Source organism: Rhipicephalus microplus, chromosome 2 (assembly GCF_043290135.1).
Source record: "Rhipicephalus microplus isolate Deutch F79 chromosome 2, USDA_Rmic, whole genome shotgun sequence".
In the NCBI taxonomy this organism is placed as follows: domain Eukaryota; kingdom Metazoa; phylum Arthropoda; class Arachnida; order Ixodida; family Ixodidae; genus Rhipicephalus; species Rhipicephalus microplus.
This window is the reverse complement of record NC_134701.1, coordinates 211972981-212207965: the sequence shown is the minus strand read 5'-3', so window position 1 is coordinate 212207965 and position 234985 is coordinate 211972981. Positions and strand designations below refer to the sequence as shown.

The window sequence follows — 234985 nt, the reverse complement described above, 5'->3', positions numbered from 1 at the left end:
CGGACCCGAGTGCCCTGAAGCACCACACTGTCATCTGGTTCCCCGCCCATCTCGGCCAGGTGCCGGGTGCCCTATCCAACCCCGACGAGATCGCCCATGATGCAGCGCGAGCACTTACCGACCGCGCTGCCACAGGGCAACCTCATCTTGCTGGGTTGGATACCAATCGGGATGCACCAATCACGTACAATGAAATTACAAAGCACTTTTACCAGGAACGCCGCTTTTTTCCACCCCCACATTTGAAACTTAACCGACCGCAGGCATTAACCCTACGCCTATTACAGACACACACGTACCCAAACCTTGCCACGCTTCACGTTTATTATCCCGATGCATACCCCAGCGACACATGCCCATCATGCCGACACACAGCGACACTCGCACACATGCTCCGGGAGTGTAGAACAACTCCTCCCGACTCTACCTCAAGCAAGTGGGAGAGGTCCCTCAGGATCTCACTTCTCGCCAACCAGCAATGGGCCGTCCAGCAGGCCCACGAAGCGGCCGCCAGGTACTCCCTGTTGGTCCTTACGTGGGAGACGCCCGCTACGTGCTAAGCGCGTCCTGCAGGACTGAAATAACGTTTTTTTCATTCCATTCCATTGACCACAAGCATAGGCGGCAAGAACATTGAAGCGCACTCAGAATTCCGGAAAAAATTAACGGTTACATTCTTTTTTAGGGAGATTGCACTGACACTCATTCCCAATGTGGTGCGCAGCCGTGCGCCGGGCCGGGAGGCATTTTCGGGGGATTTCCACGCAGCTACACTGTAACGCAGCAGAAGAGCATATGCTTGCCACTATATATATGATTGATTTGCCTATGTGATGAGTGTTGTCTGGTGTTTCTTGGCCTTCGGTGTGCTTCCGAGTCGCATTTGCAAAACTTCTGCGACGAAAGTTTCCTCTACTACTGCGTTGATAGATATGTGGGGTTTAACGTCTCAAAACCACCAATGGTTATGAGAGACGCCGTAGCGGAGGGTTCCGAAAATTTCGACCACCTGAGGTTCTTTAACGTGAACCCAAATCTGAGCACACGGGCCTACATCTCTCTACTAGTGCGTGCAGTATGAATTTGTATAAGTGAACGTGCAGCAGCACGTTGTTGCTGGTCGAGTTACATCAAATCAACGATGATCAACAGCACGGTTTACAGTTGATACAATCGCACAAACAGCAAGCTCAACAAAATGTTGGACGGGTAGGATTATAGAAAGTCAACCTAAGAGAGTGTGCTAAAACAACGGAGCTGTCGTCACGGCGCTGAGCACTGTGGCTGAGCAGAATTCGTCGCCAAGACCTGGACGAATCGACGTCGAATAACCAAGTTTGCGGGGCACACAACTCCGAACCGAAGACACGTGCATTGCGCGAACACTTCTATCAGCCACGGCAGCAGCGGCTTTCCCAAGCTTGATTGCCTGTGAGTGGCGGACCTGTACAGCGACCGTATGATAAATCAGTGTTCAGCTTTTTTTACAGCTCAAGTGCGAAAAAAAGGTAGACAACAGACCAAGGGGACAACCAGGACAAGCGCTAATTTGAAATTTTATTGCAAAGCACCAAGGATATATACCTATCGCATGACATCACTGCAATCATATATCAATGAATGCACAAAAATGAATACAAAATAAAGCTAAGCAGCAGGGAATTTCACATAGAAAAACCACGTGCCGGTGAATTCAAGTAATCTTCTCAATGATGAGCCTAGTACGTCGCTAGAGTGAGTAGCCAACACAGTTGTTTTATCAGATACCGGCATGCATATGCATCCTGCGCGATGAGTCGCCTGGAAACTATCGGAGCACTTTTTTTTTTTTTTACTTTCCAGTTGTGGTCCGCGGTAGTGGCCTAGTGGATAAAGTACCCGGCTGCTGACCGGCAGGTCGCAGTATCGATACCCGGCTGCATTTTCGATGGAAGCGAAAATGCTGTGAACCCGTGTGCTCGGATTTTTTTTTTTTTCCACGTTAACCCTCTACCACAAAACACCTACCAGTTTTCTCTACTGCCGGATGTCACGAATTCACGACATACTGGAAAACTTCGAGCAAGTAAGTCGCGAAATCGTGCCACCTTTAATGCCGGCTGTCAAGTACTCACGGGGCATGTAGCTTTCAGCATGAAAAATCTAGCGCTGTCTCGGCTAAGCTATTTTAAGCTAGAACCAAATGTTTCGTATAGCTGATGGCAGAAAGCGCGAAACACGTGCAACACCTCTCACTTCGTTTTTTTAAAGACGATAGTCTTTCTTGGGGACCTTAGACGAAAAAAAACTTTGGTCTGTCTGTCTGTACGTTTGTCTGTCCGCCCAAACGATACCTCAAATGGCACCGAACGGCTGACCCCATTCGCAGCGCCCACCAATATTGCTCAAGCTTCAGCAATCATACTGGTGCGATTATCAATTAAAAAACAATTATTGCGCGTATCTGAGGCACCATAACAACACGTCGATGCTTTGTATGTTTGCCTTTATACTAGAGAAGGCACGCGCAAGTAATTCTAAGGACCGTCGTTTATCACGTTGCGCTGGCAGTGCAACGCGATGCTCTAAAAGGTGTTTCCAACGCTTTGCTAAGACGACACGGTGGTGACGCCTGCCAGTTGCTTTGCGTTCTACGCCTTATCACCTCCGAGACAGGCGCGCATCTTTCTCCGTGGGCCGCACACCTTTCTTTGTTTTCGAAGATAACTACCAGATGGCACTCGTGTCTAAAGTGCTGAGATGCGCTCGTTCACCTCCGCTGCACGCTCGATGCACTCTAACGCCGCGCCTCCAGAGAAACGTTCACCGATTTTTTTGCGCAGAACATCAAATAAACGTTTCGTACACTCTCTCCAGACGCAAGACTTTCGTCTTTCGATGACATTTGCAGCGTAACATGCAGATTCAAGGCCTTTTTTTTTCTCGCCTTCGTGACGTAAGTTTTATATTCAATAATTTTGCTTATTTGGTGTGTACGCGCTCAAAAGATGGCACACAACATGTTACGTGTTGCTGAAGGACATTTTTGTTTTTTTGCAAGGTCCTCGCTTCTGTGGCATGTGGAGAATTGGCGACATACACAAAAGTACGCATTAAAGTTATATTTTAGTTCATTAAACTGCGGAATCATTTAAAGGTTGCTATTTAAAGCTGGAAAATGAAAGCAAATTTTTGTTTAGCTCGGCAGTTTCACAATTCAGCCACTAAAGGGTTTAAAAACGCCCCGCCGCGGTGGTCTAGTGGCTAAGGTACTCGGCTGCTGACCCGCAGGGCGCGGGTTCGAATCCCGGCTGCGGCGGCTGCATTTCCGATGGAGGCGGAAGTGTTGTAGGCCCGTGTGCTCAGATTTGGGTGCACGTTAAAGAACCCCAGGTGGTCTAAATTTCCGGAGCCCTCCACTACGGCGTCTCTCATAATCATATAGTGGTTTTGGGACGTTAAACCCCACATATCAATCAATCAAGGGTTAAAAAACCAACCATCCACTCTCACAATCATATATATATATATATATATATATATATATATATATATATATATATATATATATATATATATATATATATATATATATATATATATATATGGCTTTGGGACGTTAGACCCCACATATCAATCAATCAATTACTTTCCGGTTGTGTTCAAGTAATCGCACAAGGAGGCATCTGCCTGTCTGTGCGACGTAACTGAGACCGCAGGTCGAAGGTACGCCTTATACTCCTTGCACATTGAACAAATTCGTTTCGGTGCTTAATTTTTCTCGCTTCAGCTGTAAACACACACACACACCTTTCTTAGGCTTTTTAAATGCGAAGCATTTCTTAGCGAACTTCGGCGACTTTGAGCGTATCTATCTATCTATCTATCTATCTATCTATCTATCTATCTATCTATCTATCTATCTATCTATCTATCTAGCCGCCTACGACTTTTAGCTCTCCTGGCTGTTCCGATAATGGTATCTATACCGAACTCGGTATGACATAACATGGCTGTATGAAGAACACATTTAGTTCTAACACATCTAGTTGTAACATGAAAATCATATCATGACATGTAAGTCATTAATGTCATGATTTATATTTCATGATCCTGTAGCTCTTGCAGTGGTTTCGTTCACATGACATGTTGCAAAACTGGTATGGTATGGCATGATTGCATGGCGAACACAAGCGACAGACCCTAACATGAAAATCATGACATGCGTGTCATGTAACATGACTACATGCCAAGCTCATGATCCGCTGGCGGCCGTTTCATTAGCTTCACAAGTACCATACTCAGTATTACGCGACACGAACGGACGACATAGGCAAATGACACATCCAAACATGATAATCACGACATGTGTGTCATGTAACAACATGACTGCATGCCACACTGATGATACACTCGTGGCCGTTTCGCCCGATTTACATATGCCAAATTTGGTATCACGTGACGCCAATGAATGACGAAGGTGTGTGACTGGTGCAAACATCATATACATGAGGTGCGTGTCATGAGAGAGCATGACTACATGCCACAGTCAAGGCGCCATTACATTTCGACGTGACGCGGTGCGCGTGCTCGCCGGTGTTCATTTCGACGCGTCACGCCAGCGTTGCGACGCCAGGCGCCGGTCCTTCTATATACTCGCAGGTGCGCGCCGCACTGCGTTGGTTTGACGCATGCGCATTTCAGCGCGTCTGGCGTCCCTCCGTCACGAAAAGAGAGAGACTCAGTGTTATCTCGGTAACTTGAAGCACAGCATCTACGCAGATGACATTACCATCTGGTGCACAGGTGAAAGCGAGGGGCAGATTGAGAGCGCTCTGCAAGAGGCGATTGACACCGTAGAAGACTACCTTCGCCCTTCCGGGCTCAAGTGCTCCTCGAGTAAGTCAGAACTTTTGCTTTATCGGACTGCACACCGGGGACCGAAGCCCAGGGGATGGAAGCCGTTAAACCGGATAGACATCCATCTCCGTACAGATCAAGGGGATGCCATCCAGAGGGTCGACTCCATCAAAGCCCTGGGAATGCTGATAGAGTCTACCGGCGCCAACAGCAAATCTATAGCCAAGTTAACTCGGAAAACAGGCAGTGCGGTGCACCTCATACGCAGAGTGGCCAACAAAAGAAATTGAATCAAGGAAGACAACCTCATCAGGTTGATGCATGCGTTTGTTCTAAGCCACTTCACGTACGAGGCAGCAATGCACAACTGGTCAAGAGCAGAGTCCGAGACACTGAATGTGCTCCTCAGGAAAGTTATCAAGAAGGTCCTGGGCCTACCCATACGTACCAGCACCGAGCGTCTCCTTGAGCTTGGCATACACAACACGCTCGAAGAAATAGCAGAAGCCCAAGAGAGAGCACAGTTTGCAAGGTTATCTACTACAAGGTCGGGGAGAATGATCCTGCAGGAGCTGGGCCAACACCCAATAGCAATCAGACGCAATTACAATGATATCCCTGACAACATCAGGGAGTCTATCACGGTATCTCCTATACCGAGAAACATGCATCCAGAACACAACGTCGGAAGAAGAGTAGCGAGGGCCAGGTCTATACTTCGTCAAGTCTCAAACGAGGAACGAGGGGTCGTATTTGTTGACGCGGCTTCCTACGCCAATGGGAAAGCGTTTGTGGCAGTGGTAGTCGATGGGGCTGGCCATGTCGTCAACTCAGCGGCGGTCAGGACGAAAGACCCAATCATTGCGGAACAAGTGGCCATCGCCTTAGCACTCAAGATGGATAACATTGAAGTCGTCTACAGTGATTCCATGGCAGCACTACGGGCGTTCGCTAAGGGGACGGTCTGTGAACAAACGCTGAAAATACTGCAAGGCAAGAACATAACACATCATCTTCTGAGTTGGTTCCCAGCTCACCTTGGACAAATCAACGATTCCCCTCCCAATCTCAACGAAGCAGCACACGAGGCGGCGCGAGAACTCTCCAACCGCGCCTCCCCAGGGATGCGTTCTACCGGTGAAGGGGATAACCGGGAAATTCTTACAACATATAACGAGCTCACTAAACATTTCTACCTGTCTAGAAGGATTTTCCCTCCACCTCACAAAAATCTAACCCTGCCCCAAGCACTTACATTAAGGCTTTTGCAAACGCGGATGTACCCTACTTTGAAAATGTTACACATCATGTACCCTGACCTATACCCAAGTAATCTTTGTCCACATTGTGGGGAAATAGCTTCATTAGAACACATGCTCTGGCAGTGCACCAAATTCGCTCGTTTATCGCACATCACCTCTGCCAGATGGGAGGCGGCAATCCGCAGCTCGTCCTTGGCAGATCAGCTCTGGGCTGTCCACCAAGCCCGCGAGGCGGCTGAGGAGCTTGGCATCTCAGTCCCCACGTGGGAGCTGCCCGCAACACAGTGATCTGTGTTTTGGAGGACCAAATAAAAGTTTATCCAATCCAATATCTCGGTAACGCATCGGCGCGAAATGCAGCATGTCGAATTTCGCGCCGGTTGCCGTCGGGCCGCGCCGAAGGACGCTGGTCGCGCCTGGCGCCAGACTATTGAGTGCTCGCGTTTTTTTAACGTAGCGGCGGTATGCCAGCGTGCGCGCGCGTCAACGCTACATTGGAGTATATTGGGCCCTTCATGATGCGCTCGCGGTCGTTTCGCTAGCTCCATTTATGCCAAATTCGGTGTTACGTGACGTCAATGGATGACGAAATGTACGACTGGTGCAAACATAATAATCCTGACACGCGTGTCATGTAACAACATGACAACATACCACGCTTATAGAGTGCTCGCGGCCGTTTCGATAGCTCCACATATTCTAAATTTGGCATTACGTGACGTGAATAGATGACAAAGGTAAATGACACATCCAAACACGATAATTATGACACGGAAGTACGGCATAATGTACCTCCACCTCGTAACGCTGTGCTCATTTTGAAGTAACATATCAACATTTCTCATTCGTGCTTCGCATATCATCGATTCCCACTGTACGTGGGATCTGCCATTTTTTTTCATGCGATTAGGTACTGCGAGCGCGACCTCAGACGCGAAGGAGACGAGGCACACATCGGTAACTTGGGTATTTATCTAGTGAACAGCAGCAGGAAAGTGCAATAGGCTGGGCGCCACATCAGCGATTGATTACTTGTCCTATTGTAAACTTTACGGATAGCTAGCGAAAACCGTAAAATCACTGGCATACGCTACATAACGTAGTACAGCCTACCTTTGCCGCGACCACGACGAAGAGCTTCACACGAGGTTGCTTCACGAAACCACTGCTGGCGTACCTGTGAACCGGAGAGCTGATGATAACAGCACGGACCGTGTACACTAGGATAAGAACTGACATCTTTCGTGAAGTAGTCGTTGGATAGCGCCAATGGGTCTCGCCACTTTAGTGATGTACCCATCGGGCACGCGGTCAGACAGCGACTTTACGTAGTCACCGAGCAGCACCTTTCACAGCCGTAGCTGGTGGAATATCGGCAGAGAGAAAGGATATGTTGTGTTCTTTACGTTATCAACACACAGCACCAACGTACTGCTGCCCGGTCATACACAAAGGCAGAAGAAACTTGCCACGCTGCACCCAGCATGGGACGCCCCGCCGCGGTGGTCTAGTGGCTAAGGTACTCGGCTGCTGACCCGCAGCGCGCGGGTTCGAATCCCGGCTGCGGCGGCTGCATTTCCGATGGAGGCGGAAATGTTGTAGGCCCGTGTGCTCAGATTTGGGTGCACGTTAAAGAACTCCAGGTGGTCTAAATTTCCGGAGCCCTCCACTACGGCGTCTCTCATAATCATATAGTGGTTTTGGGACGTTAAACCCCACATATCAATCAATCCCAGCATGGGTCGTCTGCTGCGTGAAAACCTCAAAAATGGCGCCGGCATGACGCAGCGCTGCGCCACACTGCGGCTGAGTTTTAGTGCACACCAACACAGCCTCCTAGATTTCTCTAGGAGGCTATGACACCACACACTCGCTGCTGCAATTCACCAGTATAATAAAGTTTTATACTATAAGTTAAACTTCATGACCGTCAAAACCAACGTCAATCTTTATAGGTTTTTTTTTTTAGTGAGCCTCCGAGATTAATATTTTTGACTTTATCTCGGAGGCCAACGTCGTTCCATAAAATCACGCTATAAACGCGAGCATAGTTTAGTTTCTGGGAGGCGTAATAGCAAATTACTCCAGGTACTCCATATTCCACTTCATTAGGTTACTGAATCGTTTTCTCTAGTGCACCAAAACAAACATGGTCGCGCCTTTTGACGTTTCGCGCAGAAGCGTGTAGCTTTCGTTTCTTTGGAGGCGCAAGCCGGCGTTTTCTTGACTTGACTGACCGCAAGCACGCAACCTGAACGCTTCTGTTGTCAGTGGCCTGTTCGTGCTGCTCACGGTCCAATATGCCGTTTAAAAAGAAAGTGTAAGTGCACTTTTTTGTTTTAGCCTCCCTTCAAGCACTGCCCAGAGCTTCCGATGGACTTCGGTCTCGTTTTTCATTTTTTTTTTCTTTTAGAGAAAACCTGTCCGGCGTGCGCTGTCAGAAGTGCCTGGAGCTGGGCCACTGGACGTATCAGTGCACCGGGAAGCGCAAATACGTGCACAGAGATTCGAGGACTACACTTCTCAAGAATAACGTGAAGAAGCAACTACTAGCGAGCACCATGCAACTGTACGTACTCCGCGTTGGTTTCGCCTAGCTGGATTGAATTCGCAGCATAGCAAGACAAATAATAAGAGTGACGCATGGCGTATAGTCTCGATTGTGATCAACACGATCCGTACTGAACCTCTGGACCATGTCTGACGGTTTTCCGTGCCTCTGGCGCTAATGAGTCAATCGTGACCGAGAAATTCGATCGCGATCTAACGTTCACTTAAGCCCATGTGTACTTACGCGGTGAAACAACGCAGCACAAGCAGGCGGTGACTTCGTGTCATACAAATACTGCACGTTACCAACGAATGTTTTAAAAATTTTTAATAAATAAAAATAAAACAACGTTCATTTCTAAAGATATATAAATAAAGAGAGACTAAAGGGAATCGTAATGCTTATCGTGGCGGCCTTTGTGCCCCATGATTAGCGGAGACCGGGGACCTCAACCCAAACTATCGCTTAAATGTGGAACACTTTCTGATATTTCATGATTGCGCAGCAGTTGCCTTATCTCGTATGCATATTTCTTGGTTACGTTGAATTGAGTTTCTTAGCTGGGGTGCACAGCTAACTAAGGGTCAACACACAAAAGGTTCATCATGCTCCATAGTGCGCTGGTTCAGTGAAATGAAAATTTTTAATTGTTTGCAGGCCTGTTTATCATAGTAAAAAATAGCTTTGGCGCATTGCACTGTGTTCACATGTTAAAGCGCTACTCAGGTGACTGTGCTTCCAAGTCCACCAGTGCATGTATAATTCAATTTTCTATTTAGTGTCCTTTCTCGTTTCCAACAATTTAAAGCAGAAAGCTGGGCTAATTGGAAAGTAGACTTGTCATTCATTTTCAGTGCCTAAAAAAATAAAAATGAGAGAAGAGAAAAGGCACAGGACAAATAAAAAAAAAATAAGTTGAAGACCAACATTCTACCCGGTCTGTGCTGGAAATGCACAAGAAGTAGTCTGCAAGGATGTATTATGTCGGGTGAAGCCGCAGCTTTTACCAGGGCATTGAATAAATTAGTTTATCGGCAAGTGGGAAACTGCAATCAATGTTGCATATAGATGCCAGTAAGATTTGCAGAAAATGCTACAGCTGATATACTCAAAAACAGGGCCAATATCCTAGCACTGCTTTGTGTGATGATTATGTGCGGTCTTTGAACACATCTACCTCTTAGCTACCCGACACAGTGGTCTAGTGGCTAAGGTGCTTGGCTGCTGACCCGCAGGTCGCAGGATTGAATCCCGGCTGCCGCGGCTGCATTTCCATTGGAGGCGGAAATGTTGTAGGCACGTGTCCTTATATTTAACTGCGCATGAAAGAACATCAGGTGGTTGAAATTTCCGGAGCCCCTCAATATGGCATCTCTCATAATCATATGGAGGTTTTGGGACGCTTAACTCCAATAATTATAACCCATCTCGTAGCTCTCTTTTTTCTGCTTTTTCGTTCTATTGCTAATGATCTTAAGAACATGTAAAACAATAGACAATAGTTCGTATGTGTGAAGAGTGGAATTTTGGAGCCCAGTTGAATAAGGAAGTAAATGAATAGTGACTGTTGAATATCTCTTGAACATAAAAACTTTGTATAGTCGGCTAGACCTGGAAACTCTTTGCATTTGGTGCAAATACGTCACATGTGACAAAGCAGTATGACATCAGGTTGGTGACCACATTCAAGTTAATGATAAAGAAGTTCGATGTAGCATGATATGAATCTCGTGTGGAGTGCAGTGCTCATTGAGTTGATGGTTACAGAACTGCACGTCATTTTAAGAAAGCACAATCACGCTGGAATTTGTGAATCTGTATATTGCTTTGACTTAATTGAGACAGTGAAATGCTAAGCTGCATAAAGGCAAGACATGCTTACTCAGCAGCTGGCAAGTGTTTTGTGTTAGTGACCTATTTCATGCATTTATTCAAGAACCGAGTTGTCTGTGCAACAATGACAGTACGCCACAATGACTTGAGTTTTCATTTGAATCTTCAGTTTCTCCATGTAGACTGGAGTAACTTTTCCCACATGTACTTTGACCTGCCTCTTTCCACACCAATAATTTCATTTTTTTTTCAGTTGAGGTACATTTGGAAATTATCGGTTAGTTCGTGCCAAGAGAAGTAAGACACGACACTCAGATTGATTGGTGTTAAAATGACAAAATGCATGGCAAAGGTGGTGTCACAATGGCCAGTGCTATACCCGCATGTGTGTGAAAGGGTCATGCTTGTTTTTTTCCAGTGCCTCCCATCGGTATATTTGCAAAATACTTTCACATACTTTTTTATATGCTTCATACCACAGTTGGCATTTTCCCACTTTCACATAATTCACATTCAAACTTTCAGCTAATTCAAACAAATTTGAAAATTTTCGTTTGTCAGCAATATTTTCAATGTATTTCAAATCTGCTCAATTCAAATTGCTTCATTGCATCAATTTGGTTAATTAACTCTTTGCTGGAATAACATCTGCTGCCTTTTCCACTTGGTGATGATAAAATGTGCAATGTCACTAACGGCCAGAAATAAAGCCATTTGCCTGCCTGCATATGTCAGAGCAGCCAAACTGCAGCATCAACAATGGTGTGTTGATTTAGCATGAAAGAAACAAAAAAGGGACGGCCTGGACTTGGTCTATCTTGTGCGTAACACCTAAATCACTTATGCCTCAGTGCACTGGTGTCTTAGCTTAGGGCTGCAAGCCTTCACGAGACAGCGCATTTGGTTCCTCAATTACGCATGCATGCACACGCCATATAACGAATACTAGTACGGTTGCCAACATCCAAAAACTTTACTGGCAGTCCTTTAGTAATGTCCATGATGTTACTATGGCACTGAGAAGCACTAAATGAAACCACGTGCTAGCTTGCTTTTGTGGCAGTGCCTTCCCCTTTGCACATTATAAAGCTACCAAAATCAGTGGTTCCCTGATTGGAAACTATTTATATATAAATATTTCTTTGGAACTCACAATTATATATTGTCCCAAGTCCTATATGACAGCCGATAATTGAAACAAAATCCTGTGAACCCACCGAGTACAAACTATCGAGCTTACTGAAGGCTGGCTAGCAAGTATCTTTATGCGAGTATTTCATTACAACACACATTTGTATGTTACCTGCGATTCATATTTATCAAACTGATAATTCGAACAAAATCAAGTCATATTCACGAGAAATTATCTATCAGACAAGATTCATAGTCCTGTAGAGCATAAAATGTTGAGCCCTCTGAAGTATCTATTTAATGTGCTTAAAGTTACATATGTGCTTTGAACTGGCCCACTTTCATTGCAGCAAGAAACCTGTACAGCCCGCCCGACGAAGTTCCGAGAAATCCTCCAGTGCATCAGATGGGGAGTCTCACAGTGGAAATGAGTCAGATTCCAGCAGTACTTCATCGAGCAGTGGCAGTTCATCAAGCAGCAGCAGCTCATCAGGCAGTGACAGCTCATCGAGCAGTAGCAGTAGCAGCAGCAGCAGTAGCAACAGCAGCAGTAGTAGTAGTAGTAGTACGTCCTCCTCATCTAGCTCTACCTCCAAAAAACCATTACCAAAGCGAAGTAAAAACAAGTGACAAGCACCCACGTGAAACTTCTTAGCATCTCGTTTATTTCCAACTGAAGCCCAGCAATATGAAGAAAGCCAGGCCTGCATAGAAAGTGTTGCACAGTCACTGGGAAAGCTATAAGAGCGACATTTATAGAGCCTCTTGTAAACCCTCTTGAGGTTACTAATACAAGCGAGCTTGCAAAGTACCCACTACACCATAAATCCTAAGTTTTGTGAAGTTGGGAACCACCCATCACACCATTTATGAAGTACCCGCTACAACTTTGCAAGGTGCTATGTGTTTTTTTTTGATGCAGTGGTTGATGATGATAAATAACTACTGCTGAGACCTTTGTAATGGGCGGGGCATTCAACGACCAACTCGTTTTGTAATTTGTGTTTGTGATGCCTGGTTATTTCATGCTTCTACTACACTATTTTGCATATGCTAATGTGGTTTGTTCCTGACATAAGGCCTTTATCGGCTCTAGCTAAGGAGTTATGAGCATTAGCGTGGCTCATTGCTAAAATGCTGGTCTGCCATGAAGAAGGCTCAGGTTCAAACCCCATTCCATCCTGGATACTTTACAGCAAAAGCTGTTATGAGGTAGATTCTGGTGCCGTAGTTGTCCGCCACTATTGCCGGTGTCCGTAACCACTATTGCGTGCAGTAAGGACAAAACATCAAGTCAAAACCCTTAAGCTTCTCCTTTAAAAGTTGAACGCAATAGCGATATCCTGTCCTTGGTTCACACTTCAACCACTTAGTGCATACTTTATATTGTATGACATTACTCAATAAGTTTAAATTGTGCATTACCACAATGTAATCAATAAATTTGAAATTAGCTTGTGGCAGTGATCATTTCGCATATGGCTGCATTCTGTGTAATGGGTACCATGGTTTAAAGGGACACTAAAGTCAAATAGCAATTTATGTCAAAGTGAAATATCAATACACGACGTCCAAAATGGCAACATTATCAACAGCACTGCCCTATCTACCGAGGTATTTTTCTCACACGACGGCCCCACGAGTGAGTTGGTTTTTAAATGATCCCGATGACGTCAGTGCAACCGACTACAATTAATCACTAGTAATCAAACGAGCTGCAATATAAAAAAGAACCTTCTGTGCATCAAGGGATGTAATGAAACGCTCCTTGTTCTTTTCTCTTTGGTTTATAGAATAAAGACCAACCGGATGTTGCTATGAGGAATGGCACAAGTGGTTCAAAAGTTCTATTTTCACCTGGTTAAACTAAAGCTCCTTGATCTTGGGAAAGTGACGACACTCTCCTCTACGCGCGCGTTTCCTCCTCGATTCTCCTCGCCCACTTGTACGCGCGGCGCCATTTTTCGCCGACGACGCTCCCACGGGGGCGCCGCAGAATTCAATGGAGGTGGTTTTTTTGCGGAAGCTTGCGCGCTATAGTAGTAGAATGTACTAGTTACAGTAGTGCAGAATTTTTGTTTTAAATGGTGATACTAAAATCAGGAACACTGAGGCAACCGTTTATTAAAGGATTAGCTTCTTCCAAAAGTCGTATAAGTGTGGCATGCTACTTAAAAAGTTTTTAAGGGGCGTTCCACAATGCGGATGTTTTTCTGCCGGATGATAACATGCTGTACGTTTGCATCTGATGTAGTTCCGCTTGTGATATGTCCGTCTGTGTTCGGATTTTTGTGTGTGTGTGTGTGTGTGCTTGTGCGCCAGTATAAGACACAGGTACTTCCAGCGTCACATATTCCAATGACTTCGTGGATGTTGGATCGTTTAGCCATGTGTTCACCTTCTCCGCGTGAAAGTAGCCTTGCGCGGTAGTCTCCGAGCTGAAGGAAGGCCTTTGAGCAATGTCAATACGATTAAGGGTCGCGAACCGTGTCTGATCTGCCACAATAACAGAAACATAAGGAAGTTATTATTAGGAACTGTGTTTTCACGTTTTTGTCAAAGAAACTAGCGATCAGGTTACTTGTGAGAGGATAAAATCTGCACCAGGAATGTCATAATTTGCGCGTCGATAGCGACCAAAAAATCCTATTCGAACTGACTGATCCCGGTCACAGGTACCCATGTGACACTAGTGCAAAAGATAATATAGTTTTTTTTACTGGGTAATGGAAGACATGACCAGGCGTGACCAAAACGATTGCGGCCACGGTCTCGTAGAAAATGACTCACTCCCTATCACCGTGCTATGGCTTTTTTTTTTTTTCGTTGTGCCTGTGTATTTCTTTATTTCTTTCGATGGACGGCATCTCTTTCATGGTTTTTGTGTGTTGATTCCACCCTTCAAAAAGCAAATACCCTTATAGAAACGAGCGCCAATTTGTGTCATCTTTATTCATTCGTTCATTTGTTTTCTCCGACAAGCGTTCTCGTAAACGAATCCTAAAAGTCACAAAAAGCGCGATCGAGAAGCTGTATCGTCACATCGTTCGCAGTGAAAGCAGACTACAGCGGCGCATTTTCGACGATTGCCAAGGCGCGTGCGAGGTGAAGAACTATGAGCTGAATATTTGTATTTATTCTGTTTATTTATTTAGACATACTGCAGACCAGCATTTTGGTCCAGGCAGTATAGGGCCTGAGAAACATCAAGTCATTCGTAACAGTGCAAAAAAAAAAAAAGATCTATTCATACGCTAACAGAGGTCACATGTCTGTGAAATAGCAACGAGATTCATAACACATTTGAAAACTCTAATCACCAAGCAGATAACTTGCTAGCAACATAGCAAAATTTTCAGCCGAAAAAATCTAATTCATCAACTCTTCTGGGAAAATAACTGTATTTGTAAGCATTCGTTTGTGCAAATATGGGTGCCAAGGATCGATCATGTTTACGGCACGTATTCCTAGCAGTGGCTCCTGGCAGTAAAAACGTTAAACGATTCAACTTTCTTCTTGTTTCTAACAAAGGAATTCAGCATATTGATGACAACTGTACTTTGAAGCAACGCACGAATGACTGAGAAAAAAGTCGCAGCATATCCACGTGGCGAATGATGACGAGCGGGGCGAAGCGTGCGGATGGGCGGATGCACAGACGGACGGACGGGGGGGCATGGACGGGCGGATGGATGCACACACGGACGCACAGAAACATGGACGGACTGACGGACGCTTCGTCCCACTCATCATCATTCACTCAGTAGATATGATGTGATACCATTTTTATTGACATCCAATGCAATGCAACTGGCTACTACGACGACACAGGACATACGACCTACGGCGTAAGTAGCTTCGCCCCTAAAAAACACGTTATGTTGATGAGCAAGCTGAAACAATATTTGAAATGCAGCATTCGGTGATGCTTTAATACGAGCAATAAGAAAGGTGCCTTACCTCGCAAAGTACACTGTTCTTCGTCTGAACAAAGTTTTTCGGCCGTTGTTGTGCAGCCACTGCTGCTTGTGCAAGCCATCGCGTTTACCTTGTGACATCATAAAAACCTGCGTAACCGTTTTCACTGTGGTTGTTGCAGTCATGGGCGCAACAGCACGGCTTAGCGCCCGCACAAAGCACAGAAAGCAAAGCGCGCGCTACGTTAGTTATGCCAAGCGTCGGCGAAAAATGGCGCGCGCGAAAGAGAAAAACACAAGCAAAACGCAAGATCCACGCGTCTCCGAGGGCAACCGCAAAGGAGATCAATCATTGTGCCGAAAAAGTATTGGAGACCTGGAGGACGCGAAGGGGTGCGAGGAGGGAGCGAGGAAGCCGAGCGCGCGGCGGCGAGTACACTGGATGGCGGTACTTTCCAAAGATCAAGGTACACCATAATGAAGGAGCTTTAGATTATTCTAGACAGGTCATGCCACCTAGCGGGGCCAACTCGAACTAAGCACGCCTGCCATCTCGGAAGCCATGGCACAAAATTGTCCAATGGCCGTTGTTGCTGCTATGGCTCTAGCCATTTTCGCTCCGCTGCTACTGCCCGGCTTTACTAGCAGCCATCAGAGTCCTTCAATGCTTTGAAGGAAGGACTCTGCAGCCATGCAGTAAAGCCGGGCAAGGAAAATTGAAGGACTCTGCAGCCATGCAGTAAAGCCGGGCAAGGCAACAGGACGTGAAAGTGTCCACTTAAGGGCGGGTAATTTGAAGTGTGCTACCACGATGTAGACCATGATAATGTGATTTCATTTCAAAATAAGCACTTTCTTGGCACAAAAGTAGAACCACGATGTTTCTGGACCGCTATTTCAGCAATCAACATCAACTTAACATTTGCCTTTAGTGTCCCTTTAAACCACGAGCGATTATGTGCGTTAAATGTTTTCCAACTTGCTCTGCACCTCCTCTGTTGTCTTGAAGGAATACGCGCAGTAACGCGTGTGCCTTTCGTAATGGGTTGTTGGCTTCAAACCACGAAGTCATTATGGTCTGATGCTCGGTGGCAACGTACGCTTGTACCACGCAATATTACAGCTTGTATTTTGAAGCGTGTAAACAGGATACATGTGTTAGTGCAGCGTTAAAGTTACTTTCACAGCATTTCCAAACAGAAGTAGTTTTTGAACTGCGGTTCCAAGCAGAGGCTTGGCTGTGTGGTAGAACACCCGCTTGCCACGCATCAACCCAAGTTGAAACCTCCCTCGAACCCAAATGGATAGATGGATGTGAAACTTTATTTAAAATAAAGTCCCAATTGGCAAGACTCAACGCGCATTGGTCGCTACCACGGTGGTCGCTACTATGTTGGGACAGTCAAGCCAAGCCCGACCGCCTCGGACCAACACCACCTAGAGTATTCACAAGGCCCGTTCATACCCCTCTCTCCAGACGGCATACGTCACGCTAGTTGTCTGATGTTATGACCGGCACAGCAAGGAGGTGGCTTGCAAGGGACGCTCATCGGCGTAACGGTCAAACGCTGTCCGCGTCATGCAGGAACGCGGGAGGCGTCTGTGTGCGCCGCAGGAAATGCACATCAGCGTCGCTGGGACACAAAGTCGGCGTCTAGCGCGTGCACGGACGGCTATAAAAGGAGCGTGTCGGGAGTGCGCTGTGCTCTCTCTCTGGACTTCGCTGGCCCGCTCGTCTCGAGTGCGCTCTGGGCCCTTGTGATGGAAAGGCGCGTCTGTACGCTCTCGTCGCAATGTACTTCTCTTGCAAATATGTAAATTAAACGCATCTTCTACTTGTTCGTGAGACGCGTCGCAAGAGTCGTCCTTCGCCGGATCCTGGGTGGCAGCCTCAACCCCTCCCCGGACATATCGCCGACTGTCCAGTGGCCGAGGACGCGTCGCTCAGGTGGTGGTGTTGGTCACCCCGCGCACTTTTTTACCCCGAACGGCGGACAAGCCACGACAGGTTTGCCTTTCATCGCTACCTGCTTCGCTGGTTAGACTGCGCACTGCTCTGAGTCTTCGTCCGTTCCCACGTGTCCTATTTTATTGGTGTTGTATCTGTGAGTATGTGATTACACATCGATCAGTGTGACATGGGACGTTGTTGTGTTCCCGGGTGCCGCGGCAATTATGACAGTGGTCCCAAAGTGCGTGTTTTCGCATTCCCCAAGGATGAAGCTCGGAAGAAGTCTTGTTAAAAGCCATTCCGCGAAAGGATTTCACACCAAGCATACACTCCAAGGTGAGAAACTGCTGAAGTTTGTTGTCTTACCGGCTCTGTCGCATTACTGGCGTTCTGGCTCTGTTACTGTTGAACGGAGCGAGTATCGTGAGTGGTGATGGTAGCTTTGTCGCGCTTCAGGTAGGGCAGTGCGGTAAAATAGAACAGAAATACTCAGGCTCGTGTCAAAGTTCCCATTAGCCCGTTTCGTATGAAAGGAATGAAGTCACTGTTATGCTTGGCGCAGGTCTGTGAACTCCACTTCCTCGAGGCTGACTTCATCACAAAGCTGTCACATTTCGACGCAGCGTCGGGACGGACATTGACAGTCGACAGCGAGAGGGTGCGCCTAGTGTCAGATGCTATACCATCGGTGTTTCCGAACTGTCCGTCCTACCCGAGCACGAATCGCAATCGTCGAGAATCTCCTGTCTCGAAACGATCTCGAATGGAAGACGAGGCCTTGAGCAAAGCGATTAAGGACTCTATATGCGCAAAAAAAAAAAAAAAAAGCGAAGAGGAGAGAAATGCTGTGTCCTCTTTCGAACACTTAAGAGGCAAGCTTTCTGCTGTATGCAGTAATGATTTCTGGACCATCAAGGCCAACGATCTTTGTGTGATGTTGCTCCGCATCGAAGATAATCCTTCACCGCACGTGAGGTTTTCCGTCACTGTGCTTGCTGATCTCTCACTTGCAGTCTCAGCAGGTATGATCAAGCTGGTTTCATTACCTTGCGGAGGCGCAGTTCCAGACGCAGTGCGCGACATCCGGACGTTGTCCTCACTGCTCAAGCAGCTGGAAAACCACATGACTGAGACGCCTGAAGTTGCAAGTCCGTCAAAAACAGCGTCAGTGTTGCAGCATATCGGCTCCTTATTGAATTAACTGTCCCAAGACAGTGACACGACCGAAGAACACAGTGCTTTGTTTCGTTTGCTAAATGAGGAAATAGCTCTCGCACTCGCTGCCTCCATTCGTCGCTACAGTGCTGAAACATTAGTGTTTTCTAGCATCCTGCACTCCATATCTCCGCACGCCTATAACTTTGCCAGATCAGCGTCGACGTTGACTTTACCCCATCCTTCAACCCTGCGCCGCGTTTGTTCCATGTATGGAGGCGATCCACTAAAGGAGCAAAACGAAGCGAACTTCCTCTCCTACATTCGAGAAAGAGTGAAGTGCATGCAGCCGCACGAAAAGACGGTGACGCTAATGATTGATGAAATTCATATCAAGCCATACTTCGATTATAAAGGGGGCAGCATAGTTGAACCTGCAGCCAATTCTCAAGAGGCAGCCACAACCGCTCATGTTTTCATGCTTCAGTCGCTCTTGTCATCAAACAAAGATGTGCTTCACATTCTTCCTGTTGCTAAAATGACCGCCAAAATTCTACACGAGTTCTGCAAGAAAGTAATTTTAAAAGTGGAATCTATGGGCCTCAGGGTCATTGCTGTAATTACCGACAACAATTCCCTCAACCGGAAAACGATGTCGTTTTTCTCAGAGAAACAGGAAGTAAGCATTGTATATTTTCATCCAGCCGACAACAATCGGCCTCTGTTTTATGTCGTAGACCCTGTGCACATACTGAAATGCATCAGGAACAACTGGATGAATAAAAAAAAACGAAGGAATATGCTTTTACTTTCCTGAAGTGAGCCTGTCAGGAATATTGCCCGACGGGCCACCCAGAATGAAAGCAGCATCATTTGAAGCCGTACGGCAGCTGTATGCACTGGAGCAGACATCGCTTCTCAAGCTTGGCTACAAGCTAAATTCCAAGGCAATCAATCCAACACCTATGGAGAGACAAAATGTAAAGTTGGTGTTAAATGCCATTAATCCGTTTGTATCAAATGCACTTGAGACGCGTGGCGAAGCCCTTGAAACCACATGTGCCAGTTCAACAGCTCTCTTCATAAACATCATATCGACGTGGTGGAAAATCGTCAACGTGAAGACCCCTTCGAAAGGTCGCCGACTGAACGACACCCTTCAAAATCCAGTGAATTCTACGGTGGATCAACAGCTGGTTTTCCTTAGTGGCATGGTAGACTGGCTGGATGCTTGGAGCAGCGTCAACATGAGCCATGGCTGCTTGACAAGGGAAACACATTCTGCGTTGAGACTCGCTTGCTACTCCCTTGTTGAGCTGTCACGGTACTGTTTAGAAGAACTGAAGTTCAAGTATGTCTTGCTGGGAAAATTTCAAACTGACACTCTTGAAGATCGCTTTGGTCGCTACCGTCAGCTTGCTGGTGCCCAATATCATGCTCACGTGAGGCAGCTTCTGGAGTCTGAAAAGAAAATTCGTCTGCAAAAGCTGCTGATGCTTCCGCAGCCAGACATCAGCAGCGAAAGTGACACAGAAGTATCGCAACATAACTTCTCTGTTCACATCTCAAATGATGAAATTTCCAACCCAAAGCATGACATGGAGGTCGTTGCTTATATCGCTGGATATTGTGCTCATTCAGCTCTGAAGAAGCTGTCATGCGCATTTTGCAGCAGCGTGCTTGTCCTGGAGAGCAGGAACATAGATGTGAAAAATAACACAACGATTGACAACTTGTCAAGAGGAAGCTTAAAGTTTCCGCAGCCATGTACTGTGCACATGGTGCTGGTGACAACGCTTGTTGTCGAAAAGCTCACCAAGGGAGAAAATGCAAAGGCGTTCCTAGCGTCGAACAACCAACGTGGCATTGTAAGCTCCATTACCACATCACTGCTAGGAGATGTTGAGCTAGAGGCTTGTGAAAATGGCCATACCTCTGAGACTATCATGCGGCATGTAGTGCGTGTTGCAACAAATGTCGCTCTGAACAACTTTTGTAGACTTCGAAATGACACCATCCAAAGCACCGCACAAAAAAAGGCAGCTGACAGAAAAATCAAAACCTTGAACAAGAAATGAGGTAGGATGGTTTTAGCCTTTCGTTCTAATAAAACCACTTCTACAAATGCATTTCTGATTATTACAGTTTGATCACTAAAGTGTAAAGGCAGGCGTAAACAAATGCAAACCGCGCAGGAACAAAAAAAAAAAAAAGGAAAGAAACACCGGCTTTCAATAAGTGCCCACAGCAGATATAACGAGAACGAGTGGCGACGACGGCCGGGGTGCAGGTGGGCAACTAGCGTGACGTCACGCTCTCCCTGGAGGGGCCTTGTCAATAGTCTAGGTGGTGTTGCTCGGACATCGTGGACCCTCTGGACAGCCCACAGTCGATCCCCCATGTCGGGATTCTTGATAGGGGATAGCCACTTATCTTCTCTGGATAGGTTCGTGCCCCATAACGAGGGGAGACGCCAGAGCATGTGGTCTAGGCTAGCGAATTCATTACAGTGCCTGAAAGAGCTGTACGGATAAATGTCGGGATCCCGGAGTTTTTAATCATTTTATTCGTATATCGATTTTTCAGTTGCCCACAAGATGATTTTTGGCTCATGACAGCACTAATGCAGAAGCCGGAATTTCTGCGAACAAGCTCTTAGCTTTAACGCGACAGCATTAAACTATGTAAAAAAATACCAGGTACAAGATGGAACTCATAACTAGGGCCCTCTGCTTGATGGCCCAGTACTCTACCACTAAGCTATGCTGGTGCTTAAAACTCCATTGCGAACTGACCTATGCAGACTTCACGTAGGGTAAAGAACTGCGTTAGCATGGGTAATAAAGTATTAGAACCGTAATGTTCCTACCAGGCATCACAAAATGTGAATAGCAAAATGAGTGGGTCATTGAATGCTTTAAACCATTACAAAAGGCTCAAGTGTTATATTTATTCATCAGTCACATCATCAACAAACTGCAAAAAATGCCAGGCATGTGCGGAAGACACAGCATAGTCACAGCGAAAGCTAGAAGAGCGGCCTTACAGAGCCTTTTTTGAAACACTCATTGGGTAACTACTGCAAGCATATTTGCTTGATACCCACTAGGGCAGTAATAATAAACCTTTGGGTAGTAGGCCAGCATTCGCTATGTTATTTTTCGTCATTCTTCTGAGAAGCCTCATCATCATCATCAGCCTGACTACGTCCACTGCAGGACAAAGGCCTCTCCCATGTTCCGCCAGTTAACCCAGGCCTGTGCTTGCTGCTGCCAAATTATACCCGCAAACTTCTTAATCTTATCTGCCCAATCAAACCTTCTGTCTCCCCCTAACCCGCTTCCCTTCTCTGGGAATCCAGTTTGTTACTCTTAATGACCAGCGGTTATCCTGTCTACGCGCTACATGCCCGGCCCATGTGCATTTCTTCTTCTTTATTTCAACTATGATATCCTTAACCCCCGTTTGTTCCCTAATCCACCCTGCTCTCTTCTTGTCTCTTAAGGTTATACCTACCATTTTTCTTTCCATTGCTCGCTGCGTCGTCCTCAATTTAAGCTGAACCCTCTTTGTAAGTCTCCAGGTTTCTGCTCCGTAGCTAAGTACCGGCAAGATACAGCTGTTATATACCTTCCTCTTGAGGGATAGTGGCAACCTACCTGTCATAATTTGAGAGTGCTTGCCGAATGTGCTCCACCCCATTCTTATTCTTCTAGTTACCTCAATCTCGTGGTTTGGCTCCGCGGTTATTACCTGCCCTAAGTAGACATAGTCTTTTACAACTTCAAGTGCACTATTACCTATCTCGAAGCGCTGTTCCTTTCCAAGGTTGTTGTACATTACTTTCGTTTTCTGCGGATTAATTTTAAGACCCACCTTTCTGCTCTCCCTGTGTAACTCCATAATCATGAGTTGCAATTCGTCCCCTGAGTTACTCAGCAATGCAATGTCATCGGCGAAGCGCAGGTTACTAAGGTATTCTCCATTGACTCTTATCCCTAACTGTTCTCATTCTAGGCTTCTGAAAACCTCCTGGGAGCACGCGGTAAATAGCATTGGGGAGATTGTGTCCCCCTGCCTTACACCCTTCTTGATTGGTATTCTGTTGCTTTCTTTATGAAGCACTATGGTAGCAGTTGATCACCTGTAGATTTCTTCCAGAATGTTTATATATACTTCATCGACGCTCTGATTCCACAGTGTCTGCATGACGGCCGATATTTCCACTGAATCAAACGCCTTCTTGTAATCTATGAAGGCTATGTATAGTGGTTGGTTATATTCTGAGCATTTCTCAATTACCTGATTGATAGTATGAATGTGGTCGATTGTTGAGTAGCCTATTCGAAATCCTGCTTGTTCCTTTGGTTGAGAAGCGTGGTATCCACTAAACACTTGCAAGGAATTTTGTGGGTAAGCGCCACAGTTATTAGGTGAACAAGAACAAATTTTTGTAATGGGTTAGAGCATTGGACAGCCCACTCGTTACGCTATCCGCATTGTGCGATGACTGGTTGCTCTTTCACTGTTTTAAAACACTTTATCAGTCGTAAGTCGATTGCCTTCCCAAAATCAAGCCTGCCTAAGGCAAATTTGCCAGCAAGTCACAAGCGCCTGCATAGCTCAGTGGGAGAATACCGAGCTGGCACTCAGCAGACCCGGGTTCGAGCCCCACTGCGTCTTTGGTGGTAGGTTCTTTCTCTAACTTCGTGCGACATGGTTACGGACATCAGCGGCGGCAGACAACTGCGCGTGATCCGAGCTGTGATCTCATAACAGCTTTCACTGTAAAATGCCCAATGTGTGTATAGAGAGTCATTTTCTCAAACAGTGATGAACAATGGCATAGTAGACGCTTGCCCAGTACACAAAAATTATTTATGGCATAGCGGTACATGCTAGTGTACTCATAGTAGTTGCCCCAAGAATTTAGAAAGGCCTCTCTTCCAGCTTGCACTGTGGCTGTGCTAGAGTTCTGTGCAAACCTGGCATTTTTTTTCTTATTCTTGCCCAGTACACAAAAATTATTTATGGCATAGTGGTACATGCTAGTGTGCTCATAGTAGTTGCCCCAAGAATTTAGAAAGGCCTCTCTTCAAGCTTGCACTGTGGCTGTGCTAGAGTTCTGTGCAAACCTGGCATTTACTTTATTTCGGACAACTATCGCATCAGAAAATTGCCCTTGTGATCCCATAGCAGCATTCACTACAGGAAACCAACTCACGTCCGATAGGCAGGTCGTCACATTGCCATGATATAGCACGTTCTGTTGATGGCTTTTTGGAGTCTCTAGTGACCCGTTTATCATGGTCTATCAGCGGCAGACATCTTATGAAACAGCAGTAGTAGTACCCGCAGCAGCAGTACATCCTCATATAGCTTTAACAAAAAGCCCTTACCAAAGCTAAGTATTGATTAATATGTAGGGTTTAACGTCCCGAAACCACCCATATGATTATGAGGGATGCCGTAGTGGAAGGCTCCAGAAATTTCGACCACCTGGGGTTCTTTAACGTGCACCCAAATGTGAGCACACGGGCCTACAACATTTCCGCCTCCATCGGAATTGCAGCCATCACAGCCGGGATTCAATCCCACGACCTGCGGGTCAGAAGCCAAGTACTTTAGCCACTAGACCACCACGGCGGGACTACCAAAGCAAAGTAAAAATCCTACTGCGGGACTACCAAAGCAAAGTAAAAATCAACGGTGAAACTTCTTAGCGTCTTTATTTCCAACTGAAGCCCAGCAAGACTAAATAACTCTTCTGCTAGGCAGTGTGCCCTCATGTTTATGTACAATGCTCTGAAGTGATGGTCACAAAGTTGCCACAATACGGCGTGCGTGTTGTGCTGGTGGCCTTCTGGTGTCAAAATGATGTTTGCTCTCAATCCATGATGTGGTCTAGTGGCTTGTTTTCTTCATAATTGGCCCACATCTTGAGGAAAAGGTTCTCCAGGTTTGATGTGTAGGTGCGCACATTGAATAATGGACTCTCCATTCGGGCAGCCCACACCTTGGCTCGAATGGCTTTGAGGCTGCAAATGAAACGATTGTCCCCTGTAGATGCAGACATATATGCTCTCTTCCGTGCCATTTGGGCAATTATGCCAAACGTAGTTGAACCCCTTCTCTCCAACCTCCCATTTTAATTCATTAAGAGATTTAGTAAGACCAAGTGCATGTTGTTCAGAGGCTAGTTGAGAATCCATATAAATGTAAATGTTCATTTCCCAATACCCAGCGTGCCCTGGCAATACTGTGGTTCAATCGATGTATAGAAACAAGCCAGCCTCTGCTGACAACATATAGCAACAGTCGCAACACAGTTATCAGGTAGTAAAAGACTCACAGTGGCCACACTATGCCCCTGTGCGGTACAGACGATACAGAAAGACCAACTGTGCATAATCACCAAATGACCTCACCATTATAGCAGTGATGATAAGAGACAGGCTAACGTAGAGCAGCAATGCTACTTCACACTGTTTTGCACACCAGCTTTGACACCACCTTATGGAGACCTTTACTGGCTGAAAAGAACTTGAAAATGTTTTTATTTAGCCTCTCATCACAAACGATCTATCTCAACACAAGCATCACATTTAGCCTCTCATCGCACCTCCCCCAAGGGAATCGTGAGGACATTTTTTGGGCTGAGAGAAGGCACCGTTGCTGTCAGACATTAACCTTCACCCACTTCTGCCATCGCCTTGTGAGCTGCCCAGCCAGCGAACGGTCGAGAGTGAGGCGCGAGCGGACAGGAGAGTGGGGCGCAAGGAGCTGCAAAGCACTGCACCTACCTTTTCCTACACTCTTGCACCACATTCTTCAGTTGCCATGGGTGAGGATAAGCAAAGCACTGCACCTACCCTTTCCTACACTCTTGCACCGCATGCTTCGGTTGCCATGGGTGAAGATAAGCACACATGCACGCAACTGTTGTTATGGGAGTGAGAGCGGAAAGATAACACCTGCCGGCGCACGGACAACGCTGAATGCCTGAATAGCCCGACTAAGAATTCGCATTTAAAACTTACTAGTCTCGATCGGTTCCTAGTCGTACTGCGATGTCCTGGTACTCTCGACGAGAGCGTGCCACCAGCTCAGGCACTCCCAGGCAGTGGAGCTGAGAGGCAGCCACGCGTGACGCCAAGGTCTCCCCCGGCCAAGTGACAACAGGTGTGCCAGCCCAGAGTACATCCATTCCCGTCGTGTGGCCGTTGCAGAGCGGCGTGTCGAGGCACACATCTGCCAGTTGGCCTCGACGCACATGCTCCTCCTTGGCAGCCACGTTGGAGAAAATGATGCGGCCTGGCTGCGTGAGCCCCTCGGCCTGTGCCCAGGCCTGCACGTTCGCCTCGCCCACAGCGGGAAAACGCAGCAGCCAGAGGACGCTGTTTGGCACGCGCTGCAAGATATTCACCCACATGCGCAGCGTGGCTGGGTCCAACTTGTACAGCTGGTTAAAGTTGCAGTACACAACGGCATCTTCGGGCAGGCCATACTGCTGACGGCACGTGACCAGGATGGCTCGCGGAGCCTCCTCTCCGGTAGCCGCCCGTGTGTTCACTTGGGTACTGGCCAGGCCGTTGTGTACCAGCACACCATTCACCTGCAAAATTCACCACCATGAGCACATTAACACCGTTATTATATTTAATACAACTTTGAGCTCACCCAGACATTTGCCTGCTGCCTAATCATGTTGTGCATGGGCAACATTGTTTCTTCTCATGGCTAAATTTTCATTCTTTTGAACCAGCGGCCCACACGCGATTACCAGAACAAGAAGTTTGAAGACCTTTCTCTGAAAAAACATTTGTTTGAGAGTTTAAGAGATTCTCAACACTTTGCAGCACCACAGCACAAAATCTAGCTTTGTTTAGTACTGCTGCAAGGTCCATGATGTGTTTGCTGATGCAAGTTCAATAGAGATACACTGGGCATCAACAGCAATATAGATTTAGTACATCTAAATAATATTGTGAAAATAATTGCAGGGCCATAAAAAGTCATTAAGCACTACTTCAAGGACATGGGCTCAGCCTTACAATACAGAAACATCGTGGATCTGGAGGAACAAGGCAAATGATACTCGCCTGAGCCTGCACTTGGCCGGAACTGATCATAGCTTGGACTGTAGTTGGGAGTTCAATGACGGTCTTGACCACTTCCACGCGTTCTCCTTGCTCAGCGGCGGCAACTTCACGTATCTTTTTGACCTCTGTCTTGTCGATAATTGGGGACAAATCTGTAGCATTCACGATGGACACATTGTCTGGCACCTCGCCATTGCCCTTGAGCCGAGACTCGCGAGATTCAATGATGGCACGCTCCATAAGATGGGGAAACATGTTGCGGTGGTCGCCAACGAAAAAGGTGTGTGGCATGTAGGCCAGCTTCTCAGAATACTGACTAGTAAGGTGTGGCGGTGATGTGATGCGATCAGTGACCAGGTAGTCCATGAAGGGAGCTCCACTGGTGCCAGGGTAGCCAAGCCACATGGCCTGCACTGGAGCCGGACGGAGTGCAAAGATCTCGTTGCGTGCGCCCTTGGTGTAGCCGTTCATGTTGACCAGGATGTGAATACCGTCGGCATGTATGCGGTCGGCCGCCTTTCCATTGCAAGGTATCTGTGACAAGTCGATAAAGTGCTCAGCCTCAGTGGCTATCTTGGAGCGAAAGCTGGTGCCATCATCTGGGCTCAGAGCATAGCAGAAGACCTCCACACGAGTCTTGTCATGGAAGCCCGGCACACTCTGCATGAGGTGGGACGTGGGGTGGTTGCCAAAGTCCGAACTGACGTAGCCAATGCGCAGCCTTCCCTGCCGCTGCCGAGGGTGCTGGTACGGAGCCCTGTGCAGCACCTGGATCTTCTCGAGGCACAGGTTGGCATGGCGAGCGGCAATGGCCTTACGGAAATCGTGCGACAGTGGATACAGCATGGAGTGGTGTGGGTGCACGGAGGGAAGACGGTTTTTCTCGAGCTGCTCGGCAACAATGGCAACCAGCTTCTTCATGCGGCCCTCATAATCGGTCCAGTCACACACGATCTGCAGGCAGTGAGCCAAATTACAATAGGCATCTGGGAACTCTGGCTTCAACTTCAGTGCAGTACGGTAGGAGGAGATTGCCTCTGGGATGTTGCCCGAATCTTTGTGAATGGATGCCAGATTGGAGTGAGCATCGGCAAAGGCCGGGTTGATCTGGATGGCACGGGAATAGCATTGAAGAGCGCCCTGAACATCACCCATTTCCTTGAGGGTGTTGCCCATGTTTGAGTAAGCGTCGGCAAATGTCGGAGAGATGCGGATAGCCTCGCGGTAATGCAGCAGAGCCTCCGCCAGCTTTCCTTGTTGCTGCAACACACTTGCCAGGTTAGAATGGGCCGCCGCAAACTCTGGGAATACCTGCATGCAAGCGTTACAGCACTTTCACTAATGTCGACAAAAAGAACACCTATGCTAGCATATACAAAGCTGTCGTTGCGAGCCTCACCTCCAGTGCCTTGAGGTAAAGGCGAGTGGCTTCCTCCACGAAACCTTGTTCCCTCTTAATGTTTGCAAGGTTGTTGAGTGAGTCCGCATGAGTAGGGCACAGACGAAGTGCCGTCTGGTAGCATTCTTCTGCCTCTGTCACCTGGCTCTTTTCCTTAAGTGCGTTGGCAAGATTGCAATAAGCATCAGGGAAATTTGGCTGAAGGTCGATGGCACGCCTGAGTGAACACAATATTGCGAATTTAGGACAGCAGCACTCAACTAGAGTCAAAATGTAAAACAGAAAGCACACATGCACTGAATGACGTGACCAACGACTGAGCTCTCAAAACTATGTTGACAAGCAACTCTTGTGTGAAGAATCGCCTTGTCTGTGTGAAGAATAGTCTTGTAAGGCTGAACTTGCCCCTGGCAAACATAGTACTCCTTTTGCTCGGGTAAAGATGCTAGCAAAAAATGAGTACATGTACACTTCATAACATTACTTCTGATTAATCAATTTCTAGTGTTTCATATTAACATGCAGGTCATAGCACTGCAGAAGGCTTCAATAAATGTATTTGAAACACGCTCCAACAGTACACATTTATGTGTGCATTCTGTCCCCTTGAGAATGCAGCCACAGCCCCCAATAACAGCACTTTAAAGGAGCACTCATTTTACTCATGCTAAGATTTTTGCATAAACGAGTAGCTATCGACCCCCTAGTAGCGATTATGACCTATAATGCAACTGAGGAACAAATAACACTTTTATTGGTTTATATAGCTTGTACCTAGCCCCAACTCAAAACGACCGGCAATCCTGCCGTGTTTAGGGCTGGGAGCGCTACCTAGCAGTCACTTCCAGATCGCACCACAGCTTACAACTTCACAGAAAAGAGTGATGCAGGCTCAGCTGCTCAAAAACAGTTTGTCTGCTAGGTCCACACATTCAGTCTTACCTTGTTATTTGCATTGACGTCGTCACCATACGAAGTGTCGACTAGGGTTAAATACGACAGTCTGTAGCATGGAATAGGCGTGATTCGCAACATCGCAAATCATTTTTGCTTCGATCGACTCTTTCCAAAACAACGATTGCAAAATGGACGCTTTTCCAAGCAGCAACGAGGAGGTGCCCGAGGATGCACGCTTTGGCCGTGCTCGCTTGTGTGTCTCAATTAGCTATATTGGTGTGCTTTGTTTGGCATGCACAGCACTCAGCAAAGGGGTCAATGAACTATTGGTATAAGGAATGCGCATTAGCGGAGAAATACAGTAGACTCCTTTTAAACGAAACCTGAAGGGATCAGAAAAATGTGCTTCATTTAAGATTAGTTCGGTTTACAGAGAGATAAACAGGGGTACAATACCCGAGTAGGAAAGCAAACATATTAATGGCAGTTGTTCCATTTAAGCAGCAATTTCATTCAAAAGAGTTTCGTTTAAAGGGAGTCTACTGTAGAATAACGCTCCTTGCTTGCCAGGTTCTTCCTTGCGCCTCCAAATGGCTCCACCTATTGGGCCTCTCACGCACTCTCACGGCTGCGGCAGCTGTAACCTGGTATTACACGAACGCAAAAGAGTTCACAACGAACTAAAATTCACTAGTAACGATACCTGAGTGTTACTTGTTAGTGTTGATATCTGTCTATACACTACTCCTTTAATAGCTTGTGGTCGTGTTGACGTGTAACATGCGTGTCATGCAAAGACATCTTCATTGCGCTTTTTCAGCCTTTCAAACCATATGACTGCCACTCACAATGGTTCCCTGACACGCTGACTAACAAGCACACACTGAATCATGCTGTTTTCTTTCACTGATCTTTTTTGGGCGGTTTGGATCTCGGTAATTTCACAAATTCGAAGCGGTGCGATCGAAGATCAGACATGGTGAGTGTGTTTCCAGACTTTGGCACTGACCGGCGCCATGTAAGAACACTCTGATTATACACATCACTACTATTAGCGCATTGTCACTCGGGATGGTATCTGTGAAAAGTATCAAAACGAACACGTAGCACTGGTGTTGATGTCGCAGGGGCACTCCAATTTCTATTATGCTCTCATTTGCTGTTTGCCGTTGAAATAAATCGACTTCCATGCGACAAACACGATTCAAATTTTGCCACAAGGACCTATGCATGCCGAGCAATTGAATGAAGGGCACATCTCGATTCTGAAATTTTATGTCGGTGCTCCATTAAACTTTCATTTCATGCGATATATTTGTGATAGCAAGGTAATTTTAAGAACACTACATACCAAAGCCATAGCCTCAAGGGCTGTTTGCATGCCTGACATTCACAAAGTGCTTTGTCCACTGTCATTACATGGGCTACTGTAAGAAACCTTGGTTGATGCTACATTAGAATCTCGATGATACGATTACGGTTGATGCGAATTTCGCGATGATGCAAATTTTAAGGTTGTTTTGGATGAACTACATCATATAAAATACACCGTGATTCGGTGTTATACGAATGGTTTCCCCAGCCACCGCGGCTGTTACGAATGTTTGACCGCTGCATGCCAGTGGCGTAACGCGGCAAAAACACGCCACGAGGCCGACGCGAAAAAATCGGTCCGAGACTAATTTTCCCACCACACGATGGCATAGTATCGCCTTTTTGCTTCCAGCTTTGGCTTCACCGACTGCTCTATCTCTCCAACCACGTGATGTCAACAACCAGCCGCAAATCAACATAGCGGCAAAGGCATCTGCGGTGGGTCGCGTCAGTGCTATCGCGATCTACCTACGCGGCGCGTCAAAGCTCACGGCCTTGACGAGGACGCGGTCGTCGAGAGCGGCCGAAAACGCCACCACCGCTGTGTCTGCTCATGTCATTTTGGGTGGCGTGTCTTCCGAAATAATGTTAGTAAAGGTGTAAATTGCTTCTTTTCAGTGCCTTGTATGCATAATTATAACTCGGTACGAACTCCAGTGATCAGGAACCGGGCAAAATGGAATGAATTCTCAAGCGGCGATGGCAGCGGCAGGGGTGGCATGTATAAGGTGGGGGTGGCATGTATACGAAGCGCAGAACAAATGTGGAAACGCTTTCGGCGGGCGCTGACGTGGTTTTCTGGCTGCCCTGGCATTTTCGCGTGAATTCTCCAATGCGAATTTTTCAAGACACATTTTTTTTTTTGTGTCGACTTCCCAGCGCAGTTTTCCGGCTGTCCTCGTGGGGAAGCGAGTGAATTTCCAATGAGTTCGGCCGCTTTCGCTCGCTCTGATGTCAACTGTGAGTGCGCTGCGCCAGCAGCATGAGTGAGGAAACCGCGGTACTTAATTAAGAGACGGTGAAGTTCAAAAGAACATCACAGACTTTTTTTTTCAGCAAGGTGTGGTTGCCAATGAAGTTCTTGTTCATTATTTTTATCAGCTTTAAGGGTAGATGAAAGTCGAAAAATTGCGTTTTTAGTGAAATTTCTCATATTTCTGGTTTTTACTGAATTGTAATCCTCAACCCTTCTTCTATCATCTGTGAAACTTTCAAAATGAAAATCGCACAGGAAAATGCAGAATAATGTGTATAAGATGTCGCGGTGGCTCTAAATTTCGCGAATTTCCGCTAATATTGGCCACCTTTGAATGCTTGCTGCACCCCGTTGCATCGCCGCCCGGCATAGCGACCAGTTGGGAAAGTTGCATTCGGCCTTTTCCGCCAGCTTCGTACGTGAGCAAGAAAATATCATAAACAAAGCATTTTTACCACGGGGTTTGAGCAGTTTGAAACGCGCGGCACTGTAAGCCGCATTGCCATTGGCTACCAAGTCAAGCGTTTTTATGATGGTGTTTGAGCAGTTTGAAACGCACGGCACTGTCAGCCGCATTGCCATTGGCTACCAAGTCAGTGTCGGCGGTACGATGACAGCCATCGGCATTTGATTCTTCTGCTTATTTGCGAGTCTACGCTTATCAGTTAGTATACTTAGAATTGTCAGAACTCTACGAATTTTTGCACATAGCATGATGAAGACCCGTACAATGCAAGTATCCATTTTTATTTCCAATGCTGCTTAGTTATGTTTTTTCAAAATATTACATAACATTGAAAGCCCTTGGCAATTAGAGCCATAGTAGATTTTTCTATTTTATTATTGTATTTTACTTTTTTACACATGAAACTTGTAGTTTTCTGCACTCTACAGTTCCAAAGGATCACAGTGAGCTATATCTGTATGCTTTGTCTCAAAGCTTTATAGGTCAGAATCATCGCATAACAATGGCCATAATTTTGCAGTATGTGGTCTGCAGAAATAAAACGAAACAAGCTACATGAAAATAAATGACATATTTGAAAAGAGGAGAAAAACTCTTTTAGCATGGCAATTTGTGTTCAATTCAGACTCTTATTAAAGAAAATAATTTTTCGAGTCGCATCTCCCCTTAAGTTGTTTTGGTTCATACGAATTCTGGCTGATACGAATATTTTAGGTGCTGCCTTCAAATTCGTATCATGGAAAATCTACTGTACTAGCATTCAGGCTTACGACGTTTCCCAATGTTGTTACATGCAGCAGTTATGGCTTCAGGCTTCGTGAAGTTGTGCGAAGCAAAAAATAGAAGTGATGCAGCTGAATGCACGGCAACACAACACGCGACGTACCTGTACGTGTCCACAGCCAGATCGATGAGCCCTTGTTCATAGTAAACGCAAGCCAGGTTTCCATGCACCACTGCATTATTTGGGCTCAGGTTCAGTGCCCGCAGGTAAGCTGCCACAGCTCGATCGAAAATGCGGGCTTCCTTCAGCACATTGCCCAAGTTGATGTAGGCATCAAGGAAATTCGGGTCCAAGGCCACTGCCTGATTCAACAGACGAAAGGCTCGTCATCAGGATGTTCCAAATTACAGAGCAACATTTCGCTGCTTGGAGAAATGCTCCTCATATTATAGTGCACACCTAATGTGCCTTCACGATGGTGCGAACTTATGCCAGCAAAGGTTGCTTCAAGGAATAGCGTTAACTCTAAAATGTGGCTTCACAGTAGCACGATACAGCTCTGTAAAGGTAGTTTCACAACGTAACCCTGCACGACAGTGAAGCCACAGGAAGCAAAATTGATCTATTCTTTATTTATTTTCGCAATAATATTGCCAGTATAAGTTTAAATACTCCCACCACTAACATTCAGAGCGTGCTTCAAAGGTACTTAAACAGCGCCCATGCGACGGGATAAGGCTGCACGTTTAGTTAAGAAGTGCATGCAAACAAAGTAAACAAATCCTACAAATCAAGTCCGAATGAGCTCACACACAAATGGTGCTTACAGAAAACCGGCCGCTAATTGGGCAATGCCAGCACCAACTATTTTGTTAACTAAAATACTACTTGAATTTTTCACAAGGCAACCAACACTCACCTTTTCAAAATGATGAATGGCCAGCCATATCTCCCCTTGGGCATTGAAAACGCAACCTAGATTGCTCCAGGCCACGGCAAACGTTGGACAAGTCTCGATGGCCTTTAGGTAGCAGGCCTGTCGTAATACCCACAGCCCAAACACAATGTTAACAGAGAAGCACAGGAAAAAGCACTCGGTTGTATTGGGCGCCACATGTGCTGCTTTGCTAATGCAGCAGCGCGCTCGCGCCAGGAAGAAAGGTTGGGAGAAGGAGCTGGGAGGGGACGCGCACGCTCGCTGCCGCTGGGCACGCATGGGGCGAGGGAGCATTGTTATGCTGCAATTGCCGCTGCAGTGTGCGCGCAGGGAAGAAGGGCGAGGCCAGCAGAGCAGGCACCTTGCTTCCAGTGCAACGACAACATGGGGCAGCGAAGCAAGGTGCCCCACGAAGGGCTCGGCCATCTTTGAAGGGGACGACATAGAGGCCAAAGAAAGGGGGGCAAACCCGGCGTCAGGGCAGACTGACCGGGCACGCTGCCGGATTACCACTGCAGGGATGCTCAGGAGAGAGGGCTGGCGCTGCAGTCTTGTCAATCCGCCCACGGTTCTACAGTGTCCGCTTGGCCGCTCGCAGAGCTACCAACGCTACACCCCAAACGTGTCGCTTAGAAAGAAAAGAGAAAAAAGTTCATATTAGTAGAGCTCCCACTGAGGAGTGGGGGCGTAGGAGAGGGACACGGGTGCACAAGGCACCCGCTGCCGCCCGCTAACGGTCGGCCCTCGCCCAGCGCTTGGCTGGTGGGACACATGCCCTGGGTTGAGCCGGGCCCCTCACCTCGTCCACTAGCCAAGCAGGAAGAACGGCTCACTAGGTGAATTATCAGCTTCTCACACACAAAGAAATTGCCCTGACAACTCTGGATGCGAAACGACAGGCTAGCTGACCCACCTGCAAAAAAAGAACAACAGTGCAAATGAAAACGTGGGCAAAACAAAAGGAGGCGTGCAGGAGGGCGCTGTGTGCGTCCTCAACTCGTCTCTTCCTCTTCCACCTTTGTTTTCCTTTGCACCACTTGTTCTTTCAAAAAAAGCCCTGGCCCCTCACTTCTGACAGGTGGGTAGCTGTGCTAGCTGTGACCTAACATGACCTACCTAAGCTCACATTGGTGCTCACCACGTGCAATCACTTCACTCTTTTGCAAAAAAGCTTTAACAACAAGAAAGGCCAGGAAAAGCACTTTTGCAGATAAGTGTGAAAAGCAGAGAGAAAGATGATTAGTCTAGCAGATTGCACATGCTGGGTGCCCTTCCCTTGCAGGAGGAACACACACAAAACGCCAAAAGTAAAACTCCCTCTCCAGCTACTCTGCCGCAAGCGCGTCACGCTGCCATGCTTCGTCGCACGTTGCCACAGCTGCCACTGCTCAGCCAGTTGCTGCCTAATGCAGCAAAAGGGCGATCCGATACAGCAAGGCAGCGGTTCCTGAAAAAGGTACGCAAGGCGCCGTCGTCGGGTGCTCCGATGACAGGTACGCGCGCTGCTGCCGCCGCCGCCGCTGCAGTGCGCCGCGCTGCCGCCACTGTTGCTGCTGCCGAGGCACCCCCTAGGGCCCCGGTGGCGCAAAGCCCATTATGGCTGCACCTCCACACTTTGCCAGGCAATGGTCGGATGGGTGAACTAAAGACCATTAAGTCTACAAAAGCCTTCCAAACCAATTGCGGGCCTGGCAAAGCGTGGTAGCTCCTTTCTTCGAACTGCCATGGTCTCCGCAATAGGCTACATTCGGCCGCTGGCGAAGGCACCGAAGAAAGGACTAGACCAAGTGATTCTTAAACGGTAACCAAGAGGTGAAACGAGAAATAAACGCTGCGCCGCAGGGAGAGGGAGCCTTACTTCTCTGTGGCAAGTCTGCAGCAGTCCTCCTGCAGAGGAAGCCATCCACACTATCCTGTTAGCAAGCTGATGCGAGTCTAACTAGAATAAGCTACGAAGCTGGACAACACAGGCAGACAACCAAGCATGGTCGACTTACCTTGGCTTCATCTAGTCTACCTAAAGCTTTCAGCAAGTTCCCCAGATCACTACGAACGCAGTACAAATCCTGAAACAGCAAGGCAGAAAGAAGGGGCATGCTTGGTCAGAAACTGTCCCTGAGGTTTTCCTTCCTTGAAAAGTAAGCAACGCAACTCACTGGGTTATACTGAAGCGCAGACACATAAGCTTGCACAGCCTGCTCCATGTCACCAGCAGCGACCAGAGCTGCGGCCAGGTTGATGTAACCATCAATGAAGTCAGGTTTCAGACGCACAGCATGTCTGTAGTTTTCCAATGCATCGGACAGCTGGCCTCGCTCCTTGTAAACGTTGCCCAAGTTCGAATAGGCTTCGGCAAGCAAAGGGTTCTGCTTAATAGCCAGTGTTGAGAAGTTGGCCGACCTGCACATTTTTGACAGCCGCATTCAGAGATGTCCTCACCCAGAAAGTCTCATGCATTCCTTTGCGCCATATCCGATATGCTCGATGTCTAGTTCAAACGTGGCTACACCTTCGTTCACGAGTGGCCACGTCAAACAACCGGGCCTTATGCTAAATACACCAGGCTGTCACATAATGCTAAATTTACACAAACCATGGAGTGTGCAAAAGTGGCAGTTGGGGGGAGTCGGCTATGCACTGTCCAAAGGCTCTGTCAAACACAGGGGAAGATGTCACGAGGCACGAAAGCATCATTTGCCGTTAATTCATTAAAAAAAAGAATGTGTGCCAATATATAAGACAGTGTTATAAGTGGACATTGAGTACATGCTAACTTCCAAATAATTCTTTAGAGCGAGAAGACATGGCAACAATATTGTCACCATGGCTTCGATGGCTACCCAAGCATATTTAGTCCATTACTGAACATGCAATATGGTGTGCTAAGGCAGCCTTTCAAGTAAATGGAAAGCTGTCACATAGCACGACATCTTTGAAGCTTGGGCAGCACCCAGAGGTGCAACAGTTTGCTGTTAAAACAAAGCAGCTGACTTACTTGTCCAGTCGGCGACACTGGAAGTGTATGGAACTTAGAAGCAAGAGCACGCCAGTGTTTGAGGGATCTTGCCGCCAGAGTTGCATGCAGTGGCGCTCGGCGTTCTCGTAGTCGCCTGCCTGGTATTCCCGGTGAGCCAGCTCGGCCAGGCCTATAATGCAGTGTGCACAGAAATTTCTAACTTCTACTTCAATATGGCAGCTGAGGTGCACTGTGCCAGAATGGGCCGTGCATGATAGTGCAACAAAGAAATGCATACAAGAAGGATGGGGATTAAATGAGCGCGCATCTGTGAATATGAATTTATTGCCTTAAAGAGGCTCTGAAACACTTTTTCAAGTAACCATGGAATGAATTCAATAAAAGAGCTTATTGCCTCACGAATCTAATGCTGCAAAACATTTTAAGAATCCGTCCAGTAGAAACGGAGTTCTCTCTTCTCTCGCTCGACGAAAGTGCTGGAAGCTAAGCAGGGAGAATGGCATGGGCAAAGAAAATACGTCATGCGCGCGCCTCGTGACCTTGAACACTTTTTTTTTTCCTTTGAATAAGCGCTTTTTAACTGTGATCGCACGCACATGGACAAGTTGCGGAAATTCCTCACCGTTCAGATCAGTCGCTGGCTGATAGAAGACCTTCTACGAGCAATTTTCGAGCTTTCTCCACCATTTGTCGAGAGAAGAGAGAGAAATTTTTGCGTGCTGCGCCATACATAATGTTCATGTGATGTCACTTCCGCCGTTGTTGCACTCTCCCGCCATGCCTGGGTACCTCCCTGGGTACTCACGGCATTTCGCGTGCTGCAGCGTGGTTTGTTGGGGGCTCGTCATCTATTGCTGTGTACGATGTTGAAAAGGAAGTATTGCGGTTTTTTGTTGTCGCACCTTAATGAGCTCATCGGATCAGGAAGGCCTCGTTTGTTCACTCGATACAAGACCAGAAAATCAAGATGTGCGACACGTATACCAGCCACCGCGTACACCGACTGCCCGCCACGACCTACGAGGGCCAATTATCTCGCTTTCACTACAAACACCACAAATCGCGTGGCCCAAGAACAAGTGAAAGCTCAAAGTCTCTCGAGCCGCAGCTCCCATTGAAAACGAGTCGTGCAGAGCTAGGCATGTTTACAAGAGATTTAATATTAATATTAATATATTGCTGCGGCCTACGCAACCAAAGTAGCAGCGTCCCCCCGTCTCCGTCCCACCAAGTGTTTTAAACAGTGATGTTGAGCCTATTTGATTGAAATTTGTGGAAACAGCCGAGGAAATATTATGCAAGGCAGATAGAGACTTCGTGTGGTGCGTGCCGCGGTAATGCCGGTCATCTCTCTTTTTTTTTTTTTTTTGCGCATGGTTTGACACCTTTTTCACCTTGTAATGGAAACCATGTTAGGGAATAAATTGACCAACTTTTCAAAATCTTGACCCTCCAACTCGAACCGATTGGCAATAGTTCAAAGTGAACTAATATTGTTTCGCATCCATTTTCACAGTGTGTTTCAATGCAATACCTGAATTTCCGCGATCACCATCACATCATTTTAATCGCCTCCCTGACACGCTGATTGTGCAAGTAGTGGTCTCTGACAAGTTTGTATGTACAGTATCTTGGTAAGCTATTTCTGTTTGCAGGTAAGTGCTTGGCTATAGCACTTATCCGGAATGAAGTGACACATGAAGACACAAATACCACCGAGTTTCTTCAAGTATTTTTTTTTTGTTAATCCGCGCCAGCCAAACACGCCGGTACTTTTCGGAAAATCGCATTGCGCGTTCTCAATTTCGGGTAATAACTTTCGGCAAAGAAACACCCTGAAACTCTGCTCCCTCTTCGGGGACTACGAAATCAACTTGCCTCACTAGCAGCCCTCAAACTTGCATCGTGAGGCAAAACTAAATAGGCGCAAGCACGAGGAGACAACACGACAGCAGTAGGCGACGGAGTCGGTAGCTACTCGGGCATGTCGGCGGCACATTTCGGAAGTGACGAAGGGGCGCTGCGTGACGCACGTGCACACTGTGTATAATATTTGGCTCGCGTGTTCTTGGGAGCCACTACTACCAGTCAGTAGCATTTTCTGACCGTGCTCAAAAAGTATTGCAGGGCCTTTTTATGATTACCAAAACATAATTAGGCAGACATAATGTGCCTGTTGGCTGGTTAACTCAATAGGCTGAATATTTCAAAACAACACCAAAGGCACAATATACTACTGAGGCAAAACTAAATGGGCACAAGCACGAGGAGACAACACGACAGCAGTAGGCGACAGAGTCGGTCGGTACTCGGGCATGGCGGCACATTTCGGAAGTGACGAAGGGGCGCTGCGTGACGCACATGCACACTATGTATAACCCCTTCAGGCGCAACGTCCACATTTGTGGACGCCAAGTTCACACCTAGGTGTTTCGAAAATAGGTCTTGAATCTCGCGCGCAAACAATGCTCCCGCAACCTCTGCATCTTGCTGCAAAGACGCGTGGCGCCATCTCTTGCACCTGGTTCAAAATAACATCATAAACAAAAGTCAAAATGGACGCCTCCACTTTCTATGGCGGGACGCGTAAGTGGCTCTGATGTTTTTATCGTTTACTTCGTACCTTTTTAGCTGACGTGAAATTTTGCATTTGTCAGTAATAACTAAGATATCCCGCATGCCTTTTAACAATATTTTGGCAATATGAAATCATTTGTATTGACAGAAAGGTTCAGCTAAATTTCGCGTCCACGAACGTGGACACTGCGCTTCAGTGCCTCCTTTGTTGAAAGGCTGCTATTTCTCTGTGTTTCACTTCCGGCAGCATCAAATGATGTTTACGTTAATAATTTTTGTCACCAGGAGTTCAAGATCATGCATCGAGACGACAAAAAGTCGACGGTGAAACAGCATAAGACGTCCTTAAAAAATAGCCAATGGAGATGTTTCCGATGGAGACATTTCGGACGACGAAAAGGAGGAAGAGAATGGAGAGAACACAAAATTACGTTCTGTTTGAAAAACCATTAGCCTTTTAGTTAAGATCCTGCCGCCCGGTTCGTGGCCGATCCCCCTTTGTGGGTGTGCGCCAGACTATCAAGGATCATCATCATCATCAGCTGAGCGTCAACAAGCCCCAGAAAAAGCGTGGCCGACCAAGCTGTGAGAACCCCCAGGTGATGAAAAGGAAGGCACCCAATGCGTCACCCCTGCCAGTGAGCACTCTTCGCTATGACGGCATCAAGCACTGGCCACAGCAAATGAACATACCCAACGAACAACGCTGCAGGAGGGATGAATGCTCATCCAAGAGCCGCAACCGCTGCAGGAAGTGTGACATTTTTCTTTGCCTGACATCGCAGAATGACTGCTTCTACCTCTTTCACACTAAATAGACTCTTTCTGGTAACTTCTCCCAACATTACTTTGAAAGAAGTTATTTTTAATTTAAATGGAAAGCGTGTTTTCTTCTTTGTCGCCTTTCACTAATATTACTGCTTTGAGGCGCAATGTCCACAAATGTGGACGCTGAGCAAAAATTGAACCAATAAACATATTTTGCATTTGTTTTGAGTTTCTTACTTTAAAAGGCTTAAATAATGAAATTATGAACAAAAAAAAATTTTCACGTTGCCAGATTTAATTCGCGCCTGAAGGGGATATTATTTGGCTCGCGTGTTTTTGGGAGCCACTACTACCAGTCAGTAGCATTTTCTGACCGTGCTCAAAAAGTGTTGCAGGGCCTTTTATGATTACCAAAACAATTAGGCAGACATAATGTGCCTGTTGGCTGGTTAACTCAATAGGCTGAATATTTCAAAGCAACACCAAATGCACAATATACTACTACCATTGGGAGCTGTACGTTTATTCTAGTTGCACTGAGGTTTTTTTTATCACTTCACATAACACGTACTATTTCAAAATGTCAACACACACTTCGCATGCCCAGTGCCCATGCATCTAGTTTTTCAGACACAGATAGCGCCACTACATAACAGGGAACATGGCACTGTCATTGTGTGGCATAACCTCCTAGATTTCCCTTGCCTGCCGGATTATCGGCGGTCTTTTGGGAGGCGGCCGTCATCGGAACTATGGAGGTGGCGCCACTTAAGTAGGGGTGTCTCCAAATAAGTTTTTACGTTTTTGGAGCTTATATGCAACAAAATAACATGAAAGGTCTGAAAAAAGCGTAAACGTAATTATAATTGACCCTACGTAAGTGCCGCCGTTATAGATGACAGGCATTTTGCACTCATTCAGCAGGCGACCCCTTTAATACAAGGCATAGCCTCTGAAATTATCAAACGCCAAAATTGCCGATCTCAAAGGCCAAGTACAAAGACCCTTACGCTACGCACGTAGCGCCGCCACAAATGACGGGCGTTTCGCGCTCATCCGGCAGGCAAGGGAAATCTAGGAGGCTATGGCAGTGGCAGTCATCAAACTACGCCTAGCAGTAGAAAGGCTACTATATCATTCTAGAAGCTCCAAGAGATGATAGTTTATCCCCCCCCCCCCCTTCAGTTTTAAGGTTTCTAACCTTCATTTAACGAAAACAGAGAATAAAAGCTTAATATAATACGTCAAAACTTGTTGAGGTTGCCAGATAATAATAATAATAATAATAATAATAATAATAATGGAGCAAAAACTTGAATCTTAAGCGATATTTCAGATTGCACGGCGTTGTTTTTTTAAGCCGCAGTGAAATGCACCAAGCTTTTTTTTTTTTTGACGCACAAGAGTGTTTTATATCATCAAGAGGTTATCAAAATGGGGCAATGAATGACGAGGTTAGAATTAATAAAAAAAAATGAACACATCTTGCAAGCACGCAGGAGGCGCACGAGAGGCGACGTGGCGCACAATGGGTCATTAGAAGAAAAAAAAAAAGCAAAGCGAGCACTGGCTGGCAGGACAAGTCCCTAAGTAAACCAGCGCCCGTAAAACGCATTACGGACCACTTTTCCGAAGTTTCGAGTGTTCAACCATGGCGATGCGAACGCCAGCTGTTATACCGGGAAGGGCGACGCACATGTGGAAAACGATGGGAACAAAAACAGCTGCAAGCTTACTCTGGAATGCCGCAGCCGTGGTCGCCATCTCACCGGCCCCGGTCACCTCGTGCCACTTCAGCCCTATCAGAAGAAGCAGCACGCGAAGAAACCGCAGCCAGGTTATTTGGTGCGACGCCAACAAAAAGCAAGGCCTCACAATGCAACGTCACAAAAGAAGAGAGGAAAGAAGAAAAAAAAAGAAAAACACGGCTCTTCCTTACCCTATCTCAACGGAGGCCATAAAACTAGCAACTCGGCGATTAAAGGGCGACCGCGAATAAACACAAGCGCCAAGAACCGCGCATCGGATCGGACGTTAAGGGTGATCGCTGATCGCAACTGAACGAAACTACCCCCACCCTTCAATGGCTGATCCTTAGTTTCCAGGAATCGGAGAGCGACCGCCATTAATCGGTCGCGTCAGCGCACACGTTCGAGCGCTAAGCGACGGACAAACACGATCGGCTACCTTTAGGTCGGCACCACGGAGGCAGCCACGATCGCTGTGCTGGCGTTCTCCAAAGAAGACCGCGGCGGCCCTGCAGGCCCACAGGTAGTAAGCCTAATGCCAGCTCGAAGGCAGGCAGCGCTCGTGCTAGATCGCACACGGCGGCGATTCGGTGCGCGAGCTCGCGTGCTAGGCCCCAGCTAGGCGCGAGTCGATGACCAGTGTCGCAGCAGCTGATCGGCGTAAAAGCAAAACCAACAACACTTACCGATCGGTGGTGTGAACAGCTTATAAAAGAAGATCTTCGGTGCGGACGACAGTCGGCGAACAGGCGTCTAATCGGCCCCGTCGGCTCTGTGTCAGGCCTAAGTAACAACACATATATTAAAATGGAACAAGAAAACGAGAAAAATTGGCTCACCGCTGCTAGTGACGTCAGCGGTGTTGACGGAAGAAAGAATGGAAAAGCACGGCGATGCGGACAACATGATGGGCCAATTTCGATGAATAAGCGAGATGCAGTCAAGCATTGTAATATCTGTAAACGCAATTTCACGGTTTTTTGGTTTGTACTTCATAGCGAACTTTTCTTCAGATGAAAGAAATCGTGCTGTTTTATTACAAATCTCAAAGGCTACAATAACGACAAATTCAGTTGTTTAAAATTACTACTCTCGAAGGCATTATTAACTTGAACAAGTTTATATTGTTAATCAAACGTCATGTTTTGGTAATACTTTTAGAGCAAAATAAATGCAAAAAACAAATAATTGTAGAGTTTTTTGGCATGTCGTATTAATTTGTTTATAAAGAATCAGAGTAAACTTTGCGGCCGATTAAGGCCACACCAGCCAAGCCAGCCGGCTCCCGCGTTGTGCTGTTCGCTCAGCCGGTTCATGGTCTTCGCTGGCTGCTTTATCCTGTCATTACATCGCTTCTGATTCAACCCCGGTGCAGTTGTATTAAAGTAGTCAGAATATTTCGGGGACCCAGAGGTATCTGTCCGGCGACACCACCTTATTGCTGTTTACCTTCTATTATAAAGGGTGAACGATAGTCGCTCACGTGCCTTCACGAGTTCGGTACAAACGTTTATGCGCTTGTTCTTTACAGCATAGAATTCGTGGATTGCCGCATTCGTAGACAAGGGCGATGGCTTGCGGTGATGTGAAGCAGCTGGTGGACCAGCTTCTTTCTACGTCCATCACAGATTCAAAAGAGGTTAGCTTTAAAGACAAAGCCCTAAAGTTGGACACCGAAAAGGATGGTAAGGACATGCTTTTACACTGCTTGTGAACATCGGTTAGCACTCTCCTTTCGCTGAAAGATTTTGCTGTTACTGTGAGCGCGGTTGTTGCTTTCATCGTCTCTGCTTGACAGCGACCGGACTTGCTTACAGATGATGAACGTTAAATAACGACGACTAGTTCAAGCAGCGATTTAGAAGGTTCCTCTATAGATTCGTGGTGTGAGAACATTTGTACACCGTGTCTTTTTCTCTTTGCTTTTTTTTTTTAGCGAGCGTTGTTGTGGAAGCAATAACACGCTGCCCCAAGTTGGAAATGCTTTGTCTGGAGGGCAACACGTTGGGTGTTGATGCCGCAAAGGCAATCGGCAAAGCGTTGGAATCCTGTCCAAACCTGAAGGTACTGTATTTCCAAGGCGTAGCCCAAGTTGAGTTTGTTTGATTTTCACTGCTGGAGCATACCTATCGTGGTAGATTAGCCCAAGAGTCGTGTGATTGGAAAGATGCATGCTTCTGTCGCAGTTACTTTTGTTTTCTCTACAACAGACGCTGTTTCATTTGCGTATGTCCAAGGCCCACGGGTTGAAAATGCGATATAAATTTAGAAATACGTGATGCATGTAGTTTCGTTTCCACCATCTCCAGTTCGTGTCACGCCGATGGGATTTTAACACTGAACATTTTGCTTAGCGGTCACATTAGCTGAGATATGATGTGGCTGATGTATTTGTGAGTTGCCAGTCATTATACTAAAATACACAATAAAAGTTTGTGTTGCGCTTCCATGAACGTCGCCTGAGCATTGTGCCCCACCCATTTCATGTGCCGATTGTGGCTACTTATTTACCATAGTTACATTGTGCTTACATTTCCGTCTTCCTCCATCTTACAGAGAGCTTTATGGAAAGACCTATTTACGGGCCGTCTCCGGACTGAAATACCAGATGCTGTTGTAAGTGAGTTGATGCTATCCTTTATTTTGCCAGTTTCCGCTGTAATTTATTGGATATTTAGTGTTAGAAGTATTAGAGGCTCCATCACGCCATGAAGCATCGGGAATCTGAGCGCAAGTTGTCATATCATGACAGAAAGCTCTTTAATGTTTCAAAAAAAAAATCTAGCAAAACCACTCTAAACCACAATAATATGCATGTACAGTGGTCATGGCATGCAAAAGCTTTGTGTGTAGTAATCACAAAGAGCATAGGTATATGATCTAACCCAATTATATTAAGTCGAATTATCCTTTATATCGATCTGTTTCTTAATACGACTGTATTGTACATCTATGTGTAGGAAAATTTGCACCTACATTGAATAAAAATAGTTGGAGCACTGCATATCTCAAACATCGGGCAGGGCAAAATGTCCCATGAACTTTCCTGAATTCATTTGGGGGAGCGTGTCGTGTGATTAGGAGGACGCCGCACAGAGCAATTACAAACTATCGCTTGCCATCACATGCTTTTCTCACGATTCCTTGTTCTGTGGGGCTACCATTTGATTCTCGGCTCCCTTTGTTAACAGTGTTGTAAAATCGTCAGCATCAGGGCCAAGGCAGGGCTAGAGGCTTGTGGTACTCTATGAACACTCACAGCTCTGCCTGAAGGTCTTGAGTCGCTGTGTACATTAGTATCATGTTTTATCGCCTACAGCACGTGCCAGAATATAATCCATATCCCCAACTACAAAGTGAAAAAACAAATAAAAGAAAATCCTCTTGATGGTTGTAAGCTTCCTTCCTTGCACTATCGCCAAGCAGTGCTGTGAAGCCAGTTTGAGCACCGAAAATGCTGTGTGTTATTTAAAACCTTCAAGTTTAATTTTTACAACATATTAAACGAATTCCTGTTTTGTAGTGAAGTTGATATGTGCGGGTTTAACTGTATATATATGTGTGCGTCCATGTATTTTTTCATGGCAGGCACCAGTGATTTTGTCGCCCACCTATCTGAATACATGCCTGCCACCATCTGCTTTTCGAACTTCAAATGTAGTTAGGAACAACTTTTTGTTGGCCTCGAGCACAGCCTAATAATTCTTCAGACTCGGTAGGGACTGTGAAATCAGCTGAAATAGAACTAGTGCGTGCTTTTCTGATAATAAGAGAGAGCGAAGCTGGTTAATTAGTATGTATTCATTCTAAGGGATAGAGCATGCAAACATGGACACATGAAGGAAGTGAGGCGTTTGTGTTGTCCCGACTTCCTTCTTTTGTCCGTGCTTGCATGCCTTGTTTTTTAGAATGAATAAATGCTTTTTTGCTTCCCATCCGCCTCGCTGGTATGTTGATTATGACACTCTGCTGTTGAACCGAAGCTCGCGAGCTCAACCATGTTCGTGGCAGTTGCATTTCGCTGTGTGTGTGTGTGGTGCAATATCTGTGCACATTGCTGAACACTAAAAGGTTGAAGTTTCTAGCACCCTTCGTTACGTAAAACCCCGGATATAATTTTTTATTCTTCACTTCCACTTGGTGGGAATAAAAGCGATAGCAAAACTCACCAACTTGTAGGCAAAGTGCAAGACAATTGGCTTCAGCTGAGGCAGCACAAACATCAGGTTTTATGTAGACTGCATAAAAGATTGATAAATTATGTTTTAACCATTAGTATAACAAGGATGTTTTACCAATGGAACACGGTGGCCACTTCTGTGCATAAAAGTGTCCATGGACAGAAGGCTTTTTTTTTTTTGTATGCTTTTGTACCTGGTACATCAGAGTTATGTGAAACCAACATTGCAAAAGCAAGAAACAAAATGTTGAGTATGCTTGCACTTTATCATTGCTCTCTTAGCACTAGTCTCGTGCATTATTATAAACACAGACATCTGCCTTCTCTGATTTCAGAGGTTTCTGAGCTCCGGTATGCTACTAGCAAAGGCAAAATTGACGGAACTTGACCTGAGTGACAATGCGTTTGGACCGATCGGTGCTGGGGCACTGTTGCCTCTCCTAAGCTCACCGGTCTGCTTCCATCTTGAGGTACGTTTCATCAATCCTTTGGGAGTTCCTACCATACACGTACGGTGCAAGTTTTCTGTCGTGCAAGTTCTTTGTCGTAGGGGTACGTTTTTAACCCTCTGTTTGAAATTTTGCGCTGTAGTGACAATTTAGTCTCACTGGGAAGGGCTGCCACCTCCTAGGACTTACAACAAGCATTTAGAATGTCAGTGCACTATCTTCTTGCAGAGATAAATTGAACTGATTTCTAGCTTTAGCGTGTCGTATGGTCTACGGCAATGCCGATGGTCTACGCCATTTCGTGGTTTTGGTTTCACCGCGTGGCCGCAGCTAAGATGCATGAAACATAATTTTAATAATGTTATCGACACTCTCTTGCACGAGTGGCAAAAGTTTATTCTCGCGTTTATTAACCCTGCTCTTACCTTGTTTATCGTCAATGCTCGCAAGATAGTCTCGCTTTCCTTGATTAGTACAGAGTTTACTCTGCCCACTGCAGTTGCATGCAGAAATGGGGCTGCGTGGGCCAACACAACTCTTCTGAACAAGAGAACAGACACTCGTTTTGTGTGTGCAGGCTGCAAAAAGGTACCATGCATAGACCCATATTCACAGGATCACCACGCTCTGGAATACTATTGAACATTTTCCTGTTATGTGTGATGCTGACACCAAAATAATGTTCCTGTCATTTCCTTACAATGTTGATATTGCACCAACTTAGCATGTTTTGTACTTGCCCATCTGGCAAAATTTTTTCACGAAATATCTCATTCAAGTAGAGTTAACACAGCCCTGTTTCAAGAAAATCAATCCAGTGCAGCATGCCCCAAGTTTCGACTGACATTTTTATTTCAAGTTTATTGTGGAACGTAAGATTGGAGTCGGACATTGCATTGTGATAAACTACAGCTTCAGATCTGTTGGAGCCTGTAACTTTCGCAGTGGCTTAGTCACTTCACCTTCCCAAAGTTGTTGCACCCTTTTGTGACTTCTTTCAGTTTGACAACAATTCTAACCTCACTTGCTTTTTCGTTCTTGGAAACTCTGCCCTAGATGCTTTCCTATCAGGAATGTCACCCTGATATGTATGTCCTTTTGATATTGTACGCCAAGCTGATACAGTACGTCAGGCTGATCACTTGCACATTGTTAGTAGCCTTAGAGCACCCGGCATTAGAATGAAGCACCAGACATGCAGCGTTAGGGAAAGGCATATGCAGTAGGTGTGGATCATTGTTGCCAATGCCTCCTAAAAAAGACTATGCCTGCGACGTGAGCTGCAAAAACGCTCCCCTACCTTTTCATTTTTCCTCCTGTTTGAAGTATGCACTAGGAACAGGATATCGTTATCAAATATCGCTATCGCACTCCTAAAGGGGAAGCTTAAGCATCCCCTTATTTTTTCAAGGCTTCGGCATCAAAAGCTTGTCATGAGTGAATGAACAAAAAGGGGGTTGTGATTAGTAGGCTGGGCATTTTCGTTAGCAGGTACACAATATGGAAAAGTTGAAACATAGAGTACTTCATTGTATTGTTGCTACTACCGCAGCTACTTTTCAAAACTTTTCTTAGGAATGTACTTGTCCTAGAAGTTGTAAAGTCACTCCTTTATCGCGAAGGCAAAGCAATGAATGCGATAGTGACAAATGGAAATGTCACGCAAAGAATTGCAAGTAAATCAAAACGTGCCCGGCGTTTCTCACGCCAAATGATGCATGCAACCCACTCATAGCTACAGAGAAACACGAATACGTGTTTCAGTAGTTACTTTGCTGTGTCTGAAAAGAGTGCCCTTTTTGCAAATGGAGACTGTGCAACGAGTCCAGTCATGTTTGTGCACCAAGTAACTACAACAAAATTGTTCCGGTAAAAGCCCAAGGCGTATGTTTTCCCCATCGTGAGATAAGCGCGCGCACGCTTGAGCGTTTATCCCCCCCACTCCGTGAGGCAAAGTACGGGTGGGAGATAAACACATAAGCGCGCTCATTGCATCATCTCGCTGGTTAATGGTGAAAGCACGATATTCCCCCTGAGATTGGTATTGCCAGCAGTAAGCGGTAGATATAAATAGCTTGCCATTTAAAACGTTGAAAAAGGTGCTCCTTCGTGGCTCAGTGGCTAAGGCCACGCACTCACAAGCAAGAGGTCCGGCGTTGGATTCCGCGCTTTGAAGTTTTTTTTTATTCTGGATTGTTTTTCTTGCGTTTTCATATATATAAATGCGTATACATATACAATGAATGACAGCAGTTCGCAATGTCGACGCTGGCAGCAGAATCTAGCCGAGAGTGCCCATATAAACATTATTAGAATAAAAAAAACTGCAAAGAGAACAGCAGCAGTCTCACTTAAAAGTTGTTTGTAAAGAGGTGTGTCCATATGTATCTGATGTGCATATCTAATTGGATCGTACTGCTTTTTCAATTATTACACAGTTGCTGTTCTGTGGAACATTTCGTGCAGGTTCTGCGGTTGAACAACAATGGACTTGGTACAGGGGGTGCCGAGTTTTTGGCGAAGGCCCTGACAAAATGTATTGAGGACAGCACGAAGGCCGGCAAGCCTCTTGCTCTGCGGACCTTAGTTTGTGGCCGTAACAGGTTGGAGAATCCTGGAGCAATCGCCATGGGTGCCGTTTTCGGGGTTCGTATCATATTCATTATTGGTTTCCGAGCCATTTCTCCTTGCAGCATGGCAGTGTGTACTACAATTTGGCAATGTAAGTTGCGACATAGTCAGTTGAGGAATATTGTGAGGTTTTGTTGAATTAGTGGGAATAGGTCTTTTAGAACGGTATTTATCTTTTTATTTATTTATTTACCCCTCACGGCCAAAGGCATTACAGAGGGGGGTGGGAAAAAATTGCATACATATATACACCAGTAAAACGAACACAGTGATTAATAATAACAGTAAAGTAAAACGGGTTTATAAATTTAAATAACATTGGTTAGTGCTTCTTGAGTACGTTTATTGTCGGTGATTGATGTGATTCGAGATGAAAGTTGGTTCCACTCGACCGTGGTGCGTGGTGAAAATTATTGGCAGAATGTTTTCGTTTTTGAAAATGGAGCACCGACTTTATGGCAATGATCTATGCGGTGGGACATATACTGTGGGGGAAGAAGGAGTGCGCCGTGAAGAGTTGGGTGATAATATATATTATGGAACAAGTTCAGGCGAGCAATTTTTTGACGTGTGCTTACAGATGGAAGAGAAAGAATGGCTTTCATGGCTGATGTGCTATAGCAATGCGATTGTAGTTAGACAGAATGAAACAAGCAGAGTTATTCTGAACGAGTTCTAGGGCAGTGGTTAATTTTGTTGGCATTGGTTCCCACGCAGAGGCAGCGTATTCTAACTTTGGTCGAATTAAGGTTTTGTGAAGTATTAGTTTAACAGAAGAGGGAACAGCGGAAAAGTTGCGGCATAGATAGCCTAGCATGTGGTTAGCATTATCGATGATGTGCACTGTGTGGACATTTCAATTCAGATTAGATGAGACGTGGTCACCTAAGTATTCATATGAAGAGACAGGTTCGAATGGAACACCATTAAGAAAATAAGAGGGAGCAGGAATGTTTGGGTTCTGGGTGACCCGCATAATTTTGCATTTTTTCACATTAAGTTTCATTCGCCATTAATTGCACCAGCTAGATATAGCAGATAGATCAGATTGGAGAGCGTTAGTGTCATTAGTGGTTTTAAATTTGTGAAAAATCACAGTCATCAGCGGAGAAAGATATGCGAGGAAACATCAGCATTAATGTAGATTAAAATAACAGAGGTCCAAAAACGGAGCCCTGTGGCACACTGGAATTTACATTAGTAAAGGGTGAATTATGGCTGTTAGCACTAACAAATTGTAAGCGATCGAGAAGAAAACACCTAATACATCCGAAAAGGTTAGGATCGAGGTTAAGAAAGCTGAGTTTGTAAAGTAGCAGTTGGTAACAAAGCTTGTCAAATGTTTTAGAAAAGTCCAAGAATATGCAGTCCGCGCATGTTGATTCGTCAAGAATTTGGTGCAGTTTATGAGTGAATGAGAGAAGGCGAGTTTCGCATGAGTATGTCTTGCGAAACTCATGTTGTGCAAGCGTGAAAAATTGGCTACCTTTCAAATTACTAATTCATCGTTTAAATATTTCCTGCTCAAGTAATTTACAACATGTACTGGTTAGTGAAATGGGTCTGTAATGAAGAGCTGAATGTTGCCAGATTTATGAAGCGGAATTACCTTCCCATTGTTCCAATCAGTTGGTAGGCTAGATGTGTCAAGAGATTGCTGAAAGATCTTTGTTAGTATGATGGAGCTTTAGGCAAAAGTACTCTTCAAAAATATGTTTAATTTGCATAAAGCTTTCTACAGGTTATTTTGCTCTGACAGCATAATTAGTGTGAAACACGCCTCTTGGATGAAGCCATGGGCTTCATAAAATATTGTTTGTCTCACAGACACAATCTTCTGTGTTTCTTGCATGTTGTACTACATCCAGCAATATTATCATTGTGATAGAGTAAAATATGTATACTACAGATTTAACTGCTTTTATTCATTGCTCATGCTAAGAACTATCATCAGTGTTTGCTACAAACACCACAAAGTTGCATCATTTCGTTTTACCTTGTTTGTATGGTTTTTCATTTCTAATAGTTAAAATAATGCACACGGTTTTTGTCATTGAGAATGATAACATAATTGCCCATTCTGTTTGACTTGGTTTCAGAAATTGCACACATTGGAAGAGGTGGCCTTATTTCAGAATGGCATCTACCACGAAGGGATTGCCGCCTTGGCCAAGGGTTTAATGTCAAACAAAAACCTTCGCATACTAGACCTCAACGATAACACGTTCACAATGAAAGGGGCCCGGCATATGGCACAGGTATTACAAGCATGTTGTACCTGTCACTGTTCCAAGCTCTGAGCTTTCAGTGGGACTAAATGGCAAATGCTGCCTGTGATTTACACAATAGAATACTGCGTTGCAATGCATATAAACTAGGTTTGTGCGAATAGTGAATTTCAGAGTCGAAGCGAATTCGAAGTGAATAGGGATTTTGGTCGAATAATTTCTAATCGAATTCGAATAGTATGTATGACATATAAAAAAAAGGGAACATTTACCATAACCTAACTAACCTGCACGATATTTCTTTTGAATTGAAATAGGGGCTCTATGCAAATGCCTTTTTTTTTTTTTCGTTGAAAGGAAGTTGAAACAACCTCGATTAGTAGTTTCGGTAGGATCCGAGTGATAACCTGTAAGATACATAACGTTTTAAAATTTATTATATTTAAATCATATAAACCATCATTACAAGCTTAATAAAATGGATTGATTTGAGGGTAACATGTTCCTTTAAAGGGGCCCTGCAACACCTTTTCAAGTATCCATGGAGCAGTAAACATGCTTGTCGCCTCACAAATTTACCGCCGCAAAGTTTCTAGAATCGGTCCAGTACGAGCAGAGTTCCAAAAATTTGTCGCATGCTGCAATTGCATTCTCCATTCTCGACCCGTCAAAAGATCTGGAAGCTAAGTAAGGAAGGATGGCACGAGAATAGAAAAAAACGTCATGAGTGACTAGCGACCTTCAGCATCTTTTCTCTCTCTTTTTTCTTCGAATATGAGGCCTTTCAGTGCGATCGTGCACGTACTTGTGGACAAGCGGCGGCCTCACGCGGCGGTCCGATAACGACGAGCGCGCCATGCTCAAATCAGCCAGTGACTGTGACCAGAGCCGTATTTTCTTTCTTGGCTGTGACAAGTGATTTTTGAGCTTGTAGTGTCATTTGCTGAGGGAAGCAATTTTTAGCTTTGAAAATTTATTGTGAATTTCAGGCCGCGTGCTGCACAACAATACTTGCCTCGCGTGTTATCGGCAGCCTCTACAGTAAAAGCTCGTTAATTCGATTTCCACGGGAACGCTGAGCAATTTCGAATTAAACAAAATTCGAAATAATGAAAGTGAGCAAAAATGGGTGGATTTCGGGGGTGGAGGCACGAAAAATATTTATTGGCCAAAAAAGTCGGTGATGACCATCTGCTTCTATTCTCTGAATGCCACAGCAGCGGCTCCATGTTCCAGCGCGCGGACGCGGCGCAGGGAATCCTCTTCACCCTCTTCAAAGCTGAAGAGGAGACACGCCAAATTAAGTGCCTCCATCACCGCAGAAGCTGACGGGCGCACAGGCGCTTCGTCATTTTCGTCTTCCTCACCTTCTGGCTCTTCAGCATCAGGCTGCACACCGGCTACTTGTGCGATAATGTCCTCATCAGTCAGGGCACCACATACCGATGCACCGGTGTCTACTTCAACATAATCGGCAAAACGTACGCCCCGAAGAGTGTCGCGCGATGCCGCTGGCATGAGCTCCTCAGCCCCATCCACGTCGACGTCACAACTATGCTGCGCACTTCCAGCTGCAAATCCACTGTGGCGGAAACAGTTTGCGATTGTGGTCGCGGTCACTTGTTCCCATGCGCGCACCAACATGTGCCTGGCAGTGAGCAGCGTAATGCCGAAGTCCTTCCTGTCGCCTGCGCACAAAATCATTCGTGAACGAACAACGTGCTCGAGGAACAAAGTGACGCTGCCGGGAGCGGCCTAGGACTGCTAGGACTACGTAGGTGTTCTGTGGTGGTGGTGGTAGTGGTTAGAATGAAGAGGGAAAAGGCACCTAATTTCTCGGTCCGTTTGATTCACCTGCACCGGTCGGAACCGGTTCATGGCTGTGCACGCGAAGTTCAGCGGTGCAGGCACAGCACGACACCCGAAACAAATGACGATGTGCCGACAAGGTGTTGGCCTTATTTCTTTTCGGTTAATTTACACCATTCAGCAAACACTGACCTATGGCGAAACGCACATGCGGACAGTTTATGAGGCGCAAACATCTTGGCAAAACTTACCGCATTTGTAGAGGCGGGTACGGCGCCTAAGCCACCTACGTCTAAGTGCTGCGTCGTCTGCTCAGCTGCACGTGCGCCTGCACCAAGCCGGCACCGTCAGCGAAGGAGGTGCAGGAAAATCGTGAACCGGTGCTGCACCTCTTCTGCACCTTTCGAAACGAATGGCAGGGTTCAGCGGTCGTCAATGCTGCACCGCTGAAACGAATGGTAAGGTGCAGCACCTCGTGAAGTGGTTCACTTGGTGCAGGCGAATCGAACGGACCTTCTGTCTGCCTTCAGGCGACACGGCGCAGTGCCTTATAGGGGTGAGGGGAAGGAGGGATAAAAAGAATAGAAGGAAAATAGACGGAGAAGTAGAAAGGCAAGCGACGGAAAAAAGAGGGAGATAGGAAAGTCGGTGTTCTGTGGGACTACTCCGCCGACTCCTCAGCGTCCCGTGGGTCCCGCGTACAAGTGGCGCCAGGCGCTGAGATAGCGGGAGGGCTACGAAAAAAAAAAATTGCTCCCTGAATTTTGGAGGCCATACTTTGCTCGCCCTTTGCTCGGTGGCCACTTGAAGCTTGAAAAAACTGGTTGTGCCACCTATCGTTCCACCGTAAAAGATTCCACTAGTGTTTGACGATGATGACGCTCGGCGGCGTGCACTTCGAATTATCCGTAGAGGCAGCAATTTCTGATCGAATTAACGAATCGTTTTACACATGGTCTCCTATGCACTGCGGACCGGACTGCGGCGACCATTTTGAATTATCCAAAATTTTGAATTAATGAGGTGTGAATTAACGAGCTTTCACTGTACTAACAATCGGCAGCGTTTTCTGACCATGCTCAGCAAAGTTGCAGGGCCCCTTTAAATCTGAAGGAGGGCTTCGTGGCAAAGCAAATTTCTCCTGAGTAGGTGCTTTCACGGCTTTCCATTACGACATTGCAGTGAAACCACTTTACAGGCGGACTATTGTACATTTATTTGTTTATTGCGAATACTTCGAAAATATTCGATAATTGAAAATCAAAGCGAATTCGAATACTCACCTATTCGTTCGAATATTCGAAGCATTCGAATATTCGCACAGGCCTAATAGAAACCAATGGCACAAGGTTTGGCCAACCTGTGGAATGACTGCAAATACTGGAATTTGGGTTGTGGATTTGGTCTGAAAAACTGCATGAATAATTCACACGTTTTTTTTTTTTTCCTCTTTGAGAAGGAAGCTGCATTTTGAGACCAACAGCATCAAAATACCTTGAGAAAGCTTATTTTTGGATTCTATCATGATGGGTACATAACCTCATCAGTTTTCATGCATTCTAGATTACTTTCTTGGCCATAAAAGTTCCTTATATTATACCAGCAATCAATGATGTTTCTGTTTTTTTTTTAATCTATTTTCTCATTGTTTTTTTTTTATCTCAATTTATTTTGTTGTAAACCTACTATACTCGGGGATGCTTTTTTTCAGTTTCGGCACACTAAATTTTAATGATTTTTATCTTGCTGAAATGCTGCATATTTAGTGACTGTAATAGGATACCAATTGTTACTTAGGGGTGACATGAATTTTTCAAAAACGTGGAATAAGTAAGGAGCCTTTTCTCAATCATTCAAAAGAGATTGTTGAACCTTGAAGAATTTCGTTCCAGGAAAGCTGTAACCATTAAAATACTCTTGTTGTGCTCTTCGATAACTGTAAAATCTAATGACATTTAATTCAGTAAGACCTGAGCATCCAGTTTAATAAAAAGGATCAAATGATGCTTTCATTAACAGCTCATTTTTTTTAATTGATGGTATAGTATTCACAAAAACTAAGCTCATAAAGTCAGCACATGAGAAGTGTGCAGTTAGTAAATATTTCATCATAGCTTAAATTATATTACATTTTGTGTATGAAGATTGCTTTCCCCTGCTTTTTAAATATTGAATGAAAAATATAGGTACATGTGAAGTGTTTTGCCTTTGATACAGTGTTTAGAAGAAAAAAACAGAAAATAAACCATATTGTACGAAAATCACGTCATTGAATGCAAGTCTTGAAAAGTGTGAAGTAGTTGTATTCAGCCACGAACTCTTGCCCCGCCATGGTGGTTTAGTGGTTAAGGTACTCGGCTGCTGACCCGAAGGTCGCGAGATCGAATCCCGACTGCTACAGCTGCATTTCTGATGGAGGCGGAAATGTTGTAGGCCTGTGTGCTCAGAATTGGGTGCACGTTAAAGAACACCAGGTGGTCGAAATTTCCGGAGCCCTCCACTACGGCGTCTCTCATAATCATATAGTGGTTTTGGGACGTTAAACCCCACATATCAATTATTCGGCTACAAACTCATTTGGAAAGCTTATACATAGTACAATGTCTTGTGCAGAGCAGTGCCGCTTGACACTATGCAACTGCAGCGAAGACATTTTTGTTGTTTATCACTTTGAGTTAATGTTTTTGCTAAAAAAAAAACGAGGGGTAATTTTCTCACTTCACCTGGCGTTTGTGTAATTTGAGTTGTGCAACTGCAGAACCTTTTCAGCTTTACGCGCACAACATGGTGTTTGTGGGTTGTTGAAACCTAATTTGCGCTAATACACTGGTACATTAAGCTGTGAGTTCCAGAAATACCAGTAAAAACTGATTTCAGTTGTTGTATTATCCCATTTTAGGTGAAGATGCTATCGCATTAACCTTATTAGAACACTTTGGAACTCTGAGCAATTGGCTCCGGTAAGAGAAAAAAAGACAGCCTCATGTAGATTTGTGTTGATGAGATTTTATCACACTAAATGTTCAGTAGACTCACGATAATTCTAACTCTGATAGTTCATACTTTTGGTTAATTCAAACAAAATTCTATTTTTGGTTGGCCATCTAGTCTTTCAGTGTCAAAATCCATCATTTGGTTTTTTTGCTTTATCATACCCGAAAATATCTGCTGCTTCCTACGGCTATTTAAAAATTTGCATGCTTTATATAATAATAAGCCTAAAAATGAAAAATAAGCACCTTAGGCCTTTACAGAAAAAGGCTTCGCTAGTAAACAAATGCTTGAAACGAAGCACACTCATGGTAAACCGTGATGCTTCTCAACTGGTATAGAGCTTTGTGCTCAAGGCACATATAGGAAAGAAGCAGTTGGCAGTTGGCGATTTCTTTGAAAGGTCTGATCAGCAGTAAATGGCCGATAAACTTGTGGACTTTACACCTCTGCTTTCTATTCATTGCGTGCAAACTTGTGGACTTTACACCTCTGCTTTCTATTCATTGCGTGCAGTTAGTTTTTAAAATCGCTTAAAAAATGCTTAAATCTGATAAAATCAATGGCTAATCATAATGTGTGATGTCACTTCACCCACAATCGGAAATATATCTGAAAGCTTCTGATAATTCAAACAAAATTCAGAAGTCCCTTCGAGTTTGAATTAACGAGGGCCGACTTACATGCTATGTGTGTTGACAAAGGCACACAGAAAGGCTGAGCAGCAATGACCAGGCCATACAAGAGTATGGTACTTTGTAAACGACACCAGTGTAACACCAGTGAACACATAGTTGAATCTTGTACACTCAAACCTCGTTCTGACAAACCTAAATCTGCCGCAAAAATACTTCGTCATATCTGAAAATTCGTCATAACCTTATATTCGTAACACTGTATGTACTTATGACAGAACTATTTTTCACTTACTTTGTTATAACCGATAATTCGTTACATCAGGGTTCATTATATCGAGGTTTGAGCGAAGTACGCATTAAGTGTGGTTGAATCATTCACCGTATACAGTTCTTGCCTAGACATTGCCTTGACTCGTGTTATGATTAACAGACCTTTGTTTTGATGGAGGATGTGTCTAGGGTTGATGCAAGGGCTGCTTTTGCAGCTTTGTGACAAATGCTCACCCTGTCTTACTTTTCAGGCACTGCGTCACCTTGAGAACCTTGAAAATATCAACTTCGGTGACTGCTTGTTGAAAACGGCTGGGGCTAAGGAAATCGCTAATTCCTTGAAAGATGGTCATAACGCGCTGAAGGCAAGTGTGTTCTTCTCAATTGCTTCATTTCATGATTAACCCACCATGTCAGAAAAAGAACATCAACTAAGACAACTAGCTCCTCTCAAAACACAATAATCAAAACATCAGTGTAGTCTTTTGAAAAGGTGTTCATGGACCAATGTGTACCAGCATTTCGTGGCTTGGAGGTGTTTTGTCAACACCATTGAGTGAAATGAGCAGCTTGTACTAGTACATCAGATTTTTTTTTTCACTTAGTTTGGCTGAGGAAATTCTTTTGTGTTTGGGAAAGCTGGTGAAGAGATCATAAAGTGGCCTTTTTTTTTTGTGTCTCTTGTGACTGAACTGACTCCCAACCTCTTAGTATAGACTATATATAGAGTTAAAGTAAACCTGCAGTTCGGAGAATCTGATCATTTGGGTATGCTTTCTTGTCCAGTCAGTCCTCTTTATTCGTTACTGGCATCATATTCTTGTTCATTCAGTGTTATTTGGTCGTTAACCGGTTCATACGAAAAATCCTTGGAGTGTGCGAAGCACAAAAAGCACTGTAAATCTGGTTCACAAAGAAGCGAGACTGCTGTTCGCAAACGACAGAAACAATCACCATCCACAATCTTACCACAATTGCATTTCAGATGAAAAAGACTTTGGCATCTCGGGCAAACTTGTTTAGTTTTCAATCTTACTCGGTGCTCGCGAAATGACTGGACATTACCTGTGATCACATCAATAGCGACTGTGATCAAAGCTGCCACAAGCAATAGTTAGTTTTTGCCATGTGCCTTCAGAACTGCATAATCACACTCGTGATTGTGCATTAGCAAGCTAGGCTTATTGAAACCCATTGCACACCACAGAAACAAAAGAGGTGTGCTATAAAATTGCACTAAAACAAGGCAACCTGAATTGCAATGCTTCCATTTATAAGGGCTGTGTTTCGTTTTGAGTCGTTGGCAATGCCAGGTTCAGTGCTGAGTGAGACTTGTTACTGGCGCCTCCTTTATCACAAAACTCTCTCATGCCCCAATTTTATAAGGTTGGTAATGGTGCAACTGGTAACTGCAAACAGCTCCAAAAAAATATTGGTCAGCTGCTTAAAAACTTGTTGCAACACTCTTACAGAAAAAAAATGCGTCTGCAGTAAGTACACTCTGTGGTGTTGGCTGCTTTGGTTCTTCAGAAGTCCAGAAAAGCATCCTTCGAGCGCAAGGCCGTGGAGATACACCTCAATGGTGTCCCCAAACAAGCAGCAGCACTTTCTTTTATTGCCAATCAGGATCGTTTGCAAAAAACTACTAGCCTTGTCAGCAGTGTCTGTTTCCTAAACCATCACTTGCAAAATAACTAGTAACTCGTGCTTACTTCTACCAGTCAGTGCTACTTGTTTATTACTTGACTCACGGTAATAAGAAAAAGTCAGTTTTGCCATAAGAGTGAAGCAAGGAGTGCAATAGCAGCAAATTGTAATGTTATACGAAGTGAAGCTGGCAGCTAACACTTATGGATATGGTCTCACGCAACTCCACAAGACGGTGGTGTAAAAAAGTGTGGCCACTCCGGGCACACTTCTCGCACCACCTCTTCGTGTTGAGAGTGCAGCAAGTAGAAGGGTAAACGAGACGCTGGCAACAAGTGTGCTCACAAAAAAATCAAAAGTCAAAACGTCGCAGTTGCTGCTAGAGGAATCCCGCATTGGACGACCGGTCTGGCAGGTGTGGGGGATTTTATCACATGCGCTCTCCTAGCGATGTAGATTGGCCGCTAGAATGTATGATGCTCTGGGGTATCTTGTCAGCTTGAGCTTTTTGCGCGACGTGATGCCGACGGCAATGGTGACGGCGAAAACCCATCGAGACTGTCCATATATGATTTCTCTCGCAGCAGAACACATAATTGAGTGCTGACACACAGTACATGTGCAACAGGAAACGAAAGTACACTTCCTAGTGCCTGATCTGCCAGGGTTCCCGCATGCCCTCTCTCTCCGCCACTGCGAAGGCAAGAAGAGCAGTTATGATGCGCACTATCCATGTGTTTCTGTGGCTGCTGTCCATCACATGGCGCATGATTTTAAAAATTCACAAAAGACACAAGTCATGTCTGTGACTATTAAAATCAGCACAAGTTTCAATTCACTATTAATTTTTGACAGAGTGTGGCACGCACACAAAGAAACACTGATGCAACACAGGTACTGACAATTTATTGCCTGGTGATGGTTACCTGCCTCAATATATTGAACCTTGTTTTTAAGACCAAATAGTGGATCATTGTGCTTTGTATAATAATGAGGTCTGAATAAATGGTGTTCCATGTACATGAAGTAAGAAAATACTGATATTATGACGACTTGGTTGTAACGAGGTTTATTGGCCGTGAACTCGGGAACGAACAAGCACAACGGACCCGAAGATGAAGCGCACGTTCAAAAGAAGATGATGATAATCAGCCAGAACATATGATGATGATTGACTGCTGTTCAGATGAGGATGAAGCGCATAGAATAGATGCCTACACTGATCCCCCCCCGGAAGCGGCCAGCCTGGCCGCTGCGGGCGGGTAGTCAAGGTGACGAGGAACGTCGTGTGAAAAGCTTCATGCGGGAAACGTGTACAATTTCGGTGCTGCGGTAACGGCGGTCAGTTGGCACGACAAGAGGCGTCACACGATAGTTGACAGGTGAAGTCTGCTCTAAAACAACATATGGGCCGATGAATCGAGGCTGGAACTTGTCGCAGAGACCAGGTGTGCGAATTGGTGTCAATAGCAGCACCTCGTCACCCGGTAGGAATGATACCACACGATTAGAGGTGTCGTAGACGGCCTTCCTTGCTTGTTGCGTAGCTTCCGTGTTCATAAGAGCGCGCTGGCGGCACTGGGCAAGGCGAGAAATATATTCTTCGCAAGAAGATGGTGATGGAGGGCCGTTGCTGGTGAAGAAGGAAACATCAATAAAGAAAGTAGGTGAACGTTCGTAAACGAGATAAAACGGTGAGTAGCCGGTTGTGCGCTGAACAGCGGTGTTGTAGGCGAAAGTGAGGAACGGTATAAGTTTATCCCAGTTTCTGTTATCCGGTTGAATGTATACGGCGATCATGTCGGCAAGGGTTCGATGAAATCTCTCGGTCAGACCGTTTGTTTGAGGATGGTAGCTAGACGCCATCTTGTGTGTAGTACCAGAAACGCGAAGAACTTCACCTAAAAGCTGTGATAAGAACACCTTTCCACAGTCACTTCGAAGTACACGAGGAGCACCATGACGTAGTATTACGGCCTGAAGGACGAAGTCGGCAACTTTCGATGCTGAACCAGTAGCTACTGAAGTTGTCTCGGCGTAGCGTGTCATATGGTCTACGGCGGTGACTATCCATCTATTTCCAGCACCAGTAACAGGAAGGGGCCCATAAAGATCGACACCGACGACCTCGAAAGGTGTTGTAGGGCACGTCATTGGCTGTAACTGAGCAGCCGGGGGAGATGTCGGAAGTTTACGAAGTTGGCTTGGAGAGCAAAAACTCACGTACTTTGCTACGCTGGTAGAAATCCCAGGCCAATAAAAGCGGCTTCTAATGCGGTCGTAGGTTTTGTGAAAGCCGAGGTGGCCAGCAGTCAAATCGTCATAAAAGGCGTTAAGTACATGATGTTAAAGAGCGCGTGGCAGAACAGGTACTTAGCGTTGGCCGTCAGGATGATATATGTGATGATACAGCACACCGTCCTGAAACTTGAAGTGCTCGAGTTGTCGACGAAGGCATGCATTGGGTGGACGCGTAGCTCCTGAGAGTTGGTCTATAATGCGCCGACAATGCGGGTCAGCCTGCTGGCAAGAACTGAAGGGTTGTTCATCGTCGATTGGCGGTTGGTACAGCGAGGCGAGCAAGGCAACAGAAGTGGGAGTCACATCCGCCCTGGTGTCGTTGAAGGTGGCAGCTGGAGTGTCGAACGAAGCCTTAGGTAGTGGGCAACGAGAAAGAGCGTCGGCGTCTTGATGTTTTTTGCCCGATTTATAAATAATCTCAAACTGATACTCCTGTAGGCGTAAAATCCAACGACCCAGGCGTCCGAACAAGTTCTTCATTGTAGAAAGCCAGCATAAGGCGTGGTGGTCCGTTACGATGGTGAATTGACGGCCGTACAGATAAGGACGGAACTTTTGTATGGACCGAACCACAGCGAGGCACTCCTGCTCAGTGATGGTATAGTTCTTTTCGGTAGAAGTAAGCATTCGGCTAGCATATGCGATGACTCTTTCCCGTCCAGAGTTATCTCGTTGGAGAAGAACAGCACCTATACCGCAACCGCTGGCGTCTGTATGCAGGAGTGTTGGGGCGGTGTCATCAAAATGGCAGAGTACAGGCTCTGACGTCAAAGCTTCCTTCAATAGGTCAAACGCCGACTGACATTCCTTGGACCACACAAAGGGTGCATTAGAAGCAAGTAGTTTGTGAAGTGGCGCAGCTATTGAAGCGAAATTTCGTATGAAGCGGCGAAAATAGGATGTGAGGCCAAGAAAACTTCGCAAATCCTTAAGTCTTGTGAGGCGTGGAAATCGAAGGACGGCAGTGATCTTGTCAAGGTCAGGGCGAATACCGTCCTTGCTGACGACATGACCGAGAACGTTGATGGATTTGGTGGCGAAACGGCATTTCTTAGTGTTGAGCTGCAGACCTGCACCGGCAAGGCATGTTAGGACGTCATCCAAGCGCCTCAGGTGCTGAGAAAATGTTGATGAAAAGATGATAATGTCATCAAGGTAGCAGAGACACGTCTTCCATTTGAGACTACGCAGTACGGTGTCGATCATGCGTTCAAACGTCGCGGGCGCATTGCAGAGCCCGAAAGGCATCACGTTAAATTCGTATAGGCCATCGGGGGTTGCAAATGCCGTTTTTTCTTTGTTGTCATCGTGCATGGGAATTTGCCAATATCCCGAACGCAAATTAAGGCTTGAAAAGTATTCGGCGCCTTGCAGTGAATCAAGGGCGTCGTCGATGCGTGGCATGGGGTATACGTCCTTGCGTGGCATGTTGTTAAGTGCCCGGTAATCAACGCAAAAACGCACGGAGCCATCTTTTTTTCGTACCAAAACAACAGGGGATGACCAAGGGCTAGTTGATGGACGAATTATTTCTCGTTGGAGCATGTCAGCGATGTTTTCTTCGATGATTTTTCGCTGAGCGAGAGACACGCGGTACGGGCAGCGATGTACAATAGATGTTCCCTCCGTCTGAATGCGATGCGCTGCAGTGGTAGTTCGGCCCAACGTTGAGGAGCAGATGTCAAAAGAATCGGCGTGTTTCGTTAATAACGCAAGCAACCGCTGCGCCTGCATAGCTGTTAAGTCATCACTGATAAGGGCTGTGAAGGGAGAGGATGATCCAGGCTTACTCATAGAACGGTCGTCGGTAGAGGCAGGTTTAAGTGGCGTGACGCTGACAGGCTCAGCATCCACAACACAGGCTACTGCAGTGCCCTCTGGCAGGAGAACTTTCTCTGGTGTTTCATTCGTAGCAATGACGAGCGCGGAGCCATGGTGAAAGCGTACTACACCTGATGCAAGGGCTACGCCTTTAGCGACGACAGTCGACGAAGGGGACACCAAGACGTCACCGTGGTCGATGTCCTTAGAGGTCAGGGTCACAATTCGTTCTTGATGTGGCGGTAGTTCGAGATCTTCGCGAGCGAACAGGCGTAGTGGCTTGTAGACGCCTTCGTCGAACATGGAGTCCGTATTAGTTAGGTGCAGAATCCGTTCACCACAACATATAGCGGCTGAAGAAGAAGATAGGAAGTCCCACCCTAGAATTAGCTGGTGAGAGCACCGGGTAAGCACAGTGAACTCGATGTAATGCAAAATGTCATCAATAAACACACGAACAGTACAAAGAGCAAAAGGGCGGATAGTGTTCCCCTGGGCTTCGACTAGATTGGGTCCATTATAAGGTGTCATTACTTTTTTCAGGCGTTTGCACAAATCATACCTAATCACAGAAACTGTAGCACCGGTGTCCACCAAAGCGTCCACGAGAACTCTTCCACCGTAACAGACACCATGTTGAACGGGCGTGCTGGAGGAATATGAGTCCTACTGTTACGTGCAGTTTCTCCTCCGAAAACTGCATCATTTAGTTTTCCGACCGGTTGTCAGTCGTAAACGAGGCTGGCCGAAGAGGAGAGGAGGAGCGACGGAAGGGCGAAGGTGATCGGCGTCGGCTTCAACGGTAAGTGTTCCGCGTCTCAGTCGACGCGTGCGGAGATGGAGACCGCTGCTGTCCAGATGAATAACGCCGAGCAAAAGAATCCCCACTGGAAAAGTCCCGTTCGCGCATGTCGTACCTGCGACGCTCGTCCTGCTGGCGCTTGCGGCAGAAGCGCGATATATGGCCCCGATATCCACAGTAAAAGCATGTTGGGCGAGACGGGCGCCAAGGCGGATAGTAGAGGGCGTTTGGCGCACCGGGAGATAGCGCACTCAAGTGGACAGGCGCAGGGTCGGGTGGCATTGGCCGGAAGTGGACCGGTGGTGCAGCAGCAACCGGCGTGAATGATGGAAGCGGCGAAGTAGAGTTTACGTTGCGAGGAGGCGCGTCCGCAACTTGCGCGTACGTTGGAGAGCTAGACGGAGGTGGCTGTACATAGGCTGGACCGGTGGATGATGTTAGTTCCTCCCTTACGATGTCACGCAGGGCCATGCTTGAAGGCTGTGTGACAGATGGAGAAGGTGGTGAGATGCCCATTGATTGAAGTTCTTCGCGTATGATCTCCCGTATCATGTCATGCAGGTCCCGGTCTGCTGTACGGTGTTCACTATTGCCCGACTGAAGGCGAACAGAATCAGGTTCGTCGAGACGCTGACACGTAGAGACGACGTCAGCGACAGTAGAAGGATTCTGGGCAACAATGGCATTTTAGGCAATACTTCCGATGCCCTTCAGGATGTGGCGCAGTTGTCCGACTCGGACATCGAAGAATTGACGCGCCGGCAAAGCGCAAGGACATCCTCGATGTAAGATGTGTATGACTCGCCGGAATGTTGTTGGCGAGTATCTAGGGCCCTCCTCGCTAGAGAGGTTCGAACGGCTGACGTGCCGAATACCTGGCGAAGCTGCTGCTTAAAAGCAGGCCAGTCGGTGAGGTCGATCTCATGGTTCAAGAACCATGTCTTGGCAACGCCCGTAAGATAAAGCGATACTCGGCGGAGCTTGTTAGAGTTGTCCCAGTGATTAGTTGAGCTTACTCGCTCGTAGTTATCGAGCCAGTCCTCCACATCTTTGCCGCGGAGACCAGCGAAGATCGGAGAGTCACGCTGGTGGTTTACGATGTAAAGAGGAGGGGCTTGCGGCGCAGATACGGGAGCAGAAAGGGCATCCACCCACTCACTCTGAGACATGTTGGCGGACTGAGGGTCCAAGCGGCAGCCTGAACGGAGCTCCAGCGAGTAGGCGTTGTAAGGAGAGGTACTGGGATCGTCACTCCACCTCCACCACGTATGACGACTCAGTTGTAACGAGGTTTATTGGCCGTGAACTCAGGAACGAACAAGCGCAACGGACCCGAAGATGAAGCGCACTTTCAAAAGAAGATGATGATTGTCAGCCAGAACATATGATGATGATTGACTGCTGTTCAGAAGAGGATGAAGCGCATAATAGATGCCTACAATATAACCTTTCCATACACTGTTTATTACCCAGCTGCTCTCGTATCCATGCAAGTTATATGCGTTTACTCATTTCAAATGACCATGGTTTTTGTTTTTTCATTATATAGAGAACTTTGTTATAGTAATGAAGTTTGTTATACATATCAATGCCTAATTATATTAGATTTACTTATTTTTCTTTATTTACATACTATCTTTTGCAGTGAAGCTGTAATAACGTTGTGAATACCTGCTAAGTCTTCCGGATAACAACCGTTTCTTGCGTTCGTACGGTTGACTGGAAAATCTTGAGGAAATTGAAATTTTTGTGCGTGATCTGGCCGCATGGCCGAAAATCTGATCTAGGTTTTTTGCGAAACTATCAGACTATCGCATTATACTTTGAACGAATTAGGGGGCATTGATGTAAATGTACAGAAGAATATCGGTTTAACGAATTTGCAAAATTTCTCAGCAGAGTTTTACTGTGTCTATTGGGCCAAATGTTCAGATGTTCTGAACAATTTCGTGCGGCGCACTAGGTTAAAAGCTTCTGAAAGATGCGCCCGTCCCACGAAACCACGGTTTGTCTTAAGGGGGGACATGGTTCTTAGGGCTCTCTAATTTATTTTTGAACCAAGTGTGACAGAAGTTGGCATGCGCACTTAGTTTGTTCTCCGGATTCTAAAAATGTAGTTATTTTTTCTGTAGATTCATTAGTTAATTAAATAATCAAAATAATAATTTCTATTGTTCTTACCATAATAGAAAAATAAGCACCTGTCAAAAATTTATAAATAACATAGGGATTGACACTAGAAAGCATAAGACATGCAACAGAAGAAGCACTTTTTTGAGTGGGTCATTATTTCTTACTTTACAGTACACTAAACTTCACAGCCCTGAATGTGGCCATTGTGTGGTCACACAAAAGACTAGTTTGAAAAACTTGCATCAAGAGAAATCAAAATCTGCTTCCTATGTTGTGTGCTCCAAATATATATCTTCATGCTGCAAAATAAAATATTATGCTATCTGTGATAGTTTCAGATATATTGCAGTAATTTTCATGCAGGGTGTACAAAATTGCCATTTTGAGAAAATGAAGAAAACAAACAATTCTAACATTTTTAACTGTAAAAATGTATGCACTTATAATTACATAGCCATTGACATATAAATGAATGCTAGAAAGCCTAAGGAGTGCAATGCTGCAAGCTGATCGAAAATTGAACGAGTACTTCTCGAATTACAGCACAGTAAAGTTAACTGCATGTAACGAAATACAGAAATTTTTATATTAAAATAAAAAAAAAATGAAGCAGCCCATTAAAAATAGGCTCCCAGCATTGTTTTTTGTGCACATTTAGCTACATTGTGCAAAAACAATTACAGCTCTAGCTGTCCTAGGTCCACTTTACCGAACAAGCAAAAGAAAGTGGTCGAAATCTGTGCTTCGAGAATAATGCTGTCAAAACTTAATTTCGCCGTTCTGAGGGGAAAATATCATGGCACACATACTTTTAGTCAGTTAATATGCACCGGGAATGTAATAGGACGGATTGTTTGTACGAGCGTTTCGTTTCTTCTAGTCCTGTAGCAAGTTGTCGCCGTGTGCTCGCCTGCCGCGAGGCCGCATATCAGTTCGCTGACTGTACTGACGGCGATGTGCGACAAATGTGCGTGCGTCATCCACGATCCGTCGAATAACGCGGCGATGTTTTCCTGCTTGTTCAGAATAAGTTTTCTGTAAGTGTTGTGAACCAAAGTTGCTCCCTCGCTCATCAATGTCGAGGCTACACGAGTGCCGAGGTGTTAGTTTCCTTTTCACGTAAGACTGCCGCATTTTCGAGCGGAGATCGCGAGAACGTTGCGAACACGTCGTGAAAAGCAGTCTACCTGTTGCCAGTAGCCTCCATTGCGAGGGCCGCGAGCATGTTCACTGCGAACAGATTGACTTTCTGTTGTTGGTCGACGCGCGGCGTACTCCACTGTGACGACCCGTCTCGCAGTTCAAGGTCCTTTCGTCAGGCGGGGGGAACCACAACATCGGCGGGTTTAGGGATACGACTGCACTTCCGTTCCGTCACTACAAAGATTGATATCTCTGGTAGCTTCACTTCTGCTTTTTACTTGCCGTCCTATAACTGATGAGGCTGCAAAACACAGCCATTCTCAGTAACGTTGTCGGCAATCAACGGGCTCGTACGTGAGTTAGGCCTACACCGGTGAGACTCGGCGACTGCCGTTGATCACGTTCAGTTCGTTATGCTCGTTGTCCTGAGCCATAGCGGGGATCTTTCTGAAGTTCACAGCGAACGAATCACTGCCAAACCCGCTTCACTAATTACTGTAGCACGGACTTTCTTTACTGCCGCAAGCAGTGAGTAGCACAATGGCAAAATGGCGCATGTCCATGCGCGTCATGATGGTGAAGCAGACGCCGAAAGCGCCCCTTGGCAAATCAGATGCTTAAATTTGGTCACGTGCCCCAAGCAGCCAATTGAATCGCGCGCTAGTGCTTCTCCATGACGCGTTTTTGCTAAAAAACCAATCAGCAAGGTGAGCCAGCGATGGCGGGAAATTGATGATGAAGAACGACCCTTCCAAACAAGACCAAGATGAACACGATAGCTCGTGTGTAACGGCAACAGTTCGGCGCGGAAAAAGCGCAATTTTAGCATCAATTTGCGCTCACATTCATCTCACAGGGATATTATAAATTGATTTTGCGCCAGAAATAATGACGCAAGAAGCTAGAAAATTCTCAGATGAGTGCAAAAATAGGCGTAGATTTCGAAAATGCCAGCTTCAAAAAGTCAATTTTTTGCGATTTTTGGCCTTCTAAGACCCTAGTCCCTCCTTAACTTGATCATGTACAGTGATGATTAAACTGACGAAACACAGAAAGGGTACATGTGATCAACACTCACCCAGTCAAAGTGACGCTTATTCCTGCAAACGCTGCCTAGAAAACTGGATAGATGCTATAATAATAAATAGCAACAAGCACTTTAGCTTTGAAGTGCATGCGGAATAAAAATGGTACTACTGTTTGCCGCAACCGCCACAAACGAAACGGCGGTCGATGCGGCACGATCATCGATAGCAGCTTCGAGCTCCGAAAGTACACAGCTAACGCAGCATTACATTGAAAACGATAAAGGCCTAAACAGAGGCACGAGGCGTTTCAGTGTTCATGTCACTCTTCGCTTATGACTACGGCGGAGTGGACTTCAGCACTTACTTCTCAGTTGTCCTCAATTGAAGCTTTGACGCGCATTTCCGTGGCAGCCAGCCGCCAGTTTCACCGTACCTTATCGTTCCGTTCGCTCGTGCCCCAGGGAAGTGTACGAGAGTTCTTTTCACGGAAGGAAATGTTTTATGCATATAGTTGAATGAACTTTTCTTTAATTTTATAGAGTGTCGGGCGATAAGAATTTTTTTGTACCTGCTTGGGATACGCACTTGTAACTGAGATTTTATAGTTGGGAGACCGCAACACCAATGTTTACGTCTTCATGGCTGTTCGAGAGCCCTCACCCTTTTTCTGAGATGCTTTTTTTTTTAAGACAAACTAAAAAACGAAAGTAATGTACAACAACCTCGGAAAGGAGCAGCGCTTCGAGATTGGTAATAGTGCCCTTGAAGTTGTAAAAGACTATGTCTACTTAGGGCAGGTAATAACCGCAGAGCCGAACCACGATATTGAAGTAACTAGAAGAATAAGAATGGCGTAGAGCACATTCGGCAAGCACTCTCAAATTATGACAGGTAGATTGCCACCATCCCTCAAGAGGAAGGTATATAACAGCTGTATCTTGCCGGTACTTAGCTACGGAGCAGAAACCTGGAGACTTACAAAGAGGGTTCAGCTTAAATTGAGGACGACGCAGCGAGCAATGGAAAGAAAAATGGTAGGTGTAACCTCAAGAGACAAGAAGAGAGCAGAGTGGATTAGGGGACAAATGGGGGTTAAGGATAACATAGTTGAAATAAACAAGAGAAAATGGACATGGGCCGGGCATGTAGCGTGTAGACAGGATAACCGCTGGTCATTAAGGGTAATTAACTGGATTCCCAGAGAAGGCAAGCGGGTTAGGGGGAGACAGAAGGTTAGGTGGGCAGATGAGATTAAGAAGTTTGCGGGTATAAATTGGCAGCAGCAAGCACAGGACCGAGTTGACTGGCAAGACATGGGAGAGGCCTTTGTCCTGCAGTGGACGTAGTCAGGCTGATGATGATGATGATGAAAAAGGATACTCTCCCCTCCACCCACCCCCTCACCTTTTTGCAGAAGTCTCAGAGTTCAGAATTCTTGAACTTGGCTAGTATGATTGTGGAATTTCTTCCTCTGAGTGTGTTTAAAAGGCGCAAGTATGAAGCAAATTTTCACTTGGCACACATTCCAGCTATATAAACAGACTCAAACCTCAATATAACAAAGTCGCATCTTACCCGAAATTAAGTTCATATGTCCAAAAATGTATTATGAATGTAATTTTTAATACTGTATTTATAGCAAGATTATTCTTCATTTACTTCGTTGTAACCGATGTTTTGTTATATCTGTGTTCATTATATCAATGTTAAGAGTCTATAGTGCCGTGATTATGTTTAATACAATACAGTTACTTATGCTTGACAGTTATGCTCCTATTTGGCCTTTTCCCACCTCTACTACAGTCGAATACTTTAATGCGTTATTTTGTTGCTAGCACTGCATTTATTTTTGGGGGAAAGTGAGTTGTTTTAAGTGACAACCTAATTTTTCAGAACGTGAATCTGGGCAACAATGAAATCACACTTGATGGAGGCCTTGCAATTGTGGAGGCCCTCAAGGGGAAGCCAGATTTGGAAACGCTTGAACTTGATGGTGCGTAACTAGAGTCCACAGTCCTTGTGTGCAAAAGTTTCTTTGTTAGCACTTAGTTTCTGGTCATGGCAATATTCAATTAATTACTGGCAATTTGAATGTCCCCATATACTGTTTTCTATACATAGGGCTTACTTTTTTTTCAGGCAAATGTTTTATAAAAATTCTACGACAGTCGGGCTCCTGTCGTTTCCGCCATAAACTTTATGTTTAGGTGGAAATACTTTCCCCCAGCTGAAACTACATTGATATGACTAATCGCAAAAACCAGCTATAAATCCAGTTCTCTTGTTTTCATTCCTCAGGTAATAAGTTCGGCCCTGAAGGAGTGAACACGCTGGAGGCCGTTATGGAGGCAGTGGGCAAGATCGAAGCGCTGTGTGCCTTCAGGTGACTCTCCGTTGCCCAGATCAATACCTTATTACCATTTCATTTTTTTATTGCTTACTTCCTAATGAAATGTATCACACTGTTCCAATTTGCCATCTTCTTGAGGTATGTAGGCACGGTGAATTGGCAGGAAGGCATGCTGTGGACCAAGTTGCTACATTTTGTAAATTAAACAATAAACAGCTTAAACTATGCCAAGAACCATCGAAATGCAACAAGGCAGTTTTTATTGAGCACGTTTACAGCCTATCTTTTCTTTTCAAGAAAATATTAATCTGAATTACTAAAAACACGAGCATTATCTGGTAAAATGAAAAAAGCTAGTCAAGACAAATTGCTATGCTAATACCCGCTTATTTGTCTGCTACATTAACAGTGATGACGAAGGTGTCGACGATGAAGAGGAGGAGGACGACGAAGAAGAAGGCCGCGAAGAAGAGGGTGACAGCCCTGTAAAAGGCAGATTTGAGAAGGAGTACATCGAGGCTGGCTGCAGTGCCGAGGTAATCACAAAGCACAGGCAGTTTTCTAGATAACTGGCAGTCACGCAGGCTGGTACTGTTTTTGAAATGAAGCCTGTCAATCAAAGTGAGCCCCTGTCCAGATTCAAACAATGTGAGGCTTGGCAAGGGTTCAGTGAACTGTAAAAGAGACAGTGTAGTTTACGTGGACCTTTCCCAACATCTTGATTGGCTAAATGCGGTATTGTGTTTTGTAAAACTCTGTGTGTTTAATTCATCTGTGAAACTGCTTGACAAATTAGCTATATGTTTGTGGAACTAGTTTAATGGCTGTAACTTGGTCTGGCAAATGATCGTGATTGAAAGATCATTTGCGACTAACATTTCTGTTCAATGCCGTAAGAAATGAAACCATGTTGCACAGGTTGGTTGTAATGTTATGATGGTGTACTCGCATGTAGATGCATATGTACTTTCTAGGAGAGAATGTTTTTGTTGCAAAAGTTTTCATTGAAACAAGCTGTTGCAAGGGCTTCTCTTTATTTTTTTTATAAGAATTGTTGCTCTTCATTTTCTGGTATTTAGCAGTTTCCCAGCATCGTCTTTTCACTTTTATTCTTCCCTCTTTATTTTATATATGAATTGTCGCACTTCCATTGTTTGGTACATAGCAGAGCTTCCCAGCCTTATGGTGTACATGCTGGGAAGGGGCAGTGTGTCGTCGGGCGCCGAAAGCATGGCTCCTTTTGCGACGACAGCCTGTGCTGCTGGAGCACACCGTACTACTGTGCCACCATCTATCGGCGCACTCTAAAGTAATATATTGTCACGATGAGTCACAAGTACTGGGGGATTTATTGAACAACCGGGTAGCTAGCGCTAGGACGATGCGTCAGTCGTGGCTGGCTCTCGAGCAGAGAAGAAAGCACGCGATCTTCTTTTTCCTCCAGATTGAGAGCCGCTCTTGCTGTCGACCCACTACGTGCTAGTGGCATTATCCCCCCTTCCGAAAAGAAAAAAAAAACAAGTCCCAAAAAGAGGAAAGAAAAGAACATAGAATCACCGCGATGCTACTACATAGGCATGTGAGAAAAAAAATGGGAAATTCGGATAAAGTGAAAGTAAAAATTGAAGAGCGTGCCAATATAAGAAACCTCAATGAACGAGAAAGCAAGTTCACACAAATAAACAAAAAACACAAAGAATGCTGTACGGTAAAGGAAAAGTTACGAGCAACGCGCAATAAATGGTTTCATGCGCAACACATGAACGACGTCCGGCCTCAGCCGTGTCCTGCTCCGTGCATGGGGTGTTGAGTCCGGAACCATTTCGTAGTTCACGTCACTGACGCGGCGTAACACTTTATATGGGCCAAAGTACCGGCTCAGCAACTTTTCACTAAGGCCACGGAGGCGGACGGGCGTCCACACCCAAACTTGTTCTCCGGGGCTGTAAAACACTTCTCTGTGGCGGGTATTATAGCGTCGTGCGTCTGCCTGCTGTTGCTGGCCGATGTGCAGTCGCGCGAGCTGCCGGGCTTCCTCAGCATGCTCTGCGAATTCTTCGGCGTCAGTTGCCAACTCGTCTTCGTCTTGACACGATAGCATAGAGTCTAGCATGGTCTGCACTTCGCGGCCGTAGAGAAGCCGAAATGGCGTGAATCGCGTGGTCTCTTGCATGGCGGTATTATACGCGAAGGTCACGTAAGGTAAGATCCGGTCCCATGTTTTGTGCTGTACGTCGATGTACATTGAGATTATGTCTGCGAGGGTCTTATTCAGTCGCTCGGTAAGTCCGTTGGTTTGCGGGTGGTACGCAGTTGTTTTTCGGTGTCTGGTGTTGCTCAGTTTGAAAACTTCGTCCGTAAGCTGCGCCGTGAATGCCGTCCCTCTGTCCGTTATTACTCTGGAAGGAGCACCGTGTCGTAACACGATGTGGCGCATGAAAAATTGTGCTACCTCAGAAGCCGTGGCTCGTGGGATTGCCTGGGTTTCAGCGTAGCGTGTCAAATAGTCGGTCACGACGATCACCCATTTGTTGCCCGCAGACAGGGGAAATGGCCCGAGAATGTCCATGCCGACTTGGTCGAATGGCGTGCAAGGTGCTTCAATGGGCTGAAGCAAACCAGCTGGCTTAACAGATGGTTGCTTTCGGCGCTGACATTTCCGACAGCTCTTGACGTACTTCTTGACGCTTGCCGAAAGTCCTGGCCAATAGTACCTCTCACTCACTCTGGCAAGTGTCCGTGAGTAGCCCAGATGACCGGATGTGGGTTCGTCATGGCAAGAGAAGAGGACGTCGTCTCGCATGTCTCGAGGAACCACCAGGAGGTAGGCACGGTTGTTCGAACGAGCGTTCTTCTTGTACAGCACACCATCTCGAAGGCAGAACGACGGCAACGAGCGGAATAAATGACGTGGTATGATTATGTCCTGGCCCTCTAAATGATCGATGATCGGACGAATCTCTGCGTCATCCCGCTGCCGTTTACTCAAGTCTGATGAGCTAATGGCGCCCAGGAAGCCTTCGTCTTTCTCTGCTTCCTGACTGACGACATGAAGGGGTGCGTGTGACAGTGTGTCAGCGTCTTCATGCTTACGACCGGACTTATGGACGATGGTGACGTCAAATTCCTGCAGCCGCAAGCTCCACCGTGCTAGCCGTCCTGAAGGGTCGCGCAGGCTTGCCAACCAGCAGAGGGCGTGGTGGTTTGTCACTATCTTGAAGGGACGACCATAAAGGTACGGGCGGAACTTGGTGATTGCCCACACGACTGCGAGGCACTCTTTCTCCGTAGTGGAATAATTCGCCTCGGCACGGGATAGAGAGCGGCTGGCGTAGGCTATCACTCTTTCGACGTCCTCTTGGCGTTGAACGAGCACTGCACCGAGCCCAATGTTACTAGCGTCGGTATGGACCTCCGTGTCAGCATCATCGTCGAAATGAGCGAGAACGGGTGCTGATTGCATGCGCTGTCGCAGCTCATCAAAAGCTGCTTGTTGCTCGTTTTCGCAGACAAACGGCGTGTCGTCCCTTGTGAGACGAGTCAGAGGTCCTGCTATCTGTGAAAAGCCATGAATGAATCGGCGATAGTGGGCGCACAAACAAAGAAAGCGCCAGACGGCTTTCTTATCGACAGGAGCTGGTAATTCGGCAACAGCGGCAAGCTTGTCCGGATCGTGACGGATTCCTTCGGCGCTAACTACATGTCCAAGAAATTTTAGTTCTTTATAGCCGAAGTGGCACTTCTGTGGCTTTAGTGTGAGGTCCGCCGATCGGATAGCCTCCAGTACGCTGCGCAGGCGCTGAAGGTGCTGCTCGAACGTGGCAGAGAAGACCACCACATCATCAAGGTAGACAAGACAAGTCTGCCACTTCAGCCCTGTGAGGACAGTGTCCATCATTCGCTGGAAAGTTGCCGGCGCTGAACACAAGCCAAAAGGGAGCACTCGAAATTGGTATAGGCCGTCTGGAGTCACGAAGGCTGTCTTTTCGCGGTCTCGCTGATCTACTTCGATTTGCCAGTACCCGCTTTTGAGATCGAGAGAAGTGAAATAATGGGCACGACGAAGTCTATCTAGCGAATCGTCGATACGCGGTAGCGGGTACACATCCTTTTTGGTCACGTTGTTAAGCTTTCGATAATCGACGCAGAAGCGTAGCGACCCGTCCTTCTTTTTGACAAGCACGACTGGACATGACCACAGGCTGTTGGATGTTTCGATAACGCCATCGTCAAGCATCTCGCGAACTTGCGTACATATCGCTTCACGTTCTTTAGCCGACACGCGGTAGGGGTGCTGGTGTATTGGGCATGCGTCCTCGTACGTGATGATCCTGTGTTGAGTGATGGACGTCTGGCGGATCTTTGAGCAACTTGCGAAGCAAGACCTGTACTCGAACAAGAGCGCTCGCAGCGCAGTCTGGTTATCGATGGACAGATCAGGATTGATGTCAATGTTGCTCATTGATGTGTCTGCGTTATCCACTATTTCTGACGTGAGACAGTTGGTTACGTTTGCTACTTCGTGGGCAAACGCTATCGAAGTGCCACGGAAAAGGTGTCGATGCTTGTTGCTAAAGTTGGTAACGAGCAATTCAGATCGGCCGTCACGAACGTGTATTACACTTCTCGCTACACATATGCCTTGCTGCAGGAGGTGTTCTAAATTTGTCTCGGCCACCACATCACCATCGCACAAACCACAGCATGTTACGTCGACTAAAACACTGGCTCGGGGAGGAAGCGTCACGCTCTGTTCAGAAATACGGAGTACGTCGACACGCATTCCGTCATCCTGCACGTTGATTGCTCGCTGGGCTGAGAACGTGACGCGGCGCTCTTGCAGATCAATGATAGCTCCATTTTCCTGTAGAAAATCAACTCCCAGAATGACGTCACGGGAGCATTCACGTAGAACAAGGCAGCTTGCTACGAATGTGTACCCTTGAATCTGTACTCTAGTTGTGCAGGCGCCCAGTGGAGTAACGACATGGCCACCAGCTGTCCGAATCTGCGAGTTATGCCACGGCGTGATTACTTTCTTCAGCTGCGTTGTCAGTTTCCCGCTCAGTATGGAATAGTCTGCACCGGTGTCCACTAACGCATTAACTACACAACCATCAATTGTTACTGCTATGTCGAGTGAAAGCCGGCTATCCTTTGCAGCAGCAGGTGATGTCGGACCAGTTTCTGTACGGTTCTGCGTCAATAGGAGGTCTTCAGCGCTTCGACGTTCAGCGTCCCCGCCCCCAGAGGTCGCTTCGGCTAGTTTTCCCGGCGGGGGCTGGGAGATCGTGCGGTAGAATACCGCTGGGGCGTTGATGAATATCGCCTCGGTGATGGCGAGCGCGACTGGCGCCCGGCAGACGGTGGTGCATGCTGCTGGGAGAGGTAGTTTTGAATGTCGCGTGGTCTCTGACCGTAACGGGGTGGCGGCGAGTACGCAGAGAAGCCGCGAAGCCCAAGACGGCGATAAGGGCACTGGCGGTACAAGTGATCAGCTTCTCCACAGTGAAAGCATAGAGGCCGATGATCGGGTGTGCGCCAGACATCAGACTTCCGAGGAGACGAGTGGCGATCGTCGATGTACTGGACCGGTTGCACCGAACGATGGGCGACAGAAGCACCACGGACAAAGGGCAGGGGTGGTGGCGTGTACGCGCCTTCGCAGTATGGTATGTGCTGCGCTGACTCGAGTGAAACTGCAGGGACAGGATGAACGAACAATGGCGGAGATGCAGCGTCGCCACGTCGTCAGCTGCTCCTCTCGATTTTGATACCACGTGCGAGCCCCGTCTTCGAGATAGAAGTAGACACGACCCAGTTTCGCCGTGTCGTCCCACTGATTCAAGTTGGCTACGCGCTCGAAGTCCGCCAACCAGTCCTCAACGTCTTCGCGCTCCGTACCATGGAACGTCGTCGATGCCCGTGGGCTTTCCAAGGTATAGCGGTTCGACGACGTGCTTCCCGTGCCGGTTGGCAAGGTTTGTACCGAAGTGCTGGTCATGTTTGTTGACGTGGTGGGAGCAGTATCGTTGACTTCCGGAGGCAATCCCCTGATTCGGCGGCTGGTTCGATGCAAGGAAGTATTGACTGGCACTGGACTCGTATTACGGCTTCCTGGGGGGGTCTGCAGCATCCGTGAGACTACCCAGCACCTCCACCAGTTTGTCACGATGAGTCACAAGTACTGGGGGATTTATTGAACGACCGGGTAGCTAGCTCTAGGACGATGCGTCAGTCGTGGCTGCCTCTCGAGCAGAGAAGAAAGCACGCGATCTTCTTTTTCCTCCAGATTGAGAGCCGCTCTTGCTGTCGACCCACTACGTGCTGGTGGCAATATGAGAAGCTGAGATACAAAGCCTCGGAGATTAGTTGCTCTAGTGGCCACGCTGGTCGTGTGTGTGTAAAGGAAACTCGTCGATTGCAGTCGTCTGTTTCTCACAGGGCCTGTCCACATGCTACCCACCCAGCCGCAACGCACATGCCGGGGCACCTGTTGCACCCTAGTGGAGTATGAAAGAGCGTTGCCGATTCGCTCATTTGTTCCCCGCTTGGGTGCGGCAGGTGTCCCGCCACGAGCGTTGCGGCTGGGCGAGTAGCATGATAGCGCCTTAACGCATTAGCGAATTTTAATGTGTGCATAGAAAACTCCGTATTTGTGGAATCCTGATGCATAGTAGTTTTTTTCAGACCAACAGGAATCCAGGGGTTTATTCACATAAGATAAACCCTTCACCTCGAGTACTTTGTGGATAATATATAGTTACGTTCTTAGACTTTGACGTCCCCTTGATGAGTAAAATGTTTGAAGAAAAGATCAGTATTTGTCATTAGGCATTATTATTACCTTTTTTAATATTGCGACTGTTTGCTCTCCTGGCTCATGCAAGTAAGTGGTGGTCGTGGAACTAACCCGATGATAACGTTATCCTTCAGGACCTCTTTGTTTGTTTCGTCGCATGACTTTAAGTTAGTGTGATAACTGGGCAGGAGGACATGTGGGTCAAATGAATAGCGATGTGCTTTTTCATGCTTCTTGAAAGCAAAACAGTAAACAAGCAGACGATCTGGGTCCCTGTTCTGCGACAGGAATTGTGCGAGCTCAGATCATGCAGAAGCAGCATTATTTATCTCATTAATGCAGCTATACGTGTTGGATATCTTTTAATCTTACAGATACTTTTAATTTGAATTGTGTGATGGGACTATTTTACTCAAAAACTGTGAAGAAAAGTTTGCAGTGAAAATTTAAATTACGCCTGCCAGGCACAGTGACGGTGGCGCCGCACTGGTGGCATCATCGCAAAGGTGACCACCTTTCTCCCATTGGTTTGCTGTGAAGACAGCAAGCTGCCCCATTCCAGTTCATTGTACCAACACAGTCTTTTCTTTTTTATTCTACTTCTAGTTTAATTGTTACACTTTCATTGTCTGGTACCTAGCAGCGTTTCCTAGTGTCGTCTTTTTACTTTTATTTTTACGGCCCAGGCTTTCAAGAACAAGTACACATGTACGAAAGCTGCTGATGTGGGAGATGGAAAAAGATCAGATAATCTTTTGTCTTGCCATACACATAAATTGCAGGAAGATCTTGTTCCAATTACGATTGCACAGATCTGGCTTTGCATGGAACCATCGCAACTTTATCTAGTGTAGCAGTTGCTTCGAACTCTGTCGCAGTTCATATTTCACTGGAGTGAAAAATCGTTCATCTTTACTTGCATTGTAGAAGTGTAGGAAACAGTGGAAAGTGTCGATGTCATGTGCATCAAATATACGCACCGTGCATGTATACACATACACAGTCACTAATGCTGTCGATGTGCACAGCAGAGTTTCATTAAAGAGTACCTGAAAGAATGATAAAAATGTGTTCTATTGAATAAGAGTAAGAGTGATGACTGACAGGTAAGCAGAAGTGCAAAATTCAGCTATGAAACCATTAATATAAGAAGCAGTTTTATTCACTGAGTCCACTGTACAAAATGGATAAATATACTTTCTCTACCTTACCTTGATACAGGCCAGAAAGTGGTGAGTGCTTGTAATGAGCCGAAGCCATCTTAAAGCTTCGACGACATTAAACAGGCCCAAAATCTGTCACTCTCTTGCAGGAGTTCCTGTTGTCCCCGACAGCAGCCAAGCTGGCGCAGCTTGGCAGTCATCGTGCACAGAATTTGCTTCGAGAGGTTGAATCGACTGCAAGTGGCACTGACCTTATTCGTAGCTATGTAACAGCCTTCATGAAAGTAAGTAGTGACTCTGCCTTTAGCTGTAATTAATCGTTGTTGCTAAGTGTCGGGGATGCAAGTGCTAAAATGCTGTGTGGCATTTCGTACAGGTGGCGTCGGTGCTGGGCAGTGGTGAAGAAGGTGACTCGGGAAAACGCTTTGCCGTGGACTGTGCAGACTCGCTGCTCTCTGCTGCCTTCGGTCTTGCCAAAAAGGAGAACCAATTACCGGGGCTTACTAACGAAATCGTAGTAAACCTGGGTCTGATTAAGGTGAATGATCATTATCTTGGCTAAATTGTAGTTGAGGCAGATGTATTCGCTGACTGCTTCAGCTGTACTGGTCTGTCTTTTAAAAGTTAACAGCATACCCCACTCACAGTGAGGGCGACTCCACTTGTGCTGCAAAAGGCCTTTGGCCATTTCATGAAATTCAGACTGGTCAACTAGTGATGTTGACTTAAAAACAAGAACTATTTTTTTTTGTATTCGTAAATCAATTTTTCATAATACCAAAATTTTCACTCTTGCCTAAAAAACACACTAAGTAAGTGAGAAAACAAACAAAAAAAAGGGTGGGTGGCAACACCGCCTTAATGATCCCACACCGAACGCTGCGGCGTCACAGATTTTCACGGCATCTAGTGGGGCCTGTATAGTTCCTAATTGGTAGGTATATAGTACATTGCCTTCCCAGGGAGCCAGGGACTTCACATACCATGTTTCAAGAAACTTAATTGAGCTGCTGTGGTCAAAGTACGATTGAAACAGCTTAAAATATGTCATGTCACTCGCATGCGGAAATTTCTGCTCGAAATTTGGAAATGACAGTTTTAACTCAATTTTATCTTAAAATATTGAGTGCGATATTAAAGACAATTATTCAGAGTATAATTTTCCGGTCTAAACTGACTCACTGTTTCAGTTTTGTGTCTCTTTAATGTCAGTGCAATGACTCCCTTTAACGGTAGGCATGGGAAGGCGTGAAGGCAATATCGCAGACACCAATGAGTATGGCAGTCCGATTTAACGCTGACAACTCCATCATGACCCTTTAAGCATCGTCATCTGTATGCTCGATATCGCTTAGAACATGGTGATAGTGTAAATGTACTGCACATAGTCGAGGGGCCACTGATGTAATGCATTTCTTTAAATGTATTTCAATAGCTCGAATTCGTTTTAACGAAGTTATATCCAGTGTGAAAGTGGCTTTCATATATCCAGAGGTATCCCACTTGCCAAACATTTTTCTATAGTAGCATGTATGTGCACTTTGTTCTGTATGCTAGATACTTCATGTCGATTATAGAGTATATTTTTTGCTGACATGTTTATGGGAAAGCAAAACTGCGAATTAAAGCTTGGCTAGTTGTCTACATACAAATGGTCACTCCTATTTCAGCCAGCGATCTTATATCTTTTGTCGCAGGCTGAGAAGGACCATAAGGTGAGCTGGCCGGCATCGACAACAGAAGGTGCCATGGTCCTACTCGCTGAGCTGGTGCCAAAAGAATACTTTGCCAGCACTGCGCGGGAGGCCCTCCAAGCATTCTTGTCAAAGTGCGTTAGTTTCGTTTCTGTTAGGATAACATTACCGTAGAGGGCAGACCAATTTTGCTGACTAGTGTTTCTTGACATTGATATCCGCTTTTTTTTTTTTTTTTTTCTAAGCTATGAAAGGCAACTGTACACCTGAAGTTGAAACGTTGCAGTCTGCTGAAAAGTGCTTGACCCCTTAGTCTAAGTTGCCCCCAAAAGTCCGGGTAGTCGACTTTTCTGCCCATAGTTTCTGGAGCCACCGTCTGTGCAAAATCTGGAGCCACCGTCTGTGCAAATTTCTTAAGTGGCACTTTTGCGGCAATGGGAATTACGGTATAGGTCTGTCAGGCTTATGTTGAGCGAGGCTTCAGCAAAAAAAGGAGATATAAAGCGAATGAAGCTTCTCTAAAACAAAAGCTTTTATAAGCGAATCTCGTTCTCGTGTGTAATATTCTACAATAAAAGTCCACTCACCTTTGCGGCATAACCAAGCTGCAAAAAAAAAAAAAAAAAGAAACAGGCGACAAACAGTGGCATAGTGAACGCTGGCCTTGTAATTTGACTTCCAAGTTTAATGGCTGCCTAGTACTTTATTACGCTTTGCAAAATTGCTGTACATCGATCCAGATGTTTTTGAAGTTAAACAAAACACGTTTCTGTGCAATAATAAAAAAATAGCTTTCTTAGTGCTCATTTAGTACAAAATCAACCATTTTGACGCAAGTAACGCATTGAAGCTAGGCGCATATTTGAGGTGTCTGGGCTCGACGTGATCGATGCACACCAGGGTCAAGTTCAAAACTCCCATTTCCCAGCATTCCCGTGTGTAGAAACAGCTCGCTGCGCCACTTTTCCCTCTTTTAGAGTGCAAGAAACTATGCTTCTGCCAACTTGATGCTCACACCATGTGCTGATAGTATGTTTGTTGCATAAAGCCTCCTACTAACACTTCTGCGAATCAGGCCAACTCCTGCCAAACAGCGCATGTGTTCCTGCCGTCTGATGTGCAAAGTGCAACTTCTTGTCATTGCTTTTTGGTTTCGAACGAAGCGGCATCATGGGCTACTGCTGTGTTGAAAAAAAATGAGCTGCCATTAAAAATTTGAGATGCAGTGTTGCCAATGCCTAACAGGCGTGATTGGTCAATTAAAGGAACAATGGTGCTACTTGGTCATGCTGAAGTACTTTCATGTACTGTATATTGCAGATAAGTTGACCTCCCAACTTGCACCCCTTCTGGCCAAAAAAAGAAAAGTTGACTTTGAACACAGCTTCAGTCACAGTGCATGTGAAGATCTTGGTCCTTCATTTTCCCGATTCCCTCACGAATTTTTCCCACGCATCGAACTTCCACCCAGCTTCAACGTTGCTTTCTGGCTCTGTGTAGAGCATTTCTTGCCGCTTGATAGCAGCGAGGTACTTTTGCCAGTGTAGCAGTAGCATGTTGGCATCCGTTGGGCAGCTTTGCAAATTGCACACACCACTGTTTGCGAGCGAAGAGGTTAAATGCAGAAATGGCGAATGGGCATGAGCGCAAAAGACGTGAAGATGCTTGTGGGTGCATGTGACTGGTCATGTGGTTTAGTTCCCACAAAGTGTTGCTAGCTTTTTCGTGGAACGCCCATGGTGCTCTGCAGAATTGCCATCAAGCGCTGTTAGGGCACACTGGCCCCGCCATGGTAGTCTAGTGGCTAAGGTACTCTGACCCGCAGGTCGTGGGATCGAATCCCGGCTGCGGCGGCTGCATTTTCGATGGAGGCGAAAACGTTGTAGGCCTGCATGCTCTGATTTGGGTGCGCGTTAAAGAACACAAGGTGGTCGAAATTTCCGGAGTTCTCCACTACAGTGTCTCTCATAATCATATGGTGGTTTTGGGACGTTAAACTCCACATATCAATCAATGTTGGGGCACGCTGTCCACTAAAGCGAGAAACGCATGTCATGTCTTTCGCGAACGACAAACGTTATGTTTCTTGCAAGTGAGAGATGCATGTACAGTTTTTCGTGACAGATAAACGCATGTTGCATCGTTAGCAAGCGATAAACGCATGTCGCAATTCTTCGCAAGCCAAATGCGCTGTCACACCTATATGCGGTGAGTGCTGTTGTCGATCTTGCCCAACAAGTGCGCCAATGCGGTGGTGCTATCATTGAAACCATAATGTCGTCAGCGGCACGTCATGAAAAAGTGCTGCATGTCTGACACGTTGCTGACACCTTCACCTCTAGCCACCATAGCTATACTGTAGCTTCACGATCGTTGCGGCAGGTCACAAAAATGTCCGGCTCTGGAAGTGGCGTGAGTGCGTTGGGAGATGGCAGTTCCCGCAACTCCGTTGTCTGTGTGGCTGAGGTTATCGATGCGTCAAATAGCAGTGATTCTTAGGACGGCTACTACTCGTCGGACCCCTCTGAAAAGTCTGCTTTACAATTCTGCGAGTAGGTTGACTCCGACTACAAGTCGACCCCCAACTTTGGAAGGCCATTTTATGAGAAAAAAAAAAAAAAACTTTACTTATAATCGGGAATATGCAGTACTTTAAGTAGTACGGTATTTCCTTCAGTACCTCATGATCAGTTTTTAAGAACTACTATCTATGTCCTGACACACGATGGTTAAAAATACTTTGTATCCTGCCTCAGCACAATTGTCAGATAGCGCTGGTATTGGTAGATTTTTGCAAGTTCAATCTAAACAATAAGCCAATACAGTCGAATCTCGTTAATTCAAACACGCTTAATTTGAACTCACGGTGAGGTCCCGTCAAAGCTATGTGTATTCCAATGGGCAAAAACGCCCGGTAATTCGAACGCACAAGCACTTGCAACGATTTAATTTGAACATACCGCGCCCCAAAAGTGCTCTCAGCACCCTGTCCAATCCCGCGGCAGTACCTGCAACACCTCAACGCTGCGTGCGAAGGAAATGAAAAGGAAAGAAAAGGCTGCGGTGGAATGTTTGCTTTCTCTCAAATGCCGATCTGCGATGCGCCTGTGTCAGCTTCTCTCTCCCTCTTTCCGTCCCGGCCACATAAAGACCCTTCTTCCAACAACGTGCGCAAATAGAGAGGGGGAAAAAAAAAAAGCTGTTGCTGGGTGGTTGAAGGAAAGGAAAAAGGCACTATCTTCTGCAGTTCTTGCCCTTTGCGGGAGCACGGTTCTGCGCCTTGAGGGGTGGGGTGTCTCTCACCCACCGATGCCAGGCTTCCCCCTTTCCCGTCCCTGCCACGTAACCCTTCTCCTTTCAACGACACTCGCAAAGGGGCAAAAAGAAAAGCTGGCATGGAGTCTTGGTGTTCTCTCATATGCCGATCTGCTTCTCTCCGCGTGGAGACGCTCCTCCTTTCTTGTCGTGCTGGCCATGCTGCGGCTGCGTAACGGAGAGGCTCCGCTGCGCTACGCAGTGGTCGTTGTCGTCTTTAGTAAGTGTCAGCGCTGGACATTTCCGCGCGCAACTTCTCTTGCCAGGAGAATGCTGAAGCCGAAGTAGAAATGCTTTGCAAGCTGCGCCCGAAATTGATTGACTCTCTGCAAGGCAAACGTGTGCAGACGCGCATCACCGATTACTTCAATTAATAACAGATGTGCTGTGATTTGTGAATGAATGTAAGTCTTCGGAAACTTCCCCCTCGACTGTTAGCTCAATGCACATGCGCCACTGCATGGAGAGCCCTCCATTTATTTAGCTTTCAATAATTCGAACTTCTTTGAATTTGAACAAATTTTTGGGCCCCTTCGAGTTCGAATTATCGAGGTTCGACTGTACCTATACCTCTCACCAACTACATAGTTTGATGGGGATAATGAAACTGATCCAAGGATTAGAAAATAACACTTCTCGTTGATGGCAGACAAAAATGTTAAAGGTTCTCTTTGGCTATGAGCTTTTATTGCATGTATAAAGCAGCTGCCATTTTTGGGCTGTATCTACTACATACAAAATATATGTTGAGTAATTAAAAACACTGCATAACAACTGTGTGCTCTTCTACAGGCCTGTGCAGCCAAACAGCTGCTTAGGAGGGTCTGCAGCCAAGACACGGCACCGGTTGATGCAGGTCTTGTACCAGCCATGACAAAGAACACTCGGTGCCACGGGAGACGTCTCACCATTGATCACCTCCATCATCAGACCCTGCTCAGCTTCACTCCCGCTGCAAAAAGCACATTGCGGATGATGGCCCATTTACGATATACAGATAGTGACATTGCGCATGTTTTCATTTTTATTCTCAGTGCATCTGCATTTTATATACGAGTAAATAGACACCTCTTAAGTAGAGCTGTACAAATAGCGAAATTGTGAGTGTGAATTGAATAGAATATTTTTTGAATATTTCTAGAATATCTTTTGAATACTTTGAAGCAAAATTGCAAAAAACAAATTCCCAAGCATACTCTTATGAGATAGCAAGATGAAGGTGTTTCATTTTGTTAGGTTGAAGAAGTGCTGACAGGGTGGTGTTATTAAGCAAAAGCCGAATTGTATTTTGTACATATGGTGCAGTCAAGGTGTTGCCGACAACACTTTATTTGTGAAAGGCAAAGATGATATTTTTTTTTGCAGCCTTTCTCTTTCAACTTCTGTGGAAGCCCAACTGATGTGGTGTACAAGGATGTCCTCCCTTCGATTTCGGGGTTCCAAATCTTCTTCGTAGACATCAATATATCAGATCATCTGATATATTGATCTTTGGCATCTGTTTTTTTTTAACTAGCCTGCCCAATTTCCTGTTCGAAACAGCATAATTGAGCCTTGCCCCAGCCAAATCTTTCATGTTAGAAGCAGCGTTTTTTTTAGTCAATACATTTGTAATCTTAGCAGAGCCTGAAAAGCAGCTTTACCGCAACGAGAGTGTGATGAGGTGAAGCATATTGAAAATCTGAGGGGCCACTTACAAACACTATTTGAAATTTTGAACATTCATACACCCGTACTCTTAAGGTTCCCCCATTGCAACATGATTAAATGTGAAGGCAACAGAATCAGTGAAGCGCCCGTACTTTTTACTTTGTGTTTAAAAGAGTGTTCTTGTCTCTTACCCTCATCATTGCTGTAGCAGTCCGTGCAGTGAAGCTTTGTGTTGCGAACACGTACGTCTGTCCCACACAGGCCATTGCCCAGCGGTGCTTGGCATACACAGCATCGAAAGCAGGCAAGATGGTACAGCAGCTGAAGGCTCTCTATAACCATGGCGGCACCGTGACCTGCAAATCAACCAAAAAATCCAAAGTCGGCTAAAAACTTCATGAGGAAATCGGCATTAGCTGCCTCTCCTTTTATTTGCTTTGATCTATGCTATCACTAAAGCTTTTCTAGGAGTTCTTGCAGTAAAACACTCTTCAGGCAGTGCTTTGAAACTCCCAGTGTATGAACAAAATTCCCCGTAAAAACAGAACCGTAGATGAGCTTTTATGAGGAAACTTTAGCTCAAAATTTCTCTATATTTTGACGCAGAAATACAGACGGATCTCGATAACTCGAATTCGAAAGGTCCCAAAAATTTGTTCGAATTAAAAGAAAGTCCGAATTAATGAAAGCTAAGTAAACGGAGGGCTCCCTATGCAGTGGCGCATGTGCATTGAGCTAACACACGAGAGGGTAGTTTCAGAAAAGTTGCATTTATTCACAAATCACAGGGCATTTGTCATTAATTGAAGTAATCGGTTATGCGCATCTGCACACGTTTGCCTTGCAACGAGTAATTCTGCCCGCAGCTTCCAAAGTAAGTCTACTTTAGCTTCGGCATCCTCCTGGCAAGAGAAGCTGCGTGCCGCAATGTCCAGCGCCGACACTCTCTATAGACAATTGCAACGACTGCATGTCCGCTACTACCCTCTGTGCCAAAGCCGCAGCGTGGCCAGCACGTGACGAGAAAGGAGCGCCTCCACGCAGAGAGAAGCAGATTGGCGTTTTTTTTTTTCTTTTGCTCTTGTCGCACGCGTCGTTGAAAGAAGTAGAGTTACGTAGCAGGGGTGGGAAAGGGAGAAGCGTGGCACCGGCGCGCGAAACAGACGATAGTTATAGCACGAGAACAAAACGATGACACAGAGACAAGAAAGACACGGGAGACACGAGCGCTAGTGTCTTTCATCTTAGTCTCATGTCTTAGCGCTCGTGTATTTCGTCTCCTTCTTGTCTTTGTGTCGTCGTTTTGTTCTCGCGCTATAACTATCATCATGCTATACCAACTAGCCTAAGCTGCCACACTTCTAAGTTACGTTACACAAAGCCACACTCCGCGACAGCTTTTTTTTTTTTTTCTCCTCTGTCAAAAAGGGTCATTACGTGGCTGGGGCGGAAAAGGGTTAAGCGTGGCACTGGCGTGTGGCAGATCAGCATTTGAGAGAGTGCAAACATTCCACCGCAGCCTTTTCTTTCCTTTGCGCGCAGCGATGAGGTGTCGGAGGTACTGCCGCGGGATTTGGGGGGGGGGGGGGGGGGGTGAGAGCATTTTCAGAGCGCGGTATGTTCGAATTAATTGTCGCAAGTGCTTGTGCATTTAAATTACCGGGCGTTTTCGCCCATTGGAATACACATAGCTTTGACGGGAGCTCATTGTGAGTTCAAATTGACAGGAAGTTCAAATTAAGTGTGTTCGAATTAATGAGATTCGACTGTATCATATTCTTAGTAACAGCGTTCTTTATACTTTTTATGGTCATAAAATGCCAGCTCGGTTTCATGTGGAGCCAGAGTCGCAGCTGAGCTTGAGAGGCCATGCGAACACTGCTTTCGCTGTGGTTGTGTGTGGGACAGCCTCAGTGTTACAGCTTTCCAAACTTCCGCAACTCTCGCCTTACTTTCAGGTCATGCCGCACAACATGCACAAATGAGTGCCTGAGTACATCATAAGTGTTGAAATAAGCTTCTGATTGAAAGGTAGCCATCAGAAATGTCCAGCTCGCAGTGGTTTCAGCATAAATAACAAAATTTTGGATTTAAAGTGCCACAGTAATCATTTGTTATAAGGTATGGCAAACTGTGAGACGAGTTTTCTTTTTACATGCGGAGCATTTATTAGTCGCACGATGTCGCGCATTGTGCGTCGGCGGCGATGTCCACGCCCTCACTGTGCATGCTCGCGCCTCGCATATCCTGCTGCATGCTTGCATCTCGTGCCAATTGTTTGCTCCCCCTCCACGCTCTCTCACCTCGCAAGGCTGACGCGGGCAGATCTTCTTGTAAACACCGACTGCTCGTGCTGCACAACCGTTCACTGGCCTACCCGTATATGTAGGTATTGGATTGCACATCAGCGTCCCACCACTGGTTGAAGGCAACGCTTCTCCCTCATTCAATAAATGAGAATAAGAAAGATGAAATAACAATTAGGCATTCCTATACGATACTCAATTATGCAAGATTCACGCGATACCCCCGCCACTCAGCGACGCATTTACTCGAGTTCCTCTCGTGGGAAATTGCAGGCATCATTTTCTTTTTCTTTTCTTTTTTCCTTTTTGTTAGCTAAGGTCTTTAACCAGGCTTGTGTGGATATTCCAGCGCTTCGAATATTTGAATGAAATACAGCAGTAGTTGAATTCACTTTTATTAGAATTTAAGTTACTGGAAATTTGGAAGTATTCTAAATGAACGAATCGATGTATATTAGTGTGCATGTAACCCCCTGTAAAGTTGGTTTCACTGCAGTAAGCGGGTGCCACACAATGATCACATCTTTTCAGAGAAAATTCACACTTCAGCTGTCTTAAAATTAATTATTTAGGAGCTCATGTGAAGAGCTAGAAATATTTCTATTCATTTCAAATATCATCGAGCCAATCACCTTAGGAGCACTATTTCAGTTGACGATGTAAAAATAATGGCATAATGTTGTTGAGCATTCTGGAAAGGCTCATTCAGTAATCATTTTTGTAGCAAATAAATGGAATAATGGTTGAATAAAATTTCACTTCATGAAATAACATTCTAAATTTACCTATGTGGTTATCAGCAGACATGGTAAGCAAATGCTGTGACGCACTATGCTAGAGACTCGCAGTCCCAACTGCATTTCCCTAAGATGACTTGAGCGATAAAGAAAGGTTCTTTTTCTTCACAACCGACTATACTGCTGGGGCTAACAATGCCATCTAGTTAGTCTCATAAAGCCAACCTCCTCCGGCACTCATCTATATTGCAACTACACCATATAAGAAACTTCGTTTTCCTTTTGCAGCGATGTCTTACGTGGCTAGGGCGCTCAGTCTATACTCCAAAATCCCCCTACAGTGTCCTCCAGGAAGCAGTGCATAAAGAAAAAAAACTTGCAGGGTACCTTATGCATATGCTAAGACGACTCGAAGGCGAGAGCCATTTTAATTTTGTTGCGATAGCAGTTACATAACTAATCACAGGCGTGTAAAAAATGTGCACACAGGACAAGGGAAGAGATAAAGGGGAATGCTTCAGCGCTCCCCTTTGTCTCTTCCCTTGTCCTGTGTCTCGCATTTTTTACGCACTATGTGATTAGTTATCTATTACCAACACGTCATACTCTTGTAGCAATTAAATAGAAATCCTCGACTGGTCTTTGCTGTCACCAGGGGCATAGGCAGAAATTTATTATTATTCTTAAAGGGGTTTACCTTGATCTGAAGGTACACCCGGGCAGGCAAATGGTCATTTTGCGCCATATATGCCATAAAAAGATTGGAGGGGAAGGGGGTCATCTTCCTGATGTCTCCCACTCTCCTGGCTACGCTACTGGCTGCGGTCATGTTTTCTGTAATGTCCCAATCGATAACATTCCTCCAATCATGTGTTTTACACGCGGGTAAAAGTGCGCAAGCGGAGGCGACGAATGTGGCTAAAGCAGAGATAAAAAGAACAGACTTGTCTCTTTTCCACAAAGGGTGGACATGATAGCATCAACCTGCGTACCAGGCTTGCCATCGATTGTTACTCAAGCAGAGGGTAACGCGCCGCCCGTCTTCAAGGAGCAGGAAGGAACTAGAAACTTACAAACATTGACTTCAAAGGTGTGATCGCTGCCGCGCCTGCCATTTCGGCAGGTGTTAAAGGTAGGAGGGTATACGGCTGGTATATCCTTTTACCTTGTACTCTCAACGCGAACCGACTGTGAAAAGAGGTTCGCTTTTTAGAGCGGCAATATAAGGGTATGAACTGAGCCTTGACCACAAGGCAGCCACACCATCGCCGCACTATTTTGGAGGCCCATTAATACGCGCCGTTCGTGCTGTACAGAATCGCACTTATCTAGAGCAGTGGAGTGTGTGCTTGTCGACACTTGTTGGCCGTGGCTATCTCTTGTTAGCTACAAGCTTCCATTGATGCTAACATTATAGCACAAGGGCCTAACATGCACTAAGACCATGTTTAGTATAATTACGGTGTCTCAGACACCGTAATAATGCTAAAGACGCTCCAAAATCCAACTCTGGTGAAATTTGGTGCAATTTTCATTGATATCATCAGGATGGCACAGTAAATCTGATTTGGCGCGTTGACGCAGGAGTGGAATCACTTCATGTGAAAAAAGCCAACGTCTTGGCATGTTTCGCTCTGCCTGATATTCTACATATTGGATGTTCTGTTCTAGCCTTTTTTGTTTGATGTGGCCTTAAAGGGGCCCTGCAATCCTTTTTGGGCATGGTCAGAAAACTCTGCCGATCAGTAGTAGAGGCTCCCGAGAACAGGCGAGCCAAATATTATAGCACAGCATATGGCCTGCACTGTAATTTACGTTAAATTGCCAAAGTCAGCTAAAAAATTGCTTTCTCCTCTCTCGTTAAGTGACGGAAGAATCTCAAAAATCACTTGTAGAAGGCCATCTATCGGCCATTGGCTGATTTGAACATGGTGTGTTCAGTCGTTACAAGGATCGCTGTGGGACGCCGCGACTTGTCCACGCATGCAAGCGCGATCGAAGAAAAAAAGAAGAGCTGTGTTCAAGGTCAGGAGGCGCGCATGATGTTTTTTTTGTTTTGTTTTTTTGCCCAAGCTATCCCCTTTTGCTTAGCTTCCAGTGCCTTTGTCGGGACGAGAGAAAAGAGAATGCTATTGCAGCGTGTGACAACTCTTTGTAACTTCGCTCCAACTAGACGAATTCTTAAGATATTTGCGCTGTTGAATTCGTGAGGCAATAAGCTCTTTTAGTGAATCCACTTTCTGGTTACTTGAAAAAGTGTTTTCAGGGCCCCTTTAAATTTTACTCTGCACTAATTTTAAAGGGTAGTGGTATTTGAAACAGTTCGGTGTAAAGGATAATTCAAAATATAGTTGGGCTTTACTTATAATGCGAGGCGAGGGACCAATGGACCCAAGTCCATAGCAGCTACAGACAGCAGGGCGAGTATAGTCCTTACAATCCGACTGCGGAACAAATCTATGTTCTTGACTATAGCCTTCAGTTGTATTGTTACAAAACGACATATCATCACTGGTTGCTCAAAGGTTAATGGAAGTCTCCAGTAATGAAGAGGGCTGGCTAAGAACTTGCCTAGAGGCTGGCTGCAGTGTGAGCAAAGTTTGCGGCCGCTGACTGACAACGTGGCCTCGGTTGGAGCACCTTGCCTGCCGTTGTCTTGCTCGCATGCCTCATTGGCATTGGGCAGGAACTCTTTCCTCCTCAGCTCTGCCATTGGTTTTGGAGGCACTGGCGGTTTGGGGCCTTTTGAAGATGGGCGGGCAGCCGGTATCGGACGGACTGCCTTATTGGGAGGTATAAACTCTTCCCGCGTGCTGTACTCTGACAGCAACTCTGTGCTAGTTGTCAGTGTTGGTTCTGGCTCCGATTCCTTCCGTCTGTCGTCGGGGAAAAGCTCCTTGGCGTCTTGCACTCTCTGAAAGGCCCTCTCCGATGCCTTCCTCCGTCTACTCTTCCACTCGTCGAGGTTCTGTAATATTGCATTGAAGGAATGCAATCAGTCTTACACATCAGGACTGCTGCACTCACTTTGATTGTGGGGACTAGGCTAAGCATTAAACACTCATTCTGCCGGCAATGAGAAATGAATTAAGGGGGCAGACTGGTCTTTAAGACCAAAAAGTGACAAAAAAATTAATTTTTTAAATTTTACATATTTGGTTTCTGAAAGTATTATTCTCTCTCTCTGCAAATTTTCACACACCAGGAAGTGGTAATTTTTTTTGTAATGTCATTCTAACTGTCCAGATTCTTGGTGCTGTTAACATGTAGAACCTGGAAAAAAAATGGGGAACCGACTTCGAGGCTTCTTTATAATTTGCCAGCACCTGTGTTAGAAGCTCTGCCACTAATTTGAGCATCTTTACGAGGATTGCAAAACATGCGCACCATGATTGTTGCTTTTTGAAAAAGCTGTGTGTTTCCAGTTTTTTTTTTCATTTTTTTTTCTCAAAAAAGGATATTTACGACTGTTCCAATTATGAGGCCTTATTATCTCTACAGCTAGGGCTGGTACAACAATAATTCTTTTTGCAATGGAAACCTGTATGTGTGTACAATAGAAGTATGAGAGCAGAATTTATGGCACAAGCCTTTTTAATTAATAGCTCATCAAAATTGTAACATAATTCCAACTGTGTTTGAAAACGGATAGTTCATTTTGCTGTAAAATAACCAAGAAAGGCCTAAAACAGAAAACTTGCATACTTTCAATAAATAGTCATTAGTCTATGTTGGCATATCTTAAATATCACTTTTAATTAAGCACGTTTTTTTCTACGGTGGCCTTAAACAATACAGGGTGAACTTAAGTTATCTCAGGAACAAGGTGAGTAATAGGAAAACTAATTAAATATTTGAATTCAGTGGAAATAACTGCATAATCTTGTGCAGTTTCATCAAGATCACTGAAGAAATAAATAAAAAAAAAGCCTAACACCAGTCTGTCCACTTAAAATATTCGTAAAAGTTGGGCTCGCTAGCACTGCTAATTGCTGTGCAGTGCTTTCACTGAACTTTAATTTGTGTATGGAAGGACTGGTAGATTAGTGGCAATGGGGGAGCCTTCTTCACTGCTGATCATTTCAAGTAACCTGCAATTCAAGGCAAACTGGTGTGTGCAAATAGAGGGAGGGACACACCAGTTTACCTTAAAATATGAACCATCTCGCCCAGCTACAAGTTTTACCGATTCAAGTAACTTGTAGCTTCACAATGCAGAACTTGTGTGAAATAATATTTTCTAATAATTTGGAACGGCTGACGAGGACCCACATTTTGTGACGATCACTTTTGGATATTTCATCAAAATGTCACTGCCACTGAGCTCTAATTGATTGGTTTAGAAAAGGCAGGCAAGGGCAAGTAGTTGCTACATGAACACAGCAGATCTTGTGTCACACAAAGTACAATAAGAGTATTAACAATTCCCGACATTTACCCCATGCCACAACTATTTCATAATTATATGGCACACCATAGTAGAGGGCTCCAGCTTTGTTTAGACGACCTAGAGTTCTTTAATGTGCACTTAAATCTGCACACATGGGTGCATTGTGCCCTCATAAAAATGCAGCTGCCATGGCTGGGAATTGAACCCACACCCTCAAGCTTAAAGGGACACTAAAGTAAACTATGAAGTCGACGTTGATTGTTGAAGTAGTGGTCCAGAAACCTCGTAGTGTTGCTTTTGTGCCAAGAAAGAGCCTATTTTAAAATAAAAACACGTTTTAGTGCTTAGCATCAGCTAAGCGCACTTCAAATTACCCGCCTCAAAAAGCGGACCAACCGGACTGTCTCACGTCACTGTTGCCATGCACAACGTTGCCTGGCTTTACTGCGCTAGTAACAGCAGTCTTAAAGCAGCGGAAGCCACAGCAGCAACAACAGCCATTGATGAATTTCCTGCCATTGGCTTCAAGATTGCAAACGTTTTTGTTTCAACTGTGCCCCACTAGATGGCTTCACCTGTCCCATATAACCACGCGAAAATTAAAATTTTTAACCACTCGTGCCATTCCCCATAGTAACGTCCGGCAATTATTTTTTCCATGTATCAAACAGAAACGAACAAGCGGCATTTTATTGCATCTCTTATGCGCAGAATGTTCTATATTTAGAGCAGTTAGATCGATTACTAGTGATTAATTGTAGGTGGTCCCTCTGATGTCATCGCGATCATTTTGAAAATGTCCTACTGCAGCGCTTGTGTTTTTGTGTATTTACTTTAATTTCTCAGCAAGTAGGGCACTGTTGTTGATGATGTTGTCATTTTAGATGTTGCCATACATTGAGCTTTCACTCTGACATGAATTGTTGTTTGACTGTAGTGTCTCTTTAACAGTGCCCCATCTTACGTACAAGCTACCATAACACGTGCAAAGCAACCCTGTTGCTGAAAGTGATTCTGTCGGATCAAAGCCAAAATTACACATTCGTCACTCACCGTTTGCCACTGTTCCTCCTGCTCGTCAAGCTTGGCCTGCACGTGGTTGCGCACACTACTCTCGTAGGCCTGAAGCTGCTCACGAGCCTGTTTGCCCAGGGGTGCCTGTCCAATCTTGATGAAGCGGAGCGGATCAGAGGCGCTGGGTGCAGGTGCTGTCCGAATTATGGGCACGGTGCGCACAGGCTGGGTTGTAGGGGCACTAGGTGGTACCCAACGTTGCTCCATGTACGTTTTGTCCAATGCAGCCGAGTAACGGTAGCCGCCTGCCATGGCAGCCGACGCTGTCAGTAAACATGCCCACGCTGTCAGTAAACAGTCGCTACACGAAGGGTGCTGGCGCACCTTCGGATCGGACTGTGCGAGTCGGAAGGAAGCAGCATTCGTAGAGGGCTCTCATGCAGTACTGGCTTCTTAGAAGGCAGACACTGTAAGTGACACAGGAACAGTTATTTTCTTTGTCATGAAAAAAAAAAAATAGAACACTTGTAACATGTACATAAAAGACACCTGCAAAGTGGAAGTTTTTATATTAGTGACATTGAAAAGAAGAAAAGAGTTAGGCTGCAGTAAACAGCAGCAGTGCAACATTACAAGATAAACTTTTACCATGCAAAAGGGCTTTGCGAACGAAAAAAAGGCTCAAGGACAAGAAACAAATGGTGATGCCACTAAAGTTGTAGCAACATCTTTCCGAAACATCAGAAATTTCGGCTGCACCTGCTAGAGCCCGATTTTTTTTCATCAGTAAAGTGAAGGTGAAACTACATTGTAATGAATGAAAGACGATTATGTTTTGGTAATTCTTGCTATGCTACAATCGCCTAAATATGAGAAAATGCTTTGGAACCGGTGAAACAATGCTGGTGTTTGGTAGTACAATGCAAGCAAAAAAGTTTCATACGCAAGTTCAACCTCTCTCTCTCCCTATATATATATATATATTGTTACGAGACAATGCCCCACTTAAACAGTGAGATAGGCGCTGAGGAAGACGAGGTGACTTGTGTGTGCGCGCGCTCTCTCTTGTTCGCCATCTTGGCTTGCGCGTTGGCGCTGTGTAAATATATTTTAAAACGCCTAGTTTCCCTTGTGCCTTCACGCAACATTTTGGTGGAAGGTGCTGGGTTACAACGCACGACGGAGTTACGCAGCGGACGCCTAGTCTCTGCTCCCAACATGTCCACCGGCAGCGACGCTTCCTCAACTGCTACGCCCACTGCATCAATGGCGCCGACCTCTCCTGTTTATCTCGTGGCCGCTCCACCCCGCGATCCCGGCAACTTTTCGGGAACGGACGGCGAGGACGTGGATGAGTGGCTTAAACTCTACGAACTCTTCAGCACAAATCACAGGTGGGACCCAACCTTAATGCTGGCAAACATCATCTTTTATTTACAAGGAACGGCCAAGGCGTGGTTTAATAACAATGTGGACGGTATCACAAGCTGGGACGTATGCAAGACCAAATTACGCGAGTTGTTTGGTCAATCTGCCGGCTGCAAGCAGGCCGCTAGGAAAGAACTTGGCACACGTGTTCAGACGTCCACGGAGTCCTACCTGGCGTATATTCAAGATGTGCTGACCCTTTGCCGTAAAGTTGACCGAACCATGGCTGAAGCCGACAAGGTAGCGCACGTGCTCAAGGGCATCGCAGACGATGCATTTAACCTCATTGTGTGCAAAGGCTGTTCCACCGTGCAAGATGTTATCTTGGAGTGCCAACAGTTTCAAGAGGCTAAAAGCCGTCGCATTGCTTACCACTTTACGCGCCTTCCCAACACTGCTGCGACGTCAACATGTGCGGATCTCCATGTACCGACCCTGCCCAATTCACACTCCAGTGACATCACGAGAATTGTACGCCGTGAAATCGAAGCCATCTCACCCGCCCCCTTGAGAGCACTGGCACCGAGTGATCCTCAGCCGACCATATCGTTAATACAGACCGTTGTTCGCCAGGAACTAGCCAACGCGGGTGTTCACACAGTCTGTTCTGTGCACCGTCCCGGCGCTGTCAGTTCGTCTACCCCGAGCCACCCACAGCAGTATCGCCGCCCTGCTCCACGTAATCGTGACCCAAATGCGTGGAGAACGCCTGATGACAGGCCGATTTGCTTCCGATGTGAACGAGTGGGACACATTTCCCGTCATTGCCGAAGCACGTGGACCTCACCGTATCGGGCAAACCCAAACTTCTCCAACCCCCATTCACCGGCCCACCTCTATGACCAGGAACCACCACGGCGTGAGGGCTCAGCTAATTACGACCCGACCACTACGACCACTGCCCAGTACAGTCGCTCACCTTCACCTCGACGTAGATTTTCCCGATCTCCACCACCACCTCGTTCCCCGTCCCCGTCCTCTGCCCGGCGGTTTTCTTCGGAAAACTAACGGCTGCAGCTCCTGGAGGTGACGCTGCTGATACGACTTGCTCTCCAATTCCTCTGTTGACGCTCCCGACCAATCAGAACTTGATCGACGTTGAAGTGGACGGTTTATCTGTTAAAGCCTTAGTAGACACTGGCGCCCATATTTCTGTGATGAGCCTGCACATTCGAGACCGCTTAAAGAAAGTACTTACTCCAGCCCCTTCACGCAGCGTTCGCGTTGCTGATGGTAGTACGGCTGCTGTTATTGGCGTCTGTACTGCACGCGTTACTATTGCCGGCCGTCAAACTTCAGTTCTCTTCACTGTTCTTTCTCACTGCACCAATGATGTGATCCTCGGTCTTGACTTTTTGTCCACTCATTCCGCTCTCATCGACTGTTCAGCCGGTACTGTGCAACTTGACCTACCGTGTCCGATTGATCCGCCCAGTCGACCGCAAGCCCGTATGTGCTCTGCTGAACATGTCCGTTTGTTACCGCAAACCGTGACCTGCATCACCGTTACGCCCTCGCCACCTGTATCCGATGGTGACTATGTGCTCGCGCCCATCACATCCCTTCTCTTGACCCACAGTGTTACCTTACCACACACTGTTATTCAGTTACGTGCAAACCACGCCTGCATTCCTGTGCTCAACTTTGCTCTGTGTCCGCAAGTGCTTCCGCGCGGAATCGCCCTCGCCATGCTGACTCCTTCTGAAGAATGCGTCATATCAGCTCTGTCTTCGAACGAGGCTCGACACTCCAGCTTCACACATGCTCGATCTTCGCAAGGAAGCCCGTCTCCTGATGTTAAAAAAATGATCGCGTCAGACCTTTTGCCGCATCAAGCTGACGAACTCCTTCGCGTTCTTGAGTCATACTGGGACGTATTTGACTTTTGTGATCGTCCACTAGGTCAAACCAGTGCGGTAAAGCACCGCATTGACACCGGCGATGCCTCCCCTGTCCATCGACGGCCATACCGCGTATCTTCGACCGAGCGTCACATAATTCAAGCAGAAGTCGACAACATGCTCGCCAAAGACATAATTGAACCATCATGTAGTCCATGGGCTTCCCCTGTTGTTCTTGTCAAAAAGAAGGACAACACTTGGCGATTCTGTGTTGACTACCGACATCTGAACAAGATCACTAAAAAAGACGTCTACCCGCTACCGCGCATAGACGACGCCCTAGATTGTCTTCACGGCGCTAAGTATTTTTCTTCTATTGATCTAAGAGCAGGTTACTGGCAAATTGCTGTCGATGACATGGACCGCGAGAAGACCGCTTTTGTCACCCCCGATGGTCTTTACCAATTTAAGGTCATGCCCTTCGGATTATGCAACGCTCCAGCCACCTTCGAGCGGATGATGGACTCTCTTTTGCGTGGGTTCAAATGGTCAATTTGTCTATGCTACCTTGACGACGTTATCGTCTTTTCCCCGACCTTTGAAACCCACCTCGACCGCGTTTCCTCAATACTGGCCGTATTTCGCAATGCCGGTCTCCAACTGAACTCGTCAAAGTGTCACTTCGGACGCCAGCAACTAACAATGTTGGGCCACCTTGTCGACTCCTCTGGTGTACGTCCTGATCCCGATAAAGTGCGAGCCGTGCGTAACTTCCCTGTTCCGGCCTGCACTAAAGAAGTACGCAGCTTTCTCGGTCTGTGCTCGTACTTTCGACGTTTTGTGAACAACTTTGCGGAAGTCGCCCGTCCTCTCACAGACTTATTGAGAAAAGATGTCTCATTCACATGGGGCGCTGCGCAGGCTACGGCGTTCTCTACACTTATTGAATCGCTAACAAAACCACCTGTTCTGGCCCATTTCGACGTTTCTGCCCCTACCGAAGTACACACAGATGCCAGCGGTTACGGAATCGGTGCTGTTTTGGTTCAGCATCAAAGCGGCTGCGCCCGCGTTATCGCCTATGCCAGCCGTCTCCTCTCGCAGGCGGAAAGGAACTACTCCATCACCGAAAGGGAATGCCTTGCTCTCGTTTGGGCAGTAGCAAAATTTCGGCCTTATTTACATGGTCGACATTTCACTGTCATAACCGATCACCACGCACTTTGCTGGCTCTCGTCCTTGAAGGACCCCACTGGGCGCCTTGGTCGATGGGCACTACGGCTTCAAGAGTATAACTACTCGGTGTCCTACAAATCTGGCCGTTTACACCATGACGCTGACTGCTTATCTCGGAATCCAGTGGACCCACCTGAAGCGTTCGATGAATCGCCATGTGTGCTGTCTCTCTCCGCTTTAAGCAACATCCGTGAGGAACAGCGCCGAGATCCTGCCTTGCGTAACATCATCGAGAAGCTTCATTCTGCGGCACCCGATCCTTCTACTCGATTGTTCGTGCTTAAGGATGACACATTGTACCGTTGCAACGTCCGCCCTGATGGACACGAACTGCTCCTTGTGGTACCTTCCCACCTACGTGCGAGCGTGATCGGCCAGCTTCATGACGCTCCCACTGCCGGTCACCTCGGACTGTCTCGGACGTATGACCGCGTACAGCGTCGATTTTACTGGCCCAGTCTTTATCGCTCGGTCCGCAGCTACGTCGCCTCATGCGATCAGTGTCAACGCCGCAAAAAACCTTCTATGAGTCCTGCCGGGTTCCTCCAACCACTTGACGTTCCCTTTGATCCCTTCTTCCGACTTGGTCTTGACCTCCTAGGCCCTTTCCCTGCATCCACTTTGGGGAACAAGTGGATAGCTGTCGCGACGGATCATACAACCCGGTACGCTATCACGCGGGCTTTGCCAACCAGCTGCGCCACAGACGTTGCCGATTTTCTCCTGCACGACGTCATACTTCACCATGGCGCCCCACGCCAACTCCTAACAGATCGTGGGCGCTATTTCCTTTCCCGAGTTATCGACGACCTGCTTCGCTCCTGCGAGACGAAACATAAATTTACGACAGCTTACCACCCGCAAACTAACGGACTCACTGAACGATTCAACCGGACTTTAACTGATATGCTCGCTATGTACGTATCGTCCGACCACCAGGACTGGGACGTTGCATTGCCCTTCGTTACGTTTGCCTATAATTCTTCACGCCATGATGCAGCTGGTTTTTCACCTTTCTACCTGGTGTTTGGCCGTCATCCAACTTTACCTTTCGACACCATCTTTCCGACAGCCGTCGACTTTACGACTGAATACACCCGTGATGCTATCACCAGGGCTCGCAAAGCACGAGAAGTTGCTCGTCAGCGCCTTTTAGCATCGCAAGATCACCAGCGGCATCGTTACGACTCACATCACCGCCAAATTTCCTTTACACCAGGTTCTCTTGTGCTATTGTGGACTCCGACTAGACGCGTCGGACTTTCTGAAAAACTGCTTTCCCGGTACTCGGGACCCTACCGCGTATTGCGCCAGGTGACAGATGTGACATACGAGATAGCCCCGCTCGAGTCTTCCTCCGCCTCCGCTTCGCTGTCTACAGACATTGTCCACGTATCCCGCCTTAAGCTTTACCACTCGGCAACACAATAGAAAGCACCGAGACGGTGCTTCAGCACCCGGGGGTTATGTTACGAGACAATGCCCCACTTAAACAGTGAGATAGGCGCTGAGGAAGACGAGGTGACTTGTGTGTGCGCGCGCTCTCTCTTGTTCGCCATCTTGGCTTGCGCGTTGGCGCTGTGTAAATATATTTTAAAACGCCTAGTTTCCCTTGTGCCTTCACGCAACAATATATATATATATATATATATATATATATATATATATATATATATATATATATATATATATATATTGTCAAGACGAAGAAACACGCTCGGTCCTTCTCCTCTGTAGGTCCTCCTCTGCAGTCCCCTCTGCAGGTCGTGAACTCTACATCGGTATTAGACCCGGGAATACCACTACCAGACCTTCCTCAGGAGATACTGCCCTCGCGCTCGTTGTCGTTTGAGGACATGGAGGCGCTCACATCTATCGTACCAGACACAACTGAACCCCACCAGACCATGATCGTCGGAAACAAAATGCACTCGTTACCGCTTCACAAAGCAGGCCTTTCCGAGGATGCGAACAAGATCAGCCGTAACCTGACACAGCCATGTTTGCAGACGACTCATACGTTCATTTTCGAAGACGTACATACGCTCAGCCGCGCAGACACTTGGCTCCCAAGAGATGTTTCCTTCAAAAAAATCCAGACACCTAGCCAGGCTGAGGCCACTACCATTGAGAACTTGTCGAGGACCAGCCCACGTGCTGTTCTCTCCCAGCACACCAAGTCTGCACGCGACAATTCGCCAGAAGCCACCAGCTGGACAACTTCAGAGAGTTCTGCTGTGTTATTGATGCCTAACCATGAGCTGCGTCGCAACTCATTTCGAGAAATAGCACAAACATCCACACAGCTGCCTCACAGAGCGTCCCACTGCAGTTCAGTCCACCAACGGCGGTGGGACAAACACAAGCATTTCCAGGTTACTCTGCGACTTTGCCGTAACAGTCAGGGTTGTCCGCCTCAGCGGTATTCCACGAGTTGTCAGGAAACGTTGTACCATGGACGAGTTCAACCGCAGCGATAAAGCCATTTCCGCGCACCTGAGTACACACTGACAGATCTTCAAGCAGAGGCGCACTGTGGCGTTGACCGACCGGCTCGAGGCAGCCAGTGTCGTCCACCAGAGACGCTTCCCCCAGACCGTCAATCCATGTTGCATTGTGGTTCGGGACGACCACCCCTATGCAGTGAAGCCCACCCAGCAGAAACTTTGCTGCCAGCTCCGCGCGCGCGCAGTCATGGACTAGTGTCAAGACGAAGAAACACGCTGGGGCTCGGGCGTGTGGGCAACTAAGGGAAGGTAGAGGAAGACGAAGTACAGAATAAGAACAGCTGGCCCAGGATCGGGTGTTGTCTCTTGTTCTATGTCTAGTACATGACAATATATATAGCATCTTTATTTGCAATATTAATAAAAAAGTTCTGAAGAAAGATTACTTTATCAGTCTACACTGCCACTATGCTTTTCATCGGTGTCCTTTTTAAAAAATTTCACACAAAAAAATTATTACAATGAATATTTGAAAAATTAATCATCTTGATCTACCTTACAGCAGTCATCTTTGCTATAGTTTACAAACTGTTTACTTTGCTCCCTCAGGGAAAATACACGTGTCGCAGTGAGGGAGGACATACAGAGTACTTCATCTTGTAGCAGAGGTCACAAGCACGTCTCTAACAAAGTGTTTGCTGTCATCTCTGGCTTATCTGATATGGGAGTGAGAACAGGAGCAGGCAAAAGAAGGCACATGTACACATCATAGCCAAGAAAGGGAGATTGATAACTCTGGTAAGTAGAGAGGTAACGGCATGAAAGCTGAACACATCACAATTTGTAATGCAGATGACAAAAGAGTATTATGGGAAGAAAAGACAAGGCGTCAAATGAAGGAAGAGGCAGAAGTGAAGGAGGTAATTACACAGAAAAATGGTAAACAAAAGGGCCATGCACAGAACGCACAGCACAGTCTCAGCGAAAACTGAAAGAATGGCCTTTCAGAGCCTTTTCTAAACACTCTTTGGGTAACTGCTTCGAGCACACTTGCAATGTACCCAATACACCATTAACCATCATAACTTTTGTGTAGTAGGAAGGAAATCACTATTCCACCCTTCGTCATTCTTTGGAGAAGCGTGGTACCAGTTACGCACTTTTTTTGATGCTGTGCTTTGATGCAATTTTTTTATGTTGTCGCTGATACGAAGAATTATGCTTAAAGCTTTTGTAATGAGTTGGAGCATTCGGCGACCCACTTATTACATAGTTCACACACTGTGTGACGTCTGGTTGTTCCTTTGCTGTTCTAAAATGCTTTATTGCTCATATTAAAGCAACTCCTTTTTCAACCTCAAGCCTGCCTAAGGCGAGTTTGCAAGGAAGATTCAAGCTCTGACATTTGGCTATGACGTAGAATACTGGGCTGACACACAATGGACCCAGGTTCATATCCCATTGTGTTCTCGATGTTTTTTTTTTGTTTACTTAGTTATTCTCTTATTTTGCATGATAGTGGTTACCGGCACTGGCGGTGGCGGACAACTACACCGCATGCGACCCTTGTGGTGTTCTCATAACAGCTTTTGCTGTAAAAAGGCCAGGGAGAATATTCTTGTGTCTGTGGATGCAATGGTGCATGCTGGCTGCAATATGCATTACTGTAGAGGGTAAAATATTTTTTAATTATTATAGTTTCATTTATGTTTAGAGTGATTAGATTTATAAATAAGTATTTCACCTAAGTGCAGGTATTCAGTCTACTGCTGACTGGCTGTCCTGTCTTATTCAGCTGAAACAACTCACTGACAGATTACCTATACTATAAAAATATACTCGTTCACATGCCCAGTGAGAAAAAATAAATAAATAAAGGATCTCAAGCTATAAAGAACCAAATGAAGGAGGCTTTTTACATTATGAGAAGAGCCACAATAATTTATTTAGCCTAATGAAAACATAACTGCACAGGTTTTACAAGTCAAGCAGAAACAGATTGCTTTTTCCTTTATTTTTTTTACTTATGCAGCAAGTAGCTTCTGGACTTGGGAATGCTCTTCTGTTGAACTCGCTGTTTTGTGTAATGGAACATTATATCTAAAGAACAATAGAAATAGTTGCGTGCACAGCCACATTCTGGATGTACGTACATCCAATAAACATCCAATAATAGTACATGAACATTTTCGTATTTCAACCTCACCACAATGTGGCTGCTGTGGCTCAGAATCAAGGCTGTAGGCTGGTGGCGAGCTACTAAGTTTTTCTATAGCCGCCAACTTCACATCAGCATGTACCGATTTATTTCAGATACTTTCCAGGCCTTTAGTCACCTTTGTAAGCCTGCTAAGGGGACTGAATCAATAATACTTTGCAGCTAGCAAAGTTCCCATTGGTTTTAGCTGGTGCAGGTGATTGCAGTAATTGCTGCAGATTCCTCTTAGTGGTCACTACTTGTCATGATGTTAGAGTGTTATCATAGGTGCATATCACCAGCACTACAGTTGACCATTAATTCGTCTTCAGCAACAATCCAATTCTCCCTTTCTACAGTGAGCAAAAGTAAGCAGAATGAGTGAAGGCAGACCTAACAGACAACAGAGTTAAAAAACTGCGCAAGCGCACGGGAAAGAAGGAGAACCAGACTTTAAGCTGCTCCTGTTTTTACTTTTTTAACAGACGAATGAGCATGCTTACTTGAAGGGCACATGGACTAAACTCCATCTGGTGACATGCCTTCAAAGACATTTCCTGCCTTCCTGTTGTAACTACCGCTTTTGCCTGCCTTATCTCCTGCCTCTTGTTGGAAGGTGTGCTAATTTCTGTTTGTGTATTTAGTCCTTGTCACAGTTCATGACATTTCACTTAAGCCAAAGATACAAGAGTTCTCTGCAGGACTTCCTGCTTGTTATCCTTCTTTCAAGGACAACCACAAAACACATCATAGTTTCCGGACATCTCTTAAACAAGCCTTTTGTGCTTTCCAATCAAAAACACTGTTGTCTTCACAGAGACATGAACACTACTGCTGAAACATCAGTGGCAGGGTCTTATGGCTGCTGAATGAGTACAGTAACGTGTTGGCTGCAGCCCCCATTCATCAATTATTCCGAAGGTAATCTCCTTACTGCCTTCGTTCACTCGACTAAAAAGGAACATGCCACTGTACGACAATATTGATAGTAAGCATTACACCACTGCCATTGATTCCGCAACCCTGAACATTTTATCTCTATTTGTCGACCTTGTTTTATAGCTGCACCAGAAAAACAAGCATGATACACTTAGTTTTCAAAGCTGTTTCTCAATTGTTAGATATGTGCCATCGACTGTTTGTCTTTTCTAGAAAGGGTCCCACACACGTTGAAATGTTGCGTGCAACGAATGTTTCTGGTTGAAAACGCTACCCACTTTGTAATTACACTTTTTAATAATTCCATTGTTTGCTTCTCGGCACTGCAGACCTCTTTAACTAAAAATCGCAGCAGTTGTGGTTGATAGGAAGATGATGTGGTAGCTGCACATGCTAAGGTTCGTCTCTCATGCATGCATTCATCATAAGAGCAATGCCTATGTTTTTTTTTTCATATCCTAGTCCAAGGAAACTTTGCATGTATAAACGCCGGTGGCGAAAATTACAGCAGCAACTAACAATGCCACCTGTAACCATATTTTTCAGGGATTAATATTTTTTTACTGATTAGACACTGTTACGTTATTGCTGGGCTTAGGAGCCACTCAGCATTGTGTCTCTTTAGCCAATAAGTTTGAAACGAACTCGACTAAACTAAACATAATTGGAGCAGTACCAATACTTGAAGTTTATCAGAGAATGCTGCCAAACTTGTTCTGGTGCAGAAGCAGCATCGTTAAGCTATGCTTTGTAGCAACAGAAGAGCCTATTTTTGGGGCCACACCTTTCTTGTATATCAACTCACTGACACAGGCAAGTTGACGTGTGTCAATATTACAGAAAGTGCAGCAAATAGTATATTTCGGAACAGTCAACAATTATGAAGAGCGCAGTTAATTTGTGAAACAATTTTGCGTTTTAGCCATTCCTGTTCTGTCGTAACGTACAAACCTGACTAGCATACGAATCAAAAGAGCTTTGCTTTGGTACGTTTAGGTCCTTTCTGTATGCCAACGCCCAAAACATTTGGCTATGTGGAAGTACTCCTAAGCGACATTTATTCTACATCAGGCTATTTTTTTCCCTCCTACCATCTCATGTTGCCCACTTCATTGCCACTATTATCGCATAGACATGCTATTCCAGATTTATTTACTCAGCATGCGTCAGCAAGCACATATAGACCTACGCTATTCGTGGTCCAGTCTTCATTTTGGAGTCAATTATTATTATCTTCATGCCATCACATACCTCTTCAGGCCTCTAGACAACCAACTGATGCATGCCACGGAGGAACGCTTACATATAAGGCTCGAATTTTTTTGAAAATTTATAATAAATCATAGTACATGCCGTATTGCCATCCACCATCCTGTTTGCAGAAAGCTCACAAGGTGTACTAGCGAATCTGTGTGGATTCGCTAGGTTTGTATTGCGGCACAGCACAAACAGTCTAGCGGCGCACATCTTCTGCTTGGGCTTGATCAAAGCCGTATGTAGGTTAATAGGAAGTGTTAATCGCGCCACATCGAAAGCGAACACAGACAATCCGGTTCCCTGCAATTACAGAACGCGGAAGTAAACACGCACGTTTCATCCTATTGTTCGCTGGCCAGTCTTGGTCGCGATGTTTCACCCAAGTATCCACAACAGCCTTGGTCGAGTAAACTTGTTTCTGCACATCGTCGAGAACGTGTTATAGAAAACCGGCCAGTAAGCGATGCCGTGACCTTTACACTCGCAGAAGACACGGAAGTTCGCCCGCCGGTCCGTTTCACACTTCTGAACCCTCTTTTCTCGCTATTCGCAGCGTTGCTGGTGGTAAACTTTAGTGACATGAGATACATACAGAGCGTCAACGTAACTAAATGCGAAAGAGCAGCGACGTACCAGCGCGAACGTCGGTTCCCAAGCATGACCCGCTTTCCAGAAGCTAGCGTAACCTTTCGCACATTCCCACGCTCCTTGGAGCAAAAACGAGATCGTTGGTATGAATTCACAGCTTTATAACTTAAGGCAAAGAGTATTTTTCGAGCCGCACTCACCTTCACCAACGCCCCAAAGTCATCCAGTCGTTTGCTTCGCGCAGAACCGACGGTGTTGTCGCGTTTCCGTGGGTCATCTACCCTTGGGACACCCGATATAGGCGCACCACCAAGCAGCCTCGGTGCCTCCTTTTCCGTCACTATATTGTTCTTGGCGAGCCGTCACAAACGGCACTTTCAACTCACGGGGCACAGCACTCGGTTGTACCGACTGTAGGAAAACATTACAAACCGCGCTCATCCTATCAAAGAATCGCGACTGAGCCCATTCGGCGACTTCTTTCGTGGCATTTTATTATGTTCCGCGTACGAAACCGGCCCACCCTCCCCCTACTCTCCGCCGGCGCGTTATGGGAGGCCTCGGGCTCCCTAGGCTCTCGACTCCGTCGTTTCTCTCGCTCGTGGCGGTGCGCCGGTTGTCTTGCTTTTGCCTGTTTTCGCTTGCTCGACTCGCACGTACTACAACTTATCGGGACTTGACAGCGCGCCGAAAAAGTGAAACGATTAGCCCCGCGGTGTCAAAATACGCGAGGAAGGTGTGAGAAGAAGTGGTTGCGGCTGGTGTCGTTCGATTTTGTTTTTATCGCTTCGTAAACGCCAAGAAACCTGTTCTTCGCTGCTCAACCATTTAATTAAAGGCCGCGGCAAACAACCTTCCTGGAGCCCCTGGCGTTCGGCCTAATTTTGTTGGACAGCGACGAACAGTTACACTTTTTTAGAGGTGCGCCGAATCGAAACAAACAAAACACGCGGGCAAATAAACGACAACGCAAAGCTCACGCGAAACTATGGCAACGCCGCGCTGCAGTGCGGTTGCGCGACCAGGCACGACACGGGGCAAATGCAACCCAAGTTGCAACTTGCTGGCCAATATTTGGGAGGCTGTTAAACTATGCATTATATTAATTGTCACTGGCAGTATATACCCCGTAACAATGTTAACAAGTCATCATAATTCCAATTCCTCCATGCAAGTCTTGCATTCATGCCATAGAGTTATGCTAAAAACAATGATAGAGTGTACTAGAAATAATGTCGGAAGCACGAAAAAGAGATTTTTCCGGCTTGCGGAAGTATTACGAGCAGCAGATCTGATATCCGCCCGTTGTTATCACGAAGAGAAACCAAACATGGGTGTAGGAAATAGACATGAAAATTATACAAGGTGTGTATGCCGTGCTAGAGAACACCTGACAATGCGTTCCAATGTCAGAAAAAATCTGCCACTTGGTACTGTTGTACTTTAATTTAGCGCAAGGCGACATAGATGACTTGACGGTTCGGCTAGTTCAGCGTCGCGCTTCCACAAACGGGTGTTTGCACTAATGACAGCTAGTTGTTTATCGAAAAAAAAACAAAAAAAAAAACATTGCTGATATAGGAGCACAGAGGACCGCACAGAGAACCCGGAGAACTGACCGGTCTCACTCTCCTGGCCTGTCGATGATGGAACCAATGAAACTTTGAAACAAAACACCAGCGCGAGCCGCACAAGTAGGTTTAACGGGGGAAGCTGTACAGTGAATTCAACACAGCTATCGCAAGCGAAACATGGCGAAAACGGCTGCGACAAGCACTGGAAACTATTGCCAACCAGATAATGGGCCAAGCGAAGTTACTATTCAGTCTGCCGTAAAACTGTATTATCAATACTCGGCGTGGCTCATAGAGTTTCATATGAAACTTTATGAAACTCTATGGTGTGGCTAGTTCTGCATTACAGGTTTCGCGACTGTAGCAAAGAAACAATGTTGTTCTTCCCAACGCTAAGGGCGTTGGTGGTTCGCTGGAACCATGGTGCCGTAGTCTTCTGCTGTGTAACCACGGTTGGCATCGCCACCATTTTTAGAGTAACATAGTAAACGTTTACTATGTTACTCTACTCTATGTCGTCAAGTTATCGCATCGTCATCACCATCATCAATATTTTCATCACGTGACCATATTCATAAACGGCGCCGAAACATCAATGCCAGGAGTACACCAAGGTTTACTGTAGTAAAGTAGGTGTTCTGGGCATTCTGTGGTGTAATTTTCTATTCTAGTACACTGTAATCTGAGGAACAATGAGGCACTCCAGGCTCTGGAAACAACCAAGCAACTCTTCAGGTGTTCTGTGGTTCTAGCAGCTCTAGCTTCCGTGGCAGAAACTGGCGGAAAGGTTCAACGGGAGTTGGAGACGTTGAAGATGGCTTTTATTTCACTCATATCGTGCCCTACATGGAAGCTATTTTGTGGCGCTTGAAGTTAATTGAAGAATTACTACAGATAATTACGTGTTCATTGACTATAGCGTGTCTTTTGCCGTTTAGATGGGCACAATACTTTTTGACTGCTTTGTTCAGGTTCGTGGCATGGCGTGTGGCAAGCTAAGCGAGGCGTTCGAGAGAGCCGTTAGGCTGAATGAATCGCCGCTGAAAGACAACGCTAACAAGTTTTGGACACCTCAGAAGAGTAGGGGAAATCGGTTACCCGATCGTGGTTGCTGGTCATCTGCTCGGTGAGTTCTCTGGGGAAAGATAAATTACGAGAAATGTAGGTGGAAACGCTAATGCGTCTAATTAAACCGTAAGAAATAAGTGGAGCGAACATGCAAGGTTACCGCATCTAGCTCTTGCGCCGGTCATACGAGAAAAAAATGTTACCTTTTTATTTCTCCTTAATGTTATTCATGTAACTGTACTCGCAGCGTGCCCTGGCCCTTCAAGTAATGTGGCGTTTGGTAAATAATGCCGATTTTAACAGAAATCAATTCTTCGCATCACTTTCTGGTTTCCAAGAAATCATTCTTTAGTTCTAAATATACATTCCGTGGCTAGACTTTCATAACAGATTAAAAAAAATATATTTTTTACGGTGTCTATTAGGTGTCACATTTTTCAAGGTGCCTCTCAGCTGGTAAAATTGCTTAAAGAAACTTGACTTCTTCCTAAACGTTGCCTCTTTTTATGACAGACCTCTACTCTGACATTAATTGAAAAGAGTTTCTGTAGCATGCAAACACATGCGCAAAGCTGGCCTCAAAAGAGTCTTGGAAAAAGTGTGCCACAAAAAGCAAGAAGTTCTGCTTTCATGGAAGGGTGTTTATAACTAAAATGATAACTATGTAGGCAATGAAAAACTACCTCACTCTGAAACATTCAACCTGAGGCTATGGAAGTTGACTTTCCCAGCCCAGTTTTTGCTAATCCTGCGTGTCTCGTAAAGTTTTGCGACCAACTGTACATACACTTCCCAATCTACATCTGAATGTTATTCAGAAAATGTTCCCCTGGACTAGGTCTGTAGATGTGTGTTCCAGATTGTATGCTTGTCCACTTCACAGGTGCCGCATATTTCGTGCATGCAGGTGTCCATAGCCAGACTGTAAAACTTAATGTAAAGACACAGATGTGCTCAAGCCTGCTAACTCTTTGAAGAACCATATGCGGCGTAAAGTATTGTAAAAATCACTACTGAAGTTTCTCTCGTGCATCATTTGGTGTGGTGGTACATTGAGCTTCGCAATTTGATTTTGGTGAAGAGTGAAAATGGAATGATTGTGTCCAGCACTAGCCGGGAAAACACACCTGAAAAAGCGCTGCATACATGCAGGCTCAATTACTGATGCTCTCTATTTTGTAATATCCACATGCCTAGGTTAGGCTATTCTCACCCTAGTCACCCCTTCTGTGCCTGCTTTTACATATAAAAACCTGTTCATATCGATGAAACAGTTCTAAGTGGTTGTGCTGGCAGTACAAGAACGCCTCTGTTTTCAGGCGGCGCCCCTCGTTTCTACGTGACAGTTCGGACAGCGAAGATGAAATTAAGACGTCATTGAAAAGAAAGCCACCTGCCTCACGACTTCTGACGCCATGCACCGCTGTGAAGACACCATCTGCCGAGGACAGTGATGCCTGGTTTCTTGAGTCACTCTCCGACAGCACACCTCCGGAGAAATGCCGCCCAGATGCGCTCAGGTTCAGGCAACATTTCCCTAGTTCCCGGGAAGAGCTTGCTAGCATCCTCTTTTCAATTTTCAACAGGGAGGTCTTCGCTTGCAAGGTAGGTCTTGCATCGCATGGGTCGGTGCACATGAGGGTTTAACATTGGTCGTTAAGCTTACTGTATTCTTACTGATAATCTATGGGAGCTTTTATGAAAAGTCTAAGCAAGTGCTCCATAGATCCATTTTGCGTGCGTTGGTGGGACAGTGACGGTGTGATCACAATTGTTTTTATGTCGAAAGCAGGACTGCAGACCCTCTTAGGGACTCACCTTGAACTATGTATATTACAGTGCAACACTACACACAGACAAAAATAAGTAAAAAGAGCAAGGCACTGACTCTCAACTGACATTTTGTTGAACAAACGTGAAACGTATATATTGGAACATGTGCATGGCACAAGGACTCACAAAGGCAGCATTGTTGAAATTATGCATAATCAAGATTGGCAGAGGCGACTACATCCCTTGTCATGAAAAGTGACTGACGGTTCAATGATCACTAGTCTTGTCCCTAATCGTTATATCGTAGGCCTCAGCCATTTTTCTTGGGCAGATACTAGAAGGCACTACTGCAGGAACATGCATTCAAATTAAAGGTTGTTTTGAGATATCAATATAAAGTTTGTCGACAACTTTGTTTTTGCTGACTGTGCAGACGAGTTTTTGGTCCAGCTGCATTGAAAGTGTATATACCTTTGCTATACTTGATGTGTGTTGAAAGCATGTACATTCATTATATTCCAATATTGGTAAAAAATATGGCATATTCACTCCACTACATTCGATCATTAGTTACCTTCATGTCTGTCACATCAAGGTTTGACTGTATTTTCCGAAATGATGCATGCTTGCTACAAAGCGCACCACAGAAACTTATGGAGTTCTTCGTTTCCACACAAACAGCTCCCTCCGGGAGAAATTTCCTGGAACAGCAGATTAATATCGACAGCAGGCCGGTGTTTCAACTTGCCCAACCACAAGTATCGTGTGGAGCTCTCATTGAAGATTCTTCGCAATGCTGAGCAAACAAGGGACACCGTATTGCACGAACTGTGCCACGCAGCAGTCTGGTGCCTGCACAACTGCAAGCGAGGCGGCCATGGTGAACTGTGGCACTTCTGGTGCGTGTTGCATTTTTCGCTACTTATCTGTTGTGGGGTCTCAAATTGGCGAGCGAGCGCCACACTCTCGGGTTGAAAGGACACAGTAGACACGGTCAGTACAAACCAAAGGATACACACATTTAACTACTTTTGAACGACGATATCATCCGTTGAATTATTATACATCAATTCTAATTAACATGCTAGGACATCTGTACACAATATGACCATACACTCCATGACAAACACAATAACACGACAAACTCACCATAGCAGGGCAAACACAATAACACACCCAAGGTGGCATCGCCAGCGCTTGACTTACCATGAGAGCCCCCGACGCGCAGCCCGCGGTGCCACGCGCAGAAGAGACTCGCTCAACTCGCCCGCCACCACGGGGTCACTGCCAGCGCTACCATGGTAACAACCATAATGATGATAGTGGTGCTCAACGCGAACACGCCATCTATCGCTCGGTGGTTGTAACTCGAAATGCGGCTTTTGGGCGAGACACGTGCACCACGCAGTGCAAACAACTTTGCAGGGGAGTTTCAGTACCCCCACATTGTTAAGCCCTTCATTCGTGCCAGTTTTGTTGTCTCGAACCAGTTAGAAGGTTGAGCTGATAAAAAAAAAAAAAAAAAAAAAAAAAGACTGGTGCTTTGTGGCAGGATGCTTTTCAAATGTGCGTCAGCAAATGCCACACCTGAATGTGCACTATAGTGGCGTAGTGAGGATGTGTAATGGCATGCTATGCGTTGAACTTGTGAATCGTGAGGGCGGCAAGCGAACTCGCAGGAAGTGAGGTGCCTGTGCATATCAGCCTTGCTCTAATTCAGAGACTGAAGAAGTGTGTTCTGAGCTGCTGTCATGTATGCGATGGTTAAAGTACTGTTCTGGCTATGACACCGGTGATTTTTATTGGCTGACTTTGAAAACTGGCCATACTTATCTCGTCAGCAAGGGCGCACTGTGCCTATAGTGCATTGTTCAGTAGTAGCGTAAATTAGTTCTGCTGTCTTACTTTGCCATATCACGTTGCACTTGCATTGCATGTATTTAAGCTTTGTATTGAGCTCTCGTTATGACTTTATGTTCTTGCAGGGTGGATCGCGCCGCTCGAAGGTTCCCGAAGCTTCCCCCCGCCCAAAGGTGTCATGACTACAAGCATCCGCAAGCAAGGAAACTTACCTTCAACCTGTGACCATGATGCCAGTAGTTCTTTTTTTTCGCCATATAATAGGTATAATTATTGAAAAGAAGCTGTTCTCGTATGAGCTTGAGCATGCATTCGAGCTTTTTCATGATGCACGTTGCTGTCACAGGGAGTTCCCTTTGCTATCAGTGGTCGGATGCTGTTTTGGTGCCCTTTCAAGAATGATATCCCAGCAAGAATGATACCCCATCGACTTGGCTGCCCTCTGTAGATGCTCAGATTTTCCAGTGCACCTGCCAGACTTCCTGAAGGATGACTCTGCTGCTTTATGCTATGCTGCTATTTATTTCCAAATTAAATTTTGTAACTGGGCAGTGCATACAAATTTGTGGCTTTGGTATTGCAAGTTTTTTAGAGTTGAAGAGATTTTACCATTTGAAGGTATCGGACAAATATGCTACTTGAAATGGAATGAGCAGAAATGCTGAAAGTGTCACCTGAAAAGTAGTAGATGACAGGCTCAAGTATTCGTTTTGATCATCACACACATCATACTTGGGGCTGTAACGAGGATAAGAGTGCACAGTTTCATTGTGGAATGGAAATATAGAAACATAGGTTTATTTCTTTCATACTGATGTTTATATGCCGCTTCTCAGCACATCTGTTTGTTGCCAATGATATTGTTGTAGAGCAGAAGCTGTGTGTGATATACAGGTGCAACAAATATTTCTCGAAAATTCTCACTGCAACAAGTATACGAGCATAATTTCTTTAATAAAGCAAATGTCTCTGTGCCCTTATTTCTGTGTTTGTTTGGTGCACTTGCTTCGTTGGTCTGTAACCAGCAGAGCGATGATTGGTATAGCAGTATTTTCATGATAGGCTGACCCTGTTGATCGAGGGTCTCAAACTTGTCTTGAGCAATGGGCCGCATTCGCTCAATTTAGTCCTGCGAGGGCCAGGTCGCGGAGGAATGTAAGAGTAGATGGGGAGTGGGGGGTGTTCATACAGATTGTCAGCAAACACTACTACTGAAAACATAACCTTTCCCATATATCATGTATGGGTCATTTTGAAAGATTTGTGGCCAGGATTCCATTCAACAACATGTCAATACCGATGTCTCAAATGAGTAAAATCAGGAAGCTGAATCTAAAGTACCGTTCATGTTTTATGGTTACTTTCATCAGATGGTAACCACATGGGTTGCATCATGAAATCTATACTTTAGACCAGTCATGCCTGTGTAGCTCGCAACTAAAAAAAAAATGGGATGAACATAGCCATTTACGTTGGCTACGAGCGAAAGGCATGCAGCCTGTGGGCCGTGTGTTTCAGACTCCTGTTGTATACAGTGTCATAGAATAATGCGCTGATCCTGGAGTTCGTAGGGAATTTTGAGCTCTCCAAATCTCTTTCGTTAGACCATGCGCAGTCACAGAAAACTGTCATCATTGTTATTGGCCTTTGCCTTCTATTACCGTGGCATTCCACATTGTTTATATGTTACAGCACGTCCGTGCTGTAATGCAAGTGCCAACGTTACGTTGGAACACAAAGCTGCCAATTACATGCCAGTAACGTCGGAAACCTAGCAAAGCCACAATATGCACACAAATACTGAATTTATGCAGACATCCATCCATAGAGTTCCCTGCAATACTTACCAGTGGGAACCCTGGCACTAGTGCCTATGGGAGCTGCAACAAACGGCACTTCAGCCAGCACGGGACTGATGGGTAGTACACAAGTTTGCCTGGTGTTCGTTCTTCTGGCTCCGTGTGGCTTCCTGGGTCCGGTGTTCGCTTTGTCGTAAGACGAAGTTCAGCACAAGTTAAGCAGTTACGCTTAACCACCTTGACCTTTTTAGGCTCACCAATTCTAATTGGCTCACGAAGTTCACAATGGTCCGTTCTTTTTTGCACAAAACAAAATCAAAACACAACAATAAACAAATCCACAAATGCTTTCAAAGCAGCAAGCACGAAGACTAGGCAAATTTGTGTGCTACAAATCATTCCCATGGTGGCCGTACGATTGCAGTGCCAGAGTCCCCTATAGTTGATTTTATGCATTTATCCACTTCATAAGGCTTCGCTGAAAGCTAAAAAATGCAGCTACTTTCTCACAGCTTCATGTGAAATCGATTCCCACTATGCATGGTGTCTGCCGAGACACTTCTTTCTCCTTGTTTAATATTTAGAAATTGCTGAATTTATAGAGTAGGGTACAACTTTAGAAGGGAGCTCATTTACACATCGATGGAGTACAAGCCTATTCCTGTGGATATGATTTCTAGACTGAAATCACCAGTTGGGCAGTCGGTGATCATGCCGATAGAGAGCGTGGTCAAGTACAGGAGCAGGACTACATCTGTTCACTCGCAGAGGCTGCTGTGCTTCACTCATCTGGGCGAGTTGTCTCCTTCATTCTCAACTTCTACTGAACTATAAAATGCAGTATTACAGAAATGTACACAAATCAGTTAGCAGGGTTCCTTATTTTGTCGCCTAAAAGAACTTGGCTCAAAGGGGGATTGGCTCCAGTATTGGAACGCTCTTGACAATGCAACATTTTTTAATGATGATGTATTAAATTCTGGCGATCTGGGAAGTCATTGCAGGACGTTTTTGCTGTCGTCAGTCAATTTCCGCATTTGGTTAATCGTCTAAGCCTTTTGCCTTAAAAACCACAGTGCTATGTTGGAACACGTGCTCAGCAAATCTAAGGACTGGCATAGTAACAGGAACATATTCTCATCTCTCATTTTGCCATCGTCATTCATCACTCTTGCTCCCCTGTCCCTCTTCTCCTATGTGGAGCAGCAGGCCAGAGCAAACTAGCTCAGGCCGACCTCCTTGCCTTTTTGTAAACAAATTCTCTTGTGCTCGGCACTTTTGGATTGCTCGTTGCAGGTTCTGCCACTCGGCATCTTCGCAGTGTCACAGCTAAAAATACTGTCCGATACTTGTCTTTTTGAATGAGTGTTGAATATCTCCGAAGCCTCATACTAGTGTCAGGCGGGCCTTTGAAGTGCCCGTGTGACACCAGTATTGGAGTGTCTACGACACTAAATGTGGTGCGCAAACCTTATACAAGCATTACTTGCAAATAAGGTCAACAATGTGGAAACAGGTTCCAGCATCCGCAATGTTCTACATCAAAGACGGCCTACAAAAGTGTGCTTGGAAGGCATGAAGTGGAGCGGCTTCCGACATGAGGATTGTGACCGTTGACTTTCAGCATGTGCGAGACATAAATGGCTGCCATGCAGATTTTTTGTGATAAGTTATGGGTTGGAGTCCAGCTTAATCTTGTTCAACAAACAGAAATACTAATTCTTCCTCTCTCACAAATTATACAAACATTGCATGTTTACGATTGTAGAAAGCAGCGCAGGAAACTGGCAAGGGTAGGACCGCACGCTGTTTTGTGCACTGATTTTCTGGACTGGAACATTTATTAGCAACACGACTTTTTTAAAAATGGATGTTTTATTCTCTCTCCACGATGATCCAGCGCAAACTTGCCCAGCAAGCCGCTGTTCTGGAGTTGCGTTTTTATTTTCAATGTTGAATAAACGTCTTTATATTCACTGAATTTTCCTGCACTAATTCTGGGAATGTGGTCAGGTACGTACTTTCGTAACCTCGAAACACTTTTTTAGCGATGCAAAAATTGCAAGATTAAAAGAAATATACTATTCTATATAGCAAATGCTTTGGTTGCACACTTTGTCATGAATATGAAATACAGTACGAATAATTTTATTTAAAAATCCAAAGAAGTGCCACCCCTTAAATCCTAATGCTTATTGTTCAAGCAACTCCTCGCCAGCTTTATTGGAGATGGGCTGCTCAGAAATCTACTCTAGCGGCCACGATGCTACAGAAATGCGGCAGAAAAACACCTGGCTATGGGAAAAAAAGGTTTTGGACTTTTGCATACAGAGTCCCCTTTTAGTGCCCAAACTAAGGCAGACAAGGTTACGGAACCCTTAAAACTTGTTTGAAGATTCTGTGTCGATGTGCAATAGACGCTCGTTTTACAGAAAGGTTTCATCCAAGTACGTATCAAGCAATACGTATAGCTACATTATAGAACTGTGTCTGAGGACACGCAGAACATGTTACTATCGTTGATCAATTTGGGCAGCCATGGCAAGTTAGTAACGTGGCTCAAGGTTGTTGACTCCAAAAGCCCACGAGCCGCATTGTATGCAAACTGAACGCAGTTTCCTTGGTGCAACAGGACAATTTATTAATGACAAATTTATACATGACCTTGCAACCTCAAAACATCCTTGGGTTCCCCCGAACTAACCTCGGTATTCAGCAAAGCATGTTAGTGCAGTGCTCCACAGATGAATCACAGGAACTAGGACTAGGGGAAATCCCAAATTAAGTTAGCTAAAACAATGTGAAGAAACTTTGCACAAGACATTGACAACGATACTGCAAGAAAAATTTGTTAGCATTATTTCTTCAAGTAGCAGTGCTTCAGAGCCTTTAAGCTGCTCATAACAAGTAAGAAAATGAAAAACTGCCCACAATTTTGTTTCCCTGCACTATTGTAAACAGATGCACCTCACTACCAGGCAAAAAGAAAACTGCCAAGCTGTGATTTACCAGTTCCATCAACCACCAGTTCCATCAACCAGTCTTCACAGCAAGGTCTGCAAGAATGTCACCAGCCACATCCTCTCTTTCTCTCTGGAGGAAAAAAAAAAAAAAAACTAAGCGAAAGAACACTTGTGTTTCTCCAGCGAAGACAGAAGTGCATGTTATGTACAAGCAGTTTTTTTTTTTTCTCCTTTTTGTGGGTCTTTCTCAAAGCACCTTTAATCCACATCCATCTTCTCAGTCACCTCTTCGGACTCCGTCACTTCCTCGGACTGAGATGGTGTCTGTCCCCCTTCTGGGGCTTGTCGTGCGGGGCTCTCTGCCTTGGGTGGCTTCGGTGCTACTGCGAGGGCTGCGAGGAGAACCTCCATGGTTTTCGCCTCCTCCCGGAAGCGAGACACCAGCACCGGGGGATCCTCGTGCAACGGAGCCTTCGAAAGTGCACCCATGGCGCCGTCAAACCAGTTCTGCCGCTCCTCCACGGCCTTAGCAAGTTTCTGGTAGGTCTCTTCCTGCGACCGAGCTTGGAAGTCCAGGAGGGCCTTGCGAGACTTCTGCAGTACTGCACCCATCTCTTCGGCAGCCATACCTCGCTCCTCATGCTCCTTGCAGCGGTTCTTGATGGGCTGGCCTATCTCACGCAGTGCATTCAGCTTTTCTACATACTGGTTCTTGGGCACCTCTTCACCTTCAGTGTAGAGCCAGTTCTCGGTCTCGTTAAGCATGGCCAGGAATTTTTCCTTGTCCTTCTCGACTATGTATGCCTTGTATTTGTCCGACAAGTGGTCCCGCATCTCATAGACGTACTCCTCAACAGCATTCTTTGCATCCACGCGCTCCTTCTCCATCCGGTCACTCTGCACCATCTTTGCCTCAGTCTCGACCAAGTGGTCCATTTCCGCAGGAGACAGCTGCGGCACTTGACACTCGACGGGCAGCTCAAGTGTCTTGGTCTTTTCCTGCATGTGCAAAGAAGGCAGAGAGTAGTTGTTAGAGGCACAATGTCTCGTGGCGGGGGCGGCAATGCCTACAGTTTTGGTCTGCTCTGGCCGCTCTCCCTTGTTGGCGTCGGCGGCGGTCTCTGGACCCTTCTCGGCCGGATCCCCTCCCTCGCTCGGGGGCACCTGGGGGAAAGGGGGCAGGGCAAGCTTGTAAGTTTAGATTAAACGAAAGAACTAGCTAGGCGTTCAAGCAAAGCATAAGGGGAGCAGGAAGGGTAGGGGGAGGGGGGGGGGAGGCAGACTCACCTCATCACCGCACGCCGCCCCCGCCGTCGCTAGGTCGCCACCATTTGAACACTTCTCCTGGGCAGCACTTGCCTGTCGGCCGTCATGCTTGACACGGTCAACTGCCGAGGCAGACACCACAGAGAAGATGCCGTGCAGGTTGAGCCGCACCTTAACCTTGACCTTCGTGGCCTCGTTGTCAGCTGCGGGAGTAACCTTGTTCACGTTGAACACCCCAAGCTGCAGTTCGGGATAGGGCACAGCGGCTTCACCTGTGTACCTGGGTGCAATAAACAAAAAATTTTGCATGAGCATTGTGCAAACATTTGAGGCGCCCATACTATGTTTTAAAGTTATCGTAACAATCATGTTATGTTCTAAGGATATATTTTCTCATGTCCTAAGGATATTTTTTCCAAGTGGACGACGAAAACAACGCTGCATGCTTTAAAACAAAGACTAGATTCTTTACATGCTAATTTTGACCATGAGTCACTTAAATACTTTGGCTTTTCTTTTTCTTTTTGGAGAATTTCGCATGGATGACGCGAAAGAGTGATTATCACCTGCACCGATGATTTTCTAGCAAGCATTTATACCCCTGGTTGCATGCTACCTCTGCAATAAGTGCCTGCACAAAAAACATGGATGCTTGGTAGTTTCTTCACTCACAACAACAAATGGCTGTCCCCTTCACCTCAGCTGGTTCCAAATGTCGACTATTCACACCTTCATAAAAGTCATCATTTGCTGCATACTTCTTCAAGCAGAAATGCTTACCTATGTACCACCTTGCTTCGTCTAGAAAACCCACCGCTGCACTCACCTGGCTTCCAGAGAGAAGGGCTTGCTCCGATAGAACGTGAGCATCTTGCTGAACGGAACCTGGTGCCACCTCGGGAACACCTCGGCGCGGCCTTCTTCGCCCTTGCCGGGGGCGTAGCAGAGCTCAATGGGGTAGGGCTGCGCGTCAACCACTTGGAACTCGCGCACCTTGAAGATGGGCGAAAGCATGGCGCACTGCAGGGCGCAGCCTCGTGCCACCGCTTCGTCCTGGTTGAGGGTCGTGGAGGGCTCCCGGCTGAAGACCTTACGCACCAGTTGCTTGATTGCCGGCACACGCGTTCCGCCTCCCACCAGTTCCACGCAGTCGACCTCCGAGGCGCGCAAGCCGGCCTCGTGCAGCGCCCGCGCCAGCGTGCGCTCGGTGCGCGCCAGGTGCTCCGCGGCCATCGCCTCGAACGCCTCGCGTTTCATCCTGCCGGCAACGTCGCGGTCGTTCATAAAGCACTCGATGTTGAGGGGCAGCTCGTGCGGGTTGGCGCTCATGTTCTTCTTGAGCTTCTCGCACTCCGTTATTAGCCGGATGAGTGCCCTCCGGTTGCTCGACACGTCCAGGTTGTAGCGTTCCTTGAACTCCTGCACGAAGTAGCGAACCAGCACCATGTCGAAGTCCCGGCCGCCGACGCTCTCGAAAGCGGTGGCCATCATCTTGAGTCGATCCCGATTGAAGGCTACGATGCCGACTTGCAACGCCGAGTGGCCCATGTCGACGAAGGCAACGATACGCGGCTTCTCTTCCGGCAGGTCGTTCTTGTAGAAGCCGTAGCTGAGCGCTATGGCAGTGGTTTCGTTCATAAGCTTGAGACAGTTGAGACCCGCAATGCGCGTCGCGTCCAGCAAGGCCCGCCGCTCGGCGTCGGTGAAGAAGTGCGGCACGGACACGACGCAGTCGTTCACCTTTATCTTGAGCGCAGTCTCGGCAATGTCCTTCAACTTGGTGAAAAGCATGGCAGTGATTTGCGTGATCGAGAAGGCCCTGTCCTCGTTGAGGTAGCGAACACGGACACCCACGCGCCCGCCACCCAGGTCGACCAGCGAATAGGGCAGGAACGTCGCCTCGTGCTTGACTAGCGGGTCGCCCATCTTGCGGCCCTGCAGCCTCTTGAAACCAAACACGGTATTCTTGAGATTCGTCACCTGTTTGTTCTTCGCCGACACGCCCAGGTCACGAGTCTTTTCGCCGAACGCAACATAGGACCTGCGGGGAAGGCGACGCAAGGCACGTTTTTTACACACGCGCGAACACTTTGTAAGGGAAACGCCAGTCAACACTCGCCCCCAAGGCCGGCGTGGGCTGGCGGATTTCGTGCAGGGCAAAAAAACCACTTCAATGAATGGAAACTAACCTTCAAACCTTTGCTAAGACGAAACGAGCTCGTTACGCGTCAGATACGGGCCCTAAGGCCGCTCTACAGAATGAACGGGAATCGATAAGACAACTCACGGCGTGACTCGCTGGCTGTACTCATTGGCGATCGTCTCGATGCCACCGGCACGAGCAACCGCGATGAAGCAGTTTTCGTTGCCGAAGTCGAACCCGATCACCGACATCGTCACCCGATAAAGAACGACACAGGAAACGCACCAGATGTGTCAGGTGTTCACGCCAACAAAGAATGAATCAACGGTCGCAGCGGTACAACTAGGCCCCGTTTCGAGAACTTTCCCGATCTTCTCGGCGCTTTTCCACAGGCTTTTCTCGCCCCTTTGCAAGCTAACCCAGCGCCGGTTGGAACGTTACGTCAACGAAGGAACAAACCTCTCGACCAATCAGAAAAAAGATGGTGCTGTTGCGAGCAGTCGCCACCGGTCGCCACGACAGCAGTAGCGTTGATGATAGTGACTGTGCGTAGTTAAAAATGTCAAATGCCTACTGCGTTTACTCAAAATTTCTTACTAGATAAACTAATTCAACGTAGTTTTGGTAGAAAAATTTTATTTAGCGTCAACTGCCACATACAAAAATGCATGCTCAACTTATGTAAGTGAGCTCAGTCACTATTTGCTTTAAAACTTTATGAGTGTTGGTGTAACTTTATTAAAATGTTTAAATAATACGTAAATAATAGTTTTATTTTTAACTCATGCACTCACACATTATCATGTCAGCAGAGATGCTGCTCTCATTACTGTAATAATGACAATAAAACATTAACTTCAATGCCTGTACGAACGTTAGCATACAATTTAACAATACTACATTACTAAACGAAATATTTACAAAGCGTTTAGGCGTTTTAGGTAATTAGAACTAAAACTATTGTACAACAAACATGAATAATAATGCATCTTAAACGACTGCAGCGCCAATTTTTGTTTAGCGATGTGCATGTAGTGTCGTCGTGATTATTGATTTTGTAGGTTGTAATGCGCAACTTACAGGTTTTCTAATACCGCTCAGCTGCGTTTACAGAGGAAACGACCACGGATGTAATTTTGGGGACGACAGGAGAAGGGCTGCTATAATGGTGAGAATTTATTTCATAGCACGTAGGCCATTTCTCCCATATTTCTACTCAGCTGGTTGACTTCCCCCTTGGTCTTTTTTTAGGCTTATTGTTTTATTTCTGCAATGTTTGACTCATGGGCCCGAGTTGTCATCGTCCATTGCTCCAAGAGCCGAAACGCAGTTTTGCTTCCCTGGTATCATTGGTATTAACGCTGTTAGCTCCTAAACTGAATTGTTTGGTCGCGCTGTGTCCCCTTAATAAACCATGAGCTGTTAAAACAGTGAAAAAGTACCGCCGAGCGTACCACAGGTCTTTCCGAAACCCGGCAGATGCTAACAGGGATGCCGTCTCGAAAAGTTGATCTCTGGTTGGGTTTTGCGTCTGGGGTGAAATTAGGCCCTGTTAAACATGTTTATGGCTCGTAATGCCTCTTAGCCTACTAGGTGAACTGTTGGTATCTGGTTAGGTTAGTGGTCGTCCAACAAGAAAGACTGTTTCGGCCAACTAACCGTACACGAAGACACAGCTTCTTTTCGTGTTGCATCATTCAGGTATTCTTCAAGACGCATCATCGAGTCAAACGGACTTAACGAAGTGTGGTAGATCATTATTATAATGGTGCGAGATCGGCGTTAAGGTCATGTCGGAACCTAGGAGCTAAGCTGCGTTCTCAGAGGCCCGTCTCAGGCCGTGTTATCACTGGTACTTGGGATCAAGCTCTCCCAGGCCCTTGGGACACGTTTATCGATCTCGTTGCCGCGTGTGATCCGTATTTTTGACAGATGCTAAGAATCGCCTTTTGTCTGCCAGATGCGTCGAAGAGGCCGCTTTTCAGTTTGCTATCGTTTATCCTCTCGCTTCGGTCAACCGTAATTGTTGCGGCGCTCGTCAAAGGAAAATCCCCTACGCGATGTCATGCGCCGTTGAAGACCTCGCTCCCGAAGTGCGCGACGTATCCGGTAGCCCGAGCGTGCGCTCAGCGAGCGAAATAAACACAACGCGTTGCCTCTTCTTTATTTTTCGTTCGCGTGCGCGCACATCAGAGCGGCAGCTTGTCTAATGTGCTACGCGGATTGCTTCGTCGGAAGTGACACGATGAATTTCGGGCTACGTGATACACCCAGCAGGTTGACCCGACGCCGCCCCGCAGCTGTGGTGATCCCGCGCGCGCGCGCTTGTCTGCTGTGAAGCTGCGAACCTCTCGCGTAGTGCAGTACGCTCGGCTCTCGCACGCAGGCGATAGAAAGCGCGTTGTTCTGTTGCGGAAAGATTCCTATGCAGCCAAGCGCAGAAGGTTGCAGGCCGGGGAGGAAACGCTTTCGCACTCGACAATTACTGTCTCCCACTTCGTGTGCTCAGTCGTTGTTCCTCGGGCGAGAGCGTAGGGTGTACTTCCGGTGGCAGTTCCACGGCTGCTCCACAGTCGCGGAGATTGTCAACGTTCGACCGTCTGTACGATGTAGCTTCGATCGCCGGTGTGTGTGAAGGTGCGGTGGTGCCCACGGACATCGCCGAGTGTCTTGACAGGTGGTCCTTGCGGACACAGGGTCTGGGCTCCGACAATGGAAACTGAGCGTCTGGTCGCCGGAGGACCACCGGGCGAAGTGGGGCATGACTACGGACGGCGGCCTCATCAGGAACTGTCGGGCTCCAATTACCAGGCCCTGGCCACGGGCCACGCTCACCTGCTAGGGTCTAAGCCGCACGCCCGCAGAGCGACCACTCGTCACCGAACCGGCAGCAGCAGCAGCAGTGACGAAGAAATGATCGACATCACTGCGAAGCCATCTGACCAGTCCAGGGCATCGGGAGATGCCATGGCCACATGTAGGGTTCAGGGTGAGTGCCTCCAGCCTCCTTGGATTATTTTTTTCTCTATTATTATATGTTGTGGTTTCTGCATTGCGGTGTTCTTCCACTGCGCACATTCATGCATATTCTTAATGGTGAAAACTGTTGATCGTACTGTAGCTGCAAGTTGATCATTTGCCAACAACCTGCCTTGATGGCGTTACGGCTTTGGCGATGCCCTACTGAGGATCAATGCACGAAGACACCATTTAAATTACGATCCACGGCAGCCGCTTTTCAATGGGGGCGAGATGTAAAAATGACACTGTCCTTGAATTTATGAGGAGGAAGGAAAGAGAAAGGACAGAGAACTGTACTAGGATTTGGGTGCCTGTTAAAGAGCATTAAATGGTTCATATTGATCCAGAGTCTGCCACTGCAGTGCCCCTCATATCTCTTTGTAGGTTTGGCACTTCAGGCCATAGAATTCAGTTCAAGAATCCACCAACCAACATGATAAACAGGCACACAGCATTGAAAATGTGTGGTGAATTCAATGTTTCAGAAGCTTTTTTGGTATTCCAACGAGCATTCATTAGCTTTTCTTTGTGTAATGCATGTGTACAAATTGGCAAGGCATCTGTTTTTTATGCTAATCCAGCTGTACAGCTTTAATGTGTGATAATATCAGCTGCGCCACTATAATGACCATTTCAGATCGGCTTAACGTGAGATCTTATTTACCCAAAGTCATTTGCAGCTTTTTGTTGCTATAATTTTTTTTCGAATGTATAAAGCAGGTAACGAGAACACTTATCTTTTCACACCTTAGCTACCTGAACACTTTAAGTTATTGTGATGCAACTTAATTTCAGGTCCACCGATGCACAAACACTCCGACTAAAACTGACTCCTTAATCTCAATAGGCCCACCAGTCATTGTACGGAATGGATACATTGGATCGAACCTCGGATAAAGTCACACCACTCTGCAAACAAGCTTTTGAGCTGTGAGAAATACAGTTACTACCACAAAAGACCTTATTTCTTCTGTTCTTGTGTGTTTTGTAAAGGATTCCTGCTTCTACCACACCTCTCTCTGTTATGGTTGCAGCCTGTTTAGTCTCGAAGTGGATTTAAACTGTTTTAATCTTGTGACATTACAAGTCATTGAGCCTAGAACAACAGTCGTCAACTGAAAAATTGGGTTTCGTTTAATATATGTGCAAGAAACAATTAAACTGTTGCAATGGTCTCATTTCCTGCAAAATATTTGTGGCATCTGCAATCCTCTCTATTGACCTTTTAACTAAGCTGAAATCTAATCAGTTGAAAGAAAAAAAAGATAAGGGGCTTTATACGCAGTGATGCCAACTTGGCCATGTACGAATGATCCTGAGGTCTACCACGATGTGGAGGTTTGTATTACTTGCCTGCCAGCAAGCGTTTAAATGTACCCTTTGTGAGGAGAGCCTGATATGTTAGGGAGTATATTGCTCGGTCATGCGAAGAGACAGGAATATCCCAGCTGTGTCCGGAGCGAAATTGTGACAGCAGCTGCCAGGGCCGCGTGTTTGCGTGTGCGCTGCAGCAAAGCCATGTGAGCCCGTTCCCCGCCTATGTATTCGCGTGCATCGTGCTGGCTGTATTTTTTTTTTTTTTTTGCAGTCTCAGTCGTGCGGATACTATCATGTGCGACGACGAGTGTGGTGCGCTCAATCTCGCAGTTAAATTTCTCAGGTGAAACGGATTTTCTAGCTTCTAGCCTCTTCTAGCCACGCCGATGCTTGAAACTCCGTTGCAAGCTGACCGTAGCCACGTTTGATGTCGGGACAGGAATCGTGCTAATACGAGTTATAAAGTGTTTCAGAACCGCCAAGGAACAGCCAGGCGTGAAAAACTATGTGAATTGCGTAACGAGTGGGTCGTCCAATGCTCCAACCCATTACTAATGCTTCGTGCATAATTCTTTATCGTCAAGCGTCAGCCACAGCATCAAAAAATGGCACAAAATTTCTTGCAAGTGTGTAGCGGGTACCGCAGATCTCCGAAGAATCTCAAGGATGACATAATAAATGCCTTCCTATACTGCATAAGATGATTATTTATGGCGTATAGTGGGTACCGTGCGAGTGCCTTATAGCAGTTACCCAGAGTGTTTTAAAAAGGCTTTTATAGGCTGCTATCCAGCTTTCGCTGCGACTGAAAGGCCTTCACGCTAAACAACTTTTTTTTTTTGCCGATGAAGGGAAAGCCGCAGGGGCGGAGCTTCTGTATACACGTACCACTACGCGATGTAGTCCGGTATGTCATGCGTTTCGTACCGCCGGGGAAAGTGATGGCTGTGCGCGATCAACATTTTCTATCGACGCAGACACCGCTAGGCGTTCGAAATAAACATAAAAGATGAGCCTTTTCCACGCGTTCAAAAACACGACATTGCAGCGGATAAGTTAAAAAAAAGGTACGAATGTCTTGCTGTTGTGAACTGGGTCCTGTGTCAAAAAGCTATATGCAAAGAAAAAATGAAAGCAATATTTTTCACATTTCACGTCGAAGATGAGGACCCGATTGTAGGACTGCATTCAGGAGTGCTATTACGCGTGATTTGGCTCTGTATATAGCCTTCGCCGCATTACCAAGAAAAGTTGTACGCGAGTGTAGTTGCATCCGCGAAGACATCAATAAGTGAGTAAAGTCCCGGCGTTACCGACTTCTACCGCCAGGTTACGTCTGGCCGCATGTGTGAACGGATATTTATGCTTTCAGAGGGCGTCGCGGAACGCGGAGTTGACGCGTCTGTAGTGCACCCTACTGGAGTTGGTGCAGCTGTTCACGCACCAATCCTCTAACACAGGGAGCCCACACTACAGGGGTTTGGCTTATCAAAGGGCACGTGCTCTTTAACTCGCGTATCTGGCATTAAGTTGTCGATTGTCGTTTTGCAGCGTAATTGCGCGAAGGACGGCAACCAGCTTACCTGTGGAAAAAGTTTAGATAGTGTTATATATATATATATTAAAAAAGCTGATACGAGTTCTATCAATATTTGCGGCCTGTATTTCGATAATACATGGTTTCTAATGTAGGCCGCACGGTCTAGTTAAATTATTAATTTTCACTTTCCCGGATTCGTAAAGTGGCGGTTTCTAAACGGTTTTGGCTAAACGTTGTACAGGAGTTGACGCGGGATGCTTCCTTCGAACCAATGGTCTGGTAGGCGTGTGCTCCTGTAAACGGAATAGAACCGAGGAGTTGCGTCGATTGTCTTTCAGATATAGTAGTCAAAGTCTGGACGACAATCGGAGGAACATACGCAGACTGCAAAATCCCAGGCGCCAGGTTATGCCGACTCCTTCCGGCGCACATTGCTCACCACATCGTGTGTTTTCCTTATCTTTTCAATGTGGCCAGTCTTCTCCGCTATATAGACGTCTGCCCGCGGTCGTTATCGTGCTGGCCCATATAGGTTTATCTTGACCCCCCCCCCCCTTTTTTTTTTTGCTATGCATGTAGTAGCAAAAACCAGGGAAGAAGAAAGGCAAGCACCTATTTCCGTTTCCTCTCGATGCGTAAGTTTTAATGAAGGACGCCAACTTAGGAGATTAGACGTGACAGTATGCCGGGAAGTTCTACTTCCGGTATGTAAGCGTTGTGTCCAATAACTTGGAATGCAGGGGAACGTAAAGTGAATGAACAGATGAATGAATCAGTGAGTGATCGTGCGTGCGCGCGCGCGCGCGTGTGTGTGTGTGTGTGTGTGTGTGTGTGTGTGTGTGTGTGTGTGTGTGTGTGTGTGTGTGAGAGTGAGTGAGTGAGTGAGTGAGTGAGTGAGTGAGTGAGTGAGTGAATGAGTGAGTGAGTGTGTGTGTGTGTGTGTGTGTGTGTGTGTGTGTGTGTGTGTGTGTGTGTGTGTGTGTGTGTGTGTGTGTGTGTGTGTGTGTGTGTGTGTGTGTGTGTGTGTGTGTGTGTGTGTGTGTGTGTGTGTGAAGGAACAAATGAACGAACTCTTCCTGCGTTCAGTTCGCATTAACGCGATGAACTTACGATCATTCCTGTCGTTGCGGGTTCGATTCCTTTCGCTAGAAGTCCGTGTGCTATGCGATGCCAGTGAACATTTAAAGGACACCAAATGGTCGGAATTTCCGTAGCCCTGCACCGCGACGTTCCTAAGAATCGCGGTTTTGGCTCGTAAAATTGCACATTTTATTATTAACATTTTGATCGTAAACTAGAGAACATCTATTTCGTCGGCTACAGTATTTAAGTGTGCAGCCGCTTCTCGTGGCTGTTGGCAAAGCTAAAAAAAAAAAAAAAATGTGCGAGTGCAGCGGAGGTGTGAGGGTATATATATATATTCGCAGGGGACGTGCTTGTGAATCGCGTCCGTGTGAAGAATTGCTGACGGCGCCAGCTAGCATTTGCAGGCGTGCGTAATCGGTTTACTCTATGGATATGCCGTTCAGATCCGCAAAAACACTAAAGGTGACGGTTGATAGTGAGAAAGAGAGAGATGTGGAAAGGAGAAAGGATCCAGAGAAGGTCCTCCGTGTACAGTCACCCTGAAAAGTTCGGGAAACAGTTTGTGACGTCTGAATAAACAAATAAATTATATATATATATATATATATATATATATATATATATATATATATATATATATATATATATATATATATATAGGAGAGAAGTGTATACCTAAGGGCTCGTATTTCCGTGTTTTAACACAATATTAATGAGATATAACAGACAGTAATGCCAAGGAATGTACAGGGGAAGTTATTAGAACCAATGGAATGTAAATAAGAAGAAAGAAAAGTGGATGAAAAAATTACCAGGTAGCAATTAACAGGTAGCAATTATATACGTTTTAGAGCTGTGCAAGTAAAGTCTCTCTTTCTTCTTCCGCTGTCCCTAATGTTTTGACCGCCACTGTACTTTCTGTGGACGTTGACCAGACTAACTGGGGTACATATCCTTCCATTCTACGCGTTAACAAGGTCGCTGTTCATCGCGTGCATTCGTATACGGGATATACTCGCCATTCTTCCTTGTTTGCGGCCGTCAGCCGACTTCACTCCTCCACGTCTCATTCGTTCTCTCTTTTCATTTATTTCTTTGTCTTATTTTGCATCTTCGTGCGCGTTGTTGCTGTTGACTCCCCAAGATATTCATAATTGACGAGTCTGCACGCTTTTCGGGGCCACGTATACGGTGCCCTTGCGGGTCACTTGCGCTGCAGACAGCGTTTATTTATAACCTTCTCCGGGAACCCGTTCTTTGTGCCACATTCGGAATTGCGCTGACGATTTGTCCATAGAGGGGAATACTTCTATTCACGGCAACATTTTTTTTTTTGTGTGTGTGTGTGTGACGCCTCATCCTCGCAGGCGTTTTTAGAGCTGCAATGTACGGGGATTTGCTTTATTTTATTTTCTTCACACGCACGCGCGCAGTGTACGCGTGTCAGTCTGTGAAAGGTAGTAGAAAAGTTCTGCACAAAGGAGTTTCAATAATAATAATAATAATAATAATAATAATAATAATAATAATAATAATAATAATAATAATAATAATAATAATAAACCCTATCATTCCCACCTCTTCCGTTCCAACTATTTCTGTCTGCATCTGTACAACCATTTGTAACTATCCTTTTTTTTCATCATTTGGCGCTTACCGTGGTTGTACATCCCATTCATCCCGCTTTTTTAAAAATAACATTTGTCGCATGTGTTTCGAAAATGTGGCCTTTTTCATTTTGCTTTTCGCTGGAATTTCCCCATATACTGGGGCTCCTTACCTCCTTGAAGTGTGTGTGTGTATATATATATATATATATATATATATATATATATATATATATATATATATATATATATATATATATATATATGTGTGCGTGTGTGTGTGTGTGTGTGTGTGTGTGTGTGTGTGTGATTCAAAAAAGAAATTCTGTGGGTCCGGTGCAAATATAATTAGGAATAAAGGAGCACACTCACGAAAATTTGATAGTTGTTTACTCTACGTTTCGGGCGTGGCAAAAGCCACTACGAAACTTTTTCACTGAAATATCCCAAGAGTGCCACATCGACAGCCATTTTGGGTGACTCACAGACAAAATACCGATACCAGCATTTCGATCCGCTTCATGCGGTACGCCAGCCTTCATTTCTCAGAGTGGTGCTACCATCAGGGGTGTAGGTTCACTATTGGATTTCGTGCCTCCGTTAAGGGAAACGCTCATGCTTCACGTTGGCAGCAATGGCATCCCAAAGTGTTCTGGCAACGTGGCTTTTGCCAGGTACCGCGAGATGCTGGATATCGTAACGAGACGGCGCCCCGCTCTACGGAATCCTGACGAAGGCCGTGCCACGGCCGAAACGTAGAAGAGTAAACAACTAAACTATCGAATTTTCGTAGGTGTGCTCTTTTATTCCTAATTATATATATATATAATCTTTGAGCACCTCTGCGTGCATCATATGTAAATTAAGCCCCACTTCGCACGCTCGCTCGAGGTCTGCAGCTCGAGGTAAAATGTTGCTTTGAAAGCCGTTTCATTCGCAGAATCGCATTCAACTACTCACCCGAGTTCTTTTGAATTTCTCGCATGGCGAAAAAGGCCCAAAGTGACAAAAAAAACTGCGCAGAACACGTGGTTAGAGGCTGGTAGATTACAGTGACAGATTAAGGCATGCTGTTCGCTATTTGAGCTGTAATATATATATATATATATATATATATATATATATATATATATATATATATATATATATATATATATATATATATATATATATATATATATATATTAATGTCGTCTAGAAATCACACGGACGGACAGACAGACAGACAATTGGACGGATGGACGGACGGAGAGGGAGAGAGAGAGAGAGAGTGGTATGTCGCACAGTGAAAGAACTTAGATGCTGCACTATATACGGAGTCGTTCCGTTTATGATACGTAGTCTGACGCTTTTGCGTGCACATCGATTATTGCTCAGAATTTCAGCATGTACTTTATCGGCCATCCCCGATATATTCTATGCTGCCTACGTGTCATCAGGAGTTGCCGATCAAAAGCGGGCCTGCATTCGTGGTAACTATAAGTACTGCAGGTGCAGGCGTGGCGCGCAAGCACGTCGAACCACTCCCAGTGTTAGCAGCGTGTGTTGTGAAAACTTCTGATTATTACTGTTTCACGGCGTTTTCCACGTCACCATTCCGTGATTAGACACTTTGACCTTCAAGCTTTTCCGTTGTACTAAACAAAACAGTAACCGGAACAATTTGTTGTCGTCCCGTTGAAACCGGGCCGGAAACCCGGCAGCTCCTTGTCGCCATGTAGCTATAAGCTTCGCACTTGGACGAAGTTTTTTTATTGTTATATATGTTACGGATAAAATGACCTGGGTGGCGTAATACGTCTGCGGCGCGATTTCTTGAAGCTGGTGGTGTCGCCGATAGCCGTGATATTAGCAGGAAAGTTGATGGCATTTAACATCGTGCACAGGTTGTCGAGGAAGATACTCGGCAAACTGCGGCGGTGCTAAATGCGTGACGAAATGTACGACCAACAAATACAACAACGAAAATGGCTATCGTCGATCGCTTTTGTCTTCACAATCTCACATTACGTTCGGTATTTTGTGTCGTCTCCCGTACGTTTTTTTTTTTTTTTTACGTTTGCAAGGTTGAGGCAGCAATGCGTTAATTGGTACAGAAGTAGGTTGAGCACCTAAACAGGGGTCTCAAACACACGGTCTGTCTGTGACTTTCTTCGCCCAACATTTCTTTTTATTTCTTCAGAGCACCGACAATGGCCCAGAACATGAAATTACATGGCTGCATGAACGGAAAGGTTGTCCCTCACATTGATTCAAACCAACCCAGTTTTTGTCGTGAGAAGTGGAGTGGCATTTTTATTTCTTCAGTGAAAAATCGTGAAAATAGCCTGTGGCACCACCTGGTGGCAGACGCTTCAATCATCCGATGTGCCCTGCCATGTAACCGTAGACTAGTGCACGCGGTCAACAATTTTCGTGTTGGTATTTAAATATTGTTTGCTTCTTTATAGTAAGAGGTGCTACTCCATAAAATTGTGCATGTAGGCCTGCGTTAGAAGTGAGCATTAAAGTGGCGCTGCCTTTGCATGACGTAATGATCCCACGCTCGTCAGCGCGTCTTGACATACTTTTTTTTGCGAGCTCGTGAAACCGTGCACACAGTGACCGGGTCGGTAAGATTTTGGAGCGACGTGGACTTTCTACCTACAATTTGTATCGGAAACGACGTTTAATGCCAGTCGACATGGCCGCGAACGTGCGCAGTGACGTTTTCGGTGGCTTGGCTTGGCCACCGAAACGTCACTGCGCACGTTCGCGGCCACTTTAGTGAAAGCAGAACAACGACTGCATACGCAAGTCGCCTTCTAGAAGGGCTTCCGGTGTCGCTATCTATCCTCAGCTTTGCTGGATGAAAGGGCTCATCCGCGTTGAGAGCCTTTGAGATCGAAAAATGATGCTTATAAAATAACTACGTGCTTTTGGGATTATAGCTACGGAAGCTACAAACACTGCGAAGGGTAATCTTTCTTTCGCCTGGGTCGAAAAAAAAAATCAGTTGTCGGTCCCTTCAATATGTTCCTGAGATACACAGACACATCTGCCTTGATTCATTGTGTTCGTGAGGCACCCCACGTGGTCCCCATTTGTTGAAACATAACCGTGAAACAAAAGGTTCTATGTTCAGATGGCAGTAGTTTGGGAGATTGGTATCGACATGCTGGAATCCTGGGACCTATAGTCTCCGTCAGAAATGACGCGTTCATGAGATACGGGAAAGATTTTCCTTACATTGGCGACGTTTTTTTACACCCCCCCTCTTTTACTTTTTTAACTGTCCCGGCCATTACCAGACTAAATTGCCCGATTTGGCCCGCTGGCTGCAATCAGTTTTCATTGTGAGACAGCTGATCTAAAAGGTTCTCTCTTAGGCTCTTCGTTACAGACCCCTTATAACGTGCATTTGAAAGTCAAATTTGAGCTTATCCAATAAACCACTAAAAGGTGCCTTATTCCAACGAGTTTATTTGGTGGGCCTTTCATAATCGGCGGTTCCATACATTGTTCTCGTATCGACCCGTTTACTGTTTCCACACAGTTTCAACTCTTTTATAATAATTCTTGTATCCTACAGGCAGCGCGAGGCACACAGTGCAGACGCGTATGAGTGGTACCTTTATTGAAATAGCACGATATGACGGTTTCCGGGCCACACCTCGTCATTCGAGGTAGCTACCGTAAATTAAATCATTAAAGTCTATTTGTTAAGCATTAAACGTCTGTATAAACATTTATGGCCGTCCGTTGCTCCTGGCGGAGTCATTATGAATAGTATTTTTTTGTTTTTCGCCGGTAAACCTTTGTGAAATACTACCTAGCCCTCTAGAGCCCAACTTTACTGCCAACTGCATACAAAGAGAAGATTCCGCTTGTGACAGCGCTGAGGGAAAAAAAAAGGGACCATACATTGTGCGGGGCAAAAGAGCTATAGCGCTGTTTATTTCTCGTTGCCGAGACGCGCAATATCCGAAGGTAAAACCGGCAACCTGATGAGACGCGTGCCGACTTGTAGCTTGGCAATCGAGCGCCGGCCGACCTGAAGTGTTTGGCAGAAGACGACAGCATGGGGACATGAGGTACAGTTAAAAGAAAAAAAAAAGAAATTGACGAGTTCGGTGCGTGTATACCCAGCCAAGGCTGCATCGGTATACGGCGTGAGCCACGTGTCCGAGACCAAAATATATTCAAGTATGCATTATTCTTGTACTCTTGTGCAACGTCTCGCATTCTTCGTCTCGTGCCTAATTTAATGTCACTGTAACTCTATATATATATATATATATATATATATATATATATATATATATATATATATATATATATATATATATATATATATATATATATATGAAATAGATGATCACAGTTTCTTCCGGCTACCGTAATAAAAGTTATAAAGTTCGAGAATAGTGCAGTATAGGAAACAAAACAATAAAATATTTATTTAATCCTAACAGTTTCGGCTGGTGGACCAGCCTTCATATATATATATATATATATATATATATATATGGAGAGAGAGAAGAGAGAGAAGGGAAGGATACACAACCTGCTCAAACAAGCAATTAAGGCATGGGAGGCGTAGTATCGGGGGCGTTATTTATACTGTCTGTAGTGTAGTAGTAGTATAGTTATGGTATAAATGTAAAACAGTTATAAAGTGAACGAGAAGACAACTTTCCACAGGTAGGAATCGAACCTTCAACCTTGGGAGAACGCGTCCCGTGCTTTATATACCAAGCAAACTACAGTTGCATCGCAAATTCTATAGGAAAACGCCGGGAGCTGGACCTCTCTCCCACAGACGCCGACGCATCATCGCATAGACGGAGGCATCAAACGAAACCTTTACCCCCATTAAAAGGGCGAGGCAGACTGAAAACAGCTGCCGGTGGGGGCCGCAATATAAAGAAAAGAGGCACACGATGTATTACGTGAGGGGGGGGGGGGCGATGATGAAGGGTGGCAGACCTGTGACGGGGAATTGCGCGCGCCGTCGCGCATTTCGACGATCGTGAACGCGTCATGGCAGCGTTTTTTTTTTAATAATTCGTCTCTCTCTCTCTTATGCACATATGTATAGACTCTTTTGTGATATCGCAGTCTCGGGTGGCGAGTGAGAAACCACGCGCCTTTCTCTGCTCGTTCGTTGCTCCTCTTACCCAGTATTACTTGTCGTTGCCCTTGCCTATATTGAATAGTGGTTCTTTGTTTTCGCTTGTTTCGCTCGACATCGTTCGTTGTAGCGCGGTCGGGGTTCTCATTTTCATTATGCGTCCACCTTTCTGTCTATCTCGCACTTGCCCCGTCACTTCTAAGTGTCGCCTCTTTTGTGTGTTCTTTTTTTTTCATTTTTTGGGGTATATATATATATATATATATATATATATATATATATATATATATATATATATATATATATATATATATATATATAATGCAAAATACATCGAAGTCATTGACACACATCTCATGCGCATGCACGCAAATGTTTTTCAGAATGTCTTATCCGTTTTTGTCTTTGCTCGCTTGTTTGTTCAGTCACGATTTACTAATTCACATGTCGATGCAAACCCACTTGCTCCTCTCAACTCACGTATACCGTCTTCCGAGCGTATACGCCACGAGCTCGCCTGATCGTCCGGAGAATGCGCAAACGCACCCAGGCGGGCGAGTATTTCCCATATTCACATTTCGCCGAATTTCGCGGCGTCTGTTATGAGATCGCGCCGCATCATGGGGCACCAATCATTCGTGTCTCATTCAAGTGTCACGCTTTGTTTCTTTTGCTTTCTTTTTTTGAAAGAATGGGTGGCGATAAATTGCTCCAGTGTTGCTGAGTGCAAACGTTCACGACTTACGCCGCCTCGTCATATATACAAACTGGAGTTTACTGTTTCCGAGGGACGAGAAAAAGAAAAGAAGAAGATCGCCGTATTCTTTTTCGTTGTATTTTCCTATTTTCACAATTTATTTTTCATCTTTGGCGGTGAATCTGTCGCACAGGCGCGGGCTGTTAATTTAGGCTCGAGTCGTGCGAACTGTCACGAATTCTTTTCCTTTCGCCTCTGAGCTCACGTTAAAAAAATAAAACAAAACGCGAGACAAATTCTTTCGAATATTGCGTCAGCTGCGCGCGGCCTTTTTTTTTATTCTTAGAACCTGCTGCGTATATAAGCGTAACTTCTGGATGGCGCCCAAATTTATTGATGCCGCTTCTGTTTAAAAATAACTTCTCCCGTATAGTTTCAGAACGCCGTTTTCCCTGATGTGTCGCGTATTCTCGTGAGGAATTCTTTTTTTTTATTTCTATACCGCAGTAAAACACACTTTGCGCCGATTTCTTTATTTACCGGCACATTACCGCCGAATCGCAACGGCCATTTTAGCCTATTTTCTTTCAAGCGCGGTGTTTCGTTGCAAAAGTGTGATTCTATGACGTTCAAAGCAGTAATATACGAAGACAGAGGCGACGTATTCGAACTGCGGAAGCGTGCGACATACGCTTCGCTTTATGGGGTCTCTACTTTGGCTTGTTTTCAATAGTCCTCGATTCGGTTCTAATTGTGCATACCAATTGGAGCAATTAACACAGCACGCTTCTGCGATATCCGTTCATGGCTCAGTGACAAAGAAGTGTGGAAGCTTGGGCTAGTTGGTATGGCATGAGGATAGCTATAGCGCGAGAACAAAACGACGACACAGAGACGAGAAGGAGTGTCCTTCTTGTCTCTGTGTCGTCGTTTTGTTCTCGCGCTATAACTATCATCAGTGACAAAGCTTTGTTCACGAAGAAGTCCGTCTCGGTAACTGTGTATACGGTGTTCACCGACAGCTGACTCAAAAGTCGTGGCTTCGATCCCGGCCTCGATCGCCGGTCGCGTTCCGATGAAGGCTAAATTATCTAGAGGCACTGTGCGATGTGAAAATTGCACCAGACAGTTAAAGTGTTCGGATCCCTCCACATGCGTCGTGCCTCCGTAAGTCATATGGCAGTTTCGGCGCGTACAACCAAGACGCAATTGTTATTGTTCAGTGACCAAGCTCTTAAGTAGGGTTGAGAGCTGGGCTAGTTGGTAACATATGGTGTAGTAGCGCTAATTCGACGGGGACACAAAGGGCAAGAAGAAAGTATAGCGAGTGTCGTGTTTCTTCTTCTCCTCTGTGTCCCGCAGTTGAATTCGCGCTACTACACCACATGTTAAAATGACCAAGCTCTTGGCAGCGCTCACTTATATAAGTACTGCTTCATGGTATAGCGTTACTGGTTCTGTAAAGTATTCGATCCAAATATGTTGTGTCTTCGCATCGTTGAGGGGCAGCCGACCATACATGTGGTCGTGAGGTATTCCGCGCGCCATACCGAGAGCACGTCTATACTCTTTTTTGGAAAGGCGGCAAAGATACAGCGGTAAGTATACAGTGTACGTAATTACTATACGGTGGTCATCAACTCTGTCTCACTGTTACACCGCATGCGTTTTGTGTCGCGGTGTGCACCGGGTGGTGGTGTGTGTAGGTGGTATACGTGTGCATGATGGGCTGGCCCTGCAAACGCTATATTTCGTTGGGTCTCTTGATGGTGCCAGTGTATGACGATCTTTAAAGGGTGTTCGCGCGTCTCCTTAGAGAGAGCGATTTGCTTGGCAAGTCAGTACTCTTGTTTGTAGAAAAAGGGAAAAACTTATTCTTCTTTTGCTTTCTTTTTTAGGTATTATATATATATATATATATATATATATATATATATATATATATATATATATATATATATATATATATATATATATATATATATATATATATATATATATATATATATATATATATATATATATATACACATAGTTAACCTATTTGCACTGTGTGATTTTCAGTGTTCGGCATCGCGCGGACATCGCACAGATAATTTTGTATTGTCTTGCGTTTGTGTCGCAGACGAATCTGCGGCACCACCGCACGATGTAACGGCATGATTTAACTTCTTTTCTTTATTTCCTTTTTCTCTTTGGTGACGCGGTATTCTGTGTACTCCTTCGTCGATAACTTTCAGGGTCGCGGCTTTCACTTCGCACCGATTGATCCGCCCCTGACGGCGGAAGCGTATTTGTCGAAAGGAGTGTCATTTTTGCTTCGTGCGCAGCTGTATAGATGTATTGATAGAACGCTGTCCCATACCCTCCTCCAGCAGGCCCGCCGTCGCGCTATATATGTACGTGCATGCTTTCGTGTTTGTCGCCGAGAGAGTTTTCGAAAAAGGACACTCAATATATACTCTCTCGCAAGGACGGAGCACAAATTGCATTTCACACTGTCTCTTTCTACAAGGAGTGAACAACGGATTTCGCCCCGTCCGCGATGTATTGCTATAGTAACACTAATGCGGGCCTTCGAGGAATATAGGCAAACTCTGCTTTTTTACTCCTGTTACACTCTCCTCAGTTTTTAGCGTGCACCACATCACCCGGAAGTGAAAGCAAAGCGCCCTGAAAGTTGTCGATGCAGAATAATATATGCTATTATTCTTTCTACAAGCTTGTCCTCGATGTATATATTCACTTGCCACATTGCCAAATAAAGTGGCAAGACAATGCACTGCTTGCCTTGCACCCTATATCGCACTGCTCGCACAGCACCCCATATATATATGCACATCGACTTTCGGTAGAGTGTCGCCGCGCATTAAGTAAATGCGTGTGCTTAGTGTTCATTCTTCGTTCCAGTGGTGGCTGTGTTTTGTGGCATTTTTGCCCGTTCATTTGTATGTACTGAAAAGTTCTTCGGTACTCTTTTTTTTTTCTTCGTTTGGGGATTGCTCGGCACGAATCGCGAAACCCCATTGCGCTGCGCAGTCTGACGCGCTCCCTTCGACTGACCGCCAGGTTGCGAGGTCGATCTCGTCCTATACCCATTGCGGTTCGCAAATTTTAACGCGGTCACGAAGAGGCAGAGTGGCATATGAGTGAAGGATATGTCGCTTGTTCGCTTACCGAAACATTTTCCTGTCTCTTTTAAGGCATGATAGTGGTGTTGAGTAGTTCCAATAATGGCGTTGAAAAGAAAGACGCGGAAAAAAACGTTTCCGCCGACTGCATTGAAGGGCCCAACTTTGTAAGCTCGTATTTGAGTTCCAACCTACAGAAACTTATAACTAATAGCAGTGAGAAAATCAGCATAAATAATACAACCTGGTTAGTGTACCAAACGAAACACAACAGATGCGTAGGCGTGTTGACATTCGAGTGGTTAGACTGGAAACAAAGGCACAGGTGGACAACAGTAGGTCAGGCCCATAGGCAGGATCTTTTTTTTTTTTTTGGTGGGGGAGGGAGTGGCACTTGTTGAAGGCCTTGAAAAACGCTTATTTTTTAAATTATTTGTCCTCGGTAAGACATCCCCCAAATCCGATTTTCAGAGGAGAAGGAGGGGAGGAAGAGGGCAGCATGCTGGCTACGCGCCTGGGCAGGGCAGACGACGGTGTAGGGGTAGACGAAACAGAGCTAGGACGAGCCTACAGAATGAACGCTATCGTCGAACAGGACGACAGTTCTTACTTTCGTTTTGTCCTCCCTTCTACTATTGTTTCCTTTCACTCCGAGCTGCGCTGAACACTGTGAGCGGCACCATACGCACTTATAATTATAACGTCACAAAAAAGAAAAGGAACGTCGTATGATTCTACCCCGTTTAATATTTTAAGCGGTGATATACGTATGAGAAGCCTGCAGGTTTATCCGATATTGATTCGCAGTGGGAGCTGCGCACCGCCTTGCCAACGCGCTCGCTTCGGTGGGATCAGCGGCATGCTCTTTCGCCGCAGCACTATTGCCGGGCGTTAACCGAACACTCCCTTTTCTTTTTTTTTTTTTTTTAGAACGCGTGCTTTTCCAGTATCGCATCCCGAGCATCGGCTGCTCGGGTGCCGCGCGCATACCCTGTGGGATTAACTGCGGTGCTTCCCACGCGCTGTCTTCGGAGCTGTACGGGCTAATCGCGTACGGAGGCAGACACACCTCGTTCCGAAGGGGGTTTCGGGATTCGTGCCGGGGCAGTCAGTCCGCCGGAGAAGGCGCATCGCGCGGGCGGCGTCACGAAGGGCTCGCGCGGACGCCACCACATCGATTGACAACAGCTCGCGGCAACGGCAGGTCCCAGCCTTGACCTAGACCCATTGCTTTCACTTTCTTTGTGTGCGGTATCGGAGGCGAGCCCCGCTTCCCTCTTTTTGTCGGAATTCGACGTCTGCTCCATTTTTATCGAAAGAGGTCGCTCCCTCTCTATGTCTCCACTAATCGTTTTTTTTCTATCTATCTATCTATCTATCTATCTATCTATCTATCTATCTATCTATCTATCTATCTATCTATCTATCTATCTATCTATCTATCTATCTATCTATCTGTCTGTCTGTCTGTCTGTCTGTCTGTCTGTCTCTCTGTCTGTCTGTCTGTCTGTCTGTCTGTCTGTCTGTCTGTCTGTCTAATCGATTGAGCGATCGATCGATCGATCGATAGCTCATCTGCAAAAATATTGCTCGTCGCCCTTTTATGATTTTTCTTTAGCGAGTCCTTTGTTTCACATGGAGGTGCATTTCTAGACATTATCAGATTCCGCCATGTATACCGGTCGTCTTTGCAGCTCTTAGTGGCTTATAGTTTAGTTTGCGCCAACGCCAACATGGCGAAATCTGACAATGTTCGGAATAGTGGCTCGTAGCCGCGAATTATACCCGTAAAAAAAGAAAAAAAAAGTTGTGAAGTGGAACAGTGTGTGAGATAACGTGCTGCCTCCTATCTGACGCCGCCCGAGTGTTTCTGTTTTATTTCTTCTTTAATTATTACTATCGGGTCAGCACGCATGCTCGCTTTGCGTGGTGGATTGTTAGCGTATTTTATACTTACTGTGCTTGTGTATACGGGGGCGCATGTGGTTGGTCTCTTGATGGTGATCGAAGTGTGCACGTACACAAGGTGCGGCTGCTGCATGGCTTTCTCTTGGTTGTTGTGTGGCCCCTTTGCAGGCGGCACGAACGACGCCGGCAAATACACTAACCCTCTGTACGCCCAGCCCTTCGGAGACTCCAGCTTCGAGTCGCTGGAGGCCGAGAACGCGCAGCTCACAGGTAAACAGGTGCATCCGGCCCGCATGCACGTTTCTTCTGTACGCAATACCATGCACCCAACGCTTTTCTATTTTTATTGTTGAACCTTCTTTATTCTCGCTTTTTGTTTGCTTCGTCGATTTTTTTTTCTGGCCTATACCGCAGGCGTTTTTGTTTTCTTGCCTTCAGCGAAGTCTGGAGCACCGATGTGCCAAGGCTCGTGTTTTGTAAACGTTCAGGCGATCGCCGATTGTGACGACAAAGTTATCGCCACGGTCCCTTCAATAGAGGTCTGTCGTGGCCAAAGTGTTGGTGTGGAACTTTTAGCTCAATACACAGTTTCGGAATAAGGTTCCTAGCGTTCGTTGCGTGCTGTACGTTATTTTCGTAACTTATCGCACTCCGTTAAGCAGGTCGCGGATAATGTGATCTTTTTCGAAGAAACGAGACGAAAAATGTCTGGTTTCCTGGCCATATCCGGCACTTTAAGCAGGACCTGATTAAGAGTTTTTTTTTTAGTAGGATAAGTGCGCAATGGCGACTAACGCTAACGCAAAGCTTTACGAACCCTATTCGAAAACTGCCTAATTATTGAAAATAATACTATTGATGACGACCGAGAGCTTTTCGGTCGAGTCAATTAATAGGCAGTTTTTAGATTCCCGTTAATTCGGCAGTTTTCAAAACTCCAGTTCAACAATTGTTGCACCGAAATTTTCAGCATTCTGCAATCAAGGGTGCCCCTCTCTCTTTCAATGACGGACCAATCGCAACGCTGCCTACGGTTTCGTCATTGTTCCGTACAGCATCGCGCCATAATAAGCGTTGCATAAGTGATAGCCTTATATATAGTGTGCTGCTGTATACTCGTCTGAGCGTGGCTATTCGCGTTGTCTGCAAATGGTGACGCCCTGCAGCTCGCTGTGGCAGGGAGCGCAAGCGTCGCTTCGGACGTGACTTGATAACAGATTTTTTTCCCAGCACGTGTGTGTATACACAACGGTTTGGTTGTGGTGATTGGCCGCTGACCCAATGGTAGCGGGGTCGATCCCCGCCGCTGCGGGTCGCATTTCGGTGGAGTCGCAAGATGCAGAGCCCCGTGTAATGTGCGCCTGGTTAGCGAAGACAAACAGCAGCTGAAAAGAACATGATATGCATGGAATCTCTCGAGTCGTGAAGTTTCAGCGTGAAAGTGACGTGGCAGTAAGTATCGGCGCTTTACGGTGAAGTTGTACGAATGGGTATATTTGTTACTGTAGTTTCACTTATTCCTTACGTGTTGTATGATTATGCATCCTGCGGCATCTAGAGTGGGTCATGCGTTGCGCATTCCTTTGACTTGACACGAGAACTCGATATCTTCCTGCGCTGATTTGCTGTATTTTTGATGCCGTTCTGAATATATATTGGTTCGCACGTTGGTTTCATTATTCTGATTTATTCGGGTTCACCCGCAAGAACTGTTAGTATGCTTCGCGCCGCGCTGTTTGAAAGCTTATCCATTGTTTGTAATCGTTTTGTTGAGATTGCACGCAAGACGACAAGAGTGTTTATGCGAGTACCTGTGATAACGTTGGAATGTTCTACGAGTGATTTATAAAATTCACTGGCGATTACGATATTACCCAAGGCCGATTCGGAGCGCAGGTGTTTTTTTGATTTAGCGATAGCTAACACTTTGGGAGGGATGTGTATAATAATTATGTACAGTTGAATGCCACTATTTATTTCTTGCAACCATTTATATAGGGACGTGTGCCAGTTCTTTATTGTAACGAATGAAGCTTTGTTGTCGTAGAAGTGAGTGGAGATGTGTTCGACTTGCTGCACTGGTGCCTGGTTCTCAAGGACGAGGTTTATGTAAGTGTTTCACGTGCTACGCGATGCCATAAGGCAAAGAAAGAGTGTCCGACACTTGTCACCATGGCTACTGGTGGCGCTGACTGGCTACAGGGTGTTTTTTTTAAGCATTACAGAGTTTTTATTGAAAAAAAAGTGGCCCCTTATCTGCATGTTTCACTGCAAATGTCGTCGAAAGACGATGGTCTTGCGTCTGGACAGAGTGAACAAAACGTTTAATTGATGTTCTGCGCAAGAAAGTCGGTTAATTTTATTCTGTAGGCGCTGCGTTAGAAAGTCTCGATTCGTGCAGTGAAGGCGAACGTGTGCATCGAGGCACGTTAGAAACGAGTGCCATCTGGAAGTTTTCTTCAAAAACGAAGGAAGGCGTGCGCGCCCACGAAGAAATATGCGCGCCCGTCTCGGAGGTGATAAGGTGTAGAACGCAAAGCGACGGGCAGGTGCCACCACCGTGTCGTTTTAGCAAAGCGTTTGAAACACTTGCCTCTTTGAGCATCGCGTTGCATCGTCAGCGCAGCGTGATAAACGCTACTTTCCTTAGAATTACTTATGTATGCCTTCTCTAGTATAAAGCCACACATACAAAATATTGACGTGTTGTATGGTGCCTCTGGTATGCGCAATAATTGCTTTTTAATTGACAATCGCACAAGTATGAACGTTAAAAACTTCAGCAATATTGGTGGGTGCTTCGGATGGGGTTGACCGTTCGGGGAACCTTTTGTGGCTGTTTGGGGTATCGTTACGGTGGACAAAGAGACAAATGTACAGATAGACAAATAAACCAAAATTTTTGCGTCGAAGTACCTCTAGAAAGACTATTGCCTTTAAAACTCTAATGGGTTGGGACTTGTCGTCTTCGCAGCCGATTTCTAGGCCGAGGCGGAAAGATTTTGCCACTAATTAGGTTACTCATGAATGATTCATTGACAAAAATAATTGAATCAACTTTATATTATCAATTTCAGGGTGGTGGTTTATATGGCGAAGTTGTTCTACGTCACAAATTATGACGTGCCTAGTTTTTTAAACATTGAAGATATCACGCATGATTTCAGGGATTTGTCGTCGAATTTCCCGACCGCACTGCCTCAGAAACCGAAACTAACGCATTTGGTGAGTTAGTTTCGGTTTATTTGACACCGCAGACTGGAAATTCGATGATGGATCCCCGATACCATGCGTTATATCTTCAATTTTTTAAAAAACTAGGCTCGCCATAATTTGTGACGTCGAAGAACTGCTGAAGCGCTCTGATTACTAGTAACTCTGCCGACGTGGTTGGTGCGTTGATGCATGGAGTGCGTGTCTACAACTGTATACTGTGTCGCAATTTATGTACCGGTCCTCCGTCGGGGTTCGCATCACGCGCCTCTGCTGCCGCAAAAGCCAAGCGAAGCCAGGCGCTTTCATCGTGTGACAGGAACCGTAGTAGTCGACAAAGAAGTCGTGTCACTATATCGCTGCCACGCATGTACAGCCGTCGTCGTCATCAAAGGGAACACGAGAGCGCGTGGCAGGTAGCCTCGTATCGCGCATGTGGCGCGGTGCGGTGGCATAACGTGGAAAATAAAAGGTACTGTCGTTCCCTGCTTTTGCGAACGCGTTTCTTTTTTTTAACGCTTTATTTTTTATAACCATCGTTTGTTTGGGCATTTCAATAAATACTGGAGCTACGATGGCACGATCACCCTATCAGTTAGGAACAAAACGCTCTTCTCAGGTCCTCTGCCGCAACTACTGTTATAAAAGAAGTGAAAAAAAAAAACAACTTGGCTGATTTCTCTATATAGGAATCGGTATAACACGAAAGTGAAAGGTGTCTTTACAGAGGTAGTTGAGCGTTTGTTTTGCGTTGTTTTAGCAACAGCAAGAAATTGCAGAGTCACGTTAGGAATGGCAAGCAGCTCGAAAATTGCAGCGCACACCTCAACAAGAAAGCACGCGCGAAATGAGCATACACGGGACGTGCGCGGACTAACAACTGTCACAGTTCGACACTTGAAGCATGCTGATCAAACAGGGAGAAAGACGCACGAAGCGAGCGCACAAGTATGCACTGGACAAGCGCGAACAACGGTCACAATTCAGCGCACCGTTGAGGCGACGACCTTGAGAGTGCCCCCCCCCCCCCAACGCGGGCCCGTTGCGCCATCTCGCCACAGATAACAAAAACGCGTTGAAGTTTCGATGCTCTAAGGACTTCGAAACTGTGTATGGTGTATATAGATGGATTGCTGTTAGCAGTCTAGGCAACGTACGCTTCGAGGCGCAATGATTAGTACCGCGCCCTGAGATTTGAAAGGTTGCTGGTTCGATTCCGTGTGAGAGACGCTTGCCTTCCTTTCTTTGCAATCTCTTAGTATATATATATATATATATATATATATATATATATATATATATATATATATATATATATATATATATATATATATATATATATATATATATATATTCAAAGTCACTTCCGTCACGGAAGTACGTCAGCGCAGCCTTGGTAGAACCCGGCATAACACACTCTCGTGTAAAAAAAAAAAAAAGCAGCTTTGCACTAGTATAGTGCGAAGCTTGAAGGCAGAGTAGGGCTAGGCGTCTTTCCTTTTATGTCGATTTCCTTCACTTTTTTTTTATACTTCTCCCTTTTTGTACTCGTTCTCTTGGCCATCCGAGGTATTGCATCCCACGCCGGACAAATTGGCGCACTCGTTTCGAGATGCAAGCAAAAAGTGGAGAGTACGGCGAAGAGATAGCGTTTGCCGGCCGAGTTATAGCGCTCACGATGTTGCTATTTCTTCACGCGACCGACAGAGTTTTTTCCTCGCGAAAAAAAATTCGACTTTGTTTTTTCTGGTTACGGAGGTTTTCCCAATTCCGGCGGCGCATATTCGACCGATTTTTTTTTTTTTGGTTCGCCGGGCAACGAACGGTTTTCTTAACAGTTTTGCTACTGAATAAAAAATAGAAAACTGCAAGAAGTGCAGACAAAACAATGAAAGGCATTGTTCTCTCCTTTTATTTTCGCATTTCTCCTCTGCGCCGCGCCACATGCGTGGTATATACGAAACGTGTTCCCTTTATGATAAAGATGACGGCCGTAATCACGCGGCTGTCTGACAGATCAGCACGCCACATCGGATCCGCCCAGTTTTGCGCGAAGTCGACGGTCTGTGGGTGAAGTCATCGGTGTGCAATTTATAGACTGCGCGGACGGAGGCGTCGCCCTAGTTATCACTCCCCCGGTCCAAGTGTTATCGGTCCTTTGCAGTTATCGGGCGCTCAATGCCGACTCCATTCCATTGTTTACCCATCCCGGTGTGGGCCGAAACGCACGAAGCAGGTTGCTGAGCTTATCGCGTCAGCAGCTATGGCTTTTTTTTCCCCCTAGGTGTTGTTTGCGAGCCTATAATGGTGCCACTGTAACGGAACTCGCGGAGTGGACGGAAGTGCGTTCCGTTGGCCGTGAAGTATGCGGACTATGTTGTAAAGGACAGGAAAAATGTCGATGCTCGACCTTTACGCCTAAAACGTTCTGTTGGTATTATGCTGCGGATGCAAATCATAACATTGCACGTGGTTGTGCACCTCCTTCAGGTAACGAGTACTATTTTGCGATAAGACGTTATAGACAACTCTGTAAGGTCGCCCTAGTCGATCACTTAATCTCTGTGCAGTGTTGGGTCACCGCTTGCCTTGGAAAGTCAGTTTGAACCCTTATAGCTGTTTAAGTTCGGTGTGTTTTTCTCACACTGAATCACGTATACTCCGTAATTCCACGCGCCGTGACTCTGACGCGATTAATAAATTCTTACTCCGTCGTGATGGTCTGTCGAAGGAACTCGGTTGCTGACCCGCAGGTCGCGGGATCGAATACCGGCTGCGGCGGCTGCGTTTTCGATGGAGGCGAAAATGCTGTAGGCCCGTGCACGTGCTCAGATTTGGAACACGTTAAAGAACCCCAGGTGGTCGAAATTTCCGGAGCCCTCCGCTATACAACGTCTCTCATAATCATGTGGTGGTTTTGGGACGTGAAACCACACATATCATCATATCATATCGTCAGTCAATTCTGGTGACGTTCATCAGCAAGCGTATAGCTTCGGGGCAGTCCCATTGTGTCAAACAGTATAATCTTCCATCAGTAATTACCAGAACTGAGTGGTAAGCCGCGGACGATCCGTTGATACGGAACCGGGACCGCTTGCAGTTGTCTGACGTTATGAATCTTTCTCCTCACCCGTCAGTGCAAAAAATACCAACGAAGTTGTCTATCTGTTAACTGGGCGCAAGAACCGACCGAAGGACGTGTGTATAGCAGCACCGCTTTCAGTTCTGCCTAGAGTTATACCTTAAAAATAGCAGATCGCTTGATCTAAACGCGGTGTATGTGCAGTCAATCGTGACCGCCGTGACTGCAGGCACCCGCGTTCATTTCCTCCGCGACCTCCGGTCGAGCTCGTTTTTGGTTTTCCGCAGTTGGCGGTGGTTCGAATATATAGAGTAATAACCGTATAGTGTGCACGGGGTAGTGGCTGTCCTTTCTTTTTTTTTTATCTCTCTCTTCGAACTGCCGCGTATAATGTCGCCGGCGAAACCCGCCACGTGGTGCTCCGAGCGGCCGCGGTTACGACGGACGTCGACAAGGTGCACTTGCTGTTCATATTAGCAAGTGCAGCGATATGATTTGTCTATAACAAGTACAGAATAACTGACTCACCCACAGAACTTTAAAAAAAAAAGCAGGTCTCTTAACAATAAAAAACCGCGCTAAACTGGCACGTCAGAAATTCCTATATCAGTTAGTTCACCAACAGCTAAACATAGACAGTTCAAAGTACGTGTCATTTAAAGAAACAAGGCCAACACGACAAAAGCATTCTCGGACACTGAATGAATATCAGTGCCGGAGGGACTGTCTGAAATATTCTTTTTTTCCACTAGCAATTCGCGAGTGGAATAACTTGCCAATCAGTATAACAAACAGTCAATCATTGGAAACCTTTTCATCCCTGCTCGAATGTTATTTATTGTCTTCAGAATTGACGAACTCTGTTTTTTTCTTGTCCACTGTTTGAAGTGCTCACTATTCTTTTTTTCAGTACTAGTTGGAATTGATGTCCTATGCTACTGAATGTATTTTAGTGGTACTGATGTAGTCATCAAATGTATTTCTGTCGGCTTTGTCTCACTCGTTATTATAATGATTCAGTGAGTACCCTCTGTATAAATCTTGCCCTTTCACAATGTATGTGCCCTTCCAGCAATAATCCCTAATTGGGATTGGCAGTATATGTAAATAAAATAAAAATAAATATTAGCGGAGTGAGGGCCTGTTGCTTTGATGTAGCTATTTAGTTAGTTGATTAGTTTGCTAGCCAGTTAGTCAGTTTTCGTAGGCCAGTTAGTGAATTAGTTTGCCCCAGTTTGCGAGTGAGTTAGGCAGTTAGTTAATTAGTTCGTGAAAAATATATCACATAGGTCGGTAAAACTTACTCTTGAGTCGACTCACTCAGATCGGGGCGTGAGTCCGGTTGAAGTAAATATCGGAAAGTCTTAGTTCCAGTGAGCCCTGGGCGCGAAATATATTTCGTGAGTAAGTCTGAATGAGCTCCGATTTCTTTGCCGACCTATGTTTGAAATGAACTAGCATACTTGTTGAAAAGCGTATTGATGAGATTACGCTACGTAACCGCGTTGCACATTCAGGTATATTTCGCCAGGAAATAATTTGAGCTGACTTGCCCGATTTCCCGCCCCCCTTCCCCTTTTAATTTGCCTCATGGAGCTTCCGATCGCTGCAGCTCCTCAGACAGGTAGCGCCGCTTCTCGGCTTCTGGGCATTCTATATCGAGAGCTGCACAACGTCTCCGAGATGCTACGTCGCCAATATCGGAGTATCCGTGGCTGACGCTTGCGCCGTATATAAAGTACGCAGTGCGTGTCGTTACGAAGTTTAGACAAACTAATCAGGGCGAAGACAGCTATAAGAACAAAGGAAGAAAAAAAAATACAGGCAGGTCGCAATGCTTCGTCTTGTCATTTTTTGTCCTTATTAATTACGTTTGAAGTCAATTGAAAGCAACTAGCTTCGCTCGAATCTGCAGTAGAAACATTATACTTAATTCGTTAACCTGATCTGAGGGACCAACACACTGTATGTGTTTGCGTTACGCTACAGCACGAACGCCTTGAAACTCTGATTTTAAATGCGGGAATTATGTCACGAGGCCCGTAGCAGCATGTTTTGTGCATTGTAGCGATGCTTAACTTGTATTATAACGTAACTACTCTACTAATTACTAATTTCATCTATTAGTAGTAGTGATCACATGCATGGTGATCTGAGCTTCGTGGGGCTACAGGCGCGCCAAAATAATTCATTCTATTCTTGCATAACCTGAAAACGCACGGAAAATTAAATACAGATGGAGCAGTCTCCTTCAGCTTGCCCCGTGATCTCGTAGATCTTGACGGCATCTGCTGAGGCAGAAGTGTTTACTCAAACAACTGTTCTTTAAGCGCATGAAAAGACACAAAGGAACTCACGGCAGGGCAAGCGCTCTTCGCGAGCGCTTAAACCACTGTTATACTACCATGCATCTCAACCAAGTAGACCGAGTGTTGATTTCGCCAATGACGTCGTCGATGTTGCTACAGCCTGGTCGTGTTCCTGCGCCACGTCTGCATAAATCATGTCGGCCAAAAACTGGTACGTCGCGTGGTAGAGAAATCAGTGATTGAACATTCATTATCTTTCAAGAAACCTCGTTGAGCAGGTAAGGGTGATAATGCGAAAAAAACTTCGACATCCGTGACATAGCACTTCATTCAAGTACTGAAGTCCTAGTGCTAAAAAAAAAAAAATTGTATTCGTTTTTAGAGCTTTAGAGTTCTCATATTGTAAGTTGTATACCTAAACTGACTCGGTGTTCCGCATGAGTGTTCGTTGTGTTCGTTAAAAGGGGCACTGACAGGATAATTTTTCAGTTTTAGTCTCTGCGCGTCAAATGAGGGCCAATAAGGCCCAGAAGTTGTCGCGGTGAGCGTCAGTGCGCGCCAAAAAATTAGTTACAACACGTTCTTGAGGGCTAGTTTTGGTTCCTATACTGCGCTGTGACGTCACAACACGGCGCAGAATATCGTGACCTTTCCGCGGCCGCCAACTCCGTGGCTCCGTTAACGACGTTCTAGCGGCCATTTTGTATTTTTTGGTGGTTGACGTCGTCACAAATCGCCACACTGGTGCGTGACGTCACCAGAATCGACGCTGTAGTCTGACGTCACGCTAGTGCTGATGTCAGTGGTTGGCTACATGCGAAAATTAATTTCAATATCAAAATAAAACAAATATCTTGTCAGCATTTACAGAACTAGCTGAGAGCCTTAATTCGTATGGCATCGCAAACACGACTTCGAAGATCGATGTCAATGCACCATTAAAGCGACAAGGAACGGCAACACCTTAATGCCGAGGAGCTCACTCTTCCGTTTGCGCGCAAGCTTTGTGTTCTTTTATAGTCTTGTCGCTCAAGACGTCCGATATCGGTCGCGCCGCTCCCGGAAATGCCGAAGTCCATCGTTGCGCCGACTCTTCGACGGTAAACACGGAGCCAAAGCTTTCGGTGAGTGCGTAGGCGGCACAGAGGGGGCGCTACAGGCCCGCGTCGAAGAAGAAAGCCCGTGTCCACCTTTCAAAGGGCGCCGTTATTCGAAGCAGGTGGGAGCAACTATTCATCGGGCATCCGCTGGGCTGTAAGAGGCTTTTGAGGCTTTGGTGTTAAAAGAAAATCACCCGCGGCGCATATTGATTTTGAGCCCGAGTCGTCGCAGCTTTCTGTGTAAACAAGTGTAAAATTTTCGAATAGTCGAGAGTTTCAACGAAAGCTCGTCCGTCGAGGAAAGAAGTTGCTCGAAGTAAACGTATGCTCTCGCCATAAGAAAAAAAAAATTGGAGTTCTTCCACCACTATGAAGATGGAGGCCAGCGAAGCTGCGAATATGGTGGGTCTTGTGCAATGACTATTGCTGTGGTGAATTTATGCATTATAATTATTCAATATATCGAGCGAATAAAGAGACATGCACATTAAAAGATCCCGGTGTTTCTCTTCGGGCATGACGCGTATTTATGTTATCAATGGGTGTTCGAAATGAACTCTTCTAGTACGTAAGAAACGCGCTTGTCTCGAAACCACGAAAATGCCATGACGTCCGTTTCTTACGCAAGGGGTCTTAATATTGTCTTTGTGGTGACATTGTTGACGGCATTGTGCCGTGCCGGTGAAATGTCCATTTTACGATCCAAGAACACCGCGTTTGTCGTCGCCGACACCATAAACACTAAAGTACAATATAGGAAAAAAAAAAGATGATTTTTCTCGTATTAGTAAAGTATACCGTTTCACAGTACCGACGACATAGTACTTGATGGGACTAAAGAGGTCAAGACGGTGAAAGGCAACTGCTGAACGTTAGCTGAACTTCGTCTTGCCTGGGGCCAACTTGCGCCGAAAGAGCGAAGCCTATAGACAAGTCCGGTGTACCATAGAGTCTCCTGTATATACACACTAGAAGGAACTCTGGCGCTAGTGTCTATGGGAGCTGCAACGCATGGAGCTTCAGCGAGCATGTGGATTATGAATAGTATAGACATCCATTTGCCCAATTAATCGTACTTAACGTCAAGTTTGGCTTCGTGTGGCTCGAAGCTGTTTTTGTCACGAAACTTAAATCAGCAATAGTTCATCAGTTATACGCTACATCACCTTAATCTTTTTGGCTCACCAATTCGAATCGGGCCACGAAGTTCAAGAGGGTTCGTCCTTTACTTCGAAACGAAACCGAAACACGGCAATAAGCGAAGCCAGAATTGTCCCACAATTTTATGAGTGCGATTCGAGGCCCATAGGTATGAAGACTATAGACGAATATATGTGTACTATATTCCAATGGTCGCTGAACAATCACAGTGACAGAGTCCCCTCTAGTTAATTTTAGGTTACTCTATGACGTGTATACTGCCCCATGATCGCGGCCATGCTGTCTAAAGCGCCACGCGTTATATACGGCTCCCGTGGACACTATAGCGCTAGATTTCGCTCTGGTCATTGGGAGACTCCATGACCGGACGGCTGCACCACTCTTACCGTGAAAAGACGTTCGGTAATCTAGAAAACGCGCAAAAAAAAAAGAAAATGCAAGTGGCAATGTCACCTTATATATAGTTCCCGCACCAGCTCGCAATTGCGGCGTATTGAACTTTTCACGGCGTGTGCTTTAACGGTAAAACGTATTACGTGTTCATCTAAGGATGCTAGAGACCTAACATATGTGTCAAGAAATGTTGATGAGTAAATATGGTTAAAATGCGGGGGAAAAATAGTTTTGACTTCACGTCGGAATTTATACGTGCTGATATTTGGGAGCGAGACTCCGAAATTAAGATTTGTCCATCATTTTCGCTTTTAATAATGAACCTGTATTGATGAAAGTAACAAACATAAAGTGGTCAAACAATATTTTGGTGGTCTATAAGCTGGCTCATTCTGCCGCGGAGTCTGCATATCGGTGTAGGCGAAATGCTATGGTGGCCCGTTTCCGCAATTCGGGTGCGCGTTGGAGAACTCCGCGTAGTCTAAATTTACGGAGCCCTCCACCACGGCGTCTCTCGTAATCATATCGTTGTTTCAGGACGCCATACCCCGATTATTATTATTATTAGTATTATTATTATTATTATTATTATTATTATTATTATTATTATTATAGTAAATTATTGTCTCACTTAATATGGTACCCGCACAAGAAAGGTATCGGAGCTATAGCGTTATCGCGTGACCTTGCATAATTACAGGCCGCGTTAACAGCGTCTTATCGGTAAGCCGGTGGCGACAAGGACAGGGAGCTGACTGACCGACCGACCGACCTGCTGCGTACGCTGTATAAGGTCGGACAACACCTGGCGCGCCGCTCGTGCGTACGAGGCTTAAGCCCATTATAGAACGCCACACCTGCGCGCGAAATCCTTCTACGCAAGCTTTTCTCCGCAAGCTTGGCTACGTGTTCGTGCTGCTGTGGGTGACACAATTAAAGTGCACGGCTGAGCACGTGTATGTATATACGCGCTGTCCTCTGTCACACGAGCGAGATATATAGATATGTGCACACGGAAGGTGCCACGTACATCTTTCGCTTGTGTTCGCCGCTCTCTCTCCGACTTGAAGCTCAAGGAATTAAGGGACTTCCTTTTTTGTTCGTGGCTTGCGAATGAAAGCCGGGGCGTGTCCTTTTATGCAAAGGATGCTCGACGCCAAACGTCAGGTCGAATAAGAGCGGCCGCAAAAGTTGTGATAGTGGTGGCAGTGTGCACTATTACGTTTATTATTTTTTTTTCGGCGCCGTTGGCTTGTTCAGCGAGGGCAAGTTATTGACGGAGTAAATTGAATACCTGAGTGGCTCTCAAATTCGTTTGCGCGCTAACAGCATTTGTCGTACAGGTGAGACCTTTTCACATTAGAATCGGAAAAGATTTTATTTAGTCGTGGAATCAATGCAGTATTTGTGTATACAGAAGGATGTCCCATAATCATAGGCTTACTCGGAATTTCCTACATCAGTGAATATAGAAAAAAATGCAGGGATTATAAACAAAAAAAGCTGACTTTTAGGGGCGAAGCTCCTTAAGGCGTGGGTCGGTCGTCACCTGTATGTATGCATTTATGTAGTAACCACCTCACAGCATATCCACTGAGTGAATGATGGTGAGCGGGGCGAAGCTTCTGAGGGTTTTATCGGCAAACGCGTGAATCATCCGCTGGTCGTGTCCGTCCGTCGTCTGTCTGACCCGCGGACGCACGTATGGACGGACGCACGGATGGACTGACCAACGCACGGACGGACGGACGGACGCTTCGGACCACTCATCATCATTCACTCCGTGGATATGCTGTGATTATTTTATTTGCTTGAGAAGTAGTACTCCTAGATTCGCTTCTTGTTTGTTTTGTTTGTTTTTATTGTTTGCTTCTTTGTTTGTTTCCATTTTGTTTAGAGCACGGGTCTTACGAAGGATGTGACGTGAGGTTTAAAAGAGCTGGGAAAAAAGGCAAATGGACACATCGAGCGCCAGACATACTTGTCAGTTTGCTTGTTTTTTTTTTCTTTTTCTTGCTCTGAATTTAACCTCACGGCACATCGTTTGTGCAACGATCTTCTTCTTTATTCAGTCGTTAAGTTTTGTTACAGAAAAGGAACTATTAACCAGCTATCACAAGACTGTATAATTAGTTGAAAAACATAAGGCTTTTTTTCTTTCGCTCTGAAACTTATAAGACGTTAGGTCAGTTAATGAAGGCGCGTCCACTTTTTGTAACAGGAGTAGGATAATATCTGACTCATTGCAACTTGACTATGTGATAATACGTATACCCTTCCCTATAGTTGTGCACCTTGTACAGCGTAATCGCATAGCCAAAGCAAGGCGTGTGTTCTTTGTGGGGAATAAGTGAATGTATCGCTTGACGTTATCATGACTTCTTAGTGCACATCAATTCTGTAGAAACTCCTTCGTTCCATTTTCACGACGAAAAGAGGAGGCGGAAGAATAAACGTTTATTGAGTGATACTGTATCGGGGTGCCACTTGCACTTTTACCCTATAGGTGACACATTAAAAAAAAAGAGAGAAATCAGCATTGTATACATTCAGTCTCAATCTTATGATTGTGCTGTCTAGAATATTTCGAATAATACGGTTTATTTGTTGTTAGCAGCATCAGCGATTATCTACTTTCGATCACAAACGACGCGGATATCGCGGGCTGTGACAGAGCAGCATGTATACACTCGGTGTCGCTCAGCATATAGTGACGCGAATGGGAAGGCATTTAATTGATGTGTGGTTCGCTTTTACCGGAACGTATCAAAAGGGTTATTGTGTCGTTTCATCCGACTGTTCTTCATGATGGTGCGAGTTAACGCGCTTCATGGATTTCACGGAAAAGTGGTGTGTGGACGTCGAACTTGACCTTATAGCATATATGTCAAACACAATGCAGAAAAGCAAGTAAAAAAAGAACAGATAGCGCAGATCGATATGCGATACCACTCCTCGAAACATTTTTGTTTTCATTTTGTTTTCCCACATGTTTATTCTGGCTAAGTGTTCTATTGTTAAGTTTTCTGTCTTCCTTTTTTTGCGTTTCCTTGCTACAGTGGCTGCGCGGAAGTCCTTTGTGATTTCGTCGTGCACAAAAGCGAGGCGCCTTGCAACACACACACACACACACACACACACACACACACACACACACACACACACACACACGCGCGCGCGCGCGCGCGCGCACACGCACACGCACGCACGCACGCAAGCACGCCAACGTGTATATCACTTAGTTCAAGTTTCGTTTTCGTACATATAGTTTCTTGTTGTTTTTATTTTGGCCTCCTTTCGAGCTTTGCGTGTTGTAGAGAGAGGCTTTAGCCTCGGGCTAAAAACGCACTCTTGTTCGCTCACCGAATGCAGCTATATATGTATACGCTTCGTTACACGTCTTTGTGCGTGTTAGATCGCCGTCTTTTAAACTCAGGCGTTCGTTCGTACCACAGCTTGACGTCATTTTGCGTGGTTTCAAATGTTTGCTACAGCTTTTGGTTTGTGATTAGTAGTTACAGTTTACGGTCGGGCTGCTCTGTGCGCTCTCTACGTGTATCCGGCAGTCCTTATTGGCACGAGCTCAGGGTCTGTGTGGTTCCGATACAAAGCGTTACTGAACGTGCTCAAGGGACCAAGAATGTCTCGCATCTGGCAGTGGCTTGTTTCTCAATCTGCTCCAAGGCGCCGCTAGTGCACGCAACGCTTCGCTCCTTGTGTCCAGGGAGCTCGCGCCACGCAGAGCTAAAATGATTGATTGATTGATATGTGGGGTTTAACGTCCCAAAACCACTATATGATTATGAGAGACGCTGTAGTGGAGGGCTCCGGAAATTTAGGCCACCTGGGGTTCTTTAACGTGCACCCAAATCTGAGCACACGGGCCTACAACATTTCCGCCTCCATCGGAAATGCAGCCGCCGCAGCCGGGATTCGAACCAGCGCCCTGCGGGTCAGCAGCCGAGTACCTTAGCCACTAGACCACCGCGGCGGGGCAGAGCTAAAATGACAAATTTAGTACCGCTGCGTGCTACTTCGGTGCTTGCGAAGTATCTGGGACGGCGCAATGACACTGCGGCTTATAATGGTTAATATGGGTCCTATTGTCCTTTGATATTGATCTTAAATGTCTAATTTTTTTTAGTAATTTAGTTGTTTCGCTTGTAAACGTCGTTGTTGGACGTAGCAATTCAGGAGTGTCGCTCTGCTAAGCACTGGGGTGAAAGTTCAATGCCCAACATGAAGGAAGGAAAAAGTTGGGAGGAAGTATTCCACAATATGAGAGAAATAAATAAATAAATAAATAAATAAATAAATAATGTGAGGCATGTATACACGCCATAATTTTCTTCCCCTATTTCCCCAATAGGGGAATGTCGCTGAACTTTTAGATGCGAAGCAGCTTATGAACGAGGCCTGTCCTCTGTCGGGCCATAGCCGCCGCTATAGTACAGATCATCCAAGGTTCCAACTATACGTCATGACGATGGCGCTTATGACGATGAAGAACGAGCGCGTTGCAGACCACACGTTGTCCTTCGGCCACTATGGCACCGCGCAGCATTGCAAGGTACCCGCTAAACGCGATGGCGACCATGGTCACGCACGACGTCTGGCTTTTGCAGTACTATATTACGTCTCGATATGTTTTTTTTTTTTTTTTTTGCGATGCAGTTTGTATACGACTGGAAATGACCAACAACCAGCAGGGCAACGTGCCCCAGACCTCGTCTTTTCCAACTTCAGCGTGTATACAGTCGATACCACAAATGAAGGCAAAACAAAATTCGCAACTCCACAAAACATACCACTTGTGACCGCTTGTCACTTGCATACCGCTTTGTCACTCATTTACGTGCGCGAGTCGTCATTGTCACGGGTGATTTATGGTAACGCCGAACGATCCCACTGCCTCGCCCGCTCGTCACCAATTCGATTCCTAGATATGCGATGATTTTTCCTGCCCCCCCCCCCCTTTCTAACAGTACCGTTAATCCATGTTGACCTGTTTGAACCTGCTAATAGAGAAATCGAGAAGAGACTGCCCTGCCTGCTCATTTTTACGGAAGTGTGTGAATGCCGTACCCCCTCCTCTTTCTCTGTGCCCTAGTTAATGCACAGTGCGGACCACTGCGACGCTCGGGTTACAGCTAGCTTTGCGCAGCTTATATAGTAGAGTACATATGTCGGCCCACTTGTAAACGCGACGTAAGGCAGCAGTCGTGGGCGCCCAATCGTCGCAGCGTGGCTCGAACCTGTTGCTGTAGGCGCGTGCTTTATGGCGACAGCCATACTTCACCGTGTCTAGCGGGGAGGGAGGGCTTGCACACAGCAGCATGTGTCCGCCTGCCGCCGTATACGTCGTGACATTGCGTGCTGCGCTGGGAGTTGCGGCCGTGTGTTGCAAGCTCGGGTTAGTTAGAGCGCGGATGAATTACGGGCCGTTGATTTCTCCGCAACAACCTTCGCCGCTCACACGATCCTCAACCGACTTGGCTTTAATTGTTTCCGCAGCCTTCGCGCAATTAAAGAGTGCTGGCGCACCTTCTGGCTTAATTATCTCTCTTTCGTGTGTTACGTCATTATTCACGTCGCTTGTGGTTTCGGGATTTTTTAGAGCAGTTCGAGACGTTGGAAAGGTTTGCTTTAATTATTATTATTATTATTATTATTATTATTATTATTATTATTATTATTATTATTATTATTATTATTATTATTATTATTATAGTTTGCCGGCGCACTCATTCGTAGTATACTGCGTAAAACTGAGCGTGAGGGGATAAATCACTGCATATCCACGGAGTGAATGATTATTAGTGGTTCGAAGCGTCCCTCCGTGAGTCCGCCTGTATCTCCGTCCATGCTGCCGTCTGGGTGTCCGTCCGTCCGTGCCCCCGTCTGTCTGTCACTCACACTAGCGCCACCTGCTGAGTGAGTCGTACAACTACGTGGTTACGAACCGGTCACAAAGATACAAGCTTGGTCAGTCCCACGGCTCTAGAAACTTTGCCCCAAAAAGCGTTGAAGAGTCCGCCTCGGTGAAACAGTGCCTACGACTCAAAGGTCGCGGTTTTAATCCTGGCCGCGGCGGCCGCATTTTGATGGAGGCGAAATGGTAGAGGCGCGTGTACTGTGCTATTACAGTGCACGTTATAGAACACCGTATGGTCGAAATTTCTGGAGCCCTCCACTATGGTGTCTCTAAATTCTATATCGTAATTTTAGGACCGAGAACCCCGGATGTTATACTATTAAAATCGTTTAAGAACCGTCTTTGTTCGTTTTCTTCCATTCGCTAATCACAGTGAATTCCGCTAACGATTATGTTCCATTATCACTTTGTGAAAGCTTCGTTTTTTTTTTCGTTAACTGACTTGTTAAATATTTTGCCTTGCGTGGGTGTGTCTGCGTTGGTTGTGGGAAAGGGCTTACGTGAATGGAAAAGACGGGCGGGGTGAGGTCAACGTTGGGTATGCATAGGCAGCTAGGCGATTGAATAGTGAAATATGAACAGTTCGCGTTATGGAAAAATCCCCCATGCAGCGCTCGTCGTCTAAGACCACGCTTATTACCAAGTGTCATTACCATATATGGCAGCTCCCTATATCTTCTATATGTGCCGATAACTGGTGCCATATATGTGTTATTTACCCCATATGTGGCAGAAGCTAGTGTAATATATGGCTCAACCTGATGTCAGGTGCAGTTTGTCCATGTCGTATACGGACGCCATATACGGGCCATCCCCTCCACAAGTGGCTGTAGTCACATTCGCATCTATATGTGGCAAACGGTAGCCATGTATTGAGGCATATGTACTCGCATATGACCGCATACAACTTATATACGTTCCATATAACTGCCGTTACTATATAGTACAACTGCCTTGGAGAACAAGCCTATGTTTACAAGCGAGGCACGAAAGCGCCGCTGTGTATCTAATGAGTTCCGTGAGTGTGGTTGTTGTAACCGTCAGTGCTACGTACGCACAGAGCTTGAGTTTTCTTTGATTCGATGGTATTGATAACAATCAAGTTTCGCTTCTCGCTTTTCCCGGAAGATTGTGCGAACAAAGTAAGCAGTGCTTTCGTGGGAAGCCGGGCTGTCCAGAGCGAGCTCATTTCAACAGGACCACGCAGTGCCTGTTGTCGTGACACATGACCGTGCTATCAGTGGCCGTTAATAACATCCAGTATTCGTCGCGATTTTTTATTAAAAAATGAGACTGTCCCGCGGCCTACATGGCTACGTACACGGGATGATTGGTAAGGTATCGTGGGTAGAGGCGATCCAGGAACTCTCTCAGATGCTGCTCGGTCATGATGCCATTTCCGCAAGTACACTAAGCTGACAGCCGGGAAGGCTACGGGAAGACTCCACTCGGTGCATAACAAGACACCATAAACATCTTTTGCAACGGACGCCTTCCGGCACAGACACGACACGCAAGCTTCTTACCTCACGGCGAGTCTTCGTGGCGATAAGTAAATAGAGTTGCCGGAATGACGGAAGGGCCGGCTTCACAGCCATGTATACGGTTATATCAACTGAGAAAGTGTTTACGCGTGGGGACGAAGAGGGGCAGTGTGCCGCCAGCGCATTGGCCCATGTCACCACAGTGGGTTCGAACCATCGATGAAGTGATCGTCATCATCTTCGGCAAGATGGCATCACCGTCGGTCGTTGTGTGGGATGAGGAAGAGGAGGAAGCGGCGCGTACAGAGGAGGAGGCTGGCCGAGGCAGCCCGACACCAGGCAGCGGGGCCGGCCCTGCGCCGGGGCGCCCCGCTGGACGACGCCTCGCGTCGGCGACGTCACTGATGCACCACGAGGGGGGACAGCGCAGCGGCGACGTGTCGCCGAGGTGCTACTCTTGCCCGCTGCACCGCGACGGCCGTGCGAGCTGCACGTCCCTCGCCGGCGACCAGGAGCGTCGCTCGTCGTCGGCATGCTCGGCTGCCGGGCCCGACACGGCGGGTGCCGCCGGAAGCGTGGTGCTGCGACTTCCGCTGCCGCCGCTGGAAGGCCGGCAGCCCCGACGGCGCTCGGCGAGGCACCCACGCGACGGCGCCGACACCAGCTGCAGCGGTGCGCACTTTGCGCCCTGGTTGATTATCTTGTTCACCGGCGATCGCACTAAAGAGAATGCGAGATCACTGTCACCTACCAATGTTATAATTTCGAGCGCGGTTAACGAGTGCGCTAACTCAAATATTTGTTGTGGCCGCTGTGAGCGAGATAAGTGTAGACCTATCCCGTGATGCATTTACACGAGAGGACCTAAAATTTTTCCGACTAAAGCTCTCCAGGAACACTGCCACAACCGTTGCGGCACTTGGTGTTTGACGTAGAAATATTGCCGCTAAGTACGGTAAGACCGTTATCAGGATCCGGTCGCCGGACGGGGAACTACGCTCGTGTCAACACAGCAAGAAAAGGCCTATCTGCAGTTGACCAGTAGAAAGTAATACACATTTTTCATTTGCTAACTTGGCTGTAAAAAGGGGCATCAAAGGGCATCGCGGAAAGTCTTGTTGGGTCGTCAATATACGTTGCTGCCGCCACTTCGAGGATAAGGTTATGTATCGTTGTCGCATTGGAGTGCCTCGGAACTAATAGCCATGAATCCGCCTTTTTTTTCTTTTTTTTAAGCTTTCGCATCTCCTCTATGGCTTCAGTCATGTCGCATTTGGTGTCCAAGTTCTCCGTGGTAGCTCAGCGAAACGCTGTTGCGCTTCGGAGCGTGAGGTCTAAGCTTCAAACGCAGCCATGGTGCGTGGCTACTTCCCAATGTGAGCGTAATGAAAAACGCCCTCTATTACGTGCATTTTATGCGTGCGTTAACGAATCCCAGATGGTCGAAAACTAATCCTAAACCCACCCAACGCGGCATTCCCCATAGCGCGCGCTGCACAGTTATGACATTCTAGACCACAAATTATGATTTCAATTTGATTCACATGCGTTCCTCCATCTTCGACTTGGACGTAAGGTGTGCCGGCTTGTTCTCACTAAGTGCCAAAACCAATTTCTCTCTTCGACCTTGTTTGTTTGCTTCACTCAATCTCTCAAAAGCTGACATTGTCTCCACTTCTCGAAACAGTCACCATACCTATATATAAATAACCCACATATTTTCTCTGCATTCAACGTTGTGTATCGTGAAATCAGTGCGGGCAAAAGGAAGCGGTGCCTATGCGCGCTCGAATCAGCGAGGCATCGAGTTTATGCGCGCGGCGCACATAACTAATCGCAGCACATCTGCTCCGGTTTGTCAGGTTCGGGTATATTATACGTACGTTCGTTCTACCCGCGCGCGTCCTCCTTCGTCAAACCGCCACATGTGTCGTGCGCGAAGGTACACGCCTACCGAATAGAGGGCCTTTGAAGCTTCGTTCGTCCGAAGTTTGCTTGCACAGTGTTTGGTTTTCTTAGCGCTGCTGTCGACAAAGTCATTCAAATTTCCACGTTTCTTGAAATGTAAGGGAGACAGCTCGCCGTGTGGTAATCCATTCGTACACGTCCAGAAAGCGACGTCGTCCGATACGCTATAGATCCGGCGTCTCAGAAGGATAACTGCTTTTGTGCGTGTGTCCCGCAAATGTTTTCGGACCTCCTGTGTCCGTTTAGAAGAAGCGTAGCTGCGCCTCCACATAATCTCTCGCCACATATCCCGGCACTAATTCCGTTGCATCCAGCAGCTCATTAACGCCAGATTTACCTCTAGGTAATTTTATGAGTGAGAAACTCTCTCCCTCCCTCTCTCTCTCTCTCTCTCTCTATATATATATATATATATATATATATATATATATATATATATATATATATATATTTATTTATTTATTCATTTATTGACAGTGATAATATGGTGATCCCGCACAATATACTATACACGTGTTGCGAATGGTGCAGTTATTCTTTCAAAAACACAGAAAATTCTAATATCGGTAGGTGGCAGTGATCCCGCAATTCTTTTTAGTTTTTTTCAGCGTTAATGAGTGGCCCAAACTGCGTAATCAGAAGAATCTGTTTATCAAGATGGTGGTCACTTCAGAAGTTCTGTACGCAGTGCTGATTAGTGGTTTTAGAGCAGCAGAGATGCCTTAGCTCCGTGTGAAAACAATAGGTAACTGTTCAAGCGAACGTTGCCCTTTGTTTTCGGTGTTTGCATAAACGTTCGCGGTCTCTTGTGCGACCTTGAGATAACGACGGTATTCCCGACCTTTTCGTCAGTGTGGCGTTAGCTGCAGGAACAGTGTGGGCGTATCTGATAAAGGAATGCGCGAGCTGTGCCTGTCTCCGGTCGGCTAGTGAAGGTGGTGGTCCAATTGGCCGCTGATAAAAGGCTTTGTCGTGAACACATGCTGACGTCGGCATAGAAAAAAAGAAAAGAAAAATTCGGCAGATCCCACGCACTTGGGCATCGACGTTATGCGAAGCATACGGAGGGAAGCTGACCGTGTTGCAATTTTTTTTATTATTGAGCGACACGTCACGAAATGACGCTAAATATATATGTACAAATGTTGCTCGCACAGACATAATTTGAAGACTTGCAGATGTTTACGTAACCAGTTCTTTTCACTTGCGCAACGATGCCAGCTGGAACATGCGTATTAGCAACACCAGAAGCTGGTATGAAGCGCTGATGCTCGCGAGGATGCTGGCCCTGGACACTGCTACATATGTCAACTTCAGCGCATGACAACTAACCACAACTGACGTTAACCCGACGTGACGGTTGTATCACAGGAGTACATATGTAATGTTTATAAAATTGGGTCTGCAGCACTGCAACCACTATTGACGTTTTACGAAGATTAGCGTCTGTTTGAACAGTAGTTTCGAGACCTGGCGTAGCTCTATGGTAAAATGTTTCATTGCCATGCAGAATGCTTAATTGGGTTCGATTCCAGCTGGGACACTGACATTTATTCTTTGCATTCGTCGGAACGACGCTACCAATGTCGGGTATTTCTCAACACTCGCGCGTTAAAATTGCCCATGTGTGTTCTCGCCGTTCTTGGGTAGATACTAAGTGTCAAGCACCTGTGGCACATACCCGCATACCAGCGGCACATACCCGCCCGTGGGTATGCGCCGCTGTCTGGCAGGAAGTGTTTGACGACGTATGCGACGGGATTGTGACATTATTTATGACATGACCAGCGCGTCATATTCGTCAAACCATCTTGCCCTCCAATGGCGATTTCGGTTCATGCCAAGTTAATGGGTGACCACAGAGCACCCAAACGTAAGCGGCTAGATAGATAGATAGATAGATAGATAGATAGATAGATAGATAGATAGATAGATAGATAGATAGATAGATAGATAGATAGATAGACAGATAGATAGATAGATAGATAGATAGATAGATAGATAGACAGACAGACAGACAGACAGACAGACAGACAGACAGACAGACAGACAGACAGACAGACAGACAGACAGACAGACAGACAGACAGACAGACAGACAGATAGATAGATAGATAGATAGATAGATAGATAGATAGATAGATAGATAGATAGATAGATAGATAGATAGATAGATAGATAGATAGATAGATAGATAGATAGATAGATAATGCTCAAAGTCGCCGAAGTTCGCTAAGAAATGCTTCCCATTTAAAACTGAAGGCGATGCACGTACAGGCGTGCATAGAACATACACATACCGATAGCGCCTACATGTGTGTACAGCCGCGGCCACGTATGTGTAGAGCACGCTAACAGCCGGTTTTTTCTCTGCGGGGCGAAACCTAGGGCAGTGTCAAGCTCTAACGTGGCCAGCCTGACAACTAGGCTGTGCATGCTCCTGGTACACCACTTAAGAGCGCGCGCGCACACACACACACACACACACACACACACACACACACACACACACACACACACACACGCACGTACGCACACACGCACACACACACACACATGCACGCACACGCACGTACGTACGCACGCACGCACACACACGCACACACATGCACGCACGCACACACATGCACGCACACACGCACGTACGCACGCACACACACACGCACGTACGCACACACACGCACGCACGTACGGACACACACGCACACACACGCACGCACGTACGGACACACACGCACACACACACGCACACACACACGCACGTACGCACACACACATACGCACGCACGCACGTTGCACACACACGCGCGCACACACACGCACGCGCACACACACGCACGCACGTACGCACACACACACGCACACACACGCACACACACGCACACGCACACACACACACGCACACACACACACACGCACGCACACACACGCACGCGCGCACGTACGCACACACATGCACGCACGCACACACATGCACACACACACACACGCACGCACGTACGCACGCATGCACGTACGCACACACACACACGCACACACACACACACGCACGCACACACACGCACGCGCGCACGTACGCACACACATGCACGCACGCACACACATGCACACACACACACACGCACGCACGTACGCACGCATGCACGTACGCACACACACACACGCACACACACACACACGCACGCACGCACGCACACACATGCACACACACACACACGCACGCACGTACGCACGCATGCACGTACGCACACACACACACGCACACACACACACACGCACGCACACACACGCACGCGCGCACGTACGCACACACATGCACGCACGCACACACATGCACACACACACACACGCACGCACGTACGCACGCATGCACGTACGCACACACACACACACGCACACACACACACACGCACGCACGCACGCACACACATGCACGCACGCACACACATGCACACACACACACACACACACACACAGCGCGCACGCGCGCGCGTACAGTACGTTGCATATGCATGAGAACGATCATCACTTCGGGCTGTCAAATAACACGGGACTGTTCAGCGCTTGTTTGAGATGTTTATTGTTCGATTGCAGTCAAGCGTTACTAATTGATAACCTGATTTGCAGATGCGATTGTTTAGAATTAAAGAGTGTCGGGGGATAGCGATGTTGCCTATAGCGCAGCTGGCGCTTTGTGACGTTTATCGTGCTTCGTCATTAATTTCGAACGCGCGCCTCCTTGACAAACCCTCGTGTGACGTCAGCGAATACCGAGTTCTCTTACGATAGTGCCACACACGAAAAGGTCGAAGTTGGTTACCGTGACGAATTGTGCCCATAAAAAAAAAAAAACGTGCTGTCGAGTGGTTCGAGAATAGGCATTATTACCCTGAAGATTTTTTGGGGGGCCTATATCGTTACCGGCGTTTCTTTCACTCTCCAACGCGGCAGCGCGCGTCAACAACGCCTCTCGTCGGTGCGACTCTGCTGCTCACGGTTTTCGCGCCACAGCAGGGTCGTTCGTTAAACTCTCATTTATACAACGTTTGAGATAACAGCGCGCGCCGTGTTCTTTTGGAGCTTACGGGTGTAGTAATAGAGAGAGTTCAGTGTTTGCCACGGGAGGGGTTAAGATGGCCCGACGTTTTTCCCCCGCTGACGGAGCTCGCGGCGGGCAGGTGTTGCTTCTCGAAGCCTGCTGGGAGACGCCGGTGATTCACTCTCCCGTGACAGCGCTTCTGGCGGGGAGAAGATTGGCCGCGTGGCTGAATCCTCGCTTCTCGGAGCAGAATTCGATTTCATTCCGAGAGGACGCGACTCCTCGATACGCAACTTGGCAACGCGTGCTGTACGGTAGTGAGGAGGATAAAGCCGGCATTCTCGCGGCGGCCTGCGATGTCGTACGTTTCACTGAGCTCGCGGCCTGCCTGCCTGATCGTTCGCGCGTCTCGATAAGCGCCGGACGCCGATAGGGGGGAGGGGTGTTGGCGGCGTCGTGCACGGGGGTCAGCTGTTGGCGTATGCTGCCACATCCCACCGTACGTCGCGACATCAGGCGCGTTGAGTGATTCAGTGCGCGCGTCTCGGCCCCGGTTCCGCCTCGGGCGTGCGGATGTGGGGAGGGACATGGCCGTGGAACGCAAGGAGAGCTACGTCGAGCCGTCGCTTGCCGCGCTCCACCGCAACGGCAGCGAGCTGCTGGTCGGCGATCGCTGGAAGTTTCTACGCCCCCTCGCGCTGCGACCGCTCGCCGACGACGAAGACGAAGGTATACAGGCAGTTCAGTTGCCTACCGCGTTTCCCCGTTCCGCGGCGTCTGTGTTTGTTGCGTGAAATGCATTTCACATTAGCCGGATTCGGGAGCTGATGCATCTCGTGGTGTGCGACTGGAAAGTGCGAGGACGTGGATTCGATTCCCTGTCGCGCGGGGCTGCGCATAAATTCAGGTGTGTGTTAAAAGGAACTTCGAATTGTCAAAAATTAAACCCGAGTCGATCAGCCACTGAGGTGTGCCTGGTAAATTATATCGTTGTTTTATCTCGTAAGGTCGCGGGTTTGAATCCCAGCCAAATTTTGATAGAGGCGAAATGCGTGAGGTATACGCGTGTACTAGGCTGTTGAAATTTCCGGAGCCCCTCCCCCCCCTCCCTTCCCCCACTCTACGGTGTCCCTCATAATCGCATCGTAGAATCCCTGCATTTATTACGCACATAGATGTGATTGCCCCCCTCCTCTTCTTCGAAAACGGGCGAAGTCGTTAACGGTATAGCGAACTATAAGTATTGATATATTTTTTTCCTGCGTAGTGCACCGATCGCCTCTGTTTTCGTGTGTGCGCGCGACGACAGGCGATGATATATAGTGGTGTTGCGCCCGGCTTGTGGCGTTCGACCAATTCGATTGGTTCTATGCATGTGCGCTATTAATGATGTGCGCCAATAAAAACGCACTGCAACTGTGTGTGCGACGCGTCGTCAGCGTGTCAGATTCGTGACGCGCGCCGTTTGGTATATATCCGATAGTCGTGGCTGACTTAGGGAGCCTACATGTGCGCGCGTCTCCGACGCACGCACAAGTTGGCTCCCTAGGCTGACTCGTTTTTTTCGGTGGTCGCACATTTCATTTCTTTCATCATTCGTTTCACTCGAATCCTTGTTACGCATAGCTTCAAAACATGTACGGTAATGCGTTGCATACCCGTGGGGGTCAAGCGTGATTTCCATCGCACCATCTGCGTATAGAACCCTGGTGCTGTAGATAACTTGATAATAAAGTTATATAAAAAACATATTGAAGCGACCCTTATCGCGCATTTGTCCCCGTCTTAAAAATTATGTACAGGTTAACAATGCAATAGTGATAAGCAAGGTGATCAAGTCTGCGACTCTTGAAACCATGTTATCAAATTTTTGATTAGATTGCCAGTGGCATTTCTTTAGAGGCTTGTTATATTGTCGAGTGTCTGTTAAACACTTCGACTTTTAATGACGTCATGTCCTGCGCATATATCACGTGCCGTTGTATGTTCTTTTCAATGCTCGATTCATTCATTCAATCATTCATTTCTTCATTTATTCATTTACACTTCTTGCAGTGAGTCTCCATAGTCTTTGTATATTTAGTCAGCACTGTTTTTTTATTTGTCTGTTACAGCAAAGTGCTCGCGAGTAGTTGTCGCGCACATATTTGTCTTTTTTGCCAGAGACATGGACAGCTTGTATGAAATTGCCTACATAGAGTTTTCATTTGCCATCAGTTTAAACACTGCCCACTCCAAGCGCGTGGATCCACGCGTTCTTTATCTTATAAAGAGAAAAGGCGTGCAAACACGGTCACAAGAAGGAATTCGGGACACGAGCACGAAATGCTGTTTTGTGGTGCCACATTACGCCCGGTTTTCTTATGATGAACACGTACCAACTAGCAGCTCAGCTCTGTTATTTATTTTATCGTTCAAGTGTGTTTTGAAGCAGGAATGGTTATAATGATTGCGCGATTGCCTACGTTTAACAACAACAACAACAACAACAACAACAACAACAACAACAACAACAATAATAATAATAATAATAATAATAATAATAATAATAATAATAATAATAATAATAATAATAATAATAATATAGTGATTAATGAAAGATAGGGCTGGTGGCTGTTTGTGCAATGTGAACTGTGCCGCTGTACTTCACCCAATTGCAGTAAACTTATTTGCGTCTCGACGATAGTTAACTGGAAAGTGTTCGTTGGCCGTATTCTCTCGAATCCGCGCTTGTTTATCTCACTGGCGTAAGCTGCCGGTGATGTAACCGCACGCTTGTTATGTTGGTCACCTTTCGCGGCAATGCAGCAACTGTCGTCGGTGAATGCGCGCGCCGCCGCTGCGGCTTCCGTTTTGAATTTTCCGCGCCGTGTTGTGAATGCACTGCGTGCGTGATCCCACCGTCGTCGGCTCTCGATAGACACAGCCGGCTGTGTATAGGAAAAAATCTCCGAGGTTCTCTCTCCTTCGGCGGCACAGCTGCGTTTGTCTCCCCGCGGTGGTGACCTTGGCTGTGGCAGGGGTCCGAACTCCCCTCACAAGTACGCCAACGGCCGGAGCCCTCCACTTCTTCTATTTCGTTTCGTCACATTCTCTTCGAGAAACGAAGAAGAGGGAGAGGTACGGGAAAGGAAAAACCATTGTCGGAGGGTGTCCTTTTCGTGCGCCTGCTGTTCTCTATTCTTTTTCTTTCCTTCGCTCTCTTTCTTCCTTTCTCTTGTTTCCTTTGAGTCTCCGGCGCCGCTTGGGAACGGTGCGTTGCACTGTTCGCCTGTGCGTGCGTGCGCTGTTGATAGCGCGAGTGAGTCGCGGCTCAACGGAAGAAGACCGTGTTGCGTTGGTTTGGTTGGTGGAGTCGCCGCTGCGCACTGGCGAACGGAAGCGGTAGACTTCCGAACGTCGCTTCCGCGGTGTCTGCTGCCGATCGTCGTGGCCTCTCGCGCGAGCTGTCATCGGAGTCGCTGTCACCGTCGGCCAAGGCGGAATTGGCAGAGGCGGCGCTTGCGGCGGCCGAGCTGGCTGCCACGGTTCTCATTTACACGCCGTCTACGAGCAGCGGCTTGCCAGCGGGCCACCAGAGCAGGCAGCTGCACCAGAAGCGCCGGAGACGCGCCAAAGGTGGGGACACGCACCTATGTAACCAGGCAGCGCCGAGAAAGGACCACTACTTTCTGAAACTCTCTGTTTCTAGTTTTGATAGCCTCCTCCCGTGTGTGGCTAAGCTACTGGCAATGATCAAACCAGCCCCGAATGACGACTCGTGAATTTGTTTGTCCGTTTGATTGTTGCATTTCTTTCTAAGTACGAGTTATTTCTCATCTCTGGAATTTTTTGCTGGCCGCGTGGCGAGAAACCGATTGGATCGCGCTGTTGGATCGCGCGCCCGTCACCGTCATGACGTCATCTACATAGCGAAATTGCCCGTTTCGCGAGTGTGTCGGTGTCGTTTCGGCTATCCGATCGGATTTTTTGCGTCGGCTTCATCTTCCGCAGGTCGATTTATATCGCTGTACGAGCACTTGATTCCTTTTAAACGGCCAACAATTTGTGCACGTTCGATCGGACATTAATCCCCCCTACCCTCCCCCAACCCCCCTTAGCTGGCGTGCCAATGGATGCATTGTGCTTCTGAAGTGTTTTCCTCCGCAGCGCACATAAATCATGTATGCGTGACATCTAGGTGGCCGTGAGAGCCTGCTGCAGCTGTAGCTATAGTGTGTTCTACGTGCCAACCTGTGCGGAAGTACGATTTCACCTTACTTCGGTGACTCAGATGAAATAATGAAGTATAGGTGTCTTGCTTTCAGGTGTTGCTTGCTCTTAACGCTTCTATCGTTAATTACCTTTAAGACTGATCGAGCATTTTTCGATTATAGACATTTCAAATCGGTTTGAGGGGGAAAGGGGGAGCTGCATCACAACATAAGCTCGTGTACCTTAGGAGTACCATATCAGTCCAGTTGGTAATGACCATGCTTACGATATTAAAGCTTATGCTCATGTCAATTAATTTTTTTGTCCTCGTTCCTTAAGTGGTGGGAAAATAACCTAGCACTCTTAGCTGTACCTCATCGATACCCGCTTGCACATATGGTGCAATGGAAGGTTTTGTCTCAAAGCCATATCACTAGTGAAATGCAGCGATGTCATAGCAGTAGCACACTTTGGTAATCAGGTTCATGTTGTGGTACTATTTACAATGGCATTAGGCATTATTTTGGCCAATGTGCCTATGTGCGTTATCTCATAACCTGCTATAAAGACATTGCAGCTGTTCCTCCTTTTCTGGCATCTCATGGCAAATAAATAAAACAGTTCACAATTATTTCACCTTTGGTTAGCCTTCCCTCTAAGATGTATTTCAAACATACATGTAGATTTCCTTCATAACGACTAAAACGCATTCTTGGGCTAGTGCATGGTTTTGTAGTAAATATCGGAGGCACAAAGGAATGAGGATAAGAGGCACGAGTCCTGTCGTTTCTTGTGTTCATTTTTTTGTGCCTCTAAAATTTTGCTTCATATTATTTGCTGGTACATCAGGCAAAAAAAATTTAACACTGATGAATTTCACATTGTGGGGTCCCGGCGCCGCGAACGCGCGCATCGCCACCCCCTTGGAGTCAACGGACACAGCAGACGCGGTCGGAACAAAGCACACGACATACATACATTTATTAACTAATTTAGACGACGATATCGTCCGCCGAATGATACACCAATTTCAACTAACACGCTACCATACAAACAACATAACGCAGTGACACACTAAACACACAATTGCATGATAAACACACACTAACACACCCAACACCCTAACACATACCCAAGGCGGCGTCGCCAACGCCTGACTTTCCACGTGGGACCCCGGCGCCAAGCCCGCGGTGCCGAGCACCGGGAGCCCACGCTACAGACAACCGTTCGCGGCAGCCGCCACGCGCAGAAGAGACTCGCTCAACTCTCCCACCACCAAGGCCCGCCTTCTGCCAGGGGCCACCGCCGGCGCTACCACTCTACCAACAGTGGTACTCAAAGCGAACACTACGCCATCTATCGCCCGGCGGTGGTCACCACCGAAACAAAGCCTTGGGGCGAGACACGTGCGCCACGCGGCGCAGACAACTTTACAGGGGGGGTGTCAGCACCCCCACATTCCCCCAACCTTAAATCAAACCATATCCCGAAATCGAAAATTAGCTACACAAGCTTTAACAAAAAAATGATATCGCACGACCATAATGTCCTTGCACCACGACACCGCCGCCGGTCGACACTGCTGCACTGTCCGGCTAGGCTTCACCTCGGTACCGGCCCCGCAACAGCAACGTTGCCGTCGGCGCGACGATCCGTCGCTAGCGCCGACACGTCTTCCAGTTGCGACCAGCACTCGCGAGGGCGCCGGACTGCAGGCAGTTGCGCAGGTCCCAGGCATCTCCATCGCCCGACCTCACGACCGCATTCCTGGCCAACGACGCTGACGATGTGCAGGACAGCCGGCCGTGGATGACATCCCTCTCGCTGAATACATCAACAAAAAACAAAACTCGAAAGAAACAAAGGAGCGCGGCCCAGGGGAGGGAGCTTCAGGCTTTTCGGCCACATGGTACGGTGGTCAGTACTGCTAGCTAATACATCGGTGGCAGCCGAGACGCCCATCAAAATAAAACAAAAATCACTTTTCCTAACTCGTGCTCACAAGAAAAAAAAAGTGAGGGAAGCGCAGCGCGACACCTCAACGCCACGATCCACCTAGTTGTGCCACGTGCGACAGGCGGCTGCGTAGAGCCTTAGGCCTAATGAGTCGCACGGCAACAACCGGCATCCACCCAGCACCCAGCCTAGGCGCAGAAGAGGCAGCCGCGAGGAGACGTCCACTCTGTGAGGTGGCCCTATCGCTCGCCGCACACAGCAGCTTACCGAGCGATCGGCGTCCACCGCCCCGGGCGGTGTCACGACGCCTCGGCGTCGAGCCGCAATACAAGTCAGCAACGACGCCCGGCTCCCTGAGCCCAAAGAGATAGAAGAAGCTATTCACAGAAAATCGGACCACCCACGAGGCTTCCGTACTCACTCGCTTTGGGCCTGGCCTACAAACCACGTGCTCTAGGCCTTGCTCACCCCAGGATGCGGACCGCATGGATCTCGTCCTAATTCAACAACGTTTTTGAAAACTAACAACAAAAAATAACAACACTTGCGAGCAAAAAAAATAAATAGAAAGTCAACTTGCCGACAAATCGAAACACGTTACAAAACCAATCTCCTCGCTTCTCAACAAAGCACACCACCGACGCTAGCAAAGAAGTCCCCCCTAGGCCTACTCTACTCCGGCTCTAACAAAATCCCTGTACCGAACCGCAAAAACTGTCGTCCGATACTCCAAGAGCTCCACGTTGGGCAGCCAGTGTGGGGGCCCGGCGAAGAAGAACGAGCGCATCGCCACGCCACGCTCTTGGAGTGAACGGGCACAGTGGACACGGTCGGTACAACGCACCCACATACATACATTTATTAACTAATTTAGACGACGATATCATCCGCCGAATGATACACCAATTTCAACTAACACGCTACCATACAAACAACATAACGCAGTGACACACTAAACACACAATTGCATGATAAACACACACTAACACACCCAACACCCTAACACATACCCAAGGCGGCGTCGCCAACGCCTGACTTTCCACGTGGGACCCCGGCGCCAAGCCCGCGGTGCCGAGCACCGGGAGCCCACGCTACAGACAACCGTTCGCGGCAGCCGCCACGCGCAGAAGAGACTCGCTCAACTCTCCCACCACCAAGGCCCGCCTTCCGCCAGGGGCCACCGCCGGCGCTACCACTCTACCAACAGTGGTACTCAAAGCGAACACTACGCCATCTATCGCCCGGCGGTGGTCACCACCGAAACAAAGCCTTGGGGCGAGACACGTGCGCCACGCGGCGCAGACAACTTTACAGGGGGGGGGGTGTCAGCACCCCCACAACATAAACATTGCAAAACAAAAATCTGGCAGATCCCATGCGTTGTGGCTATCAATTTCAAGCTAAGCAGGCAGTGAATGACTGCCTAGGTCCCCAATTCCAAGTTTTAGCTATTACGTAGCATTATGAGTGGTTTATCATTTTTGTATACATTCAGTAATAGTGCATCTATTGCATGATTACCAGTCGCAACAACTACAATGGTGTGTAAAGGGCAGCTCATGGTTCAATTTATTGCCAGCCCTCCTGTTGGAGCGCAGGCATCAAAAAATTTTTATTCAAATGAAATGGATACTACAGTGCGGTGATGTGCAAATCACAACTAGTGGTTGCCAGCGTATTTGAATGTTTCACTGCAGCTCATAGAGTCGTAGCTTCATAGAGTCATATCTAATGTTCATTTCACAAAGGCGGGCCGAACTAAACATTCCTCGAAGTCGATCATCTCATTAGGTGAGAGACAGTCTTAGACCACATGAAATACTGCCTATGCAAATTTTCTTACATCAAAATGGCTTTCCAACTTTCTTAAAAGGATAGGATGGTCCTCGTTGGAGTACTTAGTGTTTTTATGCATTTTGGGTATGGTACTTTTTCAAACGCTCTGTATTTCGCTTCATTCTACGATCCGGCATACTGCGATACTATTCCTTTCAGTCTTCATTGAGGAAGTTATCCATCTATTCATGATCTAAGGTTTTTTGCCCGTTCTCTGCCTACAGGCTCATCTGGGCAGCAGCAGCAGGAGCTCGAAGAGCAGCTGGGTCCCTCGGCGGCACAGTATGAAGACTTCCACACGATTGACTGGCAGCGGGACTTGGCCCGGGACCGCATGCGCCACCGGCTCATTGTCAAACGTCGCGGACAAGGCGGTCTGGTGGAGCTCCTGGTGGGCTTTCACGACGCATGGTCGGGCTGGCTGTGTGTGCTCCTGGTGGGGCTGGCGGCAGGTGCCATTGCGGCCGTCATCGACATTGGCGCCCTCTGGATGAAGGACCTGCGCGAGGGCATATGCCCACAAGCCTTCTGGCTCAACAAGGAGCAGTGTTGTTGGGCCTCCAATGACACCTTCTTCAAGGGGGATGACTGCAAGCAGTGGTACAGGTGTGTGTCCGCAAGACGTACCTTTACTAGAGGCATACCTGTTTGAAAGTATCGTAGCTGTTATTTCGTCGCCTGACACTGCAGAAAAGTGGTACTACTCTTTCACTTTCTTTTTCTTCTACCTCCTTTTCTATACGCTGCCGTATAGGTATCCTCCACCAGAGATGGTTACAGTTGTGTAATTTTCAATTTTTGTCATGAAGATTAACTTGGCTGACATGTGTAAGGGTGCAGTTGTGTGTTCTTGCTGTGCCAGTCAAAGCCTCATGACAGATTTTGAAAACACTTGTTCGAAATCTTAGTGTATGTAAAGGGCACCATGTATGAGTCAAGTCAAGCATCACCACAATAATGCCTTTCTTTCATAACCTGTTTTGCTTCAGAAGGTTTAACCTGACAAGTTTGATTTTGTCGGATTTGGCTGCTTTCCTATATTTCACTGCAAGCAAGGGTGTTTTTTTTTTGAGGAGGGGTAGGGAGGAGGGTGGCTGAAACTGTGCTAGGCAACGCTGAAATGTTAGAAAAATTAGGCTGCCTGCTGACGTTTTTAGCATTGGTGATATAACACAATTTAGGGTCTAGTAGTGGGCTATACTTTGAAGCATGCATATTGGATTTCCAGCAAAGCAATTATCAAGCTCAAAGTAGGAAATGGGCAGCAAGCTGTAGAATCCCATATGTAAACCTTCTGCAGCATGAGCATAATATATACTGGGTAATGTTTTTCATAGAATATCTTGTATAATGGTTTTTTTTTTGGTGGGGGGGGGGGGGGGGATTGACTGCAGCAATTTGTTGCATATGTGTAAGGAAAAAAGTACAGTGCACCTATTGAGTAGAACTCTGGATTGCCACTGGCAATATGTGAAGGTGGTGGGTGAATGTACGAAAAATAATGTTTTTTCTACGTCTATAGAATTAATTGAAAAGGGTACCATGTTATAACTGTTTTCATGCATTTTAGAAAGCAAATTTATTAAGATATCATATTTTGGACTGTTCTTGCTTGTTTTATAAAATGACAAGTGTTGGCTAGCTCTGCTTGTGCGCCATTCAGTTCTTTGTCTCTCAAGCTTTTAAACAGCGTTTGAGTGTTAAGTATACTATGCTTCATGGTTTAAAGGGACACTAAAGTTAAACAACAACTTACATCAGAGTGAAAGCTCAATGTATGAAAGCATCTAAAACGACAATATTATCAACAACAGTGCCCTACCTATCGAGAAATTAATGTAAATGCACAATAGCTCAAGTGCTGCAGTAGGACATTTTCAAAATGATCCTGATGACATCAGAAGGACCGCCTACATTTAATCACTAGTAATCGATCTAACTGCACTAAATAAAGAACTTTCCGTTCATCAAGAGACTCAATAAAATGCTACTTGTTCATTTCTGCTTTCATGGAAAAAATAACCACTGGACGTTACTGTAGGGAATGGCGCGAGTGGTTAAAAAGTTCGAATTTCGTGTGATTACACGGAACAGGTAGTGCCATCTAGCGGGGTGCAGTTGAAACAAAAAATGTCTGCAATCTCGAAGCCAATGGCTTGAAATTGACCAATGGCCGTTGTTGCTGCTGTGGCTCCTGCTGCTTTCAGTCTGCTGCTACTAGCGCAGTAAAGCCGGGCAACGTTGTGTGCAGCAACAGTATGTGAATCAGTCCAGTCGGTCTGCTTCTTGAGGCAGGTAATTAGAAGTGCGCTAACCCGATGCGGACCACTACAACGTAATTTTATTTTAAACAAGGCCCTTCCTTGGCATAAAACTAACACTACGAGGTTTCTGGGCCGCTATTTAAACAATCACCGTTGACTTAGTAGTTGCCGTTAGTGTCCCTTCAATATGTTTATACGTACATGTTGTGTAGTGCTCCTTTGGCTCTGCATAGGAAGCAGTACATTAATGAACTGATGCTTTAATTTTAATACCTGTAACTGACTGATTATACTTGATATTTTTAGTGGTATTAAACATGCTCCACTTATCAAAATCACATTGGCCAAATGAACGTAGTCAGGGGCGGATTATCCAGGGTTCAAATGAATTGGGTCCTCCGGTTTTAGAGGGCCCCCCAAGGGGGAGAAAAAATGGCCAACTTCCTTGTTTCGTTTGAAAAAAATTAACCCTCCTGCTGGATTCCACTAATAGAAACAGATTATCTATTTCAATAATCAATATGTATGTATGCTTCTAAGAAGTTGTTCGTTGCATAATGCGTATAATCATGAAGTCCGCTCACAGTTAGGCATTCTGTGATAAAAACCTTTTACTCCCCAAGACCCTGCATCATGTAGAGGGAATGAGCTGATCCAGCGGATCGACATACAGAGCAGCCTGATGAGGATTTTAGCAACTGCACTCCAACATGCAATATGAAGGTGCATTCAGAGTGATTCCTGTTTGAGATATCGTTTATTACGCTCAATGAAAATAACCGGTATGAAGCTGATGCATAGGTATGCTATAGTATGCTTTCATTGTAGTGTAAACAATGCACCATGAAATATTTGTATGGTGAAAAATTTCCTGATTCTGCAAGGACTTCGAAGGAGTAATGGTTTGATTCTTCACTTCTGGCATTGCCATTCTGTCTTAATTCTTGATTAGTGTTTATATAGCGAAACTTAAGAGACAATAATTTGGTAAAGGTTGTGCACAGAAAATATCGGCAACATATATCCACTGTTTGGTAGCAAGAAGACCCTCGCTGCAATTGCTTGAGCTTTGTGGTGGGGATCTCCGGAGAGGTTTAGAATAAATATGGCCTGTGTTCTTCGCAGGTAAATCTATACAAGCGTCTGGTCTCAAGCATTACTGAATGACAAAGTGGAAAGAAAGCGGGGGAGCGGCCCCCCTTATTATTTTTTTTTTTTAACCGGGTCCCCCACACTGTTAACCCTGCCCTAAGCGGGGTCTACAGTTTTTAAAAATTTTATTTTAACACTTCCTTGAGCAGTGGTGCTTGTGTTGAGTCGCAGCAGTCTATCAAGTTCACAGTTTTGCCTTTTACACCATGAATGTGAAGTTCAGTTACAAGCTAAAAAACAGTAAAAACCTGTAATGTCTCTTGAGACACACGGAGGCCTCTGTTTCGTAAAAAATGCTGTCCTTGCAGCATCATTTTCAACTTTGCAGTTCTTGGCAATGCTTTTCAACAGCGGCATTCGTGACCCACGCTAGCATTTCGAGACCAGCACTCACGTGGCATTTCAATGCAAATTAGCATAGTTCAACAGTGGAATTCGTGGCCTGCGCTAGCATTTTGAGACCAGCACTCACGTGGCATTTCAATACAAATTAGCATAGTTCATTGTGGCAGTTGATCAATTAAAATTAGCACAGTTTCCAGAGCATGAAAGCATGGTTATTCATTTTTCTGCTCTTCAAACTTTTATGTTCCTCTTCGGTTTTTTTTTTTTCAGGTGGCCAGAAATGTTTGACAGTGATATTGACAGGGAAGGGGCAGGGTTTTACCTCCTCTCTTATCTGCTGTACGTCCTATGGAGTGTACTTTTTGCTGGCCTGGCTGTCATGCTGGTGCGGACGTTTGCTCCTTATGCCTGCGGCTCTGGAATTCCAGAGGTTAGACAATTTCTTCTTTGACACTACCTAATATTTTTAAAGTGGAAGAAAAAGTACTCCTGAAGCTTTATAACAAGCATTACCCCTAAGTAGTTGTGGGGAGGTAGAGAAGAAAGGGGTAATTACAGGTAATATAATTGTAGAAAGAAGCTTGATGTATTACCTCAGTATGCGAAATACAATGTTTGTAAGGATCCACAAAGTATGTCTTTGCATCTACAAAAAAGTACGACAAAGTGCACTGCTACACATTTACAATGCTACAAAGTGTACTTAATTGAAGGATGGTTACAAGCAATAATGAAAATTATCATTATTTATGTTAATTGTGGTTGGCATGCATACTGGTCTGATTTTTAAGCTATACACGAGTATTTTGTGCTGTTCTCTGTTTAGAAATAAATTACTTTATTGGGCACCGAGTGGTTTAAGTTTTGCTCTTCGTAACAGTGATCCCTACCTGTACGTTTGGAAAGTATTTCATTGCTGACACTTCGTGACATTGTTTCATGGGATTCGAACTATAGATGGAGCAGTGGTTTCAGGCCCCAGTGTAAGGAACTCTAGAAACTTCTCAAGTGTAACGTTATAGCAATTTGTAAGGCTTGCTTCCTTAACTACTGGTGTCACTTTGGTCACATCTATGGCACTGAAGCTAACCTCCTCTACACTGTACCTGATGCAACATAGTACAGAGCTAGAATGTAGTGATGACTTTCTGTTCACCTTTGACATTTTCATAACATTCTCAACAATCATATTTGGAGAATCAATCCATTTCGTACCTTCGGGCAGCTCTTCTAAAGCCATGGAAGTTGGTACTGTTGGTCCCGGGTGTATCGAACTCGAGTATATAGAATTATTCTCTATATCGAACAGTTGATAAATCCCCTTGAATTTCACATGCACAAGTACGAGACTGCTGCGCACATATATCAAACACCTACAGAGCGTAACATTCGATTTATTGAACGCTGCGCTGGGTCGAAGCCCAAAAGTTACATTTATTCCGACAAAGATGGCTCATTTTTCGGTCATGTTCTAACAAGTTTTGATCCTTCCTAGCATGCATGTGACAAAATAGGTGTAATTCGTTGGTTGAGCAGTGTTTGTGAGTGCAGCAGCACACGTGGACACGGTGTTTCCAAATGAGCCGATTGTCAAGGGCACCAAAATCACATGGATGCGAAGTGACTCAGTGGCCTCGTCACAATGTGTGCATTTTCTTCCTTGTTTGCTGATTCATGATGGCATGCGGAGCTAAAAAGCATGGCCTTTGACAACCGCAACCTAGTGACGTATTTTTGGTGTTTTCGGTTATAAAATACACATCTCGGAGGCTAGGCTTTTTGTTTGCTTTGCACTTGCTGCTACTAAGCCCATAGTGTCATTGCGAAAATATATTCATTTGTAGTTTGTGGATAGCACGGTGGATAGTGTGCTCACTTTTGGCTTGTGCACTTCAGTACTTCTCGCTTTGTTATGGCTGAATCTTCCATTGGGAGTCAAACTATACACTGCATCACTCGTAGCGATAAAAATAACGACTGGTGCTTGGAACAATGTTAAGCAAGGCACACAGTTTTCTCGTGGGCTTTAGTGACAGTCGGCTTAGTGTGCGTCATCTTCGTTGACAATGGGGTACGATGCCTCAGTGAATTTTGCTACTAATTTGCATTTTTAGGCGCCACTGCGAACGGAGTGCTGAAAGCGACTTCTTTGGTGCAGATTAAGTCGCTGTTTTTGACTGCATCGATGCTGATATCAAAGCTGGCGTTTATTAGGGAAGTGGACCTGAGCAGTTATGAAGGTGCTGATGCCACCACTAAACATATTACTGCACTGCAGAGCTTGCATTGGCACTCACCGTCAATTACCGCTGTTGTGGGTGAAGCGGCTGAATTCGCTTACTTTGAAAGCTTCTGTGCTCGATCAAAGGGGCTGTCTGACTTGATTAACATGACTGCGCAAATGGCACGAAAAGTCTACAGACTATTTTTACGCAAAATAAACTGCAGTAACTTGTAAAAATTGTAATTTTTTTCTCAAGCATACTGTAAGCGAATTGTCATGTTAATGCTTATTACGGTTTTCGAAAACAGTTTTGAGAGTTGCAGTTCAATAATATAAGCCTTTAATATGAATATTTTTTATATCAAATTATCGTTATATTGAACTATTTCGCTTTCCTCTTCGAGTTTGATATTTCGGGATCGACTGCATGTGATTATGAAAGATTTTATCACGTCATATGTACCTTTATGAAGACCCTAAATAGCTTCCACATCTACTATAATATGCGAGGCTAACATCACATTCTTTTACGTATTGTTTTCATTTATCTGATTTCGAATGCATGATGTTCTGCCTCTTGTTCATGATTGCAGGTAGGGCAAACATGGCCGTAGCTTTCTTAGCATTACCCGCCATGCATGACATGGGAGCATTGCATCTCGATTGTATTGCATGAATAGGAAAGTCTACTTCAAGATTTTACGGCCACATTTGATGCAGTAAAGAGGCGAACAGTTGGGCATAGTACATTCACGTGTGTCTGAGTTGCGGAAAGCCAGTAGTTGATATGTCGTGAACTTCGCCACTCACCGTGTCCGGTATGACTACTGCCACTGTGTGGTTGCGTTGTGTTATGCACACAGATCAAAACCATTTTGAGTGGCTTCATCATTCGTGGCTACCTGGGCAAATGGACACTGACCATCAAGTCGGTGTGCCTGGTGTTGGCTGTGGGCGCTGGGCTCAGCTTGGGCAAGGAAGGGCCCCTGGTCCATGTTGCCTGCTGCATCGGCAACATCTTCTCCTACTTGTTTCCCAAATATGGCAAGAACGAAGCCAAGAAGAGAGAGGTGAGTACTCGCGTCACGCTTCCTTTTACCTTGCATGTCTCGCAAGAAATAGGGGCAGACGAGGAAGTGTTGATATTGAAAAAGATGGCCTTGGTAAATGTTTTTATGTGGCCACTTATTGTTACCCAGATGGAACCAACCACGTGAGGACAGCATACTATCAAGCTAGGTACACCTGAGTAGGGTAGCTGAAGTGCTCTTTTGTATTTAAGCTGACAGAAATAACGGGAAAAATAAAAACGAAAGCACAGAAATAGGCAACTTGGCTTTTTGCAAGTGGGAGCTAAGTACACGTAATCTGTGCTGCACGTATTTGTAGTTCTGCCATTTGGAGTTCTGCTGTAATTCGACAAACTTTCTTGGATATTTATGTAGTCTTGTTATAAATTCGATCTTGGCTTAGTGTGTTAAACATACTTGAAATTAGAAGGTTATGTGCAAACATTACACATTTACATGGAAGAGCACAAACCCTTCCATGTAGACGTGCTTTTTTCATGTAACCTTTTAATTTCTTGGATAGTCATGCATGTTGTGCAAGATCAGCTCTAGCTGTGGTAGCCGGTGCCAGTTGTTGCAACGTTGGTTTGGTACGTGGAAAATCCTTTTGAATACAGGCCACGGATAGTGCATACCCTTGGGAAGCAGGTGTTGAGCAGGTGTTGAGCATTTCCTCATGGCAAAGCTGCTGCCAAACTGGAGGCTGTCGCCGGTGTAATAATGACCGAGATGCATGAAAGTGTGAAGTCAGTTGGTTAATTTTTTGTTTGAAACTTCTTGTACTCCCATGGCTGAAGTAATGCAAACAGGAAGACGGTAGAGCATTTGTCGCACTAAATTGCCTTAAATAGATGTGGTGAATAATAACCAGACACTCAATCCAAGTATTAAGCTGAGTGTTGGTGGTTCAGCAACGTTTTGCCAATATTTAGAGGTAGCAAAAGGTAAATGCCAGCAAGAAGGTATTTCTACTGAAAAATAGCAGCCTAGTGTTTCTTAGTTCTTGACTGATATAGGTGCAGTTTTTTTTAGATACTTGTTTACTTTGTGCAAATGGGCGTCTGTCTATTTTCCCTCTTTTGCAATTTCGTGTTGTTAGGCTATCACAGAACTTGTAATTTCTTTTTGTTTTTAAGGGAGGAAGCAAGTGAAAGGCACATGGATCCCGACATTGTACTTGTAGACTACACATTTAACACTGGGCTTTGAAAGCAACTGAAATATGTTTTATGTATTTGCATTAAATGGACACATAACATTAGGTTCTGCAGTAAAGTGCAGGCTGCCTTTATTTTATCTCAACTGCAATGTGGCATGTACTAATAGTATACTAGAGTTAGGTATTCTCTTGCTCTCAGGCTATGCTTTGGCATGCATATCCATTGAACTATGGTTAGTGTTCTTGCACCGATCTAAGTAAAAGGCAAAAACACTTTCTTGTGGCTCTCCTGGTTACTTATACTCTCTCTGTACAGATTCTTTCAGCTGCAGCAGCTGCTGGTGTGTCTGTTGCCTTTGGCGCTCCCATTGGTGGTGTACTGTTCAGCTTGGAAGAGGTTCGTACCAACCGCATTTATGACTCGTTTCTCTGTGTAGTAGGCAGGATGAATGGGTGCTTGCCAGTAGTTTTGTACACACTGTACTGACACTCTTGTTCACTCACATTTATTCATTCACGTTCTGGCTCACTTCCAGTCATATTTGCCAATACTCATATGAGTTTGTAATCACTTTCGTCTGTGTTCACTTGCACTTAGCATGTTCATACTTAAAAAAAAAAAAGCCGAGTGCATAAAAAATGGGACAAGGAAGACAAGACGATGGGACAAACACTCACAGTAAACTCGTTTATTATGTAAAGTTCATCTGAAGATGGAACAAGCACTCAATGCCCACTCATTTATTACTTAAAATTGAGGGAAATATACACTCACTGCATTACAGGCAGGCCTGTGCACCCTTCAAAAGGCGATTCCAAATGATTTGCTACTGATTACGGTAAAGCAGCTCAAATTAGCTTTCCTGCAAACACACTGGCATTCGGCGAACATAATCTGCGGCCTTGTTTTTCATGTAAAACACCTCCAGAAGCTTGCATGCAACAGTTTTTTTGCTGCACTCTAACACCTTCATTTGGGGAAACAAAGGCGCACAGCCACATCCTGCGCAGTTCACTGGGGAATGCCTGTTCAGTCCTTTTGTGTGTTGTGCTTTTATTCTATTGTGTGCCTAAATTGTTTTTGTTTGAAAGTCATATTGCAGCCCCATAGTACCTATTTCATCTTTTTTTTTGCATTTTAGTGGCTTCCTTAGAGTTTCAGTATGTACCAGCTTGCCCAACAAGTAACACTCTTCGAGTTATTTTATCAAAAGTTCAGGGCTATATATAAGCAGTGCGCAGTTGACATCGACACCTTTCTAGTACATAGTGCTCTTGTGCGCTCGTTCTTGTATATTGACAGCATAGTGAGAAACTGTTGTAAAGCCACGTTTTTTGATGCCCTGCAGGTGAGCTACTACTTCCCGCTGAAGACGCTGTGGCGGTCTTTCTTTTGCGCCCTGGTGGCAGCGTCTGTGCTACGCTCCATCAACCCATTTGGCAACGACCACCTGGTGATGTTCTACGTAGAGTATGACCTGCCGTGGCTTTTCTTCGAGCTGCTGCCCTTCGTTCTCCTTGGGATCCTCGGGGTCAGTCTCGAGTTTTCTGTATGATTTTTCTTATTTAGGTGAAAGGTTTAGATGCCTGATCAAATGTGAAAATTGCCCATCGGCTTCAACAGGAGCGATACAAAAAATTATGTGATGACATCATCAAGACGTCATTACAAAAACTTGTGATGTTAAGGCGTTTATTAGCCGGCAACGAGCGAGAATATACAATGGCGACAGTCACGGCCAAGCACGGGCTCTCAGCGTGAGCGGCGTCCTTGTTGGGTAGCCCCACTAGGAGGTACTCAAGAGTTCGACCCATTTCAGAGTTCGGAGGCTTCGCTACAATTACCCCAGGGCCGAAGAGGGAGCCGCCTGGCGACCTAACAGCTTGTTACTAAGAGCGAGTCATAATAAGCCTTCAGGCGCTCCACGTTGACGATTTCTCGCCCACGGCGGCGCATGTCCGAAGATTGTTCAACGGGTTCGATCAGATAGTTGACGGGTGAGGTGCGCTCGATGACACGGTAGGGGCCTTCGTATTTGGGAAGTAGTTTGGAAGCGAGGCCAGCTACAGAGGTCGGGATCGAGAGCCATACAAGTGAACGTGGGCTCAGAAGTGGTGGAGCCATCATGAATACTCTTCTGCCGCTCTTGCTCTTGCGTCGTAAAGGTCTTGGCAAGCTCGCGACACTCTTCAGCAAGCCTGGCTGTCTCAAAAATAGGTGTACACTCAGATGGATCCGGCGTGTACGAGAGTATCGTGTCCATGGTGTGTGACGGGTGCCTTCCGTACAGCAAGAAGAAAGGTGAAAAACCGGTCGTGCTCTGAGGGGCGGTGTTGTAGGCGTAGGTGACAAAGGGCAGTATATTATCCCAATTAGTGTGGTTTGCAGCGACGTACATAGAAAGCATGTCGCCGAGGGTGCGGTTAAAGCGTTCGGTGAGGCCATTCGTCTGTGGGTGGTAAGCAGTATTTTTGCGGTGGACAGAATGGCACTCCGTCAGAATGGCTTTGACGACTTCCGACAAGAAGACACGGCCTCGATCGCTGAGAAGCTCTTGAGGTGGTCCGTGGCGCAGTATGAATCGATGCAGCAGGAAGGACGCAACATCGCGCGCAGTAGCCGCAGGGAGAGCAGCGGTTTCGGCGTATCACGTTAAATGGTCAACGGCAACGATAGCCCAGCAGTTACCAGCCAACGTCAGAGGAAGTGGTCCATACAAATCGATACCTACGCGTCCAAAGGGACAGTCAGGGCCAGGTAACGGTTGCAGACCGGCGTGCGACATGTGTGCTGACGGTTTATGGCATTGGCAAGTGAGGCAAGAGCGAACGAACTGCTGCACGTAGCGGTACATCCCGCACCAGAAGTAGCGTTGTCGAATGCGGTGGTAAGTTTTGAATACCCCAGAGTGCGCACATTGCGGATCAGAATGGAAAGATTCACATATCTCCAACCGCAGACTGCGGGGTATGACGAGTAACCACTGCCGGCCATCGGAGTCGTAATTGCGTCGGTGTAGGAGGCCATCACGGATGGCGAAATGGCGAGCTCGACGACGCAAGGCACGCGTGGATGGTGTTGTGGACGGATCAGTGAGCAAGTCGATCAACGGGGTGATCCAATTATCCTTTCGCTGTTCGGTAGCGAGGATGTCAACATCGATGGCAGATACAGCAATTGAGGTTACTGAGCAGGGCACGCCATCTTGAGGTAGAGGGGAGCGTGAGAGGGCATCAGCTTCAGCATGCTCGTGTCCGTTGCAGTACAGCACACGGATGTCGTAGTCTTGTAAGCGAAGAGCCCAACGGGCGAGACGGCCTGAGGGATCCTTCAATGATGAAAGCCAGCATAGTGCATGATGGTCGGTGATGACATCGAATGGGCGACCATACAAATAAGGTTGAAACTTTGTAAGGGCCCAGACGATCGCCAGGCACTCTTTCTCCGTGACGGTGTAGTTTGTCTCGGCTCTCGTGAGCGTACGGCTTGCATATGCTACGACATATTCAGGGAATCCGGGTTTTTGCTGCGCCAGGACAGTGCCTAGGCCTACACCGCTGGCGTCCGAGTGCACTTTTGTTGGGGCTGTAGGGTCGTAGTGGCGTAGAATGGGAGGCGACGTCAACAAATGGCGGAGCTTCGCGAACGCGTCGTCGCACTTGGATGACCACGAATTGAGGGGCCCGTTACTTCGAAGGAGCTTCGTCAGCGGTGATATGATCGTGGCAAAGTTTCGTATGAAGCGTCGAAAGTATAAGCACAGGCCCACGAAACTACGCAGTTCTTTGACAGATGCAGGTTTGGGGAATTCGGCCATGGCCTGAAGCGTGGCAGGATCAGGAAGAATGCCGTCTTTGGACACGACGTACCCCAGTGTGGTGAGTTGCCGTGCTGCAAAGCAGCACTTTTTCAGATTTAGTTGCAAGCCGGCATTGCTCACACGCGTGAAAACTTCTTTCAGACGTTGAAGATGCGTGGAGAAATCTGGAGCAAAGACAATGACATCGTCGAGGTAACACAAGCACGTGTACCATTTCAAGTTGCGCAGAACGGTGTCCATCATGCGCTCAAAGGTTGCAGGTGCATTACATAGACCAAACGGCATGACGTTGAACTCGTACAAGCCGTCTGGCGTGACGAAGGCGGTCTTTGGTCGAGCGTCGTCAGCCATGGGTACTTGCCAGTAGCCCGAGCGCAGATCGAGAGAAGAAAAAAAATCGGCTCTATGAAGGCTGTCATTCGTGTCATCGATGCGTGGCAGTGGATAAACATCCTTGTGAGTGATCTTATTGAGCCGTCTGTAGTCCACACATAACCGCACAGAACAGTCTTTCTTCGCAACAAGAACAACAGGAGACGCCCATGGACTGTCTGAGAGCCGAATAACGTCGCGTCGGAGCATATCGTCAACCTGATCATTAATTACTCGACGTTCAGCAGGCGACACGCGATATGGATGTTGCCGTAAAGGTGGATGGGCACCAGTGTCGATGCGATGCGTAACAACGGACATGCGACCGAGAGAACTTCGCCCGACATCGAAAGAAGAACGATATTCTTGCAACAGGTCCAGAAGTTGGGAACGCTGTACGGCCGTAAGGTTGTCAGCAATTGAGGGGCCAAATACATTAGCAGATGACGAATCAGAAGTGGAAACAACAATGATGGTACGCGACCTGGGACAGCGCGTGTCATCGGGTACGTCCAGGACTTGTGCGTCGTCGACTGGTTCCACTCTGCCGAGACATTCCCCTCGAAGCAAGGTAACACTGTACGGAGACGGGTTGGTTACGAAAATAGCAGTATTGCCCTGGTTGACCTGCACTGTCGCGAAAGGTAATAGCAATCCTTTCCTGCTGCAAGCACGGTCAGATGGCGAAACGAGTGCAATGGTGTCGGAGAGTCCGGCGCAGTAGACATACACAGCCGCCGTCGAGTTTGGAGGCACTGTTGTATCGTCTTTCGTTAGAATCTTGCTCAGTGTCGAGGAACTGTCTTCTGGCGTCAAATGCGAGAAGGGTGAGAGCTCAATTTCGGCGACGGCACAATGGATCACGGCGTCATGGCGGGAGGGAAAGTCCCATCCCAGGATGACGTCATGAGAGCATGCCGGAATGGTGATGAACTGGGCAACATACAGAACGTCCTGGATAACAACACGAGCTGTGCACCCTGCTGTAGGATGAATACGATGCAAACTTGCAGTACGGAGGGACAACCCAGAAAGTGGCGTCATCACTTTTCGAAGTAAGCGGCAGAGTTTTTCGTCCATAACTGATACGGCAGCTCCAGTGTCAGTAAGAGCCGATGCACAAACACTGTCCGCAAGCACGTCAATGACATTCAAGGGGCTGCTCTGGGGGCTTTCACATTGCGATAGCGTCGCAGTCCTTGCCTCGGGGACTGCGACGACTAGTTTTCCCGCTCATGAGCAGCCGAACTTGGCCGCATGGGGGACAGGGAACGACGTCGTGGAGACGGCGATCTTCGAGATGGACCTGGGCGAGACCGAGGTGGCATAGACGGCGGTTCTTCGCGATAAGGACGGCTGAGTTGGCCAGCAACAGGTGAAGAAATTGGTGCCGGCTGTACGCGATGGCAATAACGGGCCACGTGACCGGTGTAACCGCAGGCAAAGCAGATGGGCCGGTTGTCGGGTGTGCGCCATCTGTTTACCGGGGTAGGTCTCACCCATGTCGCAAAGGCCGATGGACGGAACGGTGGCTGCATGGTGGACTGAAGCCGAGGCTGAGGGGTTATGTCAACATACGTAGCGGGCATACCCGCTGCAAAGGACGGAGGTCGAGCAGCAGCTTCGGCGTAAGTCAGAGGGGCGGTTGCTGGAACGACTTGGGGTGGCCTGGGAACCACTTGCGCGTAACTCAGGGGCGCAGGAGCCGGATGCTGTGGCGGGTGGTACGCAGGCATTACCTCCGCTATTTCCTGTTCAATCGCTCGACGGATGGGAGGGAGAAGGGTAGTAGCCGATTGTTGAACAGCCGGTTGGTGGGCAAAGGGCAGGAGCGAGAACTTACGCGCGATTTCCTCACGGATGAAGGACTTTAGGTCTGTCATCAACGCCACTTGGTCACAACTGGCCTCCAAGCCAGCAAGCGTTGCAGCTCGTGGTGGGGAGCGTCGGGTCATCGAACGCTGCCGGCGGACCTCATCGTAGCTCTAGCACAGTGTGATGACCTCAGCCACTGTGCCGGGGTTTTTGGCAAGCAGCATCGTGAAGGCATCATCGTTAATGCCTTTCATGATGTTTCGGATCTTGTCAGACTCAGACATGGTGTGATTAGATTTGTTGTATAGGTCCAGGACGTCTTCAGTATAGCTGGTGAATGACTCACCAGCCTCCTGAGCACGTTCACGTAAGCGCTGCTCGGCTTGCAGCTTGCGAACAGCAGAACGGCCGAAGACGTTGATGATTGCGGTCTTAAAATCGGACCAGGTGGCAAAATTGGACGCGTGGTTGTTGTACCACAAACTGGCAACACTCGTAAGGTAGAATACCAAGTTGGTCAGCTTGCCGTCCTCGTCCCATTTGTTAGGGATGCTCACGCGCTCGTAAATGGCGAGCCAGTCCTCCACGTCAGTGCCGTCAAGGCTAGTGAAGATGGGTGGATCGCGGATTCTGGGGACACCGGGACAAGGGGGTGGCAATGGAGGAGGCGTTTGCTGAGAAGCGTCATGGTACATAGTAGATGGCAGGGTACGGGATCGTAGCTCCAAAGGCATAGATTGGGATCGCAGCACTCTCCATGAAATTGTTAAGGCGTTTATTAGCCGGCAACGAGCGAGAATATACAATGGCGACAGTCACAGCCCAGCACGGGCTCTCAGCATGAGCGGCGTCCTTGTTGGGTAGCCCCACTAGGAGGTACTCAAGAGTTTGACCCATTTCAGAGTTCGGAGGCTTCGGTACAGTGACGTATCATGATGTCACTGCACAACATCGTCGCTTCAACAAAGGTGGGCTGATCGCAGAGGCATTGCAAAAGCAAGTAAAGTGCAGAAAGCTTGCAATCATGCTGATCCTGGAGGATATGAAAAACCACGTTAGGTGCAGAAAGTTTTTGGAGGGAGGGGGAAATGATCACTAAATCAGTGAGAAAGAAAATGAAGAAAATGCCTTTAGCATTAATGCTTTGGCTTTAACCTTTGAGTTGTCTTGGGGGAATGCGTAGGGGGACTTCGTGTGAGTTTTTGTTGTGGTTGTGGAGGGGTGCTCAATGTTTTTTTCTTTTCCAGAATGTGTCGGCTTAGTGACCAGTGCTGTGACAACACTCAGCTTAGTTCACAAACTATTCGTAGTGCTTGAAATTGAAAAGTACTGCACAGAGCAGTTTCATGTAACTGAGTGGTTCATACTGGCTACAGTCATTTCATTTCTTGATGCAGCTCTTTAGGACTCGATAGGAATTTGGCTATCAATTAGACTTCATCTGCTAAAAATGAAAGTATGTAGTTAGATTACTACTAATATATTACTTTCATGCACAGATATGTATACAGTGATAGCAAGTACTCGGGCCCTTGGATCAGCATTCTTGCTGTCATTACCATTATGGGTTGTACATCTTAAAGCATTGTGAGAGTCCAGCTTTCTTTTGTGTGTAGAGTCAGCATCCTGCATGGGGCATTTGATGTATATGTAGCTTCGCACCTGTGCATTTGTGCATACATTGAAAGACAATTTTTGGGGTAAGGGTTCGCCTCTAAGCACTACGACAACAGGCCCACTTTGTTAATCTTGTGTTGATAAATTCTATCTTATTTAGGTACTCTTTGTAGGTTTCCTATTTTTAAAAACGCACTGTTCAAAAACGGCATAAAATCGCTGATAGAAAAGAAGAAGATTGCAGTGTTTTGTCATAGATTCGTGCAAGCAATTGCTTTGGCTGCATTACTTTATGCCGAGTCATGTATATTGCCATATTGACAGCTTTTCGTAAAGCTGCATAGGGACCATCGCCGCAGCTCATTATTTTAATGTGCATTAAGTTAGTCTCAGAGTTTCTTACCCACCAATGGCCATTTTTGTTCAATGCGTCTTGTGTTGCAGGGTGTGGTGGCCACCATCTTCATCAAGTGCAACATTCGCTGGTGTCGATATAGGAAGGAATCTCGTTTGGGCCAGTATCCCATAGCAGAGGTGAGGGGTGTTTCCTGAACGATCCGTGCAGTTTCATTCGCTCTCGTCAGTCCTCAAGGGTACAAGCTACTTCTTGTTTCTCTTGCAGGTTATTGCGATTACGGTCATTACCGCTGTTCTCAGTTTTCCCAACGAATATACACGTATGAATACTAGCGACCTAATAAAGGTAAGGAAACGTACAGTGCTGCTGCTCTTGTAGTGGTAATGCGGATGTAGACTGCTGTCAGTGTGACCGTAGGCTCGTATTTCAGTGCACGTTCGAGCCTCACATGTCGTAGAAAGTGCCCGTGAAAATAATTCATTCACAGTTGTTATTGAACGTGTTTGCACATGCGAATGAATTGCGAAATAAGCCAGCATGTTCACCCTGTAAAAATATTGATCACTATGCTTGTATAGCTTCTTGTATCTCTCTGTATGTATGGCGGTGTTTTGCATCTCTTGCTTGGTAAGATAACGTTTGTTTGGGTGATGCCTGCTGCCGACGCAAAGTTGTCGCCGGAGTGCTCGTTGTGAACCCTGTATACCGTCGTATGCCAAGTGCACTTTACGGGACATTGCTTCCTCGTGTTGTTCTTGCAGGTGTTGTTTAGCCAGTGTGGCATTACTGACGTGTCGCCCCTGTGCGACTACAAGCGCAACTTTACCAACGTAAACAACCACATTGACATTGCCGAGGCTGGGGACGGCGTTTACAACTCCCTGTGGCAGCTCAGCCTGGCCTTGATATTCAAGCTGCTCATCACCATCTTTACGTTCGGTATCAAGGTGCGCCCCTCCCCCCTTTTTCTTTTTGTCTTTTTTTTTTTTCTCGACTGACTTTTACATTTAGAGTGGCATTGTAAATGAGTATGAGCAAGTTTTCTTACAAGGCAATTTGAATTGAGCTTTGGAGTGGCTGTGAGGCAACTTCAGCCAACATCCTAGGCAGGTGCAACTTTCTGATATGCTTGTTGTTTCCTCCCTGGTGTTTCTGGAGGAGTCTTCTATAGCATTTCGAAGTCAGTTAACATAATTTCAGTTGATATCCAAGATGCTTTAGAGTTTCTGATACAATTATTCACTGTTTCGGACGTGTATTTTGTTAATTTCTGTTGATGTGCATACACTCGTAGACAATATAAGTACAAACTAGCTAGAGTTGTCTCAAACCCATTCTTTCTTGTTATTACCTGTATGTCTAATCCGCCTAATTATCCAGTTGCACACATTATTTTAAGCCTAAACCACCTTTGGCAACCACAGGATAATAACGATCACTCGTGAAACCGGTGGCACTTTATAATTTCATGTTTGCATTTCATTTGTCCGTGATGATACCAAATATGGCGTAGCAATAGCCACATATTTTTTTTTTTCAGCAGAAAACTTACCACCTGATTAAAAAAAAAGAGTTAATATTAAAATCTTGCGCTTTGTGAAATTCGGGCATTCTCAAGCTTTTACTCAATGTTGTGTAGAGATAGGAATTTTTTGTAAGGTGTTTATTTATAATTTCATTGTGACGGGTTTAACTCAGTCAAGTGCTTTATGATTTGTGTGTCAGTACACTAAGCTTGTAATACATTAAATCGTGGGGCCGCTTTTCCACCAGCAAGTGTTGGAGTCACAGTGCTCTTGAGGTAGCTGCTCGGTACCTTGCCCCACTCTTTGCTGCATTTCAGGTCCCAGCTGGTATCTTCATTCCAAGCATGGCCTTTGGTGCCATCATGGGTCGCATGATTGGCATCGCTGTGGAGCAGCTTGCATAGTGAGTTGTTTGCAAGTCATCACTGGCAATTTTCGTAATACCTTTGCACAGACTGGTCACAGTTCATTTGTAGGTTTATCCAGCTTCAGAAGTCGCTTTGTTGGCTTCTGTTATTCGATTCGTTTCCAACACTCTTGAAGTGTAATCCCAGATTTTTTTCATTAAGCCTTACTTAGTTGATAGTACCCCATTAGGGTTGATAAAATCTTTTTAGAAATAAAGAATGCAACACAAATTGCTTGCATATGTTGGGGCATTTCAGTACCTTGGAAAGGCTTTTATTTATTTATTTACAGATACTGTCAACGCTTACACAGAGCTGTTACAGAAGTGGAAAACAAAAACATAAAGATATAATCATTCTAGAAACGTAACAAAATTAACATGCATAATACTGATAAAGGAACAATATGAAGTAGAACGCCACAAAACACAACCAGATAATATGGGAAGTGCACAAGAGCTTATATAGACAAATAAAGCTTGTTAGCTACAAGTGAGATTATGAGCTATGTGTTTCAAGAATAAATTTACGTATGAGCATGGAACAACGACATGTTCGGTCAAGGGATTCCACTCGTTGATAGCTCTCGAGAAGAAGCTATATACTTGTAATAAACTTCCCAAGATACTTGCTGCTTTTTCTTGTGACATATTGTGAATATATCGCATATGGGTACTGCAGTTGCATTGTTTAAATTATAAAAATGTAATCGAAGCAGGTTTGGGATGGTAAACTTTCATAAGTATAAAGCTTTTGTCTTTTGGTTATGCATACCTGATTGATGATTATACATGGCTGCACAATTACACAATTCACTGACTGAAGCACAAATCTACCAGACAAACGTGTCAGCGGTACGCTCTCTTCTGTGTATGTATGCCTGCAGCCAGTACCCAACCCTCTGGGTGTTCCAAGGGGCTTGCAACACGGGTGAGAACTGTGTGACGCCCGGCCTCTATGCCATGGTAGGGGCTGCAGCCTGCTTGGGCGGGGTGACGCGGATGACCGTGTCTCTGGTGGTCATCATGTTCGAGCTTACCGGCTCGGTGCGTTACATCGAGCCCCTCATGGCAGCGGTCATGGCCAGCAAGTGGGTTGGCGACGCTCTGGGCAAAGAGGGCATGTATCCTTCCTATGCTGTGAAGGCAGTGGTCTTCCTGCTTTTGTCGAGTTTGCTGGAAAATAAGGAATGGCAGTCTTCAACATTTGCGTATAGAGTACGCGTGTGTATCTGTGCATGCAGAGACATGCAAAGCTTTTAGGACGGCACCTTGCCTAGTGTTTGTGAAGATGGTTCGTTACGCAAGACTGTCTTTGGGTTCGGAATATGGGGCAAGCTTTGCTGTTATCATTGGTAGAAAAGGCTAACACATCACGTGAAAGTTGGCGTGTGCAGAAAGTTGGCTGCAGTGTAAAAATAGCAAGCTGTTCCAGACGCCCAATATACTGCTGAGGTATGCATTGTGCATTTGACGCTTGGAGTAAGGTGTCATGCTTTATCCAGAATGATTTTACTTAACATGATGGGCATATTACAGGGAAGCTGTGTATGGCCAGGGGTCTACATATCCTGTGTGTCAATGAGAATGTACTGTTTGCAGCAAAAGGTTGTGGGACCTGCAGCACGGGGCGGAGTGAGGAAAAACTGCATCGCTGTGTGACCTTCCATGACATGGCAGGTATTGAGGATATCGGCCGTAGCTTTCGGAATAAGATGCAGCAATGACGCGTTATCAATACGCACCGTCGCTATGGTAGCCTCAACACACTCCGTGTCACGGTAGGTGATGCAGCGATGCAGCTTCTCGTCGCTCTGTCATTCGCTGCAGGTCCCACAAACTTTTATTGCTGACCTATGGGCCCCACACTTCGGTCAATGCCAAGTGCGCTATTGGCTCAATAAAAGGGAAAAGGCTGCACACGAAGCATTAAGTGCATGTGGCAAGCCAGAAAAACTGATGTGTTAACGGAGAATGCGGCTAAAAAGATGCATGCTACACAAATGGAAAACTTTGTAGGAGCATATGCTAAACCCACAAGGGACTTTCTGGATAGACATTTTATGTTTAGCTGTGGGGTCTGTGATCGGCTGAGCTTCTAAATTTTGTGTCAACACTGTGTCATGCTAAACTGCTTCCCTGTTCATCCACCATCACAAACTGGAATGGTTTTCAATGTTATTTAATATTCAAATTTTCGTGATCTCTACATTGCTGATGCATGTGCAGGCAGACTACGTGAGTGCACAGATGTGTAGTGGCTTATTCGTTACACTGAGCTAATAATGATTGTCTTGCACCCTTGACTATGGTTTGCATATTGGTGTTTGTTTGTTTGGTTATTTATTTATTCATTATTTATTTGGTTTGTCAAAACTCTGGTCTCTTTCTGATTGCACTCATAAGACAGCTGCTGTGGAATGCAAGCAGTGGTCTGAAGGGGCCTTAGGGCTTCTGTGCGTTTTTTTTTTAATGAGGAGAGCAATAAGGCAATGTATCATAATGTATTGCAATGAACATTTGCAGGTGAGCCCATTGAAGCTAGTATTGAAGTTATGGCTATAAATTTAAATCATGAGCTTAGTAACTAAATAAATGAGAACAGCAAAATACTTGAGGCTTCTCAAGGATGTCACTAGCACCCAGTTTGTTCCTTTGACCCTAAACTACCACCAGAATTTTGTTATCTGTACTTGCTGCACATTAGCCAGGGTGTACCATCAAATTTTTTGGTCGGGTTACGGGCATGGGCATGCGGGCGCAAAAGGGCTCTTGCCCTCCTCAACCAACACCAGCACTAGCTGTCACCCAAGCTACATCTGCGCTCTCCCCCTCCTCTTGTGGCCATGCAGCACGGATTTGAACCTGCCGGCATTCATGGCTGTGGTTCTACCAACTCTCGTGGGATAAATGTGTGTGTGTATGCATGTGTGTATGTGCCCATGCAAAACTTGAAAAGTTCAGAAAAAAGGGGGGGTTTCATCCCCCCCTTCTCATGTGGCTGTGATGTTAACTGAGGCATACTAAATATTTTACAGCGAAAAAGATCATAACAAGAATCGCGTACGGCGCTGTAGTTGTCCGCCACCGCCGGTGTTCGTAACCACTTTCACACGAAATGAGAACAAAAACCTAAATAAAAACATCAAGCCTGCAGCCGAATTTGAACCCAGGTCCCCTGCGTGCCAGCCTAGCATTCTACTGCAGAGCCAGGCCGGTGCTTGAAACATCGTTGCAAACTTGCCTTAGGCAGGCTTGATGTCGGGAAAGGAATCGCATTAGTATCAGTGACAAAGTGTTTTAGAACAGCAAAGGAACAACCTGGTGTCACACAATGTGAATAGTGTAACGAGTGGGTTGTCCAATGCTTCAACCCATTACAAAAGCTTGTTCTTCATCACCCATTAACTGTGGCACATACCCATTTCAACCGTACTTATTTATCCAGCCACTGCATAAAAAATTTGCTCATTAATTCCTTGCAAGTGTGTAGCAGATACCACGTTTGTACGAAGGATGACGAAGGATAGCACAGTGAATGCAGGCTTACTACACAAAAAGTATGATTATTTACTGATTAGTGGGTACCCAGCAAGTGTGCTTGTAGCAGTTACCCACAGTGTGTTTAGAAAAGGCTCTGAAAGGCCACTTTTCCAGCTTGTGCCAGGACTGTGCTGCGTGTTTCGCGCAGGCCTGGCACTTTTTTTCATCTCTTTGACGTAATGACGTCTATTCTACCTGCATCCTCACTGGGCGCGCTTGCTTAGAATTTAATAATATTGGTTTCCAGCAAAATGCTCTGCATGCAAGGTTTCTTTCCTTAATTTCATGGTGCTTAGCTACGATGCCCACATTCACCTGAATGGCTACCCATTCCTGGACAACAAAGAGGAATTCGCCCACACCACCCTTGCGGCTGACGTAATGCAACCACGGTAAGCTTGCAAAATGCGTGGTGCACCCTGTTGCATGCTCTGTTCGCACTCATCTATGCATCATTCCGTTGGTGAATATGCAGCTAAAAGATCTTTTGTCGAGTGTGGGCAGCAAATTGGTGTCATTCCCAATTCCGTGTGAAATTTTGGAGTCCAAATAATAATTGAAGTAGTAACTGAGCTCTCAGCATAACCATCAATTTTATTACTTGATAGGCAATTTCAATGTTTTGATTCTGCTACTGCCTGTATGCTTGTGGAAGACAGGAATATTGTCATTAGGCAACCATGAAACTGTTTTCAATGGAGATTTCTGCATCCAGAAGAAAATGAAGTTTCTATTTATTGGTGGTAAGAATTTTTTAATTTTCGTGGAAAATGTTTTTCTTTATGCAGATGATATTATGCAGGCTTTGCAAGATTTTTCGTAATTCGGCACTGCTTGTTCTTCACCAAACGTCGCATTCTGTTCCTTTTGTGTGCATAGAAACTGTCACTTTATTGTTGCAGGCGTGGGGAAGGACCGCTTTGCTGTGTGACACAGGATAGCATGACGGTCGAAGAATTGGGTAAGCTTGTATCACGACGAGGCTGCCGTCGGAGGTAGTACAGTTGCATGTTTCACGTTTGCTTTTGCAGAGTGCCTCCTGAAGACGACCGACCATAATGGCTTCCCTGTGATAGTGTCCACAGAATCTCAGTACCTTGTCGGTTTTGTGCTGCGCAAGGACCTCAGCTTGGGTCTAGGTAAGTGTTTACATATAACCTAGGCATAAAACTAGCGACAAGTTTAGGTTGTCATAACACTTAAGTGCCTTGGTTTCCTGGGGGAAAAAAGTTTATTAGGATTTTGAAGGTTTAAAAACGTTAGAAAGATGACACTATAGCTATTTTTTAGGATTGGGAAGGTGTAAAACGTTAGAAAGATTGCACTATAGCCCCCATTATTATGTCTTCACAATAATTTGAGGTGTTACTTATTTTTTAGCCCTAATTACTGTTCTACTCGTGTTTGGTTCTCATGCTCGAACCACGATGAATAAACCAACTTGCTTTTGCCACACTATTTTCTGAACAATGGGGAGATGACACATATTGGCCTTTGGTTTGATAGTTCCTATATTTTTCTTTGCCGGAGATGGTGCATTATCCTTGCGTGCTTTCATGTCATGCAGCCAACGCTCGCAAGTGCCAAGATGGAGTTGTGGGCAGCTCGCGTGCCCTCTTCACGAGCCAGGTACCAACACCCTGGAATGGCCCACCCCCAGTCAAACTGCGTCGCATACTGGACCTGGCAAGTGCTTTTTTTACTCCTCTTACTGGTGCTATGCGATGGGGACATCTGCTATTGCATTGCCACTTTAAAGTGTAATTTTTCCAGAGCTTCTGTTTTAGCTAGTCTATCGATGCAGTGCTGTCGAAGTTGCATTAATAAAGCGTCATGACGGTTTGCATGATCTGTACTAAATTATTTGAATGCTGAAGTAAAACATCTCCCAACAAACTTCGCTTTTGACGTGTTAGAGAAAACCTGAAACTGAAGATATCCACTACACGAGCCATTTCTAGAGAGCTGCATTGCTTTCTTATGTTCCAGTGGAACTGCATGTGAAGCCATTTGTAGGACTGATATGTGGTGTACTCAGTATTATACTGACATTTCAAAATTAGTTTTTTGAAAGGAGTGTGAAGGATCAGTTGGCCCGGATTTACACTATTGTAATGCATTGACAGTCTAACCATTACCTGGGTTACCTGGGTGCTTCTATGGAACTGCATTGCCACATTCATTCTCATCACAGCTGTAAGCCAGTTGTCTGCATTGTCCGCGCTCTAAAACTAAAAATGAACTATATTAAATAATACCCAGAGTGAGTTGTATCAGTTAGTGTTTTTGGGTACTTCGAAAAACTTGGTAGCCAATATGACTTTGTAGGGAAAACTTGCTGGCCACTTAGCATGCCCGATTCACTTGTAAGCTTCACCTGCCGTTGCTGTTTTTTGAATCCTCATTCCTGAAATCAGCTGATGCCTTGAAACTTTCATCAGTATTGTGCACACTCAATCAATCGAAGACAGACGACCTGAATTTTTTTCGTTTCCTTGCAGGCTCCTATCACGGTGACAGACCAGACACCCATGGAAACCGTAATCGACATGTTCCGCAAGTTGGGCCTGAGGCAGACTCTAGTCACGCACAATGGGTAGGCACTAGCGCCTTTTTTGTTTGTTTTCGTTGTGGTGGCTCTCTTGTGTAGGAGTTGTGAGGACCTCGCTTTGTGAAGGCACACAGCTAGCTTGCTGAAATTTATTTTGAGCCGCTACTGAAGTAACTGTAGGCTGGTGTCACATTAATTTTCACATAGGCAAATATGAGGGGACAGGTGATTTCTGCATTGTCAGTGTTTTTCTCTAGCAAGTTTTTGCAGCACTTGGTCTCGCAGCGTACAGTTTTGGACTATGTTATCTGTTCTTGTTGTGATTTATGTTGCGTTGTGGTCTTCTTGTGCGTTGTTATGCTTCCATGGGCATTTTACAACTCTTACGGGCTGCATATCTTGTTTAGTGCCAACATCTTGATAGTAGGCTTTCACTTTTTTTTGGGGGGATACGGTAAGTGTTCATGCTAGCTTACGGGTATTATAGAGAGTACATATCTGATTTGGTCAAGCCACCATACAAGATTAAATGTTAGGTTGGTTCAAGTGCACTGAAGATGCGGGCAATGGGAAGTGTTCAGGACACCGATTGTCTGCATCTTCGATGCTCTTCAAACCAACATCTAATCATGAATGCCTACCAATTAGCCGAGTTCATTATCTTCTTCCACTGAACAAGGTCGCATCTTTATTGCAGAGGTCATCGAGTGGATGGGCTTTATCCTAGTTTTTTTTTACTATTGTAGTTTTGCACCAAGGCAATGTGTGTTCAGCTTACTGCTTTAACTATGGATGATTGGGTATTTCGTGTGCAGTAACATAATATTATGACACATGCTGTTTTTTGACATCTTTAATTATTTCAGTTAAAAAGAAGTGATGTACTTAAATACCCATGAATGTTGTTATTACCAGGACCTGTCTTGCCTTTTCAAATATATTTTCAAGGGCTTTCTAGTCCCAATTATCATTGTCCGAGTGCAGTAAATCTTTGAGAGGGAGTTCAGAGTTCATTTGTCCTGATCAGCATCCGTGTGCGTGACGGGGACGAGAAGCGTGTAGGAAACCTCTTACCAGACCTACTATAGTCCCACCCAATAGCTTCAATCGTCTTTTGGCCCACTACATTTTTTTTCATCCTTTCCAGAAAAATCTTGGGCATTATCACCAAGAAGGACGTCTTACGCCACATCAAGCTCCTTGCCAACGAAGATCCCGAGTCCGTGCTCTTCAACTAATAACGAGCCGACAGAAAACATCCACAAGACGTTAAAGAGTCGAATGTGTTTGAAGAGAGGACTTCAAGGGGCATTCCCTGACACATTTAGTCAGGACGGTGCTAGCAGCTGCAAATGTACTCAAAAAACAAACAAAAGAAATCACCCCGCTCTCGTTAGCTGCTTCGACAAGCAGCACACCTGCCCGCCCCCTCGGCAAACTGCAGCGAAGAACTTTTGATGCGAGTGTGGTGGATGTCCTAATGCACCTCTTCGGACCAGTTCCCCTCCTTTCAAATTGACACCAGTGGTCGTAGTCATTATTAGCATGCAGCTGAGTGTAGGGGACAAAAGTGGTCAGGAAAAGCAACGTAGCAGGAACACGCGAGGGGTCATCTTCCTCCTCTCTCTCCGTGGTGTGCTGCTGCACTCGTTTTGGTGTACAGTGTAATGTCGTCGCGCGCAAAAGAGCCAATTGTGGTGAGAGCAACAGCTGCTATCGATTGACCCCGCACACCCTTCTCCCCCAGACTTCCTTCCCCTTTACCCTCCCCCTCGTTTACACTCTCTAATTTAAGAACGGCTACATGTGTGCGCGACACACGGAAGACTGTCATTTTTGAGCGGTTGCTGCATTTACAATGTTCACTGTTGTTTGTATTTTAACGCTACTGCATCTTTACCCCCTAATTTTTTTGTTGCTCTTAACAATATACACAAAACTCCGCAGCAAGCTCGAAAAGAAAAAAAAAATGCCGTGTCGCTCAACTCGTTTGTGTCGTCTGTGTTATTTATTTACATATTTTAACATCTGTGCTTATCACTGTATAGTGCACAGCTTCCATGAAAAAAAAATTTCGGCATTTGCTAAATTTTGCATAGTATAGCTTAATTGCTGGATATGAATGTACCACTTTTGCGTGTAATTTAAACTCTATAGAATTGCTGGAATAGGTTGCCCAACTTTAACTGCAGCCTTGTGCCTTCCTCGTGCAATTCTACTGTGGTATGAGGGTTGCACGGCACGGGGCCCGCAAGATGGCGCCAGCGTCGAAACGACAGCGCGTTCATCTTGGTGGTCTCTGTGTAGGCGCTCAACCGCATTCTGTTTGTACACTGTGCAGTACCATGTGCACTGTCATGCGCACAACCTCGTCACTGCTTGCTGTTTCAACAGGACCGATAAAGAGCCCCACCAGAGAAAACACTCCACCACTGACCACCGGAATGGCGGCAGACGCCGATAGCTCGCCAACCTGGGTTGACATCACTTGCAACCCTCCTATACAATCAACATTCTATTTTTCTGACCTCTAAGCATCGTAAAACCATAGGAAGGATTTAGAAATTTGAAAAATATATGCTAATAATGATCAAGGAGAAAGCCCGCTATCTGTGAAAACCCTCTGCGCCATTCACCTAGCCGTCCATACGCAGAGAAGCAGCCACCGCCAAGCTACGCCCACTGACGAAGACCGCCCGCGCACCTGCAATGCAGACTTCGCCCAATTGGGAATGCAGACTCACCAATTGGGAACTACTTAGGTCCTAGGAGACTGTCAAAATTTATGACCTAACGGCCACTGTTGCTGCAACTTCAAATCTGTCTTATCGTGATGGTGCTTATCCCGAGGTAGTCGTTGGAAGCTAAAATGGTACTGGCACATTCGCCGCCGTACATTTCCGATGCTTGCCCATTATGGCGTTGCCGTATTATGCCACCCCAGTGATGCATACATGCTCTCAGTATGCTTGATCATATAACCACTTGGCATTGTGACCAAGCTTACTCCGAATCCGCTACTCTCACGGATCAACTGCACGTAATCATCGATTCACTGCATTACTTTGCTGATGATCTAGCAATTTTATTTAGAAGTAATTCTTTGTGGCCGAGCCCCACACAAATGCGTATAGTATCAAAATAATACCACGAGTCAGGCCAAATATGCTAACATTTTGGTTCTCATCGGACTGTGATACATACGTGTAATAGTTTTGTTCCAAGTGCTATGCAGGTGGTCTAGCAATAAGCTTAACATTTAAAATGTGACGTAGAATTGATTTTGCTTTATTATCCGGCATGTGCGAATAGTTGAACGAATATTACAGTATTCAAATGTGCTTCGATACGAATTCAAGTTATTCGATATTCGAAGTATTTGTGATTAACGAACACGAAGGTCAAAATGGAAGACGACAGGTTGATAAACACGTTGTGGGATAAGCAGAGCGCAGAGGGAGGAGTGCCTTCAACAGGCTGGCCGATATCTTTGTCAAAGGCGTTCTGTTTGTCAAAGGCCAGCCTGTTTGAGGCACTTCCTTTTGTTAGTTCAGCTTATCCGAATTTACGAACAGACATAACCACAATAACATCCTGTAAATGTAGCTTTGCTGCTATAAAGGATTGCTATACTGTGAATGCACCTGCCAAAAAAAAAATATAAGCATTGCCAAAAAGCCCCACTTCAATGCTGATATGTGGGGTTTCACGTCTCAAAACCACCATATGATCATCTCGAGGACAGCATATCGGCGACGAACGAAAGTCACAATGATACATAGATAGACCTCAAAAGAGCTTGCAGTTTGCAAATCATTTTGAATTGCAGTGTTATACAGTTCAACATAGCAATTGTAAGTTTTTCTTTTGGGGGGGGGGGGGGACGGAGGGGATATGTATGCAGGTAGCTCGTAGTGTATTGAAATTATATTTAAACAATAATTGACGTCCTTGTATGCCAAATCATGAATGGTAATCTACCACTAACCCTCAAGAGGAAAGTATATAACGGCTTCATCTTGCCAGTACTTACCTATGGAGCAGAAACCTGGAGGCTTACAAAGAGGGTTCAACTTAAATTGAGGGCGACGCAGCGAGGAAAATGATGGGTGAAACCTTAAGAGACAAGAAAAGAGCAGAGTGGGTCAGTGAACAAACCGGGGTTAAGGATATCATATTTGAAATCAAGAAGAAGAAAAAAACATGTGTCATGCACCTAGTACATCCGTCATTCTTAATAACTGGATTCCCAGAAAAGGCGAAGGGGAGACAAAGTTAGGTGGGCCTATGACATTAATAAGTTAACGTCTATAACGTGGCAGCAGAAAACACAAAACCGGGTTGATTGGGAAATCATGGCAGAGGCCATTGCCCTGCAGTGGGCGTAGTAGGGCTTACGATGATGCTGAAATGTTATTTTACTAATTCATCATATTAATATGGAATGTTTGTTTTATTCGAGCGAGAAGTCTGTACCACAAAGTGAAACCAATGCTAGGGAGACGCTTTTTTCTAGCTTAATTTGATCCTGTAACTTGCCACTAAAAACGGAAGCTGGAGTTTTTCAAATCTACAAGCTTACTTGACATGTTGTTTTCAACGTTATTACGGCACGTAATAAATAATGTAAACAAGCAATTAAAAATTTCACTGGACTGCTCGCAAGTCTTGTATTCAGTAAGCGTGCGGCATGATCATTCATGTTCATATTTCGGTTTAAGCTTGTTGCTTTGATCGGCCATTTTCCCATTCTGGTCAAGGTTGGTGTAGCACATACTGTGCTGGACTGAATGAGCTACAATGAGGAGTGTGTATCCAATAATCATCATCTTCCTCTTCATAATTACCATCATTGTCGTCATTGTCACTGTGTAAACGTTTATGCCCAAGTTGTTCCTGTAACCAAACTCGGTGAACTCGTTCGTCACAGATGGCTTCTCCACGTTAAGGCTCTGTATAAGGAAAAGCCTGATTTACAGGCTGTCGAGCTTTTTATTTAGGACGTTTAGGCATGAACGTACACGTTTGACCGTGGAAAGTACAGGATACCAACTTTCTATTGTGGAAGCCGAGTTTCTAATTCCGATTACCGTACATGAATCACATTTAGCTTCTTCTGCAGAAATGCTTTTAATGTTCCTTAGAGGCATGTAGCTGTATTCTTGCGGTAGGCCATGCTGCTTCGGTAAATTAATAAGAAAAAAAAAAGAAGGGGGAAGGTGGAGAGAAGTAGGTTGGTAAATACTTACGCACGTATGTCTGTATTCTAAATAGCGTGCTAAATACCCTGGGCCACAAGGTAGATCAGTGCTTGGTTCGTCTCGGTATAGTACACGATGTTTCTCGTTTCCCGCGGATGCGTACGAACAGGCCGAAACAAGCCCTCTGGTGCTTACATTCATCTATCCTTCCACACGACGTAATTTCCAGTGCACGTAGCCCTTAAGCTTGGATCATTAATTGATATTTAGTCTAACGCGGACATCTTCAGAAATATATATCCCAACTCTGATTTTACCACGCTGTGTGATCTTCGTACAAGAGATTGTGCATACCTACGCCACTTTCGGCGCAAGGTCGTTGTCGCTATCTGTCTTTTATTGTTGCGTTTTATCTTCTGGGAAAGAGTACTCAAGGTGATCGCCAAGTTTCGCAAGCCCTTGAGTTCGCTCTCAAAAGCGACATAAATGTAGCAGCGGAGCCGCTTTACGCGAAGCCCCACTTGAAGCACGTGCGAGATATGCTTTAGTGGCTTCCTCTGTTCTGTGCTCGAATGCACAGTTAAACGACACACCGTACCCGAAATACACACGCACATGAGGAGGGGGGAGCTAGGGGCTGGGATAATAGTGTTCGCAAGTCCTGGAGCTTGACCTTGATTTTGTGTTCCCGATGGATCCGTCTAGTCTTTGTGTATACTGAGCATGTGAAATACACAGAAACGAAGACCAGAGAAGACACATAAACGACATAGACTGGCGCCGTCTTCTAAGGGACTTATCGAAAATCACGAAGCCTGCTTTTATACACGCACACACATTATCAACGAATCAAGAAGCATCATGAGTGAGCGTACGAAAACGGAATCTCACTGCTATTAGGTACGCATTTGGCGTCATTCCACGCTTGATGGCAGATTTCCTAACGCGAGCTGGTTCCATTTGTGTCCCACACTTGTGTGAGTGTTAAAAGTAAGCTTATCTCAAGGGCGCTAAAACCATTGTATCGTAACGCAGCATGCAAGCCTTCAGGTAGACTCCGGAATAAGTTTTACCACATTCGGCTCCTCCAACGAGCACTTATGCCCAAAAGAACATAAATGCTTTGGCGCTTCGGCCCCCTTTGAAATGAAGCTGCTGGGGCCGGTAATCAAACCCGCAACCGCGGACTTAGCGCAACGTCATAGCCACCATGACAGGTCGTGCCAGGGTTCGCGTAAGGCGTGCGTTGCTGGATGAATGGTTCATTGTCAAAGGGAATATTCAAATGAGAGCACATGACGTAAATGACACCCGTATACGACAACTGTATACAGCGTGCTCACTGGTCACCGACTTGGACACAATGTCCTGGGTAGAAGGTCCTCGAGATTACGAAATTGCAATCGTTACGCTTCTTCGACCTCCAGGAGCCACCGATTTACGTAGATGTGTCGCAACTGAAGCCACCAGGCTATGAATGCCGGAGCGCTACGCAGACAGGGCTGACAAACGTTACGCGCATCGAAAGACCGCAAGCAATGCTGGCACACATCCATGCAACCTCACGGTCGGCGCCCACTTAAGGTGGTAGAACCTCCAGCAATGCAGCTCCCCGAACAACTTATGTATGATAATCGACATTGGTCGGAGGCGTAGGAGCTCCCGTAACCTGTAATCAATCACCTACTTAAAAAAATACAATAGGCTCTAACCAGTGCCTGCCTACCGATGCAGCTCCAGGCTGCCGAGAACAATGTGTTGATCATAGACGCCGATCTGAATAAATGGTTTTTCCCTCTTGGTTTCACTAAGTGAAAGCTTGCCCAGCTCAGTGTACGGGCCACCACGTCGAGGAGCATTGACCTCACGTGAGCTGCCTTAAAGCGACGTTTTTCTTGCTCTTCTGGGTCGCCTTACGGAGGATGCCAAGCACGTTTGCTGCATGACTCGTGCTATTTTAGAAGTTGAATGCGTGAGTAAAAGCTCGCGGGACAAAAGAAAACGCGTCACAACGAAGGCAATTAGAGCCGGGGCAGGTCAGGCCTCTAGTGCGACCACGATAGCGGCAATCCCGGTTGAGTCCGTGCTCCTCCCCGGCGACCTCTCCCGCCTTGAAACAATGGTTGTTTGCTGTGCGGTCGCGATAGACAGACAAGAAAGTGAGACAGCGCGGCGTCTTCGCGCGATGTTTGTCTGTGGTTGGTCGGGGCAGGTGAATGGAATTGCTGTGATACGCAATGCACGTGCGCGTTGAAATGTGCTCCATTAAAAAAAAAAGTTCGGCGTTCTCAAGTTTGCGAGACCAGTTGTAAGTAACGGTTTTGAATAGCTCAAGTAAGTAAAAAGAAAGCGCAAAAGAATGGAGACCGTTCTGCCTTCTTTCAATTGTTTTCGTTTCACTCGCGTTTGCGTTATTCGGGGGCTTTGCAAAAAGCCCGAACTGCCACGGTAGTGCACGCCTAACGCGAGAACCTTAGTTTTAAGCACGCTGAGCTCGGCTAATCTCTGGTCAACTAAGCCTGGGTTTGTGGAAACTCGCGCCTGACTTATATTTCTTCTGTACATGTGCAGTGAAGCGGAAAATCGTCGTCTTTTGTTTGAAGCCCGTAAATAATAGACCGCTTCGGTGGCGCTAGTAAACGCTCGAAAAGAAGGCGTTTGTTTTAGTCTCTCTGTGAAGACAAAACATGCTCTCTTCATGACCTAGCCATTCGTTTCGCCGATGACTTAAGCGTGCGCTATACAGTGTTTGAAAAGAGCGCGGGAAATGGCAGAAGACCTCGTTCACGTGGACGAGCTCCTTCATGCAGGGAGGCGCAGAAAATGCGCTGTTTACCCTTTTCATCGAAAATGAAAGCACTTCTTTTGCTTATCGCACTTTTGCCTCGCCGTGGTGGTCTAGTGGCTAAGGTACTCGGCTGCTGACTCGTAGGTCGCGGGATCGGATCCCGTATGCGGCGGCGGCATTTCCGATGGAGGCGGAAATGTTATAGGCCCGTGTGCACAGATTTGGGTGCACGTTAAAGAACCCCAGGTGGTCGAAATTTCCGCAGCCCTCCACTACGGCGTCTCTCATAATCATGTGGTGGTTTTGGGACGTTAAGCCTCACATATCAATCAATCAAATCTTATCGCACTTTTCTCGACACGCAGAATTTCCAGCTGTACTGTGCACACCGACTCAGCATTGTTATGCCTTACCCTCCCCGATGAAGCAGGACACTAGAAAGAGAGAGAGACCGAATGAACATTATCGCGAATGGAAACAGTGACAGCCCTACTGCTGGGACCACTAGCAAGCACCTTTATAGGTTCACGAAAGACGCTTCTCCCTTGACTGCAGCTTTGGTTGTTCAGCAAGTGAAAGCCGTTTAGCGCAGCAGGGACATTTAGCGCTCGACTCACTTTGCTAACTAGCGCAGTGCGCGAATCAAGTTCCCGCGTCCGTCGCTATGACGGATGGAGGCGCCATTACGCGGCGAAATGCGTCGCGGCCGTTGAACCCCGCTCGCAGTTTCGGTTCCTGCCACCGACACCCTTTATTAATGGCGGCAATGAGGCTTTCCCTCGCGACCTTGTGAGCGCACACGGTTGTACGAGAAGAAGACGGTCCGCGTATACGCGGAGCGCGCGAAAAAAAAAAAAAAAGAAGATAATGAACGCCGCCCGCTTCTGTTCGTTCTGCCCAAAGAGGGCGCGCGGCACACGCATATTCGCCCGAGAGCGTTTAATTGCCCTTTGTAGCGCGACCCCGGCGAGTGAAAGGTGGGCCGCCAACCACTGTCGCTTTCTCTCCCGGGCGCGGTGTTGAACAGCTCGTGTGGACCTCGCACTCTATAAACGTGTAGACTCCGAGTACTTGTGGCCAGGGGCGCCCTCTCTCGGTGCTCCGCGGCGGCAGCACCTCTCTTCGAGGATGGGCGTCGATCGGTGGGAGACTCCTCGTCTTTACACACACACGAGTGAGCGAGCGAGCCGCTCAATGTGCGAGCATTGCTGGCCGGCCTGCCTGACGCTCGCAACCTACTTACATCCTCGCCGCCAGCAGCCGAGGCTTTCCCTCGCTCGGCTCGACTCGTGACCGCCGCCGCCGCAGCGTTGTCTTCGGCTGAACGAGGGGCGCACCGAAGCAGACGAGCACTTCGAACGACTTCCTCGAAATTTTAGCCGGCGACCCTGCACAGGGCTGCCGCGGCCTTTTCGTCATCGATTTACACAGTGTCGATGTTCTCAGTTCTTCAAAGCGTGGAGCCGGAGACCGAGCGTGCATGTTCGGTCGCAATCTCCCTTTACGTGGAATGCCGCGCTCCGTTCCCGATCGTTTTCGGCAACAGTCCCGTCCCGCACTGCCGCGCCTTCGTTTAAGTGGCCGCGGGACAGGCGCGCGCCTAAATGCGGCATGCGTAGGGGGGTGTGGACGTAAAAACCACGGGTGCGCGTGGCCGTAAAAATGAGGCCCTTTATAGTCGAGCGGCAGTGGTCGTAGCGAACGGGCCCTTACGTAATAAGTCACCGTCGTTGAACGGCGTTCCCTACGCACCACGTATCGGGATAACGTGGTGTAACGCACCGAAGGGAGGGTTGCCGGGGGGCTATGCCGTTGTTTTCGCGCAATCACTGCGGTACGCGCTCACGCTGTTGCTCAACGAAAATTTTGCCAGGGGTGGCTGTTAGAGATATGCAAGTCAAATAACTTGTTCGGTACTTACCCCACAAAAAGGTGCATGTATGAGCATTTCTATGTGATGCACGTAGACCCATATTGGTTCGGGGGGGTGCTTGGAGCTGCTCCTTATAATGACGTAAGGGGGACCGACCGAGAGCAGTCCTTTGTGAGAAGCGCGCTGTCGCTTCGCTTTCATTTTTGCAGCCATTGCGAGGTTGTTTTCTTCTGTCGAACTTCACCAATAGTGAGACGGAGCACCGCGTGGTGGTGTCTGAAAGTGACTGGAAGCGGTGACTAAAGGTGTGTCACGTACGTTTTCAATACCCTTTTATAGTAGTTAATCCCAGTATTTTCCGTGTAGCATATGCCCCAGATTTTATGGAGTATCCGGCGCGATATTCATAGGATGAACGTTTCTCTATAAAGGGATAAGCACCCATCACGAATGAATGCGCAGGTTATTAATTTCTTGCTTTCTAAATACGTACTTGACCACGGCTGATTTGGCGATGCCTTTCGTTTCTGTAGGGTATATATTTAACCAGCGCATGTTTAACCGGTACATGCTAAACTGCTTTAACGAAATTTAGTTATCATGAATTAAGGATTGGCGGTTGAAGTTTTAAACATGCGGCTTATAACATTTTACCTAAGTTGCGGGATCTTCGCGCGCCGTGGAAATGCCCCATAGCTTTCTCTCTCTCTCTCTCTCTCCATAGCTTGTAATGATGTCACGTACATTATGACTTGTCCTTCAAAGCAATTGGTCTAAGCTTCCGCCTTTCGTGTTTGCCGTTTCATTCGATACATTGGCTTAACTCACAATCTCTGTGAGAAGCACTTCTACCGCAGGAGATCGCCCTTGTGCCGCTTACACATGCTGTATTGTCGTATACTTCAATTCTTCCCCTCCTCTCTCTCTTTTCCTCTTTTCATTGCCTTATGACAAGGGGCAATCTAATCGGGGCGCTTGAGGCAGGGGCATTCATGGTCTTCGGGGGATGTTTTCCAGCGCCGTGGCCGGGTGCCCTTCAATTATTTGACTGAAATCCTCTGTTTATCTTTCTTGCACAATCTCTTTTTCAGGACATTTTCCAAGTTTCCTTCAAAAATGTTGAAAGCCACCGCAGCGCAAACAGATCAACCGACAGGAAAATGTATGCACATGTGCAACATATTAATGTGGGAATAAGGGGTGCAGGCCACTGAAGATAAGGTCACTGAAGATCAGTTCATGCTCCCGAGTACACTGCTGCAGTTTAGCGACGGGGGCGCGCCACCTTTCATTTCATGACATTTGACACTTTTATAACCTTATTTTCCTCTCTTGATGTCATTTATCAACTTATTTCATGGGGCTAAAGCACGGGAGAATATTTTGCCGAATATGTTAGTCAATTTGACCCATTTGTTGTAATCTTCTTGAAAAAAAAAGACAAGTATAAAAGAAGGACTACAAAGTGTTTACTCTCTCTCCATTCATACGTGGTGGACAGTCGGTGACCTCAGATAAGCAAAGAGTACCCCAGCATGAGTTAGCATTTTCTTTCCCCTTCTTGTACTCGCCAGACGGGTCGTGCTCATTTTTGATGTCAGAGTGCTGCTCCAAAGGCAACGAGCGATCTTCGAACGTGGTAGTAAAGTCGAGTTAGAATCGGGCCAACGGCCTTGTTACTACTTTCTCTCTTCTTTTTGCGCAGCGCTGCGGGTGGCGCCGTTAAAAACACAGCTCCGCACGGAGCATGCTGATATAGCTGGAAAGGTCAACGATGGGCTGCGCGGAGTACGAAAATTGCGGACACTGCTGCGTCGCAGCTTATCCGACGAAAATGTGGGCCAATACTGTGTCTAACAAAGAACACAATCCTTAAATTATTCTCTTTTTTTTTTTGCAGATAATAACGAGGTATCATATGCAACTGGTTGGGTTCTCACCCTTAACAAGGGTGGTGAAGTCTGATAAGGCTTAGAGCCATTTGTTGTAATTTTCTTTAAAAAAAAAACAAGCATAAAACACGGACTACAAAGTGTTTACTCTTTCTCTATTCATGCTTACTCTCTTTTCAACGAGCTAGCTGGTAACCAAGGATGTCCTATACTATGTCTTCTGGAGTGCAGGTGCGCCCCGATAAGTGACGTTAGTCGCCGCCATATTGGAAAAGGAAAGACTCGGAAGCAGACGACAAAGTGCGCTTCGTAGCTCCGCCCTCGCAGTGGCTTTTGGAGACTGTGACATGCTTTTGTAAAGCAGCTAAAGATTTTACAAGGCCATGGTGACTTCGTGCGTTGCGTATGGCTGCACAAATCGCAACAAAAAGACGCCTGGGATCACTTCTCACGTGTAAGTATTCTCGCTTCGTTCGCTGACGATCGCCTGTTTTTTGCGCATGCTGTTAAATTAGAAACAATATCAAAGGTGCGCATGCGTGTAATGCAAGCGTATAGCTGTATGGAAGGTAACTTGAAGCTTTGAATGCTCGCTGACACGACGTTGTCCCTGAGTTTTAAGTTTATGGACGAAGGACTTGCGGTCTGTGGCTGCACGTACCAAACATTGGAACAAGTAGGACGTCTGAATGCCCTTTGAATTTCAAGTTTTCTGGTGTTGTTTTACAAGGCAAGACTGACGGCGTGCATGCATATTTTTTGGCGAATGAATATCGAATTCGGTGCATACTTAGCGAAGAATTCGCAAACGTAAAGAACAATTACATGCCCTAATTATTCGGGTTACAGGTTTCCAAAAGACAGTGCGCTGCGTTCTGCCTGGGAACGTGCTGTTCGAAGAAATAGTTGATGGGCAATGGACGGTGACCACCTCTGTTTCATTCACTTCGAAGAATGCTGCTTCGACAGAACGGGGCAGACAACCAAACTGCGGCTTGGCAGTGCACCTTCGATTTTTCCTGCTTTCCGAGCGCATCTGCAAAAACCTGTTAGCTTCTACCTCCTTGAAGTATCTTCAATAGAACGTAGTCACGAAAATAAGCAATTGCGTCTAAAACAACATGAGACACCTTTGAAATCCGTTCTATATTGCCGATGAAACCGAAACCAAAACGCCGATAGACAAAGTTGCCAAAATGGCGTTATATGTGGCGTTATATGTGGCGTTATATGTGGCGTTATATGTGGCGTTATATGTGGCGTTATATATTAAAAGTGGCGTTATATCAAACATCGAGCTACCTCGTTTCTAGGCTCTGAAGGCTGGGCTTGCTATGACAACACAAGTCGCCAACGGAAGTTGATAAATGTTATGCAGAACTAACGCCACTGCAATCGTTCTTATAAACGGTTCATTTGGGATACGTCTCCTGGAGTACGTCTCCTGGAGTTTGTCGGTTGCACGCGACATCGATGTTTCGGTTTTGGTTCCGCCTGTAAATTGGTTAGAATTCGATAACTCTAGAAATGTTACTGGTGACTCCCAGTCTACTTAATTACTTCTCTTTTCCAACTTTAGCTTTAATTATTTGAACTTCCTTATATATTCTCTGGTAATCTGCCGACACACACCCACCACTACATATATGAAAGAGGCGAGCAAGTGTCGCGTTCCTCTTGATCTTGAGTATCTTAAGGCACATTTCTTAAAACACCCAATATATAAAACTCTTTTGTAGCGCAGTAGTGTGCCAGCAAGCTCGATATGCGAAGCATCCTAGACAACAGATTGATCTGAAAGCGTGCACCTGACAATGGGTGCATGAAATAATTTGTTTCATAAACAAGAAGAGCCATTTATTCGTTGTTGTATCCAAAAAGTGGTTTCCATCTCATTTTTTTTTTTACCGTGGAACTGCAAACTGACGTGCGCAACGCGCGTATTCCATTGTGGTCTATGGCGGTTCCGCCCTGTTTTTTTTCTAGCAAAATGGCCGCCGGCGGCTTCACTTGCTCCTGTTGGTGGCGGCCGGGATTGCCACTCCAGAGGTTCTATAGAACCTCCTTGCTGGTAACTAACCATTGTACCATATGGTGAAGTAGCGCACTTTAGATGGGGGACAATGGGAACAAGGACAGAAGCGAGTGTCGTGAGAGTCATGTTCTTCTTATCCCCTTTGTCCTCATTCATGCCCTACTGCACCGTACGGTATAATGAAGGGTAGTAAAATACCCAAGTAAACAGCATGTTTTATCATCATCATCATCATCATCATCATCATCATCATCATCTTGACTACGCCCATTGCTTGGCAAAAGGCCTATACCATGATCCGCCAATCAACCCGGTCTAGTGCTCTCTTCAGCCACGTTATATTTTCAAACTATTTAATCTGATCGGCCCACTGAACTTTCTGTCTCCCCCTCCGTGCGTTTGCCTTCTCTGGGAATCCAGTCATTTACCCTAAATGACCAGTGGTTATCCTTCCTACGTGCTACGTGTCCGGCCTATGTCCATTTCTTCTTCTTCCTAATTTCAACTATGATATCCTTAACCCTGGTTTGTTCCCTGACCCGCTCTGCTCTATTCTTGTCTTTTTAGGTTACACCGACCATTTTCCTTTCCATAGCTCGCTGCATCGTCCACAATTTAAACTGAACGCTTTTTGTAGGTCTTCAGGTTTCTGCTCCCTAGGTAAGTACCGGCAAGATGCAGCTGTTATATACCTTCCTCTTGACGGTTAGTGGCAGATTACCATTCACGATTTGAGAATTCTTGCCGAAGGTGATCCAGCCTATTGTTATTCTTCTAATTATTTCACTCTCATGGCACGACCCTACGGTTACTACCTGCCTTAAGTAGACATATTCTTTTACAACTTCCAGCGTCTCTCCACCTCTCGCAACGTGCTGTTTCCTGCCGAGACTGTTGCACATTACTTTGCTTTTGTACATATTAATTTTCAAACCTACTTTCTTGCTTTCCATGTCCAATTTAGTAATCATTAGCTATAATCCATCCTCTAAGTTACTCGTCAAGGAAATGCCATCAGCGAATCGCAGGTTACTAAGATACTCTCCATTAACTCTTATCCATAACTCTTCCCGATCCAGGGTGTTGAAAACCTCCTGTAAACACGTGGTGAATAGTATTGGAGAGATCATGTATCTCTGGCTTACACCCTTGTTTATTGGAATTCTGGCGCTTTCTTTATGGAGAACTATGGTGGTTGTGGATCCACTGTAGATTTCTTCCAGTATGTTTTTGTAGGGTTCGTCGATACCCTGATTCCGTAGTGCCTGCATCACTGCTGATTTCTCGACTGAGTCAAACGCGTTCTCGTTATCTATGATGGCTATGCGTGAGGGTCGGTTGTGTTCCGCGCATTTCTCTATTACCTAATTGATAGTATGAATATGATCTACTGGGCAGTAGCCTGTACAAATTTCTGCTTGGTCCTTTCGTTTATTAAACGCTAATGTCTCCCTAATTATATTAGCTATTAGTTTTGTAAATAGTTTGAAGAGAACAGGCAGTAAGCTGATCGGCCTGTAATGTTTTATGTCCTTGACGCCTCCTTTCTTATAGATTAAGATGATGTTGGCGTTCTTTCAAGATTTTGGTACCCTTCCCGTCAAGAGACATTTCGTATATAAGGCGGCCAGTTTTTCTAACACAATTTCTCCACCATCTTTAAGCAGGTTCGTCGTTAGCTTATCCTCACCAGCGGCTTTGCCTCTTTGCATTCCTTCTAGAGCTTTCTTTACTTCCCTTGTAGTTACTGGTAGGATGTCGAATTCCTCTGGACTATTATTGTTTCACACGATATCATTCTGGTTGTTTTGGCTTCTGCACAGCTCCTTGTAGATATCCTCCGCCACGTTAACTATCCTATCCATATTGGTCATGACATTGCCTTCCTTGTCCCTTAAAACATGCATTCGAATTTTGAGCAAGATGGAAAACTGGACTAGTTGGTGAAGATTCATCGTGACTTACAGCGCGAAAATAGACTAGAGAAAAGGACATGGTACAGAGCTGACTTTCTAATGAAATTTTTATTTGAAAAAAGCACACACACACACACACACACACATATATATATATATATATATATATATATATATATATATATATATATATATATATATATATATATATATATATATATATATATATATATATATATATATATATATATATATATATATATATATGCGTGTGTGTGTAGATAGATAGATAGATAGATAGATAGATAGATAGATAGATAGATAGATATGAACAGAAGACCTCGTGCATGAACCGGCCCACTCATTCGACCAAATTATACATAGCGCAACAAGGCTTTGTCACGTGCACGCAATCCCGCCACAAATAATGAAACACAACAAACACATGATTCAAACGTCACCAAGAAACCGGACTTGAGACAATAAATGATCCTTAGCCGCTATTTAACATGGAAACTTCGTTATCCAGTAATGCAATGGCTGGCTGGCTGACACATTGAGACTCCTTCTTATTTATAAAAAACAAGAACACCTTTATAATTTCTTTTGATAGATTGTCTGCGTACTTGAAGAGCACTTTTGTTTATTCAAAAAGTTAGTGGCACTCACAATCGCGACAATGCATCGACAAATGTGAATGTTCAAAGCCTTTCAAGGAACTGTGGTGTTCTCTCAGCATCGCCCGGTCTGACCAATGTACTCTCGTCAGCATGAAAATGGCGTTAGGTACACAACATTGTGCGTGCACAGAAGAAACCTCAGAGCATGTTTCAATCTACATTGGTGATCAGTTCTAGTCTTTTTTTCTCTCTCTCTCTTCTATACATGCGTGGGTCTGCTGCATGGCATATCTCCTTTAGTTTCGTTTTGCTCGAAAACCCGACGTTAGTTCTAAACTTAGACGCGACTTTCCTTAATCTGTGAGAAGAAGGATGGACAAGCGGAATGTAGACAAAACGGCTATATGCTTATCTGTCTTTCACTCACTTTGTCGTTAGTCAATATGGACATTACTGTCCGAGAGAAACCTCGGTTCACCAACAGTGACAGGACCAGGCTCAAACCTCATCTCGTCATCGTGGCTAAGAAAATAGCCTGGATGGTAGATCTGGCCGGTAATGTGGGATGCTAATGAAGGAGTTCTCAAGGATACAGTTAGAGAAAAGGCTGCAAAGTACGCTTTTCTGAAAGATCTCTTTGACTCTAGTAAAAGCTTCTTATTTAGTGACATGTTTTTTGGTGCTCGTAGTATACGCTGTGTCGCGAAACCACGGAATCGGTTTTTCTCGTGAAGACATGGCATTTTTGAGCGCGTCAGTTATTATGGGGTTGGGGGGGGGGGGGTTGATTTGTTTAAATCGTTTTCGTACAAGAGTTTGACCTTAGTTTCGGAGAGAGACGTCTTTTATTCGGGGTATTTTACTTCATGATGTATTTTTTTCGCTGGCCTTTTAAGAGAATTTTTTGCATAGTCTGCTTAATTGTTAGTGTTTTTTTTTTCTATTAGGTACTAGGTTACTTCCTCTTTTTCCACGTTCCTCGCGTGTTGCTCCATTTTTTTCCCGGTGGCTACGACATATAAGACAAGTAAACAACATATAACACTATAAATTTCTACTGGATAGTACGGTACACTCGACGTCCTTGAGGAGGTCAGTAAGGACAGCAAGAGCCAACATCGGCCGGGAAGTTCGTCCCTCTCCTTTCTGGTCCTTCGCAAGCGTCCTTACACTGAGCCTTGCTGTGGCCACCTCTCACCACAAAGTTCTGTGGAAATTCATGTATTGGCCGACCCTGCAGAAGATATAACAACATGTCTAGGTGATTGCAACTGCGAGAAGTAATAATCCGTTCATTGGCTAATATGTCACACTGTAATGGAAACTATTGAGTTTTACCCCATGCACAGCGTTATAGATGCTAGATTGCGCGATGTCATGGACCAAACTATACTACCTTGATTTCATGCTCTTCGTGTAGCGCAATACGCATGGCGCATGCGCATAGCGCCAGGTGCCATGCGCTTCATGCGCACAATACGCATGGTGCATGGATTTGCACTGCTGCAAATGCGATTTAGTCGAAAGTATTACGGGTGATTGAGTTTGCACGAGTATATATTACATGGCCTGTGTTATCGCATATAATTCAGCCGATGTCAGTCACGGTACGCGTTCTGAAATGCCTGGATTGTAGAAGGAATGAAAATGCTCCAAGCAGTGTTAATTAGATGTGTTTCACAGTAGGATACTTCAGGTTCGTGTATGCCAGGAAAGTCTACTTGAGGTATGGTTTTCTTGCGGTCTATTCCAGGGATGGATTTTCGATTGCAAAGAAGAGATAGAATCCATGGAGGAAACTGCAGCGGCATCAATCATGTCTTCTTTTGCCAACAGTCAGTCGAATTTCGCCAACTGTTGGTCCGAATCCAAATTCGTGTGTGAATTCATTCGACCTAGGAAATTATTTTTGTTGTGAAGCACATGTGTGATATGCATACTCGGATCGCTCCCTAAGCATGTAAAAATGTTAATATCTCAACAGTGGGCCTCAGCAACAGTTGCGACGCACGAAGACCCTTCGAGAGGCTTAAGGAAGCACGCAGGCTATAGTTATGTGTTGGTTAAAACGTTCCTTAGTTGCGGCAGTTGCTTCAGGAAGGGAAGGCTATACCGAGGAGCTCATCGACGTGAGTATTAGGAAGCACTCCCTCTAACGTTACAGCCACTGCCCCGATGGGATCCAGTGAGGAAACTGAATATCTGGAAAACTCCAAAAAATTGTTGCCTTAACCCTTCCTTTTACTGTGAAAGAGAGCTTAGGGTTTAGCAAGACTCCGAGGAATCACCACGTCCGCGAGATGCTCGGAAGGAAGTATATGCCATCGAGTACTGTTCGGGCGTACTTAAATTTTCATTTTATAGCCAACTTTCGGGCTCTTTTCGTCTCTTTTTACCCTCAGTTGAAGCGCAAGCGCTGTCTTTTATTAAGTTCGCTGTCGAAAAACAGCATTGTTTGGAAAACAGAATTTATAGGAAGTCGCATGTCGCAATCGCATCGAAGGGGATAAGGATACGAAATTTTCTTTTTCTTGTGCGCCCAGAGCCCTCTGCCACAGAAAACTCTTTTTCACCGTCCATCGCTTCCTTCGAAGAGCACAAATTCTGTGGCACCAAAGAAGCACGCACCTTCCCGGGTGCCAAAGGGCTCCGCCTCTAATACAGGAGCGCGACCTGCCGAACTGCTCTGTTCGAGCAAAGCGAGCACGCCATGCACGTGATTCTTTTTTTTTTTCCTTAATACCCATACCGGACACCTCGCGTCAGAAAAGAAACGCGTCGCCTCGTTCCCAACAGCGGCGTCACGAAACCAAGGTTGAGGAAAGTGTGCTTCAGCGTGGCCGCCCGTTTTCCCGTGCAAAAGGATTGGGCGACGCTTTGATTGGCATGCCGCGACGGCCCACGTCGCAGGGGCAGCGGGGGCCAGCCGTATTGCATTCACGGTACGCGCCTTGTTTCGGCTGTCGCTCCGCGTGTGCGGTTTCGTCGCTTTTCCTGCTCGCCGCGGCGCCAGTTTCGCGACTTGACTGCGCCCGGTTGCTTTTTGGGACGCCGCCCTTTCGGTGGCCGCACTGCTGCTGGTGGGCATCATCCACCAGGCACAACGCATCGCCGCAGGGGTCACCCCGGCCTGTCACTCGGCTCCCCTCCAGTTCGGTGCAGTGTGTACAACGCTCCACAACAGATCCTGAACGGACGAGACAATTCGAGGAGCAAGAACGCCATCCCAACGGTTGTCGCTAGTCTGTTTTTGAACGAAACAGGTTGAATGAGCAGGACACTGCTTCAACTGATACACCACACCGGACTCGAGCACGTGTATGATACATATTTACACGCACAGAATATTATTCCTTAAGGGCTCATGTATATCACAATAGAAAAGAGAAAATATTAGCTTAATTACAAAGGAATTTGAGGCGTTCTACTTTCGCACACTGAATTAACAATTAGTTGAGTGTTTGTTGATTCTGATTATGTCACACAGTATAATAAGCGTGGCTCATTATTTTCTTTAATTACAGTGATAGTTTGTTAAGCAGCGTGCAGCAACGTCTGAAAAACGTGCAGTCGCACGTTAGCTCTCGAGAAATACCATTGGTCCGAAAGAAGAAAGAGTGTAGCAGAGCTTAAACACATCGCATATTGCGTCATTTTGCAACACTAGCTGACCTCCAGAGCTTGATTGTTAAGCTGGAATGAATGAACGGCTGTGCATTTGCCCTCCTCCGCTTTTTAGCCAAACTCAAGCTACAGTGCAGTCAATCGTAATATATAAGAAAGAAATTGATAAACCAGTTATTTTTTAATAATTACGAAGTAACGTTGCTGCCATAGTACGTCCCGAGGGTTTTTTTTTAATTTTTCATCACTACTGGAAAACAAATGGACTATCCGAAAGAATAAGCGAGTGATAGGTTCTTGTTTCTGAATGGACGATAGCCTTGGCTGCACTGCACAGAGTCGATGAGACTGGGTGCACGCCACTGCAGGCGCACGGCTCGATAGGCCGAGAGGAGCACATGGAGTTTATTGCCCAGCCCTTTATGTATATATTTGTTTGCTCATCTTTGCATTCGAGCTGTGCTGTGCGCCGCTCATATGTGCATCCCGCATAGCAAGCGTCTTCCGCTAGGGAGAAAATGGGGCGACCGTATGTGATGGCGCGTATATAGAAAGAGAATCGACAGCGTGTATCCAGAGAGAGAGCCTTGTTTGAGGAGGATCGCTAGACTCTTGGAGGGATACGCCGTAAGACAGGTGGTTCTTCTGCATTCGCTCGGGGAGTCGGGCAATTGAATGTCTTCAGACGGGCGCCTTTCTTCGGCGTTGGATATGTCTGCAGGTTGTCCGAGTCCTCACGTATAGACGCCTGATGTGCGCTTTGAGAGGGTATATAGACGGGGGTATTAGAAAAAACCCTCCTTTCATCGTTTCATTTGGAAATCCCGCGGGAGGATTGTGTGGCTTTCGTCAGAACCTCTCAGTGTCGAGCTGTGCTGACAAGTCATAGTTCTTGTATGTAGCTTACAATTGGGAAAATGATTAATGGCGGATGGTTTTTGGGCATTGTTTCAAAGTTGTGCATCAACTTGAGTAGCCTGCTTTATGTAAGATTGTTTTTTTTTTGTCTACCTAATTTATTTTAATGTTTTTTTCCTCACGCAGCACAATATCCGACTGCCAATATAGTGCTGGCGTATGATTCGCTTGTCGTTTATAGCCCTGCTTTGTAGTAGATATAGCTTACCCCCGTGAAGACAATGGGTGTGATGAACGCTTCGCATCTGTAGTATCACGCTGTACTGATGAACTGTTGTTAACCGACAATATATATTTTATTCAAATCCTCAGGTTTAGGTTCTCCTAACTGGTACTTGTTCATTTTATCTATGAAAGAGAAAGTCCGTGTTCTGCTACGCAGTTCGGATTCGAACTTTGACCTATTGACCCAGGCCAGCCTGTAATGATTTTGATTACCTAGTTCCACATTTCATTCTCGTCTTCATATCTCACCGTGACTTTTCCTGGAGCCTTTCTTAAGCCCCTGTTTTAGCCAACTATATATGTAGCCGAAGACGTCTATAAAACTCTACAGGCTCCAGAGGAGCCATTTATGTTATGCAGTTTTTTGTGTGGTCTTTGGCGGTGGTTGTGTTGCCGTCGTCATATTTAACCCCTTAGGAAGTCAGTGATCGCAGGAAACAATATATTTCCCTTCACTTTAACCTATGAACAGGTAGTTGTCTAAACCTGTTGAAAATGTGTGTGAATGCAACAAAACAGCTGTAATTCTTTTGTTCATTTTTCTTGATTTGTGTATGCAGCTCTGAACCGTGTTGGTAGATATCGGATCGGAAAGTCTCGTTTGTATCATTGGCGGGTACTGTTAAGCATGCCTCGTCAATTAAAAAAAAAAAGGTCATTGCTGTCCTCTATCGGTATTACTTCAGGAAAGAAAGGAAGAAATACAGAGAAGCCGTGAATGAGAACTCAAGACGAGGCACATGATGTGTTGAAGTTTTAGATACATAATGGGCGAGCTTGACCTGTGCATATACGACTGTCTAAAAAGTCAAGGCCACTAGCATTTGTGGCCTGAGGCTGTTCGTGACTCAACCACCTTTCTCGGATAACCATTACACATGAGTATCTAGGAACAGAACGTGGGAAAGTCATTATTTTAAACAAACAAATGAAAACATCCACTTCCAGTTGAGAAAAGCAAAACTACAGGGCGCTTCCGAGTCAACGTACGCGCTCTAAATCAGAATACGTATGTGATCCTAGCGGGTGAGTTCTGTCAGTATAGTTCTGGAGCCGAAATGCCCGTTAAATCTGGAAGAAAAACATTTGTGTGGGTGGACTCTCACGCGTGCGAAGAAACAAGCATTCCAACTGATGGCCCCTTCATTGAAATGTGTTTATAATGTCCACAGGTTTTTTGACGATGAAGTCAACGCAACTTTCGGGATTAACTTCTGAACTGAAGGTCTTACTGTTTTCATTGACGAACATTACTCGGGTGTACGCGAACAACTGATTTGAAAGGCTGTGTCCGTATACGCTGTTTAGATTTATTCTTTGAATTGTGTGCTCGCCGGACCTGTGAATAATGCAGTACACGCTTGTTTTCGTCGGAACTGACAGAAATGCGAGACAAACAGGTTTTTCGGTAGGCTAATAACATTACCATTTAAAGATGATACCCGGCTGCTTATTACGGTGCTGTTACATTCGCTTTGAGCAGGTCGATGTTGTTGAAATGCAAGGCACAAAGAACCACCCAAGAGGCACGTGTCGAATAGCTTGACCAATAGCAGGAAACACCAAAACATTCGACAGGTTGGTGATCGATAAATGCATTAGACCTAATCGATAAACGGATTGATTCGTCAGATTTTGCACTTGAATAGCGTTGGGATTGGGAGCGAAGGAAAGACGGAACAGGAAGGAAAAGGGAGGCGGGAATGTTAACCAGCCTAAGAAGACTGGCACGCTACCCTACACAGGGAAAGGGGTGGGGGAGTTTCAACGAAGGAGGAAGAGAGAGAAAGCGCGTGCACAATAAGTCGCACTTCACTGTGACCATAACACAGTAAGTTTATAATCGCTGGTGCAAGCAAGTGGTGCATTCAGGAAGTTGAGCACTGCTTTCGTCGCTTCGACTCACAATGTCTTCTCAGGCCGACAGTCCGGAATTGTTTCGGCCGTCATTGGTCTCTGATCTATGCTAGCTATAGTGGCTGCTAAAGGTATTTTCTGTGTATTGTAGAGAGGAAAGTCGCAGGAGATGTACTCTAATGTTTCCTGGCTACCACTGTTGTCACAAAAAGGGTTGTCAACCATGCCAATGCGAAAGGAGAATGACTTCGTGAAAGCCACTCTCAGGGATAAACGGCAAAGCAGAGTGACGTCATTTCGCTGGAGTTCAGTAAGTGTCTGAAGACGTAAAGTGTTCGGGCAGTGGCGGTGTTGGTTGTGCAGTCTATACTTGCTATATTTCTATTGGAGAAAGTGACTTGTTGTGCGACGTACCGCTCGAAGTTGGATAGCAGCATCGTTTCTCGATCAGGGTATTGTCTCGACCTTTTGAAGAGCTGATTGAGCAGCAATGTCAGCATGTTCATTGCCTATCACGCCACGGGGACTTGACAGCCATTGAAACGTCACGTGGCGTCTTTTCCCTAACGCAGTGTGGGGGAGACGCCTAACCTCGAAGACTAACTGCTCGCACAGTCCGTGCCGCAGGGCTGAAAGCAAAGATTGCAGAGCTGCCTTCGAATCGCTGAGGATTGACCATTGTTGAGGCTGTTCGCGGTTGACTACCTGAAGTGCAGTGCAAAGAGCAGCAAGTTCCGCATCCGTCGAAGTCGTTGGGTGGTCTGTTTTGAAACTGGCGGTAATAGACTTCGCTGGAACTGCCACTGCTCCGGACGAACACTGAACAGTATAGTTGATCCGTCGGTATACATATATGCACGTGATCAGCGTACTTCTCGGGAAGAAGAATGAGAGAGAGCTGCTTCAGCACAAATGATGAGAGCTCAGATCTTTTTTTTTATTTGATTCCCGGTTTCAAGTGCACATGAGGTCGAATGAAGCACCAAGGTTGTATCGCTGGCTTAGACGCGGGGCTGAAGCCTCATGAAAGGTGGGTGGCATAGTCTGAGATTGTTGCACAATACGAGGCCCGTGGTCAGTCTGAAGGCAGTGTTGCGAGACGGTGGCAATGAGCCCGAGAAAAGTGCCTGATGTGAGCTCTCAGGGCTTCAACTGCAATGTGTGTTTTTACGGATTGATCCCCAGCCATATAGGAACAATGTCACTAGCCGACGCGCATTTTTGTAAGCCAAGGCAAACTCTGAGAGCTTGAGCTCGTACAGCCTGCAGAGTGCGAATATGTGCCTTACAAGTATTAGTCAGTATGGGCAGACTATAATGTAAAGAGAGGGGTTGAAAATAGTGTCATAGTTACGCTGCTGATCTTGTCGAAGTGCTGAAGTCGCATCCGGAAATCAAACCCTTGATTTCGGTCTCAGCAGCGATACGGCGTTTTTTGCGACACAACGTTGGCGTTGTGTCGCAAAAGGAGAGCGTACATGCACGAGAACTTGAGATTATTGTCCACTTCACTCAAACGCAGACTTCAAGGTCATGACACAATATAATTGTTGTCTCTCAAACGTAAATCATCAAAAACTGGCCTTTAGATTACCGAGGGCTGTAGCCTCGGTGTTTAAAGGAAAAGTGTATCACAGGCGCCAATAATACAATCAAACACACACAAAAAAGGTGGTTAAACAAGTGACTGCCATCTTTAAACACTTGTGCACGATGGGCGCCGCATAGTGATTCGGGACGCAATACGTCTCTAAAAGGTGAAAGCATAAAAAAATATATTTTGAAGCCGAGAAAGTGAGCGAGAAATTAAAGAGGGACAATAAGGGATGTTAACCTTAAGGTAAATTTCCTGTTTGCTACGCTCGTGACACGTACGAGATAAGCAATAGAGAGCATACCTTGCAAGAAAAGAAATGCAGTCCGGGGTTTGGGACTACTTGTATACAGTGCATCGCCATTTTCGAAGTATGCAGAGGTGGAATACTGAAGAATCGTACTGTATACATGTTGGAGGGGTGGTCAATTAGCTCGCGCTGTTGCCCTTAATTGGCTTGATGTTGTATACTTGTTTAGGCAAAGTATTTTTGTGTCATGGGTAAAGTAAGGTTACTCAAGCAGTTTCTTGGATTCACTAGAAATTCCAGGACTAACACTAAAAACACTAAAGAAACACCAATAAAAGACCAGTGATTAGGATAACGCATAATACTACAAATTTGACAGAGCATAACGCTGAAGAATGATTAGTTTTATAGAAAACTTATTTTGGGACGCCGTTACGAATATTTGAGTAGTTAGGCTGCCAGACCGATAGAACCAGCACTGTTAAATGTTTGGCCACCCTGGCTATAGTTTTAGCTATTGTTAGCAGGGGTTGGGTCGTGTTTATGGTGTATTATGGGAGCAGCTATTGCTTCTATATATTACTGTTGTCACCAGGAAAATTTGCAGCCTTTTTAAACTGACTTAATGGCCGTATACATATCGCATGTAGCCTCCGACAACAGGAATATTTTGGGTATTCCAAGCACACCGTTTGTGTACAGCTCATGCGTGTTGCCTAGAACGTTCCCGTTTGGCATCGGGAGAACAGGAAGGTGAGTGCGTTTTATTGAAGAAGACGTGTTCAGAAGTTCCCGGTGATTCACATGAATCATATTTAACTTGCAAGCATGACGTTAGCTATTGTGTACGGACTGACAATGATTGACCACACTGAGCCCGCTAGGCATCCCAGTCAGACGCTTTAATCTAATTGCTTGACGAGTCCATACTTCGGCTCTCGTCAAGGCGCGGTGTAAGAACAATTATTTTCCTTACACCGTGGGAGAAGAATTAATGGATGAAAGAAAGGCAGGGAGGTTATGGAGAATAAGAGTTAGAGAGAGGAGGAGAGAGAAGTTGCTTCTGCCTTCGACGTAACTGCTCCGCGTTTGACGTCACACGCGTTGAATCAGTCCGGTATCCCCGAGAAAGCGCAGCAACGATTTCGTTGCCTTTAGGAACTGTGTTGGGCATTGGTCCCAAGATCTTCACGACCGCGACACCTGCTTCTGTCCAGGCGATGTGGAGAGTTATGTATTCAATACACGAAGTATGAACCACGAAAAGCCATGCATTCAAGGTATATGCGCCTCATCGTCAAGAGCTCGTAACGCTGCGCGAAAAGAACTGGCGCTCTTGAGAAAACGTCTGCGAGTCCAGCGTCGGCAGCGGCGACGATTGCGGCAGTGACCTGTTAACGTACACCGGCGCCGATTCCGCGGCATGGCCGCGGCCGTCGTGGCTCGTGGACACGTTGCTACAGGGTCAGGGACGTCCCGTGGAAAGCTACCGCATCACGTCGCGTATATATCTAGATGCGGAGGATCCGACGTCCGTGCGCGCACTGCTCGAGTCGCCGGGATCGCGTGCCTTCCGCCTTGCGTTCAAGGGGAAATGCGGATCACGGCGCAGCCCCCGCCGACGTCCGCAAAGCCACCGCGAACACCGGTGGCACGATGCGGACTCACTCACGCACTGCCGGAATCACTGGCGATCGTCATGCACGTGTGTGAGTTGCCCAGCTATAGTTGTAGCACGCCGTGGCCCGCTTCTGCGCGTCGACCTCCCTTTCTTCCCTGCGTCTTCTTCTTCTTTCGCTCTCGTGTGAAGCTCGTGCCTCTATAGGATCGGGAAGCAAGAGTCGCGGAGGAAGTGCGTATATAGAACTGGCACTGCTCGCTCGCTCGCACTGGATTCGCTCGTCACTGTCTTGTCACATACCCTCTCCCTCCACTCGCTGCATACTACTCGGCTTGTTTGTTTGTCTACGCTACTCGCATATCCTCAAGGTTTCCTCTCCGATGATGATTTGCGTATGCACGAGTCTCAAAAACGTATCGTACCTCTCTTGCTCGCCAACAAGAATAGATAAGAGAACAAGCGCCGTCCTCGAATTCGGTTCCTTTTGGCAACCCGCACTTGGAGCACGTACGCATTGATCCAGAACGTTTCTCCTGTCTATGCCATTCAGTGACGCGCGGGGGTCTACAACCGGGACTGTGGTCACACTGTTTGATTATTTCAAACATCGGCCCCGTTCGACGTGAGGCTTATTTTGTTCTTAGGGCGATGTATATAGGCGTGCGGATGAAATGAAGGGCTCCGTCTTACTTTTTTGTTATCGTGCCCCACCCTTGACATTAAACGTAGTACCATTGACTGATTGTTCGGTTTTTACTTAACGTGCATGCTGGAAGGGACAATAACATGCAATAGTACTTCAGTTGTTTTAGCGAATCATCACTCAACAATTCACAATGAGAAAAATAGACCGCAAAGCGTGGAAAATGTGCGAATAGGTGCAAACAACTTATGATCGGTGCTGAATTGAAGTTTCATCACCATTGTTCAGTCCCATTGTTATAGGCAAAAAGGAGTCACTGTAGGGTCTGAAATGGTCAATTATTTAACTTATGCGGCTAGAAATTTAACAAAGATTGCTTTCCTAAATTTTCTCGCCGTTGAAGCGACTCTACTTAATAAACAATTGCATCGGGCCAGTTGGTATGAATCCATCTTTGTAGGAAACGCTTCCTACCAAGATGGACCATATTTCGCTTCGAATAAATTGAAATCAAGTTTTGAAAAAGGAAAAAAAATAAGAATTGAACAAGTGACCCGCAAAGAGAGAATGAACTTTATATGGCAACGAAAATCCATGGTTAATCCCGAGTGGATTGCCCTCTCGTAGAGCTCCACTAACCGAGGTGGCTTGCTGGTCTAGGCACACGGGTAGGCTCCCAATTAAGCGTCAGCTCGGTAAGCCGCGCCTCCCGAGACCACGTTGTCAGTGTTTATCACGAACGTGCTCTAACCTAATCTAGTTACTGCATCTACTGACCTCTCTGTTGACGGATAAGTCATATTTGTAAAGTGTATATAGCCTTGCAGTGAACTACTCCAGGGGCCCATTCCTGTTGGGCATCCAAACATATCAAGACCGCACACCACGAAATATCTTCACTGCATTGTGCGTGGACCCGCTTCGTACTTCCAGATCGTCGTTTGGAGGAACTCGGAAATGCGTAAATGCCCGCATCTCCTGCAGCGCCAACAAGCGAAACGAGGAAGTTCAACGGGACACCACGGCGAGAGGCCGCAGGATGATGCCAGAAGTGGTCGTGCGAGGCCACTCAATTAGCGTGTACCGGGTCTTGATGAGAGGGAGGCAGAATGACCTCGCATTCTCACCGCGGAGGATCCGTGAAAGACGCTAACTATACCACGCTTGCGCATAACTGTGGAGGTGCCCTCCATCGAGAGAGGCAGTAACGGAACTGTGTTTTTTTTTCTTCCTTTTTGCTCTTTTCAAAGCCACTTCGTTAGCCAACACATATGCGCGCCCTTAAACAAAAAGATAGCGGAGAAAAGAGAGAGGGAGGTACAGCAATCGCACCGCAGTAATTCGTGGCCATTGTGAACTTTGCGATGATACTGCCATGGCGGTTTCTCACAAGGGTTTTTTCACCGTATACCCGCTTATATAGATCAACTTACTTCGCGATTTACGAAGCGATTCATTCTTCCACCCGGCATACCCGGCATCACCTGTAATGACCCTCCGGAATATGTCCAAGAACGCCACTACGCTCGATCATCTGCGCTATGCGCAACTGCTCTTCGCTAGTTGATTCCAGCCGAACGGACGAGATGTGAATTTGCGCATACGAAGGATAGCTTTGTACAATGTGCTTACAATTTCAGGGAGGAACTGAGATAGCAACATTGCATGTGTCACATTCATTTAATCAAACACATTTCCATTTTTGTGACGGGAAGACGGCTCACGTTAGCTAGAAAGGAAAAAAATTAAAGCTTTTTTTTTTAAGTTTTCGCCTCATAATGGCAGTTCCGTTACGTCACGAAGACATCACCGATTTCAGAGAGTGTCCTCACGTCTTGGCAGGTTTTCTGCATGGAAACAATAACAAAGTGTTTGTGCACGTGCATGTGTATGTACGTGTGTGGCAGAGAGAGAGAGATGGGGAAGAGAGATAGAGGAAGAGAGAGAGAGAGGAAGAGAGATAGATAAGTAAGACTAATTCGAGTTTGATCTATCCTCTCTGCTTCCTTGCACTAGAGAAGGGGTTAGGGAAAATGCAAAGACAAAAATAACACACCCAAACACTCGAAGCATCCATAGTCTTTGATGCTTTTTAATCAAATTCAGTATATTGTTTTATAAATAAGCTATCAAATATGCCCTTACTGATGTAAAGTTAGGGGCTTTGTGCTCAGCAAGGAAAACGATGCAGCTGCCAACGATTGCTTCTCTCCTGCATCGAACTAGGTCCGGCCTCGGTGGTTTAGTGGCTAAGGCACTCAGCTGCTGACCCGCAGGTCGCGGGTTCGAATCCCGGCTGCGGCGGCTGCATTTCCGATGGAGGCGGAAATGTTGTAGGCCCGTGTGCTCAGATTTGGGTGCACGTTAAAAAAATCCCAGGTGGTCGAAATTTCTGGAGCCCTCCACTACGGCGTCTCTCATAATCATATGGTGGTTTTGGGACGTTAAACCCAACATATCAATCAATCAATCATCGAACTCAACTTCCTGTGGCGTTCTCTTACCATTTGTTCCAATTAATGTTATTTTCGTTCGAATTTGAATAGAACAAGATATTATAGAAACGGCAATGACAGAATCCAATAACGAAAAGTCAATTACAATCATGCTCAAAACTTCACGTATTCTTAAACCTCTTCCTAATGCAGTATATTGTCAAACCATTAATTAGTTTCATGACTGTGGCATTTGGATATTATATGCGTTTACATATTAAAAACCTTTCTGCTACATTTTATTCAAGCTTTGCAGGAAATTCTCGGTTTTATGTAGCGTGTATCTTTTTTCTTCTCCAGGAAAACAAACAGCTTGAAGGAAACATCCTGAAACTTGGTGCACTATTGTCGACCGAGAGGAAGGAAGAACACGTTGCATGCAACTACGACATGTGCGTGTTCGTGTGTGCCTTCTCAGAACCGAGGATCGTGACGTTAATTGCATTAGGAGCATGCATAAATGTACGCACCGTATGTAAAAAAAAGACCACAAAAGACAAGAAAACAATCAAGGAAGAGAAACCTGACAAATGTATTGCTTTTGTTTTTTTTCTTCGTGCAGTGTACATTAATTAAACATTAACTCACACTAATATCGCAATCACACGGTCACGCTATACAACGCTTTTCAAGTATAGAGAAACAAGCAACACTCTGTGCGTGTAATTCGTGAGGGTATAATGACTCCGTCTGAGAATTTTATTTTCTACGCGAAAATTGTTTTAACACCGAAAACGACCACGGATGCAAAGGTGCCACATTTTACTGTTGTTGTTTTCGTTTAGGAGAAGATGTTTGTATCGAATAACGAGTTTCAATAGCGCCTGCGTTCTTGTTAAACCAGAATAAATATACTTATGTGCACTGCTTGCGAAATCCTACAATTCAAGGCCATTTACTGAAAATGCTGAATGCTGGCTGTTGTCCTTTCCTCTGGTCGAATTGGCTGCTTTCAAAGCACATAAAGACAAGCCTTCTTTTTTATGAGAGGTGCCCTCACCTATATACTTTCCCTAATTAAACACACAAAAACACGTTTATTTAAGCTACATTGGTCTTTCATTAAAGAATAAGGGCGAATGCTTGCCGAATAGTTAGGAGCTATCATTTCATTTTATTTATAGCAGTTTTTATTACCTTAAAAAAGTTTCAAACTATTCAAAATGGGTATCGTGTCCAGGATAACAACGTGAGATGTTTTCTACCAACAAATGTTTTGCTGTAGCTTCCCGTTTTCGTTGATGATATCCTACATTGTTCTTAGCTTTGTGTACTTGCCTGTGTTTTTTATAATAATCTACATTGATCTTACATTTCTCTCTTGCCCCCTCCCCCTTTCTACAATGCCTCCGCGAGGCCTGTAAAATATTTGTAAATAAAAAGTCAAGACAAAAGAAGAATTTGAATGCCAATTAATTTGTTGTGGTTGATTAAAGAACACGTAAACTATTTCGCCAATATGAAAATCATAATGCTTGTATTTTCAACGAATGGTGTCTTCGTAGAATCACGGGAGCTAATCACGCTTGTCTGCTTCAATTGACCCATATAACATATATCATTCACATATTTACAATGGCTGTCTTGTTTCGGAGTTCAATGTAATGAAATCAGAAGATTCATCATCTTAACAAAATGTCCTTTATATTTTTTTTAATTCTGGAAAAGCGAAAGTGATCTCAAGGAAAAAGTAAGTAAACATCCCCTGGCCACAATATGCTGCACTGCGGGCGTTTGTTCTGCTTGTTTGTTCCTTCAATACTATGGCACACAACCACTCTGGGGTAGTTTAAAATTGTTAAGGGCAATTTTATTTGTTTGTTTGTATCCTTTAAACCATGGCGACTATTGCTAGTTTAAGGGCAATTTTTTAGGTACATCTTCTTTCTCTGAAAATGTTCGTCATTATGTGGCGTTCTTCGTCATCGGTTGTGGGGACTTCTCTGATATGAGACCTTTGTTTTGGGTGTGGTCACTTCACCCAAATCTTCGAGGCTTAATAAATTCTGCATTAACTGTTGCGTTAAAAAACCATTTCGCAATTGCTCGACACATTAGACATAGGACTCCGTGTTTATGCCCGTGGTTATTCGAACTTATAAAATGACGAAAGCTAAGTATTCCTCTTAAACGCCGCGCGTTTCCCTCGAATACAGAAATAATTGATTGATATGTGGGGTTTAACGTCCCAAAACCACTATATGATTATGAGAGACGCCGAAGTGGAGGGCTCCGGAAATTTAGACCACCTGGGGTTCTTTAACGTGCACCCAAATCTGAGTACACGGGCCTACAACATTTCCGCCTCCATCGGAAATGCAGCCGCCGCAGCCGGGATTCGAACCCGTGCCCTGTGGGTCAGCAGCCGAGTACCTTAGCCACTAGACCACCGCGGCGGGGCTCGAATACAGAAATAGCCGATACGAGTGCGGCGCGCATGCAACGGGAGAAATTTGTGCAGTACTTACCGGAAATGATCTTGGTAGCCTCTACATAAGGAGGCATGTTAGGTCTCGGAAGGCATCGTTGAACGCACCCTGACGAGGTCGAACACGGAATGCATATGCGTGAGAGCATCCAGTCGGAACGACGCTTCCGAAAAACGAAACGAGCAAGCCTCAACTCTCCACGATACCTGTCGACGGTCGTGGCATTGTTAATCTAAAGAAGAAGAACATTTGCGAACAAAAAGAAACAACCAAACGGCCGCACTCGTAGGTGCGCCGAGTCCCTATATATAGGCGACTCACTTTCGCTTCCAAGGCGTGAGATTCGGAGATTGTTATAGGCGCGGCGCTTCTTCACCTGTCGGTCATCGGCAGCTTCCCGGTAGCGTGGCGTCTACTCACGCAGGGGTTGTTTTCTCTCTGCCGATGGAAGGGAAAAGAATGGAATCAAGAAGTTGGGAAGTTGGGAGGGCACTTAAGTCGAGTGGCCGGGGTGAAAGGGGGGGGGGTGTCAATACTCTAGTGCCACTGTTGCACGTACAGCGTGCGCACACTTGAGTCGTTATTGCCCGTTAGAATACGGGGGTGCGCGAGAGAAGTCACTGAAGCGATGATTGAAGGGGCGCAGCATCGATGGTGTGGAACAAAGAGCAAACGGATCCGAAAAGGACGTGCCGACGGCCAAGGAAGTTGGCAACCTTAGCAGGCGCTGAAAGGAGGAAGTGCATCTGCCATTGTGCGAAGTGTGTGTTTTAAATATATGTGTTTCTTCGTTTACCCAGCTTGCGGCGCGGTCCTTCAGAAAGACCTATTGTTTGCGGACCCTTAGGTGTTCGTGATTGTTTCCACGACGTGTACTTTTCCTTCAGTGAATAAATGGATTAATAAACCTTAAAGTCCAACAAGCTTTCTCTTTTGGCTTAAATAACAAACAAACAAAAACTACATGCGATTGTAGGGAAGCTTTTGAGAACACGTGTTTATTGAAATATGATTAACTGCACATGTATTTATCTTATCTTTATTATTTATTTTATCAGTATTTTATCTTCATCAGTACTTTGTTTTTATCGCGCGGCTAATTAAACCACTATTGTCACTTACAAAATAAGCAGCAATATAAGCTCCGCCCCCAGGGCTCCAGCGCGCATACCATATATCTGTGCAAGACAGTTGTGCTTGGTAGTTACCATGGTAACCATTGGTACTTCTTCGCTGCTACTGCGCATATTATTAATTAAAGGTTCATCGTCCCTGCTTGAAGTATTACGTCTCCTCGAGCAGTGATGTCCAGATATTTCCTGAGATCTGCCCTTTTCATTTTTCTGTGGTGCCGTCTGGCGTATTGGTAGGGTTTGGTAGGGACTGGGAAAAGTGGCGTTGCTAGATCGAAGGCCTCCGAGATTAGAAATCACTTCCCTGCTTTTCCGCTAGGGAAGGGTTCATTCGCCGCGACATCGAGGAAATGCGGATGGACCAGGACAATAGGGTCTTTCAACCAAAAAAACAGGGACACAAGCATATGTCTGCGTGCAAAAAGAGGTGATTGACGTCACGTTGCTGAGGAAATGCAATTGGGTATGGTATATGCGCAAATTTTTTCTGGGTAGGACAGCGAGGACTGTGGGTGGAGCTTGCGTTTTGTTTTTAACGCGAAAGTGTTTTATGCCGAGGTCAGCCAAGATTTCAGTGACGTACTGCCGTCACGGCTGCCCGAAAGTGAAGGCGCAACGCGCGTTGCGTTTACCTCTAACCGGGTAAATTACTCTGAAATTCCGCGAATAGGTGACCTTACCTCAAGTTCGGCGTACGATAAGTCGCGCTATTCTGGCTGTCACACCACTTCCTTTGGTTCCGTTCCCACCGTTAGCTACTAGAGTTACCACATGCATCCATGACCACAAAGACACGTTTAAGCATTAATCAATCATTAGTAATGAACGTTAGTCGTCGTTATGTAGATACATGGCGAAGCATCAATGTGGATTCTTTTACGAAAAATGGTGCTTAAGTTTAGCTGTCATACATGAACAGACATTGTAAAGCTCTCTCATGCCATAAACTATTTCTGTATGGAAACGTTTCACTTTTGTGTTGTACCTCCTCCCCTGACAGAGGAATCGACCATGTTTTTTTTCTTGTAGGTTGCAACTGAGCACAGACGGGTATCAGATTCCGTGCCGTATGTGTGGATGCGTCAGTTAGTATGGCTTCTGATACCCGGATGGAATCAGACATGGCGTGATACAGCTCCCGAGCTACATAGCACGATATTTGCGCATTAACAAGAGAATATGAATTTCAAGGGCTCGTCGTCCTTGATAAATACAACATTAATTATAACCAACAGATGAGAAATACCAGGAAAGCGTATGGTATTTGTATGTCCTGGTGTTTCTCATCTGTTGATTCTAATCGTCCTTCGCGTAGGGTAACTTGCGCGAAGTCTCTCGCGTTACCCGTAGACGCGAGGAGTTGCGGCCTCTGCGAGTGTGTTTCATATACGCTAGAGTAGGCAATGCCGCAGCCGATGATTCAAACGTAGTTCGCATCGCAACGAACAGGTAATGTAATGTAACACTCGGTTTAAGTAAATCGCATGAAAGAACTTGATCTTACGCTAAGGCTGTGGTAGCTTGGAGTGCATTTATGTTTCAGTTTTGTGAGTAATTTTACCGGAAATCCGCTGTCTTGGAGACGCGCACGTAGATGATTCATTAGCCATAGAATATTTTCAAATACGTATTATCGACATTGAATATATCTTTAGTAAAGAGCGCTATTTTTCTTTCGTCTACCACCCCATGCCACACACCTGCCGGACACACTAACCACTCACGTATCCGAATCCAGCCATATTTCGCTTCTGCTAGTCAGGCGGATCCGATGAATGCAAAGCGTGCTGAGCCAGAGCGGCGCCGAATAACATGCTATGGCAGTGTATAGCGTTAGCGTCGCCGCAGCTCCTATGACATGACAGTATGGAACCACGATGTGCGATGAGAGGTTGACCTCGCCGATCAACTGTGGGCCGTCCGGCACGCATACGCAGCCACCCGTGTCAAAGGACTCGAGGCTGTCACCTAGGTCGAGGTTCTTGTAGCTCCAACTCGCTCAGTACCACCAGACATGGTAAATGAATTTCTACTCTGATTGTTTGCCAAGACAACTCTTTCTCTGTATTAACAAAATGTCTTTATACCTATTTCAGCTGAGTACCAAGTTTCCTATTAAAAACACGTGCCGCCCGCCAGTGAAAAAATAAACGAAAGTGGTTTATGAACTCGTACATTTCCGATGGAAGCGGAAATGCTGTAGGCTCGTGTGCTCAGATTTGGGTGCACGTTAAATAACCCCAGGGGGTCGAAATTTCCGGAGCCCTTCAGTACGGCATCTATCATAATCATATGATCGTATTGGGACGTTAAACCCCACACATCAATCATACCGATTATACCATCACTTCTAGATAGACATGCCATTCACGTGTCACCAATTTTTTACAGGTTATCAATTGTTTGGCAGATATACCGGGGTATGTGTGAGTCAATACGGCAGGACATCATCATAATTATCATTAAATCAAATCAATTCGAAATCCCCTAATGTTCTCCGAAGCACCAAGGAGCACTTTATTTTGCACAATATTTTCACAATTCACTCGTGGCCAGTCAATCAGCCTGCTGTTATAAAACGAAGATTGTCAGCTTAACTTTTCCCTACATGTTATAAATAAATAATAAGTGTCTTCAGCGCTGCGTTTTAGTTTAGAAGTTACGTACGTGTTAGAAGTAACGTACGTGCGTGCGCAGTTATATGTTTGAATAGGTTTTGATGCACTAAACGTCGCGGGTAAGTTCATGATTTTATATTCCCTCTATGTACTCGTTCTGGCAGCTCTCCGACATTTCGTCTTCTCAACTTAAAGCTTTCTCCTCCCTTCCTACAGATTCTGACCTTTCCCAATACTTCATCGTAGCCCTTTTCCTTTTGGTCATCTCCATCCAATCTTGTCAGCGGAGTCAGTCGCCAGGTCTTTTTCTCTTCTTTAAAGTTTTGAGTTTTTGGCTACGATTTCCGTGTGTTCGACCTTTTCCGTTCAATGTCCACCTCCGTCTTTGTTACTAGACGCATCGATCTAGGCGACCCCATTTCGGCCCCTTCCAAATGTCGCTAACCAGTTTCGAAATTATGAAACGCACTCTCTCGTCGGCAAATCAGCTAGATGGGCCTTTATTTTCAATTCGGGAGCTTCAACACGTTGGGCCCCTGCTCTGTTGTTTCGTACGAGGATCGCTGTGGAGTATTTGAGGTAAAGAGCACCTCGAATACTTTGTCTATTTCTCAGACGCCGTCGTGCTATAGCTCTGAAAGAAAGGACGCTGATTTCAGTAACCCTCGAGGGAGCACGAAAGAAATTAATCAAGGGCTTGTTTTTTTTTTTTTTTTTGCTGTGTTCGAGCCGGGGTCTAAATATGTGAAAAAACAGTTACGTTTGTTTCCTTTTGCCTAATCTCGGAGGCATGTATACATGCCAGCATAAACATTATGAAAGCGATCGAAATTCAAGCAAAGGAAAGTAAGAGGCGTTAACTGTAATGTGGTAATTATGCTACACATGTAAAGAATTTGAAGTGGACACGTCCACCCCGGTGGATCAGTGGCTGTACGGTGCTCGGTTGGCCGAAAGTCGCGGCTTCGAATTCTGCCTCGATGGTCCCTATTCTATGAATGAGAAATGGTATAGGCCCGTGTACTGTGCCGCGTCACGGCACGACTGCGAAGTTGACTCCACAGCTTGATATATGACTTGCACAGTTTCTTTTGATTACATAATTTTCATGTTATATACTGTATCGTAGCCACGAACGGCACGCACTTCTCTCAAGTTCATAGGTCAAAGGCATTTTCCCAACTACACACGCACATTGGTTTGCGCAAAGGTTTGTCAAAAATCACTGTGTCATTAAAACAAAAAAATCTAACTGATCCTGAAAGTTCAGTGGATGGACTTACTAGAAAAAGCTAGGTACACGAAAAACAAATTCAACTTGCCAAAATCGACGATTCCAAGCATCGCTCAAGGGTGATCAATTTGTGTAGGTGTGGTAACGGAAGAGCTAAAGAACATCAGAGATAGGAAGTTCCCGAAGCCCTCCACTGCGGCGTCCCTTATAATCATAAACCGTATAATTGCAAACTAGTTGACTAAAGTATACTACTCATGTTAATTGTTATTAAGCGAGCACAGCAGCACTGGTAGCGCAAGAAGGCGGCACTCACACGCTTGAGTCAAATATAATTGTAGTCTGTATAACCACAGCCACTATACAGTCTTTCTTTTCTCTCTTTGTAGCGGCCGTGGCATAACTGAGCAGGTTGACAGAAAAAAACTTCAGGTTCGCAAATGTTATAACGCGCCAGTGGCGTGTCGTCGTATGTGAGCGAAGTGATTGTCATCCTTGAAAAAAATTCGACTTTATCAGGAGTCCTTGTCTTAAACCGTGGTTTACAGAGCATTGTTTCACGTCATCTTTGTGCCACTAGGCCCATGGACGACAACACATTACTGTCTCTCTTTTTTTCCTGTCTCGTCCGAAAGCAACAGATTGCCGTGTGCGCTGTTTCATGCGACGTTGACTTTCGCTGCGTAAAAGCCATCGCACACGGCATCTCTCAAAGGAGGGCAGCAATGTCGTTGCGTTGACACGCACGAGCTACTATGCTCGCTCCGATGACCATCGCCGGCGAGTAAAAGTGCAATGGCATGTTCTTCCCACGGTCATCCCACTGTCACGAACCATGCATTTGGGGCCGATGCTGTTTTCGCCGTGGATTGACGTGTATGCTTGGGCACTACGGCTGTCTCGGCGGCCATAAAGGAACACTCGTCCATTCCACTGTCGCTTTCGAATGACTGACCTGTACGAAGAATGCGTTCCTCGGCATGGTTCCGTTCAGGGCGCGAAATTGTGATACTGCGATATTCGCAGTCCGCTTAAAATTATCGAGGAAGGGGAAGTCGTGCATGTTGTCAATTTGCCATCAGCTCTGATGGAAGGTTATGAACTACACATTTGAAATGAGAACAGCGCGAAAGATGGAGGACAAATGAAAGAAGGACAGAGAGACAGTGCTAAAAACAATGCTAAACTACACGCCGATAAGTGGAATGGGTCGCACAACAAACAAGTGTTGTTGATATTATAGTTCATATAAAACGAAAGAAGTGTACTGGGGTGGCCGCATGATGCGCAGGACGGGCAACCAGTGGTCAATCAAAGCGACGGAGTGTACACCGAGGGAAGTGAAACGAAATAGAAAACAGCAGCGAGTTAGAGCATTGAAATTAAGAAGTTCCCTGTCATAAATGACAACCGGTTCATGAAAGATACGGCTACTAGGAGATCATTGGAAGATGCCTTCGTCCTGCAGTGAATAATTGATTGATATGTGGGGTTTAAGGAGGAGGAGGAGGAGGTAAGTTTATTTACAGAAAGACAGAGAGGTCGGCCTGAGTAGGGTTTAACGTCCCAAAACCACCATATGATTATGAGAGGCGCCGTAGCGGAGGGCTCCGGAAATTTACACCACCTGGAGTTCTTTAACGTGCACCCAAATCTGAGCCCACGGGCCTATAACATTATTTCCGCCCCCATAGAAAATACAGCCGCCGCAGCCAGGATTCAATCCCGCGACCTGCCGGTCAGCAGCCGAGTACCTTAGTCACTATCAACCACCGCGGCGGGGCCCTGCAGTGAATAAAATGGGCTAGTACTGATGATGACGATGATAGGGATGATGATCTTAATTGCTATTTGCTAGTTCATCTCGGCCAGCACATTGTAATAATATTGTGATGCGGCGCTAAAAAAACATGAAAGAAGAAGGAAAAGAACTGGCGCAAGGAATTGATGACTGACGCTTCGCGTCGGGTGAACAATCAAAAAGGAATTCCCGCTGGACCCATACAATATCAGATTTCTCCCGATGAATAATGTAGATGGTTTGCTATTTGACTTATTAATGTTAACAGGCCTCCACTGTTTATGGTGGGTCCGTATAGCAGGATATCATTGCGATGTATACCTCCGAGAGTGCAACTCGAAATTTGCTGAACTTCAGAAAGTACAGGAGTACTCTGTGCCTGTATGGTTGCCAAAGGTGGAACCTATGACAGGTCTCAATAAATTTGAATATTGGGGTCTGTCCAGTA

General features: G+C 46.0%; 7 protein-coding genes across 16 annotated transcripts; 4 read left to right on the top strand and 3 right to left on the bottom strand.

Annotated features, from left to right (window-relative positions):
• Positions 1–8254: 8254 nt before the first annotated feature.
• LOC119170420 (uncharacterized) lies at positions 8255–12263 on the top strand. The gene is made up of 3 exons (XM_037421575.2): positions 8255–8421; positions 8515–8670; positions 11967–12263. The coding sequence occupies exons 1-3, from the start codon at positions 8402–8404 to the stop codon at positions 12244–12246; spliced, it is 456 nt and encodes a 151-aa protein (XP_037277472.2). The 5' UTR covers positions 8255–8401; the 3' UTR covers positions 12247–12263.
• Positions 12264–24349: 12086 nt separating this feature from the next.
• On the bottom strand, positions 24350–42386 carry sxc (O-linked N-acetylglucosamine (GlcNAc) transferase sxc). Of its 4 annotated transcripts, none has more exons than XM_075875669.1 (11): positions 42271–42386; positions 41573–41635; positions 36510–36660; positions 35671–35914; positions 35512–35586; positions 33497–33613; positions 32740–32939; positions 28141–28357; positions 26742–28052; positions 25680–26254; positions 24350–24677 (listed from the first exon to the last, which is right to left on the bottom strand). In XM_075875669.1, the coding sequence occupies exons 2-11, from the start codon at positions 41598–41600 to the stop codon at positions 24527–24529; spliced, it is 3069 nt and encodes a 1022-aa protein (XP_075731784.1). In that variant the 5' UTR covers positions 41601–41635; positions 42271–42386; the 3' UTR covers positions 24350–24526. The 4 variants fall into 4 exon arrangements, with proteins under 4 accessions (XP_075731784.1, XP_075731794.1, XP_037277473.2 ...); XM_075875679.1 differs by having other exon boundaries at positions 35512–35580; XM_037421576.2 differs by lacking the exon at positions 42271–42386 and adding an exon at positions 42024–42245.
• Positions 42387–42840: 454 nt separating this feature from the next.
• On the top strand, positions 42841–84771 carry LOC119170422 (ran GTPase-activating protein 1). Of its 2 annotated transcripts, none has more exons than XM_037421577.2 (15): positions 42841–42997; positions 43116–43269; positions 43521–43648; positions 44141–44200; positions 46100–46234; positions 48680–48859; positions 50944–51102; positions 57032–57145; positions 69549–69648; positions 69954–70038; positions 70415–70541; positions 78120–78254; positions 78347–78508; positions 79668–79798; positions 83772–84771. In XM_037421577.2, exons 2-15 carry the CDS (start codon positions 43155–43157, stop codon positions 83851–83853), a joined length of 1713 nt encoding a protein of 570 aa, XP_037277474.2. In that variant the 5' UTR covers positions 42841–42997; positions 43116–43154; the 3' UTR covers positions 83854–84771. The 2 variants fall into 2 exon arrangements, with proteins under 2 accessions (XP_037277474.2, XP_037277475.2); XM_037421578.2 differs by having other exon boundaries at positions 42850–43048.
• Positions 83645–106775, bottom strand: LOC119170423 (uncharacterized). Of its 2 annotated transcripts, none has more exons than XM_075875648.1 (5): positions 106629–106775; positions 93116–93543; positions 90244–90640; positions 84821–84985; positions 83645–83931 (listed from the first exon to the last, which is right to left on the bottom strand). In XM_075875648.1, exons 2-5 carry the CDS (start codon positions 93386–93388, stop codon positions 83906–83908), a joined length of 861 nt encoding a protein of 286 aa, XP_075731763.1. In that variant the 5' UTR covers positions 93389–93543; positions 106629–106775; the 3' UTR covers positions 83645–83905. The 2 variants fall into 2 exon arrangements, with proteins under 2 accessions (XP_075731763.1, XP_037277478.2); XM_037421581.2 differs by lacking the exon at positions 106629–106775 and adding an exon at positions 105210–106084.
• Positions 106776–107117: 342 nt separating this feature from the next.
• Positions 107118–112264, top strand: LOC119170426 (germ cell nuclear acidic protein). 3 transcript variants are annotated; one of them, XM_037421586.2, is made up of 6 exons: positions 107118–107212; positions 107555–107709; positions 108971–109256; positions 110106–110323; positions 111410–111548; positions 111631–112264. In XM_037421586.2, the coding sequence occupies exons 2-5, from the start codon at positions 107564–107566 to the stop codon at positions 111507–111509; spliced, it is 750 nt and encodes a 249-aa protein (XP_037277483.2). In that variant the 5' UTR covers positions 107118–107212; positions 107555–107563; the 3' UTR covers positions 111510–111548; positions 111631–112264. The 3 variants fall into 3 exon arrangements, with proteins under 3 accessions (XP_037277483.2, XP_037277481.2, XP_037277482.2); XM_037421584.2 differs by having other exon boundaries at positions 111410–112264; XM_037421585.2 differs by having other exon boundaries at positions 107181–107318; positions 111410–112264.
• A 3434-nt stretch (positions 112265–115698) lies between these two features.
• Hsp110 (heat shock protein 70Cb) lies at positions 115699–119898 on the bottom strand. Its single transcript, XM_037421583.2, has 5 exons — positions 119600–119898; positions 118139–119353; positions 117334–117592; positions 117118–117210; positions 115699–117045 (listed from the first exon to the last, which is right to left on the bottom strand). Exons 1-5 carry the CDS (start codon positions 119704–119706, stop codon positions 116305–116307), a joined length of 2415 nt encoding a protein of 804 aa, XP_037277480.2. The 5' UTR covers positions 119707–119898; the 3' UTR covers positions 115699–116304.
• Positions 119899–120485: 587 nt separating this feature from the next.
• Positions 120486–197755, top strand: ClC-c (chloride channel protein 3). 3 transcript variants are annotated; one of them, XM_037421587.2, is made up of 19 exons: positions 120486–120623; positions 122152–122444; positions 139044–139145; positions 171772–172153; positions 175579–175738; positions 178396–178602; positions 180078–180158; positions 181111–181293; positions 187831–187920; positions 188009–188089; positions 188506–188691; positions 189588–189673; positions 190564–190800; positions 193516–193611; positions 194122–194180; positions 194251–194358; positions 194787–194905; positions 195721–195815; positions 196918–197755. In XM_037421587.2, the coding sequence occupies exons 2-19, from the start codon at positions 122168–122170 to the stop codon at positions 197006–197008; spliced, it is 2640 nt and encodes an 879-aa protein (XP_037277484.1). In that variant the 5' UTR covers positions 120486–120623; positions 122152–122167; the 3' UTR covers positions 197009–197755. The 3 variants fall into 3 exon arrangements, with proteins under 3 accessions (XP_037277484.1, XP_075731727.1, XP_075731733.1); XM_075875612.1 differs by lacking the exon at positions 139044–139145; XM_075875618.1 differs by lacking the exons at positions 120486–120623; positions 122152–122444; positions 139044–139145 and adding an exon at positions 164054–164290.
• The last annotated feature ends 37230 nt before the right edge of the window (positions 197756–234985 follow it).

Excerpts from the sequence above, each read along its gene's own strand:
- LOC119170420 (XM_037421575.2), top strand. The coding sequence starts at position 8,402 with ATGCCGTTTAAAAAGAAAGT. Across the intron at positions 8,422-8,514 it reads ATGCCGTTTAAAAAGAAAGT|AGAAAACCTGTCCGGCGTGC; the intron begins GTAAGTGCACTT and ends TTTTTCTTTTAG. Across the intron at positions 8,671-11,966 it reads CTAGCGAGCACCATGCAACT|CAAGAAACCTGTACAGCCCG; the intron begins GTACGTACTCCG and ends CTTTCATTGCAG.
- sxc (XM_075875669.1), bottom strand. The coding sequence starts at position 41,600 with ATGGCGACCACGGCTGCGGCATTCCAGA. Across the intron at positions 32,940-33,496 it reads CCATTCATCATTTTGAAAAG|GCAGTGGCCTTGGACCCGAA; the intron begins GTGAGTGTTGGT and ends CTGTTGAATCAG. Across the intron at positions 26,255-26,741 it reads CCGGCCAAGTGCAGGCTCAG|GTGAATGGTGTGCTGGTACA; the intron begins GCGAGTATCATT and ends TGAATTTTGCAG.
- LOC119170422 (XM_037421577.2), top strand. The coding sequence starts at position 43,155 with ATGGCTTGCGGTGATGTGAAGCAGCTGGTGGACCAGCTTCTTTCTACG. Across the intron at positions 46,235-48,679 it reads CGGTCTGCTTCCATCTTGAG|GTTCTGCGGTTGAACAACAA; the intron begins GTACGTTTCATC and ends CATTTCGTGCAG. Across the intron at positions 51,103-57,031 it reads GGGCCCGGCATATGGCACAG|GCACTGCGTCACCTTGAGAA; the intron begins GTATTACAAGCA and ends CTTACTTTTCAG.
- LOC119170423 (XM_075875648.1), bottom strand. The coding sequence starts at position 93,388 with ATGGCAGGCGGCTACCGTTACTCGGCTGCATTGGACAAAACGTACATG. Across the intron at positions 90,641-93,115 it reads AGGAGGAACAGTGGCAAACG|AACCTCGACGAGTGGAAGAG; the intron begins GTGAGTGACGAA and ends GCAATATTACAG. Across the intron at positions 83,932-84,820 it reads CTGCTACAGCAATGATGAGG|CGGGAGTGAAGCTGAGCAGG; the intron begins GTAAGAGACAAG and ends TGCTTTTTGCAG.
- LOC119170426 (XM_037421586.2), top strand. The coding sequence starts at position 107,564 with ATGGCGTGTGGCAAGCTAAGCGAGGCGTTCGAGAGAGCCGTTAGGCTG. Across the intron at positions 109,257-110,105 it reads GGGAGGTCTTCGCTTGCAAG|CTCCCTCCGGGAGAAATTTC; the intron begins GTAGGTCTTGCA and ends CCACACAAACAG. Across the intron at positions 110,324-111,409 it reads GGTGAACTGTGGCACTTCTG|GGTGGATCGCGCCGCTCGAA; the intron begins GTGCGTGTTGCA and ends ATGTTCTTGCAG.
- Hsp110 (XM_037421583.2), bottom strand. The coding sequence starts at position 119,706 with ATGTCGGTGATCGGGTTCGACTTCGGCAACGAAAACTGCTTCATCGCG. Across the intron at positions 117,593-118,138 it reads CCCTTCTCTCTGGAAGCCAG|GTACACAGGTGAAGCCGCTG; the intron begins GTGAGTGCAGCG and ends TATTGCACCCAG. Across the intron at positions 117,211-117,333 it reads GGGCGGCGTGCGGTGATGAG|GTGCCCCCGAGCGAGGGAGG; the intron begins GTGAGTCTGCCT and ends CCTTTCCCCCAG.
- ClC-c (XM_037421587.2), top strand. The coding sequence starts at position 122,168 with ATGGAAACTGAGCGTCTGGTCGCCGGAGGACCACCGGGCGAAGTGGGG. Across the intron at positions 181,294-187,830 it reads TTCTCCTTGGGATCCTCGGG|GGTGTGGTGGCCACCATCTT; the intron begins GTCAGTCTCGAG and ends CTTGTGTTGCAG. Across the intron at positions 188,692-189,587 it reads TCTTTACGTTCGGTATCAAG|GTCCCAGCTGGTATCTTCAT; the intron begins GTGCGCCCCTCC and ends GCTGCATTTCAG.